Raw genomic sequence first — 284,339 nt, forward strand, 5'->3', positions numbered from 1 at the left:
AAACCCTGTCTCTACTAAAAATGCAAAGGAAAAAAATTAGCTGGGCATGGTGGTGCACACCTGAAATCCCAGCTACTCAGGAGGCTGAGGCAGGAGAATCACTTGAACCCAGGAGGAGGAGGTTGCAGTGAGCTGAGATCGCACCACTGCACTCCAGCCTGGGCGACAGAGCCAGACTCTATAAAAAAAAAAAACAAAACAAACAAACAAAAAAAAACCATATTTCTAGAACTCAGAATTCTCCCTGGTTGGTTGGTTTGTTTTTTTAGAGACAGGGTCTCATTCTCTTGCCCAGGCTGGAGTGCACTCACTGCAGCTTAGAACTCCTGGGCTCAAGCAATCCTCCCGCCTCAAGCACCCAAGAATGTTTTATATATTTTTAGAGACAGAAGGGACTCGCTATGTTGCTCAAGCTGGTCTCCAGCTCCTGACCTCAAGTGATTCTCCTCCTCAGCCTCCCAAAGCACTGGGATTACAGGCATAAGCCACCACACCCAGCCTATCCTCCCTGTTTCGACATCCCCAAACCCAAATCCCCTTTGGGGTCCTACATCCCAATCCTCCTCCAGTCCAACTGGCAGCCTTTCTTTCTTTCTTCTTTTTTTTTAAACAGTCTTGCTCTGTTGCCCAGACTGGAGTGCAGTGGTGCGCTCTCGGCTCATTGCAACCCCCGCCTCCCAGGTTCAAGCGATCCCACCTCAGCCTCCTGAGTAGCTGGGACTACAGGCATGCACCACCACGCCTGGCTAATTTTTGTATTTTTAGTAGAGACAGGGTTTCACCATGCCAGGCTGGTCTCGAACTCGGCCTCAAATGATCTGCCTGCCTTGGCTTCCCAAAGTGCTGGGATGACAGGTGTGAACCACTGGGCCTGGCAAGCCTTCCTTTCCTTTTTGGAGCCCAAGCTGGATGTCCCAGCCCTATCTTCCAAGCAAGGACCTGCCTCATGGGAGGCAGGAGTCCTGAGGGAGAGGGCAGGACATTTGCACCTTGGCCTCAGGCTGGGGTGAGTGGGTCACTCCTACTAAGATAGAGGTAGGAATTCTTCAGCAACCCAGACCACAGATCCCCTCCCCCTGTCCCCCCGCCCGGCCCCCCATCCTCAGTTCCCATAGTAACCCCTATCCCCTTTTGGGAAATGGAAGAATGCTGAGGGTGGGGGCCTCCCCAGAGGGTCACAGGCTGATTTGCTTTTTTGGAAAAAGCCACATTTTTTTTTTTGCTTTTGCTTTTGTTTTTTGAGACGGAGTCTCAGTCTGTCACCCAGGCTGGAGTGCAGTGGCGCGACCTCAGCTGACTACAACCTGTGCCTCCCGGGTTCAAGTGATTCTCCTGCCTCAGCCTCCCAAGCAGCTGGGATTACAGGTCGCAATCGTGACACTGGCTAATTTTTGTATTTTTATAGAGAAAGGGTTTCACCATGTTGGTCAGGCTGGTCTCAAACTCCTGACCTCAAGTGATCTGCCCGACTCGGCCTCCCAAAGTGCTAGGATTATAGACGTGAGCCACTGAGCCCAGCCAAAGGGTGACATGCACCTGTAGTCCTGGTTACTTGAGAGGCTGAGGCCTGAGGCCAGGAGTTTGAGCTCCTGTCTCAGCCTCCCGAGAACCTGGGAATCCTCCAAGCACGTACCACCATATCCACTGATTTTTTATTTTTTGTAGAGACGGGGATCTCATAATGTTCCCCAGGCTGATCTCAAAGTCCTGGCCTCAAGCAATCCTCCCACCTCAGCCTCCCAAGGCGCTGGGATTTCAGGCTTGAGCCACCGTGCCCAACCTGCTTTTTCCATTCCTGCACCTCAGACGCCCCCTGTTGTCATGTTTGGGTCAGTGCTGGACCCCAAATCACAGCTTGGGCCCTTCCCAGCCCAGGGAGTCTTGTCCTCAGTTTCTCACCTCCACAGCCCACTTCTGGAGTCCCTCGGGCTCTTGAGTCCTCTGTCCCCTCTTCCATTGGCAATACATCACCCATATATTGTACCCCCGAGGAGGTGTGGGAGGGACTTGGGGGATGAGCTATGATTGCACCACTGCACTCCAGCCTGGGTAACAGAGGAAGCACCTGTCTCTAAAAAAGGAAGGAAGGGAGGGAGGGAAGGAGGGAGGGAGGGGGAAAGAGGGAAAGAGAAAGGAAAGGAAGGAAGGAAAGAAAGAAAAAGAAGGGGGGAGTGAAGGAGGGAAAAGTAGAAGGGAAGAAGGAGTAAGACAGGGAGAGAGGGAGGTAAGGAGGGAGGAAGGCAGGAAGAGAGGGAAAAAGGAAGGAAGGGCCACATTTGGCTGGGTGTGGTGGCTCTCGTGTATTCCCAGTGCTTTGGGAGGTGGAGCCAGGATGATCTCTTTGAGCCCAGTTTAAGACCAGCCTGGGCAACATAGTGAGACCTCCTCTCTTCCAAAAAGATATGAAAATTATCCAGGTGTAGTGGTGCATTCCTGTAGTCCCAGCTAGTCAGGAGGCTGAGGTGGGAGGATCACTGGAGCCCCAGGGGTCAAGGCTGCCATGAGCTATGAGTGTACCACTGCACTCTAGCCTGGGCAACAGAGCAAGACCCTGAAAAGAAGGAAAACAAAGAAAAGAGGGAAGGAGGGAGGGAGGGAAGGAAGGAAGGAAGGAGGGAGGGAGGGAAGGAGGGAGGGAAGGAAGGAAGGAAGGAAGGAAGGAAAAAGAAAAGAAAGAGAAAGCCATATTCCCCAGCCTTAACTTGACATGTACAAGTTCTCAGAATCACCTTGGTGGAAGGCCAGAGGCCACGTTCTCTAAGAACTCAGATTCCTGCGGTGAAGTCTTCTCCTAAATCAGAAGCCAAGGGTCTGGGGCTGCTTCCCACCCTCCATTTCTCTGCCTCCCTGCTCCTTCTGTCTCCTCTAGTGATGTCCGCAGGACTGAACGGGCCACCCCCATGTGGCTTTCTCTAAGGGACAACACCTTCACCTCAACCTAGGCTCGTCTCCCATCATTTTGCACAGAACCCAGCCCTACCTAGGCCTCCACATGCCTTTCTCCCTCATTTTCCTCCCTCCAAGACCCAACCTCCTCCACCATGATCATGTAGACATTCACATCTCAAAAATAAATAAGTCTGGGCTGGGCATGGTGCCTCATGCCTATAATCCCAGCCCTTTGGGAGGCCGAGGCGGGTGGATCACTTGAGGTCAGGAGTTTGAGACCAGCTTGGCCAACGTGGTGAAACCCTGTCTCTACTAAAACTACAAAAATTAGCTGGGTGAGGCGGTACATACCTGTAATCCCATCTCCTCGGGAGGCTGAGGCAGGAGAATTGCTTGAACCCAGGTGGCAGAGATTGCAGCGAGCAGCGATCACGCCACTGTATTCCAGCCTCGGTGGCAGAGCAAGACTCCGTCTCAACAAAAAACCAAAACAAAAATAAGTATTTTTGGCCAGATGCCCTGGCTCATGCTTGTAAACCCTAGTACTCTGGGAGGCCAAGGTGGGAGGATCGCTGGAGGCCAGGAGTTTGAGATCAGCCTGGGCAACATAGTGAGACCTCCCTTTGTCTCTACAAAAACAAAAAAAAATAAAATTTAGCTCTCATGGTGACATGTATCTGTAGTCCCAGCAACCAGGGAGGCTAGGGCAGGAGGTCCAGGAGGTCGAGGCTGCAGTGACCTCTGATCGCACCACTTCACTCCAGCCTGGGCAACAGAGCAAGACCCTGTCTCAAATAAACAAATATACATACATTTATTTAATCTTCTTGTTTGAAGACAACTCACAACTGAGCAATTTAAAAGACACAGTCCAGAGCGATATCTGAGGAGAAAGCAAGACAACCGTGTGTGAGAGGAGAGGAGACCCCAGGCCCCAGCGTTCCAGGCTGTGGGGTCGGTTCTCACCTGTGTCCACCAGCCTGGCCAGTCCGTCTCCCTCCTGGCTCTGCGTTTTCTCTCTAGGAGGAGGAGGGGAACAGACATGGTTCCCCGAGTTGCCCTTTACGGGCCCGGCTGCTCCCCCGTTTGCACACCCTACCCGCCTTTCCTCTCCCCTTCCCAGAACTCACCTCTTTCTCCTTGTTCTGCAAATGCACTCTCTGGTCACTGCTAGTACTACAACCACCACAGGCACCAGCAGTCCCAATAGGATGGTCACCGGGTTAGATGCTTCTGGGTGCAGGGATGTGAGACAGGAAGGGTGGGGACTCAGGGGCACTCCCTTTTGGACGTCGCTTGCTACCCAAAGGGACCTCATCTCTCTAAATCGCTAGGTGTGTCCGCTTCTCCCTCCAGGAGGCTCTCACCTCCAGGGACTCCAAGGCCTTAGTGCCACCCCTACCTCTTGCAATGTTTTCTGTTTCCCATAAGCCTTTTTAGACAGGGTCTGGCTCCTTAGGTGATCTGCTCGCCTCAGCCTCCCAAAGTACTGGGATGAACAGGCGTGAGCCACCGTGCCCGGCCGACCATTTTTAAATGTACGCTTCAACAGCGCTAAGCACATTCACATTGCTGGGCAGCCATTACCATCATCCATTCACAACATTTTGTTTTGTTGTTTTTCACTCCTGTTTTTTTTTTCATTCTTGTCACCCAGGCTGGAGTGCACTGATCTGATCTCGCCTGACTGCAACCTCTGCCTCTTGTTCAAGCAATTTCCCTGCCTCAGTCTCCTGATTAACTGGGATTATAATATAGGAACCTGCCACCATGCCCAGCTAATGTTTTGTATTTTTAGTAGAGATGGGGTTTCACCATGTTAGCCAGGATGATCTCCAACTCCTGACCTCAAGTGATCCGCCCACCTTGACCTCCCAAAGTGCTAGGATTAAAGGCGTGAACCAGTACGCCTGGCCAAATTCCTTAATTTTGTTGTAGAGATGAGGATGTTGCTGTGTTTCTCAGACTGGTCTTGAACTCCTTGACTCAAGTGATCCTCCTGCCTCAGCCTCCCAAATTTGCCACAACTTTGAAGAAAAAAAAAGGAGTTCCTGGTTAAGAAAGGAAGGGAACGAGCCCAGCCCAGGTAAAAGCAGGAGGAGACATTAACCAAATAAAGGCAGAACTTTGGGGAAGGTGAGAATGCAATGGAGGGCCCTGGGAGATCCGTAGAAGATGGAGCTGGGCTTGCAGAGAGGCTGGAATGGGGATGGAGGAAGCAAAATGTGTCCACTGAGAGCCAGGCTGTGCAGAGAAGGGCAGAGGCACAGAATTTAGAGGAAGAAGCCAGGCACAGTGGCTCACGCCTATAATCCCAGCACCTTGGGAGGCCAAGGTGGCGGATCACGAAGTCAGGAGTTTGAGACCAGCCTGGCCAACATGGTGAAACCCTGTGTCCTCCAAAAATACAAGAATTAGCCAGGTGTGGTGGGGCATGCCTGTAATCCCAGCTACTCGGGAGGCTGAGGTGGGAGAATTGCTTAAACACAGGAGGTGGAAGTTGCAGTGAGCTAAGATTATGCCACTGTACTCTAGCCTGGGCAACAGAGCGAGACTCCATCTCAAAAAGAAAAAGAATTTAGAGGAAGAAAGGGAGGGCAGGGCTCTGGAGGGCTCCTGCGGGCTGTGGGAAGAGGTGCCAGCTCACTCACGGCAGAAGGTTCTGTTCCGCCAGGCAGGGGCCTGGCCAGCCTGGGCACACAGGGATGCGTAGGCCTGCAGGGAGTGGCACAGGGCCGTGGTGTCACCCTTGGTCCCACACTGGCCTTGCACACAACTGGCGAAGATGGACTGAGGGGGCACCACCTGATGACGCTGAGAGAAGGGTCCTGCAGGAAAAGAGAAGGCAGGTGAGCCAGGGGAGGGGCCAGGAAGGAGCAGGGCCATGTGGCTTCCCTGGGGCTGACTGGACATCCACTTCAATCAAAACCCGGATTTTCCCACCAGGCACAGTGGCTCACACCTATAATGCCAGCACTTTGGGAGGCCAAGGTGGGCAGATCACTTGAGGTCAGGAGGTCGAGACTCACCTGACCAACATAAACCCAATCTCTACTAAAACTACAAAAATTAGGGGGGCATGGTGGCGTGTGCCTGCAGTCCAGGCTACTCGGGAGGTTGAGACAGGAGAAGTTCTTCAATCTGGGAGGCAAAGGTGGCAGTGAGCTGAGATGGCGCCACTGCACTCTAGCCTGGGCAACAAAGCGAGACTCCGTCTCAAAACAAACAAACAAAAAAACCCTGGATTTTCCAGCCTGGGCAACATGGTGAAACTCTGTCTCTACAAAAAATACGAAAATTAGCCAAGCATGGTGGCGCACACCTGTAGCCCCCTACTCGGGAGGCTGAGGCAGTAGAATGACCTATGATTGTGTCACTGCACTCCAACCTAGGCGACAGAGTAAGACCCTGTCTGAATAAAAACGAAACAAACAAAACCCAGATTTGTGTGGTGGCTCCCGCCTGTAACCTCAGCACTTTAGGAGGGCAACATGGGAGAATCACTTGAGCCCAGGAGTTCAAGACCAGCCTGGGCAGCATAGCACATCCCCATCTGTACAAAACATTAATAACTTAGTTCATTTCATGCACTTTGAAGAAAAAAAAATTAGGCCAGGCACAGTGGCTCACGTCTGTAATCCCAGCACTTTGGAAGGCCAAGGCAGGCAGATCATTTGAGGTCAGGCGTTCAAGACCAGCCTGGCCAACGTGGTGAAACCCTGTCTCTACTAAAAATACAAAAATTAGCTGGATGTGGTGGCACAGGCCTGTAATCCCAGCTACTCGGGAACCTCAGGTGGAAGAACAGCTTGAACCAAACAGGCAGAGGTTGCAGTGAGCCAAGATCGCGCCATTGCACTCCAGCCTGGGTAACAGAGCTAGACTCTTGTCTCAAAAAGAAAAAACAAAACAAAACAAAAAAAAAACATTAGCTGGGCACGGTGGTGCATGCCTGTGTTCTCAGCTATTCCAAAGGCTGAGGCAGGAGGACTACTTGACCCAGGAGTTCAAACCTGCAGTAAGCTGTGATCATACCATTGCATTCCAGCCTGGGCAACAGAGTGAGACCGTGTCTCTAAAAAACAAGAAAAAAGAAAAACAGCCAGGCGTGGTGGCTCATCATGCCTGTCATCCCAACTACCTGGGAGGCTGAGGTGGGAGGATCCCTTGAGGTCCATAGTTCCAGACCAGCCTGGGCTACATAGTGAGACTCCTCCATCTCTATTAAAACATTTTAAATACCAAAAAAAAAAAAAAAAGGCAGGGTGTGGTGACTCACACCTGTAATCCCAGCACTTTGGGAGGCCAAGGTGGAAGATCACAAAGTCAGGAGTTCGAGACCAGCCTAGCCAATATGCTGAAACCCCATCTCTACTAAAAATATAAAGATTAGCCAGGCATGGTGGTGCACACCTGTAGTCTCAGCTACTCAGGAGGCTGAGGCAGAAGAGTGGCTTGAACCCGGGAGGCCGAGACTGCAGTGAGCCGAGATTGTGCCACTGCACTCCAGCCTGGGTGACAAAGCAAGACTCCATGTTAAAAAAAAAAAAAAAAAAAAAAAAAATCCCAGATTTATCTACGGCCTGAGACACAAAGACAGACCAGCCAGTCACAGGTCCCAAGAAGGTGACTGCTGGTTGCCCATGTGTTCCCGTTTGCCTTCCTCGTGCCTTTCTACGTTTCTGGTCTTGTTTCTCCCTCCCTGACCAGACTCCCTCCCCAGCCTCCTGTCCTTCAGGGAGGAAAAAGGGCCAGCAGGGACATGTCTTACCCTGAGGGTTTATTAAGATCACACAGTTCTTGTTCCAGGCATCTGCCATGCTGTTCTCCTGGCAGCTAGAGGGCTTGCCACCCACAGGGAAGCAGCTGAATGAGGAGAGGATACAAACTGAGGGCTACAGGCTCATGCTTGTAATCCCAGCACTTCAGGAGGCCAAGGCAGGAGAATTGCTTGAGACAAGGAGTTCAAGACCAGCCTGAGCAACATCGTGAGATCCCATCTCTACACAAAAATTTTTTTTATTGTACTTTAAGTTCTAGGGTACGTGTGCAGAACATGCAAGTTTGCTACATAGGTATACACGTGCCATGGTGGCTGGCTGCATCCATCACCCGATCATCTACATTAGGTATTTCTCCTAATGCTATCCCTACCCTAGTCCCCCAGCCCCCGATCCCATCTATACACAAACTTTTTAAAAATTAGCCAAACTACAGCTGGGTGTGGTGGTTCACACCTGTAATCCCAGCACTTTGGGAGGCCAAGGTGGGTGAATCACGAGGTCACAAGTTTGAGACCAGCCAGACCAACATGATGAAACCCCCGTCTCTACTAAAAATTCAAAAATTAGCTGTGCATGGTGGCACATGCCTATAATTTCGGCTACCCAGGAGAATGAGGCAGGAGAATTGCTTGAACCCAGGAGGCAGAGGCTGTGGTGAGCCAAGATCTCACCACCGCACGCCAGCCTGGGCAACAGAGCAAGACTCTGTCTCAAAGAAAAAAAAAAATTAGCCGGGCGTGGCGGCATGTGCCTGTAGTCCCAGCTACTTGGGAGGCTGTGGTGGGAGGATGGCTTGAGCCCAGCAGTTGGAGGCTCCAGTGAGCTGTGACTGCACCACTGCCCTCTAGCCTGGGCGACAGAGCAAGACTCTGTCTCAAAGAAAAGACTGAGGGCCTGAGGAACTGTCTCCCAAACAAAAACAAAAGTGGACAGGGGCGGGGCACAGTTGTTCTCACCCGTAATCCCAGCACTTTGGGAGGCCAAGGAGGGCGGATCACCTGAGGTCAGGAGTTTGAGACCAGCCTGGCCAATATGGTGAACCCTCATCTCTACTAAAAATACAAAAATTAGCTGGGTGTGGTGGTGGGCGCCTGCAATCCCAGTTACTCAGGAGGCTGAGGCAGGAGCATCACTTGAATCTGGTCAGCTGAGATCGTATCACTGCACTCCAACCTAGGTGACAGAGCAAGACTCTGCCTCAAACACAACAGAACAAAACAAAACAAAAAGTGGACAGGAACAGAGAGGGATGCGGGAGAAGAGGACAAAATGCTGCCCTCAAGTAGGAAGGCCAGGAGACGCAGCAGGAAGGAAAAAGGCTAGACCTCACGGTGGACTTCCCAAATGGGCCCTCCAAAGGGATCACTAAACATGAGAGAAATCAGCAGGCGTGGGTGTGGGACGTCAGAACTTCTTACCAACTCATAGCTCAGAGACACTAAACGGGAGAGAATGGCTGGTTTCTGCCAGTAGGGAGGTATAGCACGGAGGGAGAGCGGACACTTTCAAGCTGCCGCCCGAGGCTCTTCCCCAGGCTCAGCTCCTCCTGCCTGGCTCTCCCACCCCCAGCTCACCCAGGTTCAGAGGATTCGGGTAACTTCCAGGCCGCCCCCAGCCGCACAGAATCGCCTGCAAGCTTTCTATCGGGGAGCAGGCTGTCATCCAAGCTGTTGTTATTGTAGTTCCCTGGAGGAGGGAATCATTAAGACAGGAAACAAAGGGCCCTCCAGCAGGCCAGGCCCCAAGGCCACCATCCTCCTAACCAGAAGAGGCATCCTCACTCTTCACTCTATAACAAGCTCAAGTCTCTTTATTTTTGAGACAGAGTCTCACTGTCACCAAGGCTGGAGTGCAATGGTGTGGTCTCAGCTCACTGCAACCTCTGCCTCCTGGGTTCAAGCGATTCTCCTGTCTCAGCCTCCCAAGTAAGCTGGGACTACAGGCACTTGCCACCACGCCCGGCTAATTTTTTTGTATTTTTCGTAGAGACGGGATTTCACCGTGTTGACCAGGATGGTCTTGATCTCTTGACCTCATGATCCGCCTGCCTCGGCCTCCCAAAGTGCTGGGATTACAGGCATGAGACACCTCGCCCGGCCCGATTTTGTGGGTTTTTTTTTTTTTTGAGACGGAGTCTTGCTCTGTCACCAGGCTGGAGTGCAGTGGCGCAATCTCGGCTCACTGCAACTTCTGCCTCCCGGGTTCAAGTGCTTCATGTGCCTCAGCCTCCCGAGTAGCTGGGACCACAGGCATGTGCCACCATGCCCGGCTAATTTTTTTGTATTTTTCGTAGAGACGGGGTTTCACCATGTTGGCCAGGATGGTCTCGATCTCTTGACCTCGTGATCTGCCCGCCTCAGCCTCCCAAAGTGCTGGGATTACAGGCATGAGCCACGGTGCCCAGCCAATCTTGTGTTTTTTATAGAGACAGGGTTTCACTGTGTTGGCTAGGTTGGTCTTGAACTCCTGATCTCAGGTGATCCACCCACTTTGGCCCCGCAAAGTGCTGAGATTACAGGCATGAACCACTGCGCCCAGCATTTGAGACAGAGTCTCCCTCTGTTGCCAGGCTAGAGTGCAGTGGCGTGATGTCAGCTCACTGCAACCTCAGCCTCTGGGTTCAACCGATTCTCAGCCTTAGCCTCCTGAGTAGCTGGATCTACAGACACTCTCCGCCATACCCAGCTAAGTTGTTTTTGCACTTTTGGTACAAACAGGGTTTCACCGTGTTAGCCAGGATGGTCTCAATCTCCTGATCTTGTGATCCACCTACCTCGGCCTCCCAAAGTGCTGGGATTACAAGTGTGAGCCACCACGTCCGGCAAAAAAATTTACATCAATCAATAAATAATTAATTAAAAAACAGTCCTCGTCAAACAGTCAATGAGGGCTGAATCAGGAGGAAACGGGAAGGAGGGTGATGGAGTTCTCAGGGAAGCAGACAGGGAAATGGGGTTTGGGAGTGGTTTGGGGGTGACCGCGGGGCACACTCACGGCAGAAGCTGCTCTTTCTCCGGAGTGGGGGCTTGAGCCCCTGGCTCTGGCAGACGGCCCCGAAGGCTTGCAGAGCTTCGCAGAGGGCGTGGTGACCTCCGAACTCACAGAAGGTGTTCGTACAGCCCACCAGGAAGGGTGTGAGGTCTGTGCGGGAGGTGCACTGCGCCCACACGGGAGCCCGCAGCACTGCCTCACGCTTTTCCCGAGCCCTGCGGAGGTCGGCCGCCCTGCAGTTTCCACTTGGGTTCTCCTGCTGTTCCGCCGGGATCTGCTGCTCATCCACCAGGAGTTTCTGACAACTGAAGGAAAAAGAAAGGAATCAACCTAGGGACAGCTGTCCCCCTGCTACGACACGAATTTTTTTTTTTTTTTTTGAGAGGCAGTCTTGCTGTCGCTGAGGCTAACTGGAGTGCAATGGCGTGATCTCGGCTCACTGCAACCTCCACCTCCCCTCCCAGGTTCAAGCTATTCTGCCTCAGCCTTCTGAGTAGCTGGGACTACAGGCGCCCACCACCACGCCTGGCCAATGTTTTTGTTTTTGGTTTTTCTTGGAGACAGAAACTCACTCTGTGGCCCAGGCTGGAGTACAGTGGTGCAATCTTGGCTCACTGCAACCTCTACGTCTCAGGTTCAGGTGATTCTCATGCCTTAGCCTCCCGAATAGCTGGGATTATAGGCGCCCACCACCAAGCCAGGCTAATTTTTGTATTTCTAATAGAGATGGGGTTTCACCATGTTGGCCAGGCTGGTCTTGAACTCCTGACCTCAAGTGATCCACCCGCCTCAGCCTCCCAAAGTGCTGAGATTACAGGCCTGAGCTGCCACGCCTGGTCCTATGATAATGATCTGGTGCTCCCAAATGACCCAGAGAGAGTTCTCAGGGACTCCTCACCCTCCTAGTCCCTCTGGTGTTCACAGGGAAGCTGGTCTGAGCTTTGGCCAACTTCCATTGGCCTTGTCTCCTTCCAGGTTCCCTTTTCTTTTTTCCTTCTCGCTCTGTTGCCCAGGCTGGAGTATGGCGGCATGATCGAGGCTCATTGCAGTTTCAATCTCCCAGGCCCAGGGGATCCTCCTGCATCAGCGTCGTGAGTAGCTAGGACTAACCACACCTGATTATTTTTCTTTTCTTTTCTTTTTTTCTGTAGAGATGGGGTCTTGCTATGTTGCCCAGGCTAGTCTCAAACTCCGGGACTCAAGTGGTCCTCCAGTCTTGGCCTCCCAAAGTGCTGGAATTACAGGCATGAGTCACTGCTCCTGCCCCTCCTCCAAGGTTTCTAAGTAAGGAAAGGAAGACTTTCATGTTTCTCTAACCGGGTTCTAGCAGCCTTGAGATGGATTAATAACACACATCACCCCAAAACGTCCAGAAGCCATCACCCTCAAATCAGACACACAAAGCAACATTCTGGCCTGTAATCCCAGCACTTTGGAAGGCCACTGCGGGTGGATCACTTGAGGTCAAGGAATTCGAGACCAGCCTGGCTAATATGGTGAAACCCCATCTCTACTAAAAATAAAAAAATTAGTCTGACGTACTGGCTTGTGCCTGTAATCCCAGCTACTCGGGAGCCTGAGGCAGGAGAATCGCTTGAACTCAAGAGGCAGAGGTTGCCGTGAGCTGAGATCATGCCATTGCACTGTAGCCTGGGTGGCAGAGCAAGACTCTGTCTGTCTCAAAACACACAAAAAAAATTGAAGAAGAAGAAAAAGTAAACATTCTGGTCTTCGTGCCCCAGGTGTACCCTATAGTCTAGCTCCCCATGTCACGTTGCTATGAAAGGCTAGAGGGGTGACCAGGTGAGGTGGCTCTAGCCTGTAATCCTAGCACTTTGGGAGGCTGAGGTGGGCACATCACTTGAGCTCAGGAGGTTGAGACCAGCCTGGACATGGTGAAACCCCTTCTCTACCTAAAATACAAAAATTAGCCGAGCCGAGTATGGGGCACAGTGACATGCACCTGTAATCCCAGCTACTCGGGAGGTAGAGGCACAAGAATTGCTTGAACCCAGGAAGTGGAGGTTGCAGTGAGCCAAGACTGTGGCACTGCACTCCAGCCTGGCTTATAGAGCAAGACTCCATCTCAAAAAAAAAAAAGAAAGAATGAAAAAGAAAAGCTAGATGAGTTGGCTCATGTCTATAACCCCAGCACTTTCGGAGGCCGAGGCGGGCACACTGCCTTAGGTCAGGAGTTTGAGACCAGCCTGGCCAACATTGTGAAACCCCATCTCTACTATGAAATACAAAAATTAGCCAGGCATGGTGGCAGGTGCCTGCAATCCCAGCTACTCAGGAGGCTGAGGTAGGGGAATCGCTTGAACCCGGGAGGTAGAGGTTGCAGTGAGCCAAGATCATGCCACTGCACTCCAGCCTGGGTGACAGAGTGAAACCATCTCAATGAAAGAAGGAAGGGAGAAGGGGGAAGGGAGGGATGGAAAAGAGAAAAGCTGGAGGGTCTCAAGGGACCACTACCTTGGGTCAATGTCCTTATCTTTCCAACTGTTCACGAATTCGCTGTGACTCTGGGCTAGCTCATCGCTGGGCGTCAGCAGTTCATCCTCTTCCTCATTGAAGTTCCCACACACGCCGCAGACCTGGGTGGGCAGAGTGGTTTTTCGGTGCTGGGGAAGCACGAGACCTGTTTTTCTTTCTTTCTTTTCCTTTCTTTTTTTTTTTTTGAGATGGAGTTTTGCTCTTGTCGCCCAGGCTGGAGTGCAGTGGCACAATCTTGGCTCACTTCAACGTCCACCTCCGGGGTTCAAGCGATTCTCCTGCCTCAGCCTCCCGAGTAGCTGGGATTGCAAGCGCGCACCACCATGCCTGGCTAATTTTTTAAAATTATTCTTTTTAGTAGAGACAGCGTTTCACCATGTTGGCCAGGCTGGTCTTGAACTCCTGACCTCAGATGATCCACCTGCCTCAGCCTCCCAAAGTGCTGAGATTACACGCATGAGCCACCATGCCCAGCCGAGAGTGGTTTTTCCTGGGAACATCCTCATCCATCCTACACAGAAAGGCACACTCCTCTGCTGCCCTGCTCCACCCTGAGGAGTGGCCTCTTTGGGCAGGCAGGATGTGAACACTGCCTCCCACCCCTGCCACCCACCAGTCTTCCTGGTGCTGCCTACCCTGTGAACAGAGCCAGATGTTTTCCTCACCTTTCCATAGTAGGTTGTGGGGATTTCAATCTCTAAGAGACGATTCCCATCAAACTTGACCTGCACGCCAATCCCGAAGTTCACAATCGTGTAGATGCTGCTGGACTTGACGCTGACTGCGGGGATCTGGGAGATCGCACGGAGGGTGACCTGTTTGCTGTTGATCTAAACAGAAGGGCAGTGACAGTCAGTAGGAGGAGGGACTGGAGTCCCCTCCCCAGCACTCCCTCCCAACCCCGGTCACCACACCCTCCTCACCAGCACATGGTGGCCCTTCTTCAGGGTGACCTGGGCACCGTAGATGTCAGTGTAGACCTCGTGAAGGTGGAAAGCCTCAGTCCCATCTTCCTCCTCCTCATGCTTTGCACTGATCTTGAAGAAGGGCAAGTCCATGGCGGGGTGGCACACTTTCACCAGGATGTGAATGCAGGCGTCGGGAATAGAATGGTTACTGCCATCAAAGCTCACATAGTGGGACTCATTTGGGAGCTGACACACTCCCATACCTGGGAGGACAGAGAGACAGCCAGGCTGTGGCCCTCCCTCTGGCAGGTACAGGGTCCCTGGGAAACTAGTCCTGGGTTCCCCTGCCTTCCAGAAAAGTGTCAAGACCCCAGGTCTGGCCATGCCCAGTGGCTCACGCCTGTAATCCCAGCACTTCGGGAGGCCCAGGAGGGCTGGTATGAGACCAGCTTGACCAACATGGTGAAACTCCATCTCTACTTTAAAAATGCAGAAAAACTACGGGTGTGGTGATGTGCACCTGTAATCCCAGCTACTTGGGAGGCTGAGGCAGGACAATCACTTGAACCAGGGAGATGGAGGTTGCAGTGAGTCGAGATTGTGCACTGCATCCAGCCTGAGCACCGGAGACTCTGTCTCAAAAAGAAAATTAAAAAAAAAAAAAAAAGACCGTGGGGCCAAGGCTGGGAGGCATGAGGTTTATGGGTGGAGGGGAGCATGATTCTTCAGAGGAAGGATTATTTTTTTCTTTTTTGAGACACTGTCTCTCTCTGTCACCCAGGGTGGAATGCAGTGGCATGATCATAGCTCACTGTAGCCTCAAACTCCTGGGCTCAGGCAATCTTCCTACCTCAGCCTCCAGAGTAGCTGGGACTACAGACATGAAGTACCCTGTTCAACTAATTTTTTTAAAAACTTTTTTTTAAGACACAGGGTCTTCTTCTGTTACCCAGGCTGGAGTGTAGTGGCAAGATCATAGTGCACTGCAGACTCTAATTCCTGAGCTCAAGAGATCCTCCTACCTCAGCCTCCCACCTCAGCCTCCCAAGGAGCTGAGACTACAGGTGTGAGGTCTTTAATTTTTATTTTCAATTTTTTAGTTTTTATTTTTTGTAGAGATGGGGTCTTGCTATGTTGCCCAGGTTGGTCTTCAACTCTTGGCCTCAAGTGATCCCACCTCAGCTTCCCAAAGCACTGGGATTAAAGGTGTGAGCACCACGCCCAGCCTCCAGGGAAGGATTTTATTTGTTTATTTATTTATTATTTATTTATTTAGAGATGGAGTTTTGTCACTCAGGCTGGAGTTCAATGGTGCTATCTCCACTCACTACAACCTCGGCCTCCTGGTTTCAAGGATTCTCCTGCCTCAGCCTCTCAAGTAGCTGGGATTACAGGCACCCGCCATGGTGCTTGGCTAATTTTTGTATTTTTAGCAGAGATGGGGTTTAGCCACGTTGGCCATGTTGGCTAGGCTGGTCTCAAACTCCCAGTCTCAACTGATCCACCAGGCTTGTCCTTCCAAAGTGTGCAAAGATTACAAATGTGAGCCACCGTGTCCGGCCCCAGAAAGGATTTGTAATACCCCATCTAAGTTGGTGGCCGCTACAGGGGAAGGTTGGGTGAGCCCCAAGGCCCCCTTCTCAGCAGTTGGAGGTCACCTTTCCCACCCGGAGCTCTTCATTAGTTCGTTCTCATTGCTAGATTTTGCCTTTTACAAGTGTATCCAACCCGCAATAAACTTTCCCCTCTTGAGAAAAAGCAAAAAGGAAAAAAAAAAGCCAAAATCTGAATCCAAGTGCTACAGGCAGCAGGGAGTCTGTTGGGGAGTTGAGACAGCTGGCCTCGGGGCTGTGGGGTCCCCCCATCACCGTGGTCCTCTTACCTGAGGTCCGACAACGGAGCACCCCATCCAGGGCCCGGCATATCCGGTTGGGTTTGCAGGTGCTTTGGACGCAGGTGATGTTGTTGTGGACGGAGCAGGTGCAGAGCCTGGTGCAGGTGTTCTCTGTGTACCAGCGCTCCCCAACCTGTGGGCCACAGGGATTGGCAGAGCCAACAGAAACTTGGAATCGGGAGATGGGCTGATGCCCCGGCCGAAGCTGGCAACAGGATCTGGCCTTCCTCCTTGCCCCCAGGCCCCCCAGCCCCTGTACCTGTAAAGAGACCCGGGCCCCCTGGCACCTACGCCTGTGCAGAGACCCGGGCCCCCCGGCACCTACCCCTGTGCACAGACCGGGCCCCCCGGCACCTACCCCTGTGCAGAGACCCGGGCCCCCCGGCACCTACCCCTGTGCAGAGACCCAGGCCCCCCGGAACCTACCCCTGTCCAGAGACCCAGGCCCCCCGGCACCTACCACTATCCAGACACCCAGCCCCTCCGACACCTACCACTGTCCAGACACCCAGCCCCCCCGGCACCTTCCCCTGTCCACAGACCCAGGCCCCCCCGGCACCTGCCCCTGTACAGAGACCTAAACCCCGGCACCTGCCCCTGTTCAGAGGCCCTGGACTCCGGCACCTACCAAGGCCTAGGCCCCTCGGCATCTGCCCCTGTCGAAAGACCCCAACCCCCGGCAGCTGCCTCTGTCCAGAAGCCCAGGACCCCGCACCTACCCCTGTCCAGAGACCAAGGTCCCCCAACACCTTCCCCTGTACAGAGGCCGAGGTCCCTCAACACCAACCCCTGTCCAGCACCCCGCACCTACCCATGTCCAGAGACCCAGGCCCCCAGGCACATACCCCTGTCCAGAGACCCAGGCGCCCGGCAACTACCCTGTCCAGAGACCCAGGGCCCCCGGCACCTAGCCCTGTGCAGAGGCCATGGACCCCGGCACGTACCCCTGTCCAGAGACCCGGGCCCCCCGGGAACCTACCCCTGTCCCCAGACCCAGGCCAGCCAGCACTTATCCCTGTCCAGAGACCCAGGCGCCCCTGCATTTGCCCCTGTCAAGAGACCCAGGCCCCCCGGAACCTGCCCGTATCCAGAGGCCCTGGATCCCGGGACCTACCCATGTCGAGTCCCAGGCCCCCAGGCACCTGTCCCTGTCCAGAGACCCAGGCCCCAGGCACCTACCCCCGTCGAGAGACCCAGGCTCCCGGCACCAGCCCCTGTCCAGAGACCCAGGCCCCCGGCACCTACCCCTGTTCAGAGACCCAGGCCCCACGGCACGTGCCCCTGTCGAGAGGCCCTGGAACCCGGCACCTGCCCCTGTCCAGAGGCCCAGGACCCCACACCTACCCTTGTCTAAAGACCCAGGTCCCCCAATACCTACCCCTGTCCAGAGGCACAGGACCGCAACACCTACCCCTGTTCAGGACCCCGCACCTACCCCTGTTCAGCGACCCAGGACCCCGACACCTAACCCTTTCCAGAGAACCAGGCCCCCGTCACCTACCTCTGTCCGGAGACCCAGGCCCCCGTCACCTACCTCTGTCCAGAGGCCCTGGATCCCGGCACCTATCCCCGTTCAGAGACCCAGGCCCCGGGCACCAGCCCCTGTCCAGAGACCCAGTCCCCCCAGCACCTTTCCCTGTCCAGAGGCCCTGGAACCCGGCACCTACCGAGGCCCAGGCCCCTGGCACCTGCCCCCGTCCAGAGACCAAGGACCCCTGGCACCTACCCGTCCAGAGACCCAGGCCCCCTGGCACCAATAACCGTTCAGAGACCTAGGACCCCGGCACCTGCCCCTTCCAGAGACCCAGGTCCCCCAGCACCTACCCCTATACAGAGACCAAGGCACCTGCCCCTTCCAGAGACCCAGGCCCCCCAGCACCTACCCCTATCCAAAGACCAAGGCGTCCCGGCAACTACACCTGTCCAGAGACCCAGGCCTCCGGCACTTACCCCTGTCCAGAGACTCAGGACCCCGGCACCTACCCCTGTCTTGAGACCCGGGACCCCGGCACCTCCCCTGTCCAGAGACTCAGGACCCCTGGCACCTACACCTGCCCAGAGACACCCGCCACCAGCAGCTACCCCTGTCCAGAAACTCAGGCACCCCGGCACCTAGCCCTGTCCAGAGGCCCTGCACCCCGGCATCTACCCCTGTCCACAGACCCAGGCCCCCCGGCACCTACCCCTGTCCAGAGACCCAGGCTCCGGGCACCTACCCCTGTCCAGAGATTCAGGACCCCCGGCACCTACACCTGTCCAGAGACCCAGGCACGCCGGCATCAACCCCTGTCCAGAGACCCAGGCCCTCCGGCACCTACCTCTGTCCAGAGACATAGGCGCCCCCGCATCTGCCCGTGTGAAAAGACCCATGCCCGTGGCACCTGAACATGTCCAGATGCCCTGGACCCTGGCCAGGGTACCCCTGTCCGGATACGCAGGCCCCCCGGCCCCTGTACCTGTCAATAGACCCGGGCCCCGCGGCACCTACCCCTGTGCAGAGACCCGGGCCCCCCGGCACCTACACCTGTCCAGAGACCCAGGCCCCCCGGCACCTACCACTATCCAGACACCCAGCCCCTCCGACACCTACCACTGTCCAGACACCCAGCCCCCCCGGCACCTTCCCCTGTCCACAGACCCAGGCCCCCCCGGCACCTGCCCCTGTACAGAGACCTAAACTCCGGCACCTGCCCCTGTTCAGAGGCCCTGGACTCCGGCACCTACCAAGGCCTAGGCCCCTCGGGATCTGCCCCTGTCGAAAGACCCCAACCCCCGGCAGCTGCCTCTGTCCAGAAGCCCAGGACCCCGCACCTACCCCTGTCCAGAGACCAAGGTCCCCCAACACCTACCCCTGTACAGAGGCCGAAGTCCCCCAACACCAACCCCTGTCCAGCACCCCGCACCTACCCATGTCCAGAGACCCAGGCCCCCAGGCACCTACCCCTGTCCAGAGACCTAGGCCCCCGGCACCTACCCTGTCCAGAGACCCAGGGCCCCCGGCACCTAGCCCTGTGCAGAGGCCCTGGACCCCGGCACGTACCCCTGTCCAGAGACCCGGTTCCCCCGGGAACCTACCCCTGTCCCCAAACCCAGGCCAGCCAGCACTTATCCCTGTCCAGAGACCCAGGTGTCCCTGCATTTGCCCCTGTCAAGAGACCCAGGCCCCCCGGAACCTGCCCGTATCCAGAGGCCCTGGATCCCGGGACCTACCCATGTCGAGTCCCAGGCCCCCAGGCACCTGTCCCTGTCCAGAGACCCAGGCCCCAGGCACCTACCCCCGTTGAGAGACCCAGGCCCCCGGCACCAGCCCCTGTCCAGAGACCCAGGCCCCCGGCACCTACCCCTGTTCAGAGACCCAGGCCCCACGCCACGTGCCCCTGTCGAGAGGCCCTGGACCCCGGCACCTGCCCCTGTCCAGAGGCCCAGGACCCCACACCTACCCTTGTCTAAAGACCCAGGTCCCCCAATACCTACCCCTGTCCAGAGGCACAGGACCGCAACACCTACCCCTGTTCAGGACCCCGCACCTACCCCTGTTCAGCGACCCAGGACCCCGACACCTAACCCTTTCCAGAGAACCAGGCCCCCAGCCCCTACCCTGTCCGGAGACCCAGGCCCCCGTCACCTACCTCTGTCCAGAGGCCCTGGATCCCGGCACCTATCCCCGTTCAGAGACCCAGGCCCACGGCACCAGCCCCTGTCCAGAGACCCCGTCCCCCCAGCACCTTTCCCTGTCCAGAGGCCCTGGAACCCGGCACCTACCGAGGCCCAGGCCCCCTGGCACCTGCCCCCGTCCAGAGACCAAGGACCCCTGGCACCTACCCGTCCAGAGACCCAGGCCCCCTGGCACCAACCACCGTTCAGAGACCTAGGCCCCGGCACCTGCCCCTTCCAGAGATCCAGGCCCCCCAGCACCTACCCCTATACAGAGACCAAGGCACCTGCCCCTTCCAGAGACCCAGGCCCCGCAGCACCTACCCCTATCCAAAGACCAAGGCGTCCCGGCACCTACACCTGTCCAGAGACCCAGGCCTCCGGCACTTACCCCTGGCCAGAGACTCAGGACCCCGGCACCTACCCCTGTCCTGAGACCCGGGCCCCCGGCACCTCCCCTGTCCAGAGACTCAGGACCCCTGGCACCTACCCCTGCCCAGAGACACCCGCCCCCAGCAGCTACCCCTGTCCAGAGACTCAGGTACCCCGGCACCTAGCCCTGTCCAGAGGCCATGGACTCCGGCATCTACCCCTGTCCACAGACCCAGGCCCCCTGGCACCTACCCCTGTCCAGAGACCCAGGCTCCGGGCACCTACCCCTGTCCAGAGATTCAGGACCCCCGGCACCTACACCTGTCCAGAGACCCAGGCACGCCGGCATCTACCCCTGTCCAGAGACCCAGACCCTCCGGCACCTACCTCTGTCCAGAGACATAGGCGCCCCCGCATCTGCCCGTGTGAAAAGACCCATGCCCGCGGCATCTGAACATGTCCAGATGCCCTGGACCCTGGCCAGAGTACCCCTGTCCGGATACCCAGGCCCCCCGGCCCCTGTACCTGTCAAGAGACCCGGGCCCCCCGGCACCTACCCCTGTGCAGAGACCCAGGCCCCCCGGCACATACCCCTGTGCAGAGACCCAGGCCCCCCGGCACCTACCCCTGTCCGGAGACCCAGGCCCCTGGCACCTGCCCCTCTCCAGAGACCTAAACCCCCGGCACCTGCCCCTGTTCAGAGGCCCTGGACCCCGGCACCTACCCAGGCCAAGGCCCCTCGGCTCCTGACCCTGTCCAGAGACCCAAACACCCGGCACCTGCCTCTTTCGAGAGACCCAGGACCCCGCACCTTCCACTGTCCAGAGACCAAAATCCCCAAACACCTACCCCTGTCCAGAGACCCAACCCCCAGCACCCACCCTTTCCAGAGACCCAGGAAACCGGCGCCTACCCCTGTCCAGAGACCCAGGACCCCTGCACCTACCCCTGTCTAGAGACCTAGGCCCCCCGGCAACTGCCTCTGTCCAGAGGTCCTAGAGTCCAGCACCTAGTAAGTCCCAGGCCCCTCGGCACCTACCCCGGATCGGAGACCCAGGGCCTCCAGCATCTAGCCCTGTCCAGAGGCCCTGGACCTCGGCACCTGCCCCTGTCCAGAGACCCAGGCTCCTCGGCACCAGCCCCTGTCCAGAGACCCAGGCCCCTGGCACCTACCCCTGTTCAGAGACCCAGACCCCGGCACCTACCAGTTTCTAGAGACTCAGGCCCCCCGGCACCTACCCCTGTCCAAAGACCCATGCGCCCCGGCACCTGCGCCTGTCCAGAGGCCCAGACCCTCGGCACCTGCCCCTGTCCAGAGGCCCTGGACCCCTGCACCTGCCCCTGTCCAGAGGCCGAGGAACCCTAACACCTACCCCTTTCCAGGACCACGCACCTATCCCTGTCCAGACACCAAGGCCCCCCAGCACCTACTCCTGTCCAGAGAACCAGGCCCCCAGCACCTACCCCGTCCAGGGACCCAGGCCCCTGGGCACCTACCCCTGCCCAGAGGCCCTGGAACCCGGCACATACCCCTATCCAGAGGCACTGGACCCCGGCACCTACCCAGTCCCAGGCCCCACGGCACCGACAACTATCCAGCGATCCAGGCCCCCCGGCACCAAGCCCTGTCCAGAGACATCAGGTCCCCCGGCACCTAGCCCTGTCCAGAGGCCCTGGACCCCGGCACCTACCCCTGTCCAGAGACACAGGCCCCCGGTACCTTCCCCTGTCCAGAGACGCAGGCCCCCCGGGACCTACCCCTGTCAAGAAACCCAGAACCCCCGGCACCTAACCCTGTCCACAGACACAGGCCCCCGGCACCTATCCCGTCTAGAGACGCAGGACCCCGGCACCTAACCCTGTCCAGACACCCAGGCCCCCGGCACCTACCCATGTCCAGAGACCCAGGACCCTGGCAGCTACCCCTGTTCAGAGACCCAGGACCCCGGTACCTACCCGTGTCTAGAGACACAGGCCCCCCGGCAACTGCCTCTGTCCAGAGGCCCTAGAGCCCAGCACCTACTAAGTCCCAGGCCCCTCGGCACCTACCCCGGGTCAGAGACCCAGGGCCTCCGGCACCTAGCCCTGTCCAGAGGCCCTGGACCTCGGCACCTGCCCCTGTCCAGAGACCCAGGCTCCTCGGCACCAGCCCCTGTCCAGAGACCCAGGCCCCTGGCACCTACCCCTGTTCAGAGACCCAGACCCCGGCACCTACCAGTTTCTAGAGACTCAGGCCCCCCGGCACTTACCCCTGTCCAAAGACCCATGCGCCCCGGCACCTGCGCCTGTCCAGAGGCCCAAACCCTCGGGCACCTGCCCCTGTCCAGAGGCCCTGGACCCCTGCACCTGACCCTGTCCAGAGGCCGAGGACCCCTAACACCTACCCCTTTCCAGGACCGCGCACCTATCCCTGTCCAGAGACCAAGGCCCCCCAGCACCTACCCCTTTCCAGAGAACCAGGCCCCCAGCACCTACACCGTCCAGGGACCCAGGCCCCCGAGGGCACCTACCCCTGCCCAGAGGCCCTGGACCCCGGCACATACCCCTGTCCAGAGACCCAGGCCCCCAGGCACCTCCCCTGTGCCGAGGACCTGGACCCCGGCAGCTACCCGCGTTCAGAGACCCTGGCCCCCGACAGCTGCCCCGTCCAGACACCCTGGACCCCAGCAATTACCCAGGCCAAGGCCCCCCGGCACCTACACCTGTCCAGACACCCAGGCCCCCTGCACCTACCCCATCCAGAGGCCATGGAGCCCGGCACCTATCCCTGTCCAGAGACCCAGGCACCCCGGCACCTACCTCCGCCGTTCAGAAACCCAGGCCCCCCGCACCTGCCCCTGTCCGGAGACCCAGGGCCCCCGGCCCCTGCCTCTGTCCAGAGGCCCTGGACCCCGGCACCTACCCAGGCCCAGGCCCCCCGGCACCTACCCCTGTCCAGAGGCCCAGGCCCCCAGGCACTTACCCTTGTCGAGAGACCCAGGCCCCCGGCACCTACCCCGTCCAGAGGACCAAGACCCCTGGCACCTACCTCTGTCCAGAAACCCAGTCCCCCGGGACCTACCCCGTCTAGAGGCCCTGGACTCCCGCAGATACCCCCGTTCAGAGGCCCAGGACCCCGGCACCTGGCCCGTCCAGAGATCAAGGCCCACCGGCACCTGACCCTGTCCAGACACCCTGGACCCCGGCACCTACCCAGGCCCAGGCCCCCTGGCACCTACTCCCGTACAGAGACCCAGGACTCTTGACACCTACGCCTGTCCAGAGACCCAGGCCCCTGGCACCTACCCTGTACAGAGACCCTGGACCCCGGCACCAACACCTGTCCAGAGACCCAGGCTCCCCGGCACCTACCCCTGTCCAGAGACCCAGGGCCCCCGGCACCCAGTTCTGTGCAGAGTCCCTGGACCCCGGCACCTACCCCTGTTCTGAGACCCAGGCCCCGGCACCTACCCCCGTCCAGAGACCCAGGCCCCCGGCACCTACCCCTGTCCACAGAACCAGGCCCCGGCACCTACCCCTGTCCAGAGGCCCAGGACCCCAACACCTACCCCGGTCCAGGACCCCACATCTAGCCCTGTCCAGAGATGCAGGCCCCGCGACACCTACCCCTGTCCAGAGACCCAGGCTCCCCAGGACCTGCCTCTGTCCAGAGGCACTGGACCCCGGCACCTACCCAGTCCCAGGCCCCTCGGCACCGACAACTATCCAGAGATCCAGGCCCCCCGGCACCAAGCCCTGTCCAGAGACATCAAGCCATTCTCCTGCCTCAGCCTCCTGAGTAGCTGGGATTACACATTCCCTGCCTCTATCGCAAGCTAACTTTTTCTTTAACATATTTTTAGTAGAGACGGGGTTTCACCGATGTTTGCCAGGCTAGTCTGGAACTCCTAACCTCAGGTGACCTGCCTCGGCCTCTCAAAATGCTGAGGATTACAGGTGTGAGCCACCGAGCCAGGTCAGAATTCCCCGGGGCCTTGAAACAAAGACATCCCGACAATTAACAAGCCTTAACAAAACTACATTTGAGAGGTGAAAGGAAGTAATTATTTAATTTTCTGTCTCTCTCAATATTTCCACTATGTTTATAGACAGACACATGCCAAAAGGGCAGTTACAAAGAGAGTAGTAGTTCTGGGAGGACAGACCAAGAGAGACTCACCTGCCATTTCAGTCTCAAAGAAGCCAATGAGAGACCGCATGAAGGACAGGATCCACTGGTCCGTCATGTTGGGGCTTTTTCTAACTGTGTTCTCATTGGAGAGAAATTCTATTTCTTCTTCCTAGGAATGAACAATCAGTTAAACACTTGCACATTGGGGTAAGTTACTATAAGGAAATCAACTTTTACAATCACTTAAACAAACAAATAACAAAAATCCCAAACACTGCTGGCAGTGTGAATTTCTGATTTTCAGCAATACTTTCAACATAAGCACCAACGTACGACATTAAGTCCTCGATTATGTTTTTGAGTGAACCGAAGAGAGTTTAGGAAAACATTACTTCTCTGCACCAAATAGTAATTAAGAATTGAGAGAGATTCTAAAACCTTGTCAGCAAGTGCAGGGTTTAATTCCTTTAAACCTCAGGAAAGAAGGACAGTAAAACTGTCTAGGACTGAATGATTGTCCACAAACTCAAAATGAGTACTGAGAAGGAACTGCCATGCTAAAGCTGTTCATTTTACCCAGAATGTTCTATCCCACTCTGCAAAATCCTCCTTGATCTTAAGTCCCTGCTCCACACACAGAACTCATGTCCTGCTCTGTTTCTCTGGCAGCACCACAACCAGCCTCTAGCATACACATATTAGCTCCAGCATAGATATATCTCACATGGCTCTGTAGGTACAAAATTAAAATAAATGGTGAAAGAGAATTCGAATACCAACAAGACAGGGAACCTAGAAAGGAAGGAAGGCAGAGGCAATCCACATCTAGCCTGGGGAGGACTTGGACAGCTCGACCAACACCCAACACAGGTCCTCTTCCCCAAACGGACCTCTAGGTTGAAAAATGCCTTTATCATCTAGAAAACTATTTGGGGAGTTGAAGATCAACAAGCACACCAACATAACACCCAAGTCATAACAGAGATGTGTTGTTAAAAACCTAAGTATAAACGAAACCTAACAATTCTGACCAATAGTATAGGAGACGCTTACATATAAAACAACAAAGACACACAAGGCAAAGCACCGGTCTGTACCTGCGCGCATCAGCACCATACTTCTGGATGATGGAAACTGGATCTGGATAATTCTTTTTCCGTTTGCTCATTTTTTGGCCGTCACTTGTAAAACAAAAGGGAGATGCCAATTAAGTCAGTCAGTATCACAGATGATCTTGATATATAAGGATACAAAGCATTTGCAAATAGGAATACAAAAAAGGAAATGGGAAGGAGTAACTCAGAAGTTAGCGTTAACAGGCCAGGCATAGTGGCTCACGCCTATAATCCCAGCACTTTGGGAGGCCAAGGCAGGCAGACCACCTGAGGTCAGGAGTTCGAGACCAGCCTGGCCAACATGGTGAAACCCCGTCTCTTACTAAAAACACAAAAATTAGCTGTGTGTGGTGGTGCACACCTGGAATCCCCACTACTGGGGACGTTGTTTCGGGAAGTTTACCATCGTTTTGCTTCAATTGCTCTCCACCAATCTTCTCAGCTAAGATCGAGGTGAGCTGCACGGCGGAAGAGGGCTGCGTGTAAGAAGGCAGCTCTGTCTCAGAGGACAAAAGGCCTGGGAGCACCCGGACAGGCAGGCACTGCGTGGAGGTCGCTCCCCTCCCAGTGGCCACTGTGGAGGCATTTCATAGAAATGCTCAAGGACCATTCACATTCAGAATCGGGATCAAACCGAGAACTCATGAGGGATATCGGACAGGAGTCAGAAAATGAGTTTCTCACACAACCGGAGCAAGGAGGGGAGAACCCTGGGCTTCACACTTGCAATCCGCCGCCTTCCCTGCAGTGTGGCCCCGGTTATGTTGTCTCGCAACTCTGCCTGCATGAGTCCAATTGTCTTAGGAAGGGGCAAATGCTTCCTAAGTGCCAACGGGAAGTGTCAGAATACTGGAACATATTAATATTAATATATCAACTTTCACCCAAAAAAACCTGAAAGCATTTGCAGACAACAAAAACAGCTTCATTATCCTTTCGTTTGTATAATATATCTCTGGAAAGATGAAAAAGAATCAGAACACCCGTTTGTTACAGGAAACAAAATGTTGTGGACAGAAAAAAGTGGGAGGAAGACTGGTCACTGCCTAGTCCACTGTGCACAACTTGAATTTCGAACCATGCAAAAGTATTGCTTGGTTAAATTGTGTTTAGGAAGTGCAGCCCCTGTTGAGATTCATCAAGAGAGGGAAAGAGCCCAAATGGGAAGGAGCATGGGTTGAGGGGCACAAAAGTAGGTCTGTTGACAAAGAACGGAAGTAAAGGGGACATCAGGTTGAAGCTTTGTGCTGTGAGTCAGAAGGACAATTTAAAAGTTGCCTAAAGAGGCGCACACAGTCCGCGCTGCTGCCCTCCAGCTGGAAGGGAAGCTCAGCTCTTGCCTACTGACTGGAGCCCTGCACAGAATGTCCCCTGCCGCGACCGGTACTTACTGCACCGCCCCTCCCCCTCTGCAGAATGTCTGGGTCCTATGTTCTAAACTGCCATACTTTCAAATTTTACCTGACCTACCTGAACTCAGGAGAATCTGTTGAGGCAGGTCACTCTCTGGGTCCTGCCCTTGACTTTTCTCACCACAGAAACTGCCAGACAGCGGTGGTCAGCACCCAGCCTGAGGCGATGGCTTCAAATGGAGGTGAGGCTGTAGGGACAAGGGCATTATCCAATTCTCTGCCATGTTTCACATCCTTGGGAATTCAAATTTCACAGTGCCCCAGGGGACAGCTGATAGGGCTGATGTCCAGGAGGGAGGAAGCACTGGATGTTCCCAAATACATCACACCTGGGGAGGGCCATGGCACCCTGAGTCTGTGGTTAGGGAGGACGGCTCCTTAGAGGTGGACCAAGGTGCCCGGGGGAATACACCATGTAGGGGAAAGGATGGAGTGGATGTATTGATTCTTTCTAGAGGGGGACAGGTCACATCGCCGTGTCTTTGTAGGGAGTGGTGGGATCGTCATGTTGTGCTGGTGGCCCAGGGAGGATGACAGGCAAGTCTGAGCCCTGTGTTGTGTGTCTTCAGGCACCTGGAAGGTGCCCTTCCATATTGTTCAGAGGGATTTGGACTGGACGTTTCTAGATCTTAGGGAAGAGAGGGGAGAAGTGGGCTCAGCCAGAAAACTGTTGGGTGGGTTGTCTGTGACAGAGCACGCAGTGACAGCCTCTGGGTGGGCGAGGCTGGGGCTACTGTAACTGCCGCAGCCTCTCAGCTCCCTCCCCAGAGGTGGCTTCTCCGTCGGTTCAGGTGGCTGTTGGCTCTCATTTAACAGGGGTGGGGGCAGTTGGGGAAGATCAGGCAACACGGCCTGGGCTTCCCAGCTTGTTCTGAATTGTTCGTCCTTTTGTGGAAGCTCAGGTCTTCAGACCCACTTCCTCTTGTCTGCTAGCTCATGGCCTGTCCTCTGCACTTTGTGTTACTGTGGACAGGAAGAATTTGTCTCTTTTCCATGTCTACTACCTCATGAACAGGGGTCAGGTGTGGACTCTTGCTGGTTCTCAGTGGAAGGGTCTGGAAAGACTGGTTTCCTATTCAGTAGAGGAAGGAGAGTAGCGTACAAATAGGAAGACGGTCCTCTTATTATTCTCCTTCAAGTCAGGATGTGTGTCCTGACTGATGAGGTGCATGTGCTGTATCCCTAGTCCCCTTGACTGGAGACTGCATGAGGTCCTAGTGAACAGGGATGAGCTCCAGACAACTTTGCCACACCTGGCCTGTGGCCCAAGAACTTCTGCTTCTTGGTTGGTCACTAGATTCAGTTATTGGGAGCTCAAAGGAAAAGGACCAGAGACGGGCTCGTTGTCCCATGACCTATTCTAACATGACCAGCAGCTGTGGAAATCCCTGGACACCTCCCCTGACAGCCCCACTGCTCACTGCTTCCTGGCTGTGCTCTAATCGTGTGCAGCTGTTGCTGGCTGAGCAATCAAAGTATCTCAGGGAACTCCACCACTGCTTCTCAGACCTGCCCCCTGGGAGCACACCTTCCTGAGTGGCAGCCAGGACCACCGAGCACTGAGGAAAGGGTGGCCCAAATCTGACCCCTGTTTAGCACTTGCCGTGCATGGTGCCAGGACAATCACTTGCACACTGGCCATAACACATATGGGTTATCTTCAGGGTTCACAGGGTGCTGGCTTGGGACAGATTTCTTTCCAATGATTTCCTTCCTTCCTTCTTTCCTTCTTCCTTCCTTCCTCCCTTTCTCTTTTTCTTTCTTTCTTTTTCTTTTTTCTTTTTTTTTTTTAACAGAGTCTTGCTCTGTCACCCAGGTCAGAACGCAGTGGTGCAATCTCGGCTCACTGTAGTCTCTGCCTCCTGGGTTCAAGCAATATTCCTGCCTCAGCCTCCTGAGTAGCTGGGATTACAGGCATGCACTACCACACTCAGCTGAGTTTTGTATTTTAGTAGAGACATGGTTTCACCACATTGACCAAGCTGGTCTTCAACTCCTGACCTCAGGTTATCTGCCCACCTCGGCCTCCCAAAGTGCTGGGATTACAGGCATGAATCGCCACACCCACTCTAATCAGTGGTTTTATTTTGTTGTGCTGAGCTAGGACAGAAAGGGGTTTTCAAGAGCTTCAGGAAAAGGAAGACTGAAGAGGAGACACGACCATAATATTAGGAATCTTCTGGCTTCCTATAGGCCTTCTGAGTGCATAGCACTGCCCTGGGGGAGGCCCCTCACCTGCTGCTGAGCATGCTGAGGGCCACCAAGCCGGCGAGAGATTCATCCCTGACCCATGGCTTGGGAGATGCCTGTAAGGCTCACAGGGTCTGCCAGGGAGACCCTCAGAGGCAGCGAAGGCTTGGCTGTTGCTTCTTGGCAGACAGGGGTCAGGGAGTCTAGTGGAGCCAGGGCCAGGCTCTCTAGCGAAGCGACCCTCCCGTGGAGGAACAGAGCATGCGATACACATTCACGGACACTTACAAGCTGCAGAGTTTCCTTGTCCCACACCCTCAGCTGTTGGGACACCCCTCTGATTCCCAGTGACTAGTGCGGACCTGGAGACCCCAGCTCATTCACCTCTTTCCTTTGTCTCCACAGCATGCCCAGTGCTGGAGCCAAGTGTGACCAAGAACCCTGGCACCTCCATGCCAGTGTTCACGGCTCTGCCCTTCACCACACCTGCTCCCAGCCCAGCACACGGGCCGACCCTCGTGATTACAGTGGTTCCTCCAGGCAGCTCTCTGGTGCTGTCTGCCTTCCCCAGCACCCCTCTGGTGGCAGGACAGGATGGCCAAGGCCTGATTTGGGCTGGGGCTTCCAACGCCCTTCTCCAGATAAAGACAGAAGCGGGGCCTATGAAGGCCCCTCAGGCACAGACCTTGGTCCTAACTCAGGCACCCCTCGTCTGGCAGGCTCCAGGCACCCTCTGCGCGGGTGTCACCTGTCCACCTCCCCGACCCCTAGCAGCTGCCCCTGCGGTGCCCGCTGGGGCTGCCCACGTCATTGGGGGCACCCGGGCCTGCAAGGGAGGCTGGTCCCAGAGCCTTCCTCCTCCAGCACCACCACCGGCTCCCCAGCCGGCCCCCATCATGGCCCCAGGGAATGCTTGTCCATGGCCACAAGGGGCTCATGGAGACGGCAGCCAGGCTCCCTCCCAGGCCAAGGCCCAACCGGACGACTCCTGCAAGAGCGTGTATGACAACTTCCGACTCTGGCAGCACTACAAGACCCTGGCCCGGAGGCACATTCCCCAGAGTCCGGACATGGAAGCGCTTTCCTGCTTCTTTATGTGAGTGTCCTCGGGGCACCGGAGTTCATCTCGCAGCTCACCCGTAAAGAGGCTGCTGGATGGACGGGAGGTCACGCCGTTCAGGGAAGCTTGCAGGGTGGTCTTAAAGGTGACGGGTGGAGCTATGGAAGGGCACATTTTCAGCAACATTAATCTGGCTGCCGCTCAGGACAGACTCTCAGGGGCCTCATCTCACCTGCCCCTCACTGTCCTGTGAGTCCGGCCAATCCTTACTTTCAAACATTGTCATGACAACGTTTACAGAAGACCCAGATCAGAGAGGGTTCCCGGTCCAACATGAGCCACGGGTTGGGTTTAGTGCACCCCAGTGCCTCCCCTTGACCTGAGTGGCAAAGGCCAGGGGCACATCACATGGAGCTGGGGGTGGGAGCTGCAGGAAACCGGCACACGCCCACTGTTCTGCTGAGGTCCAGCTGGCACAGTGGTGGTGGAGCCTGCACAAGGGATGGTCTTGGGCCCCGCACTAGGGTCCATGCTGGGCAGGTATTTGCAGCTTCGCCCTCGATCCCTTCTAGAAGAAGGGACAATGATGCTTCATTCAGAGGATGGTGAGGAGGTGACTTGAGCTCACATATGAGGCACATAGCACAGTGCCCGGCACATGCTGGGACACATTACATGATAGCTGTTATGATTACTGTCCCTATTGCTATCACTATCAGAACTAGGCCATCTAGGACAGCGCTCCCCAAAGCCACGGGCTCCAGTGATGGCTCTCAGTGCACCACGAGTCCACGAGCCCACAAGCCCAGCAGTTCAGGGCTGCGGACTGTGGTGACTGAGGCAGCAACGCCTCAGATCTGAGGGTTTGTCGATTCAGTCCCAGTCCTGCCTCTCTCCATCCTGCAGGGCCTCTGTGACCCTGTGTCCCCCGCTGATGAGCAAACCCGTACTCCACGGGAGCTTGAGTACAACCACCAGGCAACACACTGGCCACTCCCTAGGCAAGTCCCCTGCCCAGGCTGTAGGTGTAAGGAGGCCCCATCGTTGTTCCCAAAAATCTTGCCGCCCCTGCATCCTGGAACTGGTTGCATTCTCCCTTGGAGTTGAGTCCCGGTGCACTGGGGACCCTGATTCTCAGAGTGGAGTCGCCCCAGGCTCACAGGCTTGGCGTGGAGTGGGCTTCGATGCCGCTCTGCTTTGGTTCTGGTTTCTACTACTCTCCAGGACCCTGAGGCTATGTCCCCAGGGGCTACCTTACTCCAGAGTCCCCAGGAAGCTGCTTAAATGCTCAGTCCTGGGGCCCTGGAACCTGCACGTTAACCCTCGCTCCCCGGTCATTCTGTGTGTGCGCTGTCTCAGTCAGTTCGGGCTCTGTCATAACAAATCCTACAGACTGGGTGCTTCATCAGGACACAGTCACGTCTCCCAGTTCCAGAGGCCGGAAGTCCCAGATCAAGGCGACAGCAGATTGGTGTCCTGGCTGGAGAGGGCTGCCTCTGGCCGTGTCCCCTTGTGGCTGAGAGGGACAGCCCTGCTGTCTCCTCCTGCCCTTATCGGGGCTCGGATGCCATGACAGGAACCCACCCTCATGACCTGCTCTAACCCTGACTGACTCCAAGAACCGACACACTGGGGCTCAGGGCTTCAGCACAGGAATGCTGGGGACACACACGTTCCACCCATAGTACTGAGTTCACTTGTCAACACTGAGGACTCGAGGGGCAGTAGGAGAGGCCACCCAGTGGCTTGTGTTGATGTTTGATCTTGGGGGGGTGTCCTAGAGGCTGAGGAGCCCACGTGGGGGAAAACAGGATGGGGACACATGGCAGGACAGGTGTGGGGAGGACAGGGGCCGGGTGTTGGGACCAGGTGGGCTTGGGATGGAGGGTAGGCTTATGGACTGGGACTGACTGCACCGCCTTACAGCCCAGTTCTCAGAACCCTGGCCCGGCGAAAGCCCAGCATGACCCTGGAGGAGCAACTGTGGTGGGCCATGCGGGAATGGCAGCACATCAGCAAGTCTGACAGGATCATCTATTACCAGATGGCGGCAAAGTGAGTCTGGGAGGCAGGGGCAGAGCCCGCATGGCAGGGTAAGAGAAGGTGACAGAGGCCCGGTGGCCATGGTGGCTTCTCAGCGTGGAGCATGAGGGTGTGGACAAACACAGGCCCTCCTGGGCCCCTGCCTCCCTCAAGAAACTGCTCCTCCCTCCTAGAGTGCTCTGGGGTCTCTATACTGCCCTGGTGGGAAGCCACGCCCTGCTTGGCCTGGGGCCAACCCCTGCCTTGACACTGGGGGTCATGGAGGGAGCAGCCAGCATCACAGCCCAAAGGAGATCACCGCCAGCTGTGGGGATGGGGAGAAGCGGCGCTGGCGACTATAGACAGAGCGGGATGCACTCTCCTCACAGCAGTGGCCACGAGTCGGTTTTCACCCATCCCGGCCTGGCCAGGATTGGAGAAACCTGCGCTGGGTCAGGGGCCACCTGCGTCCAGGACACCATGAGACCCATCTCTGGCCTCCCTGCCTTTGTTCCCGGGAAGTCCCCTCCGTTAAGACAGAAAGACAGCAGCCTTGGGGGAAAGGGGCCCAGCTTTTGCTTCCTCCTGACCAGGGGTCTCCCAGGCCTCGTGCTCCTGGGTTATACTTCAGGGACCCATAGTCCCAACCTCAGGACTCCTGCATCTGGGCAACATTCCTGACACCTTCTGCCATAAACCCCACCCCTGGCCAGCTGAAGCCAGGAGGAGGGGCCCCCCTGGTGCCCTCCTGGGCCGCGTGGCCCTGACTTGAGTCAGGAAGCCCTGTTGATGCCATGGGCTCTGCGGGGGCCGGGTGAGGGAGGGAGAGCCCAGAACTCTGGGAGCAGCTCCCTCTGGGACTGGGGGACAGGCCCCAGGCAGGGCCTGGACAGCCCGTCCACGGCACGCCTTCCCATCCCTGCCATCGGCTGCTGCCTGGTCCTGGGGGCAGGGGGCCTGGACCCTCTCAACACGGCCTGTAACCTTTTTCACCCCAGGTTCCTGGAGTTTGAGGCTGAGGAGGAGACGCGGTTTCAGAACTCACAGCGGATGAAGGGGCCCCAGTGCCTGCCTCCTCCAGCCCTGCCGAGGCTTGAACCTCAGAAACCGTTGGCCCCTGAGGTGGTCAAGCAGCCAGGTACGGCTTCCCACATTCCCATAGGAGCCACGGCAAAGGCCAGAGGGGCCGAGGGAGGCCACTGTCCCCACACCCCATGCCTTCCTTCAAGAGAGGGATGTGCTCCTCCAATAGGACAGCTCCCAAGGGCATATGTTGGGTACTGACCAGGTCACTTCGTGGACGGCCCATGGTCACCAAGGAGGGTATTGACCTGGTCAGGTTTCCTAGCTACTCTCCCCTCGCCTGTCGAAAACTCAACATACAATCCACCCAGGAACAGGGACGAGCGGGTCGAGTACACGGCATATCGGTGGCTCCAAACTTCCTCCCAAACGATGCTGTCTCAGATGTGCCCCTCCTGCGGCGTCTCCTCTGGGGCGCTGTGGTTCAGGTGGTCCTGACCCAGCTGGGTCCCACTTCATGTCCCCAAGCCCTGCCCTCCCTCGTGTGGCGCGGGCAGGAGGAGCAGCCCTCACCACACCCATCCTCCTCCCTCCCTGCCTCAGTGTACCTTCCGAGGAAGGCCGGCCCCAAGGCCCCACCTGCCTGCCTGCCGCCACCCAGGCCCCAGCGGCCAGCAGAGACCAAGACCAACCTACTACCGCCCCGGCGGCCAGTGAACACCAAGGCCCCCGAGGAGATCCCCCCTGAACTGGTACAGGAGTATATGGAGATCATGGAGGAGCTGCTGGAGCCTCCCGCTGGGGCCACGGGGGAGCTCGAGGCACAATGGGAAGACCCAGGCCTCCTGAGCTACATTGAAAAGCTGTGCTCACAGGAAGACTTCCTCAGCAAGGTGGGCTGGCCTGAAGTGCTGGGGTCTGCAGGATTCCGGGGTGGGTAAGGGGGTCACTCGCAGGTCCTTGGAATTAAGCTCTGCTGTATGTTTGTGCCTGTCATTTCTTACTGTGTTTCTTTGTGTGTCTGCGTGGGTGTGAGTGTGGAGTGTGGACGTTACTTGTGTCTGTGTCTTTTCCTGTGTCATATGTGGGTCTGTTTGTGTGTCTCTGTCTGCATGTGTGTATGCTACCAGGTCTGTGGTCTGTGTGTGGAGCTGGTGGTCGCCATGCTATGAGACAGCTCCAGAAGGGTGGGGACGGGGCGCTCGCTGCTTTCTGCATCTCCTCCAGGTGTCCTTGGCTCCACGTTACTCCCTGCCCAGGTAGCTCTCACCGTCTTCCTTCTGTTTCCAGGTGGAGGACATCATTCACCCCCGATTCCTGGAAGAACTGCTTTCCCCAGATCCACAGATGGATCTCTTGGCCCTAAGCCAGGAGCTGGAGCAGGAGGAAGGACTCACCCTTGCCCAGGTAGAGCAGGGAGGGAGGGGAACCCAGGTACCCCGGGGGCAGGAGGGACCCGGCACACAAGCCCCACCTGATTGTCTACCCCACCCTGCGGGGCATGCTCGGCTTCTTGGGGAGCCACTCCGAGGTGGGGAGGTGCAGGTTCAGATGGAGCGGGATGGAGAGGAGCCAGGGAGGGGAGTCAGGATGCAAACTGGAGTGAGGCCCAACGGGATGCCCGGCACAGCCACACCCTCTGTCTTTGACAGGAAGCCCAGCTGCCTCAGGCTTCCCTGCCTGCCACCCAAGGCCGCCTCAGCCCAGAAGGACAGGGTCCCCAGGGAGCTCGTCAGTCTCCCTCTGCTCAGAGAGGAGGCCTCAGCCCAGCAGCGGCTCCCACCACCGAGTCCCAGGAGCGAGCTCTCTTCGGAGGCCCATCCTCTGCTCAACAGACGCCCCACCTAGGGCCTGGGCTCAGAGTCTCTGGGGCGCAATCCCTGGCTTGGGGGCTGGCTGGCCCCTCGCAGCCTCAAAAGAGAAAGGGTGACCCCGTGGTCTCCAGGAAGAAGAAGAAGAAGCGGGCTTGCAGCCAGTAGGGGGACACGGCAGGCTCTCTGGTGCCAATCCCCGAGGTGGGGCTCTGACATCTGTTGCCCCAAAGCAGACAAAAGCTTCTCCCCCAGTGCGGATTTGCTGGGCCTTAGCTTGATAGGGAAGGGTGGGGGAGGGAGGGAGGGGAAGGAGAGGGTGGTTGAACCAGAAGGGAGGGCCTGGGGGGAGGGGGAGGGGGTGGGAGCAATGCCTAGGGGGTCTCCTATGTAAATAGGAATAAATATAGTGGTGTTGGGAACGCTCTCTGGGCTGCTGTCTCTGTCCTCAGGGCTGTGCTGCTCAGTGGAGGGGGTCTGGGAGAGCAGAGGGACCGGGAGATGCCAGGCACTGGGGACCCACGGGGGCCAGCCCCACTCGTTCCTCCAGGTGTAGGCTGCCCCTTCAGATGCTCCAGGGACTGACAGATGCTGAGGAAACCCTTTTCCCTCCCACCACCCACTCACAAGGCCCCGCCTGCTTTAGTTATCAGCATCCCTGGAAAATCCTGGGATGTTGAGAGCTGGCTGGCTCTTGTTCTGCCCCGTGGGAGCTGAGGAGAAGGCAACTGCCCGCAACATGGACACGGGGAGAGGCGGCCGCTCCTGCTTAACCCTCATCAGGAAGAGCTCAGGCCCTGGGCTGGGGGGAGATGTCAAGGCATCCATCCACACGGGTGTGTCTGGGATACGACGGTGGGTGGGGAGCAGAGAAAGTCCTTCTGCCGGTTTCTGGGCAGGAAAGAATCTTGTCCAACTGGCGGAAGCAGATGCTCCTTGCCGTGGCCACAGGGACTGGCCTCAGGGGCCCTCGGGGTGCTGCATGGAGCCCCCCACAGCTATGATTCCCTTCCCATATGATAATTCAACTCTTGTGTGGAATTGATGCAGACACAGATTTACACTGGTATCTCAAACAGTTCCCTCCCAATCCACCATCACAAACGGGTACAAGCATGGCCAGTCTGCCAGGCGCAGGGTGGCTCTGTCTGCTGGTCCCAGGGCCAGGGAGAGCTGGGACCCAGGCCGAGAGGGGCCGAGGGTCAGCCGCCCTTCTGCCAGGCACAGACCTCAAGGGCAGAGCAGGGGTTGCCTGAGATGTGGCACTGGCTGTCTGGGAAGTGCCCTGGGATTCGGGGGCCAGGTGTTGGCTGAAGGGAGACTTCTGGAGTCTAAGAGTGAGACGACGACTGCATCAGGAGAGGGACTGAGGCTGGGGAGGATGCTCTGCTCTTTCCCACATCGTCCGGTCCTCCTCATCTCTGCTGAACTCCCCTCACCCCATGTGGCTGACCTCTACCCCCTTACCCCTAATCCACCTCTCAGAATCTCAGATCCCAGCACAGACAGGACCTGGCACCCGCCCCGGTTCCCTTCTGGCCAATACCTTCTTCGCTGCCTGACTTCCGATTCCTCCCCAGGGCCCTTGTTGGCTCAGGACCATGGTGACTGCCAGAGCACTGGTCCCGGCACTGCCTGTATGCAGAGCTGTGGTCATGGTGCCAGGGGCTGGCCCGGCAGCAGAAGCTGGTGAGGCACAGCTGTCTGGCACACGGTGGTCTGGCCCCTCTGCCGAGTGACAAAGGGAGCCATGTTTGGGTCCTCTCCGGCCCCATCCTCCCCCAGAATACACCAGTCAGCTGGATGGATGCCCCTCCGCCCCATCACTTCTGCTCCATGTGGGCAGTGTCAGAGGCCTGCCCTCTGTGGCCTTTGGGAAGAAGAGTTTATCTTGGCAAGGCATCCCCAGCTCAGCGCACATCAGCCCATCGGGGAAAATGTGGGGAGTGAAGAGTCACTGGTGGGTGATGTGCGCAGCTCCCGTGACTCCTCTACCTCCAGGACCATCCTCAGGAGACGAGGTAGCACCTCCCCTTTGCAGGGTTGAGGAATGGTAAGTGAGCCGTGTTTGAAGGGAACGTGGTCTGTACTCTGCTGTGTGTGGGTGCTCAGTCAACTTCCTCACCTAAAGATGAAAGTGACACCTCGGCTTAGTGACACCTCGGGACTCCTGCTGGTTACCCCACTGGATGTTGTCTGCCCCACGTCCCTGTCCTTGTTTTGGTTGAACCACTCCCAGGAGGCAGAACGTGTGCTTCCTCCACCTCTGTGTCCCACCTGAGGCCTAAAATCTGCCCCTAAACGGGGACAATAGGGGCGACTGGGGGGCTCTGACAGACTGAACGTTCGTTCCCCTCTCCCGCCCAATTCCTGTGTTGAAGCCCTAATCCAGGATAGATGATGGTATTTCGAGATGGGGCCTTTGGGAGTTCTTCAGGGTTAGAGGAGATCATGAGAGTGGGGACCTAATGTTGGGATTAGGGCCCTGGTAAGAAGCAGAGACCCCAGAGCTCTCTCTCCCTGACACGAGGACACAGTGAGAAGGCAGCCATCTGCAAGCCAGGAAGAGAGCCCTCACCAGAACCTCACCACACTGGGACCCTAACCTTGGACTTCCAGCCCCCAGACTGTGACTAATGCATTTCTGTTTTTCATATGCTCCCCCAAGTCTATGGTCACTTTGTCCTAGCAGCCCTATGTGACTAGCACAAGTTCCATCATCTCAGGAACTTCTTTCCTAACTGGTATCTGGAAACCGTGCATCAGAGCCATGGGAAAGAATGAAGAAAGGCTCAGTCCTTTACGATGGTCAGCACGCAGCTTAAAATTGTTCTTTTAATACAATCAGTAAACTTCACAATCTGCTGATGCTAAAATAATAGAGGAGATTCAAATTAAGAATGCCAGCACTGAAAGAGAACATATAACCACAGATCCTGTAGTCACTAAACAGGTAATAAAAGAACATACTAACAACTACATGCACACTCATGTTAAAAACTGACATGGGCAGGGCACAGTGGCTCACACCTGTAATCCCAGCACTTTAGAAGGCCGAGGCGGACGGGTAACCTGAGGCCAGGAGTTCGAGACCAGCCTGGCCAACATGGAGAAGCCCCGTCTCTACTAAAAATACAAAAAAAAAAAAAAAAAAAAAAATTAGCCAAGTGTGGTGTCACATGCCTATAATCCCAGCTACTTGGGAGGCTGAAGCAGGAAAATCACTTGAACGCGGGAGGTGGAAGTTGCAGTGAGCCAAGATTGCACCACTGTATTCCAGCCTGGGTGACAGAGGGAGACGCTGTCTAAAAATAAATAAGTAAATAAATAAATAAATAAATAGAAATTTATTAGTCTTTTTTACTAACAAATTCAGATCATTCGTTCCTAGCGAAAGACCATATGAAAAGAGCCCACCACTTACACCTTTTGGGAAGTCAAAGCAGACACCCCAACCTTAAATGCTGTAGCAATGAGCTTCACCGGATTCGGTCCCTTCACCAAGAGCCCAGAGAGCACCAACCCTGCTGAAGGCGGGGACGAGTTTTCAACCTCCAGGCCCTGCCTCCAAGGCCATCCCACTGGCAGGAAAGACAGGCCCCTGCCCTGAGCAGAGCGCAGCTGGCTGGTGGGACACTGGAGAGTGGAAGCTCTGGGGCCATAGACAGGGTAAGGTCTGGACAGGGAGATGAGACAGGCCCAGAGAATGCAGTAACCGAGGGCTCACGGTCAGCAAAGCCGCATCTCCCACAGCCTCCCTCCTTGTGTATGGGTGAGGAGGTCCAACACAGAAGCACACAGCTGTGACAGCTGAGGTTCCTGCAGGGTTGCAAAGAGCTGTGAGAATTGGGGAGAGATACTGCCCCTGCTCAGTGTCCCTTGGGAGGGCTGGGAGTCTCAGACAAATGCCACAAACGAAGGATGAGCAGAGCCTGCAGGGGGAAGAAGAGACCTGAGCCATGAGGGAGTCAGAGAATTCTCAGGCATCCTTCATGAGAGAGAAACGGAGACGCAGCCCAGGAGAAGTGAACCCCAAGTCAAGCGGGATATGTTTTATATCCCGCTTAACTCATGTTTTAGAGAAGCTGGTCCTGGAGCTGCAGTTCCCAAGAGGCACAGTACGTTCCGTAGGCATACGAGCAAGGTGAGCTAGAGTCACCCATGCGAACCTCAGCTCCATTTCTGGTAAGTGAAGATGGGAAAGCGCCAAAAAGAACACGGGGAACAGCAAAAATCAGAGTTTGAAATACAACACCGAGGAATTCTGAGCCTCAGAACCTATAAGACAATAGGTAAGTTATTTCACCTCCCCGGGTCTCAAGGTTTTTCATCAGACAATGGGGAGAGGGAGCTGGACAGGTCAGTCCCTGGGACCCAGCAGGCCTGTATCCCACTGCACGGCAGCAGCGGCTCTTACGCAGAGAAGAGAAGTGGTCTGAAATGAAGGTTAACTGCCAGATGGAAGTTAATGGTTAGCACTTATTAGTCAGGCCACTGAGCGTCTGTAGATACCCAGCATGAATGTCTAGAGACAGTTTCTGAAGAAGTCATAAACTTTAGGTCCCGTGTTTACCATGGCAGAGGACCAAGTCTTTACCCTAGGCCTGTCTGGTGGAAGTGACAGGGTTCCCGCATCAACTGCAGCCAGGACATGGGGATCCCCGACGGGAGAGGCCAGGAGAGGCCAGCAAAGGCCCCCAGGGTAGCGGACGAGGAGAGCAGCGGTGGGTTCCAATGACTTTCCCGGGACCTCCTGTAGTCTCGGCTTAAAAAGAGCAGCAAGCCTGTCACACAGATCTCTCCCTCAAGCGGCAAGCTGGAGAGTGAGGGAAGGCTCCTGGCTTGGCGCCTGCCCAGATGGAGCACCAGGACAGGGGAAAAAAAGGCCGTCTGCAGGAGCCAAGAGGCTGGAGAGAGCCTGGGACCTCGCTCCTTTTGCTGCATTCCCCTTCTACAGACTCAAGAAGGGCAGGCAGCACCAGCACTCCTGTACTTTATATCCAAGAATGGTGCAAACTGAGATGTGCCCAGAGACAGGAACGGCGAGCCGGATCTTCGCAGCCAGGCTGTGAAAGCTGATGAATGAGCCAGGGCGTCTGAGAGCATGGGAGCCCAGATGGCAGGAGGTTCTGTGTTTTTCCTGGATTAAAGGAGGCACTGCGCATCGGGACCCCCTGCAGGGCGTCTCCTCAACATTACTCCCATGCATGTTTCCCTTGCTAACTCTTGTGTGTGTTCCCTATGTGGGGTCTTAAGTTTACAAAAACATTATCTGAAGGTCCATTCCACCTCTGGTGATTCAAGATGACACTCGATACCCTACACAAAGTGCAACTCTTAAGGAGCAGACATGCCGGCAAGTGGGCAGAGGCAGAAGGGGCATCTCACCAGATGCAACGTTTGCAGGTTTCAGGGATGGTATTACCACGCCTCCACCTGCTCGCCCAAGCTCCAAAGAACCTCGCCTTCATTTCCTTTAGGGGGACCCTACCTGCCACCCTTTCCTCCCCCTTCTCCCCTCACCCACATCTGCTTTCCTAAAACGGCTTCATTTCTCCTACTTCCTTTTTCACTCTTGCCATTAAGTCAAGTGATAGCCGAGAAAGAAGCAAGTCATGAATCCCACACAGCTCATGTGGCTCAAATGAATAAGCACAACATTCCAGGAAGCAAAATATTTGAAATCCCAAACTTTCAAGTAACTGTACGTAAATTGTTTGACTTCCGTAAAACTTATATAATAAGTATTATCATTGCCAACAGCTAAAAGAAAGTCATTTTTCTGTTTATTATGGAAAACTATTGGCTGGGCTTGGTGGCTCATGCCTGTAATCCCAGCACTTTGGGAAGCTGAGGCGGACAGATCATCTGAGGTAGGGAGTTCGAGACCAGCCTGATCAACATGGAGAAATCCCGTCTCTACCAAAAATAAAAAATTAGCCAGGCATGGTGGCACATGCCTGTAATGCCAGCTACTTGGGAGGCTGAGGCAGGAGAATCGCTTGAACCTGGGAGGCGGAGGTTGCAGTGAGCCAAGATCACACCATTGCACTCCAGCCCGAGCAACAAGAACAAAAAGAAAGAAAACTATTATCCACGTTTTTTATGCAGGAAGAAAGTAAGGCTCAGGGCCTATCTAAGTCCACGTAGGCTGCTATAACAAAATACCGGGAAGGTTATACACAATAGAAATGCATTTCTCATGGTTCTAGAGCTGGGAATTCTAGAACCAAGATCAAGGCACCAGCAGATTCAGTGTCTGGTGTGGGCCCTTTTCAGGGTTCATAGAGGATGCCTTCTTACCATGTATGCACATGGCAGAAGGCGTAAGGGATCTCTCTGGGGTCCCTTTCATAAAGGCACTAATCCCGTTTATGGGTATCCACCTCATTACCTGATCACCTCCCCAAGGGCTTCTACTCCCAACTACCATCACCTTGGGGGTCAGGTTTCAACACGGGAATTTGGGGGAAGACATAAACATCACGACCATAGCAAGGGGGACTAGAACGGCTTCGGGAGAGCAAAAGCCCTGCTGGGATCCAAGCCCAGGTCTCTACCTCCATCCACCCACTGAGCTTCATGGCCTGGCCTGAGAGGACACACTGTCTAACGGCTCAGGAAGAGAGTAACAGCACTCTTTTGGAGTTTCTCAAAACGTTCCAACAATGGCTCTGCTTCCCTGCCTGAGCCCCCAGCTGCTGTCTCAGTCCCCATTTCTGCAGGATGGTTCCTCTACATCTTCAGTGCCACAGAAGGAGCTCCGAGGGCCTGGACCGGAGGAGCCCGTAACCATGTCACTGACAGCAGCAGATCAACGGCTGTGACCTTTAGCACCACACACACCAGCCACATGCTGCAGGGCATGTGCAGAGCCTGTGGACACGGGAACAAGTGCTCCCACACAGAGGGGAGCACCGTCGGGGGGTTTAACACAGCACACGCTATCACCCAGTCTCAGGTCTGGCGTGAGACCCAACCCTATGTGTTGAACCAAGGCTTCGAACTCCCGAGCAATCTGAGCACAGTGTCTAAGGAGCCCATTGGGCGATATATGTAAACACGGTAATCAAAGACTCAAAACCCGAGTGCAATAACGTGGGAGAAGCCACAGCCACATTCAGTTCCTGGAAGACCGAGCCGCTCCCCTGGCCGCGTACCCTGCAGGAGCTGCTGAGGAGCTGTGGCCCTCATATCCCCAACAACGCCAGCATGATTTTTGGAATAAGAAGGTGCCTTGTTATTGCCAGGGGCTTTCTCTCCTGCGGTTCAAAGCTGAATTATCAAAAAAAAAATGAACATGGATATATTTCTCTGCACGGTGATCTGATAGGAATAAGAGCTTATCCATCCCTCAGCAAACTGCCAATTGCTGCCGTTAGAAATTCCATATTCAGTGATACGTAAGGCTTTTGGAATACACTTCAAACCAAAGAATTCAATCCCTTGAGCAGCCAGCGACAGGCCCCATTTAAGACATGGAAGGAACAACAGCAGGCTCATCTCTGCAGCTACGGCTCAAAAGTGGCTGGGCCCACAACATAGTCAAGACAAGCAGCCCACCACCTCCTCCTCCTACCCCGGAGCCCACACAAGGTGCAAGCCACGCGGACAACAGCCACCACACAACAGGGGCGAGGGACATATTCCAGTCCTCCTCGGGGAGGGGGAACCGCTCCGGGTCTGAAATACTCCCCTAGAGGGGCCATCTTCCCCACTCACCACCGCGTTCAGGAGCACCGCTCCCACACCACTAAAGGGGCACAGCACCTCAGGAAAGGAGCCTACCTGTGCACAAAAAAACCTCAAATACACAGTCGGAAATCAGCTACGCCTAGGAGTGTGTGAACAAGAAACGCCTACCTCCTCTGGAAAAGGGGAAGCCCTCTCCAGAGCAGGCCAGGAAGCAAGAGCAGAAACGCTCCGGCTTCAAGAGGCCGGAGAAGTGCACCCCGCATGACATCTGGCAGAGGCAGCCAGCAAAGAGGTGTGGCCAGGTCACAGAGGCCGCTGGTCTGGAGTTGAGGAAGGGGGCAGCAGGGCCCCTGTGCCAGCCTCTCTGCTCCTGCACGTGCTCAGCATTCTCCATAATGAAGACTTTACAAAGAAAAGTCTCTTGGGAAAAAAGAAATAGAACTGTACTAGTCTAGTTCTTTAACTTTGTGTGTGTATGTGTGTGTGTGTGTGTTTGTGTGTGTGTATGAGCATGTATTTGTGTGCACACATATGCATGTGTGCGTGTTTCTGTGTATGCATGCCTGTGTATTTATGCACGTGTGTGTTTGTATATCCCTGAGATGGGGAGAGTCGAGGAAACCAGCCCCCCTAGTCCTCACATGGAAAACACTCACGTGCAGTGAGCTCATGGTAACGTGAAGTCCGCTTCCAGCACAGCAGAGCCCAAGGCAGGGCTGGAAATGATCAAAACGCTGACCCATGAGGTCTGTAACAGTAGCAAAATCCCAAGACTCTAAAACTCCTCCTCCCTGGACCTACAGCCATGCAGACAACCTGTCAGAACACCTACAGAGCCCCCATAGGCAAGGCCGAACAGTAGATGGGGCAAAACACTGCAGCCCCCACTGCAGACCCAAATCACGACTGGGGATTCTATGGGTACAGCCACCATCCCCAGGAGATCTGAAGGTGCAGGCACCAAGACAAGGTAGAAAACCATGTGCTTCTTCCTTGGGGTGTCTGTCACTTCCCACATGGCACTTCCAGGCCACCTCACTTCCCCACTCACTGAAACCATAAACCTAAAAGGACATAGCCAAGCCTCCTTCGGTCATGGAGGCCATCAGGCTATTTGACCTCTCCAGGGACTCACAAACTCAGCATCAGAGAGGCTGGGAGGGATAACATGGGGAGAGAAATGCCAGTTACAGGTGACGGGGGGATGGAGGATGTAAACCACCTTGCCAACTATGTACCTATGCAACAATCCTGCATGATCAGCACATGTACCCCAGAACCTAAAGTTCAATTAAAAAAAAAAAAAAAACTCAGCATCACTAAACCTTACTCCAGGGTTCCCAGGTTTCCCCGGCACCTGAAAACTCCAATCCATCTACACACAAGCATTTCCAAAATGAGGCCAGAAAAGTCCCCAGGCCAGGAGAATGCCCTGGACCTCCCCACTCCTGCCGTCTCCGCCCTGAGAGGCAGTAAGACAAGGCAGTGAGAAACCAGGGACCGGTACCACTGAAAGAGCTGTTGATGTAGCCAGGGGACAAATTATTTAATTCTTATCTGAAATCAAATTCTTAAGAATTATTTTCTATAATTGAAACCATGGATTTCAAAGTTCTTTGATTTATTCTTGAGATGAAAAGTATACACCGTATCGAAAAGCAGCTACCAGCCCCGGCTTTCCTCAAGAGTTTTCTTTCCGTGGCCGAAGTCCAAAGCGGCACCTCCCCCCGCAGTTGTAACTCAGCTCTTGCACACCACGTCCTCACTGCCTTCTGTCCACACTGCCATGCGTCATAAGTAACAATCTCCCTCGTGCCAGAGAGAGGCCACCCATGGGATCTTCAAGCCAGAGACTGAAGGATTGAGAGGGTTTGGAAATGTAAGAATCCTTGCCAGAGAGACTGCTCCACACACATTCTTTCTCTCTCTCTTTTTTTTCCCAGCCTGCAAGTTTTCCTGCCACAAGAAATGTGAAGCCAAGGTAAGCATTCCGTTGCCTTCCTGTGGGACTCTTTATAGCTGAGTTGGCCCTGCTGCCTGTTAGCAACAGTTCGGACGGCTCAGGTGGGAATGTCTCGGGTGGGAATGTCTCGGGTGGGAATATCTCAGGGGGGAATGTCTCGGGAGCAGGATCATGAGCAGATTGATTTTTCAAGTGGTATGTGCATCCAGCCAAACTGGATTCCTAAAGAAGAATAGTGAACTTCAGCAGCAGAAAGCATTCCTGTGTGCCCAGAAATTACAGCTGATCCCTAAAAAAAGAAAAGAAACTGGAAAATGCCCCTTAAGAATAAGAATTTAAAGTATCCATGAAAGACAGGATTGGAGCCTTTAAATTTGTGAGAAAGTCGTGCATATGATTTCGGAACTGCTTCCACTTCCGGACAACCTGAGAATTGACTGTCAGAATAAATTCATGTCTAAATTCCTACAGGAGAATCCTTCCACAGGGGCCATTGTGTGAATGGATGAGTCCTGTGTCCCTTCGGGGGCCCTAACAATGCCACGCAGAGCTGGAACCAATGTCGATTTCACAGGCCCTCTCGCCCAGAGGCTGCAGCTGTGATGAGGAGGCATAAACCTCCCCACCAACACCAGCATGCTGCAGGCAGGCCTTGCAGGACAGGGAGAAAGAAATGAAGCCACAGCACCGAACAGTCCCAGCACGGTCTCCTGTGCCAGCTCCAGGGAAAGGTCCAGAACATTCCCTCTTTTCCCCCATGTTTGCCAGCCCACAAGGACAGCTGTGGGAGGAGGAAAGAGACCTGGATTGGGGGAACAGTGACTGGGGACGCCAATCCAGGCTCTGCACCTCTAGCTGGGTCTCTTGTTTCCTCCCACAGAGGTATCATGGGTCAAAAGGAATCCTTCGAGGCACCCTGCTTTGAAACTGGAAAGCAACATCCACATGCAGAAGTGTGTGGGACCAGAGACTAAGGCCTCAGAAGTCAGCGAGAGGGACTGCACATCCCGGCTCTGTTTGTCAAGGCCCTGTGAATTCAACCAATGTCTCACTCCCCATCCTGCACTCTGTTTTCTATGACCTACCAAAGTCAAAAACGTTTGTGTAGGGTTGAATGAAGATAAAACAGATAAGGTCACTTGCCCACTTCCTGGCTTTTATTCGAACTCCAGTTACAGTTACGTTGTTAATCTATGTATGATCTATTCTTTTGAACTGCTGAACTGTCTTTCTATAGCTCTGAGGTTTGTGAGATTATTCACAAAAACATGTATTTATCCTACACCTTCTAATGGGCAAAACACACAAAAGTGATCAATGATTTTCAAATCAAGAGAGACTCGCCACAAGGGGCTTCCACACAGGATTGAAAGTCCAGACAGACACCATCCCCGGCAGAGGCCAGCAAGAAAGACTGAGATAAAGAAAAGGGCGGTGGACAGGCCTTTGGCCTCTGGCTAAGAGAGAGTCAGGGGAAGAATTCTGCCCACACATGTCTAGCAGCATGTCAGAGGACCATGCCTGTGCGCAGCCCCCTCCCACAGTGAATTAGCTGGGCTGTGTGACAATACAACCTGGCAGAAGGGACAGTGTGTGACTTTTGTGGCCATAAGGCATCGTGCTTCTGCCCTGGTCTCCAGGATCACTCATTCTGAGGACAGCCAGACGCCATGGTGTGAGGACACTCAAGCAGCCCTGTGGAGAGGCCCCCATGGAGAGGAACTGAGGCTTCCCACCAACAGCCAGAAGTGTGCCACCTCAGAAGCTGGTCTCCAACCCCAGCCAGTCTTCAGATGATGCAGCCTCTCCAGAAACCCTGAGCCAGAACTGCCCAGTCACCTATGTCCCAAATTCCTGATCCAGTGACACAGTGAGAGAAAACAAATGCTTACTGTTACGCTAAGGCACTAACTTTGGGGGTAATTTGTCATGGAACAGGAATATAACGTGCCAACTAAACACAAAAAAGGGCCCTGGTCAGTGCAAGGGCAGCACTGGTATGATAAATCCTACTTGGCCACCAGACAGCTATCGGCATTGTAGAGAAAAATCATTATATTCAATAACCATAGTGAAATCATATCAACTGCCCATGAGCCAAGACTACAATCCTGAGAGGCAGAGCCATTGTTTCTGGTATGTAAGCAAGTAACCCTCAGAGTTTTACAAATGTTTGCACTAGGACTTTACACTCAACTGCCAGCAGCATGGGTGATCCTCAGAGTAGCAAGTCCACTGTCAACCTGTCCGTGGTCCAGCTGTGGTCAGCACTGCACCAGGCAGTGTATGAGATACTTCCCTGTATGTTACTGCACTTGCTCCTCATAAGCACCTCTCAGGGAGAAACTGTAAGAGTGACTCAGCCAAGCAGGCAGCCATGGTCTGTGAAGGTAGGACTCCAGCCCGTCTGTGCATCAAGTTCAGCGTTTTCAGCCAGTTGTACTCTCCCTGCCTTTCTGACATATTACAAAAAAAAAGAATCAGACAGTGCCCAGGCTCAGCTTCCTATCCTGCCACATACAGAAGATGGCCCCCTGCCTGCCCTAACCCTGCCCATGCCAACCCCAGCTCCTCATTCACGCCATCCTGCACCCACCTCCTGGGCCCAGCTCAGCTGCCTCTGTGCCTGAATTCTCCACACCCTTCTGTGCCACTGACCCATCAGGATGGGTCATCACAGTGGATCATCATAGCTTGTCACATCATGGTGATCTCCCTGTGTCCACCTCTCCTGATGGGCTGCAAGCTCATCAAGGGACGGCGTCTCTGTTGTACATGACCGGGATCTCACAATAGCAGCACTAACAGGAGTGACAAGCAGCTGACGCACTCAATGCCTAAAAGTTTGACTGCATGGGCATTACCAAATTTCCACCACACCCCGGAAAGAAGCTGCCTGTCTTTGCCTGTTTTATCAATGTGAGACTGCGGTTTATGGATGAGACTGAGGATTCATGTGCTGAGCAACCGTGTGCCAATCCTGACCTGTTCCAGGTCTGCTTTCAGAAGCCCATAGCCAGCAGGCCCATGTGCTGTGGAGACCCCATTACCTGATGAGGTAATGAGGGACTCCGGGCTGTGAAGGTGCTGGCCACAAGGGAGACTCCAAAACAGCCGAGGAACTTCTCACCAAAATCCATCTCCAAAGCACACAGGCCCAAAAGACAAAATGTATGCATTCACTTTGACCCTCAGCCACACAGACTTGCCTCCTTTTTGGAATACCACCTGTTTGAGCTGGCAGCTAAGCAGCCGCCTTCTCAGGGAAGGTCATTTTTATTTGAAAGAACTCCTAGCAGACAAAATGTAGTTATTCAGACTCAAGTGCTTGTCATTTTCTCAAAAATTTAATGAGTCTGTAGTCATAAACCAATGTCAAAATTTGAGATTTCAAGTGAAAATCAGAATTTTAGAAGACTTGTACCCAGGCCTGGCATGGTGGCTTACGCCTGTAATACCAACACTCTAGGAGGCTGAGAAGGGCAGATCACCCGAGGTCAGGAGTTTGAGACCAGCCTGGCCAACATGGTGAAATCCCGTCACTATTAAAAATTCAAAAAATTAGCTGGGCATAGTGGTGCATGTCTGTAATCCCAGCGACTCAGGAGACTGAGGCACAAGAATTGCCTGAACCCAAGAGGCAGAGATTGCAGTGAGCCAAGATCATACCACTGCACTCCAGCCTGGGTGACAGAGTGAGATTCTGTCTCAAAAAAAAAAAAAAAAAAAAAAAAAAAAAAGACTTGTACCCATCACCAGAGCCTAACAACCCCAGGACATTTCTGTTAAAATCAATGATCATATTAACAAATGTGGGGATTTTCCTGAGACTGTATAACAAACATGTCAACATGTAGAAGTTCTGCATCATTGTCAGTGGACCAATAATTTCCAAATGGCCAGTGTGTGGTGTTCCACACTGGGTAAAAGATGCACTCAGAGTGCAAGACAGGTCAGTGGATTTTAATAAAACAGAGTAGGAAAAACTCCACCCATACAGTTTCAGATTCCACGGTGAAACTGAACTTTAAGCAACTGTCACTTGAGTTTTAGTGTAGAATCAAAATGTAATATTCACGATGGCCTGAAAAGCCTATTAAAATGCTTCCTTTTCCAAGTAGGTATGTTTATGGGGCTAGATAGTCTTCAACACTTCAAACCAAGCATTATGCAGAAAGACTGCATGCAGGAGGAGTCCACAGGAGGAGTCAGCCTATTGATTAAGGCTGCATAACAGGATCACAAGAAGAATGCCCCTCCTCTCATTTTGTTGTTTTGACACGTACAGTCATTTTTTTATTAAACATATGTTCACTTTAACATATAATGAGTTCATTACTGTTGCCTTTAGCTGGCTTAAATATTTTAAACATTCATCAGTTTCCCTTATCTAATAGGGTAAATGGTGATGAATATAAATCACACTGACAGGAACCCTTTAGGGTCTTCCAGCAGCCCCGCAATGGGTGCCTGAGACACGCAGTGCGAGGGCAACCCCGTTCTTTCTCCTTGCCTGAGGCTCTCAGAAAGGGGTAAGGACTCAATTTTGACCAACAGAAAGGTAAGCGAACTCTCTCAGGGGCTTCTGGCGAAGGCCTCCCCACTCCTATGAATGAAGCAAGAGAAGGAATATGCCTCTGCCTCTGGACCCTGCCCCTCTGAGCACGGAGCTGGACCCACAGGAGGAACCTGGAGAACTCGGGCTGCTGAACCAGGGCCCAGGTGCACTGCCCGGAGCCCACCAGCCACCACACCTGCCCCCAGCAGAAGACCCATGCCCTGCTGGCTGAAAGAGGCTCCATCTGTGCAGCCCCGTGACTGGCTGCCATGGTGCCTCCCACGCAGCTCCATATGCTTTACATGGCTTATTCCACCCGTTCCCACAGGGACCAGAGAGAAAGGCACATTCTCGCTCCATTGTACGAACAGCAAACTGAAGCACAGAGCGGAAGCTGCCTGCCCTGAGTGGCAGAGCAGGTCAAGTAGTGACATCAGCTGCCAGCCTGGCTCTACGTGGGCAGAGCCCACCTGCTAGAGCTGGACTGGAACACCCAGAGAGCTGGTGTGCAAAGGCACTCTGCCTGGTGCAAGAACTGGGGCTCCACATGCATGAGGCCACTAAAGCAAACAACTACCACCAGCTACACCAGGACCAGGATCCGGTGTCCATGGAGCAGAGGAGCTGAAAGGACGATGCTCACCCCATCCTCTCACCAAGTATCCGTGCCAGTCATGTTCCCTCTGACACCCATTTCCCCTTTTGTACTTAGGAGTAGAACAGGGTGATAGCCAAGATTCCTCTCTGCCGTGAAAAAAAAAATTTACCTAAGCAATAAAAAGATAAAATTATATATACTTCTACAAATAAAATATTAGATAGCTATTGAAAAATTATAATGTCAAGCTATTTCACATGGGAAAGTTCTTATAAAAGGCAAGGCTGACAGACACACAGCACTCTGTATTGTATGTGGTAAACTTTGGGAAAGACAGACACATGCGGTGGCCTCATCCGTAAGAGAGAACCAACACTGGAGAGAGACAGGGCAATGCAGACCAGAAAGGAGGAGCCAGACAATAAAACTGGGAAAACCGGTTATCCCATGAAAATAATAATAATGGCAGAAATAACATGAATTTTAGATGCATCAATCACAGAACTGAATTCGGAATCGGAAAAGCAGAAACGAATATTAGAATAAAATGTCAGAGAACATCTTTGTGGTCTTGGAGAAGGGCAGGCGTTCTAAAACAAGGAGCAAGAACGGGAACTCAATGAAAAGATGGGTAGATCTGAACGAACCAAACATCACAACTTCTGCATGACAAACAGGGCACAAACAAACTTAGACAAGCAACTGACTAGAATGTCTGCAATGTGCAAAGTGGAAAGATAAGAAACTAACCTGTTCTGAGGACGAAAGTCATTAGAAATTGGCAAAAGTTCTGCCCAATATCACAGATAAGATTTAGTATACATCATACAGTGAATTCATAGAAATTAAAACACTTGATTTTTACATTTTTTAAATTTTAGTTGTTTATTTATTTACAGATGAGGTCTCACTCTGTCACCCAGGCTGGAGTGTAGTGGCATGATCATAGCTCACTGCAGCCTCGAATTCCCAGGCTCAAGCAATCCTCCTGCCTCAGCCTCTAGAGTAGCTGGGACCACTGGCACATGCCACTGTGTAGGTCAATTTTTAAATTTTTTGCAGAGATGGGGTCTTGCTTTATTGCCCAGGCTGGTCCCTAACTCCTGGCTTCAATCCATTCTCCCGCCTCAGCCTCCCAAAGTGCTGGGATTACAAGCATAAGCTACCTTTGCCACGCCCTAAAATAATCTAACTGTAAAATAAGCAATGAGCAAAGGATTTGAAAGGCTACTTTGTTAAGTAAACAGAAATGCTACAGGCAGCTTTTGTGTATCTTTTTAGATGTTCAACCTCATGCAATCACCAGATGAATGAAAAACACAATAAAAAGGAGACATCACTTTTCATCCAACAACTTGCAAAACTGAAAAGCTGAAAAATCTCAAGTGAGAGAGTCGGTAACATTCCATGCAAGCAGGCTCCACCAAGAGCATCTCCCTGTGAGGAGCCTGTCCCTTCTCCTGCCCCGCTTACTCTCCGGCGTCTGAGCAGGTGTGTGGCAGGCCCCTTCTGGTGGCTTTGCCTGAACACTCCGCTCCACAGCTGACGATCTGCAAACTGCACATCAGTTCCCCTGTCAGACAAGGTTTCCAGACTCATGTTTAAGAATCCTGGCTCCCGCTGCAGCAGTTATAGCCCAGAGCTGTCTGGCTTGCAAACGCCCAACATTTTTATATGTTGTCTTGGAACTGCTATTCTTCACAACGTCTCCACGAGCCTTGGGAATCCAGGCCACTGTGTTACAGGGTTGTCAGAATCTTTTATACAACACTCTACACATATTGACCAAGTTATCAACAAGCCTGTGAGTCACCCTGTGCTTCTCCTCACATCTACTGTCAAGTTTGCCAGCCTCTCTGTGTCCCAGTAACAAGCTCCACAAGGCAGGAGGGGAGTGACCAACCCACAGGGGGGGACCGCCAGACAGGGCCTGCCCAATGCCCACCTTCACTCCTTGGCCCCGTGACCCCATTGTTGCCTTGTTAGTCTTAAATAACTATCATGTTCTCTGGAATCCTAATACTGCACCTGGCTCAAAGCAAGTGCTAAAAAACACACACCTACCAGCTTGCCCTCCTATTTCCAAACCTTCATCTGCAATCACTTAGTGTATTGCTGACTGTGATGGACTGAGAGACAGGACACGACACTTTCATCTTTCTCTCCCAGCAGGTGCTTAATAATGTTGGGTTAATTGAGTGGAATAGCCCATTACCAAATCTTCTTACAAAACTCCCTTCATCCCATTTTCCCTCTGGTCTCCCTTCTCAGCTTTCTCCTTGCTTCCTTTCTCAACTCTCATCTCCTTTGGGCTCTTCCCTGCAGCTGTCTCTCTTGTGTGGCGCTTCTTTATTCTGTGCCATCCTATCCCACTCATTCCATGCTAGTCTCACTGATTCCACCATTAGATCCAGGAAAACCATCTCTCACAAAGGGAGCATTTCTGCATGGTCTGACTCTGGATCCTCCCTGCATCTACCTTCCTGCAGGGACCAAGTCCCACAAAACTTGTAACTCTTGGGGCTCAATCTACTCGATACCCGAATGCCAAGACTCACACTTACCAGTGCCTTCCTCTCTCCTCTGTGAAATACAGCCAGTTTGGGATATCAGTGGCAACTGAACCATGTTAGGCCACCCAAGGGAATTCAGTGACATGTAGTGAGAACAGGCTACCTCAGAGTCCTAACTGATGGTACGGGCACACCAGCAAGGTTTTCAGCAGTATAAGAAAAACCGTAACTGGACACTTAAGCCCATTGTTCAATGTCATTTCTAGCTTTTCTTTCCCTTACTTCAAGTTCCAACAGTAGAGATAGCAGGGCCCTTACATGTTAACATAACAGTTTTTAAAACATGAAACGTCTTCTTCCAACTTAGCCACATATGAAATTTGCATTTAAATAGGAGGTTAAAATGTGAAAAGTCAGGGGCCTGAAGGTCCAAGAATAAGCAGAAAAGGAAGGGTAAAAATACTGGCCTGCATCACAGAATATGCCCCTAACTCTTCTCCATCTATCACCAACATCAGTATCACCACAATCAACATCTTTGTCACAACCATTACCACTGCCACTGTTACCCTCACCATCGACTACACCATCACTGTCACCATCACCAGTCACATCACCGTCATCACCATCATCACCACCACTGTCACCATTCCTCAACATCATCACCATCACCATCATCCCTATCACCATAATCACCAGTGCCACTGTCACCATCAACCACACCATCACCATCATATTGTTACCATCATCACTATCAATTACACCATCACGATCATGATCACAGCCATCACCATCTTCACCATCATACCGTCATCACCAACCCCATCAACACCATCATCACTGACATAGCATCACTGCGCCATCATCATCATCGTCGTCCCCATCATCGTTGTTACCACCATCACCGTCGGTTACAACATCATCATTGTCAGTGTCACCACTGTCACCCTCATCACCATCACATCAGCGTTGTCATTAGTGACACCACTGAACACTTTCTTGAGCTCCTCAGTGTTCTCTGTGTTTCATGTGTATTTACCCTGCTATTCCTCACAATGACTCTAAGCAGAAAGAGGCAGAGCAGAAACGCCGGCAGGTTGTCTTCACCATCCACCTCACTTCCACCATGCTCTGCTGCTTCCCCAGAAATAAGCCAAAGAAAGGATACGTCTACCAAAATGTCACATCACTGTGATGCATGGTTACTTACATAATCTATGTAAGGCACATACCTTGTTGTCTCTAGGTAGCATGTACACAAAGGGTTCGAAACGCAAATGTATACGACATATGTTAATTATAAGTAGAGGACACTATGAAATCATCTATTTTGGGAGATGATTTCCCCAGAATCTCCCATGTAGATTTCTATGTAGTGTTTTGAGAAAGAGAAGATCCTGGAGATTAACTACTCTAACATACATATTGTTAAAATTGCAGCACCGAGGAGCAGAAATACGGTGCAACTATCCAGGGCTACAGCCTCCTGTACAGCAGTCCATCCCAGACTCTGATAGGCTCCCATCTACACTTGCAGTGCCTGCCAGGACCCCATCTCAACTCCATGAGCAGCATCCTCACATCCAGCCTCTACCTCGTCTACACTTGCAGTGACTACCAGGACCCTATCTCAACTCAGTGAGCAGCAGCGTCCCCACATCCTGCCTCTGCCCCGTCTACACTCCCAGTGATTATGCCCCGCTCCAACTCGGCAAGCAGCACCCCCCACCCTGCTAATGCCCCATCTACACATGTGGCAGCATGGAAGGAAATGGGCAAGGTCCGTCCTCCTTCTAATACGCTGACAAGAGCAAAAATTTCCTGTGAAGATACACAGACATACACAAATAAAAATCTAGCTCATGTGTGCCAGGAGCAGTGGCTCACACCTGTAATCTCAGCATTTTGGGAGGACCAGGCGGGTGGATCACCTGAGGTCAGGAGTTTGCGACCAGCCTGGCCAACATGGGGAAACCCTGTCTCTACTAATAATACAAAAATTAGCCAGGCGTGGTGGCACACACCTGTAATCCCAGCTACTCGGGAGGCTGAAGCAGGAGAATCACTTGAACCCGGGAGGTGGAGGTTGTAGTGAGCCAAGACCACACCACTGCACTCCAACCTGGGCAACAAGAGCAAAACTCTATCTAAAAGAAAAAAATATATATAGTTCATGTGTTCTATACCAATTTAGCCTGGTACAGTTACACAGGCTCTTTTTCCTTCATAATGTCATGGGGTGTGCCAATTCTATGGGTCCTACTGGAGCCTGGCCAATGTCACCTGAAGACAAGAATCCTCAACCTTGCAACAGAAGCCCTGCTGAGCTGTCTTCCTGGATGGTCTCCACAAGCCCCTCTTCAAATTACACTCATCTCACCATGGCCACAGCCGCAGCACCCTGCAGTCTCACTCTTGACAAAAGAAACCTACAGAAAACGTGTCATTACCAATCTTCACCAGTGAAAGCCACCCACGGGGCAAGTCTCAGATAAGTCTTGTCAGGGAGGGGCAGGGGAAGAGCTCACCCGAGGGGACCTTCACCACCTCCAACAAACCAGATGTCTGTAAAGAAGCAAAGCTAACCACCAGTTAAAACTCACCACACTAAATACTTCTACCCTTTATTCCCTCATTAATTCCACAGGTATTCATTAACATCCACAACGGAAACATTTTGTAAGCCTATAAATATGTCCTGGGTACCTACAGAAACTGGTCTGGAACTGGATACGACTGGGAACACAGAAAACGTTCATGAATCTACACTGCAGAGCAAGAGGAAAGGGAAATCAGTAGGAAACCTGGATTCGATCAGATTACCCGAGGACCAGGAAGTAATGCCAGGAAAGTGGAGCAGGAGCCTGAAGGCAGAGGGAGGGGTCAACACTCACGTTCTGTATCGGGTCAAGAAAACTGAAGGGACAAGAAGAAAAATGGCAGCAAATGGGTAAGAAAGTGACAGGGAGCTGGGTCACACAGCCTTAGGGAGGTAAGCACCCAAAAAGCGCTAGAAAAATGAATTGTTGAGAGCATTAACCAATCAATAATCAATCAATCAAGAATCAGTCAACCAAGATGGTCACTCACAAACTCCAGTACTTGCACAGGCCTTTGTGGCAGGTTGACTGGCAGTGCAGAGACCCCAAGGTTCTTGCTATGCCCAGCCTGCTTTCCCACAGCACCACTTCCTCAGCCAGGTGCCTCCCAAGAGGGAGGTTAAAGCCCCCAGACCACACTCTGTTGGACACCTGCTCAGGGATGGGGACAAGGCCCAAGATGCTCCCATTCCAGCCAGGGCAGCCCTTGCTGTGTGCCTGCTCTGCACCGGCAGCACTCGATGTCCACGGGGTCCCCCGTCCGATGTCACAGGGCGGCCGTCTCCATGCTCTTATCTATTTGCTGTTCTCACTCTCTCCACAGATCCTCACCTCCCCACATCACATCTGCCCAAGAACACTGAGCTGCACTTCAAGATGACCGCTCCTAAAACTCTTCAAGTTTTTATCCCCAGTATTCAGTTTTATTCTTTCTCTCTCATTCTATCCACATTAACGCTTTTCTTTTCTCAAAAAATCATCACTGGGGCCGGGCACAGTGGTCGACGTCTGTAATCCTAGCACTTTGGGAGGGGAAGCTGGCAGGATCATTTGAGGTTATGAGCTGGAAAACAGCCTGGGCAACATCAAGATCCCATCTCTACAAGAAAGACAATCAATCAATCAATCAATAGTAATACTTGCTAACCCCCTCAAGGGGTTCTTAACGTATGAGCACGGTTCACGTGCTCAGGCATGAATGTGATCCTCACACAACCCTTGATGAGTTTCAGTTATTGTCCTCATGCGGCAGACAAGGAAACTGAGGCACAGAGCAGGAGTGGAGCTGAGGTCTGAACTCTCATCTGTATGGCTCTGGAGACCACAGCCTTAACCTTTGAGTCACTCAAAGACCAATCAATCAACCAATAGAGGTGGCCTTAATCTTCACAAACAGGACACTGAATCAGCTGTGGCAATGAGTAGTATTGGTGAAGCACTCAAGGGCTGACAGAGTCCTTTTACATCCCTTGACTCACACGTTCCTCCTAACAGCTTGTGAGCAGGGCCGGCCAGGCTTCACTGACCACTTCACAGTCCAGAGAATCAAGCCCAGAGACAGTGAGACCCACTGGGGCCCGGCCTGCTGCTCTGCCCCAGGTGCCAGCTCCCATCCTTAACATAATTACTTACATCATCTATGTAGGGGACGTACCTTCTTGTCTCTACCTTGTTGTCAACCTGCTCCCCATTTAAGATATCCTCCAACACAAGGCACGGGTGCAAAGGAGACCATCTCTGCATTTCCATCAGATATTCAAAGGGATCATATTATAGAACATTGCAAAACGAAAGGAAAGAAAGAAGATGGTACCAATCCCTCAAAAACATCTGATGTCTAACTCAGGAAATCCTGTTAGTACTTGTCTACTTCAAATATGTTTTTTGAAGGAAACAAGCCCCCACTGGACTCTGTAAGCAGACCCCGGCAGTGGGACCACTCAACGCCGTGTAAACCAGGAGCACCCTCCCGAGAACCCCAGTCCCCCCACACACATGCCTGTGACTGTCCAGGACTTGTCTGTTCCTCACTGGCCCAGCAGCCTGGTGACAGATGTCCATGTGTGTGTGGGTGCCCAGCACCTAACACAGCAGGCATCTGACCCATGCTAGCCACAGTGAGCCGGCTGGAGGGGCGAGGGTGATAGGGGAGCCTGCCCATCCACGCTCACCCTAGGCCAGGGCACACCTGGCCGAGTCCCGCAAAGGCCAGGCTTCGACCCCATCCTCTGGAACAGAGCTCCTCACATGTCTTAACACTTCAGGCCTACTAGGGTCCCAGGATTGCCGATACTCACGCAGACTCAGTGAAGCACAGCACTGCCCGTTCCCCGGCTTCGAGGACATGGAATCAGAAGTTGCCACTTGTCCTCGCCTCCTCCCCCCGCCATGCCCACGCAGACCGTGAGCACCCAGAGAGCAGCATTACATCCATCTGAATAAACCGACAGAGAACAACCCCACAACTTAACATAAAATTCCAGATCACAGTTACTGTAAAACAAATACTTGGATTTATGAGCTTGGCTACAGTACTCAGGGAGTTTTATAAATCAAAATCCACCAGCACAATCAACTAACACAACCCAGACGTCCCTGGCATGCAAAAACCTCAAATCCTGACAAGCCAGACAGTGGAGAAACATCTGGGAGGGGGCCAGGCCTTCTTCCCAGCCACAGAGTTAGAAAACAGGAAGGATTTCAGTTAAAATCCACGCGTAAATTCCACGTGGAAGCAGCTGAGAAAGGAGTTGTCTTGTGACAGGGGAGCAGAATTTAGAGGCAGCGAAAGGCTGCTTCCCATCTGATAACCACCACCAACCAGAAATTATTCAGATGAAATTTGGCCTGGGCGCCTCTTCCCGCTTTGGGAGCTTCTGGAAGATTCTGTCATATTGCCACCTCTCTGGATGGGGCAAGTCCGACGGGAGGGCTGAGCTCAGTGCCCGGATGGGAGTCAGCCCCAGGGTAGGGCTGGGTTTGGCCTTAGGGTGGGGGACTCATCACCTCCAACTGCTCTCGAAAAAACTTTGGAAATAACAGCTGGAGCCATTTTACATGGATTTGCCAGAGAAGAACAGAACAGATCAATGAGCCAGGTCACAAATTCGTCTGGACTGTCATACAACTTACATTCCCTGTGCACCTACTGGACTCTAGGCCCTTTGCTGAGACTCAGGATGCCCAAGAGACAGCAGTGCACTGCATCCTAGTAGGGACAGTCAGCCCAGGGGAGCAGAGAGATTCATAAACAAATGATCAGAACACAGTCCTTGAGTTCCTCATCATCCTGACAATGTCATCCTGACAACGTCCCCACTCCCTGCCCCACCCACCTCCAGAGAATTGCCTGTCCCTCCTCTGTGCCCCCAAGGAGCCTGTAAATACCTCTGATAAAGCACTCCTCACACAGGATTCTGTTCCCGCTCACTACTCCACCCTACTAGACTCTGAGCCCTTTGAAGCCTTGGTCACCATGGGCATCGCAATGCACCAGCCACCGCACCTGCTCAGTAAAAGCGTGCTGGTGAGGGTTCACCCTGCAAGACAAAAGAGCCCTCCACTTTAGGACAGGGGTGTCCGCCCTGTGTACAGGCACCTGGCAAACAACACAGAGCCAGCCCCTTGTGCCTCCTGGGCTCCAGCTGAGGGCGGAGAATCACTGCCCCAGTGGACGTCCAGATGGCTGGCTGGTCATTGGCAGTAGACAGTTCTGGAGGAAGGGCAGATGCTAGAGAACGCGGCGACAGGGCAGGGAGGTGCCTTCCTGAGAACCTGGTACTCGAACTGAAACCTGAAGGATGAGGGAAACGGGCAAAGCAACACGGTCCAGCAAAAGGTCAAAAAAGAGCCGTGTGCAGCCAGCCTCTCAAAGCACCTGGGGAGAGACCAAACAGGGTGGGCACAGCCTCAAAAGGGCCACCATGAGGATGCAGGCACAGGTTCTTCCCACTGGATGGTTTACGGCTTCCCAGAGCCATTCTCTGAGTCAAACAAGAGAGTGGATCTCAAGGACATCCCAGCCTGGGCAGGCAAAGGGTCAGACTCAGGGAAGCTGGGTTAGGAAGGAGGAATGGGAAGTCTGCAGGGCAATGGAGACAGCGGCCAGGGAAGTGGGGACAGGAGGGTGGCGGCCATGTTGGCGGGGGGCGGCGGAGATGCGGCGACGGAGGAGTACGGGCCGGCGAAAAAGGAGCGCGCGCCCGCTCCGAAGCCCAGGCCCGCCCCACCCGGGTCCCCGCCACGGCCCGGCCGGCAGTGGCCGCGGTGCGGACGCCGCCGGAAAGACAATGCTCTGCCGGGCCCCGCGCGGGCCGCGCTCACCTGCGCCCCCGACCAGGCCGCCGCACCCCTGGCCCGCTCGCAACCCGCACCCCCTCACGGGCCCGCACGACCCATGCTCGCCCCGCGAGGTAAGTGACCTTACCTGCTGGCCACTGAGGCCGCCGTCCAAAGGCCCACGGTTGCCGCCGTCGCTCGTTCGGGCTTTCGCCGGCCCCAGCCCGAGCCAGAAGGCGCCTCCCCGACCCCACTCCCTCGCCGCGAACACCGCCGGCTCCCCAGACGCCAGCGAACCCGCGCACTGCGCCCGACAGACTGCAACTGCAGCCTCGGCGCCCGCTACGCCGGCGCCGTGGAGCGGGACGCCGGCGCCGTGGAGCGGGGCGCAGGCGCGGTGGAGCGGGGCGGGGCGGTGGAGCGGGGCGCAGGCGCGGTGGAGCGGGGCGGGGCGTTGGAGCGGGGCGTTGGAGCGGAGCGCAGGCGCGGTGGAGCGGGGCGCAGGCGCGGTGGAGCGGGGCGCAGGCGCGGTGGAGTGGGGCGGGGCGATGGAGGGGGCGGCTAAGGCGGGGCCCGAACTCGGGACTTCCAGCTGCGCGCCGGGAATGGGCGGCGGCAGGCGGCCAGAGCCCTGGAGCCTGAGGGGGCGCAGCTTCTCCCCGAGGGCAGGCAGCCAGAGCAGGACTTCGTTTTCGTTTTCAAGAAGTAGGATTTTTTTTTCTTTGGTATTAAAACGGGGTTTCACCATGTTAGTCAGGCTGGTCTTGAACTCCCGACCTCAGGTGATCCACCCGCCTTGGCCTCCAAAGTGCTTGGATTACAGGCGTGAGCCACTGCGCCCGGCCAAGACTTTCAAGAAAGGACATGCCCCCTTTGTCCTGGGACTTAAGCCGTAAGTCGTCCTGAGTGGTGCACACCGCGAATACTGAGGAAGCTGGATCTCAGGGCTGGGCTTTGAGCCTTCCCCTGTGAGGAGGGCTCAGAGGCTGTCCCAAGCCCCACTGTGCGGGGGGCGCACCCAGAGACGGCCCTCCACAGCCAGGTCTCGACGGCCACCCCCCAGGACGAGGCCGATAGCGATGTGGGTGAAGACCCTGACCCTGAGACCACCCCACAGAAGGCTGACGAGGACACCGGCCTGCCCCAGGTAGGCCTCCCCTTCTCTGTCCCAGCTGTGTGCTGCAGGCCTTTCCTCCGGAGAGGTTTGGGGTTTTCAGTGGGCGTCACCCCATACCTTGTTTCCAGGAATGTGGCACACAGGCTGGCTCCCTCCCCACCCCTCATTGTCTCTCCTAGCACTTTGGGAGGCCGAAGTGGGTAGATCACCTGAGGTCAGTAGTTAAAGATCAGCCTGGCCATCATGGTGAAACCCCATTTTATTAAAAATAAAAAAAAAAATCTGCAGGGCGCGGATGCTCACGCATGTAATCCCATCACTCTTGGAGGATAAGGTGGGTGGATGAAGAGTTTAAGAGATTGAGAACATCCTGGTCAACATGGTGAAACCCCGTCTGAACTAAAAATAAAAAAAATTAGCTGGGCATGGTGGCGCGTGTCTGTAATCCCAGATACTCAGGAGGCTGAGGCAGGAGAATTGCCTGAACCCAGGAGGCGGAGGTTGCGGTGAGCCTAGATCGTGCCATTGCACTCCAGCCTGGGTAACAAGAGCGAAACTCCGTCTCAAAAAAAAAAAAAAAAAAAAAAAAAAAAAAAAATCTTCTGGTCGCGGTGGCTCACGCCTGTAATTCCAGCTACTCGGGAGGCTGAGGCAGGAGAATTGATTGAACCCAGGAGGCCGGAGTTGCGGTGAGCCGAAATCGCGCCATTGCACTCCAGCCTGGGTAACGAGCGAAACTCCGTCTCAAAAAAAAAAAAAAAAAAAAAAAATCTTACAGGCACTGTGGCTCACGCCTGTAATCCCAGCACTTTTGGAGGCTGAGGCGGATGGATCACGAGTTTAAGAGATCAAGAACATCGTGGTCAACATGGTGAAACCCTGTCTCTACTAAAAATACAAAAAATTAGTTGAGCATGGTGGCGCGTGCCTGTAATCCCTGCTACTCAGGAGGCTGAGGCAGGAGAATTTTCTGAACCCAGGAGGTGGAGGTTGCGGTGGGTGCAGGTTGCGGTGAGTCGAGATCGCGCCATTGCACTCAAAAAAAAAAAAAAAAACGGAGAGATCAGTGTCTACAATTGCAAAAACGAGGTGCTGGATAAATCCCCCCTGACCCGCCTTTTTATGAGATAGAGTTTCCCTCTTGTCACCCAGGCTGGACTGCAATGGTGCGATCTTGGCTCATTGCAACCTCTGCCTCCTTGGTTCAAGCGATTCTCCTGCCTCAGCCTCCCAGGTAGTTGGGTTTACAGGTGTCCCCCACCGTGCCCAGCTAATTTTCTTTGCTTTTTAGCTTTAATTTTAAATTGATTTTTATTTGATTTTTAAAAACAGGAAAAAAAATATGGAATGCTTCATGAATTTGCATGTCATCCTTGCGCAGGGGCCATGCTAATCTTCTCTGTATCATTCCAATTTTAGTGTATGTGCTGCCGAAGCGAGCACATGCCCAGGTAATTTTTTAATTAATTTTATTTATTTATTTTTTTACAGAGAATGGGTTTCACTATGTTGGTCAGGCTAGTCTGGAACCTCTGGCCTCATGATCCGCCTACCTCAGACTTCCAAAGTTCCAGGGTTACAGGTGTGGGCCGCCGTGTCCAACTTAATTTTTGTGTTTTTTGTTTTTTTTTTTAAAGACGAGGTTTCACCATGTTGGTCAGGCTGGTCTTGAACTCCTGACCTCAGGTGATCCGCTTACCTTGGCCTCCAAAGGGGTTGGATGACAGGCATGAGTCTCTATGCCTGGCCAATTTTTGTATTTGTATTAGAGACCAGGTTTCACCACGTTGGCCGGCTGGTCTTGAACTCCTGACTTCAGGTGATCCACCCGCCTGTGCCTCACAAAGTGCTGGGATTATAGGCAAGAGCCTCCATGCCCAGCCCTGTAAATCTTTTAATCTAAAAACCTTCTGAAAAATTCAGATTATGGCCCGGTGCAGTGGGTCACGCCTGTAATCCCAACACTTTGGGAGGCAGAGACATGTGGATCACGAGGTCAGCAGTTCAAGGCCAGCCTGACCAACATAGTGAAAGCCTCTCTCTACTAAAATACAAAAATTAGGCAGATATGGTGGTGTGCGTCTGTAATCCCAGCTACTCAGGAGGGTGAGGCAGGAGGATCACTTGAACCCGGATGGCGGAGGTTGCAGTGAGCCGAGATCGCGCCACTGCACTCCAGCCTGGGTGACAGAGCAAGAGTCTGTCTCAAAAAAAAGAAGCTTATATTTGTTTAGTTTTTTTTTTTACAGAAATGATCTTGCTCTGTCCCTCAGGCTGGAGTGCATTGGTGCAATCGTAGCTTACTGCAGCCTCCCACTTCTAGGTCTTAAGCAATCCTCCCACCTCAGCTTCCTGAGTAGCTAGGACTACAGGTGCACAGCAGCACGCCCAGCTAAATTTTTGTTGAGATAGGATCTTGTTCTGTCACCCTGGCTGGTTTCAAACTGCTAGTCTCAAACAATCTTCCTTTCTCAGTCTCCCAAAATGCTGAGATTACAGGGGTGAATCACTGTGCCCAGTCTGGATTTTATTATTTAATTATTTCTTTTTTATTTATTTTTGAGACAGAGTTTTCTTCTTGTTGCATAGGCTGCAGTACTACGGTTTCAGGATCTTGGCTCACTGCAACCTCTGCCCCCCAGGTTCAAGTGATCCTCTTCTCTCAGCCTCCAGAGTAGCTGAGATTACAGGTCCTGGCCACCGTGCTCAACTAATTTTTTGTATTTTTCGAAGAGACCGGGTTTCATCATGTTGGCCAGGCTGCTTTCGAACTGCTCACCTCAGGTGTTCCACTCACCTCAGTCTCCCAAAGTGCATGTATTGTGGCCGTGAGCCTCACACCCAGCCTTAACTTTATTTATTTTTTAATTTATTTATTATTTTTTTTAAAAGACGGGGTTTCACTGCGTTGGTGAGGCTGGTCTTGAACCCACAACCTCAGGTGATCCGCCCACCTTGGTCTCCAAAGTGCTTGGATTACAGGCATCAGCCACCATGCCCGGCCAACTTTATTTTTAAAAATCAGAGAGATTGGGCCGGGCGCTGTGGCTCACGTCAGTAATCCTAGCACTTTGGGAGGCCGAAGTGGGTAGATCACCTCAGGTCAATAGTTAAAGATCAGCCTGGCCATCATGGTGAAACCCCATCTTATTAAAAAAAGAAACCCAAAATCTGCGGGGCGCGGTGGCTCACGCCTGTAATCCCAGCACTTTGGGAGGCTGAGGCGGGTGGATCACGAGGTCAAGAGATCGAGACCATCCTGGTCAACATGAGGAAAGCCCGTCTGAACTAAAATTACAAGAAATTAACTGGGCATGGTGGCGCGTGCCTGTAATCCCAGCTACTTAGGAGGCTGAGGCAGGAGAATTGCCTGAACCCAGGAGGCGGAGGTTGCGGTGAGCCGAGATCGTGCCATTGCACTCCAGCCTGGGTAACAAAGAACGAAACTCCGTCTCAAAAAAAAAAAAAAAAAACTCCAGGTAATTAGAATGTACAGCTGGGATTGAGTATCACCGCTGTAATCAAAGGGGATTCTAAAAACTACTTCATTCTCCTGGTTGTATACTTTATGCTAAGGTTCTTCCTTTCTCCTGAAAGATCTTTTCTCTCTCCTCCCTTTTCACCTCCTCTGGCCAACTATACCTTTTAAATTCTTTTCATCTTGTAAACCGTTTATCCAGTGCCTTGAAGTTTTTCTTAATTCCTCCCCGCCCCCCCCACCGCCTTTTTAGTTGAACACAGTATCTCTTTCACTTAAACTTAAAAAATGTTTTCACCCCTCTTATAGCATTTATATCTCCTGTCATTACTTCCTATCACCCTTCTCTATGAGCAAGGACTGGGTTTTGCAGACTATTTTATATACTAAAGGCTCAATAAAAAATTAAATACATATATTTCAAACGTTACAAAAAAAATCTTTATACAGATCTTTGGGGAAAAGAGTTAATAACCTTAATTTCTGATGATGTTTGACTTGAGTTCAAGACTGGGCCCAAGGTCTGTCCTATAACAGTGAGAATGCTTATATGAGGGCCTGCAAGCCCCCTCGTATTGTATTTAGAATGGTATGTATGGGCTTGGGTGCATTATTTTCAGGAGAGGTTCCATAGCTTTAATCAGATTGTCAGAGTTACCCATCTATGATTCATTAACATGTTAAAGCTACTATCCTACAAGATGAATCTTCAGAGGCTCATTATTCAGTGATGACAGTGGTCTTGATTTGACACTGTTTACTGGTCACTAGCCTTCCATTTCTCTTTCTGCCATAATTTTAGACCACCTCACCTCCATTTAGGTTGAATGCCTTCATGAAAATGTTAGTATTCTAAAGACTAATCAAGCATAATACCTATCATTTGGATGATTAAATATTTTTTAATGAAAAATAAAATGAGGCCAGCAGTGGTGGCTTACACCTGTTATCCAAACACTTCAGGGGGTCAGATGGGCAGATTGCTTGAGCCAGGAGTTCAAGACAAGCCTGGCCAACATGGCAAAACCCCATCTCCACAAAAAATACAAAAAACCAGCTGAACATGGTGGTGCTAGCATGTAGCTGCAGCTACTTGGGAAGCTGAGGTGGGAAGATTGCTTGAGCCCAGGAGGTTGTGGCTATACTGAGCCATGATCATGCCATTGCAGTCCAGCCTGGGCAACAGAGTGAGACTTAGCCTTTAGAAAAATAATAATAATAAATAAGGAAAAATAAAATTAAAGGTACTTTTGTTACTGGCTCAGAAAAAGTGTGAATTCCCATTTTGATTAGGTGACAAATGCATAGTGTCCTCGCCACCATTGTCCTCCACAGAGAAAAGTGCTCACATGCATGTGTGTGTGTGTGTGTATGTGTGTGTGTGTGTGTTTTGTATGAGTGTTTTACCAAAATGTGATTTTCATAGACAAAAAAATGCCAAAGGTCTGGTTGTCTGCGAAAGGAATAAAATTCATTTCGGCAGGCCACCTCTGAGCTTCTTATGTTTAATTATCTGCTGCTGAAATATTTGGGACTAAAACAACAACAATCAAAACAAGACTTAGTAGCTGTTAGAAGTAATTTTTCTACTTCTGGGCACAAAATAGCCAGAAAAGCATCTGTCTTTTCAATTGAACTGATTTGTAATTCTAGAATGTAAGAGGAAAAAACTGGAAGGACCTCTACTTAAGTCTGTAATTTTGGTAGTTCTGAAGTAGTGTGACACAAGGAATTTTGATCAGTGCTCAGTTCAGCCTGGGGGATCTCCTTTCAAGGAAGGAAAAATGCTTGGGACAAGTCATTGGAGGAAGCTGCAATTGGGGTTTGACCTGAATAAATTGAAATAGAACATGAGAGATATTAACTAGTAAGCCTAGTGGAAATTAGCAAGATAAAGATAAGAGTTAGCAATATATATATTCACATATATATGACTGTATACTCAAAATCGTTGCAAAGTGTGAACATCAGACTTAATCAAATGACATGCTGATATGCCTACTTATAAAAAAAGGGTTAGCAGTAAAATTCAGAATTTTCAGAATACAAAAATTAGAAGGTGATTACTCACATTTTTAAAAGAAGTCTTTGCCTTAAAAAAGAACCTACCACATTATTCCATTCAAAATACTCTTTCTAGAAAGGACTCCCCAGTCAATAAATGGTGTTGGGAGAACTGGCTAGACGTATGCAGAAGACTGAAATTGGACTCCTATTTTATACCATACACAAAAATCAACTTAAGATGGATTAAATACTTAAATGTAAATTCCAAAACTATAAAAATTCTGAAAGAAAAGCCTAAGCAGTACCATTCAGCACATAGAAACTGGCAAAGACTTCATTTTCATACCAAAAGCAATTGTGACAAAAGCAAAAATTGACAAATTGGATTAAACTTAAGAGCTTCTTCACAGCAAAAGAAACCATTAGCAGAACAAACAGACAACCTACAGAATGGGAGAAAATATTTGCAAACTACACCTCTGACAAAGGTCTAATATCCAGCATCTATAAGAAACTTTGACAAATTTCAACAACAACAAAAACAAAACAAAACAAAAACCATTAAAAGGTAAGCGAAGGACATGAATAGACACTTTGCAAAAGAAGACATACATGTGGCCAATAAGCATATGAAAAAAGCTCAATATCACTGATCATTAGAGAAATGCAAATCAAAACCACAATGAGATACCATCTCACACCAGTCAGAATGTCTATTATTAAAAATTCAAAAACTAACAGATGCTGGCAAGGTTGTGGAGAAAAGAGAATGCTTATACACTATTGGCGGGAGTGTAAATTAGTTCAACCATTGTGGAAAGCAGTGTGGTGATTCCTCAAAGAGCTAAAACAGAGCTGCCATTCAATCCCATTACTGATACACCCCGTGTAATGAATCATTCTACCATAAAGGCACACGCATGCATATGTTCATTGCAGCACCTTTCACAGTTGCAAATACATGGAATCAACCTCAATGCCCATCAGTAGCAAAGTGGATAAAGAAAATGTGGTACGTATATACCACGGAACACTATGCAGCCATAAAAAGAATGAGATTATGCCTTTTGCAGGAACATGGATGAAGCTGGAGGCCATTATCCTTAGCAAACTAATGCAGGAACAGAAAACCAAATACTACATGCTCTCACTTTAAGTGGGACTTAAATGATGAAAATACATGGACACATAGAGGGGAACAGCAGACAATGGGGCCTCCTTGAGGGTGGAGGGCGAGAGGAGGAGGAAGGGAGAGGATCAGAAAAAATAACTATTGGGAACTAGGCTTAGTACTTGTGTGAGAAAATAATCTGTGCAACAAGCCCCTGTGACACATATTTACCTATATAACAAACCTTCAGATGGTTTGTTATACCTAAAACAAAAGTTTAAAGAATAAAGTTAAATTAGCAAAATGCTCTTTAAAGTATGTTAAAATTACCATTTATTAATTTCAGAGGTTCTCACACTTTAGTGTGCATTGCAGTCACCAGAAAGACATGTTAAAAATTAGGCTGCTCAGCCCCCACCCTCGGAATTTCTGATTCAGAAGGTTTGGGATGGGTCCCTAAAATTTGCATTTCAAACGAGTTCTCTGTTAAAAACTATTGGTTTATTAAATTCTACCTGAACATAGTTTATTAGAAAAAATCTATGATGTAACAGAAAGTAAACCTACAAGAGATTTTTAGTGGATGCGATGTGCTAAATTGTGTATCCCCCAAATTTCATATGCTGACGTCCTAATCCCCAGTACTTCAGAATGTGAATGTGTTTAAAGATAGGGTCCTTAAAGAAGTAATTAAGTTAAAAAGAGGTCATCAGGGTGGGCCTTCATCCAGCATATGACTAGTGTCCTTATAGGAAGAGGAAATTAGGACCCAGGCACAGAGGAAAGCCCATGTGAAGACACAGGGAGAAGGTGGTCATCTACAAGTCAAGGAAAGAGGACTCAGAAGAAACCAGCTCTGCTGACACCTTCACTTGGATTTCCATCCTCCAGACTACAAAGAAATATATTTCTGATGTTTGATCTCGCTAGTCTGTGGTCCTCTGTTACGGGTCTAACAAACTAATAAAGATTGTGGACTTCAAAATAAAACAGCTATTTAGAAAACATATTCAGTGGTTTTGTATTTGGTCTAAGGGTAAAAATCAAAACTGGTGGTAAAGTAAGAGAAGCAAGCAGAGAAAAATGCAGTCTTAACCTCTACTTCATGTCCACTTTTGCCTTTGTAGATGTCTCTGGGCATCTGGGCTTGGAGGAGATACCCGATTTTATGTTTAATCAGGGGACACTCATGATGTCAGATTGCTTCACAGTGTGGGAGAATAAGAAAGCTACATGGAAAAGAGGAGGCCATAAGAAGAGAATGAAGTATGTGGCCTAGGGAGTATTTTCATGTTCTTGCGTATTCAGTGTCTTTAAGAATGGTATACCAAATATACAGGGGTTATAAACTGGGGGAAAGGAGGCATGATGCAGAGTGGGGGTAAAGAGTGTGCTTTATTTGGTCTGCTCACTGTTTGCACAATTTGAAGTTAAGTGACTTGGTGTGTGTACTCCATCCTCACTCTTCCTTTGGTCACATATCCACCTTCTTCACTCATTTGTCCTGCCTGGTCTCTAGATGCCTTTCAGTGAGTGACCCCAGTCTCAAGTGTCTTGTAGTGGTTATTGTCCCCTACATGGTACATCTTAGTTATAAGTTCTGGTAAATTTTGTTTTTGTAACTTTTTTTTTGCGGCAGTCTCACTTTTTCTCCCAGGCTGGAGTGCAGTGGCAAGATCTCGGCTCACTGCAACCTCCACCTCCCAGGTTCAAGCTATTCTCCTACCTCAGCCTCCCAAAGAGCTGGGATTACAGGCACACACCACCATGCCTGACTAATTTTATTTATTTATTTATTTTGAGATAGAGTCTCGCTCTGTCACACAGTCTAGAGTGCAGTGGTGTAATCTTGGCTCACTGCAACCTCCACTTCTGGGTTCAAGCAATTCTCCTGCCTAGCCTCCTGAGTAGCTGGGATTACAGGCATGTACCACCACACCTGGCTAATTTTTGTATTTTTAGTAGAGACATGTTTCACCACGTTGGCCAGGCTGGTCTCAAACTCTTAACCTCAGGTGATCTGCCCACTTTGCCCTACCAAAGTGCTGGGATTACAGGTGTGAGCCACCGCACCTAGCCCTGTAACTATTTTTATTATAAGAATTTTCTCCAGGCAGTAGCGATGGGAATAACATTAGCAATACAAATGCTATCTTATCGAGGAAGAAAATGAAGAGGCCCAATACCATTTTCATGAGTGAGTCAGAAGGTGAAATCCACAACTACTTGCATAATTTTATGCGTTGCTCAAAGTGGCATGTTCCATGGCCTCTTGAAAAAATTACCATCTTTTTATTATAAAGAAATAAATAAATTACAAATTCTGCCATAAGCTTTTCCTTGTGACCTTTCTTAATTTTTTTTCTTTTTTCTTCATTTCTTAATAAGTCTTTATATATTTTGGCACAGTAAGCTTTGAAAAGGGAGGGTTAAAAATAGCTTCTAAACACAAGCATGTTTTGGAGCTCTCCCATAACAGGCTGATTTCCAAAGAGACACACATTTATTCATCCTGAAGGGCTGTGATGTTGAGTAGTCAGATGAAAATTCAGCTATTATGTGAAGACAATTTGAGAAATATAAATAAGGAGTGTTTTCACTAGCACTTGCAGTATAGATTTGTGACTCAAGAAAGTCCTGTTCATGTATTTCTTCATTTTTTCCCTTGGTTTCCATAGAAGGGAAGGACAGGGAAGCACACGATATTTATATAGCAGAAATGATACTATATGAAGGGGTTTCTTTGGGTGTTAAACAGTTTGGCTTGCAAATGTCTAGACCTTTTTATTGAAAATCTAGAAATGACATATCTTAAACATCACTGCCAGTAACTTTCTTAAAATTTGATGTAACAAGAAATGTTGACTGGGCTTTATAGTCACATAAATTGCTTGGCTGAGAACATGTGCCTTACTCCTGTTCCTATCCAGGGTCCATCTTCTTGCTGGCACTCCATGAATGTCAACTACCAAGTGAACAGATTTAGGTATCACAGACTGCTGATGGTGTAAAACCTTGAGATCTAGAAAAATACCCAGCCAGACTCAAAAGGTTTGTTTCTTTGAGCTGCCAAAGATAGTAATGTAAGTGGAAAATGTAGTTAATATAGACAGATGTCAAACAAAGCCAACTGGAAAGAACAGGAAACAAAAATATTAAATGAAAAACCAGAGTGTGCTTACTGGTTTGGGACTTGAGAATTGGTTTTGGAATCTCTTCGCAGTCTGCCCTGTGAAAGACTGAAAGAAAAATTTTGAAGTGATGTGAAAATTTATTTGGTTCCTCAGTGGATAACCATTTCCCAAATAATGTAGAATTTCTGAAGAAGCCTTGGGTTTTGTCCTCTGCTATTACTTACAAAGAAATTTGCTAACTATTTGACATGTTTATATTATACTACTATCAAGTGATATTGTAAATACCTGCCCCTCCCTCATCCACCCATGCACAGCATCCTTGAGCATCCAAGATTATTTGTTGCTTTAGTTGATCTAGACTGCTATAATGAGACACCATGAACTGGGTAGCTTATAAATAATAGAAATTTATGTCTCACAATTCTGAAGGCTGGAAAGTCCAAGATGAAGATTCCAGTAGATTTGGCGTCTGGTGAAGGCTGGCATTCTGGTTTATAGAAGGCATCTCCTCTGTCTCTTGATATGTTAGAAGGGGCAAGGGATCTCTCTAGGGTCTCCTTATGAGAGCACTGATCCCCAGTTGTCTCCTAAAGGACCCACATCTAATACCCTCACCTTGGTGGTTAGGATTTCAATACCTGAACTTTGGGGTGATGTAAACATTTAGTCTATTGTATTAACACTGCAAGCATAGGGTGTAAGAGTTTGTATCTTCTTTCCAAACTTAGGAATTAGCCATTTCTTCATAGATTCCTCTAGTTAGTAATAGGTTGGTGCAAAAGTAATCACAGTTGCAGTTTTAAATCATTATAACTAGGCTCAAACACATCTTTATTAATTAAAATAGAAACTCTTACAATCAACACATTTTTGCCAAATAAGTTTGTTTATTTCTGCAGCGTAAAAATCTGTGCTTCGAGATTCAGTGAACTCTTGGAAAGTATTTTCTGCATCCTGCTGGTTGTGGCAGTGTTTTCCCTGTAAAAACGTTGTTGAGATGCTTGAAGAAGTGGTAGTCAGTTGGCAAGAGGTCAGGTGAATATGGTGGATGACGCAAAACTTCGTAGCCCAGTTTGTTCAACTTTTGAAGCATTGGTTGTGTGTTGTGCAATGTGCAGACAGGCGTTGTCATGGAGAATAATTGGGCCCTTTCTGTTGACCCAGGTCGGCTGCATTTGAAGTTTTTGGTGCATGTCATGGATTTGCTGAGCATACTTCTCAAATGTAATGGTTTCACTGGGATTCAAAAAGCTGCAGTGGATCAAACTGCCAGCAGAACACCAAACACTGACCATGACCTTTTTTTGGTGCAAGTTTGGCTTTGGGAAGTGCTTTGGAACTTCATCTTCATCCAATCACTGAGCTGGTCATCATAGGTTGTTGTATAAAATCTGTTTATCATCATATGTCACAATCCGATGGAGAAATAGTTCATTGTTGTTGAGTAGAATAAGAGAAGATGACACTTCAAAATGATGATATTTTCAATATTTGCTCAGCTCATGAGGCACCCACTTACCAAGCTTTTTCACTTTTCCAATTTGTTTCAAATGCCAAACAACCATAGAAGGGCCCATGTTGAATTCTTTGGCCGTTTCTCATGTAGTTGTAAGAGGATCAGCTTCGACGATTGTCAACTTCCGATGGCTAGCCACCATATTCCTCATCTTCAAGTCTCTTTTCTACTTTGCGAAACTTCTTGAACCACCACCTCACTGTACGTTCATTAGCAGTTCCTGGGTCAAATGCGTTGTGGATGTTGCGAGTTGTCTCCACCGCTTTACGACCCATTTTGAACTTGAATAAGAAAATTGTTCGAATTTGCTTTTTGTCTAACATCATTTCCATAGTCTAAAATAAATATAAAATAAATAGCAGATAATAAGTCGCTAGCAAAAAGAAAGTGAGAAGTGCCCATTAAGATGATGTATAACATAACCACATTTATTTAAGAATGTATTCCAATATCAAATGGCAAATTTTGACAGTGCAAAAACCGCAATTGTGTTTGCACCAATCGAATAGTGTCCTGTCTTATACCACTAATTAACCGAGGGCTGAGTGAAAGAAGGGCCCCCTGGCAATGATGATGGACCCTCAGTTCAGAGTCAGCTTGAGGGAGGCAAGAGAAACCACCTTCTCCACCCTTCCCCTCCTAGGGCAGTTATCTGAAAGAAGAGCCAGCAGAAGGCACTTAGCCTTCAGTCTATGAAGTCTTGGTGCTGGACTAATTGTAGCAGAAGTTGGGCTGCTGCAGAGTAACTAGGGTTGGCAATAGCTTGCTTGCTGATAGTCACTTTCTTAGGCAAGTCCAGACACAATATACAGTGGCTTCAGATGAGACTAGAACATTCCTGCAGCACCATCTGCTCAGGCTTACCAGGGTGAAGAGCCCTGAGCCCTAAATGTTAAGCTGGTGTCAGTTTAGCCTAAAGGAAGGTGGTCTTCATGAAGAAATGTGCCAAGCTTGAGAGTGTCTTAAACATCATGGCAAAGTATGAGGCAAAAGGGTAAACTGACGAGGATTATTAACACCAACATTACTAATAATGTGTGCTTAAATTGTTTGATGTTTCTATTTGCTAGATATCAAGTCATACTGACTACTTTAAATTCAGTGTTTCATTTAATACTCTCAGCAACTTTATGGTTAAGTAGTACTACTATCCCCATTTTCAGAGAAGATAGCTGACAAAAAGAGAGTAAGAAATTTGCGTAAAGTTACAGTTATTAAACACATTTAGTGCTTGTTTCATACACAGCTCAGTCCGAATCAGAATCCCACACTCGTTTCCCTAGACTATGCCCCCTGTAAACAAACACAGGAAAGCCCAGTGAGAAATCAGAAAGAAAGCTGCTGCTTACTTCATGGTGTTGCTGTGTGTTGTGGGAACTACAAATGACTCTAAAATATTACTTTTACCCTCCAGGAGCCTAGAATGTCAATCCGTGATCTTTCTCATCAATTCTGTTTATGTTTTATTTATCCCCATATGAAAGCTAAAAAGTAAAATTTATTCTGTATCCAACTGAAGGGCATGTTTTTAAATTTATAAAACCCATAATATGTCAAATGTTAGTTCACACTGCTAGACTGAAAACAGTGAAAATCACTTAGAAATTGTACTCTTAAATATTTGTTCATTACCATTACCTATAACTTGTAAGACCAACATAGAAAATTTATCTCTAGTTTATCAATGAAAGTTGATAAACCAGGATTTTATCAGCTGAGAGAGGAGGAATATGCCAGGGCCTGTGGAATTTTAGGAAAAAGGGAAACCTTTAATTGGGTGAGGAAAAGTCAAATTTGAGTTATAACCTCTTCCACGGCCCGTTTATGAGCACGCGGTCATTAACATCTATCCCCAGGTTCCTAAGCAGGAAGCAGGAAAAACAACAAACCAGAGAAAGTTCTGAGCTCCCTTTGAACTTTATAGAAAGGCACTTTATAAATCCTAGGAAAATGAATTTATGTTATAATTTGTCTAGAGTGACTCTGAGTTAAAACTCTTTTGAAAGTAGGGCCTGTTCGATACACCATGTCGAAAGTCATCTCTCTCCCTCTCCCCCAGACAGTGTAGCGCGTCCTGTATTGACTTGTCCTCTATGGCCCATGATTTTTTTTAGTCATTCTTTCCTGTGGACCTAGATTAAAAGTATTAAGAAATACACTTAAGGAGAAGAAGCCTATTCAATAGGAGGCCTAGAAGGCAAAAGAAGAATCTAGCCCTTTGTCATGAAGTGGAATGAGTAGTCATCCCTGAATGTTGATTAAACAAGATTTTAATCAGCCATGTATGGTTGCAACTTAATTGGCAGGCAGATCTGCTTGCTGTGCAGAGCAGTATATTTGTATGTGCTCATTTTTAAAAATGTGTTCCAAACCCTTATAGTTGAGTTGATTTTTTTTTTTTTTTTTTTTGCAATAATGATATGCTTTCAGTAGTGTGTCATTTTCTTTACCCTTGTAGAGAGATAACATGCAATTAGGGAGTGAAGTCAGCCTGTAACATTTTGGTGTAAAATTTTGGTCACACCAAAATACTGGGCTCCTTAACAAAGCTGGCAGACATATCTTTTGACAGCAGCTGCTCGCCATGTGATTTAAAACTTCCTGTCACTATAATTGATGTGATTTTATTCTTTCCATTTCCTGAAGCCTGATCAGAATTAAAATTGCTGTTGGAATTTCCTGTCAAAGCAACTCATTTATTCACTGAGTTCTGCACTTTGATTGGACATTGCCTTCAGCAATAGTCAGGTGGAAATTTCTGGGAATTATTCTCTCCACACAGGTTAGATGGCCACGCACAGCACATCTGCAAATATACACAGATTGTCCATCATGTGGTAAACTTGTTCTAATGGAAAGTCCACATGCCAAATGATAATGATTGGAATATCCAACCAGCCTCTGGGTTTCATGTTAATTTAGGAAGTCTCATAGAGTTTTCAACCAATTGTCTCACCATTGAATTTAGATCGTTGTTCCAAAGCTCACTAGTGAAGAATCTTAAAACAAGACTCTGATCTGTTTAGATAACATGACTAAAAATGTTTAATTTCTTAAGCCCATTTCTCCATCCCTTCTGTCCCCTGTATGCTATTTACATATAACATCTTGGGGTGATTGAGGATATAAAAGACGAATGGTTCTGAAATATGCCCTTAGCAGATACTTGCTCCCGGATGTGTGGACCAAGACAGCTACAGAAATTCAAGTTGTGGGTAAAATAGTAGGCAGTGGAAAGATCAAAATTCTACTTTGTTGTTTTATATCTGAAAGTAATCCGTAAAGTTACTTCTTGTTGCAAAGGAAAGAATCACTACCTTTCCTCAGTCTAGCCATTGCACAGATAATTTATTTATTTACTTTTAGATTGTGAGTTCATCTTCTTTAAAAATGACTTTTTTCTGTTTGAGGCAGGTAAAAGAAAAACTTTCATGAGTTTAAAGAAGAGGTTGATTAAGTTTAATGCCCTGGACAATAAAGACTATCTTTACTTATCCTGGTGATTAGACTCTAAGATTTCATTATGGGAATGGGAATCTCTTTTTTAAAACAAACAAAAAACAAACAAAAAAACCTATCCTATAAACCACACCACAAAGATATTTTTAAAAATGATTCTTTATCGCAAACTCAATCTGGCATTTAAAGTAAATTTTGTTCTGTCACCAAGTGAAGGTAGGCTTTTTTAATTTGAGGTTTTCCAAGTACTGGTAAAATATTGTTTTTAATATTTCAAAAATGTGAAATCTACAAGTCTCAGACTTTGTTTTGAGACTTTACTTACCCTCACCATCTAGGACAGTGCCTTACAAATTATAGATACTCAATCGATATTTATTAAGTGAATAAAGGAAGCCCTCTAGACTTGTAAAATATCAAAGCAATGGGGAAGGGACCATGTTACATCTGGAGACAGAGAGTTTCCAAGCACAGTAATCTTGCTCTGAATAAGGGATTTTGACCCTTCTTATATGTTGGAATCACCAGAGGGCCTTTAAAAAACAACCGCGAGAAAACTGATGTCAAGACGCCTCCATGGGCCATGAAATCTCAATCTTCTGTTGGCCCCTCTTGGGCTGAAATGATGTTCAAGTCAGAGGTCAGCCTTTCCCCATACTAGTCACCCTTGAGATTGAATCCCAGGCACATCCCACTCCAGATGGCCGTGTCTGGTGTGTTGGTCCCACCAAGTCAGAATCATCCTGGATATTTTTTATTTATTAGCTTGAGACAGTCAAGGAATCCTTGAAAAATGGAAATGGAGAACAGCAGTTAGTGGAGAGAGCACACCACCCCTTTAGGCACATTGTGAGCTGAACTAGTTTAAAATCACAGGTAAGGATAACCCTATATGTGGAGTGTGTTAGAAACCACCACTTTCATTCAGTGCTTCCTGCATGTTAGGATATTTAAAGCTTGGGGGGTAAGAAAAATTACATCACTAGATTTTTTTTCTGCTCTTAGAGTAAGTTTTGAATATTTGATTCTTTTCTATGAATATTCTCCAGGAACTTCTAACGTTGTTATCTGACTTCCATTCTACCTCTGTATGTTTCTTTTTGCCTTCTTATTCCCCAAAGCCTCTGATTTTAGAGCAGCTTGTAGAAATAGCTGGTGAATAATATGCTTATTACCATGTTGGTGCTCACCTGTATTTTGTATGCAAGGAGGTATCTGTTCCATGGGGCACATGAGTTTGCCCTGATGATGACCTAGAAGGGGTCTGCATGTGTATTTCTGCTGCCTTCTCTGGCAACAGCTTGGGGAGCTCTTCTGTAGGGGGCATCCGAGGCTCTATGGTTAATAAGGTCCATCCTACTGCATTTTCAGCACTGCTAGATATTGCTCAGTGTGTCACTGGAAAGGAATCCTAGCTGTATTTGTCTTCAAATTTCTCTTCCCCTTTAATTCTTGCTTCCTTCTCGTGACATTCTGCTGTTCTTTTCCACAAACCATTGCAAAACAACCCATACAAGAATTTTTGCCTCCTTCTTGGCTAGGGTAGAAGGCTCTTTGGAAACCACAAAGCCACATCTCCAGGGAACAGTAGCTTTATTAATATAATAATCAACATCATCATGGCCTGGATACAATACACACATTGCTTTAGAAAGAAAAATAAGGACATTCTGGAGTTTGCTGGAGAAGCTGCACTTGAGGTTAGATGTGTATGGTTAAATTTGGAGTCAAGCTGAGGTCATTCCTAAGGAGATTTGAAATTGGAAATCCATGCGGAAAATGGTCACCCCATGGAAGCTATCCTCTCACCATTAAAACTCATTTTGAGTAATATCAGTTAGACAAAATACAAGGGTTTGATCCCATAACAGATATGGGCTCTTCTTGATGTCCTGGTTTATTTGGAAAAGGGGTTCTATGGTATTTAATCTTTGCCATCCATCATCTCTTTCTCAAAGAAATCTAAGTAAAAATGGAATTAAAAAGTTTTATTGGGAGGAAGCATATCATGTATGTCCCATGAGATTTTCATTCTAAATAACGTATAGGGAATGAGTTGTACAATACCAAATTATTTAGACTTTGTTCCTTCTAAATAAGCTGAGTGTATTTAATGAAAGATTTTCTCCAATTGAAATGGAATAAGAAGAAAATATTGAAAGATCCTTTAATTTCTTATTTGGTTGTCTCTTGGATATAGAGGAGGAAGAAGAAGAAATAAAGTGTGACAAATGAACAAACATGGCATCGTCTTTTTTAAGCAACCACGTCAGCTTGGATGGAAATAACTGGTGATAAAGGATCCCAACTAAGTGTGCTGGAGCCTCCAGGACAGAGAGGCTGCTGACATGGCAGCTGTATGTTTCCAGCTGATTTTAGGCCTAGATAACTATCCCTTTCAGTTTAAATGATGCTCTGCAGTCATTGACCAGTGCCCAGTTAGGTTGGAGCACAATTATTTTGGAACCGGTTCAGACCAACTTGGACAGCCTGTGAGAGCTGGGCCAAGATCAGACTGGTTTCCTGGAGCCTGAGGTGTAGTACAGGCTGTAGTAAAAGGGGCAGAGTTCTCTGAGTGTCTAGTAGAATGTATCATTGCATCTGTTTAAAGAATAATTAATAACAAATGAGTGAGAGCTAAACGGTAATCTTCAGACTGAAGCAGAGTGTACACCAACATCATTTCCAATAACCTATAAATTCAACAGGTTATTTTTCTTTTCTGTTTTAAGAATAACTTGTACTTATCCCCCTCCCCTCCAACCTAAGTGTTGCTTTTGAACTACTTTCAATATGTTGCCTTTTTAGGGTCCCGATTGCTCCTTTTAATGTGAAACTTGCTTTAATTGACCAAAAATGCCGTTTTCAAAATGTTCAATTCTCTGTAGCAGCATTGCTTACTGACAGTGCTTATTGATGAAGGCTATGGAATCTGAAGGATGTGAACAGATGAATTAAGCCTAGTATGGTTAGATGAGGGCCACCATCTGCTTAAGGGTTGGCCAAACACCTGGATAATTAAGGCTAAAAACCAGCCATTTCTTCATTCTGAATATATACCAGAAATCACTGCTTTTTAGATTTGGCCTCAGTCAACAACAAGAACTGATTTCCCTGGTGATGCTGAACAAATATTTAAGAGAGTAAGTAAGAGCTGAAACTGATTCTCCAGCTTTAGTGTGCCAGTGCATACAATGATCCAAGTTTTCTGAATCCACATGAGCTGCCAGATGGGTTGTTTAGTATAAGCAGTGCAATCTTTGTTTCTTTAGCTGCTGTCTGCAAATATTGGTATTTAAGGGTGGCTTTAAAGTGACCAAAGAAAGTTTGTGAAATTCAAGAGGCTGTCTTTTTCCTTTCCCAAAAAATAATTTTGTTTAGTATATAAGCCCAGGAGATATTGCATGCTGACTTCTTGTTCTCCAGTGGAGTCTTTTTTTTCTCTGCTATTGAGCAGAACTGAAATAGTTAGCATGTAGAAAAAATACATGGAATATTAAACTAAAATATGTCTGTCTAGGGATTCGTTTAGTTCCCTCCAATAGCTCCTTTCTTTGTGAATGCCAGTGTGTTTATATATATTTAAATGCCCCATTTGCTACACTGGTTTTAGCTTCTTGTTAGCATCACTTCTTGTTAGTATGATGTTCTACAGTGCAAGGCAGCTGAAGAAGTGAAACATGTGTTGAAGAATTTATGCAGTGTCCTTAGATTCTTTCATTAAGAGAACCAAGAATAATAGGTGTATATTATAAGTTTGCTGCGTTAAGCAATATGTTATTACTATGCTTGGCAGACATCTTGTTTGCATTCGTGTTATATATTGGGGAAACCATCGCATTTTAAGAACATGGCATTTTTTAGAGTATTATTTATACTGTGCCTCGTATGCATGGGAAACATAGTTATCTAAAAACATGGTATGTTTTAAATCCACTTGTCTCCTCCTCCTAATGAAATATTCTAAGTGCATTCTCTTCAAAGCAGGGAGTTCAATGTGTTCTTTATTCAGGCCATTCTAATTACTGCCAGCCACATGCCCTCAATTTATTAAAACAATGGCCCATCTTATTTCAGTTTAGTTTAATTCACGTGTGAAAACTTAACCCCCATCTTATTCCATGGAGGACAGTATGAAAGCTATCTTTCTAGTTGGTTCAATGCTTTTGTTTTTAAAAAAGCACTGGCTGTTTCCAGGCTGACTCAGGAACTTCATTAATTTAGTTGAACCCCGTGCAATTGTTAATGGGCATGAGATAGCCTAGTGGTGCAGCCCCATCTGGCATGCACAATATTACAGTACTCCACGGCCAAATCTTGGTAGCAAATATTTTTTGCTATCTTTAACCCCACTAAGGAGAAATGTGAAGTGTGAGGCAATTTAATATAGTTAGTGTTTTAGTAGTAAATACTGTATATTGAAGTTGGGAAAGAAGAACATATTTACCTTCTCCTACTTTTTACACCTTTTGCACACTGAGATCAAACTCCACTTCTCCAAAGTGCTTTGTGCCATTTCACCCAAATGCTTCCAACTTGTGTAGGGAAGTGTTCAATTGAAGAGTGTGGCATCTGGTATTTTCTGAAACATCCTTTTCTACCTCCAACAGGGTGTGGCAAGGCTAGTCACAGCTAGTTGTAGCTGGACAGTAATCCATGCCAAGGATTGGAACCCAGACGAAGTAAATGTGAAGAAAATATACGGAACTGGAATGAAAGATAGACCCACAAACAAAGAGGCAGAGAGGAGACTTAATGCTTGAAATGTTTCAACCTGTGGGAAAACCAAGTGTCTTGTGAATATTCTGCAAAGAACAGAAACAACATAACATCATTTTATTACCATCACAATTCATAGTTTATTGAATGCTTCCATTTTCCATGCCTTGCTTAGTGCTTTGGATCCCTTATTAAAATGTATCCTTATGACAACTCTCTGGGGCAAGTTCAATCATTCCTCTTTGATAGGTAAAGAAACTGAGGTTTACAGAGGTTGTAGTGATCTGTGAGGGTACAACCAATAATTATTAGAAGTGGAATTTGAATCTCTATTTGTTTTGACTGCAAAGAATAAGAATGTGCATCATGGTAGGGTGTACTTAGTTGAATGCTAGAAAGTAGTGGATGCTGCTGTGGGAGAGCTTGGCTTAGAGCATCAAGTGACTCCCAAAGAGAGCCTAGAGACAGGTGGGTGGAGAGGAGCAGCAGTGTCCTGAGAATGCGTTGACAGCTTGGCAACATTTTATGGCCAGATCAAAAGATTTCTAAGCCAGGCATAGTGGTGCACACCTGTAGTCCCAGCTAGTTGGGAGGCTGAGGTGGAAGAATTGCTTGAACCCAGGAGGCGGAGGTTGCTGTGAGTTGAGATCGGGACACTGCACTCCTCTAGCCTGGGCGACAGAGTGAGACTCCATCTAAAAAAGAAAAGATTTCTAGTCCAGTTTTGTCTTATTTTTCTGGAGGCATAGCTACTAGGCAGCTGGTAAATGGGCTTGGTTAGCCCTTTATTTTAGGGTGTATGGAGAGGTTTAGCCTGCCCTAAATCTGGCAACTGTGTTATAGCACGAGGTCATCAACATCACAGAATTTAAATGACATTACTTCCAGAGTACTGTTAACAAGGACCTGGACTGTAGCCAGACCCCAGGTTCTTGATCCTGTTTCCTCTTTCCCACATCATCTGTGGAAGATGGAGGCAACTGACTTTCAGAGCAACTGCTGGATAGACTGCAGGACAGAAGGAGAATATACCCTAGTAAGCCTTAAGTGATGTGCTTTGCCTAATTCTGTGAAAGAGATACTCAGCATTGAGAAATTGATCAGATTATTTATAACAAAATGGGAGGAGACTGGAGACTAGGAGATGAAGAGACACATTTTCATCAATGACAGATGCAAGACATCACAGAGCAATCTTTTAGGATGTGCATATTGATTAGTACTGGGAACATTTTACATATATATGTAAAATACATATGTAAATATACATATGTGTGTATGTCTATACACACAAATACACACACATACACATATACACACAAATATATATACAGACATCCCACTAACACACTTTTTGAAAATAGCAGAAGGGAATGTGATCTTGAATTCTTGGAGAACCTTTTCCTTGAAATCCAAAATCCCTGAAAATAATTTTCATCAGGTAAAGTGTATGTTCTAAAAACTTTTAGCTCCTTTGGACTATCTGACTGCCAATTGACTCTTTCTTCTCTGGCCCATTGCCATGTTATTTCCATATTGGTTTTCCTAACATTATTTTTGTTAGGAAATAACAAAATGTTCAGAGTATCAGAATGTTGAAGTTGCCTATGCAAAAAGTCAAAATACCTTATCATTGGAATCAATACTTTTCACAAGCTAGTTTCAGCCTACATTTCAGGTTTATTTCTACAGTTTCCCTGTATAGGTTCTCTAGTTCAAGCAAATGGGTCAATTTATTGTTTCTGACTCTTGTTTAAAGTGTCATTTTCACCTATAATGCCTCCAGTATTTTCTTTACCTGTTGGAATGGCAATTGGAAGCCAGATTGATGGCCTACAATTATAAACCATAACAGGCAACAGACAAAGCGCAGTTTGGCTTGGAAAGTAATTGAGGTCATAAATAGCAGTAGGTTCAGAGTGGATGAAGTAAAGAGGTTCACGTGTTACGTGTGCAGAAACACTAAGGCAAGCCTTGGTCCACTGCGTCAGAGAGATTGGAATAGAATCAGTCAGTACCCTGGATAGCTCCCAGGAATACAAAACTGAGTGCTGACAAGGATCTGTACTTTGAATTGTACACCTACTCAACTGCAGACTCATATTATCTGCACCCTTTTTTCTTAAAAAGGCCACTGTCATTTTCCCCTAAGCTTAGCAACTATAGATGCAGAGACTCATGCTAATATTGCCCTTCTTCTTTCCTGACCTATGCCTCACACTCACGTGGGGTCCCTGATTATACCAAAGGATTTATCTTCCACCTTATTGCATGAGATGTTCTCTAGGGATTTTGTCTTTCTTGGTGCAGAGATAGAGACTGGACTTCTGCTAACACTCCATTGAGTCTGGGCTCTTTTTTTCATATATGGAATTTCATTATCCTGTCAACACTGTGAGCAGGTTAACATTTTGCCCATCTTTCAAGATTAAGCCCCACTCACCTTTGCTTTGATCTTTCCACTGACAAGTCAAATGTAAAAGTAGCTCTCTCTAATCTTAACTAGAACACTTTGTAGTGTTTATAGTCATTCATTTCAGTATTAATGATATACTGTTTTGTATACACTATCTTTTTATCTCTCTGTGTTATCAGCTCTCCAATTGGCTTGGATGCTTTTTGGGGGCATGCTTCTTGGGGGCATGCTTTTTAGCAACAGGGCTTCCCAATGGTAAGGACCCACTGAAGATGCACTGCAGATTATTTCGTGAACTATATTTTTTCTGGGAAAGACAGAACAGTTTTCTGATAGACATAGTAGCCCTTTTAAATTATGTGTAAAATATATTTCTTGAAGTTGCTATTATTTCTGGAAGCCTTCTCCTTGTTGTGGTGTAATGAATATAGCATGGACTGTTCTGAGCCAGAGAGACCTGGGTTTGCATTCTTATTTCACCACTTATAACTGTGACTTTGAGCAAGTTACTTAATCCCCTTGAGCCATGGTTTCTGCATCTGGAAGTGTGAAAACAGAATTTACTGTATATGGTATTTTAAAAATTAAATACCATATACAGTATATTGAGATATTGTATGTAAAGGGTCTTGATCACTTGACACAGAATGAGAGGTTTGATTCATATTGATGCCTTTTACTTTTTTAAAAATCTGTGGCTCTTGTTTTTTAATCAAACTTTTCTGAGGGTCTTAAAAACACCACCTTTACCTGTTTTCCACCCCTGTGCTCACTGAGTCCTTGATCTTGGTGAAGGATTTATCTTTCACTCCCTTTTATTGCTAGAATTAGCCTTTTTCTTCGGTACAAGATTGAGACTTAGTTGCTATATTCATCATTCAAAAAAACAGACCTTTAAGCTTTCTGCTTATATTTATTGGGGTGGGTGAATTTTTGTGGAAATCAGGGTGAAGTACATTTGCTCTTGTTTCTTTTATTTATATAAGGCCCCATTATCAAGCAGCCTGAAAGAGTACAGTCTATGAGGCTCCAAGAAAATTAAATGCTTTTGACAAACAGAGTCCTCAGGACACACAGTGGGCAGTCCAGTCTTCATTGCTTACAAGTGGCTGATTCTCAGATACTGCAAGAGAAAAGTCTTAGAATAAATCTGAATATTTATGAAAGAAAACCAAAGCATTTTAGCTGGGCTTCCATCTCTTTAAACAATACCAGTCACAGAAATGTGGTTTCATAGTCATTTAAAATACAGTTTACAGAGGAATTAAGCTAAACCACTTAAGCTCTCCAAGGAGCTGTGCTTTCTCAGCTTCCTTACCGAGATTTGCTTGCAGAACATCCGCTTTGAAATCAGCAGCTCAGTCAAAGACAGAGTTGTTGATCTCCAAGCTACTTGATTTTTCTTGTCCCACACTTCTCAGGTAATACAAAACAGTGGAAAAATATTTGGATATGAGCCCATATCCTTGCCCCATGTTTTCATGTTTTAAGCAGCCTTACTCTCATGAGTTTCAGTGAGTACCTGAAAATGAGTTAAGGTCACACAGTGCATGCTTTCATAAGCCATCATATAATTGCCAGAATGACCCTATACATTTTGGGGGAAACATTAGGGCTTCTGTCTTCCAGGAGAATAATCTGGCACTCAAAGCTGTGCACAGTATGCCTAACCTCCTCTCACTTGCACAAGGGAGCCCTTGGCCTCAGCCAGTTTAGTCTCTGCATTCTTCTCTAAGGTCAAATCAGATTCCTGTCCCTGCAGTCTTGCTCTTCCCTACTCTTCCAGTGACATTCCCTCTGCTGTTTAGCCCCAACGCCACCCATTCCGCTGCTGAAAGCCCAAGACTCATCTCCTCGCAAATAGTTCCTACAGCCTCTTCAGTGCAGGTTCCCGTCCTCATTTTCTGCCTTTCACCAGGACTGTATCGGTTCGCCTGGTCCTTGTTTTCAAGCAGACCATAGGGCAGTCTACTTGAGAGAAAGTGTGTTTCAATCAACTTTTTTTTTTTTTTTTTTGGTCTCAGAAAATGTTTCATATATATGAACTCAGTGAATAATGTTTTAACAGGTTATCAGTTAGATGGAAAAGTAGAAAAGCATGGTCAAATTGAGCTCAATTTTTTGAAAAAAAAAATGGGTAGTAAGAAATAAATGGAATGAAAACAATACTTGGAAATTATGTAAGTGAATGCAACTAAATGTGACAGATGGAAATTTTTTGTAATTGTTAAGTTTTATTTACTTTTTATAACATATTTTAACTAATAAAAAATAGTGTTTAGGTGTTGGCAAATTTAGTTAAGCAGTCTATGGGTATCTTATTTAAGGAACAAAATGACAAAATGCTCTTTTTAACCTTGTTAAACAACCGTGCGAGAAGATGGAGACTACCCATGGAAGGAAACTGCTCTTATAGAGTTTAATAAAAATGTATATATCATATGCTTATTTTCATAAAACAATTTAAAAATTTTTATAGAACTGTATCATGGAGCTCTCTAGCTTAGCAAATCAGCTGTTTTCCCACATTTCATTCTACAAGCAAGCATTTGGCACCTGAATAGCCATCTATAGATTTAACATCTATTGTGCTATACCCTTAAATATCAAAGATTGAAGAAACACTGGTAGGCACTAATGATGAGACCATTAAAAGAGTTTTCAGGAAAATAATGTAGGCTTTCATATCAGAAAACAATGATGCTCCTCATGATGTTCCTTCAAAAGGAAGTAATACACCAAATGGCTAAATATTGCTGGTTGAACAACTCTTCAGCTCTCTGATTTCCTGAGCAATTTTCTAATCTGTAGGATTTAGCATTGAGTCGTCTGGCCTCTCTGAGTGAGGCAAGGGGTGGGGGTTCATCCATAGCCAGATGCAGGAGAGCCACCTTGATTGCTCACAAGCAACCCAGGAATCTAGGACTCCCCATAATTCTGCCCAGTGGTTGGTTTAGAAAGAGTCTGTGGGCTTAGATACGTGGAGAGCAGAGTGCTTGGCAGGGCATCCCCAGAGGAGCAGCACTGGAAACTTGGCATTGTTGCATTATCATATTCAGAGTTGCAGTAAAACGTACCTTGTTAAATGTGATCTTGACCTCTAAAAAAAGCAAAAGACTCCTTTTAAGACAAAACATAAACTGCATTACAAGCCAAGGAGTAGGGTTGATGGGAGGACTATGGGACGGCAGTGGGGGGAAATTAAAGAGTTGGGCATAGCTCTCTCAGACAGTGTCTGAAGAAAAAAGACTGGGTTTGTTCCTGGAACAAACAAAAAAGGGAGGATGTGAAGACTGATGAAACACCAAAGAGACATTTGGGATAAAGACAATTCTAAATGAAAGGGAAAGAATGGCAGGACAAAAGTTCATGGGGAGGAGAAGAGGGGCTCAGTAATGAGACAGCAAAAAGAAAAAGAAAAACCCCGCTGAAAACTCTGCAGAAACTTAGAAACTTGGAGGGCAAGGATGGGGTTGGGGGATGGAAAATACAACTTGGATATTTTTAGAGCTGTAGCAGCAATGAGGATGTTTCCTAACCACGTCTTTGGCTGTGAGAACCTTGTTGTTGCAAATTACATGTAAAACAAAGACATGTCCAGATTCCATTTTTTATCTGTTCATTTTATAAACCTGTGTTTATTGGTCATCTTTTATGTGACTACATTGTGTTAGAGCTAGGGTTGCAGAGGGTATGGCTTGGGCATGCTCACACTCTCTGCTGTCCTGGAATGTGAAGGAATTGGATCCCAGACCGTGAAAGAAAAGAGGAAGGAGGAAGAGAAGAACCTGGCAGAAGGAAGGAGGGTGATAATATAAATTTATTAATATTATAAAATATAAGTAAATCACATCACCCCCTTGCTTAAAACCTTTCTGTGGTTTCTGATTGCTGTTTTTTTTTTTTTTTGGAAGAAAATTTGTATTATTTTAATTATTTTTATGTACCGAAAACTCAGCAGTATACATTCAACTCAGTTTGGTGTGGCAAGTTCTTTAGCCTTTGCCTTTTTGAGCTTGGGAATGTGAGCCACAGACTTGGGACCCAGGATCTGGTTGCTCTTGAAATCAATACAAATTCCTTTCTAGGTGCTTTGAGACCTGCGTTACCTGGTCTGAGCCTTGTTCTCCATCTGTTTCATCTCTCTTTCTCTCTTGGGGTTGTGCTTGATTCAAGTGCACTTTGGAGGTGGTCCCCAGGTCAGGAGATGGGTTGCAGGGCTGGCCCCACTGTTAGGCTTCTGCAAGAAACTCTCTTCCTCTTTTTCTTGCATCATCCCCACCTTGTCACCCAGGTAGGGATGCTGTAAGGATAAAGGCTTTGCTCTTGCTTTGTTTGACCTATAGAATTGGAGGACTGGGAATTCTTCTTTCTCCTTTCATTTCCACCCCATATTGAGTCCATCCTAAGGCCTGTGAATTCTCTCTTCATATGTCTTGGTTCCCATCCCTTTCGTGTCACTCCCAGAGCTAAAACCCTAACTCTAGCTATTATTACATCACACCTGAAATAATACAGCTTCCTAAATGCTACCCCATCTGTTCCTCCTCACACCCAGATTAACTGGCATTCAGGACCTCTGTGTCCAGGAGCCAGATGTTTTGTATCTTCTTTTATGTTATCTGACAGTCCTAGCCCTTCATCCATGCATGTATAATCCATGTAAAGTGGACACTTATCCCTGGAAGTGGTAAGCCTTAAGCTGGGCTCTGAGGCATGGATTAAGACTTAGAGAGGCTGAAGGGTAGGATAAGGCCTCCTGGGCATTAGCGAGGGTTTTGAGGCAGATGTGCTGGGTCCACTATAGTAGAGCAGAGAATTCCCATAAAAGAGTAATAGGCAACCAGCTTGCACTGGGCTTTGGATGCCTTGTCAAGACATTAGAAGAATAGGAATCAGTATAAGAATTACGGACATTTATAGGCTACAGACTGGGTTCAAGTCCTATTGCTGTCACTAATTAGCTACTTGAACTTTGAAATTACCCAAATTTCTCACCTGTTAGAGAGAGGCAATAGCACCCTCTCACAGGGTTGTTTTGAAGATGAAATCAGATCATACATACAGGTAGCTCACAGCTGTTCATGACTAGCATGTACTAGAGGTTGGCCATCATGACCTTTATCATCATGACCTTTGTCATGATCATTATTTTTTGGATAGTGATGAAGATTAAAGATTTGGAATCTTTTAAAAGCAAGAGGTAAGAAAGGATAACATGGTAAAAGCTATGCTTTGAAGGTGTGGCTTTTTTAGGAGGTTAGCTTGGAAGAGTTCCAAAGAGGCATTCTCACTCAAGCGTGGGGATAGCTGGGCTAGTCTGCCAACAGCTATGATGATGTTTCCAGACATAGTATAAAAAATAGGCCAACAAGTCTTGATAATCCCACAGTTGTCAAAAATTAAAACAGAGAAGGAGTCTTGAAGCCAAAGAAACTTCACAGTTTTGGGGGTTCGAACATGTGGGTGACCAAAGCGAATTGATCTGAAGCCAGGAGGTAAGCCATGATGGCAAGGAGAAGTCCAGTCCAGAGGAGGAAGGCATTCAGAGTCTAAGAATGAGGCAGATTAGTGGAGTGGGGCTGGTGGAGAGACCCCACAGAGGTGACACTGAGGCAGTGCTGGTATGTACTTCTCTGCTTCAGTTAAGGGTCAAAAAAGGCCGGCCAGAGGTGAGAAGAAGGAAAGCAAGGAGGAGAGGAATGATACCAAACACTCCTCTTCAGAACCAGCTGATTGGAAATGGGCCCATGAAGGACACAGAGGCCCAAGGTTACATTTAGGAAATAGTTGAACCACTAGGAAACAGGAAACAACATACTCTAAGGCAGTGATTCTCAAATTTGAGCGTGTGTCTGAATCACCTGGGGGCATGTTCAAACCAGATTACAGGGCCTCATCTTTTGACCGTCTGGTTCAGCAGGTCTGAAGTCAGGTCTGTGAGTTGCATGTGTGGTGAGTTCCCAGGTCAGCACCTGCTGCTGTTGGTCTAAGGATCTCATCTTGAGAACCACTACTTTAAAGGAAGCTTTCCTACCAATAAAACAAATTAGACTAGGTCAAGAGATCGAGACCATCCTGGTCAACATGGTGTGTGGGGATCGCTCCAGGAGCCTAGCTGTATGTCAATAAACAACAGCCAAAGAAAAAGAAGAATGAAAGAAAGAAAGAGAAAGAAAGAAACAGAGAAAGAAGGAAAGAAAGAAAAAGAGAGAGAGAGAAAGAAAAGACAATGACTATGGATTTACTGAAATAAAAAAGATCGTAAGAGAGTACCATGAGCAACTGTACACCAATGAATTGGATATGTTAGATGAAATGGACAAATTCCTAGAAATGCAAAACCTACCAAGACTAAACCATGAAGACATGGAAAATCTGAACAGACCTATGACTAGTAAGGAGACTGAATCAATAATCAAAAATCTCCAGCCAGCCAGGAGTTGTGGTGCACACCTGAAGTCCCAGCGAGTCAGGAGGCTGAGGTGGGAGAATCACTTGAGCCTAGGAGTTTGAAGTCAGCCTGGGCAACATAGTGAGAGAGACTGTATCTCTAAAAAAAAGAAAATCTCTACAAAAAGTCCTAGACCTAATGATGTCACAGGTGAATTCATCCATTGTTCAGACCAGACGTAGGAGGGAGTCTGGACACTCCCCACCCCATGCTCCACTCTATCCTACAGCCACAGGCCACTATTTCTCACCCAATCCACTCTTGCTTCCCCTACCCCTCCCTCGCCTGTTTTCTGCCTCCACAAAGATTTTTTAAAAATTCAAAAACCTGACTCTCTCTTTTCTATATTTAAAACTCTTCCAGGTTTTCCCTTTTCTTTCTGGATAATGATGGAAATCTTTTGTGGCATCCTAATTAGGGAAAAGGAGTCAGGATGGCAAGACTGAGGGAAAGAAAAAAGAAAAAGAAGATTGGACTGGGCATGGTGGTTCACACATGTAATTCCAGCACTTTGAGAGGCTGAGGTGTGTGGATCACCTGCAGTCAGAAGTTCGAGACCAGCCTGACCAACATGGTGAAACCCTGTCTCTACAAAAAAAAAAAAAAAAAAAAAAAAATTAGCTGGACGTGCTGGCAGGCACCTGTAATCCCAGGTACTTGGGAGGCTGAAGCAGGAGAATCACTGGAACCTGGGAGGCAGAGGTTGCAGTGAGCTGAGATTGCGCCATTGCACTCTAGCCTGGGCAACAAGATCAAAACTCCATCAAAAAAAAAAAAAAAAAAGAAAGAAAAGAAATAAATAAAAGGAAAAGAAAAAGCAGATAAGCTGTGTCTGACTTTCTTCACGGTCCAGGACATGTAGCCCTCCTGTGCAAATAACTCACTGTCTTCCTGCACCCAGTTATCATCAGACCCTTGCCTGATAGAAAAATGCAAGTTAGTTCCCTGCCACCTTGGCATTATCAGTACCGCACAAAGCCCTCTTCAGCACACAGCACAAGTACTGTTCGCTGAAGTCCCCAGCAAGCCTTTGTCTCTTTGCAGTTAGCACCTCTCTTCCTAACAGCTCATTGTCCCCTTACAACGTATTTTCATACTTTCTCTAATAAATCTGCCTTTCTTTACCCACAACTGTCCTGGTAAATTCTTCTCACATCCACACCCCTGATCCTAGATAGTGACATCTCTGACGTGGTCCTCCCTCTTCAGGACTTTGCATGAGCTGCTGGTTCCTAGTTGGCTCCCCCTCATCCTTCACAGTGTAGCTTAGGGCTACTTCCCTTAGGGAGCTTTTCTGACCTTCCAGAGCAGTTCTAGGCTCCCTGCTTCATACTGTCCTTAAGCACTTTTATTTCAGTGGATTTATATACATTGGTGCTATTATTTAAAGTCTGATTGACCGCTTAGATTCTAAGCCCCATTAGTATAAGAACCCTACATGCTTTTCTAATCACTGAATTTCTAGCACTAACATAGTGCATGAGACGGAGGAGACTCAATAAATACCTAATGAATAAAAGAGGGGAAAAGGAAATAAGGAAGATAGGTGGGAAGAAAGAAGCTAATAGTCTCAGCCAAGCTCAGTGACTATGGCAAACCCTGTGTGACATGGAAGTATTCTGTTTTACCAAACCTTTATCTACATAACTACTGTGCTGAATCTGCACAGACCTGTGTCTGCTGTATGTGATCTGCACACACAGCACGGGTATAATTTTCAGTCACAGCTTTGTTGTTTTTAAAAAATGGAAACGTTAAATTTAGAAGTTAGGCCTATCCATACAATGTCTAACAAACTTGCTAATCAAAATATTTACAAACGCAGCTTCCAACTGCTGAAGTTAGATAATTTAAGATTTCCTACTTTAGGCCAGGCAGAACACTCAAGAACACAGGAAAGGATTGAAAATCTAAGAAAAATGAAATGAAGCTTTTTGGAATTTATGTTGTTCGTTTCATCCAACAAAAGTGAAACAGTTACACATTGAGTAGTACTCAGGGAATGTCATGACATCCAAGCTGCAGATCCAATGGGACTCTATTTTCGGAAGAGCTTCCATTTTAAAATTGAGTCTTCCCACAAAAGAGGAGTGGAATATAGCCTCTGTGTGGGCAGAAGGCATGCTGCAGACACGTCTGGAGGAGGAACATTCAGACACAAGATTGCTGCAAATTCCCATGAGCAGAGAGAGGCCCTCCTCTGCGATTACCACCCTCACCCTCCACTTCCGCCTTTGGATCTTGACTCTTACAAAGCTGCAACAGCGTCAGTTGCTCACGATTAAATTTCTCCAGTTTTAAATGATGTTTTTACTTTAAAACATTTCTACTTATATGTAGAAATCCAAGTTTCAAATATATCATTTAATCTGGGCCTACTTGGCAGAGAACAGCAGATCAAAGTCAAACTCCTTTTGCTGCCATTACAAATTACTAACAACTTAGTGGCTTCTTCTGCTGCCATTACAAATTGCTAATGACTTAGAGGCTTTGGCAACACCAATGTATCCTCTCACCGTTCTATAAGTCAGAAGACCAACATGGGTTTCTTTGACTAAAACCAAAGTGTCAATAGGTTATGTTTCTTTCTGGAGGGTCTAGGTGGAAAATCCTTTTCCTGCTAATTTGGGTTGTTGACAGAATTCGGTTCTGGGCTCCCCGTGCCTGGTCTCCTCCTGCCCACCCCCGGCACCATTTGCCACTGGACTCCCCCGCCGGGACCGGCTCGCCATGCCTGGTCTCCTTCTGCCCCTCCCGCACCGTTTGCCCCTGGACTCCCCCACCGGGACCTGCTCGCTGTGCCTGGTCTCCTACTGCCCCTCCCGCACCGTTTGCCCCTGGAAAGCCCCGCCGGACCCGCTCGCCCTCCCTGGTTTCCTGCTGCCCCCCACCCCGCACCGTTTGCCCCTGGACTCCCCCGCCTTGACCGGCTCGCCGACCCTGATCTCCTCCGGCCCCCCTTGCACCGACTGCCACTGGACTCCGCCGGGGGAACTTCTCGCCCTCCCTGGTCTCCTCCTGTAACCCCCCGCTCCGTTTGCCCCTGGACTCCCCCGTCGGGACCGGCTGACCGTGTCTGGTCCCCTTCTGGCTCCCCACCGCACCATTTGCCCCTGGACTCCCACGACAGGACCGGTTCGCCAACCCTGGTCTCCTCCTGGCCCCCCGCACCGATTGCCCGTGGACTCCGCCAGGGGAACGTCTCGCCATCCCTGTTCTCCTCCTGATCCCCCCGAACCGTTAGCCCCTAGACTCCCCCGCCTGGACCAGTTCGCCGTTCCTGGTCTCCTCCTGCCCCCCTCCCCGCACCGTTTGCCCCTGGACTCCCACGCTGGGACCAACTCACCGTCCCTGGTCTCCTCCTGTCCAACCCCCGCACCGTTTGACCCTGGACTCCCCCGCCGGAACCAGCTCTCCGTCCCTGGTCTCCTCCTGCCCACCTCCCCGCACCGTTTGCCCGTGGACTCCCACGCTGGGACCGGCTCACCGTCCATGGTCTCCTTCTGCCACCCTCGCACCGTTTGCCCCTGGAATCCCCCGTCTGGACCGGCTCGCCATGCCTGGTCTCCTCCTGCCCCCCACAGCACCGTTTGCCCCGGACTCCCCCGCGGGACCGTCTCGATGTCCCTGGTCTCCTCCTGCTCCCCCCGCACCGTTTGCCCCTGGACTCCCCCGCCGGGACCGGCTCGCCGTGCCTGGTCTCCTCCTGCCCCCGCACCGTTTGCCCCTGGACGACCTGCTCGCCGTACCTGGTCTCCTCTTGCTCCCCCCGCACCGTTTGCCCTTGGACTCCTACGCCGGGACCAGCTCGCTGTCCCTGGTCTCATCCGGCCCCTCCCCCGAACCGTTTGCCCCTGAACTCCCGGGCTGGGACAGACTCGCCCTCTGTGCTCTACTCCTGCCCCGCCCCCGCACCGTTTGCCCCTGGACTCCGCCGGGGGAACGTCTCGCCCTCACTAGTCTCCTCCTGACCCCCCCGGACCGTTTGCTCCTAGACTTCCCGGACTGGACTGGCTCGCCGTCCCTGGTCTCCTCCTGTCCAACCCCCGCACCGTTTGCCCCTGGACTCCCCCGCCGGAACTAGCTCTACGTCCCTGGTCTCCTCCTGCACCACCCCCCGCTCCGTTTGCCCCTGGACTCCCCCGCCGGAACCAGCTCTCCGTCCCTGGTCTCCTCCTGCCCACCTCCCAGCACCGTTTGCCCGTGGACTCCCACGCTGGGACCGGCTCACCGTCCCTGGTCTCCTGCTGCCCCCCCGCACCGTTTGCCCCTGGACTCCCCCGTCTGGACCGGCTCGCCATGCCTGGTCTCCTCCTGCACCGCACCCCTCTGTTTGCCCCTGAACTTCCCTGCCGGGACCCGCTCGCCATGCCTGGTCTCCTCCTGCCCCCCACAGCACCGTTTGACCCTGGACTCCCCCTCCGGGACCGGCTCGATGTCCCTGGTCTCTTCCTGCCCCCCGCGCACCATTTGCCCCTGGACTCGCCCGCCGGGAACGGCTCGCCATCCCTGGTCTCCTCCTGCTCCCCCCGCACCGTTTGCCCCTGGACTCCCCCGCCGGGACCGGCTCGCCGTGCCTGGTCTCCTCCTGCCCCCGCACCGTTTGCCCCTGGACGACCTGCTCGCAGTACCTGGTCTCCTCTTGCTCCCCCGGCACCGTTTGCCCTTGGACTCCTACGCCGGGACCGGCTCGCTGTCCCTGGTCTCATCCGCCCCCCCCCGAACCATTTGCCCCTGAACTCCGGGGCTGGGACAGACTCGTCTCATCCGGCCCCCCTCCCCGAACCATTTGCCCCTGAACTCCGGGGCTGGGACAGACTCGCCGTCTGCGCTCTACTCCTGCCCCGCCCCCGCACCGTTTGCCCCTGGACTCCCCCAATGGGACCGGCTCGCCGTCCCTGGTGTCCTCCTGCCTCTCCCGCACCGTTTGACCCTGGACTCCCGGGCTGGGACGGGCTCACCGTCCCTAGTCTTCTCCTGCCCCCTCCGCACCGTTTGCCCCTGGACTCGCCCGCCGGCACCGGCTCACCGTCCCTAGTCTCCTGCTGCCACCCCCGCACCGTTTGCCCCTGGACTCCCCCGTCTGGACCGGCTCGCCATGCCTGGTCTCCTCCTGCAGCCCCCCTCCCTCTGTTTGCCCCTGAACTTCCCCGCTGGTACCCGCTCGCCATGCCTTGTCTCCTCCTGCACCCCCCGCACCGTTTGCCCCTGGACTCCCCCGTCTGGACCGGCTCGCCATGCCTGGTCTCCTCCTGCACCCCCACCTCTGTTTGCCCCTGGACTCCCCCGCCGGGACCCGCTTGCCATGCCTGGTCTCCTCCTGCCCCCCACAGCACCGTTTGCCCCTGGACTCCCCCGCCGGGACTGGCTCGATGTCCCTGGTCTCCTCCTGCCCCCCCCACACCATTTGCCCCTGGACTCGCCCGCCGGGACCGGCTCGCCATCCCTGGTGTCCTCCTGCCCCTCCCCCGCACCGTTTGACCCTGGACTCCCGGGCTGGGACGGGCTCACCGTCCCTAGTCTTCTCCTGCCCCCTCCGCACCGTTTGCCCCTGGACTCCCCCGCCGGCACCGGCTCGATGTCCCTGGTCTCCTCCTGCCCCCCTCGCACGATTTGCCCCTGGACTGCCCTGCCGGGACCAGCTCGCCATGCCTGGTCTCCTCCTGCCCACCCCCCACACCGTTTGCCCCCCGACTCCCCCGCCGGGAACGGCTCGCCCTGCCTGGTCTCCTCCTGCCCGCCCCCGCACCGTTTGCCCCTGGACTCCCCCGCCTTGACCGGCTCGCTGACCCTGGTCTCCTCCGGCCCACCTCACACCGATTGCCCCTGGCCTCCGCCGGGGGAACGTCTCGCCCTCCCTGGTCTCCTCCTGACACCCCCACACCGTTTGCACCTGGACTCCCCCGCCGGGACCCGCTCGCACTCCCTGGTCTCCTCCTGCAACCCCCCGGCTCCGTTTGCCCCTGGACTCCCCCGTCGGGACAGGCTTACCGTGTCTGGTCTCCTCCTGCCCCTCTCACCTCACCATTTGCCCCTGGAATGCCCACCCTGACCGGCTTGCCGTCCCTGGTCTCCTCCTGCCCCACCCCCGCACCGTTTGCCCCTGGACTCCCCTGCTGGGAACTGCTCGCCCTGCCTGGTCTCCTTCTGCCCCTCCCGCACCGTTTGCCCCTGGACACCCCGCCGGGACCAGCTCACCGTCCCTGGTCTCCTCCTACTCCCCGCGGCACCATTTGCCCCTGAACTCCCCCGGCAGGACCGGCTCGCCGACCCTGGTCTCCTCCTGCCCCCCCCCGCACGGTTTGCCCCTGGACTCCCGGGCTGGGACGGGTTAACCTTCTGTGGTCTATTCCTGTCCCCCCGGCACCGTTTGCCCCTGGACTCCCGCGACGGGACCGGCTCGCCGTTACTGGTCTCCTGCCCCACTGCACCGTTTGCACCTGGACTCCCACACCGAGACCAGGTCGCCGTCCCTGTACTCCTCCTGCCCCTCCCCCGCACCGTTTGCCCCTGGACTCGCCCGTCGGGACCGGCTCGCTGTCCCTGGTCTCCTCCTGCACCACCCCCCGCTCCATTTGCCCCTGGACTCCCCCGCCGTGACCACTCGCCATGCCTGGTCTCCTCCTGCCCCCCACCGCACCGTATGGTGCTGGACTCCCCTGTCGGGACTGGCTCACCATGCCTGGTCTCCTCCCCCGCTGGGACGGGCTTGCCTTCCCTGGTCTCCTCCTGTGCCCCCCGCACCGATTGCCCCTGGACTCCGCCGGGGGAACGTCTCGCCCTCACTAGTCTCCTCCAGACCCCCCCGGACCGTTTGCTCCTGGACTTCCCGGCCTGGACTGGCTCGCCGTCCCTGGTCTCCTCCTGCCGCCCCCCGCACCGTTTGCCCCTGGACTCCCCCGCCGGGACCGTCTCGCCATCCCTGGTCTCCTCCTGCCCCCCCCCGCACCGTTTGCCCCTGGACTCCCCCGTCTGGACCGGCTCGCCATGCCTGGTCTCCTCCTGCTCCCCCCGCATCGTTTGCCTCTGGACTCCCCCGTCTGGACCGGCTCGCCATGCCTGGTCTCCTCCTGCACCCCCACCTCTGTTTGCCCCTGGACTCCCCCGCCGGGACCCGCTTGCCATGCCTGGTCTCCTCCTGCCCCCCACAGCACCGTTTGCCCCTGGACTCCCCCGCCGGGACCGGCTCGATGTCCCTGGTCTCCTCCTGCCCCCCCCGCACCATTTGCCCCTGGACTCGCCCCCCGGGACTGGCTCGCCATCCCTGGTCTCCTCCTGCTGTCCCCGCACTGTTTTTCCCTGGACTCCCCCGCCGGGACCGGCTCGCCGTGCCTGGTCTCCTCCTGCCCCCGCACCGTTTGCCCCTGGACGGCCTGCTCGCCGTACCTGGGCTCCCCCCGCACCGTTTGCCCTTGGACTGCTACGCCGGGACCAGCTCGCTCTCCCTGGTCTCATCCGGCTCCTCCCCGCCGAGCCGTTCGCCCCTGAACTCCCGGGCTGGGACAGACTCGCCCTCTGTGCTCTACTCGTGCCCCGCCCCCGCACCGATTGCCCCTGGACTCCCCCAATGGGACCGGCTCGCAGTCCCTGGTCTCCTCCTGCCCCCCCTGCACCGTTTGCCCCTGGACTCCCAGGCCGGGATGGGCTCGCCGTCCCTGGTGTCCTCCTGCCTCCCCCGCACCGTTTGACCCTGGACTCCCGGGCTGGGACGGGCTCACCGTCCCTAGTCTTCTCCTGCCCCCTCCGCACCGTTTGCCCCTGGACTCCCCCGCCGGCACCGGCTCACCGTCCCTGGTCTTCTCCTGCCCCCCAAGCACGATTTGCCCCTGGACTGCCCTGCCGGGACCAGCTCGCCATGCCTGGTCTCCTCCTGCCCACCCCCCACACCGTTTGCCCCCGGACTCCCCCGCCGGGAAGGGCTCGCCCTGCCTGGTCTCCTCCTGCCACCCCCGCACCGTTTGCCCCTGGACTCCCCGGCCTTGACCGGCTCGCTGACCCTGGTCTCCTCCGGCCCACCTCGCACCGATTGCCCCTGGCCTCCGCCCGGGGAACGTCTCGCCCTCCCTGGTCTCCTCCTGACACCCCCGCACCGTTTGCCCCTGGACTCCCCCGCCGGGACCCGCTCGCACTCCCTGGTCTCCTCCTGCAACCCCCCGGCTCCGTTTGCCCCTGGACTCCCCCGTCGGGACAGGCTCACCGTGTCTGGTCTCCTCCTGCCCCTCTCACCTCACCATTTGCCCCTGGAATGCCCGCCCTGACCGGCTTGCCGTCCCTGGTCTCCTCCTGCCCCACCCCCGCACCGTTTGCCCCTGGACTCCTCTGCTGGGAACGGCTAGCCGTCCCTGGTCTCCTTCTGCCCCTCCCGCACCGTTTGCCCCTGGACACCCCGCCGGGACCAGCTCGCCGTCCCTGGGCTCCTCCTACTCCCCGCGGCACCATTTGCCCCTGAACTCCCCCGGCAGGACCGGCTCGCCGACCCTGGTCTCCTCCTGAACCCCCGCACCGTTTGCCCCTGGAGTCCCCCGACGGGATCAGCTCGCCGTCCCTGGTCTCCTCCTGCCCCCCCCCGCACGGTTTGCCCCTGGACTCCCGGGCTGGGACGGGTTAACCTTCTGTGGTCTATTCCTGCCCCCCCCGGCACCGTTTGCCCCTGGACTCCCGCGACGGGACCGGCTCGCCGTTACTGGTCTCCTGCCCCACTGCACCGTTTGCACCTGGACTCCCACACCGAGACCAGCTCGCCGTCCCTGTACTCCTCCTGCCCCTCCCCCGCACCATTTGTCCCTGGACTCGCCCGCCCGTCGGGACTGGCTCGCTGTCCCTGGTCTCCTCCTGCACCACCCCCCGCTCCGTTTGCCCCTGGACTCCCCCGCCGTGACCACTCGCCATGCCTGGTCTCCTCCTGCCCCCCACCGCACCGTATGGTGCTGGACTCCCCTGTCGGGACCTGCTCACCATGCCTGGTCTCCTCCCCCGCTGGGACGGGCTTGCCTTCCCTGGTCTCCTCCTGCGCCCCCTGCACCGATTGCCCCTGGACTCCGCCGGGGGAACGTCTCGCCCTCACTAGTCTCCTCCTGACCCCTCCGGACCGTTTGCTCCTGGACTTCCCGGCCTGGACTGGCTCGCCGTCCCTGGTCTCCTCCTGCCGCCCCCCGCACCGTTTGCCCCTGGACTCCCCCGCCGGAACCAGCTCTCCGTCCCTGGTCTCCTCCTGCCCGCCTCCCCGCACCGTTTGCCCGTGGACTCCCACGCTGGGGCCGGCTCACCGTCCCTGGTCTCCTGCTGCCACCCCCTCACCGTTTGCCCCTGGACTCCCCCGTCTGGACTGGCTCACCATGCCTGGTCTCCTCCAGCCCCTACAGCACCGTTTGCCCCTTGACTCCCAGGCCGGGGTGGGCTCTGAACGGGGTAGGTTCTGGGGGGCCTGGGTCTCTGGACAGAGATAGGTGCCGGGGTCCAGGGCTTCTGGACAGGTGTACGTGCCGGGAGCCTGGGTCTCTGGAGAAGGGTAGATGCCATTGGTCCTGGGTCTCTGGATGGGGTAGGTGCCGGGGGCCTGGGTCTCAGGATAGGATTAGATGCCTGTGAGCCTGGGCCTCTGGACAGGGGTAGGTGTGGGATCCTGGACAGGGGTAGGTGTTGGGGTACCTGGGCTTCTGGACAGGGGTAGCTATTGGGAGACCTGGGCTTCTGGACTAGGGTAGGTGCTGGTGCGCCTGGGCCTCGGTAGGTGCCGGGGTCCAGGGCCTCTGGACAGGGGCAGATGCCGGGTGGCCTGGGTCTCTGGAAGGGACAGGTGCCGGGGACCTGGGTCTCTGGACAGGTGTAGGTGCCGGGGGGCCTGGGTCTCTGGACAGGGGTAGGTGCAGGCTCCTGGACAGGGGTAGGTGTTGGGGTACCTGGGACTCTGGACAGAGGTAGCTATTGGGAGACCTGGGCTTCTGGATAAGGGTAGGTGCTGGGGCGCCTGGGACTGGGTAGGTGCCAAGGTCCAGGGCCTCTGTGTGGGGGCAGGTGCCAGGAGGCCTGGGTCTCTGGCAGGGGTAGGTGCCAGGTGGCCTGGATCTCTGGAAGGGACAGGTGCCAGGGTGCCTGGGTCTCTGGACAGGGGTAGGTGCCCCAGTCAAGGACCTCTGGACAGTGTAGATACCTGGGTCCTGGGTCTCTGGACAGGGGAAGTTGTTAGGGGTCTTGGGTCTCTGGACAGGGGTAGGTGCCGGGAGGCCTGGGCCTGGGTAGGTGCCGGTGTCCAGGGCGTCTGCACAGTGGCAGGTGCAGGGGGGCCTTGCTTTCTGGACAAGGACAGGTGCTTGGGAACTGGGTCTCTGGACAGGGGTAGGTGCCGGAGTTCCTGGGCCTGGGTAGATGCCGGGGTCCAGGGCCTCTGGACGGTGTAGGTGCCGGGGTACTGGGTATCTGGACAGGCGTAGGTGCCGGGGGGCCTGGGTCTCTGGACACGGGTAGGTGCCGGGGGGCCTGGGTCTCTGGAAGGGGGTAGGTGCCGGTGTTCCTGGGCTTGGGTAGGTGCCGGGTCCAGGGCCTCTGGACAGGGGCAGGTGCCGGGGGGCCTGGGTTTCTGGACAGGGGTAGGTGCCAGAGGCCTGGGTCTCTGGACAGGGTAAGTGCCAGGGGTCCTGGGTCTCTGGACAGGGGTAGGTGCCAGAGAGCCTGGGCCTGTGTAGGTGCCGGGGTCCAGGGCCTGTGTACAGGGGCAGGAGCCGGGGGCCTGGGTCTCTGAACGGGCATAGATACTGTGGTGCCTGGGTCTCTTGGCGGGGATAGGTGCCGAGGTCCAGGGCCTCTGGACAGGGGTAGGTACCAGGGGCCTGGGCATCTGGACAGGAGTAGGTGCCACGGGTCCTGGGTCTCTCGACGGGGTAGGTGCTGGGGGTCTGGGTCTCTGGACACGGGTAGGGGTGGGGTTCTGGACAAGGGTAGGTGTTGGGGGACCTGGGCCTCTGGACAGGGGTAGGTGTTGGGGGTCCTGGGTCTCTGGACAGGGAAAGTTGCCAGGGGACCTGAGTCTCTGGACAGGGGTTGGTCCCGGGGGCCTGTGTCTCTGGACAGGGGTATGTGCGGTGTCCTGGACAGGCATAGGTGTTAGGGTCCTGAGCCTCTATACAGGGGAAGGTGTTGGGGGACCTGGGACTCTGGACAGGGGTAGTGTGGGGTCCTGGGCCTCTGGACAGGGGCAGGTGCTGGGGTCCAGGGCCTCTCGACATGGTCATGTGCCGGGGGGCCTGGGTCTCTGGACAGAGACAGGTGCCGGGGCTCCTGGGTCTCTGGACACGGGTAGGTGCTGGGGGGCCTGGGTGTCTGGACAGGGGTACGTGCCGGGGTGTGCTGGGTCTCTGGACTGGGGTAGATGCCGAGGTCCAGGGCCTCTGGACAGGGGCAGGTGCCGGGGGTCCTCGGTCTCTGGACAGGGGCAGGTTCCGGGATCCAGGGCCTCTCGACACGGGCAGGTGCCGGGGGGCCTGGGTCTCTGGACAGAGGCAGGTGCCGGGGCTCCTGGGTCTCTGGACACGGGTCGGTGCCGGAGGGCCTGGGTCTCTGAATGGGGGTAGGTGCCGGGGTCCAGGGTCTCTGGACAGGGTAGGTGCCGGGGTACTGGGTATCTGGACAGGGATAGGTGCCGAGGGGCCTGTTCCTGTGTAGGTGCCGGGGTCCAGGGCCTCTAGACAAGAGGCAGGTGCTGGGGGGCCTGGGTCTCTGTACAGGGGCTGGTACCGGGGGCCTGGGTCTCTGAATGGGCGTAGATGCCGGGGGGCATGGGTCTCTGGATGGGGATAGGTGCCGGGGTCCAGGGCCTCTGGACAGGGGTATGTACCGGGGGCCTGGGTGTCTGGACAGGGGTATGTGCCAGGGTTCCTGGGTCTCTCTATGGGGTATGTGCTGGGGGCCTGGGTCTCTGGACAGGGGTAGGTGTGGGGCTCTAGACAAGGGTAGGTTTTGGGTGACCTGGGCCTCTGGACAGGGGTAGGTTTTGGGGGACCTGGGTCTCTGGACAGGGTAGGTGTCGGGAGCCTGATTCTCTGTACAGGGGTAGGTGCCGGGGTCCTGGGTCTCTGGACAGTGGTAGCTGTCGGGGGGCCTGGGTCTCTGGACAAGCGTAGGTCCCGGGGGTCTTGTGTCTCTGGACAGGGTAGATGCCGGGGTCGCGGGTGTCTGGACAGGGGTAGATGCCGGGGGCCCGGGTCTCTGGACAGGGGTAGATGCCAGTGGTCCTGGGTCTCTGGACAGGATAGGTGCCAGGGGCCTGGACAGGGTAGGTGCCAGGGGGCCTGGGTCTCTGGACAGGGTTAGGTGCCAGTGGGCCTGGGTCTCTGTACAGGGGTAGGTGCCAGGTGCCTGGGTCTCTGGACAGGGGTAGGTGCCGGGGGGCCTGGGTCTCTGGACAGGGGCAGGTGCCAGGGTCCAGGGCCTCTGGACAGGGGTATGTGCAGGGGTCCTGGCTCTCTGGACGGGATAGGTGCTGGGGGCCTGGGTCTCTGGACAGGGGTAGGTGCCGGGGGGTCCTGGGTCTCTGGACAGTGGTAGGTGCCAGGGGTCCTCTGTCTCTGGACGGGGTAGGTTCTTAAAGATGATTTGCTCTTGTTCCACTGGAGCAGGGCCTCTCCTGGAGCTCTTTTTCTTCCTACGCAGCACAGCACAGGCTTCTAGCAGGAATATGAAATGCTGGATCATTGGAAATGTGCGGGTATTAAAAAAAAAAACACACAATAAATTCAATCTACCCACTCATTTCGGAAACATAGCATGGCTTATCACCTATTATATAACTCTGACCTCTCTAGAACCCCACACAATTCCACCTCTGGCCTGGCTTAAGTGCTCCTCTGTCTTAAATGTTTTCCTTGTTCCTGCCTGTTCAAGCACTAACCAACCACCACACATTATTTCATATGGGATTTTTAGTGGCTTCTCTAGAGAAAAACTTCCAGAAATCTCTGTATTCCCAAACGGTTACAGCACTTGCCCTAATCACCTGGCACTGATAAGTTACTATTGTACATTACATTTTAGCTCTTATTTGCTGAATGAATTGTAGTGTCATAGAGTACATTTTCTGCTGCTTAAATTATTTATTTGTAACCATATTGCCAAATAGAGCAAGCTCTCACTAAAGTATCTGTTTAAAAAATAAAATTCTCTGTATTAAAATTATAAATAAGAAGGAATTATAATGTCAGGGAAAGTGCTGTGGACCTGGGTTCTAGTCCTTGTCTTATTACAAACGTACTATGAATCCTTGAACAAACCAACCCCCTGCTTGCTGACACAGAAAGAATGAATGAAGAAGAACTGATAATATCTGTAGTCTCTTCAAGCACACAGTATGATTACTTTTAAAACAAGGATATTCCTAGAGATTATAATTCAATGGAACAGTCTGCATGGCTATGACCAAATTCAGTAATGAGGGAAAAAAAGATACCAAAAATGCCAATGAGACACTAATAGAAATTAAATACCTAGAATGGATGGTAAAGAGTTCCAAGTAAAGAGACTCACCTGGTGTGCAGAGAGGGATAGTCCATATGGTCCCTCAACGCTGGAATAGTGTTCCCAGCCAACTGGCTTTTTATGCAGGGAGCAAGCCCTGCCTCAAGGAAACAGGATCTGTTTGGGCTGCTATGCCTTCATTCTTTAGCTGTCAGACATGATTCACCCCTCTTCCCTCATCCACCTGTTGACTCAACTTTTGTGATGAAACTTGTGGCCCTTGCTGTCTGGCAAGGATGTCACCTGGGCTTTATCCCCCTGAGTACGCTTTGCTCCCAGGTGTGGTGTTTACAGGAAGGGTGTGGGCTGAAAGAGAGAGAAGGAAAACATTCTGGGGCTGCCGGAACCAGAAACAGTCATATCTTCTGGAAGGGTCTAATCTTTAGCACAGGTGACACTTGTGGGGCTATTTAATATTTGAAGTGGATGCAGAGATAAACAATAGATATTTCTGGGAGGCCAAGGGCATGGTGACCTGAATTGTCCCAGGTGTAAAAAAGTAATATCTGTTAATCCCTCACTCAGTTTACTCATGCCTGGCTGGGGAAAGAAGCTAAAATGATTCTTTTGGTTCTAAAAAGCCTTTTCTCCAAGGAGGAACTCAGAGTAAACAGCATAAGGGCAGGCAGACCTCAATCAATGGAGAGTTCCAAGCAGTGAAACTCTGGGAAGAATAGTCACATTTGGAAGCTCTGGAGCAATCTGGCCCTTTCAGCCCATCCATTTATTCTGTCAAATGTGACAGCAGACCTTGAAGACCCTGGCAGTCAACATGGGAACAAAGGATCTGGGATTCCCTCAGCCCTTGTATCAAAGTTTACTCTACTCAAGATAAGATGAAACTTAGCTTACTGCCTGCAGTTTGCAACCTGTTGCAAGTATGGTCTTTGGAGAAGCCAAAGTATCCTTGAAATCCAGGTGTTGAGTGGTCCCTCCCTCATTCTTTCTTTTTTTTTTTTTTTTTTTTTTGTTAGACGGAGTGTTTCTCTCTTGTTACTCAGGCTGGAGTGTAATGGCGCAATCTCGGCTCACCACAACCTCCGCCTCCTAGGTTCAAGCAATTCTCCTGCCTCAGCCTCCCAAATAGCTGGGACTACAGGCATGCGCCATCATGCCCAGCCAATTTTTGTATTTTTTAGTAGAGATGGGGTTTCACCATGTTGACCAGGATGGTCTCGATCTCTTGACCTCGTGCTCCACCCACCTCGGCCTCCCAAAGTGCTGGGATTATAGGCGTGAGCCACCGCGCCCGGTCTCATTATTTCCTCTTACTTAAATGTTCGTAGAGCACCTGCTGGCTGCACAGCTGTGTCACTTCTAATAAACTTGAGCCCAGGACCAGCCAGCCACCACTAGAGGTTCCTCTGCTTAGCCATTGTTCTACCTTCCATGCTCACATGACGCCTGCTGTGTAGTAGCTGCTCAGAGAATTGACAATTGTAGAACAAATGAGTAAATGGAAGGGTGGAGAGATGGATGGATGATGTTATTTACAAAGAGACACCAGAGGCTGCTTTGAGAACTACCAGGACATTTTTTATAGGGGAAATTCTTCCTTGCAGCAGGCTCATGAGAAAAAAGCTGAGAAAAGCTGTAAAAGCTTAGCAAGAGACAGATGTTTTTGTTACTTTATCCACTATGATTTGGCTGTGTCCCCACCAAACTCTCATCTTTAATTCCAACATGTTGTGGGAGTGACCCGGTGGGAGGTAATTGAATCATGGGGGCAGGTCTTTCTCCTGCTGTTCTCATGATAGTGAATAAGTCTCATGAGATCTGATAGTTTTAATTATTTTTGATGTTTTTTGATCTGTTTGATTTAAAAAAGAGGAGTGCCCCTGTACAAGCTCTCTCTTTGCCTACTGCCATCCATGTAAGATGTGATGTGCTTCTCCTTGTCTTCTGCCATGATTGTGAGGCCTCTCCAGCCATGTGGAACTGCAAGTCCATTAAACCTCTTTCTTTTGTAAATTGCCCAGTCTCGGTTATGTCTTTGTCAGCAGCATGAAAATGAACTAATACATTCACTTATCTAATTCTCTCTCTACCTGTTTAAGTAGTCACCTCGCTTTGGTCTGTGGCCACTTCCATCATCATGCCACTTGCCTCAGTTGAGCTCTTCTTTAGACTTGGACACAAGCCTCTCCTCAGACCTGCTCCCTGTAGACCCTACAAAGGGAATTCTAAGCACACCTTGTCTCCAGTATGGTGGGATCATCAGGCCCAAGGCAACCTACTTCTGCTTCTCGGTCCTCCATGCCAACAGGCCCAGGACCTGGCTAACCTGAACCTCAGCTCTGAGGCTCTCATGTCTTTCCTAGACCCGTATGTCTTGGAGGAACTTTCATTCAAGATGCCCTTTAGGTGTCGACCTGATGCACCCACTTGACTTCTCTCCTCTCCCTCCGTCAGCACTGCTCTCATTCTAGCTTCTAGACTTTCTCATTTTACTCTTCTGCTGTTTTGTCTAAAGACCCACACCCACACCCTGCCCCCGGCCAATTTTTTTTTCTCACGCTACAAGAAAGCTCAATTTCCTCATCCGTAGTGCTGAATCAGCCATGGATCTGCTGGGAAGCCATATGGCTGCTGATTGCAACTAATATCTCCCCATATGCCTCTGACTTTCATGTCTGTCCTCAGGATGAGAGAATGCTGCTAATTGTTTTTATTAATAGCAAAGCCTGATCTTTCTTGGACTTGCTGATTAACTGTACCTGACACCTCCTGGATATCCCTACAAATTCTCTCCACCCTACCTCTTATTCATACACTGTCATATGGCCCTTTTCATGCAGGCTTGGATGGGCTTTGTACAGGAGATACCTGATAAAGTTGCTCTGCAGGACCACACTGCATACCTCTTTCTTTTTGGTCTGGGGCTCCTATGATTCTGCAGTACAGGGCACTCATGGAATGCTTCTATGTGTACAACTGGGAGGCATAGGGGAGTCAATGCATATGGGCCCAGACTTGACAAATGATGGTAGTGAAGGGAAGTGAAAGAAGACTATGGATAAATACTTCCTGCCTTCATCTCCAGGACAGAGAGTTCTGAGCTGAGATCATGCCTTTGCACTCCAGCCTGGGCAAGAAAAGAGTGAAACTCCATCTCAAAACAACAAAAAAAGAATTTATTGTTTAATTTCCACAAATCTGTGAAATTTTCAGTTTTAATTTGATTACAGGTTTTTTTTCTTTTTTTAAATTATACTTTAAATTCTGGGGTACACGTGTAGATTGTGCAGAATTGTTACGTAGGTATACACATGCCATGGTGGTTTGCTGCATCCATCCCCATGTGACCCACATTAGGTATTTCTCCTAATGTTATTCCTTCCCATCCCCCCCACCTCCTGCTATTTCTCCCCTAGCTCCCCACCCTGCAAGAGGCCTCAGTGTATGACATTCCCCTCCCTGTGTCCGGGTGTTCTCATTGTTCAATACCTACTTATGAGTGAGAACATGCAGTGTTTGGTTTTTCTGTTCTTCTGTCAGTTTGCTGAGAACGATGGTTTCCAGCTTCATCCATGTCCCTGCAAAGGACATGAGCTCATCCTATTTTATGGCTGCATAGTATTCCATGGTGTGTATGCGCCACATTTCTTTATCTAGTCTATCATTGATGGGCATTTGGGTTGGTTCTAAGTCTTTGCTATTGTACAGTGCCACAATGAACATATGTCTGCATGTGTCTTTATGTTAGAATGTTTTATAATCCTTTGGGTATATACCCAGTAATGAGATTGCTGGGTCAAATGGTATTTCTATTTCTAGATCCATGAGGAATCACCACACTGTCCTCCACAATGGTTGAACTAATTTACACTCCTACTGACAGTGTAAAAGCTTTCCTCTTTCTCCACATCCTCTCCAGCATCTGTTGTCTCTAGATTGTTTAATGATCGCCATTCTAACTGGCACAGGATGGTATTTCAATGTGGTTTTGATTTGCATTTCTCTAATGACCAGTGATGATGAGCATTTTTTCATATGGTTGTTGGCTGCATAATTGTCTTCTTTTGAAAAGTCTGTTCATATCCTTCACCCACTTTTTGATGGATTTTTTTTTTTCTTGCAAATTTGTTTTAGTTCTTTGTATATTCTGGATATTAGCCCTTTGTCAGATGGGTAGCTTGCAAAAAACTTTTTTCCCATTCTGTTGGTTGCTGGTTCACTCTAATGATTGTTTCTTTTGCTGTACAGAAGCTCTTAAGTTTAATTAGATCCGATTTGTATAGGTTTTCAGTTTTATTCTATTGTGACTGGGAAAGTACTTTGTATGATTTTAGTCTTTGAAAATATATTAACTTGGTTTCTAGCCTAATATGTGGTCTATCCTGGAGAGTATTCTTCCATGTTCTCTTGAGAAAACTTTAAGGTGTATTCTGCTCCTTTTGGGTGAAGTGTTCTGTATTTGTCTGTTTGGTCCAACTGGCTTATATATTTAAGTCCTCTATTTTTTAAAAATTGTTATTTTAGCCATTTTTGAGAGTGAAGTATTTGAGTTTTTAGCATTTATTATACACCTATCAATTTCTTCTTTTAATTTCTCTCACTTTATCTTTGTATATTTTGGAGTTCTGATGTTTAGTAAATGTATGTTTATAACTTCTATAATTTCCTGCTGAATAAATCTCTTTAACAATATATATGTCCTGTGTAGTCTTTTATAACAGTTCTCAAAGTTAATTGTGTCTAATGTTAGTGTATCCACCTAAGCCCATATCCTTATCTGCACCCTTCACCAGTAATGACTCCTGTATCAGTTTTGATGCCCAACTAGACTGTACCCTAATGAGGACACAGCCGAGGATTGTGAGAGGTACAAGAGTCAGGGTATTAGATATTTAGGGCTGGAAGCGAATTTGTCACTGGAATCCAACACTGAATGCCGGGAGACAGAGGTGATATGGCTACAATCTTGGTGATGTGTCTGTGTCTGTGGGATGTGGATGGGTGATGACAGTGAGGAACTGGCTGGGCCTGAGGGAACCCTCCTGCTTAGGTTTGGCTTTTAAAGTACTGAAGCTCATTGAGGGCAGCTGATGAGACCTCTTGATTCGGGGTCCACTAGCTCCTTTATATATATATACACGTGTGTGTGTGTGTGTGTAACTGAGTTCAGTGTTTTGTCAGGTTTTCTCCATGGGGTTGTATAACTTCAGTTTGCCCAGCCCCCAGTTCAGTGAGTGCACATCTGAAGCTCTGGGAGGGAAGAGGCAAGATCGGGGTCCAGGGGTGGGAGGGCTCCCTCTGGTTCCTACTATCCAATCCTAACCAGGCTTACAGGGAACAAACACCGTGTCTTTTATCACAGCGATTCCAAGAAACACACACACCACCATGAATAATATTTAACTTTTCTTAAAAAAAATCTTGGCCGGGCACGGTGGCTCACGCCTGTAATCCCAGCACTTTGGGAGGCTGAGGAGGGTGGATCACGAGGTCAAGAGATTGAGACCATCCTGGTCAACATGGTGAAACTCCATCACTACTAAAAATACAAAAAATTAGCTGGGCATGGTGGCGTGTGCCTGTAATCCCAGCTACTCAGGAGGCTGAGGCAGAAGAATTGCCTGAACCCAGGAGGCGGAGGTTGCAGTGAGCCGAGATCATGCCATTGCACTCCAGCCTGGGTAACAAGAGCAAAATTCCGTCTCAAAAAAAAAATCTTAACCATGAAAGGAAGAAAATAGAAGAGTATACATCATCTTAACAGCAAAACAGTCATTTCCATATCTATATTATATATATATATTTACATATATGTGTGTATATATATATTTATATATATATGTGTGTGTATATATATTTATATATATATGTGTGTGTGTATATATATATGCATGTGTGTGTATATACACCTAGCACAGTGTGTATATTCTATTCATCAGGGAGAGTTGGTGAGGACGTGGTGATGGGGCTGATGCTGCAGCGGCCCCTCGGATGGTCCTGGGTGAATTCAGGGACCTAGCATTCAGACCTCCTCTCCCCACCTCCTGGGGCCCAGTCTTCAGCTCCGTACCTGCTTCACTGGTTTTCTACAGGGACAGGGTGGGGAAGAGAGAACATAGGTGGGGCGAGAAACTCCCATGGTCAGATCTTGCAAAGATCAGGAGTCCAGGGAGGGAGGGAGCAGCTCGGCAGCAAGCTGTGGAGGGCAGGCTCCGGAGCCAGGTGGAACGGGGAGCCAGGTGGGACGGGGAGCCAGGTGGGATGGGGAGCCAGATCTTCTCACTCACAGAGACAGGGACACTCAGGCCTGGCTCCCCGTTTAGTCCTGATCCTGGGGCTGGGTTAACTAGGAGATACAAGTGAACCCCCTCTTCCCTTAGCAGCTCCTTCCATAACTGTCTCCAGTACTCCAGGAACAGGAACAAAAAAGGTCAAAGTTATTTACAACAGCAAAGATGCACATACAATAAATACGTATTTATTGGACCAAAGTGACAACGGGGAGGGGAGGCACCCACCTCCGCCTGGGGTCTTGTGGAGAAAGAGGGGAGGAAGAAAGTGCATTTACACAGACGTCTCCTCTCACTTGCAGGTCTGAGGGCAGCACACGTCCAGGCGTGCACGCGTATGCACGTGTGTGGGGTGAGGGCAGCCGTGGTGATTGGGGGCCTTTCAGATGCAGTCAGCATCCTTAGGAGACACCAGGCCTTAGAGGGTTGGGCTGAGGGAGGGAAACGACACTGAAACTTGACTCCGATCTGAGCAGACCAAGCAACATGCCGGTCTCCCCCAAGGCCTTGGCTGGATCCTAGTTTCCCCAACTGCCTCCTCCACAGTGAGGACAGTTAGGATCCCCCCACCCTGGGTCCGGTCTCAGGCCAGTCCCTGAAGGAGTGGGGACGCAGGGGATTTGGTGGTTTGCACGGTTATGGTCCTGGTGACGCGGCTGCGGCTGCTGCGCTCTCTTCCAGGGGGGTGTCAGAGCCTGCAGGGGGAGGATGAAGGTGAGGAATTGGCCAGCCTGAGGCCACCGCTTCCACGTTTTGTCTAGAAAGTGTTCAGGCTCATGAGAGGAGCTCCTTCAGCACCTTCCCTCTCCTCCAGAAACCCTAGTTTCTTGTAAGGCTTGAAAAGGGCCATCTACCGAACTCCACTTGCATCAGCCCCAAAAGCCCTTAGGTCAAGTAGGTATGTGCCAAGTCTTCCTGAGTTACAACACAGCCTGGCCCACCCAGTATGGTTCTGTGCCATTTAATAAGCACGAGTCTTAGGCCAGCACTGCGGTGTGCACCTGCAAGCCCGTATCTCAAATATTATATAAACACACACACACACACACACACACACACACACAATGAAAATAATTAAGAAAAGGAAAAAGGTCTCAGATGTGAGACCAGGCTCCTCCTGGTTTGTTACCTCCATAGCACAAGGAATAAGAGGGCTCAATTCTAAGCTCCCCATTTTGCAGGGAAGCGTCTGTGGGGTCCCTCTCTGAAGCTGAGGGAATGAATTCATTTCACTCAAGGGGAAACCAGACTCTCAGAACCACCATCTCTTACTGCTTGGCAATGTGTCCTCACAAATTGGGGGACTTCTCCCTGACGGTAGGTACCGAGAGGGACCTGGCTTCACTCACCATCCTCAGGGCAGGGCCCCAGTTCATGGCTGTTCCCGGAGTCAGAAGCCAGGGGCTCCTTAGTGGGAGGTGAGAGGGAGCCATCTGTCCAACGAGCTGCTTCTGTGTGGAAACTGCCCACAGGCGTGCTGCCACCAGACGACTCTCCCCAAGGGACTTGGGCAGCTCTCTGTGGGCCAGCTCCATGTCCTGGAAGAGTCGGCGGGGGATTGTCTGCTCAAGTCCTTCTATTTCTAGCTAAGGCCCCTGGGGAAGGGGTCACACTCTGATCTGTGCTGGGCCTTAGGGAAGGGGGTGTGATTTAAGGGTGGCTGGGTGAGCTGGGGGAAGATCCCTGGGCCAGGACAGGATCTAGAGCTCATAGGGAATGGTTTTGGGGTGACGGACTGGAGTCTTGCAGGGACAAGCCCTGTTTCCCTCACCTTGAGCCTGTTGAGCTTGAGGGTGAGCTGCTCGATGGTATGGAAGATCATGCCCTCGTCCCTGAGGGCCAGGCTTTGGGGAGAGCGGCTGGGGCGTCTTGGATCTCCATTGCCTCCCTGCAGCTGAGGCTGAGGCTCTATCTGCTCTGCAGGGAGGCCGTCAGGCAGAGGGGGGCTCGTGAATGCCCCTGAAAGGTCGGTGCTTGAGTCCAGGGGTCCTGCTGGCATGCTGACATAAAAGCAGTTCCCTGTCCCCACAAGAAGAGAAAAGCGATCAGGAGGCAAACAGAGAAGTTGGAGCTATCCCCCCGCTCCTGTGGGGTTCCCCAGCTGCTTGATAGTGCAGACCAGGCAGCCCTCTCCAGGTGAAGTCTGAGCACGTGGGCCTTGCTCACTGTCTGCCAGTCCCCTAAAAGCCCTGCTACCCAGCCTTTCTAGACGGTACGTTGCTCAGTCTGGCCCTAACCCGGGGGAGATGCTGAGCAGTGAACTCAAGGGAGAAGTGTCGGGCTACAGTGTTTCATTTGGGGAAATGGGAGTGGCTCCCCCTCCTTGAGTAAACAGATCAGGGGCTGGTTTCAGGCTCTTCTTCTAAAAGGAGCGGGCAGCAGCCCTCTCGCCCTGCCTGACTCCAGCTCTGGATGAACTGCAGCCCTGCCCTGCTCCTCTGCCATCCATGCCACGAGCCTCTGGAGGTCCCTCGACCCAACCGAGGGGCATCAGAGACAGCTAGAGGAAAGATTTGGAGGGTTCCTGACAGGCAGGAAGCTCAGAGAACCACTGCGGAACCTGGGAGGCCCTTTCAGCTGCTTTCCACAGTGACACTGGAGTGGCGTCTGGGGTGGGGAAGCAGCTGCTCGCGACCATCAGGTGAAGGACACTGGGCTCCCGGCACCAGGCCAGGCTTCACTGCCCCTCTCACAACTGCACGCAGGTGTTTATCCCTGCTGCTCTGAGCGGGAGCCTGGACAGGTGGCTTCTTAAGGCTGGACGGACAGCACAGGGACCATCCACGTCCTTAGGTCCACATCTTCCTCCTCCCCTTTCCGGGCAGCTGAGGGAGCTGGTGGGTGTGTGTGTGACCGTGGGCAGGGGTCTGGCTCTGCCCTCAGGTCCCACACGCCAGTCCTGGCCTGTCTTTGGCTCCGAGGAGAAAGTTATTACCCGTAGCCTTTGTTCCGCTTTCCACTTCAGGCGGCTCGGGCTCTGACTGGCCACTCTCTGGTAGTGCAGGGACAACCTTGCTGCCTGCCACCTCAGCTGCACTGACACCACCACCACCAGGAAGAGGAGAGACCGAAAGACAAGGAAAGGGAAGGGAGAGCGAGCAGGAAGGAGAGAGGGCAGGAGGTGGGGGCAAGGGAGGAGAAAACGGGAAGAACAAGGTGAACACAAGATCATACACGATGACATCCCAGGCAGCGCGGAGAACTTTCCACCGATTCACCAAGAGAGAGAAGGAAGGTCAGTTCCCAGAAACCCAGGACAGGCAGGCCTCGGGCAGATGGAATGAAAAATGCTACTGGAAGGGAGGCAGAGCGGAGCCCCAGGGGAGGGCAGGAAGCCCCTGCTGCAAGGCCCCAGGCGTGGAACCCCGCCCTGTGCATGCCCCAGGCTTTGTTCTTTCTTTCTTGCCACCCTCTCAGACTAGCCCACTCTTCCCAGGGTGGGTACCTTCCTCCCTGGGCTCACTGCTTGGGCCGGGCAAACCTGTCTGCCTCCCTGCGAGCTTGTCTCCGCTTTTCTTGTCTCAAGGCCGCCCGTGGTGCTCCCCAACCTGGGCTGCCTTCCTGTCACCTTGCTCACTCCCCAGACCCCTCACTCGCCAGGTGTCTTCCCAGCCTTGTCCTTCACACCCTCTAGTCCCATCTGCCACCTCTGCTACTGTTGTCACTGGGCACTTCCTTTGGCCGGCACTGTCCCAGGCTCTAAGCATACAACAGTAAGCAAAACAAAAAGATCCCTGCCCATGCTGAGCGTACATTCTAGTGGAAGGACACACAAAAATAGACACTTCAGTCAGTTATGCAGTTTGTTAGAAGGTGGTAACTTCCACGGGAGAGAAGAAAACAACAGAGTATGGCGTGAGGGTTGGGCAGTGCTGGCGTTAAACAGATTGGGTAAAGGGGACACAGGAACAGACGTGGAGGTGCGGCGTTAGGAGAAAAAGCATTCTAAGCAGAAGGAAACAACAGGGACCCAGCCAGGAAGCCTGAGATTTCTCCTGAACCCAAGACCCCAGGTTACTTCACACACAAGCTCTCAATGAGAACGCCGTCCCCTCTACCAATCCCATCACGGTAAGTGCATCTGAAGCCCTTTGAGCGCCCCGGCTCCCCATGTTTCCCATTCCTGTAGCTGCGGCACGCATCTCTCTCCCCAGCAGTAATCCCCGGCTAGAGGATGCAGGGGACCCCGCCAGGCTGCTCCTCTTCCTCCACAGCTGATGCCATCACCCAGAGAGGCTGGGTGGGAATCTCTGGTCAGGTGAGTGAGCTCACACTTGCCTAAGTATATTCAGTCTGCTCTCCTTCCTCCTCCAGACTCTTTCTCCCACCCTGTTTCTTCTATACTTTTCATCAAAACCTCACACCCTGGGCCCTGATGGCCTCTCCCATCACCCCCATACTCACACCCAACCTGTGCTGGCTCCCACTGCACAGTTCAGGGCCCTTACCTCCAGGCAGCTCCCCAGGTTCAGGTTCACCATGGAACACGTCTGAGTCATCCAGTTCTACCCTGAAGGAGGAAACCAACCCAGGGTGAGATGTCATGAGATTCCATCATGGACTCCTGTGTTAGAATGGGCGATGGAGTAGGATCTGAGGATGGTGTGGGGCCTCCTCACCTGGCTGGTTTGCATGGCAGCCCGGTGAGGGGGGCTGCTGGCTGAGCTTCCTGGTCCCCTGCTCTACACCCCCATCACCCTACTTCAGGCTCAGGCTCTATTACAGCCAGGTGGCAGGCTGTGGGGGAGCAGACAGGGACAGGAAGCAGGGACAGGGGGCATGTTCTTCCATCTGCCAGCGCTTGGAGCTGTCTGCTCCCTGCTAGCATTTCCCTGTTGTGGCTGTCCACCCCTGGGGTGAAGGACTTAGAAGCAGCAGGAAACAGGAGGTTTGGAGTGGAGAGATCCTAGGGGTGTGGGGCAAATGGAGCGGGGGGTGGTGCAGGAGGAGACCAGGGACAGCGAGCCGGTCCCGACGGGCGAGTCCAGGGACAAACGGTGCGGGGGAGCGGCAGGAGGAGACCAGGGACGGCGAGCTGGTCCCGTCGGGGGAGTCCAGGGGTAAACGGTGCGGGGGTTCAGGAGGAGACCAGGGTCGGCGAGCCGGTCCTGCCGGGGGAGTTCAGGGGCAAATGGTGTCGCGGGGAGTAGGAGGAGCTCAGGGAGGCGAGCTGGTCCCAGCGGGGTGTCCAGGGGCAAACGGTGTGGGAGGGGCAGAAGGAGACCAGGGACGGCTAGACTTTCCCAGCAGAGGAGTCCAGGGGCAAACGGTGCGGGGGTGGGGCAGGAGGAGACCAGGGACGGCAAGCCGGTCAGGGCGGGCATTCCAGGGGCAAATGGTGAGGTGAGAGGGGCAGGAGGAGACCAGACACGGTGAGCCTGTCCCGACGGGGGAGTCCAGGGGCAAACGGAGCCGGGGGGTTGCAGGAGGAGACCAGGGAGTGCGAGCGGGTCCCGGCGGGGGAGTCCAGGGGCAAACGGTGCGGGGGTGTCAGGAGGAGACCAGGGAGGGCGAGACGTTCCCCCGGCGAAGGCCAGGGGCAATCGGTGCGAGGTGGGCCGGAGGAGACCAGGGTCAGCGAGCCGGTCAAGGTGAGGGAGTCCAGGGGCAAACGGTGCGGGGGGGGCAGGAGGAGACCAGGCAGGGCGAGCTGGTCCCGGCAGGGCAGTCCAGGGGCAAATCGTGCTTGGGAGGCAGGAGAAGACCAGGGACGGCGAGCCGGTGCCGGCGGGGGAGTCCAGGGTCAAACGCTGCGGGAGAGGCAGGAGGACACCAGGGACGGCGAGCCGGTCCCATTGGGGGAGTCCAGGGGCAAACGGTGCAGGGGCGGGGCAGGAGTAGAGCGCAGACGGCGAGTCTGTCCCAGCCCCGGAGTTCAGGGGCAAATGGTTCGGGGAGGGGGGCCGGATGAGACGAGTCTGTCCCAGCCCCGGAGTTCAGGGGCAAATGGTTCGGGGGGGGGGCCGGATGAGACCAGGGACAGCGAGCCGGTCCCGGCGTAGGAGTCCAAGGGCAAACGGTGCCGGGGGAGCAAGAGGAGACCAGGTACTGCGAGCAGGTCGTCCAGGGGCAAACGGTGCGGGGGCAGGAGGAGACCAGGCACGGCGAGCCGGTCCCGGCGGGGGAGTCCAGGGGCAAACGGTGCGGGGGGAGCAGGAGGAGACCAGGGATGGCGAGCCGTTCCCGGCGGGCGAGTCCAGGGGCAAATGGTGCGGGGGGGGGGGCAGCAAGAGACCAGGGACATCGAGCCGGTCCCGGAGGGGGAGTCCAGGGTCAAACGGTGCTGTGGGGGGCAGGAGGAGACCAGGCATGGCGAGCGGGTCCCGGCAGGGAAGTTCAGGGGCAAACAGTGTGGGGGTGGCAGCAGGAGACCAGGGACGGTGAGCCGGTCCTAGCGTGGGAGTCCACGGGCAAACGGTGCGGGGAGGTGGGCAGGAGGAGACCAGGGACGGAGAGTTGGTTCCGGCGGGGGAGTCCAGGGGCAAACGGAGCGGGGGGTGGTGCAGGAGGAGACCAGGGACGGAGAGCTGGTTCCGGTGGGGGAGTCCAGGGGCAAACGGTGCGGGGGTTGGACAGGAGGAGACCAGGGACGGTGAGCCGGTCCCAGCGTGGGAGTCCAGGGGCAAACGGTGCGGGGAGGGGGCAGGAGGAGACCAGGGACAGCGAGCCGGTCCCAGCGGGGGAGTCCAGGGGCAAACGGTGCGGGGGGCGGCAGGAGGAGACCAGGGACGGCGAGCCAGTCCAGGCCGGGAAGTCCAGGAGCAAACGGTCCGGGGGGGTCAGGAGGAGACTAGTGAGGGCGAGACGTTCCCCCGGCGGAGTCCAGGGGCAATCGGTGCGGGGGGCACAGGAGGAGACCAGGGAAGGCAAGCCCGTCCCAGCGGGGGAGGAGACCAGGCATGGTGAGCCAGTCCCGACAGGGGAGTCCAGCACCATACGGTGCGGTGGGGGGCAGGAGGAGACCAGGCATGGCGAGTGGTCACGGCGGGGGAGTCCAGGGGCAAATGGAGCGGGGGGTGGTGCAGGAGGAGACCAGGGACAGCGAGCCGGTCCCGACGGGCGAGTCCAGGGGCAAACGGTGCGGGGGAGGGGCAGGAGGAGTACAGGGACGGCGACCTGGTCTCGGTGTGGGAGTCCAGGTGCAAACGGTGCAGTGGGGCAGGAGACCAGTAACGGCGAGCCGGTCCCGTCGCGGGAGTCCAGGGGCAAACGGTGCCGGGGGGACAGGAATAGACCACAGAAGGTTAACCCGTCCCAGCCCGGGAGTCCAGGGGCAAACCGTGCGGGGGGGGGGCAGGAGGAGACCAGGGTCGGCGAGCCGGTCCTGCCGGGGGAGTTCAGGGGCAAATGGTGCCGCGGGGAGTAGGAGGAGACCAGGGACGGTGAGCTGGTCCCGGCGGGGTGTCCAGGGGCAAACGGTGCGGGAGGGGCAGAAGGAGACCAGGCAGGGCGAGCAGTTCCCAGCAGGGGAGTCCAGGGGCAAACGGTGCGGGGGTGGGGCAGGAGGAGACCAGGGACGGCAAGCCGGTCAGGGTGGGCATTCCAGGGGCAAATGGTGAGGTGAGAGGGGCAGGAGGAGACCAGACACGGTAAGCCTGTCCCGACGGGGGAGTCCAGGGGCAAACGGAGCCGGGGGGTTGCAGGAGGAGACCAGGGAGTGCGAGCGGGTCCCGGCGGGGGAGTCCAGGTGCAAACGGTGTGGGGGTGTCAGGAGGAGACCAGGGAGGGCGAGACGTTCCCCCGGCGGAGGCCAGGGGCAATCGGTGTGAGGTGGGCCGGAGGAGACCAGGGTCAGCGAGCCGGTCAAGGCGGGGGAGTCCAGGGGCAAACGGTGCGGGGGGGGCAGGAGGAGACCAGGCAGGGCGAGCCGTTCCCGGCGGGGGAGTCGGGGGGCAAACAGTGTGGGGGGTGGGCAGGAGGAGACCAGGCATGGCGAGCTGGTCCCGGCAGGGCAGTCCAGGGGCAAATCGTGCGAGGGGGGCAGGAGGAGACCAGGGACATCGAGCCGGTGCCGGCGGGGGAGTCCAGGGGCAAACGGTGCGGAGGGGGCAGGAGAAGACTAGGGACGGTGAGCCCGTCCCAGCCCGGGAGTCCAGGATCAAACGGTGCGGGGGAGGGGCAGGAGGACACCAGGGATGGCGAGCCGGTCCCGGCGGGCGAGTCCAGGGGCAAATGGTGCGGGGGGGGCAGGAGGAGACCAGGGACATCGAGCCAGTCCCGGCGGGGGAGTCCAGGGGCAAACGGTGCTGTGGGGGGCAGGAGGAGACCAGGCATGGCAAGCGGGTCCCGGCGGGGGAGTCCAGGGGCAAACAGAGGTGGGGGTGCAGGAGGAGACCAGGCATGGCGAGCCGGTCCAGACGGGGGAGTCCAGGGGCAAACGATGCGGGGGGAGCAGGAGGAGACCAGGCATGGCGAGCCGGTCCAGACGGGGGAGTCCAGGGGCAAACGGTGCGGGGGGTGCAGGAGGAGACAAGGCATGGTGAGCGGGGTACCAGCGGGGAAGTTCAGGGGCAAACAGAGGGAGGGGGGCTGCAGGAGGAGACCAGGCATGGCGAGCCGGTCCAGACGGGGGAGTCCAGGGGCAAACGATGCGGGGGGAGCAGGAGGAGACCAGGCATGGCGAGCCGGTCCAGACGGGGGAGTCCAGGGGCAAACGGTGCGGGGGGTGCAGGAGGAGACAAGGCATGGTGAGCGGGTACCAGCGGGGAAGTTCAGGGGCAAACAGAGGGAGGGGGGCTGCAGGAGGAGACCAGGCATGGCGAGCCGGTCCAGACGGGGGAGTCCAGGGGCAAACGGTGCGGGGGTGGCAGCAGGAGACTAGGGACGGTGAGCCGGTGCCGGCGGGCGAGTCCAGGGGCAAACGGTGCGGAGGGGGCAGGAGAAGACTAGGGACGGTGAGCCCGTCCCAGCCCGGGAGTCCAGGGTCAAACGGTGCGGGAGAGGCAGGAGGACACCAGGGACGGCGAGCCGGTCCCATTGGGGGAGTCCAGGGGCAAACGGTGCGGGGGCGGGGCAGGAGTAGAGCGCAGACGGCGAGTCTGTCCCAGCCCCGGAGTTCAGGGGCAAATGGTTCGGGGAGGGGGGCCGGATGAGACGAGTCTGTCCCAGCCCCGGAGTTCAGGGGCAAATGGTTCGGGGGGGGGCGGATGAGACCAGGGACAGCGAGCCGGTCCCGGCGTAGGAGTCCAAGGGCAAACGGTGCCGGGGGAGCAAGAGGAGACCAGGTACTGCGAGCAGGTCGTCCAGGGGCAAACGGTGCGGGGGCAGGAGGAGACCAGGCACGGCGAGCCGGTCCCGGCGGGGGAGTCCAGGGGCAAACGGTGCGGGGGGAGCAGGAGGAGACCAGGGATGGCGAGCCGTTCCCGGCGGGCGAGTCCAGGGGCAAATGGTGCGCGGGGGGCAGGAAGAGACCAGGGACATCGAGCCGGTCCCGGAGGGGGAGTCCAGGGTCAAACGGTGCTGTGGGGGGCAGGAGGAGACCAGGCATGGCGAGCGGGTCCCGGCAGGGAAGTTCAGGGGCAAACAGAGGGGTGCGGTGCAGGAGGAGACCAGGCATGGCGAGCCGGTCCAGACGGGGGAGTCCAGGGGCAAACGGTGCGGGGGGGCAGCAGGAGACCAGGGACGGTGAGCCGGTCCCAGCGTGGGAGTCCACGGGCAAACGGTGCTGGGAGGTGGGCAGGAGGAGACCAGGGACGGAGAGCTGGTTCCGGCGGGGGAGTCCAGGGGCAAACGGTGCGGGGGTTGGACAGGAGGAGACCAGGGACGGCGAGCCAGTCCAGTCCGGGAAGTCCAGGAGCAAACGGTCCGGGGGGGTCAGGAGGAGACTAGTGAGGGCGAGACGTTCCCCCGGCGGAGTCCAGGGGCAAACGGTGCGGGGGCGGGGCAGGAGTAGAGCACAGAGGGCGAGTCTGTCCCAGCCCGGGAGTTCAGGGGCAAACGGTTCGGGGGAGGGGCCGGATGAGACCAGGGACAGCGAGCTGGTCCCGGCGTAGGAGTCCAAGGGCAAACGGTGCGGGGGGAGCAAGAGGAGACCAGGTACGGCGAGCAGGTCGTCCAGTGGCAAACGGTGCGGGGGGAGCAGGAGGAGACCAGGGACATCGAGACGGTCCCGCGGGGGAGTCCGGGGCAAACGGTGCTGTGGGGGGCAGGAGGAGACCAGGCATGGCGAGCCGGTCCAGACGGGGGATTCCAGGGGCAAACGGTGCGGGGGTGGCAGAAGGAGACCATGGACGGTGAGCCGGTCCCAGCGTGGGAGTCCACGGGCAAACGGTGCGGGGAGGTGGGCAGGAGAAGACCAGGGACGGAGAGCTGGTTCCGGCGGGGGAGTCCAGGGTCAAACGGTGCGGGGGTTGGACAGGAGGAGACCAGGGACGGTGAGTCGGTCCCAGCGTGGGAGTCCAGGGGCAAACGGTGCGGGGAGGGGGGCAGGAGGAGACCAGGAACGGCGAACTGGTCCAGGCGGGGGAGTCTAGGGGCTAACGGTTCGGGGGGATCAGGAGGAGAACAGGGATGGCGAGACGTTCCCCTGGCGGAGTCCACGGGCAATCGGTGCGGGGGGCCAGGAGGAGACCAGGCATGGCGAGCCGGTCCCGGCGGGGGAGTCCAGTGGCAAACGGTGCCGGGGGTGGGCAGGAGGAGACCAGGCACGGGGAGCCCAGAACCGAATTCTGTCAACAACCCAAATTAGCAGGAAAAGGATTTTCCACCTAGACCCTCCAGAAAGAAACATAACCTATTGACACTTTGGTTTTAGTCAAAGAAACCCATGTTGGTCTTCTGACTTATAGAACGGTGAGAGGATACATTGGTGTTGCCAAAGCCTCTAAGTCATTAGCAATTTGTAATGGCAGCAGAAGAAGCCACTAAGTTGTTAGTAATTTGTAATGGCAGCAAAAGGAGTTTGACTTTGATCTGCTGTTCTCTGCCAAGTAGGCCCAGATTAAATGATATATTTGAAACTTGGATTTCTACATATAAGTAGAAATGTTTTAAAGTAAAAACATCATTTGAAACTGGAGAAATTTAATCGTGAGCAACTGACGCTGTTGCAGCTTTGTAAGAGTCAAGATCCAAAGGCGGAAGTGGAGGGTGAGGGTGGTAATCGCAGAGGAGGGCCTCTCTCTGCTCATGGGAATTTGCAGCAATCTTGTGTCTGAATGTTCCTCCTCCAGACGTGTCTGCAGCATGCCTTCTGCCCACACAGAGGCTATATTCCACTCCTCTTTTGTGGGAAGACTCAATTTTAAAATGGAAGCTCTTCCGAAAATAGAGTCCCATTGGATCTGCAGCTTGGATGTCATGACATTCCCTGAGTACTACTCAATGTGTAACTGTTTCACTTTTGTTGGATGAAACGAACAACATAAATTCCAAAAAGCTTCATTTCATTTTTCTTAGATTTTCAATCCTTTCCTGTGTTCTTGAGTGTTCTGCCTGGCCTAAAGTAGGAAATCTTAAATTATCTAACTTCAGCAGTTGGAAGCTGCGTTTGTAAATATTTTGATTAGCAAGTTTGTTAGACATTGTATGGATAGGCCTAACTTCTAAATTTAACGTTTCCATTTTTTAAAAACAACAAAGCTGTGACTGAAAATTATACCCATGCTGTGTGTGCAGATCACATACAGCAGACACAGGTCTGTGCAGATTCAGCACAGTAGTTATGTAGATAAAGGTTTGGTAAAACAGAATACTTCCATGTCACACAGGGTTTGCCATAGTCACTGAGCTTGGCTGAGACTATTAGCTTCTTTCTTCCCACCTATCTTCCTTATTTCCTTTTCCCCTCTTTTATTCATTAGGTATTTATTGAGTCTCCTCCGTCTCATGCACTATGTTAGTGCTAGAAATTCAGTGATTAGAAAAGCATGTAGGGTTCTTATACTAATGGGGCTTAGAATCTAAGCGGTCAATCAGACTTTAAATAATAGCACCAATGTATATAAATCCACTGAAATAAAAGTGCTTAAGGACAGTATGAAGCAGGGAGCCTAGAACTGCTCTGGAAGGTCAGAAAAGCTCCCTAAGGGAAGTAGCCCTAAGCTACACTGTGAAGGATGAGGGGGAGCCAACTAGGAACCAGCAGCTCATGCAAAGTCCTGAAGAGGGAGGACCACGTCAGAGATGTCACTATCTAGGATCAGGGGTGTGGATGTGAGAAGAATTTACCAGGACAGTTGTGGGTAAAGAAAGGCAGATTTATTAGAGAAAGTATGAAAATACGTTGTAAGGGGACAATGAGCTGTTAGGAAGAGAGGTGCTAACTGCAAAGAGACAAAGGCTTGCTGGGGACTTCAGCGAACAGTACTTGTGCTGTGTGCTGAAGAGGGCTTTGTGCGGTACTGATAATGCCAAGGTGGCAGGGAACTAACTTGCATTTTTCTATCAGGCAAGGGTCTGATGATAACTGGGTGCAGGAAGACAGTGAGTTATTTGCACAGGAGGGCTACATGTCCTGGACCGTGAAGAAAGTCAGACACAGCTTATCTGCTTTTTCTTTTCCTTTTATTTATTTCTTTTCTTTCTTTTTTTTTTTTTTTTTTGATGGAGTTTTGATCTTGTTGCCCAGGCTAGAGTGCAATGGCGCAATCTCAGCTCACTGCAACCTCTGCCTCCCAGGTTCCAGTGATTCTCCTGCTTCAGCCTCCCAAGTACCTGGGATTACAGGTGCCTGCCAGCACGTCCAGCTAATTTTTTTTTTTTTTTTTTTTTTTTTGTAGAGACAGGGTTTCACCATGTTGGTCAGGCTGGTCTCGAACTTCTGACTGCAGGTGATCCACACACCTCAGCCTCTCAAAGTGCTGGAATTACATGTGTGAACCACCATGCCCAGTCCAATCTTCTTTTTCTTTTTTCTTTCCCTCAGTCTTGCCATCCTGACTCCTTTTCCCTAATTAGGATGCCACAAAAGATTTCCATCATTATCCAGAAAGAAAAGGGAAAACCTGGAAGAGTTTTAAATATAGAAAAGAGAGAGTCAGGTTTTTGAATTTTTAAAAAATCTTTGTGGAGGCAGAAAACAGGCGAGGGAGGGGTAGGGGAAGCAAGAGTGGATTGGGTGAGAAATAGTGGCCTGTGGCTGTAGGATAGAGTGGAGCATGGGGTGGGGAGTGTCCAGACTCCCTCCTACGTCTGGTCTGAACAATGGATGAATTCACCTGTGACATCATTAGGTCTAGGACTTTTTGTAGAGATTTTCTTTTTTTTAGAGATACAGTCTCTCTCACTATGTTGCCCAGGCTGACTTCAAACTCCTAGGCTCAAGTGATTCTCCCACCTCAGCCTCCTGACTCGCTGGGACTTCAGGTGTGCACCACAACTCCTGGCTGGCTGGAGATTTTTGATTATTGATTCAGTCTCCTTACTAGTCATAGGTCTGTTCAGATTTTCCATGTCTTCATGGTTTAGTCTTGGTAGGTTTTGCATTTCTAGGAATTTGTCCATTTCATCTAACATATCCAATTCATTGGTGTACAGTTGCTCATGGTACTCTCTTACGATCTTTTTTATTTCAGTAAATCCATAGTCATTGTCTTTTCTTTCTCTCTCTCTCTTTTTCTTTCTTTCCTTCTTTCTCTGTTTCTTTCTTTCTCTTTCTTTCTTTCATTCTTCTTTTTCTTTGGCTGTTGTTTATTGACATACAGCTAGGCTCCTGGAGCGATCCCCACACACCATGTTGACCAGGATGGTCTCGATCTCTTGACCTAGTCTAATTTGTTTTATTGGTAGGAAAGCTTCCTTTAAAGTAGTGGTTCTCAAGATGAGATCCTTAGACCAACAGCAGCAGGTGCTGACCTGGGAACTCACCACACATGCAACTCACAGACCTGACTTCAGACCTGCTGAACCAGACGGTCAAAAGATGAGGCCCTGTAATCTGGTTTGAACATGCCCCCAGGTGATTCAGACACACGCTCAAATTTGAGAATCACTGCCTTAGAGTATGTTGTTTCCTGTTTCCTAGTGGTTCAACTATTTCCTAAATGTAACCTTGGGCCTCTGTGTCCTTCATGGGCCCATTTCCAATCAGCTGGTTCTGAAGAGGAGTGTTTGGTATCATTCCTCTCCTCCTTGCTTTCCTTCTTCTCACCTCTGGCCGGCCTTTTTTGACCCTTAACTGAAGCAGAGAAGTACATACCAGCACTGCCTCAGTGTCACCTCTGTGGGGTCTCTCCACCAGCCCCACTCCACTAATCTGCCTCATTCTTAGACTCTGAATGCCTTCCTCCTCTGGACTGGACTTCTCCTTGCCATCATGGCTTACCTCCTGGCTTCAGATCAATTCGCTTTGGTCACCCACATGTTCGAACCCCCAAAACTGTGAAGTTTCTTTGGCTTCAAGACTCCTTCTCTGTTTTAATTTTTGACAACTGTGGGATTATCAAGACTTGTTGGCCTATTTTTTATACTATGTCTGGAAACATCATCATAGCTGTTGGCAGACTAGCCCAGCTATCCCCACGCTTGAGTGAGAATGCCTCTTTGGAACTCTTCCAAGCTAACCTCCTAAAAAAGCCACACCTTCAAAGCATAGCTTTTACCATGTTATCCTTTCTTACCTCTTGCTTTTAAAAGATTCCAAATCTTTAATCTTCATCACTATCCAAAAAATAATGATCATGACAAAGGTCATGATGATAAAGGTCATGATGGCCAACCTCTAGTACATGCTAGTCATGAACAGCTGTGAGCTACCTGTATGTATGATCTGATTTCATCTTCAAAACAACCCTGTGAGAGGGTGCTATTGCCTCTCTCTAACAGGTGAGAAATTTGGGTAATTTCAAAGTTCAAGTAGCTAATTAGTGACAGCAATAGGACTTGAACCCAGTCTGTAGCCTATAAATGTCCGTAATTCTTATACTGATTCCTATTCTTCTAATGTCTTGACAAGGCATCCAAAGCCCAGTGCAAGCTGGTTGCCTATTACTCTTTTATGGGAATTCTCTGCTCTACTATAGTGGACCCAGCACATCTGCCTCAAAACCCTCGCTAATGCCCAGGAGGCCTTATCCTACCCTTCAGCCTCTCTAAGTCTTAATCCATGCCTCAGAGCCCAGCTTAAGGCTTACCACTTCCAGGGATAAGTGTCCACTTTACATGGATTATACATGCATGGATGAAGGGCTAGGACTGTCAGATAACATAAAAGAAGATACAAAACATCTGGCTCCTGGACACAGAGGTCCTGAATGCCAGTTAATCTGGGTGTGAGGAGGAACAGATGGGGTAGCATTTAGGAAGCTGTATTATTTCAGGTGTGATGTAATAATAGCTAGAGTTAGGGTTTTAGCTCTGGGAGTGACACGAAAGGGATGGGAACCAAGACATATGAAGAGAGAATTCACAGGCCTTAGGATGGACTCAATATGGGGTGGAAATGAAAGGAGAAAGAAGAATTCCCAGTCCTCCAATTCTATAGGTCAAACAAAGCAAGAGCAAAGCCTTTATCCTTACAGCATCCCTACCTGGGTGACAAGGTGGGGATGATGCAAGAAAAAGAGGAAGAGAGTTTCTTGCAGAAGCCTAACAGTGGGGCCAGCCCTGCAACCCATCTCCTGACCTGGGGACCACCTCCAAAGTGCACTTGAATCAAGCACAACCCCAAGAGAGAAAGAGAGATGAAACAGATGGAGAACAAGGCTCAGACCAGGTAACGCAGGTCTCAAAGCACCTAGAAAGGAATTTGTATTGATTTCAAGAGCAACCAGATCCTGGGTCCCAAGTCTGTGGCTCACATTCCCAAGCTCAAAAAGGCAAAGGCTAAAGAACTTGCCACACCAAACTGAGTTGAATGTATACTGCTGAGTTTTCGGTACATAAAAATAATTAAAATAATACAAATTTTCTTCCAAAAAAAAAAAAAAAACAGCAATCAGAAACCACAGAAAGGTTTTAAGCAAGGGGGTGATGTGATTTACTTATATTTTATAATATTAATAAATTTATATTATCACCCTCCTTCCTTCTGCCAGGTTCTTCTCTTCCTCCTTCCTCTTTTCTTTCACGGTCTGGGATCCAATTCCTTCACATTCCAGGACAGCAGAGAGTGTGAGCATGCCCAAGCCATACCCTCTGCAACCCTAGCTCTAACACAATGTAGTCACATAAAAGATGACCAATAAACACAGGTTTATAAAATGAACAGATAAAAAATGGAATCTGGACATGTCTTTGTTTTACATGTAATTTGCAACAACAAGGTTCTCACAGCCAAAGACGTGGTTAGGAAACATCCTCATTGCTGCTACAGCTCTAAAAATATCCAAGTTGTATTTTCCATCCCCCAACCCCATCCTTGCCCTCCAAGTTTCTAAGTTTCTGCAGAGTTTTCAGCGGGGTTTTTCTTTTTCTTTTTGCTGTCTCATTACTGAGCCCCTCTTCTCCTCCCCATGAACTTTTGTCCTGCCATTCTTTCCCTTTCATTTAGAATTGTCTTTATCCCAAATGTCTCTTTGGTGTTTCATCAGTCTTCACATCCTCCCTTTTTTGTTTGTTCCAGGAACAAACCCAGTCTTTTTTCTTCAGACACTGTCTGGGAGAGCTATGCCCAACTCTTTAATTTCCCCCCACTGCCGTCCCATAGTCCTCCCATCAACCCTACTCCTTGGCTTGTAATGCAGTTTATGTTTTGTCTTAAAAGGAGTCTTTTGCTTTTTTTAGAGGTCAAGATCACATTTAACAAGGTACGTTTTACTGCAACTCTGAATATGATAATGCAACAATGCCAAGTTTCCAGTGCTGCTCCTCTGGGGATGCCCTGCCAAGCACTCTGCTCTCCACGTATCTAAGCCCACAGACTCTTTCTAAACCAACCACTGGGCAGAATTATGGGGAGTCCTAGATTCCTGGGTTGCTTGTGAGCAATCAAGGTGGCTCTCCTGCATCTGGCTATGGATGAACCCCCACCCCTTGCCTCACTCAGAGAGGCCAGACGACTCAATGCTAAATCCTACAGATTAGAAAATTGCTCAGGAAATCAGAGAGCTGAAGAGTTGTTCAACCAGCAATATTTAGCCATTTGGTGTATTACTTCCTTTTGAAGGAACATCATGAGGAGCATCATTGTTTTCTGATATGAAAGCCTACATTATTTTCCTGAAAACTCTTTTAATGGTCTCATCATTAGTGCCTACCAGTGTTTCTTCAATCTTTGATATTTAAGGGTATAGCACAATAGATGTTAAATCTATAGATGGCTATTCAGGTGCCAAATGCTTGCTTGTAGAATGAAATGTGGGAAAACAGCTGATTTGCTAAGCTAGAGAGCTCCATGATACAGTTCTATAAAAATTTTTAAATTGTTTTATGAAAATAAGCATATGATATATACATTTTTATTAAACTCTATAAGAGCAGTTTCCTTCCATGGGTAGTCTCCATCTTCTCGCACGGTTGTTTAACAAGGTTAAAAAGAGCATTTTGTCATTTTGTTCCTTAAATAAGATACCCATAGACTGCTTAACTAAATTTGCCAACACCTAAACACTATTTTTTATTAGTTAAAATATGTTATAAAAAGTAAATAAAACTTAACAATTACAAAAAATTTCCATCTGTCACATTTAGTTGCATTCACTTACATAATTTCCAAGTATTGTTTTCATTCCATTTATTTCTTACTACCCATTTTTTTTTTCAAAAAATTGAGCTCAATTTGACCATGCTTTTCTACTTTTCCATCTAACTGATAACCTGTTAAAACATTATTCACTGAGTTCATATATATGAAACATTTTCTGAGACCAAAAAAAAAAAAAAAAAAGTTGATTGAAACACACTTTCTCTCAAGTAGACTGCCCTATGGTCTGCTTGAAAACAAGGACCAGGCGAACCGATACAGTCCTGGTGAAAGGCAGAAAATGAGGACGGGAACCTGCACTGAAGAGGCTGTAGGAACTATTTGCGAGGAGATGAGTCTTGGGCTTTCAGCAGCGGAATGGGTGGCGTTGGGGCTAAACAGCAGAGGGAATGTCACTGGAAGAGTAGGGAAGAGCAAGACTGCAGGGACAGGAATCTGATTTGACCTTAGAGAAGAATGCAGAGACTAAACTGGCTGAGGCCAAGGGCTCCCTTGTGCAAGTGAGAGGAGGTTAGGCATACTGTGCACAGCTTTGAGTGCCAGATTATTCTCCTGGAAGACAGAAGCCCTAATGTTTCCCCCAAAATGTATAGGGTCATTCTGGCAATTATATGATGGCTTATGAAAGCATGCACTGTGTGACCTTAACTCATTTTCAGGTACTCACTGAAACTCATGAGAGTAAGGCTGCTTAAAACATGAAAACATGGGGCAAGGATATGGGCTCATATCCAAATATTTTTCCACTGTTTTGTATTACCTGAGAAGTGTGGGACAAGAAAAATCAAGTAGCTTGGAGATCAACAACTCTGTCTTTGACTGAGCTGCTGATTTCAAAGCGGATGTTCTGCAAGCAAATCTCGGTAAGGAAGCTGAGAAAGCACAGCTCCTTGGAGAGCTTAAGTGGTTTAGCTTAATTCCTCTGTAAACTGTATTTTAAATGACTATGAAACCACATTTCTGTGACTGGTATTGTTTAAAGAGATGGAAGCCCAGCTAAAATGCTTTGGTTTTCTTTCATAAATATTCAGATTTATTCTAAGACTTTTCTCTTGCAGTATCTGAGAATCAGCCACTTGTAAGCAATGAAGACTGGACTGCCCACTGTGTGTCCTGAGGACTCTGTTTGTCAAAAGCATTTAATTTTCTTGGAGCCTCATAGACTGTACTCTTTCAGGCTGCTTGATAATGGGGCCTTATATAAATAAAAGAAACAAGAGCAAATGTACTTCACCCTGATTTCCACAAAAATTCACCCACCCCAATAAATATAAGCAGAAAGCTTAAAGGTCTGTTTTTTTGAATGATGAATATAGCAACTAAGTCTCAATCTTGTACCGAAGAAAAAGGCTAATTCTAGCAATAAAAGGGAGTGAAAGATAAATCCTTCACCAAGATCAAGGACTCAGTGAGCACAGGGGTGGAAAACAGGTAAAGGTGGTGTTTTTAAGACCCTCAGAAAAGTTTGATTAAAAAACAAGAGCCACAGATTTTTAAAAAAGTAAAAGGCATCAATATGAATCAAACCTCTCATTCTGTGTCAAGTGATCAAGACCCTTTACATACAATATCTCAATATACTGTATATGGTATTTAATTTTTAAAATACCATATACAGTAAATTCTGTTTTCACACTTCCAGATGCAGAAACCATGGCTCAAGGGGATTAAGTAACTTGCTCAAAGTCACAGTTATAAGTGGTGAAATAAGAATGCAAACCCAGGTCTCTCTGGCTCAGAACAGTCCATGCTATATTCATTACACCACAACAAGGAGAAGGCTTCCAGAAATAATAGCAACTTCAAGAAATATATTTTACACATAATTTAAAAGGGCTACTATGTCTATCAGAAAACTGTTCTGTCTTTCCCAGAAAAAATATAGTTCACGAAATAATCTGCAGTGCATCTTCAGTGGGTCCTTACCATTGGGAAGCCCTGTTGCTAAAAAGCATGCCCCCAAGAAGCATGCCCCCAAAAAGCATCCAAGCCAATTGGAGAGCTGATAACACAGAGAGATAAAAAGATAGTGTATACAAAACAGTATATCATTAATACTGAAATGAATGACTATAAACACTACAAAGTGTTCTAGTTAAGATTAGAGAGAGCTACTTTTACATTTGACTTGTCAGTGGAAAGATCAAAGCAAAGGTGAGTGGGGCTTAATCTTGAAAGATGGGCAAAATGTTAACCTGCTCACAGTGTTGACAGGATAATGAAATTCCATATATGAAAAAAAGAGCCCAGACTCAATGGAGTGTTAGCAGAAGTCCAGTCTCTATCTCTGCACCAAGAAAGACAAAATCCCTAGAGAACATCTCATGCAATAAGGTGGAAGATAAATCCTTTGGTATAATCAGGGACCCCACGTGAGTGTGAGGCATAGGTCAGGAAAGAAGAAGGGCAATATTAGCATGAGTCTCTGCATCTATAGTTGCTAAGCTTAGGGGAAAATGACAGTGGCCTTTTTAAGAAAAAAGGGTGCAGATAATATGAGTCTGCAGTTGAGTAGGTGTACAATTCAAAGTACAGATCCTTGTCAGCACTCAGTTTTGTATTCCTGGGAGCTATCCAGGGTACTGACTGATTCTATTCCAATCTCTCTGACGCAGTGGACCAAGGCTTGCCTTAGTGTTTCTGCACACGTAACACGTGAACCTCTTTACTTCATCCACTCTGAACCTACTGCTATTTATGACCTCAATTACTTTCCAAGCCAAACTGCGCTTTGTCTGTTGCCTGTTATGGTTTATAATTGTAGGCCATCAATCTGGCTTCCAATTGCCATTCCAACAGGTAAAGAAAATACTGGAGGCATTATAGGTGAAAATGACACTTTAAACAAGAGTCAGAAACAATAAATTGACCCATTTGCTTGAACTAGAGAACCTATACAGGGAAACTGTAGAAATAAACCTGAAATGTAGGCTGAAACTAGCTTGTGAAAAGTATTGATTCCAATGATAAGGTATTTTGACTTTTTGCATAGGCAACTTCAACATTCTGATACTCTGAACATTTTGTTATTTCCTAACAAAAATAATGTTAGGAAAACCAATATGGAAATAACATGGCAATGGGCCAGAGAAGAAAGAGTCAATTGGCAGTCAGATAGTCCAAAGGAGCTAAAAGTTTTTAGAACATACACTTTACCTGATGAAAATTATTTTCAGGGATTTTGGATTTCAAGGAAAAGGTTCTCCAAGAATTCAAGATCACATTCCCTTCTGCTATTTTCAAAAAGTGTGTTAGTGGGATGTCTGTATATATATTTGTGTGTATATGTGTATGTGTGTGTATTTGTGTGTATAGACATACACACATATGTATATTTACATATGTATTTTACATATATATGTAAAATGTTCCCAGTACTAATCAATATGCACATCCTAAAAGATTGCTCTGTGATGTCTTGCATCTGTCATTGATGAAAATGTGTCTCTTCATCTCCTAGTCTCCAGTCTCCTCCCATTTTGTTATAAATAATCTGATCAATTTCTCAATGCTGAGTATCTCTTTCACAGAATTAGGCAAAGCACATCACTTAAGGCTTACTAGGGTATATTCTCCTTCTGTCCTGCAGTCTATCCAGCAGTTGCTCTGAAAGTCAGTTGCCTCCATCTTCCACAGATGATGTGGGAAAGAGGAAACAGGATCAAGAACCTGGGGTCTGGCTACAGTCCAGGTCCTTGTTAACAGTACTCTGGAAGTAATGTCATTTAAATTCTGTGATGTTGATGACCTCGTGCTATAACACAGTTGCCAGATTTAGGGCAGGCTAAACCTCTCCATACACCCTAAAATAAAGGGCTAACCAAGCCCATTTACCAGCTGCCTAGTAGCTATGCCTCCAGAAAAATAAGACAAAACTGGACTAGAAATCTTTTCTTTTTTAGATGGAGTCTCACTCTGTCGCCCAGGCTAGAGGAGTGCAGTGTCCCGATCTCAACTCACAGCAACCTCCGCCTCCTGGGTTCAAGCAATTCTTCCACCTCAGCCTCCCAACTAGCTGGGACTACAGGTGTGCACCACTATGCCTGGCTTAGAAATCTTTTGATCTGGCCATAAAATGTTGCCAAGCTGTCAACGCATTCTCAGGACACTGCTGCTCCTCTCCACCCACCTGTCTCTAGGCTCTCTTTGGGAGTCACTTGATGCTCTAAGCCAAGCTCTCCCACAGCAGCATCCACTACTTTCTAGCATTCAACTAAGTACACCCTACCATGATGCACATTCTTATTCTTTGCAGTCAAAACAAATAGAGATTCAAATTCCACTTCTAATAATTATTGGTTGTACCCTCACAGATCACTACAACCTCTGTAAACCTCAGTTTCTTTACCTATCAAAGAGGAATGATTGAACTTGCCCCAGAGAGTTGTCATAAGGATACATTTTAATAAGGGATCCAAAGCACTAAGCAAGGCATGGAAAATGGAAGCATTCAATAAACTATGAATTGTGATGGTAATAAAATGATGTTATGTTGTTTCTGTTCTTTGCAGAATATTCACAAGACACTTGGTTTTCCCACAGGTTGAAACATTTCAAGCATTAAGTCTCCTCTCTGCCTCTTTGTTTGTGGGTCTATCTTTCATTCCAGTTCCGTATATTTTCTTCACATTTACTTCGTCTGGGTTCCAATCCTTGGCATGGATTACTGTCCAGCTACAACTAGCTGCGACTAGCCTTGCCACACCCTGTTGGAGGTAGAAAAGGATGTTTCAGAAAATACCAGATGCCACACTCTTCAATTGAACACTTCCCTACACAAGTTGGAAGCATTTGGGTGAAATGGCACAAAGCACTTTGGAGAAGTGGAGTTTGATCTCAGTGTGCAAAAGGTGTAAAAAGTAGGAGAAGGTAAATATGTTCTTCTTTCCCAACTTCAATATACAGTATTTACTACTAAAACACTAACTATATTAAATTGCCTCACACTTCACATTTCTCCTTAGTGGGGTTAAAGATAGCAAAAAATATTTGCTACCAAGATTTGGCCGTGGAGTACTGTAATATTGTGCATGCCAGATGGGGCTGCACCACTAGGCTATCTCATGCCCATTAACAATTGCACGGGGTTCAACTAAATTAATGAAGTTCCTGAGTCAGCCTGGAAACAGCCAGTGCTTTTTTAAAAACAAAAGCATTGAACCAACTAGAAAGATAGCTTTCATACTGTCCTCCATGGAATAAGATGGGGGTTAAGTTTTCACACGTGAATTAAACTAAACTGAAATAAGATGGGCCATTGTTTTAATAAATTGAGGGCATGTGGCTGGCAGTAATTAGAATGGCCTGAATAAAGAACACATTGAACTCCCTGCTTTGAAGAGAATGCACTTAGAATATTTCATTAGGAGGAGGAGACAAGTGGATTTAAAACATACCATGTTTTTAGATAACTATGTTTCCCATGCATACGAGGCACAGTATAAATAATACTCTAAAAAATGCCATGTTCTTAAAATGCGATGGTTTCCCCAATATATAACACGAATGCAAACAAGATGTCTGCCAAGCATAGTAATAACATATTGCTTAACGCAGCAAACTTATAATATACACCTATTATTCTTGGTTCTCTTAATGAAAGAATCTAAGGACACTGCATAAATTCTTCAACACATGTTTCACTTCTTCAGCTGCCTTGCACTGTAGAACATCATACTAACAAGAAGTGATGCTAACAAGAAGCTAAAACCAGTGTAGCAAATGGGGCATTTAAATATATATAAACACACTGGCATTCACAAAGAAAGGAGCTATTGGAGGGAACTAAACGAATCCCTAGACAGACATATTTTAGTTTAATATTCCATGTATTTTTTCTACATGCTAACTATTTCAGTTCTGCTCAATAGCAGAGAAAAAAAAGACTCCACTGGAGAACAAGAAGTCAGCATGCAATATCTCCTGGGCTTATATACTAAACAAAATTATTTTTTGGGAAAGGAAAAAGACAGCCTCTTGAATTTCACAAACTTTCTTTGGTCACTTTAAAGCCACCCTTAAATACCAATATTTGCAGACAGCAGCTAAAGAAACAAAGATTGCACTGCTTATACTAAACAACCCATCTGGCAGCTCATGTGGATTCAGAAAACTTGGATCATTGTATGCACTGGCACACTAAAGCTGGAGAATCAGTTTCAGCTCTTACTTACTCTCTTAAATATTTGTTCAGCATCACCAGGGAAATCAGTTCTTGTTGTTGACTGAGGCCAAATCTAAAAAGCAGTGATTTCTGGTATATATTCAGAATGAAGAAATGGCTGGTTTTTAGCCTTAATTATCCAGGTGTTTGGCCAACCCTTAAGCAGATGGTGGCCCTCATCTAACCATACTAGGCTTAATTCATCTGTTCACATCCTTCAGATTCCATAGCCTTCATCAATAAGCACTGTCAGTAAGCAATGCTGCTACAGAGAATTGAACATTTTGAAAACGGCATTTTTGGTCAATTAAAGCAAGTTTCACATTAAAAGGAGCAATCGGGACCCTAAAAAGGCAACATATTGAAAGTAGTTCAAAAGCAACACTTAGGTTGGAGGGGAGGGGGATAAGTACAAGTTATTCTTAAAACAGAAAAGAAAAATAACCTGTTGAATTTATAGGTTATTGGAAATGATGTTGGTGTACACTCTGCTTCAGTCTGAAGATTACCGTTTAGCTCTCACTCATTTGTTATTAATTATTCTTTAAACAGATGCAATGATACATTCTACTAGACACTCAGAGAACTCTGCCCCTTTTACTACAGCCTGTACTACACCTCAGGCTCCAGGAAACCAGTCTGATCTTGGCCCAGCTCTCACAGGCTGTCCAAGTTGGTCTGAACCGGTTCCAAAATAATTGTGCTCCAACCTAACTGGGCACTGGTCAATGACTGCAGAGCATCATTTAAACTGAAAGGGATAGTTATCTAGGCCTAAAATCAGCTGGAAACATACAGCTGCCATGTCAGCAGCCTCTCTGTCCTGGAGGCTCCAGCACACTTAGTTGGGATCCTTTATCACCAGTTATTTCCATCCAAGCTGACGTGGTTGCTTAAAAAAGACGATGCCATGTTTGTTCATTTGTCACACTTTATTTCTTCTTCTTCCTCCTCTATATCCAAGAGACAACCAAATAAGAAATTAAAGGATCTTTCAATATTTTCTTCTTATTCCATTTCAATTGGAGAAAATCTTTCATTAAATACACTCAGCTTATTTAGAAGGAACAAAGTCTAAATAATTTGGTATTGTACAACTCATTCCCTATACGTTATTTAGAATGAAAATCTCATGGGACATACATGATATGCTTCCTCCCAATAAAACTTTTTAATTCCATTTTTACTTAGATTTCTTTGAGAAAGAGATGATGGATGGCAAAGATTAAATACCATAGAACCCCTTTTCCAAATAAACCAGGACATCAAGAAGAGCCCATATCTGTTATGGGATCAAACCCTTGTATTTTGTCTAACTGATATTACTCAAAATGAGTTTTAATGGTGAGAGGATAGCTTCCATGGGGTGACCATTTTCCGCATGGATTTCCAATTTCAAATCTCCTTAGGAATGACCTCAGCTTGACTCCAAATTTAACCATACACATCTAACCTCAAGTGCAGCTTCTCCAGCAAACTCCAGAATGTCCTTATTTTTCTTTCTAAAGCAATGTGTGTATTGTATCCAGGCCATGATGATGTTGATTATTATATTAATAAAGCTACTGTTCCCTGGAGATGTGGCTTTGTGGTTTCCAAAGAGCCTTCTACCCTAGCCAAGAAGGAGGCAAAAATTCTTGTATGGGTTGTTTTGCAATGGTTTGTGGAAAAGAACAGCAGAATGTCACGAGAAGGAAGCAAGAATTAAAGGGGAAGAGAAATTTGAAGACAAATACAGCTAGGATTCCTTTCCAGTGACACACTGAGCAATATCTAGCAGTGCTGAAAATGCAGTAGGATGGACCTTATTAACCATAGAGCCTCGGATGCCCCCTACAGAAGAGCTCCCCAAGCTGTTGCCAGAGAAGGCAGCAGAAATACACATGCAGACCCCTTCTAGGTCATCATCAGGGCAAACTCATGTGCCCCATGGAACAGATACCTCCTTGCATACAAAATACAGGTGAGCACCAACATGGTAATAAGCATATTATTCACCAGCTATTTCTACAAGCTGCTCTAAAATCAGAGGCTTTGGGGAATAAGAAGGCAAAAAGAAACATACAGAGGTAGAATGGAAGTCAGATAACAACGTTAGAAGTTCCTGGAGAATATTCATAGAAAAGAATCAAATATTCAAAACTTACTCTAAGAGCAGAAAAAAAATCTAGTGATGTAATTTTTCTTACCCCCCAAGCTTTAAATATCCTAACATGCAGGAAGCACTGAATGAAAGTGGTGGTTTCTAACACACTCCACATATAGGGTTATCCTTACCTGTGATTTTAAACTAGTTCAGCTCACAATGTGCCTAAAGGGGTGGTGTGCTCTCTCCACTAACTGCTGTTCTCCATTTCCATTTTTCAAGGATTCCTTGACTGTCTCAAGCTAATAAATAAAAAATATCCAGGATGATTCTGACTTGGTGGGACCAACACACCAGACACGGCCATCTGGAGTGGGATGTGCCTGGGATTCAATCTCAAGGGTGACTAGTATGGGGAAAGGCTGACCTCTGACTTGAACATCATTTCAGCCCAAGAGGGGCCAACAGAAGATTGAGATTTCATGGCCCATGGAGGCGTCTTGACATCAGTTTTCTCGCGGTTGTTTTTTAAAGGCCCTCTGGTGATTCCAACATATAAGAAGGGTCAAAATCCCTTATTCAGAGCAAGATTACTGTGCTTGGAAACTCTCTGTCTCCAGATGTAACATGGTCCCTTCCCCATTGCTTTGATATTTTACAAGTCTAGAGGGCTTCCTTTATTCACTTAATAAATATCGATTGAGTATCTATAATTTGTAAGGCACTGTCCTAGATGGTGAGGGTAAGTAAAGTCTCAAAACAAAGTCTGAGACTTGTAGATTTCACATTTTTGAAATATTAAAAACAATATTTTACCAGTACTTGGAAAACCTCAAATTAAAAAAGCCTACCTTCACTTGGTGACAGAACAAAATTTACTTTAAATGCCAGATTGAGTTTGCGATAAAGAATCATTTTTAAAAATATCTTTGTGGTGTGGTTTATAGGATAGGTTTTTTTGTTTGTTTTTTGTTTGTTTTAAAAAAGAGATTCCCATTCCCATAATGAAATCTTAGAGTCTAATCACCAGGATAAGTAAAGATAGTCTTTATTGTCCAGGGCATTAAACTTAATCAACCTCTTCTTTAAACTCATGAAAGTTTTTCTTTTACCTGCCTCAAACAGAAAAAAGTCATTTTTAAAGAAGATGAACTCACAATCTAAAAGTAAATAAATAAATTATCTGTGCAATGGCTAGACTGAGGAAAGGTAGTGATTCTTTCCTTTGCAACAAGAAGTAACTTTACGGATTACTTTCAGATATAAAACAACAAAGTAGAATTTTGATCTTTCCACTGCCTACTATTTTACCCACAACTTGAATTTCTGTAGCTGTCTTGGTCCACACATCCGGGAGCAAGTATCTGCTAAGGGCATATTTCAGAACCATTCGTCTTTTATATCCTCAATCACCCCAAGATGTTATATGTAAATAGCATACAGGGGACAGAAGGGATGGAGAAATGGGCTTAAGAAATTAAACATTTTTAGTCATGTTATCTAAACAGATCAGAGTCTTGTTTTAAGATTCTTCACTAGTGAGCTTTGGAACAACGATCTAAATTCAATGGTGAGACAATTGGTTGAAAACTCTATGAGACTTCCTAAATTAACATGAAACCCAGAGGCTGGTTGGATATTCCAATCATTATCATTTGGCATGTGGACTTTCCATTAGAACAAGTTTACCACATGATGGACAATCTGTGTATATTTGCAGATGTGCTGTGCGTGGCCATCTAACCTGTGTGGAGAGAATAATTCCCAGAAATTTCCACCTGACTATTGCTGAAGGCAATGTCCAATCAAAGTGCAGAACTCAGTGAATAAATGAGTTGCTTTGACAGGAAATTCCAACAGCAATTTTAATTCTGATCAGGCTTCAGGAAATGGAAAGAATAAAATCACATCAATTATAGTGACAGGAAGTTTTAAATCACATGGCGAGCAGCTGCTGTCAAAAGATATGTCTGCCAGCTTTGTTAAGGAGCCCAGTATTTTGGTGTGACCAAAATTTTACACCAAAATGTTACAGGCTGACTTCACTCCCTAATTGCATGTTATCTCTCTACAAGGGTAAAGAAAATGACACACTACTGAAAGCATATCATTATTGCAAAAAAAAAAAAAAAAAAAATCAACTCAACTATAAGGGTTTGGAACACATTTTTAAAAATGAGCACATACAAATATACTGCTCTGCACAGCAAGCAGATCTGCCTGCCAATTAAGTTGCAACCATACATGGCTGATTAAAATCTTGTTTAATCAACATTCAGGGATGACTACTCATTCCACTTCATGACAAAGGGCTAGATTCTTCTTTTGCCTTCTAGGCCTCCTATTGAATAGGCTTCTTCTCCTTAAGTGTATTTCTTAATACTTTTAATCTAGGTCCACAGGAAAGAATGACTAAAAAAAATCATGGGCCATAGAGGACAAGTCAATACAGGACGCGCTACACTGTCTGGGGGAGAGGGAGAGAGATGACTTTCGACATGGTGTATCGAACAGGCCCTACTTTCAAAAGAGTTTTAACTCAGAGTCACTCTAGACAAATTATAACATAAATTCATTTTCCTAGGATTTATAAAGTGCCTTTCTATAAAGTTCAAAGGGAGCTCAGAACTTTCTCTGGTTTGTTGTTTTTCCTGCTTCCTGCTTAGGAACCTGGGGATAGATGTTAATGACCGCGTGCTCATAAACGGGCCGTGGAAGAGGTTATAACTCAAATTTGACTTTTCCTCACCCAATTAAAGGTTTCCCTTTTTCCTAAAATTCCACAGGCCCTGGCATATTCCTCCTCTCTCAGCTGATAAAATCCTGGTTTATCAACTTTCATTGATAAACTAGAGATAAATTTTCTATGTTGGTCTTACAAGTTATAGGTAATGGTAATGAACAAATATTTAAGAGTACAATTTCTAAGTGATTTTCACTGTTTTCAGTCTAGCAGTGTGAACTAACATTTGACATATTATGGGTTTTATAAATTTAAAAACATGCCCTTCAGTTGGATACAGAATAAATTTTACTTTTTAGCTTTCATATGGGGATAAATAAAACATAAACAGAATTGATGAGAAAGATCACGGATTGACATTCTAGGCTCCTGGAGGGTAAAAGTAATATTTTAGAGTCATTTGTAGTTCCCACAACACACAGCAACACCATGAAGTAAGCAGCAGCTTTCTTTCTGATTTCTCACTGGGCTTTCCTGTGTTTGTTTACAGGGGGCATAGTCTAGGGAAACGAGTGTGGGATTCTGATTCGGACTGAGCTGTGTATGAAACAAGCACTAAATGTGTTTAATAACTGTAACTTTACGCAAATTTCTTACTCTCTTTTTGTCAGCTATCTTCTCTGAAAATGGGGATAGTAGTACTACTTAACCATAAAGTTGCTGAGAGTATTAAATGAAACACTGAATTTAAAGTAGTCAGTATGACTTGATATCTAGCAAATAGAAACATCAAACAATTTAAGCACACATTATTAGTAATGTTGGTGTTAATAATCCTCGTCAGTTTACCCTTTTGCCTCATACTTTGCCATGATGTTTAAGACACTCTCAAGCTTGGCACATTTCTTCATGAAGACCACCTTCCTTTAGGCTAAACTGACACCAGCTTAACATTTAGGGCTCAGGGCTCTTCACCCTGGTAAGCCTGAGCAGATGGTGCTGCAGGAATGTTCTAGTCTCATCTGAAGCCACTGTATATTGTGTCTGGACTTGCCTAAGAAAGTGACTATCAGCAAGCAAGCTATTGCCAACCCTAGTTACTCTGCAGCAGCCCAACTTCTGCTACAATTAGTCCAGCACCAAGACTTCATAGACTGAAGGCTAAGTGCCTTCTGCTGGCTCTTCTTTCAGATAACTGCCCTAGGAGGGGAAGGGTGGAGAAGGTGGTTTCTCTTGCCTCCCTCAAGCTGACTCTGAACTGAGGGTCCATCATCATTGCCAGGGGGCCCTTCTTTCACTCAGCCCTCGGTTAATTAGTGGTATAAGACAGGACACTATTCGATTGGTGCAAACACAATTGCGGTTTTTGCACTGTCAAAATTTGCCATTTGATATTGGAATACATTCTTAAATAAATGTGGTTATGTTATACATCATCTTAATGGGCACTTCTCACTTTCTTTTTGCTAGCGACTTATTATCTGCTATTTATTTTATATTTATTTTAGACTATGGAAATGATGTTAGACAAAAAGCAAATTCGAACAATTTTCTTATTCAAGTTCAAAATGGGTCGTAAAGCGGTGGAGACAACTCGCAACATCCACAACGCATTTGACCCAGGAACTGCTAATGAACGTACAGTGAGGTGGTGGTTCAAGAAGTTTCGCAAAGTAGAAAAGAGACTTGAAGATGAGGAATATGGTGGCTAGCCATCGGAAGTTGACAATCGTCGAAGCTGATCCTCTTACAACTACATGAGAAACGGCCAAAGAATTCAACATGGGCCCTTCTATGGTTGTTTGGCATTTGAAACAAATTGGAAAAGTGAAAAAGCTTGGTAAGTGGGTGCCTCATGAGCTGAGCAAATATTGAAAATATCATCATTTTGAAGTGTCATCTTCTCTTATTCTACTCAACAACAATGAACTATTTCTCCATCGGATTGTGACATATGATGATAAACAGATTTTATACAACAACCTATGATGACCAGCTCAGTGATTGGATGAAGATGAAGTTCCAAAGCACTTCCCAAAGCCAAACTTGCACCAAAAAAAGGTCATGGTCAGTGTTTGGTGTTCTGCTGGCAGTTTGATCCACTGCAGCTTTTTGAATCCCAGTGAAACCATTACATTTGAGAAGTATGCTCAGCAAATCCATGACATGCACCAAAAACTTCAAATGCAGCCGACCTGGGTCAACAGAAAGGGCCCAATTATTCTCCATGACAACGCCTGTCTGCACATTGCACAACACACAACCAATGCTTCAAAAGTTGAACAAACGGCTACGAAGTTTTGCGTCATCCACCATATTCACCTGACCTCTTGCCAACTGACTACCACTTCTTCAAGCATCTCAACAACGTTTTTACAGGGAAAACACTGCCACAACCAGCAGGATGCAGAAAATACTTTCCAAGAGTTCACTGAATCTCGAAGCACAGATTTTTACGCTGCAGAAATAAACAAACTTATTTGGCAAAAATGTGTTGATTGTAAGAGTTTCTATTTTAATTAATAAAGATGTGTTTGAGCCTAGTTATAATGATTTAAAACTGCAACTGTGATTACTTTTGCACCAACCTATTACTAACTAGAGGAATCTATGAAGAAATGGCTAATTCCTAAGTTTGGAAAGAAGATACAAACTCTTACACCCTATGCTTGCAGTGTTAATACAATAGACTAAATGTTTACATCACCCCAAAGTTCAGGTATTGAAATCCTAACCACCAAGGTGAGGGTATTAGATGTGGGTCCTTTAGGAGACAACTGGGGATCAGTGCTCTCATAAGGAGACCCTAGAGAGATCCCTTGCCCCTTCTAACATATCAAGAGACAGAGGAGATGCCTTCTATAAACCAGAATGCCAGCCTTCACCAGACGCCAAATCTACTGGAATCTTCATCTTGGACTTTCCAGCCTTCAGAATTGTGAGACATAAATTTCTATTATTTATAAGCTACCCAGTTCATGGTGTCTCATTATAGCAGTCTAGATCAACTAAAGCAACAAATAATCTTGGATGCTCAAGGATGCTGTGCATGGGTGGATGAGGGAGGGGCAGGTATTTACAATATCACTTGATAGTAGTATAATATAAACATGTCAAATAGTTAGCAAATTTCTTTGTAAGTAATAGCAGAGGACAAAACCCAAGGCTTCTTCAGAAATTCTACATTATTTGGGAAATGGTTATCCACTGAGGAACCAAATAAATTTTCACATCACTTCAAAATTTTTCTTTCAGTCTTTCACAGGGCAGACTGCGAAGAGATTCCAAAACCAATTCTCAAGTCCCAAACCAGTAAGCACACTCTGGTTTTTCATTTAATATTTTTGTTTCCTGTTCTTTCCAGTTGGCTTTGTTTGACATCTGTCTATATTAACTACATTTTCCACTTACATTACTATCTTTGGCAGCTCAAAGAAACAAACCTTTTGAGTCTGGCTGGGTATTTTTCTAGATCTCAAGGTTTTACACCATCAGCAGTCTGTGATACCTAAATCTGTTCACTTGGTAGTTGACATTCATGGAGTGCCAGCAAGAAGATGGACCCTGGATAGGAACAGGAGTAAGGCACATGTTCTCAGCCAAGCAATTTATGTGACTATAAAGCCCAGTCAACATTTCTTGTTACATCAAATTTTAAGAAAGTTACTGGCAGTGATGTTTAAGATATGTCATTTCTAGATTTTCAATAAAAAGGTCTAGACATTTGCAAGCCAAACTGTTTAACACCCAAAGAAACCCCTTCATATAGTATCATTTCTGCTATATAAATATCGTGTGCTTCCCTGTCCTTCCCTTCTATGGAAACCAAGGGAAAAAATGAAGAAATACATGAACAGGACTTTCTTGAGTCACAAATCTATACTGCAAGTGCTAGTGAAAACACTCCTTATTTATATTTCTCAAATTGTCTTCACATAATAGCTGAATTTTCATCTGACTACTCAACATCACAGCCCTTCAGGATGAATAAATGTGTGTCTCTTTGGAAATCAGCCTGTTATGGGAGAGCTCCAAAACATGCTTGTGTTTAGAAGCTATTTTTAACCCTCCCTTTTCAAAGCTTACTGTGCCAAAATATATAAAGACTTATTAAGAAATGAAGAAAAAAGAAAAAAAATTAAGAAAGGTCACAAGGAAAAGCTTATGGCAGAATTTGTAATTTATTTATTTCTTTATAATAAAAAGATGGTAATTTTTTCAAGAGGCCATGGAACATGCCACTTTGAGCAACGCATAAAATTATGCAAGTAGTTGTGGATTTCACCTTCTGACTCACTCATGAAAATGGTATTGGGCCTCTTCATTTTCTTCCTCGATAAGATAGCATTTGTATTGCTAATGTTATTCCCATCGCTACTGCCTGGAGAAAATTCTTATAATAAAAATAGTTACAGGGCTAGGTGCGGTGGCTCACACCTGTAATCCCAGCACTTTGGTAGGGCAAAGTGGGCAGATCACCTGAGGTTAAGAGTTTGAGACCAGCCTGGCCAACGTGGTGAAACATGTCTCTACTAAAAATACAAAAATTAGCCAGGTGTGGTGGTACATGCCTGTAATCCCAGCTACTCAGGAGGCTAGGCAGGAGAATTGCTTGAACCCAGAAGTGGAGGTTGCAGTGAGCCAAGATTACACCACTGCACTCTAGACTGTGTGACAGAGCGAGACTCTATCTCAAAATAAATAAATAAATAAAATTAGTCAGGCATGGTGGTGTGTGCCTGTAATCCCAGCTCTTTGGGAGGCTGAGGTAGGAGAATAGCTTGAACCTGGGAGGTGGAGGTTGCAGTGAGCCGAGATCTTGCCACTGCACTCCAGCCTGGGAGAAAAAGTGAGACTGCCGCAAAAAAAAAGTTACAAAAACAAAATTTACCAGAACTTATAACTAAGATGTACCATGTAGGGGACAATAACCACTACAAGACACTTGAGACTGGGGTCACTCACTGAAAGGCATCTAGAGACCAGGCAGGACAAATGAGTGAAGAAGGTGGATATGTGACCAAAGGAAGAGTGAGGATGGAGTACACACACCAAGTCACTTAACTTCAAATTGTGCAAACAGTGAGCAGACCAAATAAAGCACACTCTTTACCCCCACTCTGCATCATGCCTCCTTTCCCCCAGTTTATAACCCCTGTATATTTGGTATACCATTCTTAAAGACACTGAATACGCAAGAACATGAAAATACTCCCTAGGCCACATACTTCATTCTCTTCTTATGGCCTCCTCTTTTCCATGTAGCTTTCTTATTCTCCCACACTGTGAAGCAATCTGACATCATGAGTGTCCCCTGATTAAACATAAAATCGGGTATCTCCTCCAAGCCCAGATGCCCAGAGACATCTACAAAGGCAAAAGTGGACATGAAGTAGAGGTTAAGACTGCATTTTTCTCTGCTTGCTTCTCTTACTTTACCACCAGTTTTGATTTTTACCCTTAGACCAAATACAAAACCACTGAATATGTTTTCTAAATAGCTGTTTTATTTTGAAGTCCACAATCTTTATTAGTTTGTTAGACCCGTAACAGAGGACCACAGACTAGCGAGATCAAACATCAGAAATATATTTCTTTGTAGTCTGGAGGATGGAAATCCAAGTGAAGGTGTCAGCAGAGCTGGTTTCTTCTGAGTCCTCTTTCCTTGACTTGTAGATGACCACCTTCTCCCTGTGTCTTCACATGGGCTTTCCTCTGTGCCTGGGTCCTAATTTCCTCTTCCTATAAGGACACTAGTCATATGCTGGATGAAGGCCCACCCTGATGACCTCTTTTTAACTTAATTACTTCTTTAAGGACCCTATCTTTAAACACATTCACATTCTGAAGTACTGGGGATTAGGACGTCAGCATATGAAATTTGGGGGATACACAATTTAGCACATCGCATCCACTAAAAATCTCTTGTAGGTTTACTTTCTGTTACATCATAGATTTTTTCTAATAAACTATGTTCAGGTAGAATTTAATAAACCAATAGTTTTTAACAGAGAACTCGTTTGAAATGCAAATTTTAGGGACCCATCCCAAACCTTCTGAATCAGAAATTCCGAGGGTGGGGGCTGAGCAGCCTAATTTTTAACATGTCTTTCTGGTGACTGCAATGCACACTAAAGTGTGAGAACCTCTGAAATTAATAAATGGTAATTTTAACATACTTTAAAGAGCATTTTGCTAATTTAACTTTATTCTTTAAACTTTTGTTTTAGGTATAACAAACCATCTGAAGGTTTGTTATATAGGTAAATATGTGTCACAGGGGCTTGTTGCACAGATTATTTTCTCACACAAGTACTAAGCCTAGTTCCCAATAGTTATTTTTTCTGATCCTCTCCCTTCCTCCTCCTCTCGCCCTCCACCCTCAAGGAGGCCCCATTGTCTGCTGTTCCCCTCTATGTGTCCATGTATTTTCATCATTTAAGTCCCACTTAAAGTGAGAGCATGTAGTATTTGGTTTTCTGTTCCTGCATTAGTTTGCTAAGGATAATGGCCTCCAGCTTCATCCATGTTCCTGCAAAAGGCATAATCTCATTCTTTTTATGGCTGCATAGTGTTCCGTGGTATATACGTACCACATTTTCTTTATCCACTTTGCTACTGATGGGCATTGAGGTTGATTCCATGTATTTGCAACTGTGAAAGGTGCTGCAATGAACATATGCATGCGTGTGCCTTTATGGTAGAATGATTCATTACACGGGGTGTATCAGTAATGGGATTGAATGGCAGCTCTGTTTTAGCTCTTTGAGGAATCACCACACTGCTTTCCACAATGGTTGAACTAATTTACACTCCCGCCAATAGTGTATAAGCATTCTCTTTTCTCCACAACCTTGCCAGCATCTGTTAGTTTTTGAATTTTTAATAATAGACATTCTGACTGGTGTGAGATGGTATCTCATTGTGGTTTTGATTTGCATTTCTCTAATGATCAGTGATATTGAGCTTTTTTCATATGCTTATTGGCCACATGTATGTCTTCTTTTGCAAAGTGTCTATTCATGTCCTTCGCTTACCTTTTAATGGTTTTTGTTTTGTTTTGTTTTTGTTGTTGTTGAAATTTGTCAAAGTTTCTTATAGATGCTGGATATTAGACCTTTGTCAGAGGTGTAGTTTGCAAATATTTTCTCCCATTCTGTAGGTTGTCTGTTTGTTCTGCTAATGGTTTCTTTTGCTGTGAAGAAGCTCTTAAGTTTAATCCAATTTGTCAATTTTTGCTTTTGTCACAATTGCTTTTGGTATGAAAATGAAGTCTTTGCCAGTTTCTATGTGCTGAATGGTACTGCTTAGGCTTTTCTTTCAGAATTTTTATAGTTTTGGAATTTACATTTAAGTATTTAATCCATCTTAAGTTGATTTTTGTGTATGGTATAAAATAGGAGTCCAATTTCAGTCTTCTGCATACGTCTAGCCAGTTCTCCCAACACCATTTATTGACTGGGGAGTCCTTTCTAGAAAGAGTATTTTGAATGGAATAATGTGGTAGGTTCTTTTTTAAGGCAAAGACTTCTTTTAAAAATGTGAGTAATCACCTTCTAATTTTTGTATTCTGAAAATTCTGAATTTTACTGCTAACCCTTTTTTTATAAGTAGGCATATCAGCATGTCATTTGATTAAGTCTGATGTTCACACTTTGCAACGATTTTGAGTATACAGTCATATATATGTGAATATATATATTGCTAACTCTTATCTTTATCTTGCTAATTTCCACTAGGCTTACTAGTTAATATCTCTCATGTTCTATTTCAATTTATTCAGGTCAAACCCCAATTGCAGCTTCCTCCAATGACTTGTCCCAAGCATTTTTCCTTCCTTGAAAGGAGATCCCCCAGGCTGAACTGAGCACTGATCAAAATTCCTTGTGTCACACTACTTCAGAACTACCAAAATTACAGACTTAAGTAGAGGTCCTTCCAGTTTTTTCCTCTTACATTCTAGAATTACAAATCAGTTCAATTGAAAAGACAGATGCTTTTCTGGCTATTTTGTGCCCAGAAGTAGAAAAATTACTTCTAACAGCTACTAAGTCTTGTTTTGATTGTTGTTGTTTTAGTCCCAAATATTTCAGCAGCAGATAATTAAACATAAGAAGCTCAGAGGTGGCCTGCCGAAATGAATTTTATTCCTTTCGCAGACAACCAGACCTTTGGCATTTTTTTGTCTATGAAAATCACATTTTGGTAAAACACTCATACAAAACACACACACACACACATACACACACACACACACATGCATGTGAGCACTTTTCTCTGTGGAGGACAATGGTGGCGAGGACACTATGCATTTGTCACCTAATCAAAATGGGAATTCACACTTTTTCTGAGCCAGTAACAAAAGTACCTTTAATTTTATTTTTCCTTATTTATTATTATTATTTTTCTAAAGGCTAAGTCTCACTCTGTTGCCCAGGCTGGACTGCAATGGCATGATCATGGCTCAGTATAGCCACAACCTCCTGGGCTCAAGCAATCTTCCCACCTCAGCTTCCCAAGTAGCTGCAGCTACATGCTAGCACCACCATGTTCAGCTGGTTTTTTGTATTTTTTGTGGAGATGGGGTTTTGCCATGTTGGCCAGGCTTGTCTTGAACTCCTGGCTCAAGCAATCTGCCCATCTGACCCCCTGAAGTGTTTGGATAACAGGTGTAAGCCACCACTGCTGGCCTCATTTTATTTTTCATTAAAAAATATTTAATCATCCAAATGATAGGTATTATGCTTGATTAGTCTTTAGAATACTAACATTTTCATGAAGGCATTCAACCTAAATGGAGGTGAGGTGGTCTAAAATTATGGCAGAAAGAGAAATGGAAGGCTAGTGACCAGTAAACAGTGTCAAATCAAGACCACTGTCATCACTGAATAATGAGCCTCTGAAGATTCATCTTGTAGGATAGTAGCTTTAACATGTTAATGAATCATAGATGGGTAACTCTGACAATCTGATTAAAGCTATGGAACCTCTCCTGAAAATAATGCACCCAAGCCCATACATACCATTCTAAATACAATACGAGGGGGCTTGCAGGCCCTCATATAAGCATTCTCACTGTTATAGGACAGACCTTGGGCCCAGTCTTGAACTCAAGTCAAACATCATCAGAAATTAAGGTTATTAACTCTTTTCCCCAAAGATCTGTATAAAGATTTTTTTTGTAACGTTTGAAATATATGTATTTAATTTTTTATTGAGCCTTTAGTATATAAAATAGTCTGCAAAACCCAGTCCTTGCTCATAGAGAAGGGTGATAGGAAGTAATGACAGGAGATATAAATGCTATAAGAGGGGTGAAAACATTTTTTAAGTTTAAGTGAAAGAGATACTGTGTTCAACTAAAAAGGCGGTGGGGGGGCGGGGAGGAATTAAGAAAAACTTCAAGGCACTGGATAAACGGTTTACAAGATGAAAAGAATTTAAAAGGTATAGTTGGCCAGAGGAGGTGAAAAGGGAGGAGAGAGAAAAGATCTTTCAGGAGAAAGGAAGAACCTTAGCATAAAGTATACAACCAGGAGAATGAAGTAGTTTTTAGAATCCCCTTTGATTACAGCGGTGATACTCAATCCCAGCTGTACATTCTAATTACCTGGAGTTTTTTTTTTTTTTTTTTGAGACGGAGTTTCGTTCTTTGTTACCCAGGCTGGAGTGCAATGGCACGATCTCGGCTCACCGCAACCTCCGCCTCCTGGGTTCAGGCAATTCTCCTGCCTCAGCCTCCTAAGTAGCTGGGATTACAGGCACGCGCCACCATGCCCAGCTAATTTCTTGTAATTTTAGTTCAGACGGGCTTTCCTCATGTTGACCAGGATGGTCTCGATCTCTTGACCTCGTGATCCACCCGCCTCAGCCTCCCAAAGTGCTGGGATTACAGGCGTGAGCCACCGCGCCCCGCAGATTTTGGGTTTCTTTTTTTAATAAGATGGGGTTTCACCATGATGGCCAGGCTGATCTTTAACTATTGACCTGAGGTGATCTACCCACTTCGGCCTCCCAAAGTGCTAGGATTACTGACGTGAGCCACAGCGCCCGGCCCAATCTCTCTGATTTTTAAAAATAAAGTTGGCCGGGCATGGTGGCTGATGCCTGTAATCCAAGCACTTTGGAGACCAAGGTGGGCGGATCACCTGAGGTTGTGGGTTCAAGACCAGCCTCACCAACGCAGTGAAACCCCGTCTTTTAAAAAAATAATAAATAAATTAAAAAATAAATAAAGTTAAGGCTGGGTGTGAGGCTCACGGCCACAATACATGCACTTTGGGAGACTGAGGTGAGTGGAACACCTGAGGTGAGCAGTTCGAAAGCAGCCTGGCCAACATGATGAAACCCGGTCTCTTCGAAAAATACAAAAAATTAGTTGAGCACGGTGGCCAGGACCTGTAATCTCAGCTACTCTGGAGGCTGAGAGAAGAGGATCACTTGAACCTGGGGGGCAGAGGTTGCAGTGAGCCAAGATCCTGAAACCGTAGTACTGCAGCCTATGCAACAAGAAGAAAACTCTGTCTCAAAAATAAATAAAAAAGAAATAATTAAATAATAAAATCCAGACTGGGCACAGTGATTCACCCCTGTAATCTCAGCATTTTGGGAGACTGAGAAAGGAAGATTGTTTGAGACTAGCAGTTTGAAACCAGCCAGGGTGACAGAACAAGATCCTATCTCAACAAAAATTTAGCTGGGCGTGCTGCTGTGCACCTGTAGTCCTAGCTACTCAGGAAGCTGAGGTGGGAGGATTGCTTAAGACCTAGAAGTGGGAGGCTGCAGTAAGCTACGATTGCACCAATGCACTCCAGCCTGAGGGACAGAGCAAGATCATTTCTGTAAAAAAAAAAACTAAACAAATATAAGCTTCTTTTTTTTGAGACAGACTCTTGCTCTGTCACCCAGGCTGGAGTGCAGTGGCGCGATCTCGGCTCACTGCAACCTCCGCCATCCGGGTTCAAGTGATCCTCCTGCCTCACCCTCCTGAGTAGCTGGGATTACAGACGCACACCACCATATCTGCCTAATTTTTGTATTTTAGTAGAGAGAGGCTTTCACTATGTTGGTCAGGCTGGCCTTGAACTGCTGACCTCGTGATCCACATGTCTCTGCCTCCCAAAGTGTTGGGATTACAGGCGTGACCCACTGCACCGGGCCATAATCTGAATTTTTCAGAAGGTTTTTAGATTAAAAGATTTACAGGGCTGGGCATGGAGGCTCTTGCCTATAATCCCAGCACTTTGTGAGGCACAGGCGGGTGGATCACCTGAAGTCAGGAGTTCAAGACCAGCCGGCCAACGTGGTGAAACCTGGTCTCTAATACAAATACAAAAATTGGCCAGGCATAGAGACTCATGCCTGTCATCCAACCCCTTTGGAGGCCAAGGTAAGCGGATCACCTGAGGTCAGGAGTTCAAGACCAGCCTGACCAACATGGTGAAACCTCGTCTTTAAAAAAAAAAACAAAAAACACAAAAATTAAGTTGGACACGGCGGCCCACACCTGTAACCCTGGAACTTTGGAAGTCTGAGGTAGGCGGATCATGAGGCCAGAGGTTCCAGACTAGCCTGACCAACATAGTGAAACCCATTCTCTGTAAAAAAATAAATAAATAAAATTAATTAAAAAATTACCTGGGCATGTGCTCGCTTCGGCAGCACATACACTAAAATTGGAATGATACAGAGAAGATTAGCATGGCCCCTGCGCAAGGATGACATGCAAATTCATGAAGCATTCCATATTTTTTTTCCTGTTTTTAAAAATCAAATAAAAATCAATTTAAAATTAAAGCTAAAAAGCAAAGAAAATTAGCTGGGCACGGTGGGGGACACCTGTAAACCCAACTACCTGGGAGGCTGAGGCAGGAGAATCGCTTGAACCAAGGAGGCAGAGGTTGCAATGAGCCAAGATCGCACCATTGCAGTCCAGCCTGGGTGACAAGAGGGAAACTCTATCTCATAAAAAGGCGGGTCAGGGGGGATTTATCCAGCACCTCGTTTTTGCAATTGTAGACACTGATCTCTCCGTTTTTTTTTTTTTTTTTGAGTGCAATGGCGCGATCTCGACTCACCGCAACCTGCACCCACCGCAACCTCCACCTCCTGGGTTCAGAAAATTCTCCTGCCTCAGCCTCCTGAGTAGCAGGGATTACAGGCACGCGCCACCATGCTCAACTAATTTTTTGTATTTTTAGTAGAGACAGGGTTTCACCATGTTGACCACGATGTTCTTGATCTCTTAAACTCGTGATCCATCCGCCTCAGCCTCCAAAAGTGCTGGGATTACAGGCGTGAGCCACAGTGCCTGTAAGATTTTTTTTTTTTTTTTTTTTTTGAGACGGAGTTTCGCTCGTTACCCAGGCTGGAGTGCAATGGCGCGATTTCGGCTCACCGCAACTCCGGCCTCCTGGGTTCAATCAATTCTCCTGCCTCAGCCTCCCGAGTAGCTGGAATTACAGGCGTGAGCCACCGCGACCAGAAGATTTTTTTTTTTTTTTTTTTTTTTTTTTTGAGACGGAGTTTCGCTCTTGTTACCCAGGCTGGAGTGCAATGGCACGATCTAGGCTCACCGCAACCTCCGCCTCCTGGGTTCAGGCAATTCTCCTGCCTCAGCCTCCTGAGTATCTGGGATTACAGACACGCGCCACCATGCCCAGCTAATTTTTTTTATTTTTAGTTCAGACGGGGTTTCACCATGTTGACCAGGATGTTCTCAATCTCTTAAACTCTTCATCCACCCACCTTATCCTCCAAGAGTGATGGGATTACATGCGTGAGCATCCGCGCCCTGCAGATTTTTTTTTTTATTTTTAATAAAATGGGGTTTCACCATGATGGCCAGGCTGATCTTTAACTACTGACCTCAGGTGATCTACCCACTTCGGCCTCCCAAAGTGCTAGGAGAGACAATGAGGGGTGGGGAGGGAGCCAGCCTGTGTGCCACATTCCTGGAAACAAGGTATGGGGTGACGCCCACTGAAAACCCCAAACCTCTCCGGAGGAAAGGCCTGCAGCACACAGCTGGGACAGAGAAGGGGAGGCCTACCTGGGGCAGGCCGGTGTCCTCGTCAGCCTTCTGTGGGGTGGTCTCAGGGTCAGGGTCTTCACCCACATCGCTATCGGCCTCGTCCTGGGGGGTGGCCGTCGAGACCTGGCTGTGGAGGGCCGTCTCTGGGTGCGCCCCCCGCACAGTGGGGCTTGGGACAGCCTCTGAGCCCTCCTCACAGGGGAAGGCTCAAAGCCCAGCCCTGAGATCCAGCTTCCTCAGTATTCGCGGTGTGCACCACTCAGGACGACTTACGGCTTAAGTCCCAGGACAAAGGGGGCATGTCCTTTCTTGAAAGTCTTGGCCGGGCGCAGTGGCTCACGCCTGTAATCCAAGCACTTTGGAGGCCAAGGCGGGTGGATCACCTGAGGTCGGGAGTTCAAGACCAGCCTGACTAACATGGTGAAACCCCGTTTTAATACCAAAGAAAAAAAAATCCTACTTCTTGAAAACGAAAACGAAGTCCTGCTCTGGCTGCCTGCCCTCGGGGAGAAGCTGCGCCCCCTCAGGCTCCAGGGCTCTGGCCGCCTGCCGCCGCCCATTCCCGGCGCGCAGCTGGAAGTCCCGAGTTCGGGCCCCGCCTTAGCCGCCCCCTCCATCGCCCCGCCCCACTCCACCGCGCCTGCGCCCCGCTCCACCGCGCCTGCGCCCCGCTCCACCGCGCCTGCGCTCCGCTCCAACGCCCCGCTCCAACGCCCCGCCCCGCTCCACCGCGCCTGCGCCCCGCTCCACCGCCCCGCCCCGCTCCACCGCGCCTGCGCCCCGCTCCACGGCGCCGGCGTCCCGCTCCACGGCGCCGGCGTAGCGGGCGCCGAGGCTGCAGTTGCAGTCTGTCGGGCGCAGTGCGCGGGTTCGCTGGCGTCTGGGGAGCCGGCGGTGTTCGCGGCGAGGGAGTGGGGTCGGGGAGGCGCCTTCTGGCTCGGGCTGGGGCCGGCGAAAGCCCGAACGAGCGACGGCGGCAACCGTGGGCCTTTGGACGGCGGCCTCAGTGGCCAGCAGGTAAGGTCCGCGCGGGGCGAGCATGGGTCGTGCGGGCCCGTGAGGGGGTGCGGGTTGCGAGCGGGCCAGGGGTGCGGCGGCCTGGTCGGGGGCGCAGGTGAGCGCGGCCCGCGCGGGGCCCGGCAGAGCATTGTCTTTCCGGCGGCGTCCGCACCGCGGCCACTGCCGGCCGGGCCGTGGCGGGGACCCGGGTGGGGCGGGCCTGGGCTTCGGAGCGGGCGCGCGCTCCTTTTTCGCCGGCCCGTACTCCTCCGTCGCCGCATCTCCGCCGCCCCCCGCCAACATGGCCGCCACCCTCCTGTCCCCACTTCCCTGGCCGCTGTCTCCATTGCCCTGCAGACTTCCCATTCCTCCTTCCTAACCCAGCTTCCCTGAGTCTGACCCTTTGCCTGCCCAGGCTGGGATGTCCTTGAGATCCACTCTCTTGTTTGACTCAGAGAATGGCTCTGGGAAGCCGTAAACCATCCAGTGGGAAGAACCTGTGCCTGCATCCTCATGGTGGCCCTTTTGAGGCTGTGCCCACCCTGTTTGGTCTCTCCCCAGGTGCTTTGAGAGGCTGGCTGCACACGGCTCTTTTTTGACCTTTTGCTGGACCGTGTTGCTTTGCCCGTTTCCCTCATCCTTCAGGTTTCAGTTCGAGTACCAGGTTCTCAGGAAGGCACCTCCCTGCCCTGTCGCCGCGTTCTCTAGCATCTGCCCTTCCTCCAGAACTGTCTACTGCCAATGACCAGCCAGCCATCTGGACGTCCACTGGGGCAGTGATTCTCCGCCCTCAGCTGGAGCCCAGGAGGCACAAGGGGCTGGCTCTGTGTTGTTTGCCAGGTGCCTGTACACAGGGCGGACACCCCTGTCCTAAAGTGGAGGGCTCTTTTGTCTTGCAGGGTGAACCCTCACCAGCACGCTTTTACTGAGCAGGTGCGGTGGCTGGTGCATTGCGATGCCCATGGTGACCAAGGCTTCAAAGGGCTCAGAGTCTAGTAGGGTGGAGTAGTGAGCGGGAACAGAATCCTGTGTGAGGAGTGCTTTATCAGAGGTATTTACAGGCTCCTTGGGGGCACAGAGGAGGGACAGGCAATTCTCTGGAGGTGGGTGGGGCAGGGAGTGGGGACGTTGTCAGGATGACATTGTCAGGATGATGAGGAACTCAAGGACTGTGTTCTGATCATTTGTTTATGAATCTCTCTGCTCCCCTGGGCTGACTGTCCCTACTAGGATGCAGTGCACTGCTGTCTCTTGGGCATCCTGAGTCTCAGCAAAGGGCCTAGAGTCCAGTAGGTGCACAGGGAATGTAAGTTGTATGACAGTCCAGACGAATTTGTGACCTGGCTCATTGATCTGTTCTGTTCTTCTCTGGCAAATCCATGTAAAATGGCTCCAGCTGTTATTTCCAAAGTTTTTTCGAGAGCAGTTGGAGGTGATGAGTCCCCCACCCTAAGGCCAAACCCAGCCCTACCCTGGGGCTGACTCCCATCCGGGCACTGAGCTCAGCCCTCCCGTCGGACTTGCCCCATCCAGAGAGGTGGCAATATGACAGAATCTTCCAGAAGCTCCCAAAGCGGGAAGAGGCGCCCAGGCCAAATTTCATCTGAATAATTTCTGGTTGGTGGTGGTTATCAGATGGGAAGCAGCCTTTCGCTGCCTCTAAATTCTGCTCCCCTGTCACAAGACAACTCCTTTCTCAGCTGCTTCCACGTGGAATTTACGCGTGGATTTTAACTGAAATCCTTCCTGTTTTCTAACTCTGTGGCTGGGAAGAAGGCCTGGCCCCCTCCCAGATGTTTCTCCACTGTCTGGCTTGTCAGGATTTGAGGTTTTTGCATGCCAGGGACGTCTGGGTTGTGTTAGTTGATTGTGCTGGTGGATTTTGATTTATAAAACTCCCTGAGTACTGTAGCCAAGCTCATAAATCCAAGTATTTGTTTTACAGTAACTGTGATCTGGAATTTTATGTTAAGTTGTGGGGTTGTTCTCTGTCGGTTTATTCAGATGGATGTAATGCTGCTCTCTGGGTGCTCACGGTCTGCGTGGGCATGGCGGGGGGAGGAGGCGAGGACAAGTGGCAACTTCTGATTCCATGTCCTCGAAGCCGGGGAACGGGCAGTGCTGTGCTTCACTGAGTCTGCGTGAGTATCGGCAATCCTGGGACCCTAGTAGGCCTGAAGTGTTAAGACATGTGAGGAGCTCTGTTCCAGAGGATGGGGTCAAAGCCTGGCCTTTGCGGGACTCGGCCAGGTGTGCCCTGGCCTAGGGTGAGCGTGGATGGGCAGGCTCCCCTATCACCCTCGCCCCTCCAGCCGGCTCACTGTGGCTAGCATGGGTCAGATGCCTGCTGTGTTAGGTGCTGGGCACCCACACACACATGGACATCTGTCACCAGGCTGCTGGGCCAGTGAGGAACAGACAAGTCCTGGACAGTCACAGGCATGTGTGTGGGGGGACTGGGGTTCTCGGGAGGGTGCTCCTGGTTTACACGGCGTTGAGTGGTCCCACTGCCGGGGTCTGCTTACAGAGTCCAGTGGGGGCTTGTTTCCTTCAAAAAACATATTTGAAGTAGACAAGTACTAACAGGATTTCCTGAGTTAGACATCAGATGTTTTTGAGGGATTGGTACCATCTTCTTTCTTTCCTTTCGTTTTGCAATGTTCTATAATATGATCCCTTTGAATATCTGATGGAAATGCAGAGATGGTCTCCTTTGCACCCGTGCCTTGTGTTGGAGGATATCTTAAATGGGGAGCAGGTTGACAACAAGGTAGAGACAAGAAGGTACGTCCCCTACATAGATGATGTAAGTAATTATGTTAAGGATGGGAGCTGGCACCTGGGGCAGAGCAGCAGGCCGGGCCCCAGTGGGTCTCACTGTCTCTGGGCTTGATTCTCTGGACTGTGAAGTGGTCAGTGAAGCCTGGCCGGCCCTGCTCACAAGCTGTTAGGAGGAACGTGTGAGTCAAGGGATGTAAAAGGACTCTGTCAGCCCTTGAGTGCTTCACCAATACTACTCATTGCCACAGCTGATTCAGTGTCCTGTTTGTGAAGATTAAGGCCACCTCTATTGGTTGATTGATTGGTCTTTGAGTGACTCAAAGGTTAAGGCTGTGGTCTCCAGAGCCATACAGATGAGAGTTCAGACCTCAGCTCCACTCCTGCTCTGTGCCTCAGTTTCCTTGTCTGCCGCATGAGGACAATAACTGAAACTCATCAAGGGTTGTGTGAGGATCACATTCATGCCTGAGCACGTGAACCGTGCTCATACGTTAAGAACCCCTTGAGGGGGTTAGCAAGTATTACTATTGATTGATTGATTGATTGTCTTTCTTGTAGAGATGGGATCTTGATGTTGCCCAGGCTGTTTTCCAGCTCATAACCTCAAATGATCCTGCCAGCTTCCCCTCCCAAAGTGCTAGGATTACAGACGTCGACCACTGTGCCCGGCCCCAGTGATGATTTTTTGAGAAAAGAAAAGCGTTAATGTGGATAGAATGAGAGAGAAAGAATAAAACTGAATACTGGGGATAAAAACTTGAAGAGTTTTAGGAGCGGTCATCTTGAAGTGCAGCTCAGTGTTCTTGGGCAGATGTGATGTGGGGAGGTGAGGATCTGTGGAGAGAGTGAGAACAGCAAATAGATAAGAGCATGGAGACGGCCGCCCTGTGACATCGGACGGGGGACCCCGTGGACATCGAGTGCTGCCGGTGCAGAGCAGGCACACAGCAAGGGCTGCCCTGGCTGGAATGGGAGCATCTTGGGCCTTGTCCCCATCCCTGAGCAGGTGTCCAACAGAGTGTGGTCTGGGGGCTTTAACCTCCCTCTTGGGAGGCACCTGGCTGAGGAAGTGGTGCTGTGGGAAAGCAGGCTGGGCATAGCAAGAACCTTGGGGTCTCTGCACTGCCAGTCAACCTGCCACAAAGGCCTGTGCAAGTACTGGAGTTTGTGAGTGACCATCTTGGTTGACTGATTCTTGATTGATTGATTATTGATTGGTTAATGCTCTCAACAATTCATTTTTCTAGCGCTTTTTGGGTGCTTACCTCCCTAAGGCTGTGTGACCCAGCTCCCTGTCACTTTCTTACCCATTTGCTGCCATTTTTCTTCTTGTCCCTTCAGTTTTCTTGACCCGATACAGAACGTGAGTGTTGACCCCTCCCTCTGCCTTCAGGCTCCTGCTCCACTTTCCTGGCATTACTTCCTGGTCCTCGGGTAATCTGATCGAATCCAGGTTTCCTACTGATTTCCCTTTCCTCTTGCTCTGCAGTGTAGATTCATGAACGTTTTCTGTGTTCCCAGTCGTATCCAGTTCCAGACCAGTTTCTGTAGGTACCCAGGACATATTTATAGGCTTACAAAATGTTTCCGTTGTGGATGTTAATGAATACCTGTGGAATTAATGAGGGAATAAAGGGTAGAAGTATTTAGTGTGGTGAGTTTTAACTGGTGGTTAGCTTTGCTTCTTTACAGACATCTGGTTTGTTGGAGGTGGTGAAGGTCCCCTCGGGTGAGCTCTTCCCCTGCCCCTCCCTGACAAGACTTATCTGAGACTTGCCCCGTGGGTGGCTTTCACTGGTGAAGATTGGTAATGACACGTTTTCTGTAGGTTTCTTTTGTCAAGAGTGAGACTGCAGGGTGCTGCGGCTGTGGCCATGGTGAGATGAGTGTAATTTGAAGAGGGGCTTGTGGAGACCATCCAGGAAGACAGCTCAGCAGGGCTTCTGTTGCAAGGTTGAGGATTCTTGTCTTCAGGTGACATTGGCCAGGCTCCAGTAGGACCCATAGAATTGGCACACCCCATGACATTATGAAGGAAAAAGAGCCTGTGTAACTGTACCAGGCTAAATTGGTATAGAACACATGAACTATATATATTTTTTTCTTTTAGATAGAGTTTTGCTCTTGTTGCCCAGGTTGGAGTGCAGTGGTGTGGTCTTGGCTCACTACAACCTCCACCTCCCGGGTTCAAGTGATTCTCCTGCTTCAGCCTCCCGAGTAGCTGGGATTACAGGTGTGTGCCACCACGCCTGGCTAATTTTTGTATTATTAGTAGAGACAGGGTTTCCCCATGTTGGCCAGGCTGGTCGCAAACTCCTGACCTCAGGTGATCCACCCGCCTGGTCCTCCCAAAATGCTGAGATTACAGGTGTGAGCCACTGCTCCTGGCACACATGAGCTAGATTTTTATTTGTGTATGTCTGTGTATCTTCACAGGAAATTTTTGCTCTTGTCAGCGTATTAGAAGGAGGACGGACCTTGCCCATTTCCTTCCATGCTGCCACATGTGTAGATGGGGCATTAGCAGGGTGGGGGGTGCTGCTTGCCGAGTTGGAGCGGGGCATAATCACTGGGAGTGTAGACGGGGCAGAGGCAGGATGTGGGGACGCTGCTGCTCACTGAGTTGAGATAGGGTCCTGGTAGTCACTGCAAGTGTAGACGAGGTAGAGGCTGGATGTGAGGATGCTGCTCATGGAGTTGAGATGGGGTCCTGGCAGGCACTGCAAGTGTAGATGGGAGCCTATCAGAGTCTGGGATGGACTGCTGTACAGGAGGCTGTAGCCCTGGATAGTTGCACCGTATTTCTGCTCCTCGGTGCTGCAATTTTAACAATATGTATGTTAGAGTAGTTAATCTCCAGGATCTTCTCTTTCTCAAAACACTACATAGAAATCTACATGGGAGATTCTGGGGAAATCATCTCCCAAAATAGATGATTTCATAGTGTCCTCTACTTATAATTAACATATGTCGTATACATTTGCGTTTCGAACCCTTTGTGTACATGCTACCTAGAGACAACAAGGTATGTGCCTTACATAGATTATGTAAGTAACCATGCATCACAGTGATGTGACATTTTGGTAGACGTATCCTTTCTTTGGCTTATTTCTGGGGAAGCAGCAGAGCATGGTGGAAGTGAGGTGGATGGTGAAGACAACCTGCCGGCGTTTCTGCTCTGCCTCTTTCTGCTTAGAGTCATTGTGAGGAATAGCAGGGTAAATACACATGAAACACAGAGAACACTGAGGAGCTCAAGAAAGTGTTCAGTGGTGTCACTAATGACAACGCTGATGTGATGGTGATGAGGGTGACAGTGGTGACACTGACAATGATGATGTTGTAACCGACGGTGATGGTGGTAACAACGATGATGGGGACGACGATGATGATGATGGCGCAGTGATGCTATGTCAGTGATGATGGTGTTGATGGGGTTGGTGATGACGGTATGATGGTGAAGATGGTGATGGCTGTGATCATGATCGTGATGGTGTAATTGATAGTGATGATGGTAACAATATGATGGTGATGGTGTGGTTGATGGTGACAGTGGCACTGGTGATTATGGTGATAGGGATGATGGTGATGGTGATGATGTTGAGGAATGGTGACAGTGGTGGTGATGATGGTGATGACGGTGATGTGACTGGTGATGGTGACAGTGATGGTGTAGTCGATGGTGAGGGTAACAGTGGCAGTGGTAATGGTTGTGACAAAGATGTTGATTGTGGTGATACTGATGTTGGTGATAGATGGAGAAGAGTTAGGGGCATATTCTGTGATGCAGGCCAGTATTTTTACCCTTCCTTTTCTGCTTATTCTTGGACCTTCAGGCCCCTGACTTTTCACATTTTAACCTCCTATTTAAATGCAAATTTCATATGTGGCTAAGTTGGAAGAAGACGTTTCATGTTTTAAAAACTGTTATGTTAACATGTAAGGGCCCTGCTATCTCTACTGTTGGAACTTGAAGTAAGGGAAAGAAAAGCTAGAAATGACATTGAACAATGGGCTTAAGTGTCCAGTTACGGTTTTTCTTATACTGCTGAAAACCTTGCTGGTGTGCCCGTACCATCAGTTAGGACTCTGAGGTAGCCTGTTCTCACTACATGTCACTGAATTCCCTTGGGTGGCCTAACATGGTTCAGTTGCCACTGATATCCCAAACTGGCTGTATTTCACAGAGGAGAGAGGAAGGCACTGGTAAGTGTGAGTCTTGGCATTCGGGTATCGAGTAGATTGAGCCCCAAGAGTTACAAGTTTTGTGGGACTTGGTCCCTGCAGGAAGGTAGATGCAGGGAGGATCCAGAGTCAGACCATGCAGAAATGCTCCCTTTGTGAGAGATGGTTTTCCTGGATCTAATGGTGGAATCAGTGAGACTAGCATGGAATGAGTGGGATAGGATGGCACAGAATAAAGAAGCGCCACACAAGAGAGACAGCTGCAGGGAAGAGCCCAAAGGAGATGAGAGTTGAGAAAGGAAGCAAGGAGAAAGCTGAGAAGGGAGACCAGAGGGAAAATGGGATGAAGGGAGTTTTGTAAGAAGATTTGGTAATGGGCTATTCCACTCAATTAACCCAACATTATTAAGCACCTGCTGGGAGAGAAAGATGAAAGTGTCGTGTCCTGTCTCTCAGTCCATCACAGTCAGCAATACACTAAGTGATTGCAGATGAAGGTTTGGAAATAGGAGGGCAAGCTGGTAGGTGTGTGTTTTTTAGCACTTGCTTTGAGCCAGGTGCAGTATTAGGATTCCAGAGAACATGATAGTTATTTAAGACTAACAAGGCAACAATGGGGTCACGGGGCCAAGGAGTGAAGGTGGGCATTGGGCAGGCCCTGTCTGGCGGTCCCCCCCTGTGGGTTGGTCACTCCCCTCCTGCCTTGTGGAGCTTGTTACTGGGACACAGAGAGGCTGGCAAACTTGACAGTAGATGTGAGGAGAAGCACAGGGTGACTCACAGGCTTGTTGATAACTTGGTCAATATGTGTAGAGTGTTGTATAAAAGATTCTGACAACCCTGTAACACAGTGGCCTGGATTCCCAAGGCTCGTGGAGACATTGTGAAGAATAGCAGTTCCAAGACAACATATAAAAATGTTGGGCGTTTGCAAGCCAGACAGCTCTGGGCTATAACTGCTGCAGCGGGAGCCAGGATTCTTAAACATGAGTCTGGAAACCTTGTCTGACAGGGGAACTGATGTGCAGTTTGCAGATCGTCAGCTGTGGAGCGGAGTGTTCAGGCAAAGCCACCAGAAGGGGCCTGCCACACACCTGCTCAGACGCCGGAGAGTAAGCGGGGCAGGAGAAGGGACAGGCTCCTCACAGGGAGATGCTCTTGGTGGAGCCTGCTTGCATGGAATGTTACCGACTCTCTCACTTGAGATTTTTCAGCTTTTCAGTTTTGCAAGTTGTTGGATGAAAAGTGATGTCTCCTTTTTATTGTGTTTTTCATTCATCTGGTGATTGCATGAGGTTGAACATCTAAAAAGATACACAAAAGCTGCCTGTAGCATTTCTGTTTACTTAACAAAGTAGCCTTTCAAATCCTTTGCTCATTGCTTATTTTACAGTTAGATTATTTTAGGGCGTGGCAAAGGTAGCTTATGCTTGTAATCCCAGCACTTTGGGAGGCTGAGGCGGGAGAATGGATTGAAGCCAGGAGTTAGGGACCAGCCTGGGCAATAAAGCAAGACCCCATCTCTGCAAAAAATTTAAAAATTGACCTACACAGTGGCATGTGCCAGTGGTCCCAGCTACTCTAGAGGCTGAGGCAGGAGGATTGCTTGAGCCTGGGAATTCGAGGCTGCAGTGAGCTATGATCATGCCACTACACTCCAGCCTGGGTGACAGAGTGAGACCTCATCTGTAAATAAATAAACAACTAAAATTTAAAAAATGTAAAAATCAAGTGTTTTAATTTCTATGAATTCACTGTATGATGTATACTAAATCTTATCTGTGATATTGGGCAGAACTTTTGCCAATTTCTAATGACTTTCGTCCTCAGAACAGGTTAGTTTCTTATCTTTCCACTTTGCACATTGCAGACATTCTAGTCAGTTGCTTGTCTAAGTTTGTTTGTGCCCTGTTTGTCATGCAGAAGTTGTGATGTTTGGTTCGTTCAGATCTACCCATCTTTTCATTGAGTTCCCGTTCTTGCTCCTTGTTTTAGAACGCCTGCCCTTCTCCAAGACCACAAAGATGTTCTCTGACATTTTATTCTAATATTCGTTTCTGCTTTTCCGATTCCGAATTCAGTTCTGTGATTGATGCATCTAAAATTCATGTTATTTCTGCCATTATTATTATTTTCATGGGATAACCGGTTTTCCCAGTTTTATTGTCTGGCTCCTCCTTTCTGGTCTGCATTGCCCTGTCTCTCTCCAGTGTTGGTTCTCTCTTACGGATGAGGCCACCGCATGTGTCTGTCTTTCCCAAAGTTTACCACATACAATACAGAGTGCTGTGTGTCTGTCAGCCTTGCCTTTTATAAGAACTTTCCCATGTGAAATAGCTTGACATTATAATTTTTCAATAGCTATCTAATATTTTATTTGTAGAAGTATATATAATTTTATCTTTTTATTGCTTAGGTAAATTTTTTTTTTCACGGCAGAGAGGAATCTTGGCTATCACCCTGTTCTACTCCTAAGTACAAAAGGGGAAATGGGTGTCAGAGGGAACATGACTGGCACGGATACTTGGTGAGAGGATGGGGTGAGCATCGTCCTTTCAGCTCCTCTGCTCCATGGACACCGGATCCTGGTCCTGGTGTAGCTGGTGGTAGTTGTTTGCTTTAGTGGCCTCATGCATGTGGAGCCCCAGTTCTTGCACCAGGCAGAGTGCCTTTGCACACCAGCTCTCTGGGTGTTCCAGTCCAGCTCTAGCAGGTGGGCTCTGCCCACGTAGAGCCAGGCTGGCAGCTGATGTCACTACTTGACCTGCTCTGCCACTCAGGGCAGGCAGCTTCCGCTCTGTGCTTCAGTTTGCTGTTCGTACAATGGAGCGAGAATGTGCCTTTCTCTCTGGTCCCTGTGGGAACGGGTGGAATAAGCCATGTAAAGCATATGGAGCTGCGTGGGAGGCACCATGGCAGCCAGTCACGGGGCTGCACAGATGGAGCCTCTTTCAGCCAGCAGGGCATGGGTCTTCTGCTGGGGGCAGGTGTGGTGGCTGGTGGGCTCCGGGCAGTGCACCTGGGCCCTGGTTCAGCAGCCCGAGTTCTCCAGGTTCCTCCTGTGGGTCCAGCTCCGTGCTCAGAGGGGCAGGGTCCAGAGGCAGAGGCATATTCCTTCTCTTGCTTCATTCATAGGAGTGGGGAGGCCTTCGCCAGAAGCCCCTGAGAGAGTTCGCTTACCTTTCTGTTGGTCAAAATTGAGTCCTTACCCCTTTCTGAGAGCCTCAGGCAAGGAGAAAGAACGGGGTTGCCCTCGCACTGCGTGTCTCAGGCACCCATTGCGGGGCTGCTGGAAGACCCTAAAGGGTTCCTGTCAGTGTGATTTATATTCATCACCATTTACCCTATTAGATAAGGGAAACTGATGAATGTTTAAAATATTTAAGCCAGCTAAAGGCAACAGTAATGAACTCATTATATGTTAAAGTGAACATATGTTTAATAAAAAAATGACTGTACGTGTCAAAACAACAAAATGAGAGGAGGGGCATTCTTCTTGTGATCCTGTTATGCAGCCTTAATCAATAGGCTGACTCCTCCTGTGGACTCCTCCTGCATGCAGTCTTTCTGCATAATGCTTGGTTTGAAGTGTTGAAGACTATCTAGCCCCATAAACATACCTACTTGGAAAAGGAAGCATTTTAATAGGCTTTTCAGGCCATCGTGAATATTACATTTTGATTCTACACTAAAACTCAAGTGACAGTTGCTTAAAGTTCAGTTTCACCGTGGAATCTGAAACTGTATGGGTGGAGTTTTTCCTACTCTGTTTTATTAAAATCCACTGACCTGTCTTGCACTCTGAGTGCATCTTTTACCCAGTGTGGAACACCACACACTGGCCATTTGGAAATTATTGGTCCACTGACAATGATGCAGAACTTCTACATGTTGACATGTTTGTTATACAGTCTCAGGAAAATCCCCACATTTGTTAATATGATCATTGATTTTAACAGAAATGTCCTGGGGTTGTTAGGCTCTGGTGATGGGTACAAGTCTTTTTTTTTTTTTTTTTTTTTTTTTTTTTTTTTGAGACAGAATCTCACTCTGTCACCCAGGCTGGAGTGCAGTGGTATGATCTTGGCTCACTGCAATCTCTGCCTCTTGGGTTCAGGCAATTCTTGTGCCTCAGTCTCCTGAGTCGCTGGGATTACAGACATGCACCACTATGCCCAGCTAATTTTTTGAATTTTTAATAGTGACGGGATTTCACCATGTTGGCCAGGCTGGTCTCAAACTCCTGACCTCGGGTGATCTGCCCTTCTCAGCCTCCTAGAGTGTTGGTATTACAGGCGTAAGCCACCATGCCAGGCCTGGGTACAAGTCTTCTAAAATTCTGATTTTCACTTGAAATCTCAAATTTTGACATTGGTTTATGACTACAGACTCATTAAATTTTTGAGAAAATGACAAGCACTTGAGTCTGAATAACTACATTTTGTCTGCTAGGAGTTCTTTCAAATAAAAATGACCTTCCCTGAGAAGGCGGCTGCTTAGCTGCCAGCTCAAACAGGTGGTATTCCAAAAAGGAGGCAAGTCTGTGTGGCTGAGGGTCAAAGTGAATGCATACATTTTGTCTTTTGGGCCTGTGTGCTTTGGAGATGGATTTTGGTGAGAAGTTCCTCGGCTGTTTTGGAGTCTCCCTTGTGGCCAGCACCTTCACAGCCCGGAGTCCCTCATTACCTCATCAGGTAATGGGGTCTCCACAGCACATGGGCCTGCTGGCTATGGGCTTCTGAAAGCAGACCTGGAACAGGTCAGGATTGGCACACGGTTGCTCAGCACATGAATCCTCAGTCTCATCCATAAACCGCAGTCTCACATTGATAAAACAGGCAAAGACAGGCAGCTTCTTTCCGGGGTGTGGTGGAAATTTGGTAATGCCCATGCAGTCAAACTTTTAGGCATTGAGTGCGTCAGCTGCTTGTCACTCCTGTTAGTGCTGCTATTGTGAGATCCCGGTCATGTACAACAGAGACGCCGTCCCTTGATGAGCTTGCAGCCCATCAGGAGAGGTGGACACAGGGAGATCACCATGATGTGACAAGCTATGATGATCCACTGTGATGACCCATCCTGATGGGTCAGTGGCACAGAAGGGTGTGGAGAATTCAGGCACAGAGGCAGCTGAGCTGGGCCCAGGAGGTGGGTGCAGGATGGCGTGAATGAGGAGCTGGGGTTGGCATGGGCAGGGTTAGGGCAGGCAGGGGGCCATCTTCTGTATGTGGCAGGATAGGAAGCTGAGCCTGGGCACTGTCTGATTCTTTTTTTTTGTAATATGTCAGAAAGGCAGGGAGAGTACAACTGGCTGAAAACGCTGAACTTGATGCACAGACGGGCTGGAGTCCTACCTTCACAGACCATGGCTGCCTGCTTGGCTGAGTCACTCTTACAGTTTCTCCCTGAGAGGTGCTTATGAGGAGCAAGTGCAGTAACATACAGGGAAGTATCTCATACACTGCCTGGTGCAGTGCTGACCACAGCTGGACCACGGACAGGTTGACAGTGGACTTGCTACTCTGAGGATCACCCATGCTGCTGGCAGTTGAGTGTAAAGTCCTAGTGCAAACATTTGTAAAACTCTGAGGGTTACTTGCTTACATACCAGAAACAATGGCTCTGCCTCTCAGGATTGTAGTCTTGGCTCATGGGCAGTTGATATGATTTCACTATGGTTATTGAATATAATGATTTTTCTCTACAATGCCGATAGCTGTCTGGTGGCCAAGTAGGATTTATCATACCAGTGCTGCCCTTGCACTGACCAGGGCCCTTTTTTGTGTTTAGTTGGCACGTTATATTCCTGTTCCATGACAAATTACCCCCAAAGTTAGTGCCTTAGCGTAACAGTAAGCATTTGTTTTCTCTCACTGTGTCACTGGATCAGGAATTTGGGACATAGGTGACTGGGCAGTTCTGGCTCAGGGTTTCTGGAGAGGCTGCATCATCTGAAGACTGGCTGGGGTTGGAGACCAGCTTCTGAGGTGGCACACTTCTGGCTGTTGGTGGGAAGCCTCAGTTCCTCTCCATGGGGGCCTCTCCACAGGGCTGCTTGAGTGTCCTCACACCATGGCGTCTGGCTGTCCTCAGAATGAGTGATCCTGGAGACCAGGGCAGAAGCACGATGCCTTATGGCCACAAAAGTCACACACTGTCCCTTCTGCCAGGTTGTATTGTCACACAGCCCAGCTAATTCACTGTGGGAGGGGGCTGCGCACAGGCATGGTCCTCTGACATGCTGCTAGACATGTGTGGGCAGAATTCTTCCCCTGACTCTCTCTTAGCCAGAGGCCAAAGGCCTGTCCACCGCCCTTTTCTTTATCTCAGTCTTTCTTGCTGGCCTCTGCCGGGGATGGTGTCTGTCTGGACTTTCAATCCTGTGTGGAAGCCCCTTGTGGCGAGTCTCTCTTGATTTGAAAATCATTGATCACTTTTGTGTGTTTTGCCCATTAGAAGGTGTAGGATAAATACATGTTTTTGTGAATAATCTCACAAACCTCAGAGCTATAGAAAGACAGTTCAGCAGTTCAAAAGAATAGATCATACATAGATTAACAACGTAACTGTAACTGGAGTTCGAATAAAAGCCAGGAAGTGGGCAAGTGACCTTATCTGTTTTATCTTCATTCAACCCTACACAAACGTTTTTGACTTTGGTAGGTCATAGAAAACAGAGTGCAGGATGGGGAGTGAGACATTGGTTGAATTCACAGGGCCTTGACAAACAGAGCCGGGATGTGCAGTCCCTCTCGCTGACTTCTGAGGCCTTAGTCTCTGGTCCCACACACTTCTGCATGTGGATGTTGCTTTCCAGTTTCAAAGCAGGGTGCCTCGAAGGATTCCTTTTGACCCATGATACCTCTGTGGGAGGAAACAAGAGACCCAGCTAGAGGTGCAGAGCCTGGATTGGCGTCCCCAGTCACTGTTCCCCCAATCCAGGTCTCTTTCCTCCTCCCACAGCTGTCCTTGTGGGCTGGCAAACATGGGGGAAAAGAGGGAATGTTCTGGACCTTTCCCTGGAGCTGGCACAGGAGACCGTGCTGGGACTGTTCGGTGCTGTGGCTTCATTTCTTTCTCCCTGTCCTGCAAGGCCTGCCTGCAGCATGCTGGTGTTGGTGGGGAGGTTTATGCCTCCTCATCACAGCTGCAGCCTCTGGGCGAGAGGGCCTGTGAAATCGACATTGGTTCCAGCTCTGCGTGGCATTGTTAGGGCCCCCGAAGGGACACAGGACTCATCCATTCACACAATGGCCCCTGTGGAAGGATTCTCCTGTAGGAATTTAGACATGAATTTATTCTGACAGTCAATTCTCAGGTTGTCCGGAAGTGGAAGCAGTTCCGAAATCATATGCACGACTTTCTCACAAATTTAAAGGCTCCAATCCTGTCTTTCATGGATACTTTAAATTCTTATTCTTAAGGGGCATTTTCCAGTTTCTTTTCTTTTTTTAGGGATCAGCTGTAATTTCTGGGCACACAGGAATGCTTTCTGCTGCTGAAGTTCACTATTCTTCTTTAGGAATCCAGTTTGGCTGGATGCACATACCACTTGAAAAATCAATCTGCTCATGATCCTGCTCCCGAGACATTCCCCCCTGAGATATTCCCACCCGAGACATTCCCACCCGAGACATTCCCACCTGAGCCGTCCGAACTGTTGCTAACAGGCAGCAGGGCCAACTCAGCTATAAAGAGTCCCACAGGAAGGCAACGGAATGCTTACCTTGGCTTCACATTTCTTGTGGCAGGAAAACTTGCAGGCTGGGAAAAAAAAGAGAGAGAGAAAGAATGTGTGTGGAGCAGTCTCTCTGGCAAGGATTCTTACATTTCCAAACCCTCTCAATCCTTCAGTCTCTGGCTTGAAGATCCCATGGGTGGCCTCTCTCTGGCACGAGGGAGATTGTTACTTATGACGCATGGCAGTGTGGACAGAAGGCAGTGAGGACGTGGTGTGCAAGAGCTGAGTTACAACTGCGGGGGGAGGTGCCGCTTTGGACTTCGGCCACGGAAAGAAAACTCTTGAGGAAAGCCGGGGCTGGTAGCTGCTTTTCGATACGGTGTATACTTTTCATCTCAAGAATAAATCAAAGAACTTTGAAATCCATGGTTTCAATTATAGAAAATAATTCTTAAGAATTTGATTTCAGATAAGAATTAAATAATTTGTCCCCTGGCTACATCAACAGCTCTTTCAGTGGTACCGGTCCCTGGTTTCTCACTGCCTTGTCTTACTGCCTCTCAGGGCGGAGACGGCAGGAGTGGGGAGGTCCAGGGCATTCTCCTGGCCTGGGGACTTTTCTGGCCTCATTTTGGAAATGCTTGTGTGTAGATGGATTGGAGTTTTCAGGTGCCGGGGAAACCTGGGAACCCTGGAGTAAGGTTTAGTGATGCTGAGTTTTTTTTTTTTTTTTAATTGAACTTTAGGTTCTGGGGTACATGTGCTGATCATGCAGGATTGTTGCATAGGTACATAGTTGGCAAGGTGGTTTACATCCTCCATCCCCCCGTCACCTGTAACTGGCATTTCTCTCCCCATGTTATCCCTCCCAGCCTCTCTGATGCTGAGTTTGTGAGTCCCTGGAGAGGTCAAATAGCCTGATGGCCTCCATGACCGAAGGAGGCTTGGCTATGTCCTTTTAGGTTTATGGTTTCAGTGAGTGGGGAAGTGAGGTGGCCTGGAAGTGCCATGTGGGAAGTGACAGACACCCCAAGGAAGAAGCACATGGTTTTCTACCTTGTCTTGGTGCCTGCACCTTCAGATCTCCTGGGGATGGTGGCTGTACCCATAGAATCCCCAGTCATGATTTGGGTCTGCAGTGGGGGCTGCAGTGTTTTGCCCCATCTACTGTTCGGCCTTGCCTATGGGGGCTCTGTAGGTGTTCTGACAGGTTGTCTGCATGGCTGTAGGTCCAGGGAGGAGGAGTTTTAGAGTCTTGGGATTTTGCTACTGTTACAGACCTCATGGGTCAGCGTTTTGATCATTTCCAGCCCTGCCTTGGGCTCTGCTGTGCTGGAAGCGGACTTCACGTTACCATGAGCTCACTGCACGTGAGTGTTTTCCATGTGAGGACTAGGGGGGCTGGTTTCCTCGACTCTCCCCATCTCAGAGATATACAAACACACACGTGCATAAATACACAGGCATGCATACACAGAAACACGCACACATGCATATGTGTGCACACAAATACATGCTCATACACACACACAAACACACACACACACACATACACACACAAAGTTAAAGAACTAGACTAGTACAGTTCTATTTCTTTTTTCCCAAGAGACTTTTCTTTGTAAAGTCTTCATTATGGAGAATGCTGAGCACGTGCAGGAGCAGAGAGGCTGGCACAGGGGCCCTGCTGCCCCCTTCCTCAACTCCAGACCAGCGGCCTCTGTGACCTGGCCACACCTCTTTGCTGGCTGCCTCTGCCAGATGTCATGCGGGGTGCACTTCTCCGGCCTCCTGAAGCCGGAGCGTTTCTGCTCTTGCTTCCTGGCCTGCTCTGGAGAGGGCTTCCCCTTTTCCAGAGGAGGTAGGCGTTTCTTGTTCACACACTCCTAGGCGTAGCTGATTTCCGACTGTGTATTTGAGGTTTTTTTGTGCACAGGTAGGCTCCTTTCCTGAGGTGCTGTGCCCCTTTAGTGGTGTGGGAGCGGTGCTCCTGAACGCGGTGGTGAGTGGGGAAGATGGCCCCTCTAGGGGAGTATTTCAGACCCGGAGCGGTTCCCCCTCCCCGAGGAGGACTGGAATATGTCCCTCGCCCCTGTTGTGTGGTGGCTGTTGTCCGCGTGGCTTGCACCTTGTGTGGGCTCCGGGGTAGGAGGAGGAGGTGGTGGGCTGCTTGTCTTGACTATGTTGTGGGCCCAGCCACTTTTGAGCCGTAGCTGCAGAGATGAGCCTGCTGTTGTTCCTTCCATGTCTTAAATGGGGCCTGTCGCTGGCTGCTCAAGGGATTGAATTCTTTGGTTTGAAGTGTATTCCAAAAGCCTTACGTATCACTGAATATGGAATTTCTAACGGCAGCAATTGGCAGTTTGCTGAGGGATGGATAAGCTCTTATTCCTATCAGATCACCGTGCAGAGAAATATATCCATGTTCATTTTTTTTTTGATAATTCAGCTTTGAACCGCAGGAGAGAAAGCCCCTGGCAATAACAAGGCACCTTCTTATTCCAAAAATCATGCTGGCGTTGTTGGGGATATGAGGGCCACAGCTCCTCAGCAGCTCCTGCAGGGTACGCGGCCAGGGGAGCGGCTCGGTCTTCCAGGAACTGAATGTGGCTGTGGCTTCTCCCACGTTATTGCACTCGGGTTTTGAGTCTTTGATTACCGTGTTTACATATATCGCCCAATGGGCTCCTTAGACACTGTGCTCAGATTGCTCGGGAGTTCGAAGCCTTGGTTCAACACATAGGGTTGGGTCTCACGCCAGACCTGAGACTGGGTGATAGCGTGTGCTGTGTTAAACCCCCCGACGGTGCTCCCCTCTGTGTGGGAGCACTTGTTCCCGTGTCCACAGGCTCTGCACATGCCCTGCAGCATGTGGCTGGTGTGTGTGGTGCTAAAGGTCACAGCCGTTGATCTGCTGCTGTCAGTGACATGGTTACGGGCTCCTCCGGTCCAGGCCCTCGGAGCTCCTTCTGTGGCACTGAAGATGTAGAGGAACCATCCTGCAGAAATGGGGACTGAGACAGCAGCTGGGGGCTCAGGCAGGGAAGCAGAGCCATTGTTGGAACGTTTTGAGAAACTCCAAAAGAGTGCTGTTACTCTCTTCCTGAGCCGTTAGACAGTGTGTCCTCTCAGGCCAGGCCATGAAGCTCAGTGGGTGGATGGAGGTAGAGACCTGGGCTTGGATCCCAGCAGGGCTTTTGCTCTCCCGAAGCCGTTCTAGTCCCCCTTGCTATGGTCGTGATGTTTATGTCTTCCCCCAAATTCCCGTGTTGAAACCTGACCCCCAAGGTGATGGTAGTTGGGAGTAGAAGCCCTTGGGGAGGTGATCAGGTAATGAGGTGGATACCCATAAACGGGATTAGTGCCTTTATGAAAGGGACCCCAGAGAGATCCCTTACGCCTTCTGCCATGTGCATACATGGTAAGAAGGCATCCTCTATGAACCCTGAAAAGGGCCCACACCAGACACTGAATCTGCTGGTGCCTTGATCTTGGTTCTAGAATTCCCAGCTCTAGAACCATGAGAAATGCATTTCTATTGTGTATAACCTTCCCGGTATTTTGTTATAGCAGCCTACGTGGACTTAGATAGGCCCTGAGCCTTACTTTCTTCCTGCATAAAAAACGTGGATAATAGTTTTCTTTCTTTTTGTTCTTGTTGCTCGGGCTGGAGTGCAATGGTGTGATCTTGGCTCACTGCAACCTCCGCCTCCCAGGTTCAAGCGATTCTCCTGCCTCAGCCTCCCAAGTAGCTGGCATTACAGGCATGTGCCACCATGCCTGGCTAATTTTTTATTTTTGGTAGAGACGGGATTTCTCCATGTTGATCAGGCTGGTCTCGAACTCCCTACCTCAGATGATCTGTCCGCCTCAGCTTCCCAAAGTGCTGGGATTACAGGCATGAGCCACCAAGCCCAGCCAATAGTTTTCCATAATAAACAGAAAAATGACTTTCTTTTAGCTGTTGGCAATGATAATACTTATTATATAAGTTTTACGGAAGTCAAACAATTTACGTACAGTTACTTGAAAGTTTGGGATTTCAAATATTTTGCTTCCTGGAATGTTGTGCTTATTCATTTGAGCCACATGAGCTGTGTGGGATTCATGACTTGCTTCTTTCTCGGCTATCACTTGACTTAATGGCAAGAGTGAAAAAGGAAGTAGGAGAAATGAAGCCGTTTTAGGAAAGCAGATGTGGGTGAGGGGAGAAGGGGGAGGAAAGGGTGGCAGGTAGGGTCCCCCTAAAGGAAATGAAGGCGAGGTTCTTTGGAGCTTGGGCGAGCAGGTGGAGGCGTGGTAATACCATCCCTGAAACCTGCAAACGTTGCATCTGGTGAGATGCCCCTTCTGCCTCTGCCCACTTGCCGGCATGTCTGCTCCTTAAGAGTTGCACTTTGTGTAGGGTATCGAGTGTCATCTTGAATCACCAGAGGTGGAATGGACCTTCAGATAATGTTTTTGTAAACTTAAGACCCCACATAGGGAACACACACAAGAGTTAGCAAGGGAAACATGCATGGGAGTAATGTTGAGGAGACGCCCTGCAGGGGGTCCCGATGCGCAGTGCCTCCTTTAATCCAGGAAAAACACAGAACCTCCTGCCATCTGGGCTCCCATGCTCTCAGACGCCCTGGCTCATTCATCAGCTTTCACAGCCTGGCTGCGAAGATCCGGCTCGCCGTTCCTGTCTCTGGGCACATCTCAGTTTGCACCATTCTTGGATATAAAGTACAGGAGTGCTGGTGCTGCCTGCCCTTCTTGAGTCTGTAGAAGGGGAATGCAGCAAAAGGAGCGAGGTCCCAGGCTCTCTCCAGCCTCTTGGCTCCTGCAGACGGCCTTTTTTTCCCCTGTCCTGGTGCTCCATCTGGGCAGGCGCCAAGCCAGGAGCCTTCCCTCACTCTCCAGCTTGCCGCTTGAGGGAGAGATCTGTGTGACAGGCTTGCTGCTCTTTTTAAGCCGAGACTACAGGAGGTCCCGGGAAAGTCATTGGAACCCACCGCTGCTCTCCTCGTCCGCTACCCTGGGGGCCTTTGCTGGCCTCTCCTGGCCTCTCCCGTCGGGGATCCCCATGTCCTGGCTGCAGTTGATGCGGGAACCCTGTCACTTCCACCAGACAGGCCTAGGGTAAAGACTTGGTCCTCTGCCATGGTAAACACGGGACCTAAAGTTTATGACTTCTTCAGAAACTGTCTCTAGACATTCATGCTGGGTATCTACAGACGCTCAGTGGCCTGACTAATAAGTGCTAACCATTAACTTCCATCTGGCAGTTAACCTTCATTTCAGACCACTTCTCTTCTCTGCGTAAGAGCCGCTGCTGCCGTGCAGTGGGATACAGGCCTGCTGGGTCCCAGGGACTGACCTGTCCAGCTCCCTCTCCCCATTGTCTGATGAAAAACCTTGAGACCCGGGGAGGTGAAATAACTTACCTATTGTCTTATAGGTTCTGAGGCTCAGAATTCCTCGGTGTTGTATTTCAAACTCTGATTTTTGCTGTTCCCCGTGTTCTTTTTGGCGCTTTCCCATCTTCACTTACCAGAAATGGAGCTGAGGTTCGCATGGGTGACTCTAGCTCACCTTGCTCGTATGCCTACGGAACGTACTGTGCCTCTTGGGAACTGCAGCTCCAGGACCAGCTTCTCTAAAACATGAGTTAAGCGGGATATAAAACATATCCCGCTTGACTTGGGGTTCACTTCTCCTGGGCTGCGTCTCCGTTTCTCTCTCATGAAGGATGCCTGAGAATTCTCTGACTCCCTCATGGCTCAGGTCTCTTCTTCCCCCTGCAGGCTCTGCTCATCCTTCGTTTGTGGCATTTGTCTGAGACTCCCAGCCCTCCCAAGGGACACTGAGCAGGGGCAGTATCTCTCCCCAATTCTCACAGCTCTTTGCAACCCTGCAGGAACCTCAGCTGTCACAGCTGTGTGCTTCTGTGTTGGACCTCCTCACCCATACACAAGGAGGGAGGCTGTGGGAGATGCGGCTTTGCTGACCGTGAGCCCTCGGTTACTGCATTCTCTGGGCCTGTCTCATCTCCCTGTCCAGACCTTACCCTGTCTATGGCCCCAGAGCTTCCACTCTCCAGTGTCCCACCAGCCAGCTGCGCTCTGCTCAGGGCAGGGGCCTGTCTTTCCTGCCAGTGGGATGGCCTTGGAGGCAGGGCCTGGAGGTTGAAAACTCGTCCCCGCCTTCAGCAGGGTTGGTGCTCTCTGGGCTCTTGGTGAAGGGACCGAATCCGGTGAAGCTCATTGCTACAGCATTTAAGGTTGGGGTGTCTGCTTTGACTTCCCAAAAGGTGTAAGTGGTGGGCTCTTTTCATATGGTCTTTCGCTAGGAACGAATGATCTGAATTTGTTAGTAAAAAAGACTAATAAATTTCTATTTATTTATTTATTTATTTACTTATTTATTTTTAGACAGCGTCTCCCTCTGTCACCCAGGCTGGAATACAGTGGTGCAATCTTGGCTCACTGCAACTTCCACCTCCCGCGTTCAAGTGATTTTCCTGCTTCAGCCTCCCAAGTAGCTGGGATTATAGGCATGTGACACCACACTTGGCTAATTTTTTTTTTTTTTTTTTTTTTTGTATTTTTAGTAGAGACGGGGCTTCTCCATGTTGGCCAGGCTGGTCTCGAACTCCTGGCCTCAGGTTACCCGTCCGCCTCGGCCTTCTAAAGTGCTGGGATTACAGGTGTGAGCCACTGTGCCCTGCCCATGTCAGTTTTTAACATGAGTGTGCATGTAGTTGTTAGTATGTTCTTTTATTACCTGTTTAGTGACTACAGGATCTGTGGTTATATGTTCTCTTTCAGTGCTGGCATTCTTAATTTGAATCTCCTCTATTATTTTAGCATCAGCAGATTGTGAAGTTTACTGATTGTATTAAAAGAACAATTTTAAGCTGCGTGCTGACCATCGTAAAGGACTGAGCCTTTCTTCATTCTTTCCCATGGCTCTGATGCACGGTTTCCAGATACCAGTTAGGAAAGAAGTTCCTGAGATGATGGAACTTGTGCTAGTCACATAGGGCTGCTAGGACAAAGTGACCATAGACTTGGGGGAGCATATGAAAAACAGAAATGCATTAGTCACAGTCTGGGGGCTGGAAGTCCAAGGTTAGGGTCCCAGTGTGGTGAGGTTCTGGTGAGGGCTCTCTTCCTGGCTTGCAGATGGCTGCCTTCTCACTGTGTCCTCGTGTCAGGGAGAGAGAGCTCTGGGGTCTCTGCTTCTTACCAGGGCCCTAATCCCAACATTAGGTCCCCACTCTCATGATCTCCTCTAACCCTGAAGAACTCCCAAAGGCCCCATCTCGAAATACCATCATCTATCCTGGATTAGGGCTTCAACACAGGAATTGGGCGGGAGAGGGGAACGAACGTTCAGTCTGTCAGAGCCCCCCAGTCGCCCCTATTGTCCCCGTTTAGGGGCAGATTTTAGGCCTCAGGTGGGACACAGAGGTGGAGGAAGCACACGTTCTGCCTCCTGGGAGTGGTTCAACCAAAACAAGGACAGGGACGTGGGGCAGACAACATCCAGTGGGGTAACCAGCAGGAGTCCCGAGGTGTCACTAAGCCGAGGTGTCACTTTCATCTTTAGGTGAGGAAGTTGACTGAGCACCCACACACAGCAGAGTACAGACCACGTTCCCTTCAAACACGGCTCACTTACCATTCCTCAACCCTGCAAAGGGGAGGTGCTACCTCGTCTCCTGAGGATGGTCCTGGAGGTAGAGGAGTCACGGGAGCTGCGCACATCACCCACCAGTGACTCTTCACTCCCCACATTTTCCCCGATGGGCTGATGTGCGCTGAGCTGGGGATGCCTTGCCAAGATAAACTCTTCTTCCCAAAGGCCACAGAGGGCAGGCCTCTGACACTGCCCACATGGAGCAGAAGTGATGGGGCGGAGGGGCATCCATCCAGCTGACTGGTGTATTCTGGGGGAGGATGGGGCCGGAGAGGACCCAAACATGGCTCCCTTTGTCACTCGGCAGAGGGGCCAGACCACCGTGTGCCAGACAGCTGTGCCTCACCAGCTTCTGCTGCCGGGCCAGCCCCTGGCACCATGACCACAGCTCTGCATACAGGCAGTGCCGGGACCAGTGCTCTGGCAGTCACCATGGTCCTGAGCCAACAAGGGCCCTGGGGAGGAATCGGAAGTCAGGCAGCGAAGAAGGTATTGGCCAGAAGGGAACCGGGGCGGGTGCCAGGTCCTGTCTGTGCTGGGATCTGAGATTCTGAGAGGTGGATTAGGGGTAAGGGGGTAGAGGTCAGCCACATGGGGTGAGGGGAGTTCAGCAGAGATGAGGAGGACCGGACGATGTGGGAAAGAGCAGAGCATCCTCCCCAGCCTCAGTCCCTCTCCTGATGCAGTCGTCGTCTCACTCTTAGACTCCAGAAGTCTCCCTTCAGCCAACACCTGGCCCCCGAATCCCAGGGCACTTCCCAGACAGCCAGTGCCACATCTCAGGCAACCCCTGCTCTGCCCTTGAGGTCTGTGCCTGGCAGAAGGGCGGCTGACCCTCGGCCCCTCTCGGCCTGGGTCCCAGCTCTCCCTGGCCCTGGGACCAGCAGACAGAGCCACCCTGCGCCTGGCAGACTGGCCATGCTTGTACCCGTTTGTGATGGTGGATTGGGAGGGAACTGTTTGAGATACCAGTGTAAATCTGTGTCTGCATCAATTCCACACAAGAGTTGAATTATCATATGGGAAGGGAATCATAGCTGTGGGGGGCTCCATGCAGCACCCCGAGGGCCCCTGAGGCCAGTCCCTGTGGCCACGGCAAGGAGCATCTGCTTCCGCCAGTTGGACAAGATTCTTTCCTGCCCAGAAACCGGCAGAAGGACTTTCTCTGCTCCCCACCCACCGTCGTATCCCAGACACACCCGTGTGGATGGATGCCTTGACATCTCCCCCCAGCCCAGGGCCTGAGCTCTTCCTGATGAGGGTTAAGCAGGAGCGGCCGCCTCTCCCCGTGTCCATGTTGCGGGCAGTTGCCTTCTCCTCAGCTCCCACGGGGCAGAACAAGAGCCAGCCAGCTCTCAACATCCCAGGATTTTCCAGGGATGCTGATAACTAAAGCAGGCGGGGCCTTGTGAGTGGGTGGTGGGAGGGAAAAGGGTTTCCTCAGCATCTGTCAGTCCCTGGAGCATCTGAAGGGGCAGCCTACACCTGGAGGAACGAGTGGGGCTGGCCCCCGTGGGTCCCCAGTGCCTGGCATCTCCCGGTCCCTCTGCTCTCCCAGACCCCCTCCACTGAGCAGCACAGCCCTGAGGACAGAGACAGCAGCCCAGAGAGCGTTCCCAACACCACTATATTTATTCCTATTTACATAGGAGACCCCCTAGGCATTGCTCCCACCCCCTCCCCCTCCCCCCAGGCCCTCCCTTCTGGTTCAACCACCCTCTCCTTCCCCTCCCTCCCTCCCCCACCCTTCCCTATCAAGCTAAGGCCCAGCAAATCCGCACTGGGGGAGAAGCTTTTGTCTGCTTTGGGGCAACAGATGTCAGAGCCCCACCTCGGGGATTGGCACCAGAGAGCCTGCCGTGTCCCCCTACTGGCTGCAAGCCCGCTTCTTCTTCTTCTTCCTGGAGACCACGGGGTCACCCTTTCTCTTTTGAGGCTGCGAGGGGCCAGCCAGCCCCCAAGCCAGGGATTGCGCCCCAGAGACTCTGAGCCCAGGCCCTAGGTGGGGCGTCTGTTGAGCAGAGGATGGGCCTCCGAAGAGAGCTCGCTCCTGGGACTCGGTGGTGGGAGCCGCTGCTGGGCTGAGGCCTCCTCTCTGAGCAGAGGGAGACTGACGAGCTCCCTGGGGACCCTGTCCTTCTGGGCTGAGGCGGCCTTGGGTGGCAGGCAGGGAAGCCTGAGGCAGCTGGGCTTCCTGTCAAAGACAGAGGGTGTGGCTGTGCCGGGCATCCCGTTGGGCCTCACTCCAGTTTGCATCCTGACTCCCCTCCCTGGCTCCTCTCCATCCCGCTCCATCTGAACCTGCACCTCCCCACCTCGGAGTGGCTCCCCAAGAAGCCGAGCATGCCCCGCAGGGTGGGGTAGACAATCAGGTGGGGCTTGTGTGCCGGGTCCCTCCTGCCCCCGGGGTACCTGGGTTCCCCTCCCTCCCTGCTCTACCTGGGCAAGGGTGAGTCCTTCCTCCTGCTCCAGCTCCTGGCTTAGGGCCAAGAGATCCATCTGTGGATCTGGGGAAAGCAGTTCTTCCAGGAATCGGGGGTGAATGATGTCCTCCACCTGGAAACAGAAGGAAGACGGTGAGAGCTACCTGGGCAGGGAGTAACGTGGAGCCAAGGACACCTGGAGGAGATGCAGAAAGCAGCGAGCGCCCCGTCCCCACCCTTCTGGAGCTGTCTCATAGCATGGCGACCACCAGCTCCACACACAGACCACAGACCTGGTAGCATACACACATGCAGACAGAGACACACAAACAGACCCACATATGACACAGGAAAAGACACAGACACAAGTAACGTCCACACTCCACACTCACACCCACGCAGACACACAAAGAAACACAGTAAGAAATGACAGGCACAAACATACAGCAGAGCTTAATTCCAAGGACCTGCGAGTGACCCCCTTACCCACCCCGGAATCCTGCAGACCCCAGCACTTCAGGCCAGCCCACCTTGCTGAGGAAGTCTTCCTGTGAGCACAGCTTTTCAATGTAGCTCAGGAGGCCTGGGTCTTCCCATTGTGCCTCGAGCTCCCCCGTGGCCCCAGCGGGAGGCTCCAGCAGCTCCTCCATGATCTCCATATACTCCTGTACCAGTTCAGGGGGGATCTCCTCGGGGGCCTTGGTGTTCACTGGCCGCCGGGGCGGTAGTAGGTTGGTCTTGGTCTCTGCTGGCCGCTGGGGCCTGGGTGGCGGCAGGCAGGCAGGTGGGGCCTTGGGGCCGGCCTTCCTCGGAAGGTACACTGAGGCAGGGAGGGAGGAGGATGGGTGTGGTGAGGGCTGCTCCTCCTGCCCGCGCCACACGAGGGAGGGCAGGGCTTGGGGACATGAAGTGGGACCCAGCTGGGTCAGGACCACCTGAACCACAGCGCCCCAGAGGAGACGCCGCAGGAGGGGCACATCTGAGACAGCATCGTTTGGGAGGAAGTTTGGAGCCACCGATATGCCGTGTACTCGACCCGCTCGTCCCTGTTCCTGGGTGGATTGTATGTTGAGTTTTCGACAGGCGAGGGGAGAGTAGCTAGGAAACCTGACCAGGTCAATACCCTCCTTGGTGACCATGGGCCGTCCACGAAGTGACCTGGTCAGTACCCAACATATGCCCTTGGGAGCTGTCCTATTGGAGGAGCACATCCCTCTCTTGAAGGAAGGCATGGGGTGTGGGGACAGTGGCCTCCCTCGGCCCCTCTGGCCTTTGCCGTGGCTCCTATGGGAATGTGGGAAGCCGTACCTGGCTGCTTGACCACCTCAGGGGCCAACGGTTTCTGAGGTTCAAGCCTCGGCAGGGCTGGAGGAGGCAGGCACTGGGGCCCCTTCATCCGCTGTGAGTTCTGAAACCGCGTCTCCTCCTCAGCCTCAAACTCCAGGAACCTGGGGTGAAAAAGGTTACAGGCCGTGTTGAGAGGGTCCAGGCCCCCTGCCCCCAGGACCAGGCAGCAGCCGATGGCAGGGATGGGAAGGCGTGCCGTGGACGGGCTGTCCAGGCCCTGCCTGGGGCCTGTCCCCCAGTCCCAGAGGGAGCTGCTCCCAGAGTTCTGGGCTCTCCCTCCCTCACCCGGCCCCCGCAGAGCCCATGGCATCAACAGGGCTTCCTGACTCAAGTCAGGGCCACGCGGCCCAGGAGGGCACCAGGGGGGCCCCTCCTCCTGGCTTCAGCTGGCCAGGGGTGGGGTTTATGGCAGAAGGTGTCAGGAATGTTGCCCAGATGCAGGAGTCCTGAGGTTGGGACTATGGGTCCCTGAAGTATAACCCAGGAGCACGAGGCCTGGGAGACCCCTGGTCAGGAGGAAGCAAAAGCTGGGCCCCTTTCCCCCAAGGCTGCTGTCTTTCTGTCTTAACGGAGGGGACTTCCCGGGAACAAAGGCAGGGAGGCCAGAGATGGGTCTCATGGTGTCCTGGACGCAGGTGGCCCCTGACCCAGCGCAGGTTTCTCCAATCCTGGCCAGGCCGGGATGGGTGAAAACCGACTCGTGGCCACTGCTGTGAGGAGAGTGCATCCCGCTCTGTCTATAGTCGCCAGCGCCGCTTCTCCCCATCCCCACAGCTGGCGGTGATCTCCTTTGGGCTGTGATGCTGGCTGCTCCCTCCATGACCCCCAGTGTCAAGGCAGGGGTTGGCCCCAGGCCAAGCAGGGCGTGGCTTCCCACCAGGGCAGTATAGAGACCCCAGAGCACTCTAGGAGGGAGGAGCAGTTTCTTGAGGGAGGCAGGGGCCCAGGAGGGCCTGTGTTTGTCCACACCCTCATGCTCCACGCTGAGAAGCCACCATGGCCACCGGGCCTCTGTCACCTTCTCTTACCCTGCCATGCGGGCTCTGCCCCTGCCTCCCAGACTCACTTTGCCGCCATCTGGTAATAGATGATCCTGTCAGACTTGCTGATGTGCTGCCATTCCCGCATGGCCCACCACAGTTGCTCCTCCAGGGTCATGCTGGGCTTTCGCCGGGCCAGGGTTCTGAGAACTGGGCTGTAAGGCGGTGCAGTCAGTCCCAGTCCATAAGCCTACCCTCCATCCCAAGCCCACCTGGTCCCAACACCCGGCCCCTGTCCTCCCCACACCTGTCCTGCCATGTGTCCCCATCCTGTTTTCCCCCACGTGGGCTCCTCAGCCTCTAGGACACCCCCCCAAGATCAAACATCAACACAAGCCACTGGGTGGCCTCTCCTACTGCCCCTCGAGTCCTCAGTGTTGACAAGTGAACTCAGTACTATGGGTGGAACGTGTGTGTCCCCAGCATTCCTGTGCTGAAGCCCTGAGCCCCAGTGTGTCGGTTCTTGGAGTCAGTCAGGGTTAGAGCAGGTCATGAGGGTGGGTTCCTGTCATGGCATCCGAGCCCCGATAAGGGCAGGAGGAGACAGCAGGGCTGTCCCTCTCAGCCACAAGGGGACACGGCCAGAGGCAGCCCTCTCCAGCCAGGACACCAATCTGCTGTCGCCTTGATCTGGGACTTCCGGCCTCTGGAACTGGGAGACGTGACTGTGTCCTGATGAAGCACCCAGTCTGTAGGATTTGTTATGACAGAGCCCGAACTGACTGAGACAGCGCACACACAGAATGACCGGGGAGCGAGGGTTAACGTGCAGGTTCCAGGGCCCCAGGACTGAGCATTTAAGCAGCTTCCTGGGGACTCTGGAGTAAGGTAGCCCCTGGGGACATAGCCTCAGGGTCCTGGAGAGTAGTAGAAACCAGAACCAAAGCAGAGCGGCATCGAAGCCCACTCCACGCCAAGCCTGTGAGCCTGGGGCGACTCCACTCTGAGAATCAGGGTCCCCAGTGCACCGGGACTCAACTCCAAGGGAGAATGCAACCAGTTCCAGGATGCAGGGGCGGCAAGATTTTTGGGAACAACGATGGGGCCTCCTTACACCTACAGCCTGGGCAGGGGACTTGCCTAGGGAGTGGCCAGTGTGTTGCCTGGTGGTTGTACTCAAGCTCCCGTGGAGTACGGGTTTGCTCATCAGCGGGGGACACAGGGTCACAGAGGCCCTGCAGGATGGAGAGAGGCAGGACTGGGACTGAATCGACAAACCCTCAGATCTGAGGCGTTGCTGCCTCAGTCACCACAGTCCGCAGCCCTGAACTGCTGGGCTTGTGGGCTCGTGGACTCGTGGTGCACTGAGAGCCATCACTGGAGCCCGTGGCTTTGGGGAGCGCTGTCCTAGATGGCCTAGTTCTGATAGTGATAGCAATAGGGACAGTAATCATAACAGCTATCATGTAATGTGTCCCAGCATGTGCCGGGCACTGTGCTATGTGCCTCATATGTGAGCTCAAGTCACCTCCTCACCATCCTCTGAATGAAGCATCATTGTCCCTTCTTCTAGAAGGGATCGAGGGCGAAGCTGCAAATACCTGCCCAGCATGGACCCTAGTGCGGGGCCCAAGACCATCCCTTGTGCAGGCTCCACCACCACTGTGCCAGCTGGACCTCAGCAGAACAGTGGGCGTGTGCCGGTTTCCTGCAGCTCCCACCCCCAGCTCCATGTGATGTGCCCCTGGCCTTTGCCACTCAGGTCAAGGGGAGGCACTGGGGTGCACTAAACCCAACCCGTGGCTCATGTTGGACCGGGAACCCTCTCTGATCTGGGTCTTCTGTAAACGTTGTCATGACAATGTTTGAAAGTAAGGATTGGCCGGACTCACAGGACAGTGAGGGGCAGGTGAGATGAGGCCCCTGAGAGTCTGTCCTGAGCGGCAGCCAGATTAATGTTGCTGAAAATGTGCCCTTCCATAGCTCCACCCGTCACCTTTAAGACCACCCTGCAAGCTTCCCTGAACGGCGTGACCTCCCGTCCATCCAGCAGCCTCTTTACGGGTGAGCTGCGAGATGAACTCCGGTGCCCCGAGGACACTCACATAAAGAAGCAGGAAAGCGCTTCCATGTCCGGACTCTGGGGAATGTGCCTCCGGGCCAGGGTCTTGTAGTGCTGCCAGAGTCGGAAGTTGTCATACACGCTCTTGCAGGAGTCGTCCGGTTGGGCCTTGGCCTGGGAGGGAGCCTGGCTGCCGTCTCCATGAGCCCCTTGTGGCCATGGACAAGCATTCCCTGGGGCCATGATGGGGGCCGGCTGGGGAGCCGGTGGTGGTGCTGGAGGAGGAAGGCTCTGGGACCAGCCTCCCTTGCAGGCCCGGGTGCCCCCAATGACGTGGGCAGCCCCAGCGGGCACCGCAGGGGCAGCTGCTAGGGGTCGGGGAGGTGGACAGGTGACACCCGCGCAGAGGGTGCCTGGAGCCTGCCAGACGAGGGGTGCCTGAGTTAGGACCAAGGTCTGTGCCTGAGGGGCCTTCATAGGCCCCGCTTCTGTCTTTATCTGGAGAAGGGCGTTGGAAGCCCCAGCCCAAATCAGGCCTTGGCCATCCTGTCCTGCCACCAGAGGGGTGCTGGGGAAGGCAGACAGCACCAGAGAGCTGCCTGGAGGAACCACTGTAATCACGAGGGTCGGCCCGTGTGCTGGGCTGGGAGCAGGTGTGGTGAAGGGCAGAGCCGTGAACACTGGCATGGAGGTGCCAGGGTTCTTGGTCACACTTGGCTCCAGCACTGGGCATGCTGTGGAGACAAAGGAAAGAGGTGAATGAGCTGGGGTCTCCAGGTCCGCACTAGTCACTGGGAATCAGAGGGGTGTCCCAACAGCTGAGGGTGTGGGACAAGGAAACTCTGCAGCTTGTAAGTGTCCGTGAATGTGTATCGCATGCTCTGTTCCTCCACGGGAGGGTCGCTTCGCTAGAGAGCCTGGCCCTGGCTCCACTAGACTCCCTGACCCCTGTCTGCCAAGAAGCAACAGCCAAGCCTTCGCTGCCTCTGAGGGTCTCCCTGGCAGACCCTGTGAGCCTTACAGGCATCTCCCAAGCCATGGGTCAGGGATGAATCTCTCGCCGGCTTGGTGGCCCTCAGCATGCTCAGCAGCAGGTGAGGGGCCTCCCCCAGGGCAGTGCTATGCACTCAGAAGGCCTATAGGAAGCCAGAAGATTCCTAATATTATGGTCGTGTCTCCTCTTCAGTCTTCCTTTTCCTGAAGCTCTTGAAAACCCCTTTCTGTCCTAGCTCAGCACAACAAAATAAAACCACTGATTAGAGTGGGTGTGGCGATTCATGCCTGTAATCCCAGCACTTTGGGAGGCCGAGGTGGGCAGATAACCTGAGGTCAGGAGTTGAAGACCAGCTTGGTCAATGTGGTGAAACCATGTCTCTACTAAAATACAAAACTCAGCTGAGTGTGGTAGTGCATGCCTGTAATCCCAGCTACTCAGGAGGCTGAGGCAGGAATATTGCTTGAACCCAGGAGGCAGAGACTACAGTGAGCCGAGATTGCACCACTGCGTTCTGACCTGGGTGACAGAGCAAGACTCTGTTAAAAAAAAAAAAGAAAAAAGAAAAAGAAAGAAAGAAAAAGAGAAAGGGAGGAAGGAAGGAAGAAGGAAAGAAGGAAGGAAGGAAATCATTGGAAAGAAATCTGTCCCAAGCCAGCACCCTGTGAACCCTGAAGATAACCCATATGTGTTATGGCCAGTGTGCAAGTGATTGTCCTGGCACCATGCACGGCAAGTGCTAAACAGGGGTCAGATTTGGGCCACCCTTTCCTCAGTGCTCGGTGGTCCTGGCTGCCACTCAGGAAGGTGTGCTCCCAGGGGGCAGGTCTGAGAAGCAGTGGTGGAGTTCCCTGAGATACTTTGATTGCTCAGCCAGCAACAGCTGCACACGATTAGAGCACAGCCAGGAAGCAGTGAGCAGTGGGGCTGTCAGGGGAGGTGTCCAGGGATTTCCACAGCTGCTGGTCATGTTAGAATAGGTCATGGGACAACGAGCCCGTCTCTGGTCCTTTTCCTTTGAGCTCCCAATAACTGAATCTAGTGACCAACCAAGAAGCAGAAGTTCTTGGGCCACAGGCCAGGTGTGGCAAAGTTGTCTGGAGCTCATCCCTGTTCACTAGGACCTCATGCAGTCTCCAGTCAAGGGGACTAGGGATACAGCACATGCACCTCATCAGTCAGGACACACATCCTGACTTGAAGGAGAATAATAAGAGGACCGTCTTCCTATTTGTACGCTACTCTCCTTCCTCTACTGAATAGGAAACCAGTCTTTCCAGACCCTTCCACTGAGAACCAGCAAGAGTCCACACCTGACCCCTGTTCATGAGGTAGTAGACATGGAAAAGAGACAAATTCTTCCTGTCCACAGTAACACAAAGTGCAGAGGACAGGCCATGAGCTAGCAGACAAGAGGAAGTGGGTCTGAAGACCTGAGCTTCCACAAAAGGACGAACAATTCAGAACAAGCTGGGAAGCCCAGGCCGTGTTGCCTGATCTTCCCCAACTGCCCCCACCCCTGTTAAATGAGAGCCAACAGCCACCTGAACCGACGGAGAAGCCACCTCTGGGGAGGGAGCTGAGAGGCTGCGGCAGTTACAGTAGCCCCAGCCTCGCCCACCCAGAGGCTGTCACTGCGTGCTCTGTCACAGACAACCCACCCAACAGTTTTCTGGCTGAGCCCACTTCTCCCCTCTCTTCCCTAAGATCTAGAAACGTCCAGTCCAAATCCCTCTGAACAATATGGAAGGGCACCTTCCAGGTGCCTGAAGACACACAACACAGGGCTCAGACTTGCCTGTCATCCTCCCTGGGCCACCAGCACAACACGACGATCCCACCACTCCCTACAAAGACACGGCGATGTGACCTGTCCCCCTCTAGAAAGAATCAATACATCCACTCCATCCTTTCCCCTACATGGTGTATTCCCCCGGGCACCTTGGTCCACCTCTAAGGAGCCGTCCTCCCTAACCACAGACTCAGGGTGCCATGGCCCTCCCCAGGTGTGATGTATTTGGGAACATCCAGTGCTTCCTCCCTCCTGGACATCAGCCCTATCAGCTGTCCCCTGGGGCACTGTGAAATTTGAATTCCCAAGGATGTGAAACATGGCAGAGAATTGGATAATGCCCTTGTCCCTACAGCCTCACCTCCATTTGAAGCCATCGCCTCAGGCTGGGTGCTGACCACCGCTGTCTGGCAGTTTCTGTGGTGAGAAAAGTCAAGGGCAGGACCCAGAGAGTGACCTGCCTCAACAGATTCTCCTGAGTTCAGGTAGGTCAGGTAAAATTTGAAAGTATGGCAGTTTAGAACATAGGACCCAGACATTCTGCAGAGGGGGAGGGGCGGTGCAGTAAGTACCGGTCGCGGCAGGGGACATTCTGTGCAGGGCTCCAGTCAGTAGGCAAGAGCTGAGCTTCCCTTCCAGCTGGAGGGCAGCAGCGCAGACTGTGTGCGCCTCTTTAGGCAACTTTTAAATTGTCCTTCTGACTCACAGCACAAAGCTTCAACCTGATGTCCCCTTTACTTCCGTTCTTTGTCAACAGACCTACTTTTGTGCCCCTCAACCCATGCTCCTTCCCATTTGGGCTCTTTCCCTCTCTTGATGAATCTCAACAGGGGCTGCACTTCCTAAACACAATTTAACCAAGCAATACTTTTGCATGGTTCGAAATTCAAGTTGTGCACAGTGGACTAGGCAGTGACCAGTCTTCCTCCCACTTTTTTCTGTCCACAACATTTTGTTTCCTGTAACAAACGGGTGTTCTGATTCTTTTTCATCTTTCCAGAGATATATTATACAAACGAAAGGATAATGAAGCTGTTTTTGTTGTCTGCAAATGCTTTCAGGTTTTTTTGGGTGAAAGTTGATATATTAATATTAATATGTTCCAGTATTCTGACACTTCCCGTTGGCACTTAGGAAGCATTTGCCCCTTCCTAAGACAATTGGACTCATGCAGGCAGAGTTGCGAGACAACATAACCGGGGCCACACTGCAGGGAAGGCGGCGGATTGCAAGTGTGAAGCCCAGGGTTCTCCCCTCCTTGCTCCGGTTGTGTGAGAAACTCATTTTCTGACTCCTGTCCGATATCCCTCATGAGTTCTCGGTTTGATCCCGATTCTGAATGTGAATGGTCCTTGAGCATTTCTATGAAATGCCTCCACAGTGGCCACTGGGAGGGGAGCGACCTCCACGCAGTGCCTGCCTGTCCGGGTGCTCCCAGGCCTTTTGTCCTCTGAGACAGAGCTGCCTTCTTACACGCAGCCCTCTTCCGCCGTGCAGCTCACCTCGATCTTAGCTGAGAAGATTGGTGGAGAGCAATTGAAGCAAAACGATGGTAAACTTCCCGAAACAACGTCCCCAGTAGTGGGGATTCCAGGTGTGCACCACCACACACAGCTAATTTTTGTGTTTTTAGTAAGAGACGGGGTTTCACCATGTTGGCCAGGCTGGTCTCGAACTCCTGACCTCAGGTGGTCTGCCTGCCTTGGCCTCCCAAAGTGCTGGGATTATAGGCGTGAGCCACTATGCCTGGCCTGTTAACGCTAACTTCTGAGTTACTCCTTCCCATTTCCTTTTTTGTATTCCTATTTGCAAATGCTTTGTATCCTTATATATCAAGATCATCTGTGATACTGACTGACTTAATTGGCATCTCCCTTTTGTTTTACAAGTGACGGCCAAAAAATGAGCAAACGGAAAAAGAATTATCCAGATCCAGTTTCCATCATCCAGAAGTATGGTGCTGATGCGCGCAGGTACAGACCGGTGCTTTGCCTTGTGTGTCTTTGTTGTTTTATATGTAAGCGTCTCCTATACTATTGGTCAGAATTGTTAGGTTTCGTTTATACTTAGGTTTTTAACAACACATCTCTGTTATGACTTGGGTGTTATGTTGGTGTGCTTGTTGATCTTCAACTCCCCAAATAGTTTTCTAGATGATAAAGGCATTTTTCAACCTAGAGGTCCGTTTGGGGAAGAGGACCTGTGTTGGGTGTTGGTCGAGCTGTCCAAGTCCTCCCCAGGCTAGATGTGGATTGCCTCTGCCTTCCTTCCTTTCTAGGTTCCCTGTCTTGTTGGTATTCGAATTCTCTTTCACCATTTATTTTAATTTTGTACCTACAGAGCCATGTGAGATATATCTATGCTGGAGCTAATATGTGTATGCTAGAGGCTGGTTGTGGTGCTGCCAGAGAAACAGAGCAGGACATGAGTTCTGTGTGTGGAGCAGGGACTTAAGATCAAGGAGGATTTTGCAGAGTGGGATAGAACATTCTGGGTAAAATGAACAGCTTTAGCATGGCAGTTCCTTCTCAGTACTCATTTTGAGTTTGTGGACAATCATTCAGTCCTAGACAGTTTTACTGTCCTTCTTTCCTGAGGTTTAAAGGAATTAAACCCTGCACTTGCTGACAAGGTTTTAGAATCTCTCTCAATTCTTAATTACTATTTGGTGCAGAGAAGTAATGTTTTCCTAAACTCTCTTCGGTTCACTCAAAAACATAATCGAGGACTTAATGTCGTACGTTGGTGCTTATGTTGAAAGTATTGCTGAAAATCAGAAATTCACACTGCCAGCAGTGTTTGGGATTTTTGTTATTTGTTTGTTTAAGTGATTGTAAAAGTTGATTTCCTTATAGTAACTTACCCCAATGTGCAAGTGTTTAACTGATTGTTCATTCCTAGGAAGAAGAAATAGAATTTCTCTCCAATGAGAACACAGTTAGAAAAAGCCCCAACATGACGGACCAGTGGATCCTGTCCTTCATGCGGTCTCTCATTGGCTTCTTTGAGACTGAAATGGCAGGTGAGTCTCTCTTGGTCTGTCCTCCCAGAACTACTACTCTCTTTGTAACTGCCCTTTTGGCATGTGTCTGTCTATAAACATAGTGGAAATATTGAGAGAGACAGAAAATTAAATAATTACTTCCTTTCACCTCTCAAATGTAGTTTTGTTAAGGCTTGTTAATTGTCGGGATGTCTTTGTTTCAAGGCCCCGGGGAATTCTGACCTGGCTCGGTGGCTCACACCTGTAATCCTCAGCATTTTGAGAGGCCGAGGCAGGTCACCTGAGGTTAGGAGTTCCAGACTAGCCTGGCAAACATCGGTGAAACCCCGTCTCTACTAAAAATATGTTAAAGAAAAAGTTAGCTTGCGATAGAGGCAGGGAATGTGTAATCCCAGCTACTCAGGAGGCTGAGGCAGGAGAATGGCTTGATGTCTCTGGACAGGGCTTGGTGCCGGGGGGCCTGGATCTCTGGATAGTTGTCGGTGCCGAGGGGCCTGGGACTGGGTAGGTGCCGGGGTCCAGTGCCTCTGGACAGAGGCAGGTCCTGGGGAGCCTGGGTCTCTGGACAGGGGTAGGTGTCGCGGGGCCTGCATCTCTGGACAGGGCTAGATGTGGGGTCCTGGACCGGGGTAGGTGTTGGGGTCCTGGGCCTCTGGACAGGGGTAGGTGCCGGGGCCTGGTTCTGTGGACAGGGGTAGGTGCCGGGGGCCTGGGTCTCTGGACGGGGGTAGGTGCCGGGGCCTGGGTCTCAGAACAGGGGTAGGTGCCGGGGTCCAGGGACTCTGCACAGAACTGGGTGCCGGGGGCCCTGGGTCTCTGGACAGGGGTAGGTGCCGGGGAGCCTGGGTCTCTGGACAGGTGTTGGTGCCGGGGTCCAGGGTCTCTGTACAGGGTAGGTGCCAGGGGCCTGGGTCTCTGGACAGGCGTAGGTGTCAAGAGTCCTGGGTCTCTGTACGGGAGTAGGTGCCAGGGGGCCTGGGCCTGGGTAGGTGCCGGGGTCCAGGGTGTCTGGACAGGGTCAGGTGCCGGTGGGCCTTGATCTCTGGACGGGCCAGGTGCCGGGGTCCTGGGCCTCTGAACGGGGGTATCTGCGGGAGTCCAGGGCCTCTAGACGGGGTAGGTCCCGGGGGACTGGGTTTCTGGACAGAGGTAGGTGCCAGGGGTCTTGGTCCTCTGGACGGGGTAGGTGCCGGGGGCCTGGGTCTCTCGACAAGGGTAAGTGCCTGGGGGCCTGGGCCTCTGGACAGGGGTAGGTGCCGGGGGGCCTGGGCCTGGGTAGGTGCCGGGGTCCAGGGCCTCTGGACAGAGGCAGGGGCCGGGGGCCCTGGGTCTCCGGACAGGGGCAGGTGCGGGGGGCCTGGGTTTCTGAACGGCGGAGGTAGGTGCCGGGGTGCCTGGGTCTCTGGACAGGGATAGGTGCCGGGCTCCATGGCCTCTGGATGGGGTAGGTGCAGGGGGCCTGGGTGTCTGGACAGGTGTAGGTGCCGGGGGGCCTTGGCCTGGGTAATTGCTGGGGTCCAGGGTGTCTGGACGGGGCAGCTGTCGGGGGCCAGGGTCTCTGAACGCGGGTAGCTGCCGGGGTCCAGGTCCTCGGCACAGGGGAGGTGCCTGGGGGCCTGGGTCTCTGGACAGGGGTATGTGCCGGGGTCCAGGGCCTCTGGGCAGGGGTAGGTGCCCTCGGGGGCCTGGGTCCCTGGACGGTGTAGGTGCTGGGGGCCTGGTTCTCTGGAAAGGGGTAGGTGCTGGGGGGCCTTGGTCTCTGGACAGGGATAGGTGCGCGGTCCTGGAAAGGGGTAGGTGTTAGGGGTCCTCGGCCTCTGGACAGGGTCAGGTGCAGGGGTCCAGGGCCTCTGGACAGGGGCAGGTGCCCGAGGGTTTGGGCCTCTGGACAGGCGCAGGTGCCGGGGCGCATGGGTCTTTGGACAGGGGTAAGTGCCGGGGGGCCTGAGTCTCTAGAAACTGGTAGGTGCCGGGGTCTGGGTCTCTGAACAGGGGTAGGTGCCAGGGGCCTGGGTCTCTGGACAGGGGCTGGTGCCGAGGAGCCTGGGTCTCTGGACAGGGGCAGGTGCCGAGGTCCAGGGCCTCTGGACAGGGCTAGGTGCCGGAGGCCCTGGGTCTCTGACCCGGGGTAGGTGCCGAGGGGCCTGGGACTTAGTAGGTGCTGGGCTCTAGGGCCTCTGGACAGAGGCAGTTGCCGGGGGGCCTGTGTCTCTAGACACGGGTAGGTACCGGGGTCCTGGGTCTCTGAACAGGGGTAGCTGCCAGGGTCCTGGGTCTCTGGACATGGGTAGGTGCCGGGGGCCTGGGTGTCTGGACAGGGTTAGGTGCCGGGGTCCTGCGTCTCTAGACGGGATAGGTGCCGGGGGCCTGTGTCTGTGGACAGGGTTAGGTGCCGGGGGTTCTGGGTTTCTTGACAGGGGTAGGTCCCGGGGGGCCTGCGTCTCTGGACAGGGGAAGGTACCGGGGGCCTGTGTCTCTGGACAGGGGTAGGTGCCGGGGTCCAGGGCCTCTGGACAGGGCTAGGTGCCGGGGGACCTGATGTCTCTGGACAGGGCTTGGTGCCGGGGGGCCTGGATCGCTGGATAGTTGTCGGTGCCGTGGGGCCTGGGACTGGGTAGGTGCCGGGGTCCAGTGCCTCTGGATAGGGGTATGTGCCGGGTTCCAGGGCCTCTGGGCAGGGGTAGGTGCCCAGGGGCCTGGGTCCCTGGACGGGGTAGGTGCTGGGGGCCTGGTTCTCTGGACAGGAGTAGGTGCTGGGGGGCCTTGGTGTCTGGACAGGGATAGGTGCGTGGTCCTGGAAAGGGGTAGGTGTTAGGGTTCCTCGGCCTCTGGACAGGGGCAGGTGCAGGGGTCCAGGGCCTCTGGACAGGGGCAGGTGCCGAGGGTCTGGGCCTCTGGACAGGCGCAGGTGCCGGGGCGCATGGGTCTTTGGACAGGGGTAGGTGCCGGGGGGCCTGAGTCTCTAGAAACTGGTAGGTGCCGGGGTCTGGGTCTCTGAACAGGGGTAGGTGCCAGGGGCCTGGGTCTCTGGACAGGGGCTGGTGCCGAGGAGCCTGGGTCTCTGGACAGGGGCAGGTGCCGAGGTCCAGGGCCTCTGGACAGGGCTAGATGCTGGAGGCCCTGGGTCTCCGATCCGGGGTAGGTGCCGAGGGGCCTGGGACTTACTAGGTGCTGGACTCTAGGACCTCTGGACAGAGGCAGTTGCCGGGGGGCCTAGGTCTCTAGACAGGGGTAGGTGCAGGGGTCCTGGGTCTCTGGACAGGGGTAGGCGCCGGTTTCCTGGGTCTCTGGAAAGGGTGGGTGCTGGGGGTTGGGTCTCTGGACAGGGGTAGGTGTTTGGGGATTTTGGTCTCTGGACAGTGGAAGGTGCGGGGTCCTGGGTCTCTCGAAAGAGGCAGGTGCCGGGTGTTTGGGTCTCTGGACAGGGTCAGGAGCCGAGGGGCCTTGGCCTGGGTAGGTGCCGGGGTCCAGGGCCTCTGAACAGGGGCAGGTGCCGGGGGTTTAGGTCTCTGGAGAGGGGCAGGTGCCAGGGGCCTGGGTCTCCGGACAGGGGTAGGTGCCGGGGGGCCTGGGTCTCTGCACAGGGGTATGTGCCGGGGGGCCTGGGTCTCTGCACAGGGGTAGGTGCCGGGGGGCCCGGGTCTCTTGACAGGTACAGGGGCCGGGGGGCCTGGGTATCCGGACAGGGGTACTCTGGCCAGGGTCCAGGGCATCTGGACATGTTCAGATGCCGCGGGCATGGGTCTTTTCACACGGGCAGATGCGGGGGCGCCTATGTCTCTGGACAGAGGTAGGTGCCGGAGGGTCTGGGTCTCTGGACAGGGGTAGATGCCGGCGTGCCTGGGTCTCTGGACAGGTGTAGGTGCCGGGGGTCCTGAATCTCTGGACAGGGGTAGGTGCCCGGAGCCTGGGTCTCTGGACAGGGGTAGGTGCCAGGGGGCCTGGGTCTGTGGACAGGGGTAGATGCCGGAGTCCATGGCCTCTGGACAGGGCTAGGTGCCGGGGTACCTGAGTCTCTGGACAGGGGTAGCTGCTGGGGGCGGGTGTCTCTGGGCAGGGGTAGGTGCCAGGGGTCCTGAGTCTCTGGACAGGGGAGGTGCCGGGGGCCCGGGTCTCAGGACAGGGGTAGGTGCCGGGGTCCTGAGTCTCTGGCCAGGGGTAAGTGCCGGAGGCCTGGGTCTCTGGACAGGTGTAGGTGCCGGGACGCCTTGGTCTTTGGATAGGGGTAGGTGCTGCGGGGCCTGGGTCTCTGGAAGGGGCAGGTGCCTTGGTCTCTGTATAGGGGTAGGTGCTGGGGGGCCTGGATCTCTGGAAGGGGCAGGTGCCGGGGCCTAGGTCTCTGAACGGTGGTTGGTGCCAGGGGGCCTGGGTCTCTGGACGGGTAGGTGCCAGGGGTCCTTGGTCTCTGGACGGGGGCAGGTGCCAGGGGGCCTGGGCCTCGGTAGGTGCCGGGTTCCAGGGCCTCTGGACAGGGAAAGGTGCTGGGGGGACGGGGTCTCTGGACAGGGGCTGGTGCCGTGGGCCTGGGTCTCTGAACGGGGATAGGTGCCGGGATCCAGGGCCTCTGGACAGAGGTAGGTGACGGGGGCCTGGGTCTCCGGACAGGGTAGGGGCTGGGGGCCTGGTTCTCTTGAAAGGGTTAGGTGTCGGGGTCCTGGGTCGCTGAACAGGGGTAGGTGCGGGGTCCTGAACAGGGGTAGGTGTTGCGGTCCTGTGCCTCTGGACAGGGGTAGGTATTGGGGGACCTGGGTCTTTAGACAAGGGTAGGTGTGGGGTCCTGGGCCTCTGGACAGGGGCAGGTGCCGGGGTCCAGGGCCTCTCGACAGGGGCACGTGGCGTGGGGCCTGGGTCTCTGAACAGGGGTAGGTGCCGGGGGCCTGGGTCTCTGGACAGGGGCTGGTGCCGGGGGCCTGGGTCTCTCAACGGGGGTAGGTGCCTGGGGCCTGGGTCTCTGGACAGGGACAGGTGCCTGGGGGCCTGGGACTCGACATGGGTAGGTCCCGGGATCCAGGGCCTCTGGATACGGGCAGGTTCCGGGGGGCCTGGGTCTCTTGACAGGGGCAAATGCAGGGACACCTGGGTCTCTGGACAGGGATAAGTGCTGGCTGGCCTGGGTTTGGGGACAGGGGTAGGTTCCCGGGGGAACCGGGTCTCTGGACAGGGGTACGTGCTGGGGTCCAGGGCCTCTGCACAGGGCTAGGTGCCGGGGGCCCTGGGTCTCTGGACAGGGTAGGTGCCGGGGGCCTAGGTCTCTGGACAGGGGTAGGTGCCTGGGGGCCTGGGTCTCTGGACATGGGTAGGTGCGGGGTGCTGGACAGGGGTTGGTGTTGGGGGACTTCGGCCTCTGTACAGGGGTAGGTGTTGGGGGACCTTGGTCTCTGGACAGGGGTAGGTGCGGGGTCCTGGGCTTCTGGACAGAGGCAGCTGCCGGGGGTTGGGGTCTTTCGACAGGGGCAGATCCCGAGGGGCCTAGGCCTTGGTAGGTGCCGGAGTCCAGGGCCTCTGAACAGGGGCAGGTGCCGGAGTTTAGGTCTCTGTACAGGGGCAGGTGCCGGGGGGGCCTGGGTCTGTGGACAGGGGAAGGTGCCGGGGGGGCTGGGTGTCTGGACAGTGGTAGGTGTCGGAGGGGCTGGGTGTCTGGATAGTGGTAGGTGCCGGGGGGCCTGGGTCTCTGGACAGGTGTAGGTGCCGGGGGGCCCGGGTCTCTGCACAGGGGTAGGTGCCGCGGGGCCCGGGTCTATTGACAGGTACAGGGGCCGGGGGGCCTGCGTATCCGGACAGGGGTACCCTGGCCAGGGTCCAGGGCATCTGGACATGTTCAGGTGCCACGGGCATGGGTCTTTTCACACGGGCAGATGCGGGGGCGCCTATGTCTCTGGACAGAGGTAGGTGCCGGAGGGCCTGGGTCTCTGGACAGGGGTTGATGCCGGCGTGCCTGGGTCTCTGGACAGGTGTAGGTGCCGGGGGTCCTGAATCTCTGGACAGGGGTAGGTGCCCGGAGCCTGGGTCTCTGGACAGGGGTAGGTGCCGGGGGGCCTGGGTCTGTGGACAGGGGTAGATGCCGGGGTGCAGGGCCTCTGGACAGGGCTAGGTGCCGGGGTGCCTGAGTCTCTGGACAGGGGTAGCTGCTGGGGGCGGGTGTCTCTGGGCAGGTGTAGGTGCCAGGGGTCCTGAGTCTCTGGGCAGGGGAGGTGCCGGGGGCCCGGGTCTCAGGACAGGGGTAGGTGCCGGGGTCCTGAGTCTCTGGACAGGGTTAAGTGCCGGAGGCCTGGGTCTCTGGACAGGTGTAGTTGCCGGGACGCCTTGGTCTTTGGATAGGGGTAGGTGCTGCGGGGCCTGGGTCTCTGGAAGGGGCAGGTGCCTTGGTCTCTGTATAGGGGTAGGTGCTGGGGGGCCTGGGTCTCTGGAAGGGGCAGGTGCCGGGGGCCTAGGTCTCTGAACGGTGGTCGGTGCCAGGGGGCCTGGGTCTCTGGACGGGTAGGTGCCAGTGGTCCTTGGTCTCTGGACGGGGGCAGGTGCCAGGGGGCTGGGCCTCGGTAGGTGCCGGGTTCCAGGGCCTCTGGACAGGGAAAGGTGCTGGGGGGACTGGGTCTCTGGACAGGGGCTGGTGCCGGGTGCCTGGGTCTCTGAACGGGGATAGGTGCCGGGATCCAGGGCCTCTGGACAGAGGTAGGTGACGGGGGCCTGGGTCTCCGGACAGAGGTAGGTGACGGGGGCCTGGTTCTCTGGAAAGGGTTAGGTGTCGGGGTCCTAGGTCGCTGAACAGGGGTAGGTGCGGGGTCCTGAACAGGGGTAGGTGTTGCGGTCCTGTGCCTCTGGACAGGGGTAGGTATTGGGGGACCTGGGTCTTTAGACAAGGGTAGGTGTGGGGTCCTGGGCCTCTGGACAGGGGCAGGTGCCGGGTTCCAGGGCCTCTCGACAGGGGCACGTGCCGTGGGGCCTGGGTCTCTGAACAGGGGTAGGTGCCGGGGGCCTGGGTCTCTGGACAGGGGCTGGTGCTGGGAGCCTGGGTCTCTCGACGGGGGTAGGTGCCTGGGGCCTTGCTCTCTGGACAGGGACAGGTGCCTGGGGGCCTGGGACTCGACATGGGTAGGTCCCGGGATCCAGGGCCTCTGGATACGGGCAGGTTCCGGGGGGCCTGGGTCTCTTGACAGGGGCAAATGCAGGGGCGCCTGGGTCTCTGGACAGGGATAAGTGCTGGCTGGCCTGGGTCTGGGGACAGGGGTAGGTTCCCGGGGGGCCCGGGTCTCTGGAGAGTGGTACGTGCCGGGGTCCAGGGCCTCTGCACGGGGCTAGGTGTCGGGGGCCCTGGATCTCTGGACAGGGTAGGTGCTGGGGGCCTGGGTCTCTGGACAGGGGTAGGTGCCTGGGGGCCTGGGTCTCTGGACATGGGTAGGTGCGGGGTGCTGGACAGGGGTTGGTGTTGGGGGACCTCGGCCTCTGTACAGGGGTAGGTGTTGGGGGACCTTGGTCTCTGGACAGGGGTAGGTTCGGGGTCCTGGGCTTCTGGACAGAGGCAGCTGCCGGGGGTTGGGGTCTTTCGACAGGGGCATATGCCGAGGGGCCTAGGCCTTGGTAGGTGCCGGAGTCCAGGGCCTCTGAACAGGGGCAGGTGCCGGGGTTTAGGTCTCTGTACAGGGGCAGGTGCCGGGGGGGCCTGGGTCTGTGGACAGGGGCAGGTGCCAGGAGGGCTGCGTGTCTGGACAGTGGTAGGTGTCGGAGGGGCTGGGTGTCTGGATAGTGGTAGGTGCCGGGGGGCCTGGGTCTCTGGACAGGGTTAGGTTCCGGGGGGCCCGGGTCTCTGCACAGGGGTAGGTGCCGGGGGGCCCGGGTCTCTGCACAGGGGTAGGTGCCGGGGGGCCCGGGTCTCTTGACAGGTACAGGGGCCGGGGGGCCTGGGTATCCGGACAGGGGTACCGTGGCCAGGGTCCAGGGCATCTGGACATGTTCAGGTGCCGCGGGCATGGGTCTTTTCACACGGGCAGATGCGGGGGCGCCTATATCTCTGGACAGAGGTAGGTGCCGGGGGGCCTGGGTCTCTGGACAGGGGTAGATGCCGGCGTGCCTGGGTCTCTGGACAGGTGTAGGTGCCGGGGGTCCTGAATCTCTGGACAGGGGTAGGTGCCCGGAGCCTGGGTCTCTGGACAGGGGTAGGTGCCGGGGGGCCTGGGTCTGTGGACAGGGGTAGATGCCGGGGTCCAGGGACTCTGGACAGGGCTAGGTGCAGGGGTGCCTGAGTTTCTGGACAGGGGTAGCTGCTGGTGGCGGGTGTCTCTGGGCAGGTGTAGGTGCCAGGGGTCCTGAGTCTCTGGACAGGGGAGGTGCCGGGGTCCCGGGTCTCAAGACAGGGGTAGGTGCCGGGGTCCTGAGTCTCTGGACAGGGGTAAGTGCCGGAGGCCTGGGTCTCTGGACAGGTGTAGGTGCCGGGACGCCTTGGTCTTTGGATAGGGGTAGGTGCTGGGGGGCCTGGGTCTCTGGAAGGGGCAGGTGCCTTGGTCTCTGTATAGGGGTAGGTGCTGGGGGACCTGGGTCTCTGGAAGGGGCAGGTGCCGGGGTCCTAGGTCTCTGAACGGTTATTGGTGCCAGGGGGCCTGGGTCTCTGGACGGGTAGGTGCCAGGGGTCCTTGGTCTCTGGACGGGGGCAGGTGCCAGGGGCCTGGGCCTCGGTAGGTGCCGGGTTCCAGGGCCTCTGGACAGGGAAAGGTGCTGGGGGGACTGGGTCTCTGGACAGGGGCTGGTGCCCGGGGCCTGGGTCTCTGAACGGGGATAGGTGCCGGGATCCAGGGCCTCTGGACAGAGGTAGGTGACGGGGGCCTGGGTCTCCGGACAGAGGTAGGTGACGGGGGCCTGGTTCTCTGGAAAGGGTTAGGTGTCGGGGTCCTGGGTCGCTGAACAGGGGTAGGTGCGGGGTCCTGAACAGGGGTAGGTGTTGCGGTCCTGTGCCTCTGGACAGGGGTAGGTATTGGGGGACCTGGGTCTTTAGACAAGGGTAGGTGTGGGGTCCTGGGCCTCTGGACAGGGGCAGGTGCCGGGTTCCAGGGCCTCTCGACAGGGGCACGTGCCGTGGGGCCTGGGTCTCTGAACAGGGGTAGGTGCCGGGGGCCTGGGTCTCTGGACAGGGGCTGGTGCCGGGAGCCTGGGTCTCTCGACGGGGGTAGGTGCCTGGGGCCTGGGTCTCTGGACAGGGACAGGTGCCTGGGGGCCTGGGACTCGACATGGGTAGGTCCCGGGATCCAGGGCCTCTGGATACGGGCAGGTTCCGGGGGGCCTGGGTCTCTTGACAGGGGCAAATGCAGGGGCGCCTGGGTCTCTGGACAGGGATAAGTGCTGGCTGGCCTGGGTCTGGGGACAGGGGTAGGTTCCCGGGGGGCCCGGGTCTCTGGACAGGGGTACGTGCCGGGGTCCATGGCCTCTGCACAGGGCTAGGTGCCGGGGGCCCTGGGTCTCTGGACAGGGTAGTTGCCGGGCGCCTGGGTCTCTGGACAGGGGTATGTGCCTGGGGGCCTGGGCCTCTGGACAGGGGTAGGTGCCGGAGGGCCTGGGCCTGGGTAGGTGCCGGGGTCCAGGGCCTCTGGACAGGGGCAGGGGCCGGGGGCCCTGGGTCTCCGGACAGGGGCAGGTGCGGGGGGCCTGGGTTTCTGAACGGCGGGGGTAGGTGCCGGGGTGCCTGGGTCTCTGGACGGGGATAGGTGCCGGGCTCCATGGCCTCTGGATGGGGTAGGTGCAGGGGGCCTGGGTGTCTGGACAGGTGTAGGTGCCGGGGGGCCTTGGCCTGGGTAATTGCTGGGGTCCAGGGTGTCTGGACGGGGCAGCTGTCGGGGGCCAGGTCTCTAAACGCGGGTAGCTGCCGGGATCCAGGGCCTCTGCACAGGGGTAGGTGCCTGGGGGCCTGGGTCTCTGGACAGGGGTATGTGCCGGGGTCCAGGGCCTCTGGGCAGGGGTAGGTGGCCTCGTGGGCCTGGGTCCCTGGACGGGGTAGGTGCTGGGGGCCTGGTTCTCTGGACAGGGGTAGGTGCTGGGAGCCTTGGTCTCTGGACAGGGATAGGTGCGCGGTCCTGGAAAGCGGTAGGTGTTAGGGGTCCTCGGTCTCTGGACAGAGGCAGGTGCAGGGGTCCAGGGCCTCTGGACAGGGGCAGGTGCCGAGGGTCTGGGCCTCTGGACAGGCGCAGGTGCCGGGGCGCATGGGTCTTTGGACAGGGGTAGGTGCCGGGGGGCCTGAGTCTCTAGAAACTGGTAGATGCCGGGGTCTGGGTCTCTGAACAGGGGTAGGTGCCAGGGTCCTGGGTCTCTGGACAGGGGCAGGTGCGGAGGAGCCTGTGTCTCTGGACAGGGGCAGGTGCCGAGGTCCAGGGCCTCTGGACAGGGCTAGGTGCCGGAGGCCCTGGGTCTCTGACCCGGAGTAGGTGCCGAGGGGCCTGGGACTTAGTAGGTGCTGGGCTCTAGGGCCTCTGGACAGAGGCAGTTGCCGGGGGGCCTGTGTCTCTAGACAGGGGTAGGTGCCGGGGTTCTGGGTCTCTGGACAGGGGTAGCTGCCAGGGTCCTGGGTCTCTGGACATGGGTAGGTGCCGGGGGCCTGGGTGTCTGGACAGGGTTAGGTGCCGGGGTCCTGCGTCTCTGGACGGGATAGGTGCCGGGGGCCTCTGTCTGTGGACAGGGTTAGGTGCCGGGGGTTCTGGGATTCTTGACAGGGGTAGGTCCCGGGGGGCCTGCGTCTCTGGACAGGGGTAGGTACCGGGGGCCTGTGTCTCTGGACAGGGGTAGGTGCCGGGGTCCAGGGCCTCTGGACAGGGCTAGGTGCCGGGGGACCTGATGTCTCTGGACAGGGCTTGGTGCCGGGGGGCCTGGATCTCTGGATAGTTGTCGGTGCCGAGGGGCCTGGGACTGGGTAGGTGCCGGGGTCCAGTGCCTCTGGACAGGGGTATGTGCCGGGGTCCAGGGCCTCTGGGCAGGGGTAGGTGTCAGGGGCCTGGGTCTCTGGACAGGCGTAGGTGCCAGGGGTCCAGGGCCTCTGGACAGGGGTAGATGCCGGGGGACCTCGGCCTGGGAAGGTGCTGGGGTCCAGGGCCGCTGGACCGGGGCACATGCTGAGGAGAGTGGGTCTCTGGACAGGGGCAGGTGCCGGGGGCCTGGGACTCTGAACGGGGGTAGGTGCCGGGAGGCCTGGGTCTCTGGATGTGGGTAGGTGCCGGGATCCAGGGCCTCTGGACAGGGTAGATGCTGGGGCCCTGGGTCTCTGGACAGAGGTAGGTGCCGGGGTCCTGGGTCTCTGGACAGGGATAGGTCCCAGGGTCCATGGCCTCTGGACAGGGCAAGGTGCCAGGGGGCCTGTGTCTCTGGACAAGGGTAGGTGCCGGGGGGCCTGGGTCTCTGGACAGGGTTAGGTGTCGGGGGGCCTCGGTCTCCGGACAGGGGTAGGTGCCGGAGTCCAGATCCTCTGGACAGGGTAGGTGCCGGGGGCCTGGGTCTTTGGACAGGGTTAGGTGCCAGGGGTCCTGAGTCTCTGGATGGGGGTAAGTGCCGGGGGGCCTGGGCCTTGGTAGGTGCCAGGGTCCAGGGCCTCTGGACAGGGCTAGATGCAGGGGGACCTGGGTCTCTGGACACGGACAGATGCTGGGGACCTGGGTCTCTGGACAGGGGTAGGTGCCAGGGGCTGGGTCTCTGGACAGGGGTAGGTGCCGGGGGGCCTAGGTCTCTGGACCCGGGTAGGTGGCGGGGGCATGGATCTCTGGACAGGTGTAGGTGCCGGGGTCCTGAGTCTCTGGACAGACGTAGGTGCCGGGGGTCCTGGGTCTCTGGACAGGGGTAGGTGCCGTGGGGCATGGGTCTCTGGATAGGGACAGGTGCCGGGGGGCCTGGATCTCTGGACAGGTGCAGGTGACGGGGGCCTGGGTCTCTGGACAGGGGTAGGTGCCGGGGGCCTGGGTCTCTGGAGAAGGTTAGGTGCCAGGGTTCCTGGATCTCTGGACAAGGTAGGTTCCGGGGGCCTGTGTCTCTGGACAGGGGTAGGTGCTGGGGTCCACGGCCTCTGGACAGTGGCAGGTGCCGAGGGACCTGGGTGTTTGGACAGAGGTAGGGGTCGAGGGGCCTGTGTCTCTAGAAAGGGATAGGTGCTGGGGGCCCTGGGCCTGGGTAGGTGCCACGGTCCAGGGCCTCTGGACAGGGGTAGGTGCCGGGGGACCGGGGTCTCCGGGAGGGTCAGGTGCCAGAGGCCTGGGTCTCTGAAGGAGGATAGGGACCGGGGGGCCTGGGTCTCCGGACAGGGGTAGGTGCCGGAGTACAGATCCTCTGGACAGGGTAGGTGCCAGGGGCCTGGGTCTCTGGACAGGGTTAGGTGCCAGGGGTCCTGAGTCTCTGGACGGGGGTAAGTGCCGAGGGGCCTGGGCCTGGGTACGTGCCAGGGTCCAGGGCCTCTGGACAGGGGCAGGTGCCGGGGAGCCTGGGTCTCTGGACAGGGGCAGGTGCCGGGGCGCCTCGGTCTCTGGACAGGGTTAGGTGTCGGGGGGCCTGCTTCTCTGGACAGGAGTAGGTGCCGGGGTCCAGGGCATCTGTACGAGGTAGGTGCCTGGGTTCCTGGGTCTCTCGACAGGGGTAGGTGCCAGGGTTCCTGGGTCTCTGGACAGGGGTAGGTGCCGCGGTCCTGGGTCTCTGGGCAAGGGCAGGTGCCGGGGTCAAGGGCCTCTGGGCAGTGGTATGTGCCAGGGCTCCTGGGTCTCTGGAAAGGATAGTTGCCGGTGGTTGGGGTCTCTGGACAAGGGTAGTTACAGGGGGGCCTGGGTCTGTGGACAGGTGTAGGTGCCTGGAGTCTGGGTCTCTGGACAGGGGTAGGTGCCGGGGTCCAGGGCTCCTGGACAAGGCTAGGTTCCCGGGGGCCTGGGTCTCAGGACAGGGGTAGGTGCCGTGGGTCCTGGGTCCGTGGAAGGGGCAGGTGCCGGAGGCCTGGGTCTCTCAATGGGGGTAGGTTCTGGGGGTCCTGGGTCACTGAACAGGGGTAGGTGCCGGGGGTCCTGGGTCTCTGGACGGGGGTAGGTACCGGGGGACCTGGGCCTGGGTAGGTGTCAGGGTCCAGGGCCTCTGGATAGGGCTAGGACCCGGGGGGCCTTGGTCTCTGGACAGGGGTAGGTGCCGGGGGCCTGGGTCTCTGAACGGGGGTAGGTGCCAGGGTCCTGGGTCTCCGGACAGGGTAGGTGCCGGGGGCCTGGGCCTCCTAACAGGGGCAGTTGCCAGGGGGTCTGGGCCTCCGGACAGGGGCAGGTGCCGGGGGGCCTGGGTCTCCGGACAGAGGCATGGGCCGGTTTGCCCGGGACCCCGGACAGCGACAGGGGCCCGGGGGGCCTGGGACTCCAGACAGCGGTAGGTGCCGGGTGGCCTGGGTCTCCGGATAGGGATAGGTGCTGAGGGGCTTGAGTCTCTGGGAGGGGCAGGTTCTGGGCAGGGTCACTGAACGGGGGTATGTGTCGGGGGGCCTGGTTCTTTGGACAGGGGCAGGTGCCGGGGGCCTGGATCTCTGAACGCAGGTAGGTGCCGGGGGCCTGGGTCTTTGGACAGAAATAGGCGCCGGGGTCCGGGGCCTCTGGACAGGGCTAGGTGCCTGGGGCCTGGGTCTCTGGACAGGGGTAGGTGCCAGGGATCCTGGTTCTCTGCACGGGGTAAGTGCCGGGGCCCTGTGTCTCTGGACAGGGGTAGGTGCCGGGGGGCCTGGGTCTGTGGACAAAGGCAGGTGCAGGGGTCCAGGGCCTCTGGACAGGGCTAGTTTCCGGGGGGCCTGAGTCTCTGGAGAGGGGTAGGTGGCCGAAAGCCTGGGTCTCTGGACAGGGCTAGGTGCCTGGGGCCTGGGTCTGTGGACAGGGGTAGGTGCCAGGGGTCCTGGGTCTCTGGACGGTGTAAGTGCTGGGCCCCTGTGTCTCTGGACAGGGGTAGGTGTCGGGGTGCCTGGGTTTGTGGACAGAGACAGGTGCCGGGGTCCAGGGCCTCTGGACAGGGCTAGTTTCCGGGGGGCCTGGGTCTCTGGAGAGGGGTAGTTGCCCGAAGTCTTGGGTCTCTGGACAGGGGTAGGTGCTGGGGGGCCTTGGCGTGGGTAGGTGCCAGGGTCCAGGGCCTCTGGACAGGGTCAGGTGCCAGGTGGCCTGGGTGTCTGGACAGGGGTCGGGGCCAGGGGGCCTGGGTCTCTGGACAGGTGTAGGTGCCGTGGTCCAGGGCCTCTGGACAGGGTAGGTTCCGGGGGCCTGGGTCTCTGGACACGGGTAGGAGCCAGGGGACCTGGGCCTGGGTAGGTGCCGGCGTCCGGGGCCTCTGGACAGGGGCAGGTGCCGGGGTCCTGGGTCTCTGGACAGGGGTAGGTGCCAGAGGGCCTGGGTCTCTGGACGGGGGTAGGTTCCGGTGTCCAGGGCCTCTGGGCGGCAGTAGGTGCCGGGGTCCTGGGTCTGTAGACGGGGCTAGGAGCCAGGGGGCCAGGATCTCTGGACGGGGGCAGGTTCCGGCGGGCCTGGGTATCTGGACAGGGATAGGTCCCGGGGTCCACGGCCTCTGGACAGGGCAAGGTGCCGGGGAGCCTGTGTCTCTGGACAGGTGTAGGTGCCGGGGGGCTTGGGCCTGGGTAGGTACCGGGGTCCAGGGCCTCTGGACAAGGGCAGGTGCCGGGGGGCCTGGGTCTCTGGACAGGATCAGATACTGGGGATCATGGGGCTCTGGACAGGGTTAGGTGTTGGGGGGCCTGGGTCTCTGGACAGGGGTAGGTGCCAGGGGTCCTGGACCTCTGGACAGAGTAGGTGCCGGGGGCCTGGGTCTCTGGACAGGGGCAGGTGCCAGGGGGCCTTGGACTCCGGACAGGGGTAGGTTCCGTGGGCCCTGGGTCTCTGGAGAGGGTAGGTTCTGGGGAGCCTGGGTCTCTCAACAGGGGCAGGTACCAGAGGGCCTGGGTCTCTGGACACGGGCAGGTGCCGGGGGGCCTTGGTCTCTGGACAGGGGAAGGTGCCGGGGTCCAGGTCCTCTGGACAGGGGCAGGTGCCGGAGGGCCTGGGTCTCTGGACAGGGATAGGTCCCAGGGTCCATGGCCTCTGGACAGGGCAAGGTGCCGGGGGGCCTGTGTCTCTGGACAAGGGTAGGTGCCAGGGGGCCTGGGTCTCTGGGCAGGGTTAGGTGTCGGGGGGCCTCGGTCTCCGGACAGGGATAGGTGCCGGAGTCCAGATCCTCTGGACAGGGTAGGTGCCGGGGTCCTGGGTCTCTGGACAGGGTTAGGTGCCAGGGGTCCTGAGTCTCTGGATGGGGGTAAGTGCCGGGGGGCCTGGGCCTTGGTAGGTGCCAGGGTCCAGGGCCTCTGGACAGGGGTAGGTGCAGGGGGACCTGGGTCTCTGGACACGGACAGATGCTGGGGACCTGGGTCTCTGGACAGGGGTAGGTGCCAGGGGCTGGGTCTCTGGACAGGGGTAGGTGCCGGGGGGCCTGGGTCTCTGGACCCGCGTAGGTGCCGGGGGCGTGGATCTCTGGACAGGATCAGATACTGGGGATCTGATCCTGGGGTAGGTGCCGGGGTCCTGAGTCTCTGGACAGACATAGGTGCCAGGGGTCCTGGGTCTCTGGACAGGGGTAGGTGCCGTGGGGCATGGGTCTCTGGACAGTGGCAGGTGCCGGGGGGCCTGGATCTCTGGACAGGGGTAGGTGCCGGTGGCCTGGGTCTCTGGAGAAGGTTGGGTGCCAGGGTTCCTGGATCTCTGGACAAGGTAGGTTCCGGGGGCCTGTGTCTCTGGACAGGGGTAGGTGCCGGGGTCCACGGCCTCTGGACAGTGGCAGGTGCCGGGGGGCCTGGGTGTTTGGACAGAGGTAGGGGCCGAGGGGCCTGTGTCTCCAGAAAGGGATAGGTGCTTGGCGGCCTGGGCCTGGGTAGGTGCCATGGTCCAGGGCCTCTGGACAGGGGTCGGTGCCGGGGGACCGGGGTCTCCGGGAGGGGCAGGTGCCGGGGGCCTGGGTCTCTGAAGGAGGATAGGGACCGGGGGGCCTGGGTCTCCGGACAGAGGTAGGTGCCAGAGTACAGATCCTCTGGACAGGGTAGGTGCCGGGGGCCTGGGTCTCTGGACAGGGTTAGGTGCCAGGGGTCCTGAGTCTCTGGACGGGGGTAAGTGCCAGGGTCCAGGGCCTCTGGACAGGGCTAGGTGCAGGGGGACCTGGGTCTCTGGACACGGACAGATGCCGGGGACCTGGGTCTGTGGACAGGGGTAGGTTCCGGGGTCCTGAGTCTCTCGACAGGGGTAGGTGCCGGGGGGGCCTGGGTGTCTGGACAGGGGTAGGTTCCGCGGGGCATGGGTCTCTGGACAGGGGTAGGTACCGGGGTCCAGGGCCTCTGGACAGGGTAGGTGTCGGGGGCCTGGGTCTCTGGACAGGCGTAGGTGCCAGGGGTCCAGGGCCTCTGGACAGGGGTAGATGCCGGGGGACCTGGGCCTGGGAAAGTGCTGGGGTCCAGGGCCTCTGGACCGGGGCACATGCCGAGGGGAGTGGGTCTCTGGACAGGGGCAGGTGCCGGGGGCCTGGGACTCTGAACGGGGGTAGGTGCCGGGAGGCCTGGGTCTCTGGATGTGGGTAGGTGCCGGGATCCAGGGCCTCTGGACAGGGTAGATGCTGGGGGCCTGGGTCTCTGGACAGAGGTAGGTGCCGGGGTCCTGGGTCTCTGGACAGGGGCAGTTGCCGGGCGCCTGGGTCTCTGGACAGGAGTAGGTGCCGGGGGGCCTGGGTCTCTGGGCAGGGGTAGGTGCTGGGGGGCCTGGGTCTCTGAACAGGGTTAGGTGTGGGGGGGCGTGGGTCTCTGGAAGGGGCAGGTGCCGGGGGCCTGGGTCACTGAACGGGGTTAGATTCTGGGGGGCCTGGGACTGGGTAGGTGCTGGGGTCCAGGGCCTCTGGACAGGGGCAGGTGTCGGGGCCTGGATCTCTGGGCAGGGGTACGTGCCGGGGTCCAGGGCCTCTGGACAGGGGTAGGTGCCGGGGTGGGGGGGGCTGTGTCTCTGGACAGGGGTAGGTGCTGGGGTCCTGCGTCTGTGGACAGGGGTAGTTTCCGGGGGGCCTGCGTCTCTGGACAGGGGCAGGTGCCGGGGTCCAGGGCCTCTGGAAAGGTGCAGGTTCCCAGGGGCCTGGGTCTCTTGACAGGGGCAAATGCGGGGGCGCCTGGGTCTCTGGACAGGGATAGGTGCCGGGGGGCCTGAGTCTCCGGACATAGTTAGGTGCCAGGGTCCTGGGTCTCTGTATAGGGGTAGATGCCGGGGGCCTGGGTCTCTGGACAGGGGTAGGTGCCAGGAGGCCTGGGTCTCTGGACAGGGGTAGGAGCTGGGGGCCTGAGCCTGGGTAGGTGCTGGGGTCCAGGGCCTCTGGACAGGGGCAGGTGCCAGGGTTCTGGGTCTCTAGACAGGATACGTGCCGGAGGCCTGGGTCTCTGGACAGGGGTAGGTGACGGAGGGCCTGTGTCTCTGGACAGGGGTAGGTGCCAAGGGGCCTGAGACTGGGTAGGTGCCGGAGGGCCTGGGCCTCTTGACAGGTGCAGGTGCCGGGGGTTTGGGTCTCTGGACAGGGGCAGAGACTGGCTGAGCAGAAGCTCTTTCGTTAGATCCCATTTATCAATTTTGGCTTTTGTTGCAATGGCTTTTGCTGTTTTAGTCATGAAGTCTTTGCCCTTGCCTATGTCCTCGATGAGATTGCTTAGGTTTTCTTCTAGGGTATTTATAGTTTTAGTTTTTATGTCTGCGTCTTTAATCCATCTTAATTTTTGTAAAAGATGTAAGGAATGGGTCTAGTTTCTGTTTTCTGCATATGGCTAGCCAGTTTTCCCAGCACCATTGATTAAATTGGGAACCCTTTCCTCATTGCTTGTTCTTGACAGATTTGTGGAAGATCAGATGGTTGTGGTCGCGTGGTGTTATTTCTGAGGTCTCTGTTCTGTTCCTTTGGTCTACATATTTAGTTCGTACCAGTACCATGCTGTTTGGGTTACTGTATCTCTTTAGAACAGTCTGAAGTCAGGTAGTGTGATCCCTCCAGCTTTGTTCTTTTGACTTAGGATTGTCTTGGCTATACGGGCTCTTTTTTGGTTTCCTATGAAATTTGAAGTAGTTGTTTCTGGTTTTGTGAAGAAAATCAGTGGTAGCTTGAGGGGAATAGCATTGAATTTACAAATTACTTTGGGCAGTATGGCCATTTTCACGATAATGATTCCTTCGACCCACGAGCATGGAATGTTTTTCCATTTGTTTGTGTCCTCTCTTATTTCTTTGAGCGGTAGCTTGTAGTTCTCCTTGAAGAGGTCCTTCACTTCCCTTGTAAGTTGTCTTCCTAGGTAATTTATTTTCTTTGTAACAATTGTGAATGGGAGGAGTTCACTCAAGGTTTGGCTCTCTGCTTGCCTGAGATGATGGGGTTTTGTAAATACACACTCATGTTGTCTGCAAACAGAGACAATTTGATGTCCTCTCTTCCTGTTTGAATACACTTTGTTTCTTTTTTTTGGCTTGATTTCTCTGGCCAGAACTTCCAATACTATGTTGAATAGGAGTGGTGAAAGAGGGCATCCTTGTCTTGTGCTGGATTTCAAAGGGAATGATTCCAGCTTTTGCCCATTCATTATGGTACTGGCTATGGGTTTGTCATTAATAGCTCTTACTATTTTGAGACAGTTCTGTCAACACCTAGTTTATTGAGAGTTTTTAGCATGAAAGGGTATTGAATTTTATCAAAGACCTTTTCTGCATCTGTTGAGATAATCGTGTGTTTTTTTTTGGTTGTTGGTTCTGTTTATGTGACGGATTACGTTTATTGATTTGCATGTGTTGAACCAGCCTTGCATCCCAGGGATGAAGCCCACTTGATTGTAATGGATAAGCTTTTTGATGTGCTGCTGGATTCGGTTTGCCAGTATTTTATTGAGGATTTTCAAACCAATGTTCATCAGCAATATCGACCTGAAACTTTCTTTTTTTGTTGTCTCTCTGCCAGGTTTTGAAATCAGGACGATGCTGGCCTCATAAAACGAGTTAGGGAGGAGTCCCTCTTTTTCTATTGTTTGGAATAGTTTAGAAGGGATGGTACCAGCTCTTCTTTGTACCTCTGGTAGAATTTGGCTGTGAATCCATCTGGTCCTGGGCTTTTTTTGGTTAGTGGGCTATTCATTACTGCCTCAATTTCAGAAGTTCTTATTGGTGTATTTAGGGATTCGATGTCTTCCTGGTTTAGTCTTGGGAGGGTGTATGTGTCCAGGAATTTATCCATTTCTTCTAGATTTGCTGGTTTATTTGTGTAGAGGTGTTTATAGTATTCTCTGATGGTAGTTGTATTTCTGTGGGATCAGTGGTGATATGATATGATATCTTTTATCATTTCTGTGTGTCTATTTGATTCTTTTTTCTTCATTAGTTTTTTTCGTGATCTATCTGTTTTGCTAACTTTTCACAAAACATTATCATCAAACTGAACAGGTAGCCTACAAAATGGGAGAAAATTTTTGCAATTTATCCAGGCCTGGGCCTGGGTAGGTGCCGGGGTCCAGGGCCTCTGGATAGGGCAAGGTGCCGGAGGCCTGGGTCTCTGGACAGGCGTAGGTGCTGGGGTCCTGGGTCTCTGGACAGGTGTAGGAGCCAGGGTCCTGGGTCTCTGGACAGGGGTAGGTGCCTAGGGGCCTCCGTCTCTGGACAGGGATAGGTGCCGGGGGGCTGAGCCTGGGTAGGTGCCGGGGTCCAGGGCCTCCGGACCGGGGCAGGTGCCGGGGGGCCTGGGTCTCCGGACAGGGGTAGGTGCCGGGGGGCCTGGGTCTCTGGACAGGGTAGGTGCCGGAGGGCCTGGGTCTCTGAACAGGGATAGGTGCCGGCGTCCAGGGCCTCTGGACAGGGCAAGGTGCCGGGGGGCCTGTGTCTCTGGACAAGGGTAGGTACCGGGGGGCCTGGGTCTCATGGACAGGGTCAGGTTCTGGGGCACCTGGGTCTCTGGACAGGGTTAGGTGTCGAGGGGCCTGGGTCTCTGGACAGGGGAAGGTGCCGGGGTCCAGGGCCTCTTCACAGGGACAGGTGCCGGAGGAACTGGGTCTCTGGACAGCGATAGGTGCCGGGGTCCAGGGCCTCTGGACAGGGCAAGGTGCCGGGGGGCCAGTGTCTCTGGACAAGGGTAGGTGCCGGGGAGCCTGGGTCTCTGGACAGGGGCAGGTGCCGGGGTCCTGGGTCTCTGGACAGGTGTAGGTGCCGGGGTCCTGGGTCTCTGGACAGGGGTAGGTGCCGGGGGCCTGCGTCTCTGGACAGGGATAGGTGCCGGGGGGCTGAGCCTAGGTAGGTGCCGGGGTCCAGGACCTCTGGACAGGGGCAGGTGCCCGGGGGCCTGGGTCTCCGGACAGGGGTAGGTGCCGGGGGGCCTGGGTCTCTGGACAGGGTAGGTGCCGGGGGGCCTGGGTCGCTCGACAGGGGCAGGTGCCGGGGGACCTTGGTCTCTGGACAGGGGCAGGTGCGGGGGGCCCTGGGTCTCTGGACAGGGGTAGGTGCTGGGGGGCCTGGGCCTGGGTAGGTGCTGGGGTCCAGGGCCTCTGGACAGGGACAGGTGCCGAGGGGCCTGGGTCTCTGGACAGGGGTAGGTGCGGGGGGCCTGGGTCTCTGGATAGGGGTAGGTGCCTGGGGGCCTGGGCCTGGGTAGGTGCCAGGGTCCAGGGCCTCTGGACAGCGGCAGGTGCCTCGGGGACTGTGTCTCTGGAAAGAGGTAGGTGTCGGGGTCCTGGGTCTCCGGACAAGGATAGGTGTCGGGGGCCTGGGCTTGGGTAGGTGCCTGGCGGCCTGGATTTCTGGACAGTGTTACGTGCCGGGGTCCAGGGCCTCTGGACAGGGGTAGGTGCCTAGGACCTGGGTCTCTGGACAGGGATAGGTGCAAGGGGTCCTGGGTCTCTGGACGGGGTAAATGCGGTGGGCCTGTGTCTCTGGACAGGGGTAGGTGCCGGGGGGCCTGGGTCTGTGGACAGGGGTAGGTACCGGGGTCCAGGGTTTCTGGGCAGGGCTAGTTGCCGGGCGGCCTGGATCTCTGGACCGGGGTAGGTCCCGTGGAGATTGTGCCTGGGTAGGTGCTGGGGTCCAGGGTCTCTGGACAGAGGCAGGTGGCGAGGCACCTAGGTCTCTGGACAGGAGTAGGTGCCGGGGGGCCTGGGTCTTTGGACAGGGGTAGGTGCCGGGGTCCTGTGTCTCTGGACGGGGGTACGTGCCAACATCCAGTGCATCTAGACGGGGGTAGGTGTCGGGGATCTGGGTCTCTTGACTGGGGTAGGTGCCAGTGGTCCTGGTTCTCTGGACAGGGTAGATGCCGGGGGCCTTTGTCTCTGGACAGGGGTAGGTGCTGGGATCCTGGGTCTCTGGACTGGGGAAGGTGCCGGAGGGCTTGGGTCTCTGGACAGGGCCAGGTGCCGGGGTGCATGGGTCTTTGGACAGGGGCAGTTGCCGGGGGTCCAGGGCCTCTGGACAGGGGCAGGTGCCCGGGCGCCTGGGTCTCTGGACAGGAGCAGGTGCCGGGGGGCCTGGGTCTCTGGACAGGTTCAGGTGCCGGGGCGCCTGGGTCTCTGGACAGGGGCAGGTGCCGCAGGGCCTGGGTCTCTGGACAGGGGTAGGTGCCGGGGTCAAGGGCCTCTGGACAGGGGCAGGTGCCAGGGGGCCTGGGTCTCTGGACAGGGGCAGGTGCCAGGGGGCCTCGGTCTCTGGACAGGGTTAGGTGTCGGGGGGCCTGAGTCTCTGGACAGGGGTAGGTGCCGGGGTCCAGGGCATCTGTACGAGGTAGGTGCCTGGGTTCCTGGGTCTCTCGACAGGGGTAAGTGCCAGAGTTCCTGGTTCTCTGGACAGGGGTAGGTGCCGCGGTCCTGGGTCTCTGGGCAAGGGCAGGTGCCGGGGTCAAGGGCCTCTGGGCAGTGGTATGTGCCAGGGCTCCTGGGTCTCTGGAAAGGATAGTTGCCAGTGGTCGGGGTCTCTGGACAAGGGTAGGTACAGGGGGGCCTGGGTCTGTGGACAGGTGTAGGTGCCTGGAGTCTGGGTCTCTGGACAGGGGTAGGTGCCGGGGTCCAGGGCTCCTGGACAAGGCTAGGTTCCCAGGGGCCTGAGTCTCAGGAGAGGGGTAGGTGCCGTGGGGCCTGGGTCCGTGGAAGGGGCAGGTGCCGGAGGCCTGGGTCTCTCAACGGGGGTAGGTTCTGGGGGTCCTGGGTCACTGAACAGGGGTAGGTGCCGGGGGTCCTGGGTCTCTGGACGGGGGTAGGTACCGGGGGACCTGGGCCTGGGTAGGTGTCGGGGTCCAGGGCCTCTGGATAGGGCCAGGACCCGGGGGGCCTTGGTCTCTGGACAGGGGTAGATGCCGGGGGCCTGGGTCTCTGAACGGGGGTAGGTGCCAGGGTCCTGGGTCTCCGGACAGGGTAGGTGCCGGGGGCCTGGGCCTCCTAACAGGGGCAGTTGCCAGGGGGTCTGGGCCTCCGGACAGGGGCAGGTGCCGGGGGGCCTGGGTCTCCGGACAGAGGCATGGGCCGGTTTGCCCGGGACCCCGGACAGCGACAGGGGCCCGGGGGGCCTGGGACTCCAGACAGCGGTAGGTGCCGGGTGGCCTGGGTCTCCGGATAGGGATAGGGATAGGTGCTGAGGGACTTGAGTCTCTGGGAGGGGCAGGTTCTGGGCGGGGTCACTGAACGGGGATATGTGTCGGGGGGCCTGGTTCTTTGGACAGGGGCAGGTGCCGGGGACCTGGATCTCTGAACGCGGGTAGCCTCCTTGAGCAGGGAGCCCTGAGCAGAAACCTGAAGGAGGTGTGGGACAGAGCCCAGTTCCCGCAGGGGGAAGGTGCTGCAGGGGCCCCAAGGCAGGGGTGGGCAGGGGTCCCAGGAGCAGAGCGGAGCCCAGTTCCCGCAGGGGGAAGGTGCTGCAGGGGCCCCAAGGCAGGGGTGGGCAGGGGTCCCAGGAGCAGAGCAGAACCCAGTTCCCGCAGGGGGTAGGGTGCTGCAGGGGCCCCAAGGCAGGGGTGGGCAGGGGTCCCAGGAGCAGAGTGGAGCCCAGTGTGGCTGCAGCAGAGTAGCCGGGGGACACGCACTGTGGTGTGGAATCCGGGTTTACTCTTAGCAGGGCAGGGGCTTTAACAGGACCGTGGCTATGGTGGGGTCCGTGGCTGCGAGAACAGAGAAACTTGGCTGGGACCTGGGTGTGCCTTGATGAAGAAGCCAACAGAATTTGCTGCCAGACCAGATGTTGGGGCTTGTGGTGTGTTGGACAAAGGTGACATGTCAGGGTGGCTGTGACAGGCAGTGTGGGCCCAGATCCTGTGGCTGGATAAGGGTTTCTTCTACTCCCTCATATAATGACAGAATGCTTCCCATTTCCAAACAGGCTGCAACAACCTTTCTCATGCCACATGCTCTTTTGCCAGGTGGCTTTGACATTCCTCCCAGAGATAAGTAGCGTCTGTGTCCCCAGCCCCTGCATCCCAGTGGCCTTGGGATGAGGGCAGAGGTGATGCTAGGTCACCCCTTAGGCTCCGTCACAGAAGGTGCTGAGCTTCTGCCTTGTTCTCAGAGGACACTTACGCTTAGGACCCAGCTGCCATGTTGTGTGGAAGCCCAAGTAGCCCGTGGCGAGGCCCACGTGGAGAAGAACCAAGGCCCTGGGGCCCACAGCCCTGGCTGAGCTGCCAGCCACTCGAGTGAGCCACCTAAAAAGGAAGTTCTCCAGCCCCCTTGAACAGCTCTCACTGCGCAGGTGAGCCATCCTTTCAGAGCCCTGCCCAACTTGCAGATTCATGAGCACGTGGTTGTCTTCTGAAGTCGCTAGATTCTGGGTAATTTGTCACACAAGACAAGTGGTCAGCTGAGTGTCCAGAGAAGTCCAGGGTCTGAGGTCTCCCTTTGTTGTCCCTCTGCTGTGCTAAGCTCCAGACTTCCCAGTCTGGGCATCCCTCCTCAGTGTCCCTTTGTCCCCAGAAGTGCCTGGAGGCCATTTAGAAAATACTGGGGGATTACGCCTGTAATCCCAGCACTTTGGGAGGCCGAGGCGGGTGGATCACGAGGTCAAGAGATCGAGACCATACTGGTTAACATGGTGAAACCTCGTCTCTACTAAAAATACAAAAAAATTTGCTGGGCGTGGTGGCACGTGCCTGTAATCCCAGCTACTCAGGAGGCTGAGGCAGGAGAATGGCCTGAACCCAGGAGGTGGAGGTTGCAGTGAGCCGAGATCGCGCCATTGCACTCCAGCCTGGGTAACAAGAGCGAAACTCTGTCTCAAAAAAAAAAGAGAGAGAAAAAAAAAAAAGAAAACACTGGGGGAACGTGTACAAGCTTCTGCATGTGTAACCTGGTGAGGGTCTGTGGAAGGTGGAAGAAGAGAGCTCTTGGGCCCGGGAGCTGTTAGCTTTTGCTGACCCTGTTTCCTCATCTCTAAGAGTGCGAACGGCCACTGCAGCTGCATTTTCGGAGCCTCCGCCCTGCTGTGCACCCTCCTAAACACTCGACATGCACTAACCAGTGGCTCTTTCTAGTGCTAATGTTCCAGAGACCAGATCTCACCCTTCCCTCATGGCCGCCCTGAGCATTAGGCACTGCTTTGACCCCATTTTACAGATGAGGACACCGAGGCCCCGGTGAATCACGGTGGCAGAGCCAGGGCACGGCCTCAGGTTGTGTCACTGCGAGTCCTGCTCTTGGCCACACTCTCTAGAAGAGGCCCCTCAGGCCCCGCACAGTGCCCTCCCCGCCATTCCAGCATGGTGGGATCTACCCCTCAGGGTGCCACCCTGTAGGCCTGTGTGTCTTCAGGCTCCAGAGCAGAGGGGGCCATAGCCCGGAACTTCAGCACGTGTCTCCTGGGTGCTCTGGCTCTGAGGTGCCTGGGGAGCCTCCGAGAGGCAGAGCCAAGGCTCCTGCACATCCCCAAATGGGAACCAAACACTGGAGACCTGGTTCTGGTCTCAGCCGTGCACATGCTTTTTCTGAAGCATTACTAACTTCCCTAAGCCTCAGTTTTCTCATCTGAGCAATGGGGCTGGAGGCTGAGAGCTGCTTGGTTGTGGGGAGCAGACTCAAGGTGACTAAGCACCCAGCACAGCACTGGCCCTGAGCAGGCACTGGGCCGGGCCTTCAGGGGTTACCTGAAAGCAAGAGGCACTTTCTCCCTCAGCACCCAACCTGACTCTACGTAGAATTAATTCTTCCTCTGCTTCTCTGTGGTGACATTTAATCTATGCAGGGGCTGGCGGATGCTTTATTTCTGGAGCTGGCTTTGATTTGGGGAGGGTATTGTTAGCTGTGTCCCTTGGGAATAGATTTAAGAGCAAATATTACTTTTTCTTATCGGAGGCATCTAGGAGCCTCTTGCAGACACCTCCTTCCAGCAGAGAGATTCTCGAGACTCCAGACACTGTTTGCTTGGGTCCCTGCCAGACTGGGGAGCTTGGCTCATTTTCTCCAAGTGGAAGGAAGCAGGGGGTCTAGAAAGCGCCTAGCCTGTGCCCGCTTTACCCAGACACGCAGGGTGATCTTAGCGACGCCCATCCCTCCCTCTGGCCTCAGTTTCCCCAGCGGTAGGTGTGTGAGGGCAGATGACAAGGTTGCTCCTGGCCCAGCTGCTTGGGCGGAGCTGACCCTCGGGGAGGAGGACAAAGAGCCACACTTCCCTGCAGCTGATCTGGGGGGTGGTATGATTTGCATATTATTTGCATAAACATGCAGGCAGATTTCATAAAGGCCTTAGCTCCAGGCATTTAAGAAAATTCCAACAAATAGATTCTGGCAGAATGCCTGCCATAGTCCTGGCCCCGAAGGCAGCTTTGCTGAGGACTGTGTCTCCTGCACCCCCTGACCTGGGCCATCATCTAAGACTCAGGAGGAGGTCGGGAAGGGGTGTTAACATCCCCTTACTTGGCTGGGCCCCAGACAGGCCTCAGGACTTCCCACGGGTTGTCCAGTGGGAGGAGGAGATTCCTGGACCCCTGGTCAGGGTGCCCTGGGGGAGCCTCCCATCCTGGCAGACGTCCTCTGGTAGCCAAAGAGTTCAGCCCCGTGCCTGCCCTGAGAGAAAGGGAGACGGGCCCTTTAATTCGAGTCAAAGCTGCTCTCCTGATCTCTCCCTTCACCCCTCTCTTCCTCTCTCTCCCCTGCTCTCCCTCCAGCTTGGGGAGAGCCCTGATTCCACTGAGGATCTGAGCCTGGTGTCTGGATTCCCCTCACCCCACCCACCACCCTGCCTTGTCAATTTTTCCCCCTAAATAGCTCTCCCACTTCGCATTGTGAAGCTGATCATACCACACCCCTGCCCTGCAAAAAAAAAAAAACAAAAAAAACAAAAAACCCAGACACTCCAGTGGCTTCTCTTCGCTCTTGGAATAGAGACGAAACTCTTTCATGTAGGTCCGCAAGGCTCCTTCCGGCGCCCGCCACCGCCACACCCCCAGTTCCACGGGCCTCCCCTCCACACGCTTCGTTCCCGTGGCTGGCATGCTGTTCCCTGTCCCTCTCCCCTGCCCAGCTGTGTCAGGTCCCGTCAGAGGCGCCCCAGGGCCTGCTCCGTCCACAGAGGTGTTATGTGGGTTGGCCAGCAGCTGGGCCTGGCCCCTGCAGGACCGACCGTGGCTGCGGGTTGGGAGCCAGGCCAGCTGTCGCCCCCGTCTAGGGCTGGTGAGGTGGGTGCTCACTGAAGGGATGCACGTGTGGCTGCTTGTGCCACCCCTGCTTTTGTGTCAGACGCCCACACAGACCTCGGGCTCCCTTAGCCAGGGCTGGTCTCTCCTCCCATGGTGGCCCCCCCTGGGGCGGAGTGCGCACTGGACCGGCTGGAGGGAGGCTCTCTGGCTCCCCATGTGTCCCGACAGGAACCATGCGCACTGCGGAGGCTTTCCGTCTTCGTCAGCACGGGGGACACTGGCTTTCAGAGGCGTTTGTTCTAGCGGCTATATTTGGCTGTGTATGGCGTCCTGTTCCGATGCCGGCAACAGAACAGCCCTGCAGAGGACGCTGCTTGGAAGATGGCGAAAGCACCCGGCACAGTGGCCGCGTGGGGGAAGGAGGAGGTCTTGTGGGGGTCTCCGCCAGTTTATCAACTCCCCCTTTTCTTAGCGCCTGCATTCCATCACCCCACACCTCTGCGTTCTGGCAGAGTGGGCAAGCATGGTCTCCCAGCCCTGCTCCAGATTCCCATTAACACAGTCCCCACCAGGCAGCCTGAGGGCTGCATGGCACTGCCCCACAGGACAGAGATGCCCTGAGTGCTCGGTGCCTGCAGCCCTGCAGCCTTGGCTCTCTCTGCCCTCTTCTTTAGAGACAGGGTCATGCTCTGTTGCCCAGGCTGGAACGCAGTGGTGCGATCATAGCTCACTGCAGCCTCGAACTCGGGCACCTCTGAGTAGCTGGGACCATAGGCATGAGCCACCAAACCCAGATAATTAAACAAAAATTTTTTTTTTTATAGACAGAGCCTCACCGGGTTGTGCAGACTGGTCTCAAACTCCTGGCCTCAAGGGTTCCTCCTGCCTCGGCCTCCCAGTGTTGGGATTCCCGGTGTGAGCCATCACGCCTGGCCTCCTATTTCTTGAGCACGTCATGCTGTCTCCCGCGTGGGGCTCTGCACAGGCGGTTTCCTCAGCCTGGGAGGCTCCTCCCCACCCATCTCCGCCTCCTAATTCAGGCCTGATCTGCCCCAGGTGCTCGGTGTCATCCTCGGGTCCCTGCCTGTTTCCTCACTTGCCTGGGCATCTGCTGACTTCTTCCAGAGCTCACTGGTTCCATTGACCTCGGCTCCTAGCTGCAGGCGGCATGACCGAAGGCACCACCTCACAGGTTGCAGCCCCCACGTGCTACGTCGCTATTCCTGACTCAGCGCTCACACTTCTCATGCCTTCTGCGGACGGGGGCCTCTCCTCTGAGGCTGGAGGACTCAGCACCTCCCGCCTCTTCCCCCTGGGCCTGAGACTCTTCCATCCCTACAGCAGGAGCTCTCACTGGCCCCACCGGGTGGGTGGGCGGGGAAAAGCTAGAGTCTTAGAATGCAGCCCAGGCGCGCTGCCGCCACCATGCCCTTGAACCTTGCCCTGCAGGCTCCCTTGCCCTTGGCTCCTGGTTGCGTTTGGCCGTGGGAGGCCCTGGCAGGAGATAGATCTAGGGTGGGAGGAGAGAGAGGTCTGCAGTTTCTCCCCGCGGCCATCCCAGCTGCAGTTGTTCAACGGTGGGTTCCTCTAGTTGAGGCCAGCCCCTGCCACCCCTGCCCTCTGACCCTGGTGGAGCCTCAGCACCTGCTCTCCCACCCAGCCCCTGTGCCACACGCAGGTCCTGGCTCCTGCCACTGCCAGTCTCTGGGTAACTCGGTGTCCCTTGCTGGGGTCCTTAGCTCTGCCCCTCCTCTGTGAGGCCCCTCCCTTAGACTGTCCTCAGTGACCTTTGATTATGTCTTCTTGGTCCCGCCAGGACCCTGGCCCAGGTGCCCACCACACGGCTGTGCCACCCTGGGGGTTCCTCCCTCTCTGAGCCTGCAGCCTGGAGCTGGGTTTCTGGAAGCTTCCTCTGTCCACCTCCTTGGGCGCTCTGTGATGAGGCCTGGCTGTCAGGGGTCGGGGGCCGCTCCCCCATGGTCAGCTCTGGGCTGAGAAAGCTTTCCCCTGGGCAGAGTGGAGGGTCTCAGGAAATGAGTGGCGTGGTCACTGTGAGAAGAGGCAGGCTGGGTGGGCTGGGCTCCCCGAGCCTTGGGGGACTCCATTGGAATGATCACACTGTCCCCTCCTCGACGTCCTATTTCCGGATGTCTTTTTCTGTGTGAGGTCAGCCTTCAAGGTCAAACATGCCGACCTTTGGGGGGCTGTTGGGGAGCAGAGGGTGGCCTGGCCTGGAGGAGCTCAGCCTAGGTTCCAGCCTTCTAACCCCAGGACGTGCTGCCGTGCGGCGCAGGGAGGTCCTCTGACTCTGAGCCTCGTTCTTTGCCAGCTCACGGGGAGGTGCTCACAGCGAGAGCGGTCACTCTTGGTGGGGGCGGGTGGTCAAGATCAAAGGTAGGGGTTGGCAAACCTTTTCTGGAAAGGCCAGATAGTAAATATCTCAGGCTTCATGGCTCACATGGTCTCTGTTGCAACCGCTCTACTCTGCTGTTGTAGTGCAAAAGCAGTCACGGTCAATATAGAAATGAGTATGCCTGTTTCAATAAAGCTTTATTTATACAGACAGACAGTGGGCTGTATTGGATTGGCAGGCGATGGGATGCTGACTCCCTGGTCCAGGGGAGAAAATCCCTTTGTGGACACTCAGATCCTGGAGAAATGAACATCATCATTAGGCAGTCTGGCCCTGACCTTGTCAGCAGCACTGATTTCTCTTGTGAACAAACTCAGCCTTAGGGAGGCGGTCAGGGAGGGCTTCCTAGAGGAGGTGATGCCTGAGGTTGCTTTGAAATAGGAGGTGTCACCTAGAGACTGGAGGGGGAAGGGGATCCCAGTTGAGGAACTTTTCTCTGTTGAAGGAGTGGTGGCAGAGGGGCAGGGGCTGCAATTTGTATCCTTGAGAGTGAGCAGCCTGTCACATCCCCGAAACCGTGATAAATGCCCCCGAGCCTCCAGCGTGGGCCCACATGCTCCTGAGTGATGGTGATTTATGATGGCTGAGATTTTTCTTAAGCAAGTGGTTTTCGGAGAAAAAAGAAAAGGTCACAGCACATCAGGCCTTACACATCTTATCTTGTTCTCCACCAGCTGCAGCTTCCCTGTGAGTGCAGCAGAGCCCGACGAGGGTGTTGGCTGCCAGGGGACGGACAGCAATATCAAATAAACAAAGCCAGGGAAGGCATACCTGGCTGAGCAGGGGACGCCATTGTTATTATTCCGGGGGTTGGCTACAGGGGCGGGCCTGTGAGGGTGGCTGCCAGTGGAGCCCAAGGGCGAGATGAGAAATCTCAAGCTAAGCTGGAGGAAGTCGCTGTGCTGGGGCTCTGGGGCACAGGTGGGGAAAAGGCAGGGGAGGCTGGCTGGCCTGAGGGAAGAGGGCAGCCTGACCTGGCGTCTGCCGGTGGTGGAGGCTTGGTCCTGGTCCTGGTCCTGGCTGCAGCTGGGCACCCTCTACATGCAGGTGTGAGCAGGCCTGCTCTACTGCTTCTGGGCTGTGTGGCTCTGGGCAGCTTGCACACCCTCTCTGGACCTCCTATTCCTCAACCATCTACCCTTCACTGCTACTGGAAGTTCACTGCTATAGAAAGGCAGAGAATAATAACACAGCTGGACCTCAGATCACTGGCCCCGAGACCCCCGCAGCAGTGACCCCTGGCCCCGAGACCCCTGCAGCAGTGACCCCTGGCCCCGAGACCCCTGCAGCAGTGACCCCTGGCCCCGAGACCCCTGCAGCAGTGACCCCTGGCCCCGAGACCCCTGCAGCAGTGACCCCTGACCCCGAGACCCCTGCAGCAGTGACCCCTGGCCCAGAGAACCCTGCAGCACTGACCCCTGGCCCCGAGACCCCTGCAGCACTGACCCCTGGCCCAGAGACCCCTGCAGCAGTGACCCCTGGCCCAGAGACCCCTGCAGCAGTGACCCCTGGCCCAGAGACCCCTGCAGCAGTGACCCCTGGCTCTGAGACCCCTGGTCCCATTGCTTGCCCTTTGCCCCTCCCTCCCGAGGTGGAGCCCAGAGCTGGGACCTGGCTGCGGGTTGCCTTGGGTGACCTGGCCTCTGTGTCTGTTTCCTTGGCTACAGCGTGGGGTTGTGATGGCCTTGCCCTGGTAGGCTGTGAGTATGAGACCAGCTCATGCATGCCTGGAGCCCAGCACGCACATACATGCTAGCTGGTTGGCTGTTGTTTTTACAGAGGAACGTGTTTTCATTTAATGACTTGGTGGAGACGAGAACTTTAATTCTTCAGAGCACACATGCACGGAGTGTCCTTCTGAAAAAAGGGCTGCTGCTTGAATTATTCGGGCCTGTGTGGATACAAACACAGTCTTTCTCTGGCTTTCCCTACCCTCCTTCTGAAGTAGGAGACGGGACTCCACCCAAGAGGCAGGACCAAACTGAGGACTAGCTAAAACAGGGAGGGGGCAGAAGCCGCCTTCCGTGAGACACACCCACCAGTGTGCCTGTCGGTTTACCATTGCCATGGCAACGCCTGGGCGTGACCGCCCCTTTCCAAGGCAATGATTCGACGACCCAAAGTTCTCACCCTTTTCCTAGACATTTCTGCAAACACTGTCCTCTAATCTGCATGCGATTAAAAGTGGGCATAAATGTGACCACTGAGCTGCCCTGAGCTGCTGCTCTCTGCCTTTGGGGAGCCCTGCTTTGCAGGAGCTGACATGGAGCTGCAACCTGACCTGCTGCCTCGATAAAACGCCTCCCTTCTACTGGCTGGCCCTTGAATTCTTTCCTGGGTGAAGCCAAGAACCCTTGCTGGCTAAGCCCCACTCTGGGGCTAACTTGCCTTGGGTCACTTCCACCAGCAACACAGAAATAACCTGTGCAGACAAACAACTTGTAATTACTTCTTGCTTGTCCCTAAGATGTCATACAATGTTACTGTATGTATGTGTGCAGATATTACATAACATTATCTATATATACACACTTAGCTTCTTCATGGGGTATTTTGATACCTAGCTCATGTTGGCACTTATGCTGAAGGTAGGGAGGAGGGAAAGGGGGATGAGGGAGGGAGGAGAGAGAGGAGGAGGAGGGAGGAGGGGAGAGAGAATGACAGAGCACAGGAGTGAGAGCCAGAGCAGGAGCGTGAGCGACGGGGAGAGCGTGAGCGGAGGCAGGAGCGTGAGCGAGGGGAGAGCGTGAGCGGGGGCGGGAGCGTGAGGGGGGGCGGGAGCGTGAGGGGGGAGCATGAGCCGGGCGGGAGCGGGAGCAAGGGGAGAGCGTGAACAGGGGCAGGAGTGTGAGCGGGGGCGGGAGCGTGAGGCAGGGGGAGAGCCTAGGCGGGGGGAGAGCCTGAGCGGGGGCGGGAGTGGGAGCGGGGGCGGGGGGAGAGCCTGAGCGGGGGCGGGAGCGGGGATGGGAGCCTGAGTGAGGGAGGTGCTTGGGAACATGGTGCCTTTCCCGTGTGTGTTACGCTGTGTTAGGATTGCTCCTTAACACCCAGGAGGAGTGAGGGGCAACTCCAGGGCGTTAATGGTGGAGGCGATGTGGGAACATGGCCCTGGTGTTGCCTTGTAGATCTCCCTGCCTCGAGGGTCCTGTGAAGGGCGGGGGGCAGCCAGAGGGCAGCTTGGGAGCTCCTGCCCTGCTGGGCTGGTTGGTGGACAGGTTGTGTGGGGAGGCCACAATGGTCCCACCAAGGGAATTTCAGAGGCAGTCTGGTTACTCACCCCCATTCTGAATGGTGGCTTGCTGGAGGGCATCTGCAGCCTCAGGGTGACTGTTAGCTCCTGAAAGAATCGTCCATGGCATAGCGTCTCATCGCTGGAGTCTCAGCCCCAGTGGGTGGGTTTGGAGCCTTAGGGAACAAGGGACAAGGCCACAGTGAGATGGACGAGAACCTAAGCTCTGCCGCTTTACACCCGCAAGGTGCAACTGGGGCATCAGAGGCTGCCAGCTCCCAGGTGTGAAGTGGAGGCATCATCTCTGCCTTCTCACCCCTCCAGCCCCCACCCCCTGGGAAACAGATCGATCCCTCTCTTGGTCCCACTGTGCCTTTGGTTCCCCCATTCTCACCGTTCTCAGTGAATAAAACCCCGAGTCTTCAAGGCTACAGTGCCCCTGGAGGTCCCAGTCCTGGCATAATGCCTGGCATAGTGCAGGCTCTCAACATGAGTTCTCTGGAGAAGGAAAAGACACACAAGAGATGATGGGGAGGATCCTTGGCCGCCTCTGCAGAGGCTGTAGGAATGTGCGTGGTTTCCCCCGCCAAGCCCAGCACACAGCAGGTCCCCAATAAAGGCGTGTGTGGGAAGTAAAAAAGTTCCTCTTCAAAGTTTCCTTTCTTGTTTTAAAAAATCATGTGTTAGAAATTGTAGTTTGTTCTTAAACACCTTCTTCAAGGTCGTCTTGCTTTTCGCTAGTAGCTCTTTGTGAAGCCCTATCCTGTGTAGCTGTGAGACATGCTCATGGGCACATAGTACATTCTACGTCCTTGTACCTTAACCAAGATACCTGTGCCGGACGTGCTCACAGGCAGGTCCCAGCTCGCAGCCTGTGCCCCTTCCTTATTTGGAATTCCTTTTTGTTCTCCATTGCTTTTACCTGTTTAGAAAAGTTGTAAGTTGTTAGCCAATCAGGTTTTAGTTTAGATTGTGAGGTCTGGCTCCCACCAATGGGCATCAGACACAGCAGTGAGGCCGACCCCAAATGCGTAAGGGATGAATGTGTCTGCTTTCCTTTGTTTGTTGTACTCTCGTGGCAAGATGGCTAACGGGGGTCCCGTTTCTGCAGGAAGTCAAAATTGCTTTGTTGAGACATCCTTTGTCCCAGTACTAACTTTTCTTTGTGGCTCTGAAAATTTACAAATAACAGCTTGTCAGTGTGAGCTGGTGACGTGGCTGGATGGTTCTGACCTCTTTCTTCAAACGGAGAGGGTGGGGGTTTTCCCCAGGTCAGGCAGCTAGGATGAGCAGAATCTCTGGGGTTCCAAGCTCACATCCCCTCAGACTGGGGGCTGGGTTGACCCTCCCAGGTCCAGGGCCTTCACAGCTTTCTTTCATCTTTGGTGGGTCTGAGGCGCCTTCTCCAGGGGAGTTGGGCACAGCGGTCTCTGTGAAAGTCCCACTCAGGCCAGGAGGAACCAGCTGCTATCAATACCTGGGTTTGGGTTTTTGGAGAGGAAGCAGGTATTATGAAAAGAGAGGGGACTCTGTGGCTACCCGGGCCTGGCTTGGTTCCCTCCCTTAAGTGCTGGGTGTCCTTGGGCAAGTATGCTGGCCTCTCTGAGCCTCAGTTTTCTTCTCCCCAGAAAGACGCTCACACAGGGTGCTGGGATGCTTAGAGGAGGTGGCCACAGTCTCGCTGTGTCTCTGCTGCAGGTGAGGATGCTGGTCTTTGGATCTTGGACCCACTTGGACAATCCACAACGATTTCCTCATCTCCAGTTCCTGAAATTAATCACATCTGCAAAGACCCCTTTTCCAAATGAGGTTTCTCACAGGCTCCGGGGTTAGGGTTTTGCCGTATCTTTTTTTCAGGGCCACCCTTCAGCCCTCCTTCCAGGGGAGACATACCTGCATCCAGCCACCTTTTCCTGTCCATGGGGGTGAGTGGGGCAGAGACTCAAGGGGTCTGGGCTCCCTCAAAGCTGGGCAGAGACCCCAGGATGGGTCAAGGATCTGGAAGGAGCAGCCTCTGCTGGGCCCCAAGAGGAATGGGATGAGTCCCAGGAGAGGCTCAGAGACAGCGTGGGCTGGGTCTCGGTGAACGAGGCCAGAGGTGGCTGGAGAAGAGAAAACCCAGTGTCCAAATCCCAGCTCACTGTGACCACGGCACAACCCTTGATCTCAAAACCACAGCGGCCCCATTAAACAAGGGTGCCTAATGCTGTCTTCCTGTAAGGGTGCGGTGAGGGCTGGTGAGAGCGACCGCTCGCCGTGTTAGCTTTTTATTTTATCCTTATGTTGCTGGATCCGCATCTCATTCTGAAGAAGCTGAAGGCATGCGGCAATGCACAGAGCCCAAGGGCCACGGCTGTCATTAACACTGGGGACTCCACTTTGCCCTCCGGAAGGCAACCCCTTCCCCGAGAGCCACTGGCCTCCCTGTCTAAGGCCCTCGGGGACACGCAGACAGTGCCCTGACCTCACGGCCCTGTGCATGGCAGTTTGGGGGTGTCCCCTGCTTGGGGAGGGCTCGGGGTGTCCTGCTGGGGTGACAATCTTGTGGGGGTCTAGGCAGGCCCTGGCTGTCCTTCCTGGGGAAGGCAGGGTCTTTCCTGAATGGCCTCCATCTCCACGGGAGGCAGGAATGAGCCCAGAGGCCAGGCTGGGGGTTGCTTGGACCTTGCTGCCCCAGCCTGACCACAGCTGGTGCCCCATGGCAGGTGCCCCCATGGCAGGGATGAGTTGGCAGTGCTGTGCACAGGCAGGTGGGCAGGGGACCTCAGACCCACCCAGAAAGGCCACCAGAGGGTCTGGAGCGAGGACAGGGCAGAGGCGCTGGGCCCTTGTCTGTGTGCTCCATGGGGCACCTGAGTGAAGTGGTGAAGAGCTTTGGGCGGCCAGGTGGCAGGAGAGCCCAGGCCGGCATCCGAGGCTCGAGGGAGGGAGGGAGTGGGGACCTGGGGGCAGCCAGAGCTTCCACAGGCTTGCCCCGGGGCTGCCCTGCCCCCTGCACTTGGAGAGCCCTAAGTGCCTGGTGGTTGTGGCCAGTGTGGGTTTGAAGGATACTGATGCCAGCCCTGCCCTCCAGAATTACATCCTCATGGGGTTAGAGAAGTAACAAGCCTGAGTCGGGTGGCCAGAAGGGCCTGGGGAAAGCCGGAGCCCAGCGGCGCAGGGAGGCAGGGGCGGTTTCTAGGAGGTGGGCAGGAGAGGTCTCCCTCACTTGGGACCTTTGAGCAAGTGGGGTGAGGGGTGCCCTAGAGGGGAGCAGAAGGGGCGTGACCGGGGTGCCTCAGGGCTGGGAGCAGGGGCGGCAGGCTTGCAAATGTTCAGATCCTTCTCCACCCTTTCCTCACCCTGTGGGTGGGCGGCCGTGTCCCTAAGCCATGGAGTCATCCTCTATAAGTGGGTCCATGGAGGCCGGGCTTACCCGGAGCTGATCACAGCAGTGACATTTCTCTCAGTACACAGGGCTTTTCACTGCCCTTTGTCACGATAACTGTAATGCCAGCCGCCTGCTCTGCCACTGCCTCAAGGTGGGCAGGCGTCTGAGATTGTAGCTTCCGAGCACCGGACGCCGGGATCTGGATCCAGGCCGCTTTCCACCTCTTTCCCAGCAGCAGTGGAGGCTGGAGGCTCATTCCGGTTCCTCCCTGGCTGAGCACCAGCTCCTGTCCCGGTTCCTCCTGCCCAACCCTCCTCTTCCCTACGGGCCCCACAGGGTGATGGGGCTGGGGGTGGAGTGGGCAGAGGCAAAGACACAGCTGATAATTTTCCGGATGCTTCTTAATTTCAATATTGATTCACCTCCTGCTGGGAGGCTGTGGGCATCAGGGCAGGCGGTGACCTCAGCAAAGGCCTCAGAAGCTTCTGGAAGGGCACCTAGGGTTGTGTGTGTTTCTGCATGGGAGCTGATGCTTGTCTTGAAGAGGGTCAAGTGGGCCCAGGCCCCCTCGTGTCCCAGTGCTGGTGAGCTGCAGATACGAGGGGCTTCTAGGCCGGGGTCCGGTTCCTCTGCCTCCTGGTACTCCACGATGATGGGGGTCAGTGGGGAGCTGAGGCTCAGAAAGGCTGGCAGGGTTGCTGGGGTCTGCCTGGCACCCACCCTGGTCTCCAGCCTCCCAGCGCACAACTAGATCCAAAAACAAGGAGGGGCTCGTGAGCTGGTTTGCTCCAACCTTGGTTTCTGCCAAGGAGACATTTTAGCCCTACGAGACTTTAGCTCAGAGAGGGGGAGGCAATTGCCTGAGTCCCCGGACAGGTGGTTGCAGGGCCAGGCCGTGGGCTGGGGTCTCATCCTCCAGGTCTCTGCTCTTTGCTGAGTCACCTGTGGAATCCGCACGGCAGGCTTCCGTCCTTTCCTGAGGGTGTCCAGGCTTCATCTCTGCTTCCATTTCCAGGTAGGGGCAGGGACACCTTTGTGAAGCCCCTCGGCCCTTAGGGAAGACAGAGGAGAAAAGAGAAGGTTGATAAGGTGTGGTGACTGTCAGCCCAAGAGAGGGAGGAAGGAGGAGGTTACGCGTTCATCCTGAATTGCTGGGGGAGCCGGGGTGCCAGCGTACTCAGGGCCGCTCCTGGGGCCTCCCTGACTCCCCCTCTGTCGCTTTTCTCCCTTTCCCACCTGCAGCTTCAGAGGCACAGGAGCTGTGCAAGGTTTCTTCTCTCTGCGGTTTAGTTGTGCCCAGTTGGGGGTGAGTGAGGATTCTGTTTGCTGATTTCGTAAGCTGTGCGTGTCTTCCTGGGGGACTTGGAGACCACGGTGCACCCACATCGGAGGGCCTGGAGCTGTGAGCAGTGGCCCTGGGTGCTGAGACCCGGTTCCTGCAGGGGCTTAGGCTGCAGCTGCCAGGTCCTGCCAGCTTCAGTTTGCCCACCCTGAGTGTGTAGTCTGGGACAAGACAGCAGGTGCCGCCTGGCTATAAAAATATCTAAACAGACCGACTGCAGATCCCAGAATTAAGTTTAAAGCTGCAGCTATGATGCTTCGAAAAATAGCGTTTACTAAGAGGCAGGAAGATGTTTTGCCCAGTAGGCGCCTTTTCCATTTTTTGGGTGTATTTTATTGATTTCTGTGCTGAAATAGTGCTTTTGATGTTTTAAAATAGAATCCTAGGCGGAGATATCCCAGGCTCGGGATTTAAGTGGAAATGGACATGGCTCTTCATAAACGCACCTTTAAAACAAAGTGTTCCGGCGCTGGCTTCCTGGGCTGGCTCAGACGTCTTATATGCCCTCCACTCTGCAGTCCCCTCCCCCATCCAGCCTTTCGGGCTAAAAAAAAACGCCGCTGGACGACTGCTCATCGCTGCTTTACAGTTCTGCTATGGATTATTTTCTCTTCTCCACTGCTAGACGGGGCGGGAGACAGCGGCGCCACAGATCAAACTCGGAGTCGCCTGTGCAGACCTCGGGCTAAGCTGCTGCCCTCAGCCTCAGGGCCCAGGGCCCGAGGCCATCCAGGCCCAGTGCCAGGTGCTGGTTCCTACCTCCCTCCTCCCTCTCACTGGGCAGCCCCTGCTTCAGCCCAGCAGGCCCCTGGGACTGTAGGAAAACTTTACGAAGTCCCCAGTCTTTGGGAACACAGCCTAGAAAAGGGAAATTCAGTACAGGATGCAGTCCTGTCTCGGGGCAGTGGCTGGGCTCTCTGAGGCTGGGCTTCCCTCGAGTCCCACTCACAGCCCTGCCCTGCCGGCAGTATTGGCTGCTGCTGGGGGCAAGGCGTGGTGGGAATGAGACAGAGGCCCTGGTGGCGTCCCACCTGCAGCTCCTGCCTCTGCTGTGCTCCTCCCTGGCCTGTGGCGGTGGTCGGGCACTAAGGGCCGAATGTCTGTGTTCCTCCGATATTTCCATAGGGAAATCCTGACCCCCAGGTGGGGCCTGTGGGGGTGACAAGGTCCTGAGGGTGGAATCTCATGATGGATCAGCGCCCTTCCTCAGCGAGACTCCGGAGAGGTGTCTCGCCCCGTCCACCACGTGAGGCCACAGCAGAAAGGCGGTCGTCTCTGGACCAGGAGGCAGTCCTCACCAGATGCGAAGTCTGCTGGCACCTTGATCTAAGATTTCCAGCTCCAGAACTGTGCAAAATACATTTCTCTTGTTGAGAAGCTTGCTTCCTTTCCCGTTGTTGTCCAGGCTCCTTATCTGCCCCCAATCCCAGGCAGGCCGCCTGGCTTTGACACTCTGTTATGGCAGCCTCCACGGGCTCAGACACCAGGCCTTTGGGGTCCAGCCTGCAGGAGATGTGGCCCAAGTGCATGTCGTAGGAGAGGAGGCACTTTGTTGCTGTCAGCTGTGTGGCTGTTGTTCCATGTCCCCAGAGACCTCCGTTGGGCTCAGTCCCTGCCTCATGTTGGTGCAAAGTGGCTTCCACATGACCAAGGGCTGGTCTTCAGCTCTTGGAGGCACTGCTGGCACCCAGGGTCGTGAGCCCTGCCTGAGGGTGGGCTCCTGGGTTGGCTGGATGAGAGGGGCTGAGGGGAATTTGTCCCCTGGGCATCTGGGGACACAAGGGCCGCACCCCATGTCCAGGGGCTGCAGGAACTGGAGCCGTAGGGCAGGGACAGCTAGGTGGCCAGGGCTGTGGGAGCTGCATGAGGAGCAGGGACCAGGGCTGGTGTCCTCTGATCCATCTGCACTGCCAGGAGCTCCCGCTGCAGGCGTGGGGAAGTGAGGATGATAATGGCCGTGGTGTACTGAGTGCGTCCTCTGAGCAGGTGGGATGCTAGGATTTTTCCTGCATTTCCCCATCTGACCCTCTGGAAATTCTGGTGGCAGGTACCTCTCCATTGTCCGGGCGAACACAGGTGGAGCAGGGAGAGTGATCTGCATTTCTGAGGTTCAGCAGCTCCAAAGTGGCAGAAATGTGAGCTCTGAAGCCAGAGCACCTGGTGCCAGGCGTCTCCCGGCAGCTTCCATGGGCTGCTGCCTGCTGGGATGATGCAGCAGGGGTGGGGGCTGGGGGCAAGCCATGCTGTGCTGGGGGGTTGCAGGGAGGTGGTGGTGGAGTTAATAGAGGCTGTGGAGCTCCAGCTTCCTTCCCCAGGTGGGGCTGCCCCGGAGGAGGCCGGAGTGAGGGATGGAAAGGGCCCTTGGGCATCGGCTTGTACCAACCTGCCACAGCATGGGGTCCGTCAGTCACCGAAGCATTTCTTAGGCACCTATAGAATCCGATGCCCAGGAGTGATGGCCGGGGGCCCTGCCCTGCTGCCCCCATCAGCAGGTCTGTTTCTCCAGCTCTCATGCGCTGATAATGTCATTAGCCTCAGCAGCTGGGACTACATTTTCTGAGCAGATGCCAGTGAGAAGTTAGTTGTTCCGGAGTTGTAAATTATGTCAACTCTTTTGTTTTTATTTAAAATGTCCCTGCCTTCCCCTACCAGCTCCTTTTCTTCTAGCCAAGGGCCAGGGTAGGTGTTTTCAAGGCATGACTGTGATGACCAGGATCCTTGGTGGCTCCCGATGGGCGGCCACAGGTCCCCAGGTTGCCAGTGGCTCTGAGTCCAGTGTGAGGGGCTGGAGGCCAGGCCAGGCTCTGAGAGGGGTCTAAGCCGGAACTGCATCATCCTGCAAGGAGCAACAGAGATGCCAAGTGGACGCCGGCCAGTCTCTGTGCAGCTTTGCCAGTCTTCAGAGCAAGGATTAGTCTATCTTGAATTCACTCAATAACACAAATGATTAACTCATGACAACTGTAATTTTCAAATATGAAAGAGTTTTGTGATGCTGCTCAGGGTCACTGTGTGAACAGAGCCCCCTGCGGGTCCTGGACACCTGGCCCCGCCTCTCTCAGCCCAGGATCCTGGCAGTGCCCGCCTCCACCCTCTGCTCCTACACTGGGCCAGGTTCTGCCTCTGAACAGAAGAGGTGGGCCAGGCGAGCACAGAGACCCGACGTTGAGATGTGCCAAGACTGTCCTGGTGCCCACAGGACCTGTCCCTAGGGCCTGCCTTCCTCTCCCCAGATATCATTCATTTGATGCCTCAACGCGGTGCCAAGTCACGCCACTGTCCCTGAGACATACATTAGACATACTGTCCCTGAGACTTACATTAAACAGCGTCTCCAAATCTGGCCCTGCCGCCTGGCCGTGTGGCCTTGGCAAGCTTCTTCACCACTCTGACCTTTTGTTCCTTCTTCCACAGGTTGAACCTACGCAGCTGACCTCATGGTTGGCATGCGGCTTGGTCTCGTGTCTGGCTCTGTGGGGCATGTGGTGCCCTGTGCACACATGCCCACCTCGCCGTGTTGGGCTCTCTAGGCACAGCTGACTTTGGGATGGGGCCAGAGCCTGAACTGTCCCGGGGCCCAATGTCATCGGTGATCCCCTACTTGGAGAATGTTCTCTGGCAGGCAGCAGGCGGGGAGGACAGGTTGGAACTGGAGGAGGAGGCAGTGTGTGTGGCTGCCTGGCTGGCGGAGGGTCACCCAAGGAGGAGTGGGGGGCCCTAGGGCAGAGAGCAGCCTCTGCAGACGCCAGCAAGGAAACAGACGTCAGCCCTGCAACAAGGGCCCGGATTCTGCCAGTGCCTGAGCCTGGGCGGAGATTCCTCCCCGGAGCCTCCAGGTTGGAGTCCAGCCCCACCACACCTTGATTTTGGCCTGTGGGACCCTAAGCAGAGAGCCCAGCTGAACCCACATGGCGAGAAAGACCTGAGCTGAAAAGGGATTTGTTTTAAGACACGAAGTGTAGGGCCATCTGTTACACAGAATGGAAAACCTGTGCAGGACCCGTGTGGGTGAGGACACTGGGTTTGGGTTTGGATGTGCTGAGCTTGGGGCCTTTAGGACTTCAGGGCGGGGGCTCCGGAAGTTGGATTTCCATCCATGGTGCCCTGCAGGGACCGAGGTGCTCGTCAGCGGGTGGCCCAGAGAGGCCGAGCGTGCGGCAGCAGAAAAATCACTTGCTGTCTAGACCCACGAGGACGTGGCACCAGAACATTGGCAGAGGCCTTTCCTAGCCTAAGGCACCACAGCGTGCACCAACCAGTGGCTGCCATCACCGGCCTCACTCCGAGTCCAGCTCCTGTGGCAGGAAGCTCAGCTCTGCGGAGGGGCCAAGGTGGGAGCCTGGGGCTGAATCCAACAGACGCTTCCCCGTCTCCTTGTGCTCTCAGGGGCGGTTGGCTCTGGGGACAGGCAGGGGTCCCAATGGCACCTGTCTCTCTTCCCACATCCCTATCACGCTAGCACACAGTAGGGCCCCTCAAGCTCCTGATGTCACATGCTGGCTGCTCGCTGCCTTCCGAGACCCCGTCCTCTTAATCCAGAGGCCCCAGCAAGGGATGCCGTCTTCACACCAACTTCAAGAGCAAAGTTTGTGAATTGGTTGTTTTGAGCCCAGGAACTGTGACTTGCCTATGCCTGACCTGGTTCCTAAATTCCAGGGACTCCTCCTAACCCCGAAGTCCACTCCTCAGCCCCCATCGTCGCTGCTTCCTTTTCAGGTTGGATTCAACTCAGCCACAAAATAGACCAGGGCTGCCGGATCCCTGCTGCTCAGAACATGAGATTTTCTCCCTGGCAGTGGGAGGCCTGACATCTTATTAAAAGCAGAGCAAATGGGGTTGTTGGAGAGATAACTCCAGGCTCTGAGTGATTTGCGCTCCTGGGCAGGGACTTTAGCCTTCTTGGTGGGCGGCCCCGCAGCCCAGGAAGAGGGGGGGCTTTGCTGTCACAGGGAAGGCATCCCACCAGTGTAGGGGTGTCGTGGAAGGCTGAGCAGGGAGAGGCACTGTCAGCCGCCTCTGGGGGGCTCACCCTGCTGGAGAGCGGTGAGGAGAGAGTGGGGGGCCTGTGAGAACTGCTGGGTGTCATCCCCAACACCCCATCCTTGCTGTCCCCGGCTGGAGCCCCCCAGCCTGCACTTGCTCAGTGCTGGCCAGGCTGAGAGCTGTGGCTCAGCCCTGTGGGTCCCGTACCCGGGCACCTTCAGCTACTGCCCGGGGCCATGGCATTGCTGCCACCCTCCCAGTCTTGGGTCAGCCCCACCATGGGTCTCTCCACTCTGTAGCCAACCTGTGGCCCTGTCTGGGCTGGAGAGGCCCAGCCTCACTTATCACTCCAGCAGGGGCCAGGGGAGGGCCGGAGGGCTGCAGCTTTTGGAGGCTCTGGGGACACTTGTGGGGGAGGATGGAGAGAGGTAGAGGGGACAGAGCTGGTGTCTGGGGTGCAGAGCCTGGCCCCTGATGTGCTGGCCTCACTCCTTCCCCACAAGCTCCTCCTGCTGCGTGTTGGTGGGGAACGGTGAGCAGGGAGAGGTCAGGCATCACCACGGTGAGCAGCGCCAGTGCCCGCACCCGGGACCACAGGCTAACTGAGGAACCGAGAGGCTGGCTGTGCCCGGGGTTCCGGACGGCGTCCCTGCTCCCAGCCAGCTCTCAGCCTCACCGCAGCTGGGTTCTGGCATCTGACTCTTCATCTGCTCAACCCAACAGGTAGTAACTGAGCACCTGGTATGTGCCTGGTGATGGAGGAGAGGGAGAGGCTGAGCTGTGAGATCTGCTCAACCCAACAGGTAGTAACTGAGCACCTGGTATGTGCCTGGTGATGGAGGAGAGGGAGAGGCTGAGCTGTGAGATCTGCTCAACCCAACAGGTAGTAACTGAGCACCTGGTATGTGCCTGGTGATGGAGGAGAGAGAGAGGCTGAGCTGTGAGTAAGCTGTCTCTGGCTGAGCATGAGGCAGCCCAGCCTACTCAGCAGCCGGGCGCAAGGAGCCCAGCGCGGCGGCCCCAACCTTTTTGGCACCAGGGACCAGTTTCATGGAAGGTGATTTTTCCACGGACGGGGTGGAGGATGGTTTCAGGATGAAACTGTTGCATGTTATATTATCAGGCATTGGAGGCTCATAAGGAGCACGCAACCTACATCCCTCGCACACATAGCAGGGCTCAGCTCCCGTGAGAGTCGAATGCGGCTGATCTGACGGGGTGCGGCGCTTGGGCAGGAATGCTTGCCCTCCCATCGCTCTCCCCCTGCTGTGCGGCCGGGTTCCTAACAGGCCACCGACAGCTCCAGGCCTGTGGCCTCGGGACTGGGGACCCCTGGTAGAAGGGACAGCTTGCCCCATGGGCAGGGCTGTGGGGAGCATAGCCATCCTGTGAGTGGCCTAGAATTAGTCACCATCAGCCTAGTGCCCCTTCTAGAGGTGCCAGGTAAAATGAGGGATGCTCAGTCACGTTAGAATTTCAGATAATTAATGAATATTTTTTGAGCATAAGTATATCCCATCCAGCATTTGGGACATACTTGTACTAAATAATTCATTGTTTATCTGAATTTCAAAAATCTAAATTCCTGTAATTTTTGTTGATGAATCTTGGGGGAAACTCAGAAAAGTGGCTTTCCCTCCCCTGACCCACAGACCAGATGGGAGAGCAGGCTGGAAGGAGAATGGGGAGCTCAGCTGGGACCTGGGAGTTTGGTGGCCACACTTAATGAGCGTTGTGTTCACCATGTCTGTAGTTCCTTGGCCGGGGCTGGGGGCTGGGCCCATACTGCACGCGTAGCCCCACAGAGAAGTTCATAACAAGACCTCGGCATCTTTGCAGCGGAACAGATGGATGCATTTTCCGTCTGATTTGGCTAAGCCTCTTCTCCATGTTCTTCTAGGAATCGAATAACTCTAAATGTGTTTGGTCACTAATTTAGGCCACTTGACTTGGCCAAGTGTTGCTTCCTGTCTGGAACAGAGCCTTGCTATCTTGACACCACAGGCCTGGGTGACCTCAGCTCCCACGTCTGTCCCCGTCTGTCCCTCGGTTGCCCCGTGTGCTCTCTGCATCCCAGATGAAAGAAGGCACCTGCTGGATCCGGTGGTCAAGGTGAGGTGTGCACAGTCAAAGAGGACGGATGTGTCTCCTGTGAGCTGTGTGGCTGTGGGCTACTGGCTGCTGCTCTCTGGGCCTCCTTTCCATATCCTCGGGTCATGGGAACTCTTCCTCTTGTAAGCACCATGCCGAGGTCACTGTCCTCAGCCACATGCTGCAGGATCTGAGACGGATTGAAGTTTGTCTGGTTGAGCCAGCAATCTCAGGCCTTCTTCCTTGGAGCAGGGGGAGGGAAGATGTTATATTTTAATCAAATCAGTTTGGGGCCCCAAAGTCTAATCAAGAACCAAATAGCTCTTTTAGAGGCAGCAGGCTGAGAGGCCGAGATGACCCAACATCAGAGAGTTCAGGGAGGAGTGACAGGAAAGGCCCCTGGCCCCCGGGGCTGTTTTCATCATGGCAGCTGCTCTCCTCCCCCTCCGAGGCTCAGAGGACCTGTGAGTTCTCCGCTGTGACCATGGTCCAGCCAGGTGCACAAGGACAGAGGATGGGAGGATTCAACCTTTCTGGGAAACAGCTGGTGTCAGAGTCAGGAGCAGGGGATCATCAGAGAGAAGCTGTCCAGTGGGGCAGGCTCGGCTTAGCTTTGAGTGTGCCTGGATAGGAGGCCCAGCTCCTGACGACACTGGCTTCCAGGCCCTGGGGTCAGACAGGCCTGCAAGGCCCATGGAGTGTGTCGGATGTCCTCCGGGGGCTCCAGGGAGGGCAGAGGACGTTGTACGAGGGAGGACGTTGTACGAAGACCTCCAGGTTTTCAAAATGGATTGTCATGGTTTCCGGCAATTCCAGGGCTCATCATCATGGTTTCCAACAATCTTGAGGTGGGGGAAAGAGATTCCTCATTGTTTTGTAGTCAGTCCTGTAGACTAATGATCAATGACTTTATCAGACTGAATGCTTGCTGTTCCACTGTGGGTTAAATAGTTCCTGATGAATTCACTTCTTCTGTTACTAGACCCTGAGTTGTAAGAAACTCTTCAGGTCCTGGAAACAAGCATTGGAAACGCACCCCTCTGTGCATTTCCAACTCCAGATGTGATCCCAGGCAGGTGAGATGGGGGCCCCTCCTGCAGAATCAGGTGCAATCCATCCTGGGGATGCTGCTCAGGCCAGAGGTGCTTTGGGGAGCTGCCCTCCTCCTCCAAGGGCAGGGCTGTGGCTTGTTAGCAAGAGCTGGGCCGTAACAAAGCCTAGCTCTGTGTCCCCAACACCCACCAGGTCTCCCATCCTTGTGTCCCAGGAAAGGCTGGTTATAGACAGGCTTTATTCACGCTGCCCCGTGACCTCGCAGCCCTGCTCTGTGAAAGCGCAGGCAGAAAGCATCACACTGTTTGCAGGCCACTGCCCACGTCCCCAGGGCTGCTCGGATGGCTCAGCATCCACTGTGGCCCTGGTTTCTGGGCTCCCATTTAATTGTATAAAGAGGTATTGACCAGGCAGCGGGCAGGGGTCTGGCAGGAGCCATCAGGCATGGCCTCCCGGGAATGGTTGCTTCGGGGGCTCCTGGCAGCCTCACTGGGAGTTGTGTCCCCAACTCACTGTCCGGCTGCTGCAGTGAGTGTGGCCCCGTCCTGGGGAGTGGTGGTCTTCGAGTGGGATGCATGGCCATGGGGGTGTGCAGGACCGCCCATCAGGGAACAGGGAGCAGATGAGAGTTTCTGCGTGGGGTGATTTTCCTATGCACTGCGGAGCTGCAGTGATAGCGTTGTGGCAGGGGCTGCCTGACCCTCAATCCTGCTTGATGTCAGTGGGGCGTGTGCTGTGGACCCCAGGACACCCCCGAGTGGGGTCCGCAGCGCAGAGGGATGGACAGCAGCGCCCCGTCTCCTTCCCTCCCAGTGTACTTCGCCTTTTGCAGCTTATGAGTGCCCAGTGCTGTGGACTTATTCATCGCTTCTCTAGCCATATTTCACAGAATGGACCGATGGCCTGGAACGTGTCCCTGGAGGTCGCCAGGGCTGCTTAGAGGAACTTTAAGTGCCTCCCCTCCCAGGCATGCAGCTCCCAGTTTCCCTCTCACTGCTCTTCCTGCTGGGCTCCTGGGCGACCCCAGGGAGGAGAGACCGCCCTAGGCTCCTGCAGCCCTAGGTGGGCACACAGTGTGCGTGGGAACTAAGCCTTGTTGTTGAAACTCCTGAGGCTTGGGGTGCTGCTTGTTCCTGCCGCATAACCCAGCCTGCCTGACGGTCGCACCTCCAGAGACCGTGGCTGAAGAGGGTGTGAGCCCCCGCCAAGCCTGGGAGCAGGGGGGTGATGCTCCTCTCAATCTCAACACCAGAGCTCTGCCAGCAGATGCCACCCAAAACATCACGATTGACTAGCTCCCAGGAAAAATGGGCAAAATGCTTCCAAATAATGGAAAAATCCATTGAGATATGGCCTGCATGCACTGTCAATAACAACTTTGCCTTTAGCTAGAAGCTAATGCTGGCACGACATTCCATGACGTGTGCACGAATACACATGCATAGGCTGGGCCTGCACTTACATACCTGGGGGAGCGCAAGGAAGATGCTTGGAGAGCTCAGGTGCTCCGGGAACGAGATGAGACCCTCCTTAGCCTACAGCAGGGGCACCGCAGGTCTGGAGAACCAGAAACCTGCAGGGCGTTTGGCCCCTGCCATTTTGGCATGTCCTGGGTGCCATGACACCAGGGCTCTTGGTGTGCTGTGTCGCTTGGAAACATCCCATCGTTCCACAGCAGGCTGCTGTGAGGCGGGTGTACGCTGGGCCCCGGGCCCCGTGCTTGGGACTGAAGTGGTCTCTGCCACGAAGACTCTCTCACTATGCTCTTTGCCCTCCCTCTTCCCAGACAAAGGAATTCCTTTCCACCTACTCTGTGGTTTTAGGGTCATTCTTTAAACACTTATCTACCCAGTACACGGCTTCTGAGTACCTACCGAGTGCCAAGCCATGGAGGGCAGGGGAGTCCAACGGGGCCCCTCAGATCCCCTGCCACGGCAGCCTCTGCCCTTCCATGGGAGTGACGGGGCCAGCACCCTTCATCCGTGCTGCCCCAGCGATCCTATCCTCCTTATCTATTTTACCCCATGTGTCTACACAGATTTACAGTTCCTCTAACTTTTTATACAGCAGCACAAGTCTTTTTCTGGAAGAAAATCTTGCATGAGACTCCAATATGTAAGAGCTGTTAAGCAAAGCCGCTTGGGGGAGCGGTGAGGGCAGGTGTGGCAGAGGCCCCCTCCGGGGCAGAGATGCCAGCCCCTATCTGTGCCTCCGTCTCCACCCCCGGGGATTCCCGAAGTGCCCTGCAGCTGGAACCCCTGAAAGTCTCTGGAGGCCAGAGGCTGTGTGGTCCGCCAAGTACCTGCGTCCCACATGCAGCTGGCACCCAGCAGGCTCAACACATGTGGCTCACGGCAAACACAGCCAGATGATGCAAAGGGAGGCTTCCAAGATGCCAGGGTGCTCACTTTAGGAAGCCTTAGATTTGGGTAGGGACAGGTGCTGCATCTGTGAGAGCCGCATGAAAAGGCTGTCGTGCAATGAAACAGTCACACCTGCAGCTCATCCCAGTTCTAGACCATGCGCCAGGAGCCTGGTATTCCCCGCCAAAATGGCCCCAAACCTGCCCCATGGCCTGAATGCATTCCCATCAGGTTTGAGTTCTGGAAGGCAGACCAGGCTACAAATGCGTGTGTCCCTGCGATGATGGAGACCAGGCTGCAGGTGTGTGTCCCTGGGGTGATAGAGACCAGGCTGCAGGTGTATGTCCCTGGGGTGATGGAGGCAGTCAGGCTGCAGGTGTGTGTCCCTGGGGTGATAGAGACCAGGCTGCAGGTGTGTGTCCCTGGGGTGATGGAGGCAGTCAGGCTGCAGGTGTGTGTCCCTGGGGTGATAGAGACCAGGCTGCAGGTATGTGTCCCTGGGTGATGGAGGCAGTCAGGCTGCAGGTGTGTGTCCCTGGGGTGATAGAGACCAGGCTGCAGGTGTGTGTCCCTGGGGTGATGGAGGCAGTCAGGCTACAGGTGTGTCCCTGGGGTGATGAAGATGGACCAGGCTGCAGGATGGACCTGGGCTGACCCCGTTATGTTGGGGATCAGGGCTTCTGTGTATAAATTCCGGGGGAACACAATTCAGTCCATGCGGTTCCCTCCTGCCTCACTCACCCCAACTCTCCCTGAGCGTCTCTGTCCTGCAGCCCTGTGCCTGGCCATGTCTTCTCCCTGCTTGCGGCACTTCTGTGCTCTGCATCCAAGCCCTGGCACTTGAGGCCCTCGTAATTCGTCCCTGGCTGCCCCGTAGGCAAGTGTGCCCATTGCTTCTGTGGCCCCACACTTTCTGTGCTATGGTGGGCAGTCTCTAAGGCAGTCCCCCGTGGTCCCCACCTCCCGGTATCCATTGCTTTGAGCACAGGCTGGTCCTGGCGACCTGCCCTCAGTGAACAAAACTCAGGAAACGTGATGCCATGTGACCTCTGAGACCAGGTTACAGCAAGGCAGCGACTCTCACTTCACTGTCCCTCTCATGGCCTTTGCCCTGGGGAAACTGGCCTCCAGTCGGGCTCCCCAATGAGAGGTCCATGCCGGCGAGGCCGCAAGGCCCCCAGAGCCCATCAGCTGTTAGAAACAGATCCTGCCAGGAGCCAGAGGAAGCAAACCCTGTGCCCACGGGAACACTCGAGATGGCCACAGCCTTGGGGGAGGCCCTGAGCCAGATGACCCAGCAAAGCTGCACCTGCATTCCTGAACTGCAGAAATGGTGAGATTAGTGTCTGCTGTTTGAAGCTGCTGAGCTGTGGGGAAATTTGTTACACAACAACAGCTAGCTGATACACACCGCAGTGCCAGACCCCACTGGCAGGCCCTGCACCTTTTCCTCCACACCTTTGTTCCCACTGACATCCTGCCTGGAAAGCCTGCCTTCCCCTCAATTCATGCCAGTGCACCCCGTAACATGCAGACCAATGGCACCTCCACCAAGAAGTCTTCCTGTACTTCCTCCCTGCCTGCCGCTGGTGTTCCTGAGATGCCTGGACATGCCTGCTTCCAGGTGGCCTGTGTGGGTTCTATGTTCCCCCGAGGGGCTTGCTTCTGAGCCCACCTCCTGAGCTAACACAGGACCTTGTAGAAGGCAGTGGCTGCCGTGACCGGCTCCTTGGCTTGTGTTCCATAGTTTCACTGGGCATTGTTCCTCGGGTTCGGAATATGACCCCCCCACTCTCCCATCTGCACTTGCCCTCCCCAGAGCTCCATGGGCAGCCCATGAGGTGGAGATGTTCATGCCAATTCACATACAGCACTATGACCACTGTGTGTGTATGGGGAAGTGGGGCCCACAGAGGGGTGGGACATGCCTGAGGCCACATAGCAGTAAGCAGTGCAGAGGGATTCGAACTCAAGTCTGTTTGCCTCCACCAGTCAGACTTCTTCACCTCACCCAGCAGTGTCTTTGCTGAGGAAGATCTTGGCATGGGAAGTGAGGACACCATCTTTTCATCCACCTTCACCCCCACCCCCACACCGCTTTGCTGAGTGCTTTTCCAATAGTTCAAGATCCGACCCATGTGACACCTCTCAGGGTGTCTACAGCCAGGGCTCTGAGCAGGATTCTTCACCCCTCTCTCCTCTGTGGCTGCCTGCGTGGGGCATTGCGTGGTGCTCATCCTGGAAGCCTGCGCCGTGGCTCCTCATGTGGACATGGGCTTCCCCCACCAGCCCCTGCCCCATGGGCTACCGAGGGTGGGCACCGGGCCTTGCCATCTCCCTGTCCCCTGGGTGCAGCTGGCACAGGACAGGCCCTGAGCAACAGTTGTTCAACGACTGGGAGTCGGGCCCAGGGCGGTGCCCTTCAATGCCGGCTTCTGGTTGCTTCAGCGCAGACATTGAAATATGGACCCCACCTTCTCTCACTGCAAGCGGGGAGCTTGGCATTTGCTGAGAAGCTTCTGGCTTCAAGGAACTTTACTCACATGGAGGCAAGTCCTCCGTGCAGCTGAGCCCTGGGGCCGCATTGGCACCATGTTTGACGCAAGAGACCCTGAGGCTCGGGGCACGGAAGTGACGGGCCCGAGGCCACTAGCAAGAGGGGACAGAGCCTGGGTGTCTGGGTCTTCAGTGTGGACCTAGTGACAATTCTTCAGGCCCATGCTTACCCGACATCCCTGCCCCTCCAAGTGAGGATGACGGGCACTAGGCTGTCCGTCAGGGGAGAGGCTGGGCGTCTCAAGGAGACCTCCCCACGCTGCAGTGGCGGCCCGGGGCTCCCCACACTCCCACCTGCTTCTCATACAGGAGCCAGTACCAGGCAAGTCAGCTAATGCCAGAATAATTCCCAGAGGGTGGGGAGCAGACCCTCGGCCAGGCTCAGAGGCTGCTTGCTATTGGTTTGACACAGGTGTGTGGGCACTGTCAGCTTTCGGGCACTGGGACAGGGAGGCAGGACGTTGGGGAAGCCAGCTGGAAGCCACACGCCCAGGGGAGGGCAAGGGAGAGCAGCCGGCAGGGAAAATGGACGCGGGCGTCTCCCTCAGGGAGTGCCAGGCCGCTGTTGCATGCCGACGCTGCAGAGGATGCTGTGGTGGTTGTACCTGTCCCCTTGTCCCCTCCACTCACCCCTCTCCCCCAAGCCAGGTGTGGGCCAGAGCCACCTGGCAGCCACTGCAGCGCCACAGACGGAGCACTGCATGGCGAGTCCACAGCAAGGGACAGTTTGCTGAGCCAAGACTGGGAGTGGGGGATGAGGCGTGGGGGCTGGGGGCCAGGAGGCATCGAGCTATGTCCTTTCTGGCAAAAGTCATTCAGTCGACGTTTCTCTCCTAGACCCTCATTGAGAAAAGCAACCCTGGGCACACAGACGCGTCATCACAAGGGCCGTAGGAGGAGGCGAGGGCCTGCAGGTGTGGAGGGTGGCGCGCACCCTGAGGCACTGGTGGGGGGCATTTGCCTTTGTTGCCAGGACCGTTTGCTCATCCAAGGTGGAGTGCTGGGGATGGCACCCACGGGCACGGGCACCAGCCTGGCATGCTCTGGCCGGCATCCCAGTGTGGGGCTCACTCTGGGAACTGTTTTCCTGTCTGGGAAGTGAGGGGAAGTCTTAGAGTCCCCTGTCACCATGATGCCCCACACAGTCCTTGGAACAAAGACATGCCCCTGTGCCAGCTGCCCATCTGGGGGACCCTGCCCCCAGCCGGGGAGGAACTGAGCAGAGGAAGATGTCCTGAGGCCCCATACGTTTGTTAGGGGCAGGCAGGTTGGCACTGAGTTCATTGGCAGCCAATCACAGAGGAGGCATGGGATCAGGCCATGGGGCACAGGGACCTCAGATGACCCCACAGCCATCCTAAGGAGATGAGGACTAACGGGAGAGACAGGCTGGCTCCTGGGGACTGAGAAGAGTGTCTGCAGCTCCTCTGAGGGGCTGGGTGGACATCGCCCCTCCTGGAGCCCCTCTGCTCAAGGCTGGCCTGTGTGGCTGTGAGCTGCCTCCCAGCTTCATCTGGGCCATCCTCGAGGGGCCGAAGGGCTGAGCCAAGCACACGGCAGCCCGATCGTCCACCCAGACTCCCGGAGGGGCTCGAAGCTCCCAGACAGCCTCTGGACGCAGCTTTCCCCTCTGCCAGCCTCACTGGGCCGGGCTGTGGTGAGTCTGGGTGGAGTTGCTGACACAGACCTGGATGCTGACCAAGAGAGGGTGGCCGCTGCCCATGGAGAGCCGAGGTCCCTCTGTGGCATCCCAGCTCCAGGCAGAGGACATGCCGCCCTGCAGCTTGCTTGGAGCCCCTGCTGGCCCCTCACCCCTTGGTGACCTCAGGCTCAGACCTGGTTTCTCTAGGTGTGGGGTGGGGATTAGGATCTTTGCCTTTTGAGGTTGTTGGGGAGAGAATGGAAATGGACGTCGGGGTCCAGCTCAGAGTGGCTGCCTGAAGACCCCTTTCAAAGACAGTCCAAGACACTGAAAATTCACCTTCAAGTATCCACAGCAGTGACTCACACGGCCGACCCCTGTGGTCACTCTCCCTCCGGCTGGGGCTCCTGAGGCCGCCCCTCTACTGAGAAGCCCACAGCCACCCGAACACCGAGTTCCACCCGCCCAGCAGCCTCCCACAGCATGCCTGTGGTCGGGCGCATCGGCCCTCAGAACCTCAGCTTTCCCTCCGACTCCTGGCCTCCCAGCCTCTCTGCGAGGCTGTGGGCAGGGTGGTGTCAGGCCAGCTCGCCGCCGGCCTAGGCCGCTCTCTTCTCCGCTGGAGACCCTGCACCATCTGGAAACTAAGGCTCTGAAGTAAGAATAAGGAAGATGAGACATTAATTTAATTTAGTTCAAGTTCTAATTGTCTGGAGAAACTTCATACGCACTAACATTAATTTATTTCCACTTAGGGCCAGTTATGCTAATTCAAATCCACTTTAAGTATTAAAACACTGATATTGTGAATTAGATAATAAAACTGATTAAGGGAAGCAGGGGAGGTGAGAAGAGAACTGTGGAGGCAGCGGCAGGGCCGCATCTGTCCAGGGTGGGGCTCCTCCAGCCTCCTCCCAGCCCTCAGTGCATCTGTCCGGGGTGGGGCTCCTCCGACCTCCTGCCAGCCCTCAACGCATCTGTCAGGGGTGGGGCTCCTCCGGCCTCCTGCCGGCCCTCAGTGCATCTGTCTGGGGTGGGGCTCCTCCGGCCTCCTCCCGGCCCTCAGTGCATCTGTCAGGGGTGGGGCTTCTCTGGCCTCCTGCCGGCCCTCAGTGCATCTGTCAGGGGTGGGGCTCCTCCGGCCTCCTCCCAGCCCTCAGCTGCTACCAGATGGCGAGGGGTGTCTCCCTCCTCTGCAGGTCATGGGGAGCCCCACTACTGTGAGCACCACCCACACTGTCCCCACCGCCACCACCCCTCTGTCTCCGGCAGGGCCCTGATCTTCACCAAAAGCTCACTGTCACCTGTCTCCGCCACTGTCACTCTCGTCTTCACCACCGATGTCCTCATTGCTGTCACCGTCACTGCCTCCATGATCAGCACTGCCATTGCCATCGGATCACCACGTAACTGCATCTTCATCACTGCCACCACTCCTCCGTTGCCATCACCCGTCCCTGAGCGGCCACCATTCCCACCACCTCGTCACTCTTCATGCTCACTGTCCTTCAGTCATTCGGGTGGTGATGGAACCTACCCAGAGCCACTGCTCACGCCAATCTGCAGGGCCCTGTGAAGTTCTGTGTGGAAGCCTCTGGCGCAAGAGCTGATGTGGCCATTCTCACCCGGGGTCCTTTGGGGAGGATTTGGGTCCCAGTGCCTTGGGGTCTGGGCATTGTGCTGGCCCATCACATATGAGCCCTGAGTCCAGGCCCAGAGAGGGTGGGGCCAGTGCGAGCCCACACGGGGGAGGCTGCTGAAGGGAGGGCTGGGCACCGAGGCTACCGGGGCTGCTGCAGCTGTGACGGCCCACCAGGAGCACGCGTGGCCCGGGCCTGCAGGTACTGAGTCCAAGCTCCCGGCCTGTGGCTGCCACATCCCAGGGGCTGTGTGTGCGTGGGGCCGGGCCACGGGCCTGGCTGTGTGCACATCTCTGCAGCCTGAGAAGAGCTAGTTCCTGGCTGGCGCTCCTGCCCCACTCACCTGCCTCTGTCCGGCATCCTCAGCTGGGCCAGTGCTGCCCTCCCCAGGGTTGCTCCCTCTTTGCTCACCCAGCACCACGGGGCCTCTGCCAACAGGCCTAACTGGGCCACTGCAACCTGGCTCCCTGGCAGTGGCCATGGATGGGTTCTCTCAGCAGGCACTGGGTGCTGACCGGTGGACAGGCACGCATCTGCCCAGCTCACAGGTCCCAAGAGCAGGACCTGGATTCCGAGGCCTCGTACCAGTTGGCTCTTCTACACCATCTCATGCCTCGTCCACAGCTGCCAGGCTCTGAGGCCTGCTCTCCATGGGGCCATGAGCGCCTTGGTGACAGCGTCCAGGTCATGGCCTGACCCTCTGTCCCCAGGAGGCAGAACAAATTGTAGCATGGACAGAGTGCTGCCTTTCTCCACGCTGCTGGTGGGAGGGGCGCTCTTTCTACTCTCGGGAGAGCGAGCACCCATCCCTGGAGATGCCCAAGCCGCCTGGCGAGATTCTGAGTTCTCATCTTCGATCTGAACACCCACAAGTGCTGACTGGATCCCACAATCCCTGGATTATGTGAGGACGACTCCTGCAGGAACGTGGCCCTGACCTTCCTTCCCAGCTTGCTGTCACATCTCCTCACTCCAGCCCCTACTGCTCCCTCAGCCACAGCCTGGCTTCCGCCAGCTCCTGGGGCAAGACCTCTGCACATGCTGCTCTAAGTCTCCCGCGTCTCCAGGTGCCCTAAGGAGGCGTCTCCCGTGCCTCCAGGTTCTCTAAGGAGGTGTCTCCCGCGTCTCCAGGTGCCCTAAGGAGGCGTCTCCCGCACCTCCAGGTGCCCTAAGGAGCCGTCTCCCATGTCTCCCGCACCACATAGCATTCTGACCCTTTTCCCTGCTCCCTAACACAGGTGCTGACTCTGCTTCTGGGTTCCTAGGAGGGTCTGCTGAAATGACAGGAGCAGATTCCCAATGCTTCATTCCTGCTCTCCTGTGCTCAGCCGCACTGGCCAAACACCTGCTGTGAGCCTGGCCCTGCTCCGGGTCGCAGGGGTAGTCAGGTGGTGCCGAGGATACCTGATGGAGGTGTGGACAGGGCTCAGATGGGGCTCACGGCTGGGAGTGCCCTAGTGGGGGCAGGGTCAGAGGCGGTCAGGGAGGCTTCCTCTTAGCTGAGGATGGGGGCCCTTGTTCTGTGGCCTGCAGAGTCTGGGGGAGTGGACATGTGGCCTCTTCCCACTCTGCAGTGTTCAGCCAGGGTGGGTACTCAATAGATCCTTGCTGCATGAATGAGTGAGAGTGAGCTGTGCCAATGACCATACTGACAGCCCGTCCCATCCACAGGCCACATGAAAATCCCCCTTCAGGGCACTCCCACCACCCCTCCCTCCGCTCCAGAGCATGCAGGCCTTCAGGCTGGAGCCCAGCATGCTCCCGAGCAGAGGGAGGGGTGGTGGGAGCAGTGGGTGCTGAAGGCAGACGGACCCCCCAGCTGTCAATGCGGCCACATCACTTCCTGTCCTGAGATCCTGGACAGGTGGTTGCAGCATCTCAGAACCTTGGCTCCCCTGGCCGGAGCAGCCATACCCCCTTGTGGGGCTGTGGCTGGCCCTGAACCTGCGGGGGCAGAGCGCCTTCTCTTCAGTGAAGGGTGAGGAAGGGACTGAGAGCCAAGAGGTGGGCATGAGTGTGGCCAGGACGAGGGGGTCCTTGCCCTGTATCAGGCTCTGGTGGCGTAAGCCCCACCCATGTGGTGGGAGGGAACAGAGCAGAGGCAGCAAAGCTGTGCTCAGGAGGCACGCCAGATCCCACCCTCGCTGCCCAGGCGAGCTGTGTGGCTTGGGCAAGTCAGTGCCCCTCTCAGGGCCTCTCAGGGCCATGGTGGCCTCACTGTCAAAAGCGTCAGGAATGGGCTTCTCGAGGATTGGGCTCCAAAGCCCCTTCAGAGCTGAGCCCCCCCTGCCTCCTCCTCCAGGGCTTCTCTCCCTGGCGGGGGCAGTGATCACTCAGGCTGTGCCCTGGCTGGGCTGAGTCCTCAGAGTGGGGGCGGCTGGAGCAGGGCCCCCTGTTGCCAGCAGTGTGACTCATCAGGTGTTCATGGGGTGAGTCATCGGGGAGGGGGAGCTGGGGAACGGTCTCCAGGCTCTGAGATGCTGGCTCAGAGCAGGGCTGACTGGCAGCACAGCCTGGGAGGCCCACCCTGTGCCAGCCCCAAGCACTCACCTGTAACCCCGCCCCCACCTCTTGCTTCCAGTCCCCCACCAACCCTGGATGCCCTGGGCCCTGGAGCCTGTCTGGTCCCAGTGTCACCTTGCACAGGTGGACAGACTGAGGTCTAGAGAGGGGTCATGGCAGGGACAAGGTGAGGAGCCAGACACAGCAGGCATGTGGCCGCTGGTGTTCACACCAGGAGGCAGGTGTGTGGGCCAGCACCTGACTCACCTGTCTGCTCCTTAGGGTCTTGTTAGGCGTGGGAGGCAGGGTCAGGGGCTACTTGGTTTTGCCTACAGCCTGAGGGAGGGGAGGAAGAAAAGGTCCAGGGCTTGCCCCTCACCCTGGTGGGTAACATGGTGGTGGGGATGGGGAATGGGAGATGCGGAACTTGGCAAGTGCAGGCTGTGGATGGAGCAACAGGACGAGGAGCTTGGAGAGGGCGGCGGGGGTGGGGGTGGCAGGAGCGCCATTGTTTTTGAGAACGATTTGCTCCTTCTTATGTTCTGCTCCCTCCTAATACTGCTCCCCTACATGTATAAAGGGCAGATGAGTTTTGGGGTCTTTTGCAGTTATAACGTCATATTGTTCTTGTTGAGTGCACAGCCAGGAGCACAGAGATACATGCTCAGCAAACGCTGGATGAGTAGATGGCCCTGAGAGAGGGTGGATGAGTGGTGATGGGTGGAGGGTGGATGAATGGGTGGGTGAGTAAAGATGAAGGGGTGGATGGATGGGTATATGGGTGTATGGATAAATGAGTGGATGGGTGGATGGACAGGAGGATGGGTGTGCGGGTGAATGGATGGGTGGGCGGATGGATTGGAGGATGGTTGGATGGGTGGATGGATGGGTGGGTGGGCACATGAGGAAGGGGTGGATGGATGGATGGGTGGGTGGCTGGATAAATGGGTAGATGGGTAGATGGATGAATGGGTGAGTGGCTGGGTAGATGCATGCATTAATAGATTGAGTGGTGGATGGATGGGAGAATGGATAGACAAATGGGTGGAGGATGGATATAGATGCGTATATGGATGGATGTGAGTGAGTGGGAGGATGGATGGATGGATGAGTAGGTGGGTGGTGAGTGGATGGATGCATGGGCGGATGGGAGGATGGATGGATGGAAGAGTGGGTGGAGGATGGATATAGATGCGTATATGGTTGGATGTGAGTGAGTGGGAGGATGGATGGATGGATGAGTAGGTGGGTGGTGAGTGGATGGATGCATGGGCAGATGGGAGGATGGATGGATGGATGGATGAGTAGGCAGGTGGTGAGTGGATGGATGCACGGGTGGATGGGAGGATGGATGGATGGATGAATGAGTAGGTGGGTGGTGAGTGGATGGATGCATGGCCGGATGGATGAATGAGTGGGTGCAGGATGGATACAGAAGCATATGTGGATGGAGAAATGGGTAGATGAACAGATGGGTGGACGCATGGCAGCGCAGGAGGATGTCTGGATGAATAGATTTTGGGTGAGGGGGTGAATGGCGCCTGTGACCTTTCCAGCAGTAAAACTGGGCTGTCTCTCCTATTAGCAATTAAACAACGGGGGAGCTAAGTGCTCAGCAAAAGCCCTGGTCTGATGGATGGAAGCTCTGGGCATAATTTTCACCCTGTCATGTGTGACCTTGGGTAAGTCATTTACCCTCTCTGATGTTTCGTTCCTCATTTGCAAAATGAAGGGTTGGAGTCTTTGCCTCGAGGTTTCCCTGCTTTGTGAGGCAGCCAGGAGTCTCCTGCCCTCTCTGCCCTCTGCCCCTCCTCTCACCTTCCCTTCTGGGCAGGGTCCATTCCCCGCTCCCTCCAGCATGCCTGAGACTCAGGGCCTTCCTGGGGATGGCAGCTCAGCTGACCTGTGGTGAAGGACGGACCGGTGGGCCTGCTGCGACGCCATCTGTAGCAGGGACTGCCGATGCCAGCTCCTGGCTGGATTTGGGCAGGTGCCCAGCCAGTTTCAGGTTGTCATTTAAGGGCTGCAGGGGGCTGTCTGTCTGTGTGACCTCCCTGGCTGAGGACACAGCCCCCTCTGTGGCCCCAGACAGCTGCCATCTGGCGGTGGTGGTCCGTGGTGGGGAATCATATTGTTTTTGTTATGATTACTTTTTGGCAAAATTGAAGTGTGAGTATTCATCTGGACACACTGCAGCCTGCCTCCCCAGCCCGAGCCCTTCCTTCATTCTATCAGCCACGCCATGTCGCCCCAGTGGCAGGGTGTCCATGGGAAAAGTGAGCAAAGGGAGAGGAGAACTGACATTTTCTCCTGGATGATTACAGAATTAGAACCGGAATAATAATGATAACACATGCTGCGGCGAGGAGAGCCTGTGTGGTTCTGAGCGTGTGCACTGAACTGGCGTGTGTCAGAGTGGAGGACCTGAGTGGGAACCTCTGCCAGCCAGAGTCCCCTCCCCGGCTGCTCCCAGTGGTTGGGTGGTCTCGGGGCTGCCTCCTCCTGTGTCCAGTAGGGAGCATGCCCCGCCTCCCAGGCTGTGAGGGACAGCACAGGGCCTACCACGGTTGTCAGTGCTGAGGCCCTCGTCCCCTCCTTCCTGTCTGCGTAGGTGCTGCTGGCGGGACACGCGGCCCTGCCAGCTGGATCCAGAGCCCCCCAGCCCTCGCGCTGGACCCCCAGCCCACTCCGGCCTCCCTGGGACCCAGGGCAGAGCATGGACCATCACAGACCCAGGGACCAATGTGTTTGATGGAGGGAGGTGCCAGGAGACAGGGCTGCACCACAGCCGTGTCTCCAGCACCAGGCCCTGTCCCCTCTCTGGGCATCCATTTCCCATTTGATGACAGGGATTTCCATTACCGGTGTTTCTTAGGTCCCTTTCAGCCTCGCTTTCTTGGCTCTGAGACTGCAGGAGGGAGGAAACTTCCCACCGGGTACTTCCACTGTGCCACGGCCCATGTACGGCTCAGGACCCGCAGTGATGGCTGAGCCCTCCATGGAGCTGTGTGAGGTGGCAGCCCCCATGGCTCCCCCTGAATGGTACCTTCCACCGTTTTACAGTTGAGGATGAGGCTCTGTGGGGCGCTGGGCACAGCTGAGGCTCAGGGCTGGGAGGTGAGGAATCCCGGCTGACAGTCCTCGTCGTTGAGTCTGGAAGCAGGTCAGGGGCTGCTGTGGGAGAGGGCACTCAAGTCCCGAGTGTGGCCCGGAGGGTGGAGGCTGCAGGGGACGTCGCCACTCATGGTTCCTCCTCCCGGGTGATGCCTTGGCTGGACACCTGCCTCTGAAGGGCAGTGGTGGGTGTAACCAGGTCACACCCTGTGGCTGAGCCACTCACTGCTCTCCTCCCCCTGCTGGATGCCATGCTCTGTTGGCTCAGCCTCACCACTTTGTCACTTTCCCTTATAGGCCTGGAGCTTGTCTTCTGTGAAACTGTTGTGGTGTGGCTGAAAGCAGGCAGCCCCACTGGAGACAGGTGGAACTGGACCTGCTGCTGCTCCCGGGAGATTTCCCAGCGGCAGGCCTCACTGGACTGTATCACTGGGGACCCGCCGAGAGGTTTGCAGGGCGTGGGAGAGCCAGCGAGAGGGCACCTGGGGCAGCCAAGGGTCCCAAGGGGCTCACCTGAGGTGTGGGATGCAGCTTTTTCTGTCCCATCCAGCACATGGTTTGGAGGCTGGGTTATGCTTTTGTTTTTAAGACTTGCTAAAAGTTTTTCCTTCTTTTTCTTTTGAGACAGGGTCCCTGTCGCCTAGGCAGGAGTGGTGCAGTGCGTGATCATACTCATTGCAGCCTCGACCTCCTGAGCTCAAGCGATTCTCCCACCTCAGCCTCCCAAGTAGCTGGGACTACAGGTGCACAGCAACACAACCTGATAATTTTAAATTTTTTTGCAGGGTGAGTGGTGGTCTTGCTATGTTGCTCAGTCTGGTCTTAAACTCCTGGTCTCACACACTGAGATTAGGAGGCTGAGCTACTGTGCCTGGCCTGTTTTTATGACATTGTTACTACTGCTGTTATTATTATTATCCCGAGATAACTAACAGGCCAGGCCTGGCCTTGGTGCGGGTCTGGGCAGCGGCTGGTGTCACCTGGCAGGCAGTCTGCTGGGTGTGGCCAGGAAGCCCAGATCTGGGGAGAGAAGCTTGTGAAGCCGGGGCTTCTGGGCACTGATGGGGAGGAGCTGGGACCCGGCATGGCTGGGGGGCCTCCCAGGCTCCAGCTCCCCTTCCTGATTGAGGCTGTGAGTCCTGGGAGGGGCGTCTGTGAGCTCAGGGAAGTGAGCAAAGGCTCTGGAGCCCGTGCTGCCCGCCGCTGGCTCTCAGGGTCCTTGGGCATCTCTGTACCCTCTCTGGGCCTCAGGGTGTGACATGAAGAACCCCTGGTCCTGTGGAGGGAGTTGCAGGGCTCAGGTACACGCCCCCTCTGCAGGGCCTGCTGGGCTGGCTGGCTGGTTTACGGCTGTCCCTGAGCTGGCAGCCTGGCACCCAGCCAGCCTCTGGGTGGCAGTGGTGGTCCAGCTTCCTCCCTCCAAAGGCCAGGGTCCTTTTTAGGTACCACGGGCAGCCAGAGGCCAGGGACATTTCTGGAGCTGCCCTGTCTCCAGGCTGATGGGGCCTCGGCAGTGAACCCCTCATTGGCCCAGGGCTCGTTGTGGGCCTCAGCCGCTCACCAGATGGGGCCACATGCCTGCTCTGTAACCTGCTTCGTGCACACGGCCTCAGCACTTGGCCCTCTGCCCTGGCAGAGCTGGCTGGGCAACCCCCCGCCCCCACTCCGTGTCTCCTTGTCCTTCTGTCTGTCCCCGACGCTGAGCGATTCCATTTGCACCTCAGAGGTCCTTTAGGAGCTGAGAATCTTGGGGAACATTCCATGCCATCGCTGCCATGTGCACCTGCAGCCCTGGGTGGCGGCTTCTTGTGTTGGGGTCTCACTACTGTCTGTTTCAATGAACCCGCTCCCTTCAGGGAACATTCTAGCCTCTGTTTATTAAACGGAGGGGCTACAGAAAATCATGCGCACTGACTTCACCCTGTGCGGGGGGGCTGGGGGCTGGACGAGGCTGCTGTGCTTTTTCCCTTCCTCCGCCTGTGAGCTTCCCCACAAGACCGAGCCAGCCTCCCCAGCAGGCCCTGCCTCTCTCTTCTGGCCCCACGAAAGCGATCTGCACCTGCAGGCTCGTGCCAGCCCTTCAGGGCTGTAAGCGGCAACCTGCCCAACCCCATCAGGCAAAGGGAGATGTGTCTATCAGGCACCAGTGTGGGGACACTGCAGATGTGGGGTGGCCACTAGGGCGTGGGGTGGGGCAGGATGACCTCCTTTCCCTCTGGAAGTCAGGGCAGGCCTTGCAGGGAAAGTCACATCTAAGGAAATGTGAAGACTGGACAACCACGCTGTAGGCAGCATGGCACAGGTGCCTGGAACTGTGTGGATGAAGGTCCTGGAACAGCATGGACACAGGTGCCTGGAGTACCATTGGCAAAGACCTTGGAACAGCATGGGTGAAAGTCCTGGAACAGCATGGGAAAGGTCCTGGAACAGCATGGGTGAATGTCCTGGAACAGCATGGGTGAAGGTCCTGGAACAGCATGGGTGAAGGTCCTGGAACAGCATGGGTGAAGGTCCTGGAACAGCATGGGTGAATGTCCTGGAACAGCATGGGTGAATGTCCTGGAACAGCATGGGTGAAGGTCCTGGAACAGCATGGGAAAGTTCCTGGAACAGCATGGGTGAAGGTCCTGGAACAGCATGGGTGAAGGTCCTGGAACAGCATGGGTGAAGGTCCTGGAACAGCATGGGTGAAGGTCCTGGAACAGCATGGGTGAAGGTCCTGGAACAGCATGGGTGAAGGTCCTGGAACAGCATGGGTGAAGGTCCTGGAACAGCATGGGTGAAGGTCCTGGAACAGCATGGGTGAAGGTCCTGGAACAGCATGGGAAAGGTCCTGGAACAGCATGGGAAAGGTTCTGGAACAGCATGGGTGAAAGTCCTGGAACAGCATGGGTGAAAGTCCTGGAACAGCATGGGAAAGGTCCTGGAACAGCATGGGTGAATGTCCTGGAACAGCATGGGTGAATGTCCTGGAACAGCATGGGTGAATGTCCTGGAACAGCATGGGTGAAGGTCCTGGAACAGCATGGGAAAGGTTCTGGAACAGCATGGGAAATGTCCTGGAACAGCATGGGTGAAAGTCCTGGAACAGCATGGGTGAAAGTCCTGGAACAGCATGGGAAAGGTCCTGGAACAGCATGGGTGAATGTCCTGGAACAGCATGGGTGAATGTCCTGGAACAGCTTGGGAAAGGTCCTAGAACAGCATGGGAAAGGTTCTGGAACAGCATGGGAAAGGTCTTGGAACAGCATGGGTGAAGGTCCTGGAACAGCATGGGAAAGATCCTGGAACAGCATGGGAAAGTTCCTGGAACAGCATGGGTGAATGTCCTGGAACAGCATGGGTGAAGGTCCTGGAACAGCATGGGAAAGGTCCTGGAACAGCATGGGAAAGGTCCTGGAACAACATGGATGAAGGTCCTGGAACAGCATGGGAAAGTTCCTGGAATTGCATGGGAAAGGTCCTGGAACAGCATGGGTGAAGGCCTGGGAACAGCATGGGAAATGTCCTGGAACAGCATGGGTGAATGTCCTGGAACAGCATGGGAAAGGTCCTGGAACAACATGGGTGAAGGCCCTGGAACAGCATGGATGAAGACCTGGAACAGCATGGGTGAAGGTCCTGAAACAGCATGGGTGAGGCCTGGGAACAGCATGGGAAATGTCCTGGAACAGCATGGGTTAATGTCCTGGAATAGCATGGGAAAGGTCCTGGAACAGCATGGGTGAAGGCCTGGGAACAGCATGGGAAAGGTCCTGGAACAGCATGGGTGAAGGTCCTGGAACAGCATGGGTGAAGGTCCTGGAACAGCATGGGTGAAGGTCCTGGAACAGCATGGGTGAAGGTCTTAGAACAGCATGGGTGAAGGTCCTAGAACAGCATGGGAAAGGTCCTGGAACAGCATGGGTGAAGGCCTGGGAACAGCATGGGTGAAGGTCCTAGAACAGCATGGGTGAAGGTCCTGGAACAGCATGGGTGAAGGTCCTGGAACAGCATGGGTGAAGGCCTGGGAACAGCATGGGAAAGCTTCTGGAACAGCGCGGGCAAAGGCCCTGGAATGGTGTGGGCAATGCCTTGGGGCAGGAAGAGGGGACACGTTTCAGAAGCTGAAATCATGCGTTTGGCTGGGATGTGGCAGCAGCAGGCGGGACTCTGAGCTGAGGACCCTGTAGGCATGTTCAGGAGTTTGGAATTCATCCTGATTACATAGGCGGATACTTGTGAGGGTCAGTCACCGTTGGGTCTCCCCAGGGTCCTCTTTTCTGTGGGGACTTTCCCCACAAGCCAGCACTACGGCTCGGTGCAGTTTGCAGCATCTCAACCGTGTTGAAGGTTCAGCCGCAGAGTGTGGGAGGAGAGTCAGGGTACTTCCCCTCCTCTCTGCCCATCTGCAGGTGCTGGCAGGGTGTCCTCTGGCTCCAGTGCCTGCCGGGTGACCTTCTTCCCTCCACGTCCCAGTTCCTGTGGGCAGCCGCCATCACGTGTGTGTGTGTGTCGGGGGGGATGGCCTGGAGGCTCTGGAAACCTGCCCTGCTCAGCTGGGCTGTGGGTGCTGATCCCTGGTCAGCTCTCAGGTTCCTGAGTGAACACTTCTGGCGTCATGTTCCCTCTGTTTGGAGCTCCTGGAGGGTTTTCTGTCCTGGCTGGATTCAGACTGATGCCCTCCCTTTCCCTTAAGCTAGTTTGAGTTGGGTTCATGTTACTCAAAGCTGAAAAAAATCCTGACTCTGCCTCTTAGGGACTTAAGAAGAGGGTGATGGGAGCCGATTTGAACTTTCGAGGAGTTCTAGGATGTTGGGGAGTTGGTGGGGGGCATTCCTGGCAGAAGGAACAGTAGATGCAAAGTCATTAAGTGCAAAACAGCCAGAGGGGTCTGGAAAATGCTGGTCATTTGTGGTGGCCTGAGCCCACGGTGTGAGGTAGCGTGTGGAGGGACCGCCTGCAGTGGGTTCCTGCCTGCAGGGGCATCGGCTATGTCTGCTCTGTCTGTTGATGTCCTGGAACATGTTTAATTGCCCCAACTGCAGCTGGGGTGCTACTGGCACCTTGAGGATTGAGGCAGGGATGCGTCTGAGCACCCGACTCTGCGTAGGGTGGCCTCAATCTAGGGAATTGCCTGCCTGGGTGTCACTGGTGTGGAGGGTGAGATGCCTGCTCTTCCCCAGTGAGGACACAGGGACGCTCACATCCTAGGCATTGCTGTCTGAGTGGTGGGCAGCAAGGGGTGCCAGGAAGCAGAGGCTGCACAAAGGGCTGCCTTGCTCTGGGGAAGCACCCAGCCTGGATGCTGCCACATGGCCAAGGTGGAACGAGCAGGTGTGGTGAGGGCTGGCTGAGCCTGTGCTGGAGCTGGGGCCAGGCAGGGGCACTGTGCCTGCAAGGCAGCACCCGTGTATGGAGCGGTGGTCGGCACGCTCAGGGCCACTGGGCAGGTCCCTGGGTAGTGGTGCAGGAAGGTCGCCTGCTGGAACCCTAGGACGCTAGGCCTCAGACCCTGGACCAATACCAAAGGCCACGATGGAGGAAGGCCTCTGCTCCCAGGCAGTGAGCACAGACTCACTCCTCCAGCAGCCGCAGCCAGGCACGAAGGGACTTTGCTGAACAAAACCAACCCCTACTGCAGCTGCTGCCCAGATGGCAAAGTGACGGGTGCGCACCGAGCACGGAGCCCGGGACCCTTCTTGGGATGGGGAGGAGCTGCTCGCCTCAGTGACTGCGGAAAGCGCTCTCATTTAAAGAACAAGATAGAGTCGGGGGCACTCTGAGAAAAGACACTGCCTGCATTCGGTGGCTTCCAACATTCATCAAGAAATCACACAACAGTGGGGTTCGGAAGAGGTGTCCCCTGGCAGTCAGGGCCATAGAATGACCAGCTGCTGCAGTGGCGCTGGCTGTGGGGCGTTTCTGAAATGCCAGCAAAGCCCCTCGGCTCAGGGCAGCTCAGCCGTGTGCAGGCCCTGCATTGGTCCATGGGCACGTGTTTGTCTGTCATGAGGCCCGAGACCTGCCCCCGGCTGGGTCCCTCCAGCCCTGCTGCCCTCTGTGTTTCTGTCGGGAGGCTGGAGGGCAGGTTTTTAGGTAGGAGAATGACAGGTCTCACTCGGGGAGTGACAAGGCATCAGTGGTCAGTGGAATGTCCCTGCATGGTGCTGGCCTCCAAGAGGGTGAGAGTGGGCACTGCTGGGCCCTCACTGCCAGGGTTTGGAGCTTACAGTGCCAGCCCTGCTACATTCTGTGGGCCACAGAGTGCCACAGACTCAGGGCGGGGCAGCTGATACCACCACTTTTTTTTGAGACAGGGTTTTGTTATGTCACCCAGGCTGGAGTGCAGTGGTGCAATCATAGCTCACTGTAGCCTCACTCTCTAGGGCTCAAGCAATCCTCCTGCCTCAGCCTCCCATGTAGCTGAGAACACAGGTACGTGCCACCATGTCTGGCCAACTTTTAGATTTTTGTAGAGAAGGGATCTCGCTATGTGGTCCAGGCTGGTCTGTAACTCCTGGGCTCAAGTGATTCTACCGCCTTGACCTTCCAAACAGCTGCAGTTACAGGCAGGAGCCACTGATGCTACCTCTTAATGAAAGTGGGTGTAAAATGCTGTGGTCCTGATTCTCAACCCCCTGCAGTGGGGAGAGGCGAGGGGGAGCACACTGACTGGGCGGGCTATTGAGAAAGGTGACAGATGCCCTGGGGGGCCCCCATGCCCCCTGCCAGCCTGTGGTGGCTTTCACGTGGCAGGCATGGAAAGCTCAGCAGGAAGATGTCTGCGACGCGTGCATAGCTGGTGGGTGTGACCAGGGAGTGCAAGTGGAGGCAGGGAGACTGCGGGGGACTCCCCATTCATTCAGCACATATTTATGAGGCACCTACCATGGGCCAGACCTTGGGGTGCAAGGAGCTCGCCTGTGCCCTCATGGAGTTGACATTCTTGTTGGCGGGACAGGGGGTTGGGGGCAAACTGACTCAAGTGACAAGCTTGAGTGTCGTGTTGTCCCTGGCAAGGGAAAGCAGCAAGGACTGGGGTGGAGGACGCGGGAGGGGCAGTCTGCAAGGGCTGCCTGGAGGAGGAGACAAGGGAGTCAAGACTTATGACAGGAAAAAGAGCCAGCTTCCCTACGAAGAGTGCAGGGCTAAGCATTCTGGGCAGAGGAACAGTGTGTGGGGAGGCCTGAGTGCCAGATGCCGCGATAGTGGACTTTCCGGAGGGAGAGTGAGAGGCTGCTCCAGGGTCGCTGGTCACATTTTAAAATGTTTCCAGACATATGCTTGCGTCTTTCAAGTCTGCTTTCGCATGGAAGTTGAGGATAAGCTTAAAGCCTGCTTATCTGAGGGATGTGGCCTCATCTGGGCCTCTGTCCCGGGTGGGAAAGGCTCACCCACTCCCCTGTGGTCAGGATCACAGCAACAGTGGAAGGCGCGGCACTTGCCTGGGCTCAGGCCAACACTTCCTACGGCCCAGGAGTGGACGCGTGAGGACCACCTCGGCACGTACCTGGATGGACTGGTGGCTACGTAAGCCCTGCCTGGGTTCCTGCAGCAGGAACATGACACTCCCGAGAGGGGACTCCTCAGACTGTGGCTTGCTCCGTGGTGTGCACTGCGGGGAGGAAATGGGTGGGGAGCAGCTGTAGGGAGGGGTCCAGCTCTGCCATGGAGGAGCCTGCTCAGGGCAGCCTGCGGGGTCGAGGTGGAAGCTGGTGTGCAGCGGGTTCAAGCCCTGAGGAGCCCCTGAGAGCAGCTGGTGGGGGCGCTGGGGCTTCCCGCCCAGGACAGGGCCTTGCTGGCCTCACCAGATGATGCCTGAGTGTGGCTGTGTCTCTGCTGTCGGACCAGGGCCTTCCTGCAGGAGCTCTGCCTTCCCCATGAGATTGCAGCTTCCAAAGGCGAGGCCATGTCTCTACATTTCCAGGTTCCTACCATGGAGGCCGGGGCTGTGCCATCTCTCTCCAGCCATGAGATGCTGTTTCCATGTTTCTGGAACAAGCTCCCCCACCCCGCCTTCCTTTTTTCTTAAACTTTCCATTTTCTGGCGCAAATCCGCCTCCCACCGCTGGCCTCTTGGTTTGATTAGAGCAGTCACTTCTAAGCTTGAAAATACCCAAGTTGAGAGAAGAAGAAAAAAAGAAAGAAAGAAAGAAAAAAGGGACGCAGACTCCCTCCCACAGTCATTTGAGGAGATTTCCTTATCTCCTGGCCACAGTCTGTGGGTCCGCGTGTACTTAATAACCCAGCAAATCTTGTCCTTTGCAGAAGACATGACAGCCTTTCAGCCGGCAAAGCCCATCGCGGGTAGGACTGTCCTCCCTCTCAGCCTCCACCCCGGAGCAGCGGTGACTGGGGCAGGGAGACAGGCCCGGCCCAGGCTAGGCTCCTTGGAAGTGGGGCTGGGAGTGGGGGGCCGGCGGGGAGGATGGAGGGCATCAACGTTGGCTCAGAGCCTTGCGTGGCCAGGGCAGGCTTCCCCTGCAGTTCTTGGGGAAACTGAGGCCCAGAGAAGGAGTGGAGTATCCATGGTGGGGCATGAGGCTCACCAAGCAGGGTGAGGACTGGAGTTGGGGGCTTGGTCTTTGTGCCTGGGCTAAAAGTCCCCAGCTGTGAGATGAGCAGGTGGAGTAAGGCATTCTGCAAGACTGAGGGCCAGGACTGAGGACACAGCATTTCCTGTGAGTGCCCTTGGGAGGCGGGAGGGTTGCACAGGGGGCAGGTGGGGTGCTCTCGGTGGAGGCTGCCTACCTGGGTGAGCTGCACTGCACTTTCAGGGGCCTCTATCCAGCTACCACCTGCCTAGGCAGTCACGGAATCTCTCTCAGCCTCGCCTTCCTTTTCTGCAAGATGGAAACAGTAGACCCTTCTTGCAAGAGCCACCGGGTGCCTTTGCTAGGGTCAACCAAGGCTGGGGTGCTATCTCTCACTTTCCTCCAACCTGCAGAGTTCAATTAAACACGAAAATCGCCTGGACTCCGGGTGGCTTTCATGCGGGAGACTGCAGAGTGCGGATGTGTGGAGAGGTAATCTTCCCCTCTCCTTTCTCCTCGCCAGGTCATTATCTGAGCTGGAGAATCTGGACTTGAAGTGGAGCATGGAGCAGTCAAGAGAGGCTGGAAGGGCCTCTCCGGAATGAGCCCCAAATTGGAAAACTTCTTGTGAGGATGGGCTGAATAAAGTGCAGTGTTTTGGTGCAAGGATGAGGGCAACAGAGGGGGACTTAGCCACGGGTTGGGGGCGCCCGGAGAGCCCTGGAGAGCCTGCAGAAGAGGTTGCGTATGGCTGTCCCCTTCTGAGGCCATGGGCCACACAGCAGCCGGCGGGGAAGCACTGGGAGGGGAGAGGCCGTGTGGGAAGGGCAAGAAGAAGGAGCGTGCTCTGTGGGGCGTGGGTGTGGGCGCTGAAGAGAGTGGCCGTGGGCACCACGCTGTGGGGCCGCCACTATCACCGGTGGTGCAACATCCCCACTCCAAACAGGTCTTCCTCCTGGGGTGCATGAGACACAGAGCGGCTCCCAGGCCCCTCGGGCTGGTGGGGGGCAGGGCTGGGCAGGTGGATAGAGCTGTGGGTGACAAATGCTGCGATGGGAAGGCAGGCCCCCACGGGCCATGCCACAGGGACCTGGATTCAGAACATGCAGCCCTCCTGCGGGGGCTCCCTGGAGCTGAGAGTCGCCATCGTCCTCACTGCCTCCTCCTCCCTCCTCCTAATCCTCCCCTCCTCTCCCGCCAGCTCCTCCCCCACTCTACCTACGTAGCAGCTGCATGACCACCACCCAGGTAGATCTGAGAGGACATTCTTGCTGTGCCGGGTGATGGGGCTGGGGCCCACCAGAGCTGCTTGAAGCCCACCTGCCTGGCAGCCCCAGCGGCAATCCCAGCTGGGGACTGTGCCACCTGCTCATGGTGGCCGCGTGCCCTGGTGTCACTGCTCCTGGAGTTGGAGGATGTCTGCATTTCCATAGATGATTGAAAAAAAGGCTACAAAATGAGAAAATCACCCTGGCCACAGGCCTTGGGCTCATCTCAGTGGAAATCAAATGACCCTCCCCTTTTCCCTGGAGCACCTCTGGTCTCCAGAGACTAAGTCCCAGTGATGGTGACACTCTTTGGCCCACGCGTGCGTAGCCCAGGTGGCTGAGCTAATGCTGACTGAGCATTGTCTAAGGGGCCCAGAAAGAGCAGCTCGTAAAGCCTGACATAGGGCCGTGTGCTGCGGCCTCAGAGGGAGCTGCAGCCCCAGGGCACGGGAAGGGAGGCTTAGGGAAGTGAGGCCAGGGAGTGTGAGAGAGAACAGAGGGTTGTTTCTGGGCTGGAGGCTGCTGCAAGGGAAGGTACAGCTGTATCTCCCTCACGCAGAGCATGTCCTGGGCACCCCCCAACTGGCAAAGTGGTTCCGGGGGGGAAGGGCTGGAGGGCGTCTGCCAGCGTCTGCCCCCACTGGTACTGCGACTCCTCCGGCTCTCACCCTCCCCTTTGGGGAGACCCCAGCCCCACAGCAGTGCCCCATGGAGTCCAGAGGGATGAGGGGGCGGGTGACTAGGGTGGGGGGAGGCCTCGGAGTGTCTGCGGCTGTGGCTGGCACAGGCCTGGCCCTCACCCTGGGGCAGACAGGGACAGTGGGGCATTAGGAGATGGCATCCTGGGCACAACAGCCAGGACTCCCCGCTGGGCAAGGCAGGAAGCACAGGGGCAGGCGGCCTGTGACTCAGGGAGGCTCCATGATCCCATCTGTGGGAGCACCGGGGGCTGAGAGACCCTCAGCCCAGATGGAGGGGGAGCAAGGGGGCTTCCCGAGGTGGGGGTGCCACAGCCACACCTGCAGGAAGAAGAGGATCTGGGCAGGAGAAGAAGGCGAAGGATGCTAGGTTGATTTGGGCTGTTTTCCTTGACGGTAATGACCTGCTTCCTGATTAGGAAGAGAGTTGGGGTGGGGAGAGGATGTGGGTGTGGGGGATGAGGCCCGAGCTTTTCCAGCAGAGAGAGTGCTCCTCACTGCGGGGCAAGAAGGAGGCTGTAGGCCAGGCTTTCCTGCTCAGAGGCGCCATCTCCGGCCCCGGACCCACCGTATTCTCAGGCTTCCTGGGCAGCTCACACCAGGCAGAGAGCACAGTCCGGGCCACACTGCGAGGCCCAGGGAAGGCAGGGGACTGTGAGTGGGTGAGCCCTGGAGTTCGGGGTCCAGGGAAGGGTGCAGGGTGGAGGGGGCTCCTGCTGGCCTCTATTCTACAGGTGAAAAAACGGGAGAACTGGGGTGCCCCCTCCCCACTCCACCCTTCTCCGAAACTTACATGCACTCACAATGCCCTGAGATACCTGTCCCTCTCAGAGCTGTCCTGGCTCGTGGCTGGGTCACTTGATTTCTCAGCTGTCATGAGTCATCCCAAGTACACAACCTTGCTTTTATCTCCCCAAACAAAGGCGCCTAAGTTACTGCACTGATGGTCTCCCACGCCAGGGAGGAGAAACAGGCTCGGAGGAGACGTTTCCCTACGTGTGCAAGACATGGTACAGGTCATCGCCCCAGCAGCTCAGCCCCGGCTCACTGCTGCCTGGGATAAGGCAGACACAGGGGGCTCCACACAGGGCTGGGCTCAGCAGACGGACCCGGGCCACGCTCAGCAGGATGCCGTGTGCTGGGTCGGGTGCTCGAGGCGGGCATGTGGGCCTGGTGGCCTCGCTCGTGTCATGTTGCTGACAGCTGCTGATGGTCCATACCCCATCCATTAGCTCACCAGAGGCCTCAGAATGATGATGTCATTTTACTTTTCTCTGCAAAGAAGGATTTCCCTGCCAGGAAGAAGCGAGGGCTCACCTCACCCTCCTTGTGGTCGGGCTCCTCAACAATGCCCAGTGCCAACACTCTGCACGGTCCTTCCGGATCTTTCTCTGAGTGTGATGCCCCCTAGACAGCTCTCTCTGTTCCTTTCTTTACAGAACAAATTGGATGGCATTCAGTGCATTGATCTGTGGCGTGCTCATTCACTTCAGTTATAAATTATGAACACTTTCCATGTCACTGCACAGAGAGCTGCTCATTTTTTAACCATAAACATTTCAGAGTATATCTCTGAAAGATGAGGGCTCTTAAAAATATACAACTGCCCCACCAGTCTCCCACCTAAAGGGAAGAACAGTCATTTTTTTATAATGCCTTCCACCAGCCAGGCTTCCAGGTTCCCTGTTTATATCATGAATGCTTTTTTAACAAAATTTCTATTACAATTATTTTCAAAATGAGGGCCAGGTGTGGTGGTACACACCTGTAATCTCACACTTCAGGAGGCCGAGGTGGGTGGATCACCTGAGGTCAGGAGTTCGAGACCAGCCTGATCAACATGGAGAAACCCCATCTCTACTAAAAATACAATATTAGCTGGGCATGATGGTGCATGTCTGTAATCCCAGCTACTCGGGAGGCTGAGGCAGGAGAATTGCTTGAAGCCAGGAGGCGGAGGTTGCAGTGAGCCGAGATCACACCATTGCACTCCAGTCTGGGTAACAAGAGCGAAACTCTATCTCGAAAAAAAAATCATTTTCAAAATGAGGCCTGCACGAATCCTTGAGAGGCCCCTCAGATCTCCTAGTTCACAGAGGTCCCCTCTGTCCCTCCCTGCCTCCTCTTTTCTCTTTGCAGGTAACCTGTGGAGAGGCAGCCTGTGTCCTGGGACCCTGCAGTCCCGGTCCCTGGTGGGGAGTTCTGAGCCATATCAGCGTCGGGCACTGGTGTTCCTCTGTGAGGAAGCGCAGGGTGACTGCCTGTCCCTCTCCTGTGTGCCATTACCTGCCATTGCCTGCCACATCCTGCCGTTATCAGGGAGTCACAGGTTGGTGATGAGAGTTTCTCAGCCTCCTGCTCTCCCTGGCTGGAATGCCTCCCAATGAAGGAGCGTTCACTCGTCAGCTGTCAGCGACATGGGTTGCGGGTCTATAGGACGGACCGTCCGGAGACACGCCAGATCCTCTGCCTTTATTTGCTGGTTTCCCAAGCAACAAACTGGTCTTGCCTCCTCCAGCGATTGCCCGTGAGGCTTTTCTTCATTCTGAATGTGGGAAGTTGCACATGTTTGATGGGTCTCAACCCACCGGGGTTAGGATCTGCGTTGATATGTAATTCCTCCCATCTTCGGCTTGTGGAAAGCTCTTCGACTCAGTTCCTCATGGTTTTGACATGATTCCAGAAAGCGCTGATGGTTTCCTTGCTTTGGGGATGACAAGAAGCTCCAGGCTCCTCCTGGCTCTCTCCTGGCCAAGCCCGGTAATCGGCCATTTCTCCAAGTAGCTTTCCAGGGGGACGTGGCCTCAGTCCCTGGGCACCGGGAGCTGTGTGCTCACTGCTCCTGAGCTGGGTTGTTCTCAGGCAGGCTAGGAAAACCTACTTTCTTAAAGACTAAAAAAATCACAAATTTATGCAGATTCCAGCCGATCCAACTGAGGCTCGCAGGATCTGAGTCCGTTCCTCCACTTTCTGCTAGTCCCTCCCTTCTCTCAGGCTGACACAGGGGGCTCCCCGGACTTGGTGAGGTCAGTCTTGTTATTTTATCGTTGTGTAAATGCAGCCTCGGAATAGGCACTGATATTGCCAGGTTCTTTATTTTTATTTTTGCTTTTGTTTCTTTCTGTCCTTGGGGTCTAGCCCGCAGGAATACACCGTAAAATGGCTGTGTCTGACGCTCACATCAAATGAGGTTCCCTCCGTGCGGCCATGCTACCCACTCCATATACGTTTCTGTTTTGCTTTTAATTTTTAGGGATTGTTTTTCCAAAAATGTAATTTTGTTGTGTAATCGCACGAGTGTTGGCTCGGGAGATTCAGAGATCCTGGCTCTGGTCCCTGTTCCCTCTGTTCAGTCCTGTTCCTTCATTCTCTTCCCTCTGCTTAGAAGCTTTCTCCTTCAGCGTTTGCTGGGCCCTCCATTGTTTTAAATATATACAAATGGCTCTCCTTTCCCCGTCCCTCCTATTTGCAGGTGCCCTGGCTCAGCTCCTGGACACCTTCCCCTATTTTTCTCACTAGCAGCTCCTAGAGATCACTCCCCACAGCCATCTCATTCGCTCTTAGTGACTCCAGGTCTTCAGCACAGGAAGTCCCGCAGGAAGGCTCCCTCCCTTCCCACACCCGCTCTGCAGCCTACAGGCTATGTAAAAGGGACCCTGGAGGGCCCAGGTGCCCCCGCTGCCTTGGCCTCAGCTGACCTCCTGCTCTTGCCTCTGGCTGGGGTCTCCTCATCATCCTCGTTTGCAGGCCCTGGCGCGTCACACCCAGGACCGATCTCTTTGAGTTGTGATCCTCCCTCTGCTGTGCCTCCACTCTAGAGGGAACTCAAGGTGACCAGTGTATCTTGTGTCCCTGACTCCGGTCCCTCAGTGACCAAGGATGTCCCCAGGGCTGAGTCACACTGAGAGCCACAGCAGCCCAGGTTGCCTCTGTGGCCAGGGCGCCTCTGAGATATCCACGGAGAAGGCTCTTGCAGCTGGGGCATCTAAAGGCCTGGGCCTCCCAAACCTGGTGGCTCAGGGACCTTGGCCCTGCCTGCTCCAACTGGAACCTCTGTGGCCCCAGCACGACAGCACCCAGTGGCAAGCCTGGGAGATGTGGTTCTAGACTTACCCTCTCCTCTCAGCCCCGCCTCACCCTCCATGGCCCTCCCTCACTTCACTTGGTCAACAGCTGCAGCCATGTGGGTTTCAATTCTTCCTGCCGTCTGCATTCTTCTCTGCACAGGACCTTGGCACATACTGCCTGGCGCCTTGCGCTGGCGAAACTTCTCGGGGGCCCCTTGATCTTACTGTAAACGTCTTTCCCTGGTTCCCAGTTCAGCTCAGGACCAGTTCTTACGTTTTCTCCTGTGTCCTGTTCCCTTCTTTGGAGAGCTCTCATAGAACAGTGGTTGGGAACAAGACTGAGGCTCCGGTACCAGGTGGCCTGAGTTCGAATCCTTGCTCCACCCCTCACCTGCTGCTCAGTTTCACCACCCATCGAGTAAGCGTGGTGATAATAATGGCCCCAACTGTCATGAGGTGCCAACCTAAGTAACACAGAGAGAGGCTCTCTAAGAGAAAATGACGTTTATCTGGGAATCCCCATGCCACAGTAAACGATGGGTCTCTTCAGGGAGGTAAAGGAAGACAAAAGTTCTGAAAGAAAAATGAGGGGGATTACTTCATTGTTTTGGGACAATTATCCTTGGCTCCCAAAATCAGTAACAAGGGTGGCGTGAGTCTGAGTTTGGACAGGAAGCTGCTGGGCAGATGTCCTTGCGCAAGTGTTTGGTGAGATCCTGAGCTTTAACACCAGCAGGCGCGAGGTCCCTCTCCCCTGCTCGGTCCTGGTCTCAGAGGCTTGCGAGGTCGCCGGGACCATGTGACTTCTGACATGTGGGGTTCTAACTATGCGCCAGTAATGCTCTAGCTGCTTTCAAGGTCTTATCCCACTGAGCCTCGTGGCAGTCCTGTGAGAGGCCTGCAGCACAGAGAGGGTAAGGGATCTGCCCAAGGTCACACAGCATATTAGTGGCAGAGTCGAGCTTTGAAGCAGGATCCTGAGTCCAGCCATGCTTCCCGTCTCTTTGTTTTCCTCCCTTGAGCTCAGACATGTGTGTCCTCTTGACTATGCTCACATGAGCCATGAGAGCCATCTCTCCATAATGGAAACTTTATCCCCACTGTCGAGGCTCCCTAGCCCGCCCTCTGACCTACTTTTCCAGACCCACCTACTGTTGCCGCTTCCCTCTCTCACTCCCTGGAACTCAGCCTTCATCACTTGACCTAACAGATGCCACCACCATCTTACACCTTTGTGAAGACAATGTCCTCCCAGTCCTCAGCAGGGCAACTCCTATACATCCTTCAAAACCCAGCTCAACAACGCTTCCTCTTCAGTCCTCCCCTGATGCTCACATGCCTCAGCAAAGCTAGTCCTGCTGCCCAGAGCATAGCCTGTGCCTCAGCCTGCAGCCTGCACCCCTACAGAGCCGTGTGGCCATGGGCCAGGCGTGAGTCCTCCTGAGCCGGTTTCCCTCATCTGGAAGACAGGGGTGAGAGTAGTAATACCCCCTCTGCAGAGTGTGGGTGTGAGGTGGTTCCGTGGCGTCTGGAACAGGGCTCTCTCCTTGGGGCTGGTTATGGTGACAACAGCAATCACTGTGAGTGTCATTTGTCCCGGTGGTCTTGGGGACCTTGAGCTCCCCCAGACATGACAGCGGGCGACATGGGGACAGTGATGACCTCTTCTTGCTGCACCCACGGAGTTGGTGACTTGGGGACTGTCACAGGCTCTGCTTGCTTTGCTTTTCTCCAGGCCACCAATCCGAGGGGCTTTAAGTCCATGGCAGCTGGCGGGAGCACCCAGGAAATCTGGAAATCTTGAGTGTCTGTGGAGAGCTGGCATGCTTTGTGCAGCATGGGAAGCCCAAGGGAGATTTTAGCCACCCATGTGGGGTGAAGCCGCCCGTGGGCCCTGGCCTCTCAGCTGCCGTGCTGCAGTCTCCGGGAGCCCCGCGGGACTCGCCCGCCTGCCACACCTGCAGCTGGGCTTGATGGTGTGTACAAACACCCCATTATGCCTGATTACCAGCCATTAGTGCAATTAGGGTAGCCCCTCCGCGTCCCGGGGCTCCAGCCAGCTGTGCCGGGGGCCTGGGGCAGAATAGCAAACAGCCTCCTCCAGAGCCTGCGCGTCGGCTGGCGGGCCTGGGAACCGTGGGCTGGGGAGTCCTGGTGAGCTTGGCAGGAAGGCTGGGGCTCTGGAGCATGGGGCTACCCAGTGGGCTGGCCCCTCCTCCTCCCCACCCTTTGCACTGCCTTGGTGCTGCCTGATGCTGTCTTTTCCCTCTGGGCTTCTTACCCTAAGCCCTCCTGATGTGTGGGGCGGGGAGTCTTTTTTGGGGTGTCCCATGACCTGTAGGGTGTCAGCTCCATCCAGGGCCTCCACTCGCTAGAGGCCAGCAGCATCCGACTCCCACAGTTGTGTCAGCCACAGAGGTTTCCAGACTTGACCAGTGTCCCCTTGAGGCAGGACCAGCCCTGGCTGAGACCCACCATCCTGGGTCTGGGCAGCTCTTTCCAGCCATTGCTGCTGCGTGCTTGGCTGCTGTATTTTCGTGTTGCCTCTCCAGCGCTGCGCTGGCTCCTCTGCCCGCTCCCGCCCTCCCTGCCTCTCTTTCATCCCTCCAGAAAAAGCCTTTCAAGCCCAAACTCACAGTCACCTCTGGCCTGTCGCCCCCAGGGATGCCCTAGTCAGAGAGGCCCCACGTTGCTACTCCCCTGACCACGCACGCTAGCCTGCGGCCCCAGCCTGTGGGGCTTCAAAGGGCCATTTGAGGTACGCACTTGATCAGGGAGGAAGAAAAGAGGCCAGCGGCTGTTTGTTCTGGGACTTGGGAGTGAGCTGTGGCTCTTCAGAGCTCGGCTGGGGGGCATCCTCTGTGCCCGGCCTCGTGGCCCCGGCCCCGGCCCCACCCCTGTGGGCTGATTACTTCCCATTCCCTGCTCAGCACGGCTGATGCATCGCTGTCCTGTTTTAACCAACGTATTTCACCACTTCTAAGACAATCACTTCCCACATGTTCACTGGCGGGAAGTTGGGATGCATCTGTGGGAGCTGGGGTCGACGGGAGCTGCTGTCTGGTGGGAGTCAGGACTCAACTGCCGTGGCCTGTGCCTGTGTGAACTTGAACTTGCGAGGGTTGATTGCAACATGCGTGTGAGTCTTCACCCCGTCTTCATGTGTTTTGTGGCATACGATGCTGCTGCTTCTCCCATAAAGAGGTGGCATCAGTTCCCAAGGTTTCCCTGAGACAGAGGGGGTTTAAGAGATAGGGGACTTTCAGCTATAAAATCGGGAAAATTCAAGCAAATTGAGGCAAGCTGATCCTGTTTGTCCTCTGTCCCTCGAATCAGGGTTGGTCCTGTGAGTGGGTTTTCCGGTACACTGTGGCTGGCCAGATGTGTGCTGGTGAACTGGGTTCCAGCCCCTGAAAAGCCCAGCACCAGACTGGTCGCGTATTTCCATGGCGCGCCCCCCCACACCCCCACCACAGCTGCTTTCCAGCCACCAGTGTGAGGCCAGGGAACTCAGGTGGAGCTGGGAAGTGACGTGCACGCTGCTCTCTGGCTCCACACCACACGTGGCAGGAGTGGCTTTCGTGAGTGGAGCCGTGGTGGTGTGGGCTTCTGCTCCTGACACCCTGCACCTGCCCTGTGGGCACCCGGGCCAGCAACTGGAGGAGGAGGCCACGCAGACTGGGCCACACGTCCCAGCTAGGACCCTGTGGACCGGCCCACGGCCAGTCTACCCCCAAACACACAGGAGGCCAGAGCTGCCCACTCAGTTCACAGCTGAACTCAGATGCAGGGTGACTCCTGCTGATCCAGAACCACGCACCCACCTGTGCAGTCCCGAACTCGTTGTTCGGTTCTGTTGTTTTAAGCAATGACGTTGCTTTAATTGTATCGTGTGATGCAGTTCTTCACTTTGGGGTGGTTTGTGATGCTGCGATAGCTGGCCGAGGCGGAGCTGTTCATGCTGTTTTTCCTTCAGTTGAGTTCTGTGTGCTGTTGACATTGCCGGGTCGGGTCTAATTACCACATAGAATTGCTTTAAAGGTGACACTGATTCTGCATGGAGTGGAGCTTATCACACACAGAAGAAAGGACAGAGCAGCGGGGCTCCCTTTTACCTCAGGGAGGCAAGTGTTCATCCTGGAGGAGATGACCGTGGCTCCATATTTATTTTGTAAAGCAGCCACCGGCACTTGCTGTGCCCGGGGAGCTCTGCTCAGCACAAACGCGTATACAACGGCCGCCTAGCGCAGGACGAGCGGGGCAGCTGGAGGCAGGAGAAATGCCACGCACCTGGGAAGAAACAGAAGCAATTACCCAGCCAGGAGATGCTGTGGCGACCCTGAGTGTGCCTCGCAGGAGTGTCACAGCCCGGTGGCATCATTGCACTCGTAGTGTCTGAGTGTCATGCAGAATCATGGCATCTTAGAATCAACGGCATTCAATTTGATGGAATAGAGCATCAGTGACCTACATCCTGTGCCCTCGCCATAGACTGCCAGCCCCACGTGGGTGAGGACCTCGTCAAAGGGGGAGGAGCCAGAACACGTGACCAAGCAGACACTGGATCGTGGCGGCGGGGATGTCGGATAAGGAGCCACAGCCTTGGCCCTCGCTCTTCCGGCCCCGGGGAGCCGAGCACACTGCCCTTCTCTCTGTTCCTGTGCGTCTCAGTCATCTCACCCTCAGAGCAGCCCTGAGACAGGGCAGGGCGGCTGCCAACACACCTGTTTTGCAGCTGAGGAAACAGAGGGGCCAGCTTTGTGGAGGTGGCTTGGGCAGTCCCAGAGGCCACACGCAGAGGTTCTGCACGCTTTGTTTAATCCTCTGTCTTTGCCTCAGTTTTTGTTTTTTTTTTTTTTGAGACGGAGTTTCGCTTTTGTTACCCAGGCTGGAGTGCAATGGTGCGATCTTGGCTCACCTCAACCTCCACCTCCTGGGTTCAGGCTATTCTCCTGCCTCAGCTTCCTGAGTAGCTGGGATTACAGGCACGCGCCACCATGCCCAGCTAATTTTTTGTATTTTTAGTAGAGATGGGGTTTCACCATGTTGACCAGGATGGTCTTGATCTCTTGACCTCGTGATCCACCCGCCTCGGCCTCCCAAAGTGTTGGGATTACAGGCGTCAGCCACCGCGCCCGGACCCCTTTGCCTCAGTTTTAAACCAGGACCCCATATTTTTATTTTGCACTGGACACTGCAAGCTGCTTAGCTGACCCTGAGGACCAGGCTTCCCGGGGGCTCATTGCAGAGCCAGGGTTAGAGCTCAAGGCTCTGACCTCAGCCAGAGCACATCGTACATTGGACTTACCGTAGCACTGGGACTCAGGGCCACCACAGGCCACCTGGCCTTGCCCAGGCCGAGCAGATAGTATGTCATTTTCCTCTGGCCTGTGGCCTCCTCCTAGCAGGACTGAATGAGTCCACGCTGGCTTCGTCCACAATTCAGCATCTGGCTGGTGTTTGCACGATCCTCACCATTGCTGTCGGCATTGTGTGAGCTGTGGCAGCTGACGGGCAGCCAAGGAACCCAAAGAAGGGGCCAAACTTGGCTGCGGGTCCCACTCTGTAACCCCGAGGTGGGCATCAGGGCCCACTGATGGCCTAAGACCCTAAGGGGCTTCTCAATCTCAGCCCCAGCATCCAGACACAGACCTCTGAGGGGCAGAGGTGAAGGGATGACCTTGAGTCAGCCTGGAAGGTGAACGGCGCTAATAGACGCTTATTTCTAAAATAGCACTGACTCTCCGGCAACCGGTTATTAACTTGGAGAAACAGAGTGAGTGCTATTTCAGGCCTAACCGCAGAAAAGCATTTTCCTTTAAGAGCTTTTCCTGAACTTTTCACCCGTGCCCCCATGAGGAGCAGGGATAGAGAGGTCAGCCCCCTCCTCAGGGTCCCGGGAGAGCAGCAATGACTGACTGGGTGAGCCATGAGCACAGGGGCAATGGGACACCCGCCTTCAGCGAGTGGCTCTAAGGCTCCGGCACGTGGATCCAGCATCTCAGCCGGCGGCCAACAGGACAAGGGCTGCACCTGGCCATGCTTGTGCTTTCCCTCTGCCCTGAGCACCTGCTCTTCAGGTGGCTGTTAGGATTTATGTTTATAGCTGGGGTAAGGGCCTCGTCTAGGATTAGAGTCAGGGTTCAGCCTGTGTTCAAGGTCAGGACTTAGCCTGTAACCAGGATCAGGGCACAGCATGTGACCAGGATCAGGGCTCAGTGTGACGAGGATCAGGGCACAGCATGTGACCAGGATCAGGGTTCAGCATGGGTCAGGATCAGGGCTCAGCATGTGACTAGGATCAGGGCTCAGCATGAGTCAGGATCAGGGCTCAGCATGTGACCAGGATCAGGGCTCAGCATGGGTCAGGATCAGGGTTTAGTATGACTCTCTGAGGGGTAGGGGTGGGATCAGGCATCGATCTGAGCTGGAAAGTGGGGTGTGCATCCTCACTCTGGTCACTGTTGAGTCTGCCCCCGAAGTGCTGTGCAGTTCTCAGCTCCCTGTGGCCCAGGCAGCTCTGGGAGAATCATGGCCTGGGAGGTTTCCCGGGCATCTGGGGAGCGAGAGGTGTCTGCAGTGTGGCTTCCTCCCTGGCTAATCCCCTCCCCAACCCTCGCTGATGGTCTTGGTGGGGCTGGGCAGGTCGGGGGATGCCTGTACTTCAAGCGGGTGCTGGAGCCAGAGCCAGGTGAGTGTGTGGGTTCCCCTCTGCACCAAGCCCGGACTGCAGAGTCTAGAGCCTCCGAGGGAGCATCCAGACCCCAGGGAAAGGAGAGAGAAGACCTGAAACCAGCTCCTTCATGGGACTTTGTGAGCATGTCCCTGACCTCCTTTGGGCTTTTGCTGCGGACCAGGCAACAGGTGTCTTTATTAAAACTGTTCATCAGGCCGGGTACAGTGGCTCACACCTGTAATCCCAGCGCTTTAGGAGGCTAAGGTGGGAGGATCACAAGGTCAGGAGATTGAGACCATCCTGTCCAACATGGTGAAACCCCGTCTCTACTAAAAAATTCGAAAAATTAGCTGAGTGTAGCGGTGGGTGCCTGTAATCCCAGTTACTCTGGAGGCTGAGGCAGGCGAACTGCTTGAACCCAGGAGGCAGAGTTTGCAGTGAGCCGAGACTGTGCCACTGCACTCCAACCTGGGTGACAAGAGCAAAACTCAGTCTCAAAAAAACAAAAACGAACACTTCATTAAAGAAAAATGCAAAGCCGGGAGCAGGAGGGAAGGTAAGCACACACAGGGCCAGCTCGCCTGGCCAGGCCGGGCATTTCCAGCAGGCTGGACCTGGGGGTCAGAAGGGCCTCCTTTCATACACGGTGGCTTCCTGCCTCGGCTTCTGCACAGTGCTCAGGTGTTTCTGGATAATGGTGGTGGTGAACACACTCACAGAACTTACCAAAACTCAGCCACTTGTCCCTTCACCCAGTTTATTCTCACAATAACCTCAGGCAGGGACTGTGATTCTCACTTTCAGATGAGGACACTGGAGTACAGGGAGGCTAAGTAGGTTGCCCCAGGTCCCACAGCCAGCAAGAGGAAGGGCTGCATTTCTCACCCGACAGGCCGGCTCCAGGGGCCATGCAGTGAACCCCCACTTTCCCTGCCAGCCACCACTGATGGCATCTGCTGGCACGGGGCATGGGCCACAGACCCTCAAAGTATACCTGGACCTTAGTGCAAGCCGAATGCACATGGGGGATGATACAGCTGGGAGCCATCTTCAGGCCTTCCCCTGTCAATTCTGGGGCTCTCTGCCCAGTTTTGGGTCCCATTCCAGCCTGAGAAGAGGAAGGGACTCCTCTCTGAGAAAAACTCAAAGCCCTGCTGTCCACCCCCACCCCGCCACACCGAGTCTACTGAGAGCGAGGGTGGGGCCAAGGGTTATCCAGCCCGTGTTTTGATTATCACCCTGCTCCTTACCACTGGGTGATCTTGAGCAAAGCACCCAGCTCCCTCTAGCCCTTATTTCCTCAGTGCTAAAGTGGCCATCAGCATCTTGTCCACAGGCTGGAGTTTTCCTGGGTGATTCAATGAGGCAGTGGACTCTGGGGTGCTCTAAAGACTGGAGGTGCCTCCTGGGGACGGGCTTCCCTCTGAAACAGTGGGAGGGGGTGAAGAGGAGGGAACTTTCATCTACCATGTTCAAGATCTGTCAATTTTACTGATCATTTCAAATAACTAGCTTTTGGTTTCATTGATTTTCTCTGCTGTTTTTTTTTTTGTTTTCAACTTTATTGACTTCAAATCTTACTTTATTCTTTCCTTCCTCCTGCTTCTTTGGGTGGGTTTACTCTTCTTTTTTGTAGTTTTCGAGGTAGGAGCTGAGACTATTGATTGGGGATGTTTCCTCTTTTCTAAGGTAGGTATTTAGTGCTATAAAATTCCCTCTCAGCACTGCTTCCACTGTGTCCCACAAATTTTGACGTGTTATATTTTCATTTTCATTTGGTTCAATGTCGGTTTAAAAGCTTCCCTTCAGGCTTGCTCTTTGACTCATGGATTAAGTCATTTCCAAGTGTCTGGAGATTTTCCTGTTGTCTTTCCGCTATTGATTTCTAGTCGGATTCCATTTTGCTGGAGAACACACTCTATGATTTCAATTATTTTTAATTTGTTGAGGTTTTATGGCCCGAGGCAGGTTCTGTCTTGGTATATGTTCTGTTACTCAAAAAGAATGTGTATTCCCCTGTTGTTGGATGGAGTGTTCTATTAATTGTTGGTTAGACCCTACTGGTTGATGGCATTGTGAAGTTTTTCTATAGCTTTGCTGATTTTCTGTCTAGTTGTGCTATTACTATCACAGGAGTATGGAAGTCTCCAGCTGTAATTGTAGATTTGCCTGTTTCTCCTTTTGGTTTGATCAGTTTTGCTTCCTGTGTTTTGTGCCTCTGTTGTTTGGTGCATGTGCGTTCAGGATTGCTATGTCTCCTCAGTGGACTGACACTTTTACCATTATAGACTGTCCCTTTCTGTGTCTGTTTTTCTCATCTTCCCCTTTAGGGCCTATTTCATCTGACATTGACAAAAAATTCTGCTTTCTTATACTTGTTTGCATAATATATCATTTCCCATCCTTTTCAACCTGTCTGTATTATCATATTGAAAACTAACTTCTTGTAGGCAGCTTAAAATTGGGACATGTTGTTTAATCCACTCTGTTATCCTGTCTTTTAACCGATGTATTTAGATCATGTACATTTAATGTAATTATTGATATATTAGGACTGCTGTTTTATTTTTGCTTTATGTGTATTCTTTTTTTCAGTTTCTCTCTTTTCTTTTCTCTGTCTTGCTGTTGGTTACTTGAATAATATTGTTAAAAATGTCATGTTTCACCTATTTATAGTGCTTTTGAGTGTATCTGTATTTTAGGGGTTACTCGAGGTATTACATTATATATATATATAAGATCACAGTATACAGGTATCATTGCATTATCAGTTCAAGTAAAGTGAGGAAAACATACCTCCTTATATGGTACTTTACCTTCCCCTATTCATAATATAATAGCTTTAAATATTTTCTGTACATAAATTTCAAACCTCATACAGTGTTATAATATTTGCTTCAACTTTTAAACATGATTTAGAAAATTTAAGAGAAGGCAAATTTATTGCATTTAGCCATATTTTCATTCCTTCTATTGTTCTTTCTTCCTTCCTTGTTCCACAATTTCTTCTTTTATTGTTCCCTGTCTGCTTATAGAACCTCCTTTAGCCATTTTTTAAGGGTCTGTCTGCTGGCGACATTCTTCACCTGAGAATGTCTTGATTTCTTTTTCATTCTTGAAAGATGTTTTTGCTGGATATATGACTTTTGGTTGACAGCTTTTTTTCTATCAGTATTTGAAAAATGTTGTGTCACTTCTATCCAACATCATGATTAGAGATGAAAAACTCACTGTCACTCGACTTGTTTTCCCCCTGTAGATAAAGTGTCACTCTTCTCTGTCTGCTTTAAAGATATTTTTCTCTCTCCCTTCAGTTTTCAGAAGTTTGACTATGGTGTGTCTTTGTATGATTTTTGTGTGTGTGTGTGATCATCCTGTTGGGGGTTCATACACCTTGAATCTGTATGTTTATTTGGATAATATATCATTTCCCATCCTTTTCAACCAGGATCTTGAGAAGTTCTCAGTCATTATTTCTTCAAGTACAATTTTTCAGCACCTCTCTCTTTCTCCTGTGCTTCCAGAGCTCTGATGACAGAAATCTTTTGTTATTGTCCACAGGTAGCCAAGGTTCTACTAATTTTTTCAGCACACTCTCCTTCTGTTGCTCAGATTGGTCAGCACTGTTGCTCTGGCCTTACATTTTGGTCTCTTCTCTCTGTCTCCTGATTCTGCTGTTGAGTCCATTCACTGAGTGTTAAAATTTCAGTTACTGAATTTTTCAATTCTAAAATTTTAATTTGATTCTTCTTTATATCTCCTTCTTCTGTGCTGACAGTTTCTAATTCTCTGCGGTGCTTTTTATTTTTTCATTTGTTACTTGCATGTAATTGTTCACTGAAGCATTTTAGGATGTCTGCTTTAAACTCTGTCAGATGATCCAAATATCTTTGTCAACTCATTGTTGGCATCTACTGCCTGTTATCTATTATTTAATTTGAGATCTTTCTGGTTCTTGGTATGATGAATACTTTTCGGTTGAAACCTGGACATTTTGGAGATTATGAGACTCTGTATCTTATTGAAACCTTCTCCAGTGACACCCTGTGTGGGCTTTGTTACCACCTGGCAGGGGTGAAAACCTTGGCTTTCCACTTGGCCTTCTCTGAGACTATCCTGATAGGAGAGGGAAAGGGAGATACAGCAAAGGACATTCAGGAGGAAGAAGATACCAGAAGAATAAGAAGAAAATTGAAGAGACAACAACAAGGAACATAGAAATTAGAGCCACTAACTCAGATGTTGAGAGGGAGATTTTCAGAGAGAGAGAGAGAGAGAGAGAGAGAGAGATAGAGAAGTCAAGGCATAGATTCATAGAGAGAAGACTTAGTGAGACAGAGACAGCCCCACATCAGCAGAGATGGGGGCAGGAGAATGCAAGGCCACACATACAGCCTGGGGGCTGCAAGTGAGCCAGAGACTTTCCTTCCACACCAAGATAAAAGAGGGTGCTGGTCTCAGAGAGAGAACCCGAGGACTTGGCTGAGGAGTCCTGAGATAACCCAGAGTTCTTCTCTTAGATGGGAATGCCCTTCTGCCTCATCATCCCTTCCCCACCCACTCATCTGTTGGTTCATCCACAGGTCTGAGTTCTTCTCCTAGATGGGAATGCCCTTCTGCCTCATCGTCCCTTCCCCACCCACTCATCTGTTGGTTTATTCACAGGTCTGAGGTGGGCTCTTCTTTGGTGCCTGACTCTGAGGGGTGGGTGACGGTGGCAGGCTCTCTGTTTCCTCAAGGGAGTGGGTTACACAGAAGGTGTGGGTTATGAAGCCTGGTGGCTCCAGCAGTGCCCCTTGGCTAGATCCTTCACTATGCTAGGCCTCTCATGAGGGAATGCAGCTACTGGCTACCATTGTCCTGGTGCACCTAACTTGTTGCAGTGAGAAGGAACTTGACTCAACTATCCCAGCCCAACTCAAATCACTAATCTTCAGAAGCCTCCCAGACAACTCTTCATGTAGTAACTATAGTGTCACAAGAAGAGGGAACAACACGACCTTGAAAGATATTATCAAAAGTAGACAGGTGAGAGAAACCCACTACCCTCCTCTTCCTAAACTCAAACTGGACCCCACATCAGGGGGTGTGGTAGAAATAGTGTGCTTTTTCTTAAGCCATCATCACCATCACCATCATCACCATCACCACAATCACCATCATCACATCACCATCATCACTATCACCATTATCACCATAATTACCATCATGATCATCGTCATCGCCATCACCATCGCTACCATCACCACCACCATCATCACCATCATCACCATCACCACAATCACCATCATCACCATCATCATCACCACCATCATCACCATCATCATCACCACCATCATCATCACCATCATAATCACCACCATCACCATCACCATTATCACCATCACCATCACCATCATCACCACCACCATCATCACATCACCATCATCACCATCACCACCATCACCATAATTACCATCATGATCATTGTCATCACCATCACCATCACCGTCATCACCATCATCACCATCACCATCGTCACCGTAATCATCACCACCATCATCGTCGCCATCATCACCATCACCACCATCCTCACAATATCAACACAAGAACAGTGATAACAACAAACACGTGTTGAGCACTTATGCACTAGGTGCTATGCTAATCATTGTGTTTATGTTATTTCATTTTCTTCTCGTTATAACCCTATAAGAGAGAAACTATTATCATTTCTTTTGATATGAAAAAACTCAAACTCAGAAAGGCTAAGTAACTTGCCTAACCTCACACAGGAAGCTTGTAGTAGAGCCAGGATTCAAACTCTCATCTGTCTAACACCAAAGGCTTGGCCCAGCGGGAACTGGTGATCACAGGCCTTTGCCTGCACTCTACATAAGCATGTGCCTGCAGAGGTCAGGGGAGCCTGTTGTTCAGGACGGGTCTGCCGGAGCTCAGCTTTGGGTCCCCTGCCTCACCCACACCCCTGCCCCCAGCACCGGCCCGTCCACAGGAATGTTCTTTCACTTTCTCTGGACATTGTGCAGCCGAATGTGGATGGAGCTCTTCTCCCTTCCTCAGCTCCTTCTCTTCTCTTCCCTTTTCCCCACTGAATGTTGCACAATGTTCAGCACTTAGTGAGCGCCAGGGTCGCCTCGTGGGCAGTTGTAAGACCGTCCTCAAACCTTTCTCATAGATGATGGAAGACGGAGCTGCTCCAAGGAACTCGAGCCAGCCCATTCCAAGAGTGGCTCTTTAGCTCCACGTCCACTTTGGAAAGAAAGTGAGGCTCCTTTGTCTCAGCGTCCGTCGGGGAGGCCTCAGGAAGATGTCTGATTGGCCTGCATGAGCCCATGTCATAGCAGGGCACCATGATAACTAGCCCCATCTGGACCCTAAGGAGAGGGGACACCCGGGCCCCACAGGGCAGGCAGTCCTGGATGCAGGTCCTGGCTCAACGATTTATGACAGTGGGGGGGCGTGTCTGTACATGCTGAAACTTCAGTTTCTACATTTCAAGGTGAAAATCCCAGGGACCACATCACAGGGCTATTGAGGTGAGGCAGTGCCAGGTGCACTGTAGGTGCCTGCTACCTGCAAGTCACCCTCCTGTCTCTAGCTGGCTGTGCATAAGGCTGGCACGTGGCTGTCCCTCAGGGCTTCTTCCAAAGGGCAGATGGGAACCTGCCCATCCATGTTTCTAAAATCAGATTCTAGCACAGGCTACTGAGGGCCGCTGCCATATTTCCTTGTCATGCCAGCAGCTCCCTGGGAGCCAGAATGTCCCGTTCAGAGAGGCCTGGCTGTGGGGTCTCTGCATGTCTCCCTGTGAGACCCTGAAGGAGAGCAGCCTTGCAGGTGGCGTTGCACGGGGTCATCCGTCACAGGGCTGGCATCTCTGCCCTCTCTCTCCCCGCTGGTCAATAGCAGGCATGCCAAGGGGCCCTTCACTGCTAAGTGCTCGCAGTGGCAGGGTGAGAAAATAGCAGCAGCTGACATTTTCCCCACGTGTATCCACACGACATTAACCCCATGGAGTCACCCAGCAGCACAGAGGTGAAGGGACGGCAAGGACCTGTGTTTCACAGATGAGGAAATGAAGGTTGGATGGTCCCCAGAACTCTCCGCCTCACCCCAGATGCCTTCTCTCCGTTCAGAGGCCCCCGGCGTCTGACCCTGTAGCAACTTTTCCATGGTGCTCCCAGCAGCCTCCTGCCAGATCCCCATGCCGGCTGAGGCCTGTGGTCAGATCGCGGCTCTGTCCTCAGCAGCGTTGCTCCTGGTAATTTCTTTGCCTCTCTGTGCTACGGTTTCCTAACTTGGACAGTCTGGCTGGTGGGCTTCCTCTGTGAGGTCTGGTGAGGAGGCTTGTGGGTGAGGAATGAGCGGAGGTTCCTCTCCCAGAACCCAGCCGTTTTCCATGCCGGGTGCCGCGTGCTGCCGGGTGCTGCGTGCTGCCGGGTGCTGCGTGCTGCCGGCTCATTGGCTGTTGCCCCCAACTCCACGATGAAGGGGCTGTCTCCAGTTTTTAGATGGGACGCTTCCCCCTGAGGTTTTGGAGGTGAGGGCCAGGCTGGCTCCAGAGTCCAGCAGTCAGAGGCTTTTGCTCCCGTTGTGCCGCTGAGGTTCTTACCACAGTGCCTGCCCAGAGCCCATCCAGGCTGAGCCCTGGGAGGTCCCAGGAGGAAGTGGGGTTCAGGCCAGCTTGAGGGAGGGTGGGAGCTTGGCAGGAGAAAGGCTCAAGTGACCCTTGGGTGGGGAGAGCTGCGGCAGGCCTCCCTGGCTGCGCCTGTCCCTGGCCCAGGCGTCCAGAACAGAGCAGCCGGCCACCCGCTGCTTCTAATCATCCTGCTCCCGGGAGGCCTCGCCAGCTCCAAGAGGCTCTCAGAGCAGCCTCGTGTGCACAGGGAGTCACCAAACCTGTGCAGACTTCTGGGGCCTGAGTTCCAGGGCCCTGGATAAAGGGTGAAGGGTCACCGTTTGATGCCCTGACCTTGGGTTGGGGAGAAGCTGAGCTTTCAAGGTTTGGGGGTGCAGTCCCATGTGTGGGTGTGCAGGGGAGGCAGCAGCAGGTCGGAGGTTTTGGGGTGCTGATGTCGATCTTGCAGACTCACATGCTGTGAAGTCAAACCCACCCAGTGCAGGTCCCCACCGCAGTCCCACCGCTTCCCAGCTCCGTGTCCTTCAGGCGGCTCTCGATACTGAACGGTGACGGGATCTGAGCTGAGGCTGAGGTACCGAGGGAGAAGGGTGCGGGGGCTCGGGGGCCTGGGGCCTGCCTTCTTGGAGCCTGAAGTCTGTAGCAGAAAGGAGGTTACATGGTTGTGTTTCAGTGCTCTGCTTTGCACTCCCTCCTGTTAGTTTACTTATTTGTGTGTGTGTGTGCACGCGCACGTGTGTGGGTACGTGTGCATATGTGTGCATTCAAGTGTGTGAGTATGCGCCTATTGTGCGCCTTCTCTCTGACAGTGTGACCTCCAGGACAGTTCCAGCTCAGGATGGCATTCTTCCGAGGCATCCCTGTGCCTGTCACAAAGTGAACTCGCCAAATACCAGGAAATGAACAAACTCCAAGAGAAAAAGGACCAAGTCCAGGAACGAGACAATCGCCAAGGAAAACTGAAAACAGCGGGAGACCGCGTGGACCCTGCCTCTCACGCGAGAGTCAAGCGATGACAGCGTCTGCTGTGGCTTGTGGGGGGTGCAGGTGCTGGTGGTGTGGGGACCAGCACGGGCGCAGCGGGGCCCCAACCCCAGATTCCTGGAAGGCAGCTTGGCCCGTGCCTGCCATAGAAGGTTTTACGGCACTCACTCCCTTCGACCCGGCAGTTTTCTGCTGGGGTTGCCTCATACTGACATAGCTGGATGGGAGCCTTCGGCTGTGGATGCGGCTGCCGTGGGCTCTGTATGCTATTACCACGGTCTGCTGCAAAGCTGGAAATGAACAAATTGTCCACAGGCAGAAGGGTGGTGACAAGAGGACACTGCAGCCACAGCAGGCTCACCAGGCAGCCATTCTGGCAGCGGGGACTCGGGTTTATTGCCGTGGAAACGTGCCCGTGGTGCATATTATCGCGTGTGAGGCAGGCCACGGGCAGCGTGTCCCAGATGGGGCCACTTCATAAATTCTCTCTCTCTCCGTCACTCCAGCTCACTAGCTCTGCATAAGAATAACACGGAATATGATGCTTAAAAACCCGTTCGCCGACACTGAATAGCTCCGGAGGATGGCGGCGCCGGCGCGTCCCTCCATTTCCCCATTCCTTCAGGTGCCGTCTTCGTTCTTTATGTTTTGTGCAGTCAATGCTTATTACTTTAATAACTGCAAACCTGTTATTTTTATATTTTTAAGTGGCTCTTCTGTGCTCATTGCTGGAGGCAGGCGCCTGGTCTCCAGAATGCACCCTTGACTCACCCTAAAGGAACAAAGTATCCATTTATGACGTTTCTTGAGCACCTATCAGGCTGGGCGCAGCGTCGGTCGTGTGCACGCGGGCAATCTCGAGGGCCCCGGGCCGCTGCTCTGCGAAGTCACAGTTACCACCCACAATTCGGAGAGGCCAGGTGACCTGCCCGGGGTCCCACAGCAGGGACCTCACCCAGGTGGGAAGAAGGTCCTTCGTGCTCCTTTCCCAGGGACGTGAAAGAGTCGGCCAGTGAAGGGTGTGTCACCATTGGACTCTCCTGGCCCGAGGCAGTGTGGCTGCGCAGGTCCTGCTGGGTGTGGGGGATGGGCAGGAATAAGAGGGAGGCTGTCTGAGCCTGGTGCTGGGAAAGGGAGGGAGATGGAGGCCTGGCCAGGGGCAGCGTGGGACTGTGGGAGTGAGCTCGGTGTCCTGGGATTGAGACGTCCACACCCTGGGCTACGGCTTCTCCAGCAGGAACGTGGGTACACAGCCCCTGCCAGTCCTGCCTCCTGGGCTGATGTGAGGACCAGGGGGTGTGGTGGGCAGAAGGGGCTGTGAGCAGGATCACAGGGCTGTGGTGCTGGTGTGGCACATGCTACCCCTGAGCTGGGGTCAGGTGACCAGGGCTGTGCTGCTGACGTGGTGCGTGCCACCCCTGAGCTGGGGTCAGGTGACCAGGGCTGTGCTGCTGACGTGGCACGTGCCACCCCTGAGCTGGGGCCAGGTGACCAGGGCTGTGCTGCTGACGTGGCACGTGCCACCCCTGAGCTGGGGCCAGGTGACCAGGGCTGTGCTGCTGACGTGGTGCGTGCCACCCCTGAGCTGGGGTCAGGTGACCAGGGCTGTGCCGCTTGTGTGTGCGTCCCACCCCTGAGCCAGGGTCAGGTGACCAGGGCTGTGCTGCTGACGTGGCGCGTGCCACCTCTGAGCTGGGGTCAGGTGACCAGGGCTGTGCCGCTGATGTGGCGCGTGCCACCCCTGAGCTGGGGTCAGGTGACCAGGGCTGTGCCGCATGTGTGTGTATGCTACCCCGTGAGCCAGGGTCAGGTGACCAGGACTGTGCCGCTTGTGTGTGCGTCCCACTCCTGAGCCAGGGTCAGGTGACCAGGGCTGTGCTGCTGACGTGGCACATGCCACCCCTGAGCTGGGGTCAGGTGACCAGGGCTGTGCTGCTGACGTGGCACATGCCACCCCTGAGCTGGGGTCAGGTGACCAGAGCTGTGCTGCTGACGTGGCACATGCCACCCCTGAGCTGGGGTCAGGTGACCAGGGCTGTGCTGCTGACGTGGCGCATGCCACCCCTGAGCTGGGGTCAGGTGACCAGGGCTGTGCCGCTTGTGTGTGCGTCCCACCCCTGAGCCAGGGTCAGGTGACCAGGGCTGTGCTGCTGACGTGGTGCGTGCCACCCCTGAGCCGAGGTCAGGTGACCAGGGCTGTGCTGCTGACGTGGCGCGTGCCACCTCTGAGCTGGGGTCAGGTGACCAGGGCTGTGCCGCTGTGTGTGTGTGCTACCCCCTGAGCCAGGGTCAGGTGACCAGGGCTGTGCTGCTGACGTGGCGCGTGCCACCCCTGAGCTGGGGTCAGGTGACCAGGGCTGTGCCGCTTGTGTGTGCGTCCCACCCCTGAGCCAGGGTCAGGTGACCAGGGCTGTGCTGCTGACGTGGCGCGTGCCACCCCTGAGCCGAGGTCAGGTGACCAGGGCTGTGCTGCTGACGTGGTGCGTGCCACCTCTGAGCTGGGGTCAGGTGACCAGGGCTGTGCTGCTGACGTGGCGCGTGCCACCCTGAGCTGGGGTCAGGTGACCAGGGCTGTGCTGCTGTGATGCGTGCCACCCCTGAACTGGGGCCAGGTGACCAGGGCTCTGCTGCTGTGACGCATGCCACCCCTGAGCTGGGGTCAGGTGACCAGGGCTGTGGTGGTGGTGGTGTGTGCGTGCCACCCCCTGAGCTGGGGTCAGACAACAAGTGGTGCCCTCTGAACTGAGAACACTGGACATTCTCGGCACCGTGCCACGGGCTTAGTGTGTATTGACCGTTTAATCCTCTACAAAGCAGATAATGCTATTGTGTCTGTTTTACAAATGAGGAAACAGCCCAGAGAGGCTCAGGGACTGGCCTGATGCCACACAGCTCGTAGGTGTCTCTGCCAGTGTGCGCCCAGCATGCTGGCCTCCTGATGCCATGAGCTCAGAGGAGGGAGGGTCAGTGCCATTGAGGAAGGGAGCTGAACGCTCCTGGCCACGTGCCCCGGCCTCCCTGGGCTGCAGATGCTTTGGCCGTGAATGTGGAAAGTTGGTCCTCCCCTTTCCCGGATGTCTCGGAGCGTGGAATGGGACGTGTTTATAGAACTCAGGCCCCACTTACCACAAACTGGGTGGCCTGAAGCAGCAGGCATTTGTGGTCTCCAGGTGCTGGGGCCAGAATCCAAAATCCAAGTGCTGGCAGGGCCGAGCCCCCTCTGAGGGCAGGAGGGGAGCCTTTTTCGCTGCCTCCTAGGAGCTGGTGGCTTTGGCAGCGCGTGGTGCCCTGTGGCTTGCAGCCACGTCACGCCAGTCTCCACCTCTGCCCTCACGTGGCCTTGTTTTCTGTGTCTCTGTGCCCAGATACCCCTCTTCTTTCGTTTACAAGGACACCAGTTATTGGATTTAGGGCTCCCCTAAACCCAGGATGACTTCAAGATCCTTAATTAATTACGTCTGCAAAGGACTTCTTTCCAAGTAAGGTCCTGTTCTGCGGTTCTGAGTGGACGCGTGGTCTGGGGAGACACCGCTCAACTCACTGCAAGCTCCCCGTGGCGTGGCAGGCCCTCCAGGACACCCCCTGCCCCACCTTCGTTTGAGAGGAGCTGCTGTGTGACTGGAGTGGAGCTCCTGCCCCTCTCTAGTCCCCTTAGTTGAGTGACAGGCTGATGAGACTGTCCGGTCCCTGGTGCTGTGTGGCGGGAAGATGCTTGGGGCTGGTGTGGAGAGCTGCTGGTCCTGGTTGGGCTGGTGTGGAGAGCTGCTGGTCCTGGTTAGGCTACCCTGAGACCACAGCTCTGGGCTGAGCCTGCAGCCTGGCCTTACTCACAGGGGCTGGGTGTGGCCTTCCGGCTGGGCCTGGGTCTCCACCAGCCTCTGCCTGTCTCTGCTTCTGCCCATCCATCTCAGCAGGACAGCGGGGCCCAAGCTGCTACTTGGGAGATGAAGATGAGCCTGGGCTCCCGGGAATCTGAGAATCCCAGGAGGAGAGGGGACATTAGAAAGAGAAGACCCTTCCCTCAAGTTACAGGTGGGGAAACTGAGGCGCAGGTTGGGGAAGTCATTTGCCTCAGCTCATATGAGTCTGTTCATAGTTTATTCATTCAGTGATTGAGCAGTGTGTGCCTCAGCGCTTCCTGGGCAGGCCCCTGCCCTCCTGGAGCACAGCCCCTGCCAGGGACTCAGACCCAGCTGGCACCCCTGGCATTTGATGGACCATCAGGAAATCCTTAGCCCAGGTGAGACTTGATCTGGAGGGGAGTCAGGGCGGGCTTCACCAAGGAGGAGGTAGGACTCAAGATGAGGCTGGAGATGACCAGAGCTGGGCAGGTGTATCCGAGGCAGTAGAGCATGGGGACCCAGCACTCTGAGTCCCAGCCCTGAGATGCCAGAGGGAAGGATGGGTAGAGGAGGGCCCAGGCCTCACTGTGTCCCGTAGCATCGAGGGAGGCTTTGCCCTGGTCCCAACCACAGCCCTCGGGGTGGTTACCTGCAGCCCTATGTCACAGATGAGGAAACTGAGGCCCTCAGCGGTGGAAGGGCTTGCGGACTTCATACAGCCCTTGGGTGACAGCCAGGAGTGGAGCTCCAGTTTGACAGCTGGCAATGAGCGTGTTCTTTCCATTAAAACACATTCCCTCTTCAGGAACTTCCATTTTTCAGGAGAGATGTGTCACCTCACTTCCAGGCCGGCAAATCTGACTCCGGGGACACGTGCCTCTGTGAGGGTCTTCACTGCTGTGCATTCTGCCCAGCTGCGACGGCAGCCCTCCAGCCACCAGTGTCCGATGCGCCTGCTCTGGGGTGGGGGGAACTGTCCCCATCTCAGGCTACACATGGGGAAACAGAGGCCAGGAGATTTTGAAACTTCTTTGTCCTTCCACAGCACATAAGGACAGGAGCTCAGATTTGAAGGCCGGCAGCCTGGCTCCAGAGCCAGAGTTATCCATCCATCTATCCATTCTTTGTTTTGGAGACAGAGTCCAGCTCTAGGGCCCAGGCTGGAGAGCCCTGGAATAATCTCGGCTCACTGAAATCTCTGCTTCCTGGGTTCCAGCGATTATCCCGCCCCAGCCTCCTGAGTAGCTGGGACCATAGGCATGTGCCACCACACATGGCTGATTTTTGCATTTTTTGTAGAAACGAGTTTTCACCATGTTGGCCAGGTTGGTCTCGAGCTCCTGACCTCATAATCAGCTAGCCTCAGCCTCCAAAAGTGCTAGGATTACAGGCATGAGCCACCACGCCCAGCCATTCATTCATTCTTCAGCCCATTTGCTTATTCATTCATTTACCATTACTTCCTGAATGTCCTATCTGAGTTGAGCTCAGGGTTGGATATCGGTATATATGTATGGACAAATGTCTTATGTTCTAGTGATGGGGACACTTAAATAGTTTTATAGCAGAAGGACTTTCTGTCTGGGCACCTGCACAGACCTGGGCCCCTTGTCTCCTTACCCATGAGGCCTCAAAGCTGCCTGTCCCCGACACACATATGCTATCTGTAGAAAAGTCAGGGAGGGAGAGAAACCATCCAGACAGGGAGGGGACAGGAGTCTGTCTTTAAATGGCGGCTTTAACTCTTTCTTACCCTCAATCCTGGCAACCCAGTGTAGGGGGAGCTGCTAAATGAGCTAATGTATGTAGAGGTGCACCCCCTCCCATGTTCTGTCCTCTATGCTTCTGTTAATGCAGCCCAAGGATAGTTCTGCAACAATCGCATGAGCTTATGGTCAGTTGGAACCACCAGACCCTTCTCAGGGGCTTCTGTGCTGTGGAGTCTCAGGCATCACAGACGACTCTTTGGACATTGGGTTTGGGGCTTGCCACATTTACCGATTTTGCTTTTGTACAATGTAACTCTTTGTGGGTTATAGCAAATACACTTTTTCTTTTAGAATAGGTTTAGATTTACAAAGTAAATGTGAGGACAGCACAAAGAATTCCTGCCTAGGCCACCTCCGTTTCCCTATGGTTAGTGTCTCAAGTGACTGTGACATGCTGGTCACAATGAATGAATCAATATTGGTGCATCGTTACTCACTAAACACCATACGATTCAAATGCCTTCGGTTTCCATCTCAGTTCTTTTGATGCCCCAGGAATGGGCTCCTCTCAGCAGCGACAGCTTCTCACACCTCCCTTGCTTTTGACCACAGCGTCAGGTGTTTTGTAGAATTTGAGCTTGAGAGTTTTTTTATTACACTGGATTCCATGTTTCTGGGAGACAGGCACAGAGATAAGGCGCCGTTCTCACCATATCACACTACGGATGCAGCTCACCCCCGATGGTGTCGACCTTGTCCCCTGGCTGAGGATGTGCTTGTCAGGCTTCTCTGCTGTGGCATTTCCCCCTTCTATACTGCACACTTTGGAAGGAAGTCACCGTGCACAGCCCTCACTCCAGGAGCAGGGGCTACACTTCATCTCCCCAAGGGCAGAGCATCTGCAGGGACATTTTTAGACGTATGATTAGGTCTATCTATCTATCTATCTATCTATCTATCTATCTATCTATCTTTTAATTATCAATCATCCATTTGTCTATTCTATCATTTGTTTATCTATTATCCATCTATCTACTCTATCATTTATGTATCTTTCTTCCATTTATCTATTCTATCATCTACCTATCAAGCATTTAATTATCTATCTATCTATCTATCTATCTATCTATCTGTCTGTCTATCTGACTACCTACCTACCTATCTATCCATCCATTCATCCATTCAATCATGTATTTTATCAATATGTACTCAAGGATATTTATTTTGTACTTAGGATTATAATTCATGACCACTTGATTTTTGCTGCAGAAATGGTTCCACTCTGGCCATAGGGAGCTTTCAGTGGGCTTCTGTGCCCCTGGGACACAGTCTGTCATCGGGATTTGTGGGGCACTTCCTTACTTTCCGGCACAAGGAGATGCTCCAGCCTCGTCTCACCTATTTCCTGCCGTAGCTCGAGACTCAGCCATTTCTCTCAGGAGCCCTGGCTCCTTTAGAGTTGAAGAATGGCAAAAACCAAGATCAGGGCGCTAGGTGTGCTCATGGCTACAGGGGTGTTGCTTGAGCCAGGAAGAGCGGTGTATATGTGAGCTCATGTATATACACATATCTGCAACGTGAGCTCATGTATACACACATACCTGCAATGTGAGCTCATGCATGTACACATATCTGCAATGTGAGCTCACATATGTACACATATCTGCAACGTGAGCTCATGTATACACACATATCTGCAATGTGAGTCCATGTATATACACATACCTGCAATGTGAGCTCATGCATGTACACATACCTGCAATGTGAGCTCATGTATACACATATCTGCAATGTGAGCTCACGTATGTACACATACCTGCAATGTGAGCTCATGCATGTACACATATCTGCAATGTGAGCTCATGTATACACACATATCTGCAATGTGAGTCCATGTATATACACATATCTACAATGTGAGCTCATGTATATACACATATCTACAAGTAATTCCGTGGGTATCCATGGGTATCTCCCTGAAGCATTGTTTCATCTGGCTCCTCCAACTCTCATCCACGATCACCTGGATCCTTCCTCCTTACCTGTGACCTCTCTCTCCAGCAGTGAAACCCTGCTCCTCCCACTCACCAACCACTTGCTTGCTCAGTTCTGGTAAACCGTGCAGAAGCTTCCGAATCACCAGCCCGCACCCTGAGGGCAGCGACCTTGCCAGCTGCAGCCCCGTGCTATGCACAGCTGCCTTCGCCTTTTGTCTCATGGACACCACTCACTTCACAATTATTGGGTCAGCACCTTTTTCCTTCCCACTTGTCACTGTGGGTTTTGATCACAGATCGCCTCTGTTGAAAACTTTGGAAATAAAGGAAAGAACAAGGAAAAAGTCTGAATCACCGAGCATCACACTCTCCAGGGACCCTCTGCAGCTCCTTGGGGTTCACTGTCTCTGGCTCATCCATCCCGTCTGCACCCCGAGGCAGTCCCATCTCACTGGCCTCGGAGGAGCCATTCGTTCACTCCGGACACAGTTTATGATGTTTTACCAACAAACATCACATGTGCTGCGCATCCAGTGTCTCCTGAGCCTCTAGAAATTCTCTGGAGAAAAATGGGCGAGGCAGTTCCTCCCTGAGACCCTTCCAGCCTGAGGCTGTGGAGACAGATGCCCATCAAGTTGTCACGTGGCACGTGTGAAGCTGGGACTGTGGTGAGTCCCGGGACACGTGGGAATGGTGATCTGGGCCCTAGGACAGGGGCGTCTGACCTGGTCAGGAAGGCCAGGGAGGGCTTCCCTGAGGAGGTGTCCCTGGATGATGACCTGAAGAATAAAGGGGACTGAGAAAGAGTGGAGGGAAGGGCATTGTGGGCAGAAGCTGCAGCCTGGCCGAAGGTCCCCAGGTGGCAGCAGCAAGGGGTCTGAAGGTGCCCAGAATGGTCAGTATGGCTGGAACACAGGCGAGGGCATGGCTGGGAGTGGACTCTGGGGACACTGGTTGGGGTCGCAGAGCCCCAGAGCATGCCTGGCAGCTCGCTTTGTCCAAGTACCTGGGAGCCACGGAAGGGTTTTGAGCAGAGGAGAGTCACAGTCAGATGTGCACTCTGGAGAGAAAGCGCCCGCTGTCCTGTGGGCGCCATGGAAAGGCTGAGTGGAGAAGGCTGGAGTCCAGGAGGCCATGCTGCCCAGCAGGGGAGTGCTGGTCCTGGCCGGGCTGATGGAGTCCTGGAGCTGGCATTCACTTTAGAACTCCATGCTGCTCATTCCGACCTGGCAGAGGCCTCCACCAGCTCCTCCTTCCCCAGGGCCTTGGCACGAGCTGGTCTCCCCCAGGCCTTCCCGCTCTGCTACCTCCCCTTCCTCAGGGCTCGGCCTTGGTGCCCGCTCGCCCTCCGCGGCCCACCTCCTGCCCTTCCTGACCTTGGCGCCTGGTTCACTTCCGTTACAGCCGTTGTTGCTGCTGCTGATGGTTTTCCCCACTTCCCTCTCTGCTGCCCCCGGGGGACTGTGACTGGTGATGGGGGGAGGGTGCTCTGTGGCGACCCTGGTGCTGGCAGGAGGAGCGGGCGGGGCTACCAGCTGCAGGAAGGGCCCAAGAGCACAGGCAAGATGCTTGAGAGAGCTCTCCCAGGCCGGGCCACGCTCTGGGCTCGAAAGTTCCCTCCCGGGCCGGGGCTCTGGGCTCGAAAGTTTGATCGCAGCCAGGGAGGCAGCTTTGTTATTCAAAGGGAAAATGTGCTGAAGTTGCAGCTGGAACTCAGAGAAAAAGGAGAGGTCTTCACTTCTGTGGCATCTCCTCTCCCAATGCCCACACACATTTCGGAAGCCTGCTGCTGGGGCTCTTTGTCCTTCGAATCCCCTTTTTAACTTTCTGGAAGAGTCCACCCAGGACTACACTGTGGCTGCCCAGACTCACTGGTTGGGGGCTCCAGTTCAACAAAGTACAGAACGTAAACTCACCCTCGTCACATGCCCCGCCTCCACCTCTCCTTTTACAGCTAGCAATGCCCAGGGCTCCCAGTGAATCAGCTGCTGACCTGGGCCCTGCTCCTCTAGTGCCTGGGTGCCTGGGTTGGAGCAGAGGGAGGCTTGGAGGGAGCTGGGTGTGGCTGGCATCTAATGGGCTCTCTAGTGGGGTCCCACTCTCACTGGCGTTGCTGTTTTTACTGTGGCGGAAGTCAGCTGCCTCTGGAGACCCCCTCAGCCCCGATGGAGTGAACTCAGGCAGCTTCTGTGCCTCAGGAGGGGTCCCCGGAGACAGCTGGGGCTGACTCCCCACACAGCAGGGCCTCCAGGCGAGGTCTCCCAGGTTCTGAGCTCTCCGGGGAGAAGCCTGCGGGAAAGCTGCTGGGGATTGCAGGAGAGGAGCTGAGGAGGCGGGCTGGGATGGGGGTTACCACACCAGTAGTTCTGCTGGAAGCTATTGAGGGCTGAAATAGGTGGTGGTCATTCATTCACTCGTTCATTTGTTCATTCATTCATTCATTCATTCATTCATTCAACAGATCCTGTGCA

At 53.2% G+C, this 284,339-nt stretch overlaps 1 protein-coding gene, 1 long non-coding RNA gene and 2 other non-coding genes across 5 annotated transcripts; 2 read left to right on the forward strand and 2 right to left on the reverse strand.

Annotated features, from left to right (window-relative positions):
• Window positions 1-3,220: 3,220 nt before the first annotated feature.
• On the reverse strand, window positions 3,221-165,403 carry LOC135271871 (zonadhesin-like). Of its 2 annotated transcripts, none has more exons than XM_064369894.1 (8): window positions 165,343-165,403; window positions 26,685-26,814; window positions 25,197-25,280; window positions 24,148-24,268; window positions 5,541-5,717; window positions 4,020-4,122; window positions 3,856-3,908; window positions 3,221-3,362 (listed from the first exon to the last, which is right to left on the reverse strand). In XM_064369894.1, the coding sequence occupies exons 4-8, from the start codon at window positions 24,212-24,214 to the stop codon at window positions 3,319-3,321; spliced, it is 444 nt and encodes a 147-aa protein (XP_064225964.1). In that variant the 5' UTR covers window positions 24,215-24,268; window positions 25,197-25,280; window positions 26,685-26,814; window positions 165,343-165,403; the 3' UTR covers window positions 3,221-3,318. The 2 variants fall into 2 exon arrangements, with proteins under 2 accessions (XP_064225964.1, XP_064225965.1); XM_064369895.1 differs by lacking the exon at window positions 3,221-3,362 and adding an exon at window positions 3,685-3,772.
• On the forward strand, window positions 44,348-185,626 carry LOC135271872 (uncharacterized). Its single transcript, XR_010339988.1, has 4 exons — window positions 44,348-44,408; window positions 182,937-183,066; window positions 184,471-184,554; window positions 185,483-185,626. It is a non-coding gene; the product is annotated as an uncharacterized LOC135271872 (long non-coding RNA).
• LOC135271874 (U6 spliceosomal RNA) lies at window positions 61,391-61,497 on the reverse strand. The gene has a single exon (XR_010339990.1). It is a non-coding gene; the product is annotated as a U6 spliceosomal RNA (small nuclear RNA).
• LOC135271875 (U6 spliceosomal RNA) lies at window positions 148,264-148,370 on the forward strand. Its single transcript, XR_010339991.1, has one exon. It is a non-coding gene; the product is annotated as a U6 spliceosomal RNA (small nuclear RNA).
• Window positions 185,627-284,339: the final 98,713 nt, after the last annotated feature.

This window comes from Aotus nancymaae, unplaced genomic scaffold (genome assembly GCF_030222135.1).
Source record: "Aotus nancymaae isolate 86718 unplaced genomic scaffold, 86718_ANA_hifiasm-v0.15.2.pri h1tg000094l, whole genome shotgun sequence".
Lineage (NCBI taxonomy): Eukaryota > Metazoa > Chordata > Mammalia > Primates > Aotidae > Aotus > Aotus nancymaae.

What these genes read in the sequence shown, in the direction of transcription:
- LOC135271871 (XM_064369894.1), bottom strand. Translation starts at nt 24,214, where the DNA reads ATGACGGACCAGTGGATCCTGTCCTTCATGCGGTCTCTCATTGGCTTC. An exon ending in CTTTGAGACTGAAATGGCAG is followed by an intron (nt 5,718 to 24,147) that starts GTGAGTCTCTCT and finishes CTTTTCCTGCAG; the next exon opens with GACCCTTCTCTCAGCGTCAT. An exon ending in TGCAGAACAAGGAGAAAGAG is followed by an intron (nt 3,909 to 4,019) that starts GTGAGTTCTGGG and finishes TCCTCCTCCTAG; the next exon opens with AGAGAAAACGCAGAGCCAGG.